This window comes from Symphalangus syndactylus, chromosome 13, assembly GCF_028878055.3.
Source record: "Symphalangus syndactylus isolate Jambi chromosome 13, NHGRI_mSymSyn1-v2.1_pri, whole genome shotgun sequence".
Classification (NCBI taxonomy): Eukaryota; Metazoa; Chordata; class Mammalia; order Primates; family Hylobatidae; genus Symphalangus; species Symphalangus syndactylus.
In genome coordinates, this window is record NC_072435.2 from 68,546,873 (window position 1) to 68,835,230 (window position 288,358).

The 288,358-nt window shown below is 35.0% G+C and overlaps 2 long non-coding RNA genes across 2 annotated transcripts; both read left to right on the plus strand.

Annotated features, from left to right (window-relative positions):
- Positions 1-57,960: 57,960 nt before the first annotated feature.
- On the plus strand, positions 57,961-195,318 carry LOC129460125 (uncharacterized). Its single transcript, XR_008650174.1, has 3 exons — positions 57,961-58,124; positions 61,881-61,920; positions 195,240-195,318. It is a non-coding gene; the product is annotated as an uncharacterized lncRNA (long non-coding RNA).
- On the plus strand, positions 158,409-187,933 carry LOC134732151 (uncharacterized). Its single transcript, XR_010115034.1, has 3 exons — positions 158,409-158,532; positions 182,326-182,401; positions 187,805-187,933. It is a non-coding gene; the product is annotated as an uncharacterized lncRNA (long non-coding RNA).
- Positions 195,319-288,358: the final 93,040 nt, after the last annotated feature.

A 288,358-nucleotide genomic window follows, 5' to 3' on the forward strand; every position in this document is an offset into this window, starting at 1 on the left:
TAACCTCTTTTCCCTTTGGGACCTCTCATCCATTTAAGGCTCTGCTTTCTTCCAGTTTCTCAGTTTGTGATCTTTATTCCTTTCTCTCTGTTTTTTATCCAGTTGAGAGTCCATGTAGCTTTTATAATTTCTATCATATCTTGCTATATTTTAAACTTCCTTGCCCTTTTGTCTTTACACGTATTTATTTTATTTAACAAAATTCCAATCCTGGTTGAACTCAACTATCCACTTTCACTATGTATGCATGGAAATACTCTTTGAAAAGATTAATAGGGGAAATTAATAATACCATAACTCATTATAAATTAATAATTAACTGTTATATTTGGAATCTCTATATTGCTCAAAAGTCTTCTTATGTTTGTATGGTCAATTCAGTCCTCAAAATGTGTGAAAATTATTTCAAACCTTCTCAATTATTCTCTGACATACCCCATTCCCATTCTGAATTCTAGTTTTCAGCAAATGAATATACTTTCCAGTTTACAGAAAAAAATGAGGGGGAGGGTATTAAATGGAAACTCCAATTTTCTTTCCATAAACTTTTATGACAGTCTTATATTTGTACCACTCTATCCTCCTTCTTTGGTGTTATAATAAGAAAAGTGTTCTCTTTTCTCTCTTGTAGCCATTTCCTCTACCCGTACTTCCTTTGTCTCACCTGTTCAGAGTCCAGATTCTGTTAATTATGCCTGCTCTCTCCTGTATATTCAAACTTTCCCTGGATCTTCTCATTAAATATATTTAAATTATAGATAATAGCAAACTAACACAATAAACATAAGAAAATATTAATCCCAAAACACTGGAAAGAATCCTCTCTGAACCCTCAATACATGTCAGTCACCACCCTATTTCCTTCCCACATTTAACAGTGGAACGTACCAGAAGAATTACTTCTACTAATTGTCTCTACTTGTTATCTTTTTACTCTCTCCTCAATCTGTTCTGAGTTGACATCCACCCATGTCACTCTGCTAAAACCCTTCACCCTACATCATCAATGACTCAATCCCCTCAAGCCAATGGTTATTTTTTAGGTCCCATCCTTATTTCCCATTAGTATTTGACATATATTGATAATGCTCACACTGGAATATTCTCTTTGTCTCTCCTTTCTTTTGTGAACCATTACATACAGTATCCTAATGTTTTTTCACTCTAACTGGATGTTACTCTTTCATGCAGTCTCATTATTTTCTGTCTACCAGTTGAACATTGGAGAGCCTCAATACATAAGCCCTTGTTTCAATTATACATAAAACAAACCACCCTGCCAGGCGTGGTGGCTCAAGCCTATAATCCCAGCACTTTGGGAGGCTGAGGCAGGTGGCAGTCGGAGACCAGCCTGACCAACATGGAGAAACCCCGAATCTACTAAAAACACAAAATTAGCCAGGTGTGGTAGCGCATGCCTGTAATCCCAGCTACTCGGGAGGCTGAGGCAGGAGAATCGCTTGAGCCCATGAGGTGGAGGTTGTGGTGAGCCGAGATCGCACTACTGCATTCCAGCCTGGGCAACAAGAGTAAAACTCTGTCAGAAACAAACAAAACACAACAACAACAAAAAATAAACCGCCCAAAACTGAAATCCTTAAAACAACATTGTGTGGACCTGTCAAAGCAATGACCTAACGTGGACTTACATTTCCCAGTTTCTTTCCTTTTTTACTAGTTCTCTAAGAAATATGAGTGGAAGTCATAATTATCCTTTCTAAGCCAGGGTTTTAAGGACTCATTGCAGTTTCTCAATTCTCTCTTTTCCCTCCTGCATGGATACAGCCAGCTCTAAGGTCACAGAGATGAGAGAATCACAAAACAGAAAAAACTTGAGTCTTGAATCATCCCATGCAAAAAGCCATCTAATCAACCACAAATAACTATATTGGACTGTCAAGTAAATGAGAAATAAACATTATGTTAAGCCATTGACATTTTGGGATTTATTTATTTGAATAGATAGTATTATTCTGGATTGTATAGCCTACATAGCCTAAGATGGTTTAGTTTATCTTACCTCTGCAGCTTCACTTTGTGCTATTTACTTGCCTCACTATGTTCTCTTCACTGGACTTAATTTAGTTCTTTGAATGCTTTATTCTATCACAGTGCCTTGGTATGTAATATTCCTCTGACTAAAATGCTTTCTTGTAGCTTTGCACATGTTACTGTATCAGTCCTTTTGAAATGAGAGGTACCAGCAGCAGATACTGTCAGTGTTCTGCCCAGGTCTACCCGAATCTCTTTTTATCAATCTATGTACTTCCTTAACTGCCTTCTCTATGCCTTTACACTTAAGAGCCCACAGCTGAAAATTTCTTTGCAGAATTGTGCTCTGTCTAGTGCTGTCTGTTGCTTTGCCCCAGATCACACATTTGTTTAGCTCTTGCCTCCTTTCCCCTTCTGCTATTCCCACTCCTGAGAGAATCCACTTCATTAATAAATCACTTGTACAAAAAATCATCTCTGTATCTGTACTCTGATGAATCTGATCTAAAGTAGTGTCTCTCAGATCTCCATTCAAAGGCCACTTACTCAGAACAGCCTTTCCTGATGCCCCAAAAAAGATCATATTCCCTACAATAAGTTGCTTTTGTGACAACCATAATAGGAATTATGTTTTTATTGATGCATAATAGTTATACATATTTTCAGGGTACATGTGACATTTTGACACATTCATGCACTGTGTAATAATCAAATCTGGGGTAATTGGGATATCCATTATTTCAAATATGTATCTTTTTGTGCAGTGAATACTTTGGTTATTCTCTTCTAGCTATTTTGAAATATGCAGTCGATTATTGTTAATTATTGTCACCCTACCAAACTATCAAACACTAGATCTTACTTCTTCTATCAAACTGTAATTTCACACCCATTAACCAGCATATTTTCATTCTCCCCTCCCTTCTATGCTTCTCAGCTTCTAATAACCACTAATCTACTCTATCTTTATGAGATCCACTTTTCAACTGCCATATATAAATGAGAATATGTAATATTTTTCTTCCTATGCCAGACTTATTTTGTATAAAATAATGACATCTAGTTCCATCCATGTTGCTGCAAAAGATAAGACTCCATTATTTTTTGAGATAAATAATATTCCATTGTGTATAAATCTCACATTTTTTATCCATTCATCCATTTATGAAAAATTACGTTGATTTCATATTTTTCTGTCATAAATAGTGCTGCAGTAATCATGGGAGAGCACACATATCTCTGATATACAGATTTCCTTTCTTTTGAATATATACTCAGTAATAGGATTGCTGGACCATATGGCAGTTCTATTTTTAATTTTTTGAAGAATCTCCATACTATTTTCCATAGTGGCTATATTAATTTACATCCCCACCAACAGCGTATAATGATTTTCCTTTCTCCACATCCCCACCAGCCTCCATTATTTTTTGTCTTTTTGTTACAAGCCATTTTAACTTGGATGAAATGATACTTCGTTGTGATTTTGAATTGTATTTCTCTAATGATTAGTGATATTAAGCATTTTTCATGTACCTGTTGACCATTTGTATGTCTTCTTTTGATAAATGTCTATTGAAATATTTTGTTCATTCCCTAAATTAAATTATTTGTTTGGTTCCTTCTTTGCTATTGAGTTGTTTGAATTTCTTGTATATTCTGGTTATTAATCCATTTTCAGATAGATACTTTACAGTATTCTCTCCCATTCTGTAGATTGTCTCTTCACTACATTGATCATTTCCTTCGCTTTCAAGAAGCTGCTTTGCTTCATGTAGTTCCATTTGTCTGTTATAAATGGTGCTAGGAAAACTGGATATATGCAGAATAATGAAACTAGAACCTTGTCTCTCACCCTTACAAAAATCAAACAAAAATGGATTAGATACTTAAAACTAAGACCAGAAAGTGAAGGGCAACAGGCTAGTCAGAGACAACACCGGTGGCAGCCAAGAGATCTTTATTGGAGGCTCAGCATGTGAGAAGATGAAGAGAAGGGGAGAGAGAGAGAGCTGCTGGGGCTGAGTATTTATGTCCTTTAGGGTGATGTGGTGATTGGTGATTGGTCGGAGGGCAGGACCTTGGGGCTAGCAGCAGGTGTTTCCTTTTGATTGGGTGCTTATATGGTGGGCTGTACTTGGCGGGTTTAGGGGGCTCCAAGTGGAGGGGGAAGAACCTGGAACCGATGCCTAAGATGGCGTCTTTGATTTATCCAACATTCCTCCCTTTTATTGGTTTAAAATGGAAAGTGGGCATCTTCGTCTATCTGGCTGCTTCCTGCTGAAAATGGGGGTGGTGAGGGGGAAAGTGGAAGGGAGTTTGGCTTGGGAGTGTTGGGGTATAGTAGGAGTATGATTCTGAGCAGTAGGGATAAAATTTCTTGGGGTGTGAAATCTTGAAATGTTCCTTGTAGGTAGAGGTGGTTGAGTGCAGTTAGCCACCATAGAGGTAAGCTTGGATCATCGAAGAGCCAGCTGTCGGTATGGAGATTGGTTAGGAACTGATAGAACTGGTTAGTGTCCATCTTTAACAGACTGGGGGTGGGCTATGGAGCTGTAGGAAAATAAAATGACAGTTTAATTTAGAGTGTGGGCTGTAGGAGGCTTTAAGCAGACATACCCTTGTAGAGGCAACTTGTGAAGGCGAGCTGTTGATGGACGGGGTGTCAGCACTCTGTGAGGTTTTCTCTAGAGCCAGTTGTGTCTTCACATGTTGCTAGAAGTTGGTAGTTTCTAAGGAGAAGCTGGTTAAACGTTTGGTTAGATATCGAACTTAGTAAGGCAAGGGAGTAGAGCACAGAGCGCTAGGGCCTCCAGTAGTGGGCCTAGGAAGGAAAGAAGCCAAGCCATGAGAGGGGGTTTAAGAGTGTCCAAGAGGGAGGAACATGCATGGTGGTGGGACTTTAGGCTTCTGGAATGGGCAGAAGGGATGGCACTTTGGAACATAAGGGAAGGCTTTTTTGGCAGCAACTGTGCTGGCTCTTTTGTTCGTGGTCGGGAATACTTCGACCCACCCAGAAAAGGTATCTACGAGGACTAAGAGATAGCTAAGTTTTTTTTTTACGGGGCGGGCATATGAGTGAAATCTAGTTGCCAATCACGTCCTGGAATATGTCCTCTGGATTGGTGAGTTGGGAAAGGTCCTGGCCTTAGTGGGGTTCGTGGGTTTGTACGTTGACAAATGGAGCAGGTAGATGTGAGCTGCTGGAGGAACTGTAGATCTGAAGAATCGAGGGTGAAGAAGGAGCTTAGAAATGTTTTTAATGATTGGGGGCTTGTATGGAAGTTAGAGTGGAGTTATGAAAAGAGGGTGTGCTTTGGGAGGTTAGGTGGCTGTGAGTGTTGTGGAGGGTCTTGTGTGTACTGTGAAGGGTTTGGAAATCTGTTGTTATCATGATTGTGTGGGGCAGAGACAACAGCGCTGCCTGTTTTGCCTCTTGGTCAGCTTTATTATTGCCCTGCATTATTGGGGACGAGTTGGCTTGGTCGGACTTCCTATTTTGGTAGGAAGTAGAGAGGCTTGGAGAAGGCATGTGATGAAGGTAGCATTGGTGATAGATGTTACTTGCGTTGTGAGTAGTCCTCTCTCTTTCCAAATAGCAGAGTGGGAGAGTAAGATGTGGAAAACATATTTGGAGTCTGTGTATAGTGTGAGTGAGGAGTCTGCTGCCAGTTGGAATGCTCGAGTGGCTGCAATGAGTTCAGCTTGTTGGTTGGTAGTTTGGGAGGTCAGGGGCTTCGCTTCGATGGTCTGAGTTAGGGAGACTATAGCGTACCCTGCTAGGCGCTGTCCGTTTAATGAGAAGGAGCTACCATCAGTAAAACACGTGTGATCTGGGCTATCTAAAGGTCCTTCAGAGATGTGGCTTGGCGATACACTTATGTAAAGGGGGGGTTTGTGAAAGAGGCAAGAGGGTGGCGGGATTGAGGAGTGCACATGTCTGGAAGGATACAGTAGGATCGTGTAAGAAGTCAAGGAGGGAGAGTTTGGAGACTTTTGTATGTGAGGAGGTCTTTAAGTTGATGAGGGGATGTGATAACGGCAGATGCCCCAAATGTGAGCTTCTTTGACTCCAGAAGGAGTAAATAAGCTGCTGCCAAGGCTCGAAGGCAAGAGGCCCATCCCCTTACAGTGGGGTCGAGCTGTTTGGACAAGTATGCGACTGCAGCAAAAGTGGGACCTTGCATTTGACCCAAGACTCCTAGGGCTAAGCCATTGTGTTCATGTACATATATAATAAGAGTTTTTGTAAGTCTGGGAGATGTAGAGCTGGAGCTTTTATGAGGGCCTGCTGAAATGCCATTTTACTGTGGCGTCTAAAGGCTCAGAGCTCCTGGGGAGAGGTCATAAAGAGGCTTTGCTAATAGGGAATAATTGGGGATCCAGGTACTAAAATATCCGGCAGGTCCTAAGAATGAGAGTACTTCTTGTTTTGTTTTAGGGACGGGAAGACCCCTAATGAAGCACTTTCGGTCTAGGGTGATGGCCTTTGAGTTGTGGGAGAGAAGGACTCTTAGATAGGTGACTTGTGTTAATGAGAGTTGGATCTTTTGAGGGGATACTCGGTAGCCTTTGTCTGCGAGGAAATTGAGAAGGGAAGTAGTGTCAGCCTGGGAGACTGCTAGAGAAGGACTGCACAAAAGGAGGACGGATTGGGGAAGTCTCAGTGTTTTTAGGTCTGAAGCTAGGGTTTGGCCAAAAATGTGAGGGCTATCTCTGAACCCTTGGGGAAGAACGGTCCATGTCAGTTGTTGTGACTGTTTGGTGTCTGGGTCAGTCCAGGTGAAAGCAGAGATCTTGTGATTGGGGGAAGAGAGGAATGGTGAAGAAAGCATCCTTGAGATCGACCACTGAGAAGTCTGTGGTGCTTGGAGGAATTGAGGACAAGAGAGTATAGGAGTTGGGGACTAGGGGGTGAATGGGTTTAATGGCTTCATTAATGAGCCTGAGGTCCTGAACAAGGCGGAATGTGCCATTGGATTTTTTTTACTGCAAGAATGGGGGTGTTGAATGGCGAGTGGGTTGGTCTAAGGAACCCCTTCCTGAGGAGATCGGAGATAACTGGTTGTAATCCCCTCAGACTAGAGGTGGGGAGAGGATATTGGGGTTGGCTGGGAAAGTGATGTGGATTTTTGAGGGAGATTTGTATGGGGGTGCACAGTGCTAACAATGGGGTGGTGGTATCCCAAACTACAGGGTGGACACCTGTTGGGAGCGAAGGCAGAGGAGGAGCAGGAGCCTGGTATATGGAATGCAATGAGTGAGGTGGATTTTGGGGGGGTGGCTGGATTAAAGGTGATAGAGGTTTTGAATTTTGAGAGGATGTCCCTTCCTAATAGGGGGAGAGGGCATTGTGGCATGACTAGGAAGCGATGAGAGAACATGTGACCGGAGAAGGTGCAGGAGAGGAGAGGGGTGGCTCTTGCACATATGGTTTGGCCTCCAACCCCGACTATAGGAGATTCAAAAGGGGAAGTGGCACCCCAGAATTCCCTTAAAACTCCGGTGTCAAGGAGAAATGTGATAGAGCGTCCGTCTACTGTTAACGAGACCCTGGGTTCCTGAGCGGTGATGATTTGTGTCAGGAGAGGAGTCCCAAAGCCCCATCAATCTTCGATGGCCAGACCAAGGAGGTCGGGTGTAGAGCTGGAGGCTGGCCCGGCTCCCCTTTGGGGGCCGGGGCAGTCTACGGCCCAGTGGCCAGACAGGTGGCATTTGGGGCATGGCTTGTTGGGGGTCCTGGGATTTGGGCACTGCCGGGCCCAAGGTCCCTCCTTTCCACATTTAAAGCAGGGCCCAGGGGGCTCATGTGTGGGCCGATGACCAGATGATGCCTTGTGGCTGTGTGATTTTATTATGGGCTGAGAAGCAGCCTCTGTCTAGCTTTTAAAATTTGTTTCGTATATCAGGGAAGCTTTGGGCGAAGAAGTGGGATATGAGGAGTTGTCTACCGTTGGGGGTTTCAGGATCTATAGTGGCATATTGTTGAAGTGCCTTTGTAAGGTGGTCAAGGAAGGCTGAGGGGTTTTCATGTTTTTCTTGTAGCTTTTCAAAATTGACAGCCTTTTGTGCTGCCCTACGTAACCCGGCTACTAGGCAGGTGGCAAAATGGTCTCGGGAGACAATTCCATTTTGGGTGTTATAGTCCCAATTACGCTCTTGCTCGGGCACCTCCTGCACGTCCAATGGTAGGACTGGGGTTGTTTGATGGACCTCGTCTGCATATGCACGAACCTGTTCCCAGACCCACCAGCGTTCTTCAGGGAGAAGGGAATTAGAGAGATATATGTATGTATTGGAATTCTTTGATATAGGAGGCAGAGTTGGAAGTGTAGGAGCTTAAGTGCTTTTTGATTTGGGATAGATCAGCCATGCAAAAGGGAACGTGTACTCGGACGATGCCTTCAACTCCTGCTACTTCTCGAAGTGAGGCGAGGATGGGGTGGTGGGATCTCGAATGAGTGGTGGGAGGGCTGAGCGGCAGAGGGGAGGGAGCTGGAGAGGTTGAGGTGGAAGGGGAAGAAAGAGAGAGGTCGGGAGAAGTGGTAACGGGCGGGGCCGCCGCTGGCTGGGCGGTGGCTGGAGTGTGGGGCTGAGGGTGGTGATATGGCGGAGGTTCGTCAGCAGGGTCAAAGTCTGGAACGGAAGGAGGAGCTGCAGCAAGATGTTGGGGCTTGCAGTGGAGGCAGAGGTTAGGCTTGTCCTGTAAGAGGAAGAAGCTATGAACATATGGGATCTCTACCCATTTTCCTGTTCACTCGCAAGAGTTGTAGAGATAGAGCCATAAGGAGGCCATTTGTTTTGGTTGTCTAGGGGATAGGTGGGCCAACAAAATTTAATTAGGCATTTTGGTTTGATGTCTGAGGTGAGGCCAAGGGCTGACAAATTATTTAAGAGACATTGTAGGGGGGAGTCGGCCGGCAGGGATGCAGAGCCTCCCATAATGAGAGGAAGGAATAGATGGCACCGAGCTAGGCAGGGCATCCCCTGCTAGTCGCTTGCCGTGGAGTGAGTCAGAGCCTCCGGATCGATCGTCACTGAAACGGAAGGACTGAGGAGCCTCTGAGAGGCAGGAGGCTGTGGGTCACCTGGTATCCAGATTTTAACGAAGGAAGGAGAGGGGCCCAGGCTGGAGATGTGAGGAGGAGAGGGAGAAAACTCCGTTCCCTGCAGGCCGAGGCAGAAGAGAGTGATAGGGGCCTACCACTGCCCTAAGGGCGTCGGGCAAAATGTGTCCGTCACGGGAGCGGCTAGGGTCTGGCGATTTGCCCGAGAGGTAGGCCCAGGAGGGGAAAACTTACCAAGATGAGGCCGGTGGTGGGCGAAGAGTTCGGTGAACAGGAAAATGGGTGAAGGCTGGCCGGAGGTCTAGACTGAGCCTGGGAAGGGGATTGGGGTCCCACCTAAAGGTGGGGAATCCCGATCCGAGTCATGGCACCAAAATGAAGGGTGACAGGCTAGTCAGAGACGACACTGGTGGCAGCCAAGAGATCTTTATTGGAGGCTCAGCATGCGAGAAGATGAAGAGAAGGGGAGAGAGAGAGAGCTGCTGGGGCCGAGTATTTATGTCCTTTAGGGTGATGTGGTGATTGGTGACTGGTCAGAGGGCGGGACCTCGGGGCTAGCAGGAGGTGTTTCCTTTTGATTGAGTGCTTATTTGGCAGGCTGTGCTTGGTGGGTTTAGGGGGCGCCAAGTGGAGGGGGAAGAACCCGGAACTGATGCCTAAGATGGCGTCTTTGATTTATCCAACAGAAAGTATGAAACTACTAGAAGGAATCTTTGGAGAAATGCTTCAGGGCATTAGTCTGTGCAAAGATTTTCTTGAGTATGACATCAAAAACACAGGTAACGAAAGCAAATGTAGGGAGTATTTTGTGTTTGCTTAGTGCCTGGCATGGAGTTGAGTCTCTGTAAGTACTAATGATACATGCAGCAAAGAAAGAAGAAAAAAATGGACTAAAAGAGAAAGAATAGAACTCCCATTAGTGATGACATAAAATAAAATCTAACTTTATTAGAAAGATAAATTTATTATAGTATTTTGAACGTATTTTCTAATTTCTCTATTTCAATTGGAGAATCAAACTGCATTACAGTCAACTCAATACATTGCAGAAAATAGAGAAATTATTTTTGGGGGGTGTTTATCATGTCAACTGTTTTATTAATTACTAACACCCAGTTGTTTTTCCCCCAGTAGATCAAATAAGGATATTCATAAACTGTAAACAAGAGGCACCTGAATTAGTTCTCTATATGAATATTTTCTATCAGTAGTTATTGGCTGAGCTCTGTTTTGCACCAGGTAACCTCTTTGCCATTGTAAATACAGGAGTGACATCAACATGCATAGTTATTAGTTTTATGAGACCTTAAACATAGCAGTAATTTGAAAAGAATCATATGAATTCTTGATTATAATTGTTCTAAGTTCCTAAATATGTTGTAATTGTATACATATTAGGAGTCCTTAAAAGTACATGTCTTTCCATTGTTTTCCTGGCCCTGGTTAGAATGATATGAGGGCTTTCTAATTTTCCATTTTGCTGTTTTTGTGCCCCTGACCCTTTTCAGGGCAGCCTCCAAGAATTACTTTTGAAAACTAGAAATGTCTCGGTCAGTTTAGACTCTCCCAATCCCCTGATGAGAAAGGATTAGAAAGAGATTTATGTTTGTTCACTTTAGGGAACAGTTAAGGCTTCTAATGGAAAGCAAAGTAGAAATGTTTTGGAGGCATGCACTCACCTGAAGACCTGGGAGAGCCACCTGAGAATGCAAAGGAAGTGGGAGGCTAGGTGAGGTTGATTGTACTTTGCAGAGCTGGGACAGGAGGACTGGGCTGCCCAAGACCTTGCATAATTTGAAAAGAGTAGGGCAGCCTGACTGAGCAACAGAAATGCTATACTGGAGAGCAGAGTTTGCCTAAGGGGGTGTTAAGCAGCTGAGCAAGGAAATCTGCTGTGACTGGAGACTGCAATGTGGGCAATCCACCTGTGCATAATCAACTTTTGGTTGATGGCTGTATATGCCTGTGGGTGTTTTTGAAATACTCATTCTTACCAGGATAGGGTCTGATAATAATTAGTTGTTTTATAATCTGATGCATCTCTCAAAAGTGATTTTTACTAAGCAGAATTGCCTTCTGTTTTCAGCTAGCAACTCAGGCTTACATGTTACTTATTTGTAATTATTCTAGATCTTTTCTTTTTTTACCTAGGCAACTCATAATTATATTGCAGTCATTTATATTAATAATGATCATCATGTAAAGCTACAAACACTCTTGCAAGGTATTACAATGTCAATAGCTTCCAATTCTTAGGTAAAATGATTTGGTTTATAGGGATTACTATTTCTGGGGGGCTTGCATCTATTTCATGGGTATAGAAGTGAAACTTGCCAAAGTTATTCAAGTAGAGATTTCAGAAGCTTCACCTTGCATTCTACATGATTTAATAAAATTATTCAAACAGGAAGATATATCTCATAAAAGAGATCTTGTTTATTTTAGAACTGTGTATAAAGCATGCCATAGTCCTATACAGGTGAGAACAAGGAAAATCATCCCATTTTAATTTTTCAAAAAAAATCCACACTGAGACTGTTTCTATACAGGAAATAAAATGAAATCTCCTGAACTACTCTGAAATATGCAAATAATTTGAATGGATATAGAACATTTTGAGCTGGTCTAAACACACAGTCACTTATTTCTGTAGCTGTAAAAGTTTCCATTAAATATAAAACTACCAGCAGTAAAATAACATTTTGGAAAATGTGTAGGGACAATAGGTATTTGTTTAAATGGTTCAGTGCGGAAACGTATTTCCCATATAGTATAGATTATAGTGCTGTATGGTTTGATCCTAAGAAGATAAAGGTCAAGTAAAATAGAATAAGGTCATATTTTTGCCTACAATCTATTGAACATAATTTTTGCCCTCTGAAGGTGGAGTAATGTGTAGAAGCAACTGAAAGGAACAGATGATGAATCAGTTTGAATGTCTGGAAAATCATCTGAGCAAATTCCAACAAAAGCTGGAAGATCCAGAGAGCAGAGGGAGATAGCATCCTGAAACAGGGTAAAGGGAAAGGAATCTGGATGCTGAAATGTGACTACGCATCTCTGATGGTATGTGTCTTCTCGTGTGACTTCTCTCACTATCTTTCTGATAGCAAATATTTCACCATTATATTTAGTGAATGGCAAAACTTCAACCAGAAACCCAAACTTATATTGTGTGTGTGTATATATATATACACAATATATATACACACACTATATATATACACACAATATATATATTTTATATATACACTATATATATTTATATATAATATATTATATATTTATATATAATATATAATATATATTTATATTTATATATTTATATATAATACATATTTATATATACTGTATATATAATAAAAATATATGTGTGTGTATATATATAGTGTGTGTGTATATATATATATAGTGTGTGTGTGTGTATATATATATATATATAGTGTGTATATACATATATATATATATTTTTTTTTTTTTTGAGACAGAGTCTCGCCCTGTCACCCAGGCTGGAATGTAGTGGTATGATATCGGCTTACTGTAACCTCCATCTCCCGAGTTCAAATGATTCTCCTGCCTCAGCCTCCCGAGTAGCTGGGACTACAGACACATGCCATTACACCTAGCTAATTTTTGTATTTTTAGTAGAGACAGGGTTTCACCATGTTGGCCAGGATGGTCTCGATCTCTTGACCTCGCGATCCACCTGCCTCGGCCTCCCAAAAGTGCTGGGATTACAGGCGTGAGCCACCGTGCCTGGCCCCAATTGTATCATTTTAATTAACTTTTTAAACAAATACATGTATGAGTTATAGATAAATATGATTTCATTATACAGAAGATATGGCTGATGCCCTTTTTAGAATTAGAAAGATTTAAGTACCAAGAAGAGAGGAAGACAGCAGAACAAATGGGATCTCTGCCAGGCACCTGGAGAAAGATAAATTAAGAGGCACACTATAATAGATTTTGGAATTGAAGAAGTTTTTAGATTGATAATTTTTAAAAGAACAGATCTAAGGGATCATGTAATACTTTTACAGACACTCTGTCTTCTCATTAGTTATTTGCATTGAACTTTCTTAATGTACAAAGTGCTTTCTTATGAATTACCTAATTTTAGCTTAAAAACAATATCCTCAAGAATAGCTTATTTGCCTTGATTTTATGCGTCAAAACATGAGACTTAAATGTTAAAGGACTTTTCAAAGATCACACAGTAAGCATTTGATCCAGGCAAGATAATTATATATGTGTACGTGTGTGTTGGTGTGTTTGTGAGTTATTTTTTACCAAGAAAAATATTTACGTGTTTATATATTTTACCTTATTATGAGACATAAAGAAGAATTTCATTGATTTTCTTTTTCCCTTCCACTTTGTAAAAGAAAGGAAGGAAGTTTCAAATTAATAAAATTGACACACCATAAAAATTTCATATTTAAAGACTATATACAAGTTACATACCCTGGGGAAGTTTTCATTTCATTATACTATTATTATATCTTGTTCCTAAATAAAAATATACCTTAGCCTTTAATATTTTAATATCCTTTCTTTAATGCCTTGAATGTGTACATATCCATTAGCATTTACATATATGTTCATATGCCTGTGTACTTTGGGATAAATGTTAACAATAACATCACCTTCAATACTAATAACAAATGCTACTATTTATTGCACTCGTACAATGTGCCAAACTTTGTGTAATTAAAGAATCTCATTTAATCTTATAAAAACTATAGGGACAGTTATTTTCCTTACATGACAGATGGCAAATCTAAGGCTCAGAAAGTTTGAACAGCTTGGTGTTATTAGGATTTATCAATCAAGTGTGCAGTATAAAACAATGAGATTCTGAAACACAGAATGTAAAATTAATTATTGATCTACATAACACTGAAAACATTTATTAGACCATGTGTGGTGTATCGTAGATACTGTTGTTTGAAAAGTGATCATTCATCATATATAAAAACACTCTTTAAAACTTTCTTCACCTAACAAATGCCAGGTTGACAGATGACAGTGCTGTTAATGGGGAGAATGTGATACACTGTGTTTTGTGTTTTAAGGGCACTAGCAAGTCCTCCAAAGGTCAGGTATTGAACATGACTACGATAATTCTAAACCAGCTTTTGGAGCCATCAAATCACATAAAACTCAGCCATATGAAAACATGCCTTCAGCCACAGGGAGACATTTTATTGCCTTCTTTCTAAATCCCTACACATATCACACTGTCAAAGCATAGAACAATTGAGGATTAATACCAAACAGCTACACCGACATCTGTATCACTGGAAATAGAGATGCTGACTTTTTTTCCCTAGGGTATCAAATTCTTCCTATTTTCTACCTTTTTGGGCCCTTTTGGGCCCCTTTCCCATTCTCATTCAATACTTTACCTTCTGATGTTACACTGTGATCTTCTGGAGCAACTATTAATGCTGCCCGGAATTGGGAAGCAGTTCTTTTATCTTTATCTTTATTTCTGCGTCTTCTGAGACATATTTAATATCTCCATGGGCTTTAAAACTCAGAAATCAGAATCTACTTCCTAAAGTAAATTCTTCATATTGCCAGATTGAGTTTTCTAAGGACTATTCAGAAGTACTTTTTGTCATATAACAGTGCAATGTTATCAATTTCTAATGGCAGTTTTAGCCTTTATGTTTGTCTAATGTTTCTACTCTTCAATATCTATTTTTCTTCACAGTTTTTTCCATCAGCTGAATTTATGTTTTTCTCAAATATTACATTTTAAACTTTCTATTTCTTGATAATTTTAACATATTACATATTTAATTTTACCTTTTTCTTATAATTTTAATAGAAACACTTAGGCTTTTTTCAAAATAATTTTTAGACACTGTCTTCATATCAAATATTTTATAAAGTGATTTGTGAAAAGCTTTTATTTGTAAAGGAGAATTTTCTAGTTCCAGTACTAATCCTGAAGATCTGGAACAGCAATCCCTTTATCCCTAAGTATTACTCTTGGAGATGAACAAGTCCTATAGAAATTGCTGTCTGACTGAAAGATGAGGCATGAGAAAGGAGGAAAATAGTTTACAGACTAAAAGAAGGCAAAGAAACAGAACATGAAGGTGAAAAATGCAAAGAATTACTGATGTATAGGGGAAAGAAAGAGAATAGAGGAAAACTGTTCATATGGAATGAAAAGGGTGTTGTGGATTTTTATCCCAAATTATGTCAAACATTGTACTATCGCTGTGCTATTCTTTACATTCTATCATCACTCTCTTTTCTGAACTTTGGGGTAAGGACATGGTATAGATTTTCACTTTCCTTTACCATTTTTTTTTCTGCTCTAACTCTACCCTCATCTCCTTTTGCATTTGACTGCACTTGACACAAAACACCACAAGCTTCTTGAAACCTTGATTTGTCACTGGGGTCCAGCAGCTGCTCTTTGGATCCACCAACATGTCAAGATGTCAGCTGCCGAGACTGGTATAAGCATATTGCTTGTGGCAGTTTTGATCATTGTAGAAAAGCGTGAACGTTTTCCATCAGTATATATTGCCAGTTGTATTGACTTTGGAGCAATAATTATATAACACTGCCTTATTATCTTATTGCAGAGAACAGAATTTGACTAAAATGTATAGTGATCATACTTTTGTATTTTGCAAATATAATAGAAAAAAATGAATAAATTATACATATGTTGTTGTATGGTGATTCGGAAAAACTGCAGGTGCTTGTCAGTTTTAATTACTTAGTAAGTTTACTTATTACTGTTGACTAAAAAGAAAAGCACATGTATGAAAAAAATTATGGGAATTAAATTGGGATATATCTCTCCAAATCTGGAAATTATACTCTTAACAAATTTTCATGACTGTACTGAAGATATATCTGAAATTTGTTCGAAAGTCAAATATCTAAAATTTGCATGTAATAATGTGGATTAATAACCAAAGACCTAAAAAATCTTATACAACCTCAAATTTTGGCTCATTACATGCTGTCTCCCTTGGGCCCTGCAACCTTCATAAGCAACCAGGAGCTTCAAAGCAGGAAAAAAGTCAAGGCATCATTTTATTGCCAAAGTATCCTGGACTATATAAGTAGGCATTTTCTTTTCACACTGGCTCTATTCTTGTTCTCTTCACAGGATTTAAGGTAGAAAGTCTTGTTTTTCCGTGTCTTTAAATATCTATGCCTAAAGCGCTAATACCTGCCACCACAACATCAATGGGTAGGGTCTTAAGGAGTCTTTACTCATATAACCACTCTCATCATGCTGCTTTCATTGTAGGATGCTGACCCTTAGATTGTTTTCTTTAGCTACATAGAGAAGTAAAGCTCCAGCTAGTCCTGGCTGTTGGAAGTTATCCTTCATTTCCTGTTCTTCTCCTCTAAGCTTCAACTCCTCTGGTTTATATAACATCAGAAACAAAATAATTCCTTCATAATTTGTCAAGTGTCAGCATTACTAGAAGTGAATAAAATTTATCTTAGACCACTTTCAGCAGTAACTCCTTTTTCTTACTCTTTCTCAGGGAGTAAGAACTGAAAAATTCATACTGATAATTAGTCCATAATCAAAGATTTCATTGTTGAGAAGCAAAACAGTACAGGAGAGAATCGATCATCACCTCAAGCCTAAGGTCAAGACTTCTGCCCTTTGCTCTGGGTGATTCAGATTTGTATCACCAGACGAACAACTCTAGGATTCGCAACCTCACATATCACATGAATTTGTAGTATTTACCAGTATTCCACAATATAGATTCAGAAATGAGAATCAGTTAGCTAAGTAATTATTTAGAAATATTTTAACTACCAATTGTAATCTCATTGTTAATCAAGTTTGAGCTATTTATATATAAATTTAAGAAACCACTGCTATATAGTCCCGACATTTGTATCTTTAGAAAAGTTTTGTGGAAAAGACAGGAATATTACTTGAGCAAAAAATGAGACTCTTTTTCCCCCACCTCAGCGAAAGCAGTTGTTTCCATGGACTTCATAAGAGAAAGTATTGATTTATAGTATCTTTGGTCAGTTTGTGTGCAAAGGGGAAGTCAATCAAATATTTAGTCAACTCTCCTCTGGGAATTATGATAGAAGTGTACTACCCAGAGAGACAGAGAGAAAAGATTATATCCTGAAGATTTGCAAACACTACCAACTATCTTTTGTTTTAAATCAAGGGTTCAGAAAAATCCTTTAATTTTTCACAATAATTGTCTTTGGAGGGCTCCAAAGGAGCTATAAGAACTGTTAGTAATAAAACTTACTCTTTTAAATAATAATCCAGGCATGTTTATAAATAAATAAAATGAGATTAATATTTTAGTCTAACTTAAGTTTCCTTAATTTTACTGAAAATTATTTATTTTATTGAATTTTTATATAAATATGAAATTATATAATTGCATACATGGTGACTCAAGAGTGAGAATAATATTAATCTATCAGAACTACAGTGTAGACATGTATTATGTGCCTTATGAAAGGTACATTGAGAGCACTGAGTATTTATTTTAAGAATGACAGTGTACACCTTTACTAAAATGGAATGCCATGTTTTGAAATATAGCCTTTTATTTCACTCTGGTAGACATGTCCTACACTCATTTTATACGATGTTTTTGTACTCTTTTTGTGCCATTGCTATCACTTTGTAGATGGAAACAGTAGTATGAATGGAGAGAGAATTCAAAATTTCGGCCCCTGAGCCTAAACTATATCTTAAAAGAGTCTTATTAAATATTGTATGCATGTTGAAAGTGCATAGCATTGAAAATGAGACAATCCTAAAAACATCATACAAATTCACATACATAATGAAACGAGTAGGTATTTCCTTTCTTAAGAAAAAAAAGTATATTCCAGGTTTCCAGTTACAAAACATTTTTGTCTCCCCTAAAAAGAAGTTCCTCTTATCTCATATATCTGGGTTCACTTGCTTAGTTAATGGTTGGCATGCACAGTTTCTAAATTGCTAATGATGAAATATTTTTTCATGAAATGAAGTTTGTTTTTGGAAGTGCTTACCTACCAGCTAATTTTGTAGAAAAAAAATTTTGTAGAAAAAAGTAATAAAATTTTAGCAGTTTATCTATTTTAAATATTTACGTATTATAGTAACATAGTGGGGATCATATGATAAAATAGCACTGTGTGCTGGAGACCTGTTTTGGAGAGCTGGACCATTTGGTGGTTAGTGTGCTGCAGTGGCATGTGTTCAGGTAACCCTTTTCATCTGCATCTCATGTAGCTGTAAGTGAACAGCCTTCATTGACTTACCCATGCTCTCTTCACCCCCTTCGTTACAACTACATGACAAGAATATTCGGTAACAAAGAACAAAAAGTCGTCTTGCCTTATCACCTGATAGAACTGTGTAAGCTCCAGTGTTTTGCAAATTTTCACGTGTATTTGAATTACTTGAGGATATTGTTACGAGGCAGATTTTGATTCAAAAGTTCTGGGTGGGGTATTGCCTTCATTTCTAGTAAGTTCTTGAGAAGCAAGGAGCTAGACAGTAAGAGTGCCTTATTTTAACTGCAGCTGGAACCGTCAACCCACCTAAATAGTTGTGAGGGTGTGGATAGATGCGGCCTGTTGAGTGAAAAGTTAAAAAGACGTTTTTGAATAGTAGAATACATATGGAGATAGAAAATTAAGAAATTAAGAGATAAGGGAGGAGCCGGGAAGAATGAAGTTCATAGTGACAGAGCAGGAATTAGAATCGGAGAAGAGGAAGAAACTGGTCTTTAGAAATGTGTGGAAAATCCATAGTACATCTGTTAATATACCTATGTGGAAAACCCATAGTCCATCTGCTAAAGCTGTAGCCAGTCATCTGGACTGCAGGGGAAGACTGAATGATCAAAATAGAGCAGCAATAATAATCTTAATAAACTGTGAAGCATAGTATTGGCAAAGAGCTTCCTTTTGAATTGGTTCAACTGCCTAGCAGTCATTGGCTCTGCTAGTTTAGTGTTGAGGATATGCATTTTAAACCCAGCAGATCCAAATATAAGAAGTTTTTTGACATTTTATAAAAGTTTGTTGCATAGGTGTGGCTTAATACCCAAGCCGGTTGTCTTTGTCAGTAAATACATTTTTTCACAGATATTGAAGTACCAAGAGTTAGGACATTTCACCAAAACTGCATGAAAAAATTGTTTACTGTGTTTACAGTCAACTAAACCTGAAATTATTGGATATAAACTACACAGACCTAGGAAGAATTTCAAATGATTCAACTGTCAATAAAGGTCTTTTTGTAATTATGAGAATAGAATACAATTATAAGCATTCAATTTTCCAGACAAGAAAACTACTTTTTTTAAATTAATAAAGCACCTATATTTTTCTTTTAAATGCTCAGCTTTCCTATTGACATTTTAAAAGTGAGTTTGGTGCTTATGATTGATAATAATAACTTTTACATTAGCCATCTTTCATCACTTTATTGATTTGTCTATTTTCTTACGGTTTTATCCTTTGATCTCATTTAGCATTTGGGTGCGTTTTATTGATTTTATCCTGTGGTCAATTTGAATTCAAAGTTTGCATTCAGTTCAGTAGAAACACTTGTAATATTGAATATTAAGGAGGACTTTCAGGGGCCAATGTATGAGTTATCTGTTCAAACTGCCTACAACAAATTCATAGAGGATTAAGTGGAAATTATTCACATATACTATTTAAAAGTTATCTAAATACTTAATGATTTTGAGAAAATATTGCTAAAATGAAATCTTTTTACAATATATTTCTAGGCCTAGCTCTATGTGGAGAAGGAGATCTTTGTGCTCATTATGCACAGTGAGGGAGAAGAAATATAGGAGGAAGTATCAGTCCCTCTCCACGTGCAGTCCATAATTTCATTTCTATTATACTTTCAGCTGTATTTAAAATTCAACCACAGGTTGAAGAATGTTGCCATTTCCTCCATTTTTCATCTTGTCAAATACATTGTATCAAATTTATTTAATTTTTAAAGATATTCACCCAGTTTAATAACTAATATGTATAACCAGCATATACATCATGGCAATAGAATAGAATTTAATTTTACCAAGACAACATCTTGTATATCAAGGAGATTTTCTGCTGAAAAATCCTGCTGACCAAAATGTATTTTAATACAGGATTTCACCTCACATTTTGGTATTATTGTGTTAAAAGATGAAATGGTGTCTTAGAAGAAATGCATCCGGAATTGATCTGAACTTTCTCTCTCTCTCTCTCTCTCTCTCTCAAGTTAGAGGTAATTCAATGACAAGCCTTTTAGAAAAATGATGAATGTAACGTAATGTTTCTGAACATGAATCTTCGTTGTGGTGGGGGGAAACCTAATTAACCAACCTAAACTACTTCTATTCAAACACTCCAGAAAGATAACACCAATCACAAACGTTAAATATCTGTTTTGCTTTACTTACTCATGCATTTATTCAACACTTGTTATGGAAGTTTATCTAAAATTAGGTCGAAAGTAATTTAGGCAGCCATACCCTAAGTGAAAGATTCTGTAGAAAGCTTTAAATCATAGTGACAGCCATTAGGACTTGCTTAAAGAAAATGCTTTTCTGAATAACTCCAGGGTAAACAATAGAAAAAAGAACTGTATCTGTAAGGTCTCCTTAAGAAATTACTCAGCATTTAGATATGTGCTCGTTTTAAAGAATGGAATTCAATGTATTGCTTTCTACATTTTGTGCATTTTTAAAAAAGAGATTACCATTATTGAGCATTTATTCTGTGTCAGGTACACATCTTAGCATTTGAATGTTATATTCAAATCTCAAAATTTTCGAGTTAAACTACATTGCAACTCACATTTTACTTTTGAGAAAATAGTAGCACAGAGAGATAAAATAATTTGCCTAACATCATATAAGTTGTTAGTGGCAGAGATGAGCTTTAAACGCCAGCAGTCTAATTCCAGAACGCAAATTTCTACCTTCTGTTCTATTTTCTTTCCACGCATGTCACTGATTTCTGTGTAAAATTATGAATGTTGTTTTTTCTGGGTGTCACAGGTAAGCAAAAATCATTCCAAATTGTTGATGGAGACTTCTAGAGTTAGATCTTCTATAAATTTATAAATTTAGAGATATATTTAAACAAGTAATTTAATTACATATTGCTTGAATATTACAAATGTCTATAAAATAATGGCTTTTTGCAATACATACATTTAATAGTCAAGTTCTGCTATTTTAGGTTTAAGGATGGTGATAAACTGGTTTACTTTAGAGACATAGAGGATAAATGTATAATGTTATAGAAACAATCTCAATGTTTTATCCTGAAAAACATCCAGAACCCCATTTAATTTTGGAATATATATTTTTAAAGTTGTGTCAAATTGAAAGACCAAAGTAGTTTAGAACATTAATAGTTCATTTTTTAAAATGTTTATTATAACACTTTCTTCAAATTAGATGCTCTAACCTTTAAGACAAACATTGATGGGAAAAAAAGGTATTTATTGTCTTAAGATTTCCTTAAAGAGTTAAATGTATATGTAACTTTCAGGATGAGGAGTTGTATGTGAAAGAGTTGAGACTGACAAACACCTGAGACTTGATCTGGGACATCTTAAAGAAAAATGCTGTGTTCTAGAAAAAAAAAAGTTAAGTATTTTCAGGCTTAGCATTGTCCAAAACAAAAGCAAGTTAACGTCAAAAACTCTTTGCAATTTGCACATTCATTTATTTTTGTTTATAATCATGGAACATGATTTCCCTTACAAAGAAAATAGGACAATGACTCATTTAACTCACTGAGTAGTTCACCTGAGAAACTTAGGGAGAATGGTTTTATATCTAACCTTGGGTAAAATGATATAGTTTAAATGTTTATTTGTAATAGGGCAATACAAAATTACTGTAACTGGCTGGGAAAATTCCAGATTCCTTAGATGGCTTCCCTCATGCAACCTCTACCCTGATGTCACAAAAATAACTAGTTAGTTCTCAATATAAACAGGTTCCACATCCATGAATTAAACCAACTAGATATAGAAAATATTCCTAATAAGTAAATAAATAATAACAATACAACAGTAAAAAAAAAAAAATATGACAGCTATTCACACAGCACTTACATTGCATTAGTTATTATCAGTAATCTAGAAGTTATTTGAAGTACCCGGGGGATATGCCATAAGGGGCGTGGGTCTCTGCAGATTTTAATATTCGTGGGGATCCTAGAACTAATTCCCAATGAATATGGAGAGATGACTGTATTCCTTTTGCCTTGAAATGCACATGTTGATATCTTGTTGTTTTTGATTGCGGTAGGCCTCAGTCACGTTTTTAAAGTTCAATTGAAAGTCTTCATTGTATGTAAAATCTATGTTGATGAATTATTTTAGCAGAAATTATTGTTCTATTTCAGAATACCCAAACTCTGCTCAAATCTTTTACTCCAACACTAATTTCATGTTGTCTTTCACAGTTCTTAGTTGTTTATGTGTGTACGACATTGTTTTTAAATGTTTACAGTGTGAACCATATGTGACTGCTAAATTTCCTGCTTATGAAAATTATATCCTTTCTAGAATTTTTTATTAAAAAGTTTGAAATGTTACCTATGTCTACACATCCCAGTTATTTTTATTTTTTTAGTTGTACTAACATTGTATACACATATACATAAATATAAAATGGAGATTATATAGAATATAATATTTTTATCACTTACCATAGTTGTATATTTCTTTATCTTTAAATATTTGTATTAAATATAATCTTTAACAGTATCACTGTCCATCTGAATTATGTATTTTATATAATCAATCTCCAACAAATTAAATTATTGCTTTATAATTTTTAAATAAAATCAATTGCTTTTAGTTATGAATAAATCATTTTGCACACTTTTGCAGTTTCCCAGGATTGGTCCTACATATGAAAGTTAAAATTTTGAAATTTATTGCCTTTTTGTCCTAAACCTTCATTCTGCTTTGTTTTCAACTGTCATAGACTTTCCAATTGTCACTAATAATGGCAAACCACTATAAGGTTATTTTAAGCAATTTACAGTTTTTATTTTGTGAATTTCCTGTTCCTGTTATTTTTTATTGCTGAGTTTTAAAAAATTGCATTGAAAATTCTCTACACAGTAATGTTAATTATTTTATTTCTCATAAAAATTATATTTACTTAAATTTTTAACTCTCTTTAAGAAAACTCCTTCATTTACTTTTTTTTTTTATTTTTTACCTTTTATTTTATGTTTGGGGGTATATATGAAGGTTTGTTATATAGGTAAACTTATGTCATGATGGTTTGTTGTATAGATTATTTCACCACCCACGTATTAAGCCTAATACCCACTAGCTATTTTTTTTCTGATACCACCATCTACCCATCAAATAGACCCCAGTATCTGCTGTTCCCTTTTCTGTGTCCATGAGTTCTCATCATTCAGTTCCCACATAAGTAAGAATATGTGGTATTTGGTTCTTCCTGTGTTAGTTTGCTAAGGATAATAGCCTCCAGCTCTATCCATGTTACTGTAAAAGACATAATCTCATTCTTTTTATGGCTGCATAGTATTCCACGGTGCATATGTGCTGCATTTTCTTTATCCACTCTGTCATTCATGGGCATTTAGGTTGATTCCATGTCTCTGCTATTATGAATAGTCCTCAAAAGGTCATTTACTTTTCTTAGCAAAGTAAATTTTTCAAATTTATTAATTGAACAAACAAAAATTTCATCAGTTTGATCACCTAACATCTTTTATGTGAAACCAAGTATGTTAGCTTTTGGAAGACTGAGTTCTAGTCTGGTTCAATTTTTTATTCATCGTGAGTAATTTATTTGGCAATAGAAAGACTCTTTACATGAATAAGTAAAAAGAATGACTGGTGGAATGATACTTTCTTCATCTGATATGTGTTTTAAATATACCTCTCTACAGAAAGTAATTAAGCTGGAAATTATTGCTGAAAATCCTCAATCAAAATCTTGACTGAAAATGAAGGCATCTTCATTATTTATTGCATTATTTTCTAAATAAATTTTTTATAATAGATGATAATATTGTTTGCTTTTACATTTTAGAAAAGAAAGGTAAGATTTAAAAAAATTAATTGAAAGCATTATCCTATAAGGAAATATTAATCACATGAGATATTGATATAAAATGTAAATATATTATGAGTTATATATAAGAAATTCGTAAAGCATTTCATATGTATCCGATGAAACTGAATTGCACATACAAGTATGATTTTCTGTGAATCTAATGTGCTGTAAGGCTTGCATGAAAACAATAAGTATATGAGAACTCATACATGGAGGGAAATGACTTGATAGATAGTATGCCCAGTGCCATTTAATAATGCGAAAACGAAGAGAAAAAGTAGATGGAGTGTTAACAAAATTTTTAGCTATTGATAAAATAAAGCTATTTTAAAGTCCATGAAAAACATGTAATCAAAATGTTCATAAGGAAGTTAGAAAATGTGCAAAATAGGATAAAATAGGATTCATCATATAAAAATGCAAATTATCATAACTGCAGAAAAATAGTTTGAAAATAGCATGTTTGGATACTAAAATAACTTAGAAATCCATAGCACTGAATAATGTTAAAAAAATTCTGAGTGCAAAGTTAGACCTCAGCATATCTTACAGTGTAATGATAAAATCACAGAGCTATCCATTATGCTTTGGATAAAGTTCAAAACCCTCTAAGATAGTTGACAAAGCATCAGCAATCTACCACCTGCAAAATTCTACAAATTCTCCTCTCTATTTGCTTTTCTCGATATATTAAGAATGATTCTTTGGCTTCTGGCCTGTGCAATAGTTTAATTTTTTAATCAGGGTGAATTATAGCATTCTTTCCTAAATAATTATCACAGGGATAAGAGCATACAATTTTGTGGATTAAATATGAGTTACATTTTGTACATGTTTGGTGTGAGTTGGCACCCTGAAAAATCACATTGTGATACCCAAGAGGAAGTTCAATAACTCTGGTAGTGATTTATATTTAAATTTTAGTGGAAGGAAGGTTGCTGTTCTGTTAGTTTCTGTCTGGCCATACTGGGTAACTACAGGTGACCTTTGTTCTAAACATATTGGCTTGTGTCTTACTAATTGTTAATTATTTTGAATATCTTCCTCAAATAGAAGATTGTGATTGGATTTTCCTAGGGAGAAATTAAGATGCAGACAGAAATAGGTGAGGAGTCCAAAACAAATCCCAATCCATATTCTGCTTTACATTACTAAACAGGAATGAATGCATAGACTTGTATGGAAATGGAAGCCTGCCATCTATACAATCTGAAGTTTATGTTCATCTGAAAGGCAACATCTACTAGCTCTTTGAAATTAATGTGCCTAATATCTTAACTGTAATCTTTGCCAATATAAAATACATAGTTGTTTAATTTTTTCAAAAGTTATTTTCCTAAGATGCTGTTAAGAAATTTTTAATAATTCCTCATGCATCAATTTATCGACAGGCAAAATAATTATTTTTCCATTTCTAAACTTTGGGAAAATATTGATCAAGGCAATTCATATTGTTTTTGTTTATTTACTCAGTTGGGATTCATATATAACTTCAATAGTTTGTGGCAAGGCATTTTGTATCATATGCTTTGGCAGAAAAATGATTTTATTTATTCTTTAGATATTACCATTTTGAAATGTTTCCCAAAGTGATTTTCTTCTTTCCATTTCCTACTGTGTGCTTAAAAAGGGATTATAATTTCTAAATGCTTTTGTTGGACTCCCCTGTCTCAGATACATTCATCTTTTACTGGAAATCAGCTTTCACAAAAGAAATAATATTTAGCATGAGGTCATTATTATTCTGTGTTTTCATGTCCAGTAGACGATTTATTTCAGAACGTCATTTTCTCATCATATGGTTTTATTCAGCTTACTGATAATGTTTACTTGGTTCAGAATAAATTCCCAAAATAGAATGATTGGACTGGAAGAGACCTCAGGACACTGTTTGATTTTTCCCTCCATCACTAAGTACTTAAATTGTAAGTTCTGTAATGAAGACTTCATTTTTTAAAAATAAAACTTTTTACCCACTCACTCTTCATTTTACTTCTTCCCAAATGCATTTCCTCTAGGATTTGTTTATTTGTTTAAAATAGACAAGTAGATTTTAAATGTTTAATCTTTAAGAACATGTAGTAAAATATTTCATCATTTCTGCCAGCCATTGATCCCTAAGCAATTAATTATATAAAATTACACAGAGCCACCCCCATGTACCTCAGAAATGTTTCACCTTTGGAGTTTCTCTACAGATGAATGTGCTTTCCCCTGGAGTTTTTCTTTGGGTCCACAGATGTGGTTCTCAGCTCCACTGCAGTTTGAGAAGCTCAGACTGCCTTGACGGACAGGTGCATGCAAAGTAGTGAAGGCAAACCAGCAATCAACATAATGGTATTAGTTATCTATTAGTCCCCGGTCCCAGAAGAAGGCAGTTACTGACTGATGTTTTCATGATCCCTAGCAAAGAGAGACAGAGAAAAAGAGCGGCAGGGGTGGAAGAGAGAGAGAGATTATATAGTTCTCTCTATTTATTAGAAAGTAGATGCTATCAATTTGACTGGAGTTTATCTAGTCCCAGGAATGATTCCACAGGAAACATCACTGAAGAACCTGAAGGAGTCATGAAAAGTAGGTCTTATGAGCCAGTCATTTTATTAAATAAAAGCACAAAAAAATTGAGCATCTGAAATATGTAAAGCTCATTAATAGGCATAATACGTTTTATTTTCATTTAATCTTCACAACAACTTTTGGGTGTAGGGATTATTATTCCTTTTACCAAGACTTTCATCTATGTTGTCGGGGCCAAGGGAAAACTTTCCCTTCACCCTCTTAAAGTTTACTTTAAGGCAGATTAATAGAAGGAAGTGCAGACAAATTTATTAACGTGAATAGGGGAGAATCACAGAATGATTACCTCACCACACAGTGGGGTTCAGATGTTTTTAGACCCTTCTTTTTATGGGACAGGAAGATGGAGAAGTGTGGATAATATTAGGGGCATATTAACTGACTTTTAGGGGCATTTCATAGGTTTGAAAAACATACAATGGCCTAGAAAAATGTCTACTGGGCCCACAGAGCAAAGAGTGGTTTGTGACAAAAGTCTGTCCAGGTGTGTTGTCAGATGTAAGCCTCCTTCCTAAGGTGTGAGTTCAGTTAATGAAAACTCAGGGAAGAGGTAATTGTTTTAACTAGAGGTAATTATTTTGTTTTTGGAGGGTCTGAACTTTACATACATAAGGGCACTTCAGAGAACAAATTCATTTTGTGCATTGGGAGAGAAGATTGAGAGACAAGAGTAGGCGACAAGTCAGAGAGATCTTGAGGCTTCTTTTTCAGTTCAGCATTTCAAACACCATACCTTGGGGTACTGTTTTCTGAGCCCCAAAAATGTTCTGAGGCAGTGTCAAGAGTTTCCTGTCTTTAAATGGCATGACTAATTTTAAAAAATACTTGACAGCATTGAGAAGTGAAAGTCTTATCTAGTGCTTCCTTCCAAGAGAAACCCTAAAGATAGCTAAATAGAACTCAAATATTTTGGGATTAAAATTGTATGTCATTTATCTCATGCTTATTTTTATAATGATCCAAGATCTTGACTCTGTAATTGCCCCTCTGAATTTAGTGAATTTAGCAATCTTATGGTTTATTTCACTTTTTCAAAAGAAACAGGTTATTAAAAATATAATCACAATTTATATTCCTTACCACATTTTGAACCAGGACTAATGCTAACATTAAAATATTTAAGTCTAATAGTGCAGAAATATGGATCATGTATTTTTAAGTCTAAAAACTAAAAACAAAAGCAAATGAAGGTTAGAATTAGCACAATTGAGATGTTATTTATCTAACAAAATTATTTTTTATTCAACTGTACTCTGCAAAGAATACATATATTAATTTCCTCTCTCAAAACATAATTATTTTTCTAAACCTATATTTCTTAACAGTGAAAAAGTCAGAATGTTTTTGGAATAAGCATTAAGTATATGAAGTTAGGGGTTAAAATTGTGTTTGTAATTACCTGTTATTAATATGAAAAACAGATTCATGACTCTGAAACTATTGAAAATATCTTTTCATATATTACTTTCATCCTGAACGTGGTAATAATTATGCTATAATTGCTAGTTAGCTAAACATTTATGTACATGTGATTATATTCTAATTTTAGCTAAAGATGTTTACACCAAATATGGAAGGATATTACTATGCAATTAGATATTTTCTCTACCTCTCTATATTATATATTTACATAGTAAATTGGCTGCATAAAAATTACCTTATAAACATGTATATTTATAAAAATATTTTAGAGTAAACTATGTAGTTAATATAAAGGATGTTATTATATTTTAAGGTAATTGGAAAATTTTCACCTAAAATAAAATATACTTTTCCTAAGAAATTATGTTTTAGGGGAAGTTTGTATTCTCGATAATCTCTCATTTGCTTACAGACCATCTATTTGCAAACTGAGTAGACCCTTGTCGTCTATAAGTAAATATTCTAACAATTTTGAGACTCTCCGAATACATAAAAGACACTATAATATATAATTCACCAATGAAAGACAGTGAAGCCTATCTGAAAAATGTAAGCAAGCCCTATAGACCCTTAGTAATTTTATAAATACAGGACTAACGTCATTTATAAATTATACAAATATATTCGGAATGAGCTCTCACTAAAACCATTTTCTCTATCACTTTTTAAAATGTTAACACTGTATATGAATTATTCATGAAATAGAAGCCATTGCCAAATTAGATATTCCTGTTTCTGTTTTCTGTTAAATTTATATTTTCTAGCTAAGAATCATCACTTTCTGGGTCTTAATTCAACAAAATTATAGGCCAAGCTCTATTTTAGGCTCTACAGCTAGTTATACTTATCTGCCTGCATAGAGCTTACATTGGTTTTGTTCTTTTCTATTACTGTTGCTACTAATTTGTTTTGTATTGTGTTTCTAATGAAATCTTAACCAGATGCCATAAAGTATCTTGTATGACCTGTCTGCCTCTTTCTCTAATCTCGTGTCTTACTTCTCCCTCTGTGCGGTTCTGCTCTAGCCATTCTAGCCTCCATTCTCTTTATGCAACACTGATAGGCTTAACTTTTTCTCGCTTCTGCTTCCTCTGGTTAGAGTTTTCTTTCTCAACTCTCTTTATGCCTAGGTTAGGTACACATCCCCTTTGAGATCCTCTGTGGCTATGATGTTCCCTTCCCCCCATTATATCACTCTGCCGTTAACTTTTAACACAATTTATATACCTGTTTCTGCCTCTTCCATACAGGAATGTAAGCTGGAGAATATATAAAGCATAGTAAACACAAAATAAATATTTGATTAATGAATAAGTAAATAGAAATTAGCTAGAAAGAAAATCATTTCTGTAATCTTTCCTTGACAAATGCTGCTTTCTATACCTTGGAGATTCACAATATAAATTAGTATATTAAAGGCTCTGCATATTTTGTAGTAAATAAACTTTCCTTTACCCAGAGTTTTCCAAGCTTTTTTGAACACGAAACCTTTTTTGTTTATTTTGTTTTAAAATAATGCCTATTAACATCTTCCTTAGCTGTTGTTCTTTGGAACACTTGCTGTAAAAGGTGAGCCTTCTCTTATTCTATTGAGATTTTCATAATCCAGAATATAATTAAAACAAGCAATGTAATAAATATATGAAAAGTTTAAAGTATTGAGAGGGCCAGTGTGTGTTTTCTGAGTGAACAAAGTTCAGTTCTAGAAGAAAAAGGCATTTTGCCATTAGCTTTCTTGCCCATGGTTGACAGTTGATGGAACAGTACATGGAGCAATATGTTTTCCTTTTGCTTTCTAAATTTGTATTAAGCCCATAGCAATTCTGCAGCAAATTTAATGATGTTGTGGGAAAAATGTCTAATATAAAATATTTTATTATAAAAGTATCAGAACATTAAGGCTATACTATATCTGCCTCTATATTTGACAGCAGAGAAAAAAGTACTATAGTTGTAAGGAAGGGAGGTAGAATGATTTTAGAAATGAAAATGAAAACCTGAACCGTATAGGCATGATTCCCTAGTGCTCAGCTCTGTGGGATGTTTTTATTGTATGTTGTGTTTGACAAAACATAGTTTTTCATGTTCAGATTTTGGGGAAGTTTAGCCTGTTCTGGCATAATGGATTAAGTTGTAAGGTCTCTTGCCATTTCAGAAATGGTATGTTGAAATTTATTTGCTACAATTCCTCATGAAACAACTTCAAATTTCTAATAAAAAGAGGAGATGCAACTTTAAAAGACTTGGAAGTCTTCTAAGGTGGCATTTTTTTTCTACTCTTCTTATTTGCAAGGATAAAAAATATTGAAAAGTGAATTGTAAGTGAAATAAAGAAACTCTGCTTTAGATTTTGGACCTTATTTCATTTTTTACAAACTATTAAACATCAAAACTTTAAAAGAACACTAAAGACTATCTCCACTAAATCCAGATGATTAGACTGAAATTCCATCTACCTAAATTATTATCAGTTTTTTAAAGTATACTAACAAATAGATTGTGTTCCTTGAGAACGTGTCACAAATTGATTCCTTTTTAAAATGGGTTTTAGATGAACCTAAAATAGACAAATCAACTGGTAGACTTTTTTATTTAACTGGATTACATAGTCTGAACCATTAATCTGATGGCCCTTTTAAGAAACATACAGAAATGTTAACGGATTGTCTAAAATTCCATCCAAACTCATTTCCCACCATCATAAATGAACTAAAGTTTATTCACAACTATGGATTCTATCCACAACTACAATTGATTTTAAGACCCATTCATATTTATTTCTTGACCTCTTTTTACTAAGCACTTTATGTGTGTGAGCTCATTTCATTCTCACAACAACCCTGAGGTAGACATTAAACACTATTATAATTTACAGAGTAGGAAAGGGGCCAGAATTCAAAAACTGCCTCTTTGCAAGCATAATTACTTCCTGACAATTGGTGTTGAAGACTAGAGATGTAAACTTTGAATTAACATAGAAAGAATGAGTAGTTGAAAGCAAATGAACATGTGTAAATGTTAAGGACAGGATTGTAGATAAAGACAGTAGGAAGCAACTGTAAACTAAGTTTTTTTTTTTCTTTCTTAAGAATAGGATTCAATATGAAAGGTCAGGAAGAAGGAGCCTCCCTTTTGGAGGTCTAAGAAAAAAAGATTGGTTTCTGAGAAAAATGGTAAAATTTTCAAGGAAGGAAGTCAATAGTGTTAAAGAAGGCATTGATGTCAGAATTTCATGTAGTTGGTCTGCATTTTTGAGTGGAGGTATCTCAGCCATTGACTAAGACAGCCACATCATATCCAGATGACATACTGAAAACCACCAAACAGAACATAACCATAACTAGTTATGTTCAATTTGAATCATTCACTGAGCATTTACTGAGCCCCTACTATATTCCAAGAATTTGGTTAGCCTTTTTTCTGTGTAAAAACATTTGCCCTATTCCTAACAGATGGTGTATAGAATAAGAGATACATGGGTAGTTATGACACATCTTGTAAATATTATAAAAGAGGATCAGAAAGAGGTTGTGGGTCAGTGTTATTTTGGTGGAAGTTAGTTGGGCAGAATCAAGGATTTTTTTTTCAGAAAGTGTGATTTAAACTATGATATACTTGAAGGCTAATTAGGAGAGATAAACTGAATTAAGAGATGAAGTATATGCAAAGCATGGGACATGAAATAACTCAATGTCTGTGGAAGGCCACATATCATTGGGGTGGGATGACCTTATTAAAAGATGTTTTTCACTTTTCCTTGATTCCTTAATTATCTTGTCCATGTTTAACCTCCATTAGTGTCATTTAGGCATACAGTCAGGCACTGCATGATGGCATTTCAGTTAATGATGGACCACATATATGACAGTGGTCCCCTAAGATTATAATACTGTACCTTGTCTATGTTTAGAAATGTTTAGATACACAAATACTTACCATTGTGTTACAGTTGCCTACAGTATTCAGTACAGTAACATGCTAGATAGGTTTTTACCCTAGGAGTAACATTCTATACCATGTGGACTAGGTATGTAGTAGGCTGTACCATCTAGGTTTGCATAAGTACACTGTATGATGCTCATGCAATGACAAAATCCTCTGAAGATGCATTTCTCAGAAGATATCCCTATAGTTAAGCAATGCATGACTGTAATCATATTTATCCTCTGATTTACTTGTATTATGACAATTAACTACAATTCCAAAATTGACTGTAATTCTATAAAATTCCACAGATCACAAACATAATTACCCATAGTAGCCAAGAAAGCAAAGTTCCAGAGTGAAGCTGGCAGGATGAAAGTATCTGCATGCTTGTGGAGCTCAGGTAAAATGGAGGAGACTCTGTCTGTGCCTTGGGGATGCAGGGCGTGTGTTGTTGCCATGGAAGAAAAGAAAATTGTTTTCAAGTAAAAGCACTTTTATTCAGAAATAGGTTTTAAATACTCTAACTGATCAGTGTACTCTAGAACTAATTTAGGTCAATAACATTAGCTGCCTCTTACATCTTCATGTTTTCACATTCAAATATGTTATTGATAGAATATTTATAATATGGAATATTTATCTCTATTTCATATATGATTCTTTTAATATAATTCTTTTGATATGGTAGTTCTTTTGATATGATAGTTCTTTTGATAATTTTATTCTTCTCTAAAAGTGCTGCATATTTTCTGTTATGTATTAATTTGTTTTGGAAAGAGAATTAAATGCAAAACATATAGTTCTGATAGCAGAACTATTGAGTAGACTGTAGGAAGCAAAAGCAGTTTAAGTATTCACTGAGGACAACACAGTGATAGAGAACACTCAGCCTAATTCTATAAACACGACATCTATTAGGAGAGGCATAAAATTTACATTTTGCCTTAGATCATGATTTTCAACTGTTGGAGAAAGATATAACAGAGGAATTGATGTGCAAAGAAACATTTCTACTCCTGACAGTAGAAATATGTAAGTGTATTTTTAAAATTACCAACTTAAATATTAGGAATGCCATATGAGACATGCATCTCAACTCCACCCCCCAATAAATCTGGTGACATGGTGTTTTATAATCAGGTACAGAAACAGTTAATAGCAACAGTTTAAAAATACTTAGTTAATGCAGATAAATTACCCAATATCCTCATAATTTGCAGAGTTGGCAGTACTCTAGGTCAGTGGATTATCAGAAAAGCACCTAAAACTTAAAAAGCTTTACTAGAAAATAATCATAATTCAGTGATTACCAATGTACATCTTGTTTAGAGAATTAAACATTTGTGAGTGTGTGTGTATGTGTAGAGGAAAATGCACATGCACATGGGTATGTATAAAAAGAAAATATTCAAATTGCCAGTATAGAAACATTTATTTAGGAATAATTAGAATCACCTAATCATAGAACTACTAGAGACTTTTAGGGATCATTCAGTCCCAGTGAACAGCCTTAACCTAACCTTCCAATTCTGTATGTTTTCTTTGTCTTCATTCTTTTGATGTCTCCACAGTACTTGGTTATGGCATCAACTGAAAAATAGTTTAAGTATAATTTTGTTACATATTTGATATAATTTTCCAAGTAATAATATCATTAAGAAGTTTAACTCTCTTTTGACATATCATATAACACTTTTGACTCTCCTACAGAATAATAGGGGAAAAAGTTTATCTCTGTAATAAATCTGATAAAACCCAAGATGATAATCATCTTTTTCTTGGTTTGCTTCCAAGTTTTCTTCTCTTTGCTTTCACTGGTGTATAGTCTAGTTCCCTTAAGTTAATTTCTAACACAATGGAATATTACAATTAATTCATGAATTAATCTAGTAAAAGTATCATGTTTTCTTAACATATATATTTTTAAAAGGCCATTTTGTGTTTGTAGATGCAAATCTTATTTTATAGAACATTATCAATTCTGAAAACAATTTTATCAAAAAATTACAAACATGAAAACCAGCCAGTAAGCAAAATGCAGTTCCTCGTGTTTTACAATCATTGTAAGTTGTTAAGACATCTTTGATTCCACATTCACCTGCTTCATCCCTTATTCTCTCCCTGTCACTCTGTAGGTTTCTTTGCTGCTTCTCTCACTTTGAATTGCTATATTCCTCGATACTTGGTCCTTATCCATTTGCCTTTTCTTTTGGCATTTTCTCCAGCAATATTATCTCTTATTTCCATGTCAGCAATTATTTCAACAGATATCCCTTGCTTTACTCTCTCCCTGAGCTCTAATCCAGAGTTGGCTGCACTCCAGATCAGTGGATCATCAGAAAAGCACCTAAAACTTAAAAAGCTTTACTAGAAAATAATCATCATTCAATGATTATCAGTGTACCTCTTGTTTAGAGAATTAACCATCTGTGAGTGTGTGTGTACTTGTCTCCTCCTGGACATATTTACCTGAATGTTTGTCACCTCAGTATGGGCACCAAATTCATTAACCTCTGTGCCCAACTTACTCCGCTTACAAATTCCATTTCTTTCTATGGCATCATAATATTCCCAGTCACTGTGCACATCGTTTTCAATTGTGCTCTGAATAAACCAAAGTTTCTCAGTGGAGCCTCTGAAATCCAGTGGGAGACTCTTTGTATGGAGCTCTGGGCTTCATGCTCTCCTCCCCCTTTTAAACAGAGCAGTTATACTTTTATTTATTTGATACATGGGGTTTCTGGATAAAATTATATGTGTAAATAGAATAAGCTGGTAAACAAGCAAGCAAACCTAAAAACCACTGAGGTATTTTAAAAATATTTGAGCCATTTTTAATTATATATTAACATAACACCACTCACATTAACAATCATCATCTCAATGCTTTTAAACCTATATTTATTTCTGCTGGAAAATTTTGAACTCTCTTTTGATGCCAGATGATAATGTTGCCATGTGTGAATGAATGCCTGAATATACTAGGTCTCTGAGATGTTTGTAGTCTCTCTCAAGCCTTATCCAAACAATATATCCCTAAGAAAACATTATCCTGGTGTATCTCTCTTGTTCAGCAAGTACCTGTGATGGTTCATTTATGTGTCAACTTGTCTGGGCCAAGGGGTGACCAAATATTATTCTGGGTATGTCTGTGAGGGTGTTTCTGGATGAGATTAACAATTGAATCAGTGGGCTGAGGAAAGCAGATTATCTTTCCTAACAGGGTGGACCTCAACCAATCAATTGAAGACCCGATTAGACCGAAAAGCCTGTGTACCATTATGGAAAGCAGTTTGGTGATTTCTCAAAGAATTTGAAACAGAACTACTATTTGACCAAGGAACTCCATTATTGAGTGTATACTCAAAGGAATATAAATCATTCTACCATAAACACACATGCATGTGTATGTTCATTATTGTACTATTCACAATAGCAAAGACATGGAATCAACCTAAATTCCCATCATTAGGAGACTAGATAAATGCAATGTAATGCAAGGATGGGCGTGGTGCCTCATGCACGTAATCCCAGCACTTTGGGAGCCTGAAGCAGGTGGATCACTTGAGCTCATAAGTTTGAGACCAGCCTGGGCAACATGGCAAAACCTCGTATCCACAAAAAATCCAAAATTAGTTGGACATGATGTTGCACGCCTGTAGTCACAGCTACTTGGGAGGCTAAGGTGGGAGGATGGCTTGAACCCGGGAGGCAGAGGTTGCAGTGAGCTGAGATTGTACCACTGCACCCTAGCCTGGGTGACAGAGCCAGACCCTGTCTGAAAAAAAAAGAAGAAAGGAAGGGAGGGAGGGAGGGAGGAAGGAAGGAAGGAAGGAAGGAAGGAAGGAAGAAAGGAAGAAAAGGAAAGAAAGAAAAGAATAATACACACATACCATGGAATACTACACAACCATAAACAAGTGAGGTTATATCCTTTACAGCAGCCTGGATGGAGATGGAGGCCATTATTCTAAATGAACTAATGCAAGGACAGAAAACCAAATACTGAATGTTCTCATTTATAAGTGGGAGCTAAACTCTGAGTATACATAAATGCAAAAAAAGAGAAAAACAAACACTGGGGCCTACTTGAAGATGGAGGGTGGGAGGAGGGTGAGGATCAAAAAACTGCTACTGTGCTTATTATGGGGGTAACAAAATCATCTGTACATCAAACCCCTGTGACACACAATTTACTGATATGACAAACCTGCATATGGTCCCCTGAACCTAAAATGAAAGTAAAAAATAAAAGGCTGGGTCAGAGGGAACTTTGCCTACTTGATTGTTGAGCTGGGACATTGGCCTCTTCTTGTCCTTGGACTGGAAGTTTAACCATCAGTTCTCATGCATCTCAGGACTCTGGACTCTGAACCTATACCATTAGATCTCATGGGTCTCCAGCTTGCTAACTGCAGACCTTGGTGCTGTTCAGTTTTCAGAATTATGTGAGCCAATTCCTTATAATAAGTGTCTAAGTTTGTTTACACACACACACGGGAATATGATGCTGCAGTGGATAGAAATAAGAGTAGGTTAGGAATACTGAATAAATTTGCATCACCAGCCTTACCACAAATAAAAGAATATATCCTATTGTTCTTGATAAACCTGACTAATATAGTTCCCCCTCCATAAAGCACCACCGTCACTCAACTTTGCATGCAATAATCGTATTCATTCTTCTAGTGATAGCACAAGAAAAGAAGAAAAACTTCCCTGATGCCTCTAAGAGAAAATTATCTTTTCCCTTAGAAATCATGCAGTATTTTTTTGCATTTCTCTCTTTCACATATTACATTTTATGCTGCATTATAAATATTGATAAATATGATTTTTGATTTCTACTACTATAGGATCCCTATTTTTGACTTATATACAATTTGTACCTATCAGAATGCCTCATATAAAAGAACTTTTAAAAATGTGTTTAATAAATCAATGTATCTTTTTAAATGACTTTATTTTAAACAAAAGCAAATAACATAAGCATAATGAGGTAATTTTTCTAATTTTGTTAAAGTTATTTGGTGTCAGAGAAGAAAGAAGAAATCACATTTATTAAGTTTTCATTCTTGTTATAAGAAATACTCTTTCATATTTCAGGTGGTGTACATGTGAACTCTTCATGTAATATATTTGTGGCAAATCTAGTGTGAAGTGGCTCAGGCAAGATTCCAAAAAGGTGGAATTCCAGGAGGCCATTGAATTTTCACTATCAACTTCATAATGAGTTATTTTTTGACTAAGTTTTCATCAGAAACCAGCTATAGATTTAGTCACCAAAAGGTCTTTCCCACAGAGTTTCTAATAAGACCATCAAAATCCATCTGTTGGAGAAAAGTGTTTTATCTCACAATATGTCTTGAGTTGAGTTGGTTTTATCAAAAATTACACTTCATTCTTTTCTCATCCTGCAGAAACAAGATATCATCACCAGGCTTACCACAAAAAAGAATCTATATTTCTTCAGGTGTCTTCACATCTGAAGTCTCTGTCTTAGCTACTCTTTTTAAAGTGGTCTATATATACTTAGAAGGAACTCAATTTTCTTTTCTGTTTTCTAATTTCTTTTCTTTTTTTTTTTTTTTTTTTGAGACGGAGTCTCGTTCTGTCACCCAGGCTGCAGTGCAGTGGCGCGTGATCTCGGCTCACTGCAAGCTCCGACTCCCACGTTCATGCCATTCTCCTGCCTCAGCCTCCCAAGTAGCTGGGACTACAGGTGCCCGTCACCATGCCTGGCTAATTTTTTTTTGTTGTTTTTTTTTGTTTGTTTTTGTATTTTTTAGTAGAGACAGGGTTTCACTGTGTAAGCCAGGATGGTCTTGATCTCCTGACCTCGTGATCCGCCTGCCTTGGCCTCCCAAAGTGCTGGGATTACAGGCGTGAGCCACCACGCCCAGCCTCTGTTTTCTAATTTCAGTACAAATCATACTTCACCTGAATGATGTACTATTTTCACAATTAAGATATAAAGTTGATAGATGGACTGGTGGTTTCTAGTGCAGGTTAATGATCAGTATAAGCAAAGTGTTTTTTACAGATATGCATCCCAGAATTCTAAAGCCAAGTGTGCTGTATCAGCATTTCCAGAGAGTGTGATAAATATAAATATATATATTATATATTATATATTATATATTATATATTAATATAATAAATATATACATAAATTACATATTACATATAGCTTGAAGATGCATCCTCCCCTTGGTTTATAAACCTAAACTAGATTTGGCAAATAGATAAGAATTTATTCTGTGCTTCTCCAAAGAACAAAACTAGAGAGGTTGTTATACATTAATAGAGGAAGCTTAAACTTGAAAGGAAGAATGGAAACTTGCTCATAGTAAGCTAATAAAGGGGGCTCTATTTGACTTCTCTGAACTGGCAAAATACACTGTTAGATTGCCGTGGTTGTTTAATCAGTGTTTGAAGAACAACCCTCTAGGTCTTCTATATCAAAAAATACTGTTAATTTAATTATACTATTCTATTGTTTTAATAAAGGTATTAGAATTAATAATTTTAGATATCACTGGCAGATACTAATGACATCAATTAATACATTTTTAATTAAACCAATACTTCATAAATAAGAATTTATTCTATTAAATTTTTTTTTTTTTTTTTTTTTTTTTGAGACGGAGTCTCGCTCTGTCACCCAGGCTGGAGTGCAGTGGCGCAATCTCGGCTCACTGCAAGCTCCGCCTCCCGGGTTCACGCCATTCTCCTGCCTCAGCCTCTCCGAGTAGCTGGGACTACAGGCGCCCGTCACCACGCCCGGCTAATTTTTTTGTATTTTTAGTAGAGACGGGGTTTCACCGTGGTCTCGATCTCCTGACCTCGTCATCCACCCGCCTCGGCCTCCCAAAGTGCTGGGATTACAAGCGTGAGCCACCGCGCCCGGCCCTATTAAAATTTATTTTTTTCTGAAATATATTTTCTAAATACTTTCCTAAGGATTTGTTTCCTAAAATATAAAACTGTACAAAATTTTAGAATGAAAACTGGATATATTATGAACATTACTTGGATGAAAACTATTTTGCTTGTTTGTTATATAAAAATATTTATTTATCATTTCCAGATATAGATATGAAGCTGGGCACTGGGAATACAAAGAAAAGTAATTTAATTTTAAAATATTTTTTGTGGCCTTAGAAGCTTTCAAATTAGCAAGTTTGTATTCATCTTTTAAATTTTGGGGTGGGGGGAGGGGGGAGGGATAGCATTAGGAGATATACCTAATGCTAAATGACGAGTTAATGGGTGCAGCACACCAACATGGCACAAGTATACATATGTAACAAACCTGCACATTGTGCACATGTACCCTAAAACTTAAAGCATCATAATAATAAAATAAAAATAAAATTAAAAGATAAAACTAAATAAAAGTAAATAGCTGTTAAAAATAAATAAATAAATAAATAAATAAATAAAATTATATCTCCAGAAACTCATTTTCTATTCATGTTACTAATTTTTTTTCAGTTTGTCTTATGGTAGCCATATCAAATTCCTTCACTTTTTCTTGGGAAGGAGATGAATGTTTTAAAGGATTATGGATTACAAAATACTTAGCATATAAATTTCTGTATTTAATTGTTAATTCATTATTTGTGCTATTCAAGCAGACGGTGTGGTAATTTTTCTATAAAAAATATGTTGATCAATTTTGTGAAAAAGGCTGGCATACAATTCATTCAAATTTTGTGACACTACAAACTGACTTAGGATAAAAAAAATTAGTTAAGGAATAAATGTGATAAGCATGAACAACTCTGACTGTCAAAGACTCTTATATCATATTAAGAATAGTAAAAATAGGAATAGAATCAACATTGCTGACAGTAGCATGAGAGTAGGTTTTAGGAAAACTGAATAAGAACACATACCAGTTTTTATTCTTCTTTGGAGTTAGAAGAACAAGGATTATATGTTTCTTTCTGATTGGAGGCGATGATCTAATATTAACTAACAAAAACTCCTTCACTTCATTTGTGTTTCTTTTGTATTCCTCATTCGGAACAAATTGAAATAAGCTGGGACCATTAAAGAGGTGTATTTTACAACGTTCATATTGGGTAATGGTCAGAATCCAAAATAACCTGAACAGAATAGAATAGTAGATTCAAATAACAGAATTTAATGTGGAGTCCGAAATTAGTTTTAAAAATCATGTGTGAGAGTTCGCTGGTATTCGATGGTTTGAACAAAATGTCTCTACTGGTCATTTGTGGCAGGCTTTCAATCACATTGGACAGAAATCTGTTTTGATTCATCCATGCCTCTCTGACATTCCTGCTATTAAATGTGTGGACTGTCTTTTCTGTGGAATAGTATAAATGAGGGTTTTGAGTTATCATGAAATCATGAGTGGTCTCTGGGATTTATATACCCCTTTTGTTTCAAGGACTCTGAAAAAATAGCGCACATAGAATATAGTAGTAGAGCAAATGGAAATCATGTGGATATTTTCTTGTCATCTGATTTGATGTGACTGAACAGTGTGATAAGGCTTCTAAAGAAGGTCATGAGGTTTCAGGTTCCATAAAGAGTCTGAAACAAGGGAGATGAAAGGTCAATCGTACTTTCGAGTGTATTTTTCCCTGTTGACACTGAATCTGGAGTATTTGTTTACAAGCATCTTCTACTGATAGAATGTTAGAGTGGCTCAAAGCTGCGATATACCATGATTGGTTAGGGAAAAGGATAATTTATATCCCTCCTTCCCAGTAATAAATAGATTTAGCAGAAAGAAAGCAGAAGTAGCTACAATAAATTCATCTCCAGAGGAGTAAATGTAAAAAAAGAACTACTACATAATGTGTAGCATACAATTTGATTGTGAGAAAGTGAGCTTGTAGCCAGATAGAATTCAAAGAGGGGACTATATGAACACTAGTTGAAGGTATAAATGAGAAAATTAATGTTACTTGGAGAGCTGAACTATGTAATTGCTTGCCTGTCATTCAAAGCTGAGATTCTTTCACTTTATTTTGCCTAAAGCAGTGGTTCTCCATCAGGGGTAATCTGGCTACTCTCCTGAGGACATTTGGCAATGTCAACATACATTTTTGTTTGTCATGAATGGGGAGGCTCTACTGGCGCTTTGAGGATAGAGACCAGGGACGCTGTTAAACAACCTATAATGCAGCGGTACCCAACCTTTTGGCACCAGAGGCCGATTTCGTGAAAAACAACTTTTCCATGGACTAGGGGTGGGAGGATGGTCTCAGGATCATTCAAATGCATTACATTTATTGTGCACTTCCTTTCTATTACTATTACATTATATAATTATAAGGAAATAATTATACAACTCACCATAATGTAGAATCAGTGGGAACCCTGAGCTTGTTTTCCTGCAACTAGGCCGTCTTTCTGGGGGTGATGGTAGACAGTGACTTATCATCAGGCATTAGGTTCTCATAAGAAGCGCCCAACCTAGATTCCTTGCATGCACAGTTCACAATAGGGTTCCCACTCCTATGAGAATCTAATGCCACCGCTTATGTGACAGGAAGCAGAGCTCCAGCAGTAATGCGAGTCATGGTGAGCAAACTCGCAGAAATACAGATAAAGCTTCATTGGCTCACCATGCCACTTGCTTCCTTCTGTGTGGTCTGCCTCCTAACCTTGACCAGGGGTTGGGGACCCCCTGCTGTAATGCACAGGATAGCTCTCCAAGACAAAAAAAATATTCAGCCCAAAATGTCAATAGTGCCAAGGTAGAAAAATTCTGGGCTAAATTAACAGAAAACTGTTTGCCTGCAGTAAAGTATAACCTTTTTCATGTTTATGAATTGATTAAGCCTGAGAAATGTCTGTAGTGGTTAAAAAAAAAAGGATACACCCTCAAATTGTTTTTGTAACAGCATGTTTTATGTTTTTTAAGTTTTCTAAGAAAAACTCATTTGTATTCAATTTTTAGGGTTCACTTTGTACGTTTTCCTCCTTTGTACCTTGTCATGTGTTCCTTTTATTTCCTGGCTTTCCTGTTTAGTAATTTTGTTTAAGTTCCATTTCTACCACTGAATTAGGAATTTTCCTATTCTGCCTCTCATAGTGATAGTGATATCTTGCTTTCCCCAAAATTGCTGTCCAAATTCAACTTAGTAATTACATTTGATCCTTCAGAACTTACCTTGTAGTTTCTGTTCTAAAATGTTGGGTAATTTTCTTACATGATTGAAGTATGTAATCTTTAGCTATGGCAACATTTCAAGTCACAGATTTAGAAAAAAGAAAAGCCAATGCTTATTTATTACATATATAGTTACCATTTTTCTAATTATGAAGATTCTGGAGTTCCTGAAAAAAGAGGGGTTGCTGATACAGAGATTCATCATTTCAGTATATTTCCTCTTATCTTTCTTATGACAGCATTCTGCTGTTAGTTAAGTAGTAATAGCAAACATTAATTTAACAAATAGAGATAAAGATTTTATGTAATGGACATTCTAGACACTAAAAAGATTAACTTATTTAATCTGTATAACAACACACGAATCATCATTATTATCTCATTTACAGATAAAGTCACAGAAGAGTTAAATAACATGTTCAAAGCCATTCAGCTAAGTCACAGTACTAAATTCAAACCTAGCTAGTCTGACTCCACAATCCACACTTTTAAACACTATCTTTCTAAATTTTATATTCCATATAAAATACTTACATATATGTATATAGCTATGTACATTATTGTACACAAAACACAAGTTGTACAAATTATTAGCGTATTTTACATATACAACAATCCTATGTTTATTTTTTATTTATTATTCCACATTTTGGAATAGAAACAATAGGCTCAGAGCAGTTAAATAACTTGCCCCAAGTCCCATTAATTTGGGAAGAAATCCCAGCTAATCAGTGGAAGAAACGTGATTTGAACTCTGGAAATTTGACTCTATTCCACAATGAAATATACTATTGTTTCCTACAAAAACGTGTTAAATGAATGGGTAAATTTTTAGCATGATTTTTTTTCTTAGTACTCTTTTTTTAACATATTTTAAGTTCAGGGTACATGTGCAGGTTTGTTACACAGATAAACTTGTATCATGGGAGTTTGTTGTACAGATTATTTCATCACCCAGGTTTTAAGCCTACTACCCATTAGTTATTTTGCCTGGTCCTCTCTCCCTCCTCCCAACCTTCAGCCTCTGATAAGCCTCAGTGTGTATGGTTCTCTTCAATGTGTCCATGTGTTCTCATCATTTAGCTCCCATTTATAAGGGAGAACATAACATGAATTTTAACTGGGAAGAGTCTTATCATTCACGAATTGTTTTCTAGCTTGCTACCTCACTTTAAATACTGGAGTGTGAAAGAGGTATGCAGGTAGATTTTTTAGCTTTATTGCATACACAGCTACCATGTTAGCTGAAGGGGTGTTTCTTTTCTGGACATTATTCCATACCCCTTTTAATACAGGTAAAATTCCAGCAATGCAAACATCCAGATAAAAATATATATAACTACTCTGCTGTATTGGCCATGATTTCTGTCTTTTTGGGCCCTCAGTGTTACCCCGCCAACTGTTGCTTATACAAATAATGAGTATTATTTTTAATAATTCAAGAAATAAAATAATATTTCTCACTTTTAGTACAATATTTACTGAAATGCTTTTCATAAATATTTAGTATTGGAAAAATAAAACTCAAGATCAAAAAGAAACAAAACTATTAAATTACTTTTGGTACTTTGGTAGATTATATTGTCACTATTAGAATAGTTATGAAGGATATCTAAATAGTTATGAAGGCTATCTAATGACATGGGAAATGTATATGTTATGTTACTATGTCAAAGGTACAATTAATATCTGCACGTTTAAAATAATAATAGCAGAAAAGATGAGCAGAAAACAAAATATACTTTCAAAATTTCTTCAAAAATTAAATATTTCTTATTTTAATTTTTAATGCTTAATTTTCAGAGCTGAAACAGTTATCTCCTTAGTTGAGTAAGTCTTATGGTTTATTTTCATTTTTAAATATTGTTAGAAGACATTTATTTATTGAGGTATGGAATAAATTTTGTTTTCCAAATATACTCACTTTCATATGAAAAGAACAATAGGAAAGATATTAATTCATTGAAAAATTATTGAGAATTTTATATGTGTGCAAACGCTATTCTGGGGATATTTGTGATAAAAATAAAGTCAAGATATGATCTCTGCTCTCCGGGAATTCATAGGCAGGTGTGAATAGCTTCAGCACTATGTCGATTATAAGAGTTTTATGGAAGTGACTAGAATTTTAACTTGTTCTAGTTTCTTTTTTAAATTATACTTTTCATTTAATTAATTTAATTTAATTACTTTTTTAAAATTATACTTTAAGTTCTGGGATACAAGTGCAGGTATACATAGGTATACACGTGTCATGGTGGTTTGATGTACCCATCAACCCTTCATCTACATTAGGTATTTCTCCTAATGCTATCCCTCCCCTAGCACCCACCCTCCAACAGGCCCCAGTGTGTGATGTTCCCCTCCCTGTGTCCATGAGTGCTCATTGTTCAACTCCCACTTATGAGTGAGACCATGCGGTGTTTGGTTTTCTGTTCCTATGTTACTTTGCTGAGAATGATGGTTTCCAGCTTCATCTATGTCCCTGCAAAGGACACGAACTCATCCTTTTTCATGGCTGCATAGTATTCCATGGTATATAAGTGCCACATTTTCTTTATCGAGTCTATCATTGATGGGCATTATGGTTGGTTCCAAGTCTTTGCTATTGTGAATAGTGTTGCAATAAACATATGTCTGCATGTGTCTTTATAGTAGAATGATTTATAATCCTTTGGGTATATACCCAGTAATGAAATTGCTGAGTCAAATGATATTTCTGGTTCTAGATCCTTAAGGAATCACCCCACTGTCTTCCACAATGGTTGAATTAATTTACACTCCCATCAACAATGTAAAAGCATTCCTATTTCTCCACAACCTCTCCAGCACCTGTTGTTTCCTGACTTTTAATGATTGCTCTTCTAACTGGCATAAGATGGTATCTCGTTGTGATTTGGATTTGCATTTCTCTAATGACCAGTGATGATGAGCTTTAACACCACACATCTGCGACAATCTGATCTTTGACAAACCTGACAAAAACAAGCAATGGAGAAATCATTCCCTATTTAATAAATGGTGTTGGGAAAACTGGCTAGCCACATGCAGAAAACGAAAACTGGACCCCTTCCTTACACGTTATACAAAAATTAACTCAAGGTGGATTAAAGATTTAAACGTAAGACCTAAAACCATACAAACCCTAGAAGTAAACCTAGGCAATACCATTCAGGACATAGGCATGGGCAAAAACTTCATGACTAAAACACCAAAAGCAATGGCAACAAAAGCCAAAATTGACAAATGGGATCTAATTAAACTAAAGAGCTTTTGCACAGCAAAAGAAACTATCGTCAGAGTGAACAGGCAACCCATAGAATGGGAGAAAAATTTTGCAATCTATCCATCTGACAAAGGGCTTATATCCAGAATCTAGAAGGAACTTAAACAAGTTTACAATAAAAAAAAAAAAACAAAACATCAAAAAGTGGGCGAAGGATATGAACAGACTCTTCTCAAAAGAAGACATTTATGAGGCCAACAAACATATGAAAATAAGCTCATCATCACTTGTTTTAGTTTCAACACTTTTTTTTCTTATCTCAAACGTCAAACTGCAATTTTTTAGTGTCAGCTCCACATAATACTTCTAACAGCTTGGAATCTTTAAATTTGTGCTCTACAGATGCTATTTTGAAACATGACTGCATTTTGTTCTATCTACTTTCCATGTCCACACAAGCCTAGGTGACAGGATATGAGCATAGTATTTATATCCATGGACTACTCTCCTTCAATACTCATTATTTTCTTAATCTTAAGTTTCTGTTTGCTCTTGAGGGACCCAAAAATTATGAGATGCATAAGAAATAACAATTTTTTGTCAAACATCCCATGCAGTGTTAATTAGTATTTTCTAATTATCTTCTTTGCTGTAAATCAGTAATCATAAGTACAGAGTTTTTCTTGTTATAGCTGCAAATATGGTTACAATATCAAAATGGTATCTTTATTTGAAAGTGCCAGTTGTTTTACTGAAGCAAACAGTGACAGCAAAGGTCTACTGAATAAATGAACTATAGAAAATCATGCATTTTGGATTTGGATTTGAGTTGTACTTTTGAACTGATTCCCTAAAAATTTCTTCTGCTAAAGATCCTACTTTAAGCATTTCTGTTTAAATAGGTATTTAAGAGCATGGTTATTGGGAGAAGAAGGGTTCTTAATTCTTCTTCCTGTAAGTCATGTCTAAAAAAATTATCCTTGAAGATGAAATCAGAGAGTGGAATGAACTGCTTAGGCTACTGATACCTAAGATTTAGCCATCAGCTAAATCTCAAAGTAGCATGCCCTAAATCTTCTAAGGCTCAGATGACATTTTCATGCCATGTCTATTTCACCCAGACCAAATTTGAAAGTATTTTAAGAGCAAATGCAATCTAGTCATCTTCCTTTTTCTTTCGAAAAATACCACAGAATTGGAATAGCAATTCACATACTCTCTCTCAAAGTATTTAAAACTTAAAGATAGTTCACCATCTAAATCACTGGGCAGTTTTTACCAGTTTTTATTGCAGTCATATTCCTTTAAACTTCTTTGCCGGATGTTCATTCTCTTCATAGTCTTAGTGCCTTGTCATTTCGACTACTCCTGGCTAATACTTTCCAGCTTAAAAAATATGGTTTGAAAGAAATTGGCTCTGGTTCTGAAAATAACAGCACAAATGTCAAGTCTCCAGGTTACCTAAAAGTGCCATAACACAGAGAATATTTGCGTGTTTTGTTTTACATGGTATGCAACAGTATCTACCATTGTTTGAACACAGCTCAGAATGCTGGTAAAAGGATTACTGATTCTGAAGTGTTTGTGATATTGAATTGCAAATCTTGACCTAATATATGGTCAAATTATCATTTTAGGAAATAGAAGTTCAGTTTAAATTATGAAAATACTCTATATACTCACTTGGTGTCCTTATTTTGAGCAAAATTGTTCCCTTTGATGTCATTTAACTATGTTTTTATTTCTCTTTTCCTCATGCTTCTATTTTCCCCCAGAAATGCGTATACTCTCTGTATTCACATGCAGTGCTGTACCAAACTAAATACTATGCTAGAACAATAGTTTCTAAAATTATAGAGATGGGAACAGGAAATAGAGAATTGTATGGAACATCAAAATTATGATGATTAAAATTATGATCTTTATGAATAACCACGTAATTCAAATGTGTAAGGTTTGCTGTATTCTGATTTCTGATATTCCCTATGGTAAAGGCCATGAACGAACTTCAGAAGAGGGAAATCTATCTATCTATCTATCTATCTATCTATCTATCTATCTATCTATCTATCTATCTATCATCTATCTGTTATCTATTACCTATCTATCATCTATCTTTATCTATCGATCTGTTACCTATCTATCATCTATCTATCTATTACCTATCTATCGATCATCTATCTATCATCTATCATCTATCTATCTTTTTTGGAAAGAATAAAGCTCTACAGTTTCCTGTTTCCAAAGATCGAGACTCCTCTACCATTTACAAAACCACTACGGGTTTTTCCATTTCCAACATCAGTAGAAGTAAGACAGCCAAACCCAAAGAAACTGATTACACATGTATTGTTTTTCTCTGATTTGATTTACCTTGTGGTTTTCATACCTGTAATTTCAAGAACTACAATATTTAAAAATCGAAGGCACACACAAAAAATGTAACATTGAACATCAGTAAATGGCAGTTTTGTGTTCATACCTTTTTGCCATATCACTGGGTACTTGCTATATTGCAGACAATTGCAGAATTTTTAATATAGTAATACATGAATCATACCTCTTGGACTTAGAAATGAAAGCAACATGTAAGGGAAAGATTTCTAAACTTTCCATAAAAATTAATATAAATGAGAAAATCTAATGTCTTATGTCACTGATAATTATTAGGCTATAGAATTATGGTTTTAAGAAATAGAAGAGGTTTATATATAACACATTTCAAAAATGAATTTACTACTCTTAAAAACTCTTACATTTTTCTTCCTTTTAGTTTATAATAAAATTTTGTCATATTATTTAGATAACTAAAAGAATGAGGAGATCCAGTAAATATATCAAAACTCTTGCATATAGTCACTTCCCTCCCTTCTACAGTTTTTCTTTTATTGGTTTTCCCCCTGCTAGATCTGAAAATCAGAGGATGGAGCTAGCAGGGAGTTCACTGTGTTCTTAGCATGGGCGCACACTGAAACCTGAGGTAATATTGAGAAGTGAATCACTGTGAACTGATTTCAGTCTGAATAGCATATGTTTCTTTGCTTATATGATTTTATAAGCCTTACCTTAAGAGGCAAAGAAATTGGGATTGTGTGGGTTGGGCCTCCAGAAGAGAAACTAAATGGAGCCTATTCAAAATCCTCAGGTCTGATTTGTACTTGAAGCATCTGATGGTAAAAAAAAAAAAAAAAAAAAAAAAAAGACATTGTGGAGGGAAGTAGGACTGGAAATTAATGGTTATAACCCCAGGAACTATTTATATTGATATTTTAGTGTTTAAATTTTATAGCAATACATAAAGTAGGAACATAAAAAAAGACTGTGCTTTTTTATTGACTTGAGTACCAATCAGGGAAAATAAAATGCCTGTGAGTTTAAAATGAAAGTGGATTTGGTTTTGCTGATCACTGCTGGTACTAAGCAGCCGGCTAGATGTCTCAAATCCCACTTTCAAAAAAGCCTATTTTCTATTGGTGATGATAAATTTTCCCCTTGCTTATACTTATCAGTGGGTGTTCAGTTGTCACAGTAGATTGGAAGTGATTCAGTTCATTTCTTGGGTATTTTCAAAAGCAGGGAAGGATTTCACACTCTGTGGAGTGCTGCTTCACCAGTAGCAAAGAATATTGCAGCTTATGGGAGTGAGAATTAAAGCCAATAATAACCTAGAAGTCTCACAGGCTCTGCAATGTTGGGAGTTAGACTTTTTTTTTTCACAATTGTATACCTGTCTGGTTGGGACATTCTTGCTTGCTCCTGAGTCAGGCTGAAACTGCAATTCAGTGGGAAATACTGAAATCATATTCCTAAGTTTTCATGTGAAGAGTTAAAATATGCAAATAAATATTCTAACAATAAAGGTAGTGTATAAAGGTAATATATTATGAAAAAATATCATAAAAGGCTATTTCAAGATACGTTGTACCGTATTGTATAAGTGTGAGAAAAAAGAAAAATATTCTAAGTCAAAAGAAGAAAGAAGATAAACTCACAAAGGAAAATGCCTACTATATTCCAAATATTGTAGAAGTAATATAGCCCATACCAAGTAGATAATATAGTATCTGACTGTTATAGGCATTTCCTCTTTATTTCTCTTATAAATTAGTGAAAGAGCCATGATTTGTGATATTAAGAAACAAACCAGTTGAGGCATTCCAAATAAGATTCAGAGGAAACAGTTACATTGTCCAAAGAATAAGTGGGCAAGTAAGTGAGAGGCAGCTATACTAACTGCAATTATAGAGGGTTTACTAGAAAAACATTATGGAGAAACTAAGCATACAACAAGTTAAATCAGAACAGCAGTAAAGGCTGTAAACAAGTAGCAAAAATCTTTGAATAGATTTTTTTTTCTTTCCTGGCCTGCCTATTTAAAAGTACAACCTCTTCCACAGCTATCCTATTTCATGTTATTTTTTTTTTTCTCTATCACTTATTATCAAAAGGTCACTTCTTTTTTTTTTTTCTTTTTAACTGCTGTACCTTCATCCTAGCACATAGTCAGAACTCAATTAATATTTACAAGAAAAGTGAATCATCTGACATGTCTATTCCCTTCTCATTAAGCCAGGATTCTATGATTAGGTTGGCAAATTCTGTTTCTCTATTCTTACTTTTCTATTCTATTATTATTTTAATGGCAAAATCGCAATAACTTTTCCACCAACCTAATAATATAAAGTCATTTACTTTTGAAAGAGAAATTCATTTGGAACCATCATAACCACCATCATGACTTAGTAAAATTATTGTTTTTGTACAATTCTAACATAATTACATTCTGAACTATGCAAGAGCTCAAAAAATATATTTCCTTAAAATATTATTTAGAGATTACTAGTCTAATGAGAGAAGTCTAATTTAGAGATTACTAGTCTAATGTAATAAGAATTTGTCAAATTCTTATTACAGAAAGATTAGGAAATGTTTGTAAGAATACATATTTTATAATAAGTTAGGAATAATTGATGTAATTGGTAGTTATAGTTGAAGGCAAATAGAAAAGCAATTTAAAAATAGAATATAACTGAAGTAGAACAGTATGAGTATAATAATAATCTTAGGCTATATTTTTTGAATATGTCAACACATGCTAAGAAGAAAGGAAATGTTATTAAGAATGTATATTAGGAAAAACAATGTAAACAGTTTCTTCTGATAAATACAGAAGATCAAACTTATTCTTTGCTTTTACTTTTCATAATTAGAGAAGTTTTGTTGAAGTACATATTTTATAAGCTTCAGGGAAACATTTTATATACATATCAAATCCATTTAAAAGATACATGTAAACTGTACATTAACTAGACAATGAGGCAAAAATAAGCAAATAGCATCACAGTATAAAGATACAAGGTTTAAATACAAACATCTAATTTGAAAAGAATAAGCATAAATGCTTTAAATTTCTTTAGTTTATAGCAGAGGAAACTTCCAGTTATATGATACTTTTGAAAGAAAAACTGAAGTCCGTACCATATATACTAAGGTTGCAAATGAGAATCTACAATATAATTGATTGAAGAAGTGAAAAATACAACAGAAGAGAAATAATTCAATAACACCAAAACTATCATCCTATGTATTAGCTTTCTAGGGCTGCCGTAACAAAGTACCACACACTAGGTAATTTAGAACAATAGAAATTCATTATGTTGGAGGCCAGAAGTCCAAAATCAAAATATCAGCAGGATTATATTCCACTGGAAGGCATTAGGAAAGAGTGTCTTCTAGGCGTTGCTCCTAGCTTCTGGTAGCTTCAGACACTGTTTGGCTTGTGGATAGCTCTAGTCTCCTGTGTCCCTTTCCATGACATTCTCCCTGTGCACGGGTATCTGTGTCCAAATATTCCATTATAAAGACACTAGTCACGTTGGATTTGGGGCCACCCTATTCCAGTATGATCCTATTAACTAATTACATAGCAATGACCCTATACCCAGATACAGTAACATTCTGAGGTACTAGGGGTTGGACTTCATCATGTGCATTTTGGGGGAGCACAATTCAACCCATAACATCCTAAAAGTAGAATTAATGTGAGATATAATCTTAAATGATGAAAGTACATTTATATTAACTCTAACCTACAATAATGTGATATTTTGGTGTCAAATAATGTAGTTGCAACATAAATCTAAAAAAAAAGATTTTGCCTTAAAAAGAAAAATCTAAAGAAATATATGTTCATTGAGAGATTTTTAGCAAACACCCCACAGTCTATGACACATAAGGTGATCCAAATAAAGATCCAAATAGAGAAAACACACTTAATACAAAATAGTGGACATATAGTAAAACCACTTCATTACAAATGAAATAATTTTACTTTCTTTTCAGAATTTACTGAACATTTTAAAAACATGGAGTTATATTAGGTCATAAAAAAGTAATGAGTATAAAATGCTAGCATGTTGTAGACTCAGTTCAAGTAGCAGACACTGTGGTATTGACACTATGTTACATAGAATAAGAAATTAGTAACAAATTTTCAAATGTAAAATCTGACTCCAGAACATTTACAAAAGTAGGTCAAAGGGTAAAATCAAATATGTTTAAAAGGTTAAGCCAAAGATGAATTCAGAAATGAATTCATGTCTTAAAATTAAAGACTTTATTAATCATAAAGAAAAAATGACACAATCTAGCCAATAAATTTAAGAAAAAATAAGGGTAACTTCAAAAAATTAATAATAAACAAAAATATGGAAAATAAATAGAAAAAAGATTCAAAGTAAAATTAACTAATAATCTCTAGAAGTATCCTTTGAAGGAAAAGAAACACGGATAAAGTAAATTTTAAAAAATTAAAAGAAGTAAATTTTAAAAAGATTGTAATTATTTAAATTGTGTTTTTATTTTTCTACTTGAGCTGATTCTGAGTAAATTCAAACTCAAAGATTTTTTAAACTTTCATTATAATCCTTGTGTGTGATTGAACTTTTAAATGCAGTGAATGCTTTTCTGGAAAATAGAAATAACTAGAATAGACTCTAAAAATAAGAGGCTAATAATCTTGGAAGGAATTACTTCTACAGAAGACCATGAAGAAAGAGGATTCTTCAGGTGAGTTCTTTCACTCTTGAGAGCATAATTATTATGCTGTAATGTGTTATGGAAAATGAATAAAATATGAAAAAAGATACAGAAATGTTTCTTTAGTTTTGTTAATCTTTATACAGAGTTTACATACAACCAAAAAAAATCAGCATTACTATATATATACATTATAATATATACTTATATATTTTATATGTATGTGTGTGTGTGTGTGTGTGTATATATATGAATCTTGCCACAAGAAGAACTGAATTATACCTGCACTGTATCCATTACCGTCACTTCTGGTTACAGTATCTTGCTTTGTTTAATTTAAAAATGTTTATTGTTATGTTATCTTTGAAGCTATCCAGTCATCATCCCCTACTGTTTTGTCATAAGAATGGACAATGACCAAATATGTTCTATCAGACTACTGCATTTTTCTTGGATATGTCGATTCAATAAAGGTGAAATATTTCACCCAACTAGTGTTAAACATAATATTTTCTCATATTTAATACAATAAAAAAGAGATACACTCTTTCTTTGTGAATTGCAAGATTTAAAAAGCTTTGTAGACTTCGAATTGTTACTAGCCATCTTTCTCCTCTTATGAAAGAACACTGCAAAATAATTAAGTCAATACACATAGAGCATTATAATCCAGTAATGGAAATTGCAATAATGCCTGCATGAATCTAAGCTCCTGAATTCAGTTATGAGGTACAAGTGTGTCTACCCTTAGAATTCACTATGTGGCATTCACTCCCCACCTGCTTTTTCTTGATAGCATCTTGCAATTGAGTCTCTGTTACTTGAAACCAAAAACAAAAAATATATATGACAATTACAATCCACTAAAATTAAGTAGGATTTACCTTGGGAATTCAGTGATAGTTTATTAATTAAAAATCTCTTAATATGTGTCAATAAGAAAATTAGAAAATATCACCTAAGGAGATCCTGAAGCTCATTTTTTAATGTGCAGTGGAATCCTTTAATAATATTAACTAATTTAAGAAAACAGGAATGTAAGAGTATTTTCATAAAATTATATAAAATATGGAACTCAAGCCAAAAGCCAACATGAAACACGGTAATTCACTAAAGATATACTCATGAAAACCAGGAAGAAAGTGAAGATGTCTGTAATTGCTGTTGTTATTTTATATGACTCTAAATGTTCTGGCTAACACACGAATAAATGAAACAGATATAAGAAATAAAACTTTTAAAAAGCAAAGTGTTAAATTATAATTGTCTAACATCACAGTTATATATCTAGAATTTCTAAAGAGTCAATTGAGAATTATTAGATTTACAAAGACAGCTTTAAAAAAAACTGGATCTATGGTAAAGGTAATATTTCTTTTTGAATTGAGGGTGCATATCTATGGGAGGTGGTAGTCAGTCTGTGTGGATAAGCATTTTCGTTCATATATAGATAATATAGTGTGAGAAACCATCATCTATTTTGAGAAAAGCTTACTCCAGCATTCAAATACTCCTGAACATTCCCCAGCATGAGTGCCTTTATATATCCTGTAAAACTATCTTTCTTATGAGTCTCCACTTAACAATTCTGACCTTTTCATGAATAGTTCCCCAAGCTGCCACAATTCTTCCTGCTCCATTATGCTTCAAATTATTCTCTTAATTTCCCAAATTAGAGCTAAAACTAGGCTGATTGTTTAACAAACTTTATCAAATGCTGAGGATAACATAAAGGAATTACAATGAATAAAATGAAACCCTAAAACCAGATAATCAGGTCTTACTCCTCCTAGAGTCCATTGGTTAATTTCCTTCCTGGGAGTATCCCTTCTCCTTGGATCTAGCCTGAACAGTAGTCTCCTTTTTAAAAATCTCCCTCTCTAGACTCTGGATTCTAAGAACTCAGCTTCCAGCAGAATAGCCCCCTCCACTGAAAGAAAAAAATATATAGTTCATAATCTCACAGAGATGTCTCTGTGCCTGGAATGAATATCTAGTTCATGATTAAATAGAATGCTTAATTTCTCAGTCAGAAGCATCCCACCATCCCAGATACAGGGCTTCCTTTAGATTTGCATAAATTAAAAGGATTGCTCATATTGGTTCCTCTGAAGAAGGAAGAATATTACTGAAAACCAAAAGCTTCCTCTACCTTCAAGTCCACAGGAGGAAGAAAATTCAGGCAACCTGAAAATCGCATTTTGCCTCAGACACTATCCATTATAAATGTATTCAGACCTATTTAGATTAGTCTCACAACAATCCCTTTCCAGGAAAACAAAATAGAATTTAAAAATAAAATAAATGATATTATATTCAGCAATAACTGGGAATGTATAATGTATTTTTTAAAATCCAAATTGCATCAGGTACCGCCCAAAAGACAGCCAGCAAATAGCCATCTGAGGAAATCAGTGTGCTATGGAAATAAAAATCACAATCCTTTAGACTGCAGAATATAAAAATAACTTGAATAATTTAAGATAGCACTAATATTTCTATATTTTTTGCCAAATTTAAGGTAATTTTAATAACAATCTCAATCATATTGACATCTGAAAAAAAATTAGCTAGAAAAATAAAACTGTGAAAATTCATCTGGAAGAATTCCAGGTAATTTTAAACTCCATGGGAGAGCTAATTCTGTAATATATGAACTATGTTTTAACACTATACTGGTTAAAACTAGTTCTGCTGTTGGCTTAAGAATAGATAAGCAGTTAGCAAGACCACAACTGAAATGCAAACTCTGGTCTGTTTTTCATGTTTACATATATAATAAAATAAGTGGTATATCAAAACTTTTTCAATAAATAATTTTGAAATGAAGTTAAAGTATATTAAAAAATAAGATTGTTTTCATGTTATACCATGCAACAGAATAAATTCCAAGTGGTTTATTATGAAACAAAAAAATATTAATCATAAAATGTGGAAAATTTTATTAGCTATAGAAAGAAGACAAGTTGACTATATAAGCAAATTTAAATTAAAAACAGATGAAGACAATACAATAGAATGTGCAAAACAGTAGAAACACTAAACAACAGATTAGTGAATATTTTGCAGTATGTATGATATCTAAGTAATGATATTAAAATATAAAGAATTCATAAAATAATATTTTTACAAAATAAAACTCCAGTAGAAATAATGAGCAGTAAACAAGCAAAGGCAAATTACGTACACACAAGCAGAAATTAAAAATATCTTGTAATTACGCATGGAAGAACAATTAACCTTACTTCAAATCAGACATTTAAATACATAAAAAGGAAATATTTCTCAGGTATCAGTGTGCTTTATAGATAGATAGATAGATAGATAGATAGATAGATAGATAGATAGATAGATTCTGGCAAGGGCAATGTAATTTATAAGCTGTACAACAACGATAAGATGTGAATAGGTGAGACTTTCTGTAAGACAATCTAGCAATGCTTATTACTAGTTTCAGGTATGTTCATACTCTTTAACTCAAGAGTTCCATTTTAGGTTTTAAAAAAGACTCCTGGTAATCTATCTTAATGAAATAATTATAAATATGGATAAAAATTACCCATAAAGTACTGAAAGTATGGATATTTATAATAGCAAAAGAGTTAAATATAAAATAATGGTACAGAAATAGTGAAATCATGAAATAATATTAGCAGCATCTTATCATGGAAATTTAAGTATCATTAAAATGGTTTCCTGAAAAAAGTACTCAAGATATTATACTTGAATTTAAAATTGAGTTTACTACAAAATTGTGGCCTTTGTATTGTTTCAATTATAAGAAAAATTTGCATTTAAAATGAACTGCAATTAATATACTCAGTTAACAATCGATGCCCTTCTTTCCTTTGCTACTTTTGTTCCTTTCTCCTCTTCATTTTTCTTGACTATAGTTCACCAACTCCATCTAATCCATTAACAAATCTTACTTCTATCTTCAGAAGATATCCAGAATCAACCACTTCCCACCACATCAGTGGCTACTATATCATACATCTGAGCTGAAATTAACTCTTACCTGTATTATGACAATAGTTCCTTAATGTTTTCATTCTTTCACCCTTGTCCTCACAGCACTGATGACTGACCATAAGTAAGCTTCTGTTTCCCCTTAACCAAACAATCAAATGGCTTCCCGTGCCACTTACAATAGAAGTGAAATTCCATACAGTGATCTAAAGGGTCCAGTGAAATTTGCATTATCCTCACTTCTCTAATGACATATTCTACTGATTTCTTATTTCAACCTTCTTTTGATTTCTTATCTATAATGAGTCTGTTCTTCATGGAACATCCTTCCTTAACATCTCTACAGGCTCTTTTCAGCACTTTCGTCAGGTGTTAACGGTTCCTTGCCTGACAAGTAACATTCCGTATTCCCCTTATCTTGTTTCTCACCATTTATTTATACATTCCTCACCCTTTTGCACATTCAATTGTTTTGTTTTCTTATTTTTTTTTTCATGCTAGAATATAAGCTCTCTGAGGGCTATAAATCCTAGAGCTAGTGGAGAATTTTGCTTAATTTTTTGCTCAATAATTATTTGTTGAATGCATGAATCAATATATCTCACATGACATATTAGTATACAATACAAACCAAAAAACATCAGTGCAAAAATTCTGCAGAGTGAAGCAAAGCTTAACAAGCGATAATAATTGTGATATAGCTCGTATCATTCTAGGGTAAATAATAAAATGCTTATGAAGCAATAAACACATAAAGGCATTCAAAACATTTACACCTAAGAACATATTTTGTATGGGTTCCAAAAGTCTATATGATAACTGCCCTTTCAGATTCTCAGACTTGTACCAGTTGCTCTTTATTTTTCTTATCGACTTATGATGAAGATATTGAACTCCATAACTATAAGGATTATTTCTAGTCTATCAAAAATAAACACCCCTTCTCAAAATATAACTTTAGTGATAGCATCAAAAACGCTTTAAAAATGCAATATAACTACTTTATTTAAAAATGCCATTATACTTTAAATATTTCCAGTTCTTAATACCAGATATATTTCCAGATGTTGTTCCATGTTCAATATAATTTTGTTTTTTCCTCAAATCTTTAAATTGTGTTGTAGAATGCATCTTTATTATAAGTATATGTTTGAGAATCAAATTATTTTAGACCTAATATAATCTGCCAATCTTAAATCAATAGTTTATAATGGCAAAATCAAAATTTTAGAAACACAGTTACATATTGACAAATAATTGATACATTGTGCAGCATTGAGTCCTATTTTCTTTTTTTTTTTTTTTTTTTGAGATGGAGTCACAGTCTCGCTCTGTCACCCAGGCTGGAGTGCAGTGGCGCCATCTCGGCTCACTGCAAGCTCCGCCTCCTGGGTTCACTCCCTTCTGCCTCAGCCTCCCAAGTAGCTGGGACTATAGGCGCCTGCCACCACGCTCGGCTAATTTTTTGTATTTTTTTCTTAGTAGAGACTGGGTTTCACCGTGTTTGCCAGGATGGTCTCGATCTCCTGACCTTGTGATCCACCTGCCTCGGCCTCCCAAAGTGCTGGGATTACAGCTGTGAGCCCCTGCGCCTGGCGAATCCTTCTATTTTCAACATGTGTGAACATAAGTCATATTAGAAGAAAAACCTCTTGGTGAGTATACTTTTGATTTTACTAAATCCTATTTCTTGAATCATCTGATTTGGGTACAATCTTTATTTTCCTAAAAAGTCTAGCATTTTTTTTAGGTACATGCATAAAAGAGTAAAAGGCTCCTTTCTTTTACCTAAAACCATTCCTTACACATTCCACATAGTTACTGGTCAGTCCTTTAGGACCGGTGCTATTCACTAATCTTAATAAATCTACACAATTATTATATTAACTTCTTTGAAATAGATTTAGGTTACCTCAGGCAAAAAAGATTCAAAGTAAAGAAACACTGGATTATAAAAGAGGTATGAAAACTACCTTGCAATACTTAATGAAAAACAGCATCCAGTATCAATTAGAATCTAATAGGAATTCCAGTAGTTAGATAGCAGCTCCGGTAACTAAGTAGATTTGCCAGTTGTCCTTGAAGAATCCATTTCAACAGGTGTGACTGAGATGCAAAAAACATTCCAAATGTTAGGGTATATTAAGGTCTTATACTGTGTCCAGATTCTGAAGGGCTGTGTATCATTTACTTACTGATGCATAAAGAAATCACCCTAAAACTTAGTGGTTTAAACCACAAGATTCTATTACTGTATATGAGTCTGTCTCATCTAGGTGGTCCTACTGTTCTAGGTGGTTTTGCTCATCTGGGCTGAGCTTGCCTGACCTTGGCTGGGCTCACATATGCAAGTGTGGTCAGCTGATAAGTTGGTAGGGACTCCCTGGTCTAGGATAGCCTCACTCATATGTTTAATGTGAGGTCAGCTGTCAACTGGGTCAATGGAAATGACTCATCATCTAATAAGTTTATTCATATGATGATGTCAGGATACAGAAAGATCAAAAGCATGCAAAGTCTCTCTTGAGGGCTGGATTTGGAATTGACAAACTGTCACTTTTAGAGCGTTCTACCTAACAAAGCAAATCCCTAGGTGGAGAAACAGTATTTACATCTTGAGAAAAAGAGCTAAAAAATCACATTACAAAAGGTGTGAAGATAAGGAGGATGAAGCCTTGTAGCCCTTTAGTAATCTAGCACAGAGAAGAAATGACAGATTATGATTTGGGGAACGAATGAGTAATGAAAAGTTGTTTCATCTTTCTGTATGCAGAAGGAAGGATACACAATTAAACTATGAGATTAACCTGTGGGCAATAAAAAATGGATTGGAAGTGGGAATAGTAAACTGAAGGTGAGAAGAACAGTAATGATTGCATCTTTCTATATATTTGAATGGTAATAAGGACTTGAATTCAGTTCAAATGTAAAGGAATGGAAAAGCTCATTTGTAAATGTAGGATTGACCAAAGCATGAGACTTCCAAATAAGAAGAGAAGAATAAAACCATTGTTCTTCTAAGTTCTCACACTTTAGAACTGGATATAGACTACTGCCAAAATCCAAATATGAAATTGAAAAAGAAAAGATATAATTTTGAATAAAATTTCATATGACTGAATATGATCATTTGGCATTTTATTTATTTATTTATTTAGCTCATGGAAAAGGTGTAATTCCTGCTGGAAATTACCATAATTATTTAGTAACATAACACTGTAATTCTTTTACAAGATGTACAATCCTTTCAAAAACTTTGTGTTGCTCCCATCTCCTTCTCTTAGGTGCTTTTTCTTTGCGTGAGAAAATCCATTCCTTCTATTCATGAGCTTTTCAATCAAATCAATATTCTTCATTATATGCTCCTGAGAACTCTCAAAATTGAATTATCATCTGGAGTGAATTTGTATAACTTTGAACTCATGGACTGAGAAAGGGCAAAAATATTTTCCAAATCTATACGTATTTTCCCTTGTTAGAATTTCTGCTTCCTTCAATTTATCAGTAACTGCTTCCAGAGCCAATACAACTTCTTATTTGTAAGTCTGTGTTCCCTCAGCAAACACTGTATCTTGTCTATTTCATTATTTATGTCATAGAATTAAGAGGGCAAATAAGTATCCTTTCCTCAAATTACCTTATGTTCTTACATCATTTGCATGTTCTTTTCTTAAAGGGTTCTAAGTTCAATCTTCAAGTATCTGCTCATATCTGAAAATAATATTGTTCATTTATTGAACTCTTTCTATTATAAGCATGTTTTGGGTTGAATTGTGGATCCACAAAATTCATATGTTGAACTCCTAAACCTCTGGACTGAAGAATGCCACCTTTTTTGGAAATAGGGTTGTTGCAGATGTAATCAGTTAAGATGAGTTCACTAGGATGAGATGTAATATAACATGACTGGTGTCCTTACAAGGAGGGAAAATTTGGATAGAGGCATGGACATGGTGAGAATATCACATAAAGATGAAGGCAGACATCTACAAGGCAAAGATCACCAAAGATCTGTAGTAAATCAATGGAAACTGGGGAAGAGGAATGCAGTCGATACTCAGAAGGAAGTATCTCCAAGACTGCAACATAAAAAATATGCTTGAGTTTCCACCTGGTAAGATTACAATATCATCTCTTACCTCAGTATCCAGCCTGGTGACCTACTGTGTAGATTTTGAACTTGCCAGCTCCACTGCCAATTCGTTAAAATAAATATTCAATTTCTTAAAATAAATATCTTCTCTAGACAGTGTGAAAGAAAAATAAATCTTGGGGCCCCAGAATCACTAAGCTGAAGGGAAAAGTCAAGCTGGGAGCTGCTTAGGGCAAATCTGCCTCCCATTCTATACAAAGTCATCCCTCTGATAGCTGTGATAAATGCATATCTGATTGCCTCATGTGGAGAGGCTAATCAGAAACTCAAAAGAATGCAACCATTTGTTTCTTATCTACCTATGACCTGGAATCCCTCTCTCTATTTCAAGTTGTTCTGCCTTCACCTTGAGTTGTCCCACCTTTCCAGACTGAACCAATATACATCTTATACATAGGGATTGATGTCTCATGTCTCCCTAAAATGTATAAAACCAAGCTTTGTCCCTACAACCTTGGGCACATAGGCAGAACCTCCTGAGGCTGTGTCACAGCATATGCCCTCAACCTTGGCAAAATAAACTTTTTTTTTTTTTTTTTTTTGAGACAGAGTTTCACTCTTGTTGCCCAGGCTGGATTGCAGTGGCATGATCTCGGCTCACTGCAATCTCCGCCTCCCAGGTTCAAGCGCTTCTCCTGCCTCAGCCTCCTGAGCAGCTGGGACTACAGGTGACTGCCACCATGCCCAGCTAATTTTTTGTATGTTTAGTGGAGACGGGATTTCACCATGTTGGGCAGGCTGGTCTCAAACTCCTGACCTCAGTTGATCTGCCTGCCTCGGCCTCCCAAAGTGCTGGAATTACAGGCATACTGCACCGGGCCGGCAAAATAAACTTTTGAAATTAACTGAGACCTGTCTCAGATTTTGAGGGTTCACATTTTGGTTACAATGAAGGGATTCTGAGTGGAGATGCCCCTGACCTTTGACAAATCTCCTATTGGTGCTTGGTACCAGCATGAGCTAATGTAATGGCTCAAACCAATAGGACAATTTGCTGAGGTCTGGGAGCACTCCCTCCAGAGAATCCCTGATCTCCTGAAATTTGGTCAAGATCTAAAGTTTATTTTGCTGTACAACTCACCCCCCTCACCCCACCTTTTTTTTCTTTCTTTTTTTTGGAGTTTGCTTGCTTTCAACAAGAAAGGCAAGATTTCCTGTTTCCATAATGATGGAAGGCAGGTAACTCCTTTATGGAGTTTGAGCTTGCTCACAGCAGGAAAGATGAGTTCAAGTTTTTTGTTTTTTTTCCTTCTTCTAGGATGGTAGAAAGCAATCTTCAGCCTGAGACCCATTCCTAGGTAAGTAGCTGAATTGGTTTTTTTTTCTTGGTTAAAGTATAACAATCAACTGGTCTTAATTTCTCCTTACTATTAGAGCACTCAATGATCATATGGCTGGGTTTTTGTTATTGTTTTTGTTGTTTGTTCCAGTCTTCCCCATCAGATTTGACCAACTCTACCTGACTTGGTCAAATCTGAGAATTCCAAATTATGGGTAACAAAACCTTTCTAATTTGGCTAAAATTCCTTGCAGCTGCAAAAGAGCAAGAAAACACAACAACAAAAAACAAAACCATGTCCTTGATTTCTCTGTTTGCTTCCTGTCTTAAAAAAAAAAAAATGTTCTTTCATTTACTTTTTTTCCACCCCATATCTCCTTCTGCTTTTGCCATCTGCTGTAGCAAAAAATCTAGAGAAGGCTTCTAATGACTTGAACCCCTTTAAAGAATTCAGAACAAAGGTACCATTCACCCCATTTGGGGTGTTCTGTTTCCTTTGTGGAGTTTCAAGAGTCATGGACAGATTCTTCTTAAGTCTAAACCTCTGTTTTCCTACGTTGAATAATCTGGGCTCTTTTACTTTGGGGGTACCAGAGATTACTTAATACTGTGAGGGGATTTGACCTTGGCACTTGTAATGGCAGATGAGAGCTACACCGTAGGGGTGGTTGTGCATACTTTACAGAAAGTGGTCTTGGCTGTTTTTTTTTTGTTTTTTTTTTCTCTCCTAGGAAGTTGTTTAAGGATCCTAATTCTAGTTCTGAGATGCATTCTAAAGAGTCATCTCTATCCCTTTTTTCTCCCAAAATTAATCTCCATTTGACTTGTCTGTGCACATTTCTATGAGGAACTGAACTGTTGTTTGCATAGGTCAATGAGACACTGAGTTTTCTCAGCTCAAAAGAAATAGGCATATCTTTCTCCCAGCTGAAAGGTGCCCCTGGGTGACCAAGGGCCTCGTGGGACTGTCTGGGGGGTTGACCCCTGTGACATGCAGCTGCCCTACAGGGAAATCCCCAAAAAAAATTTATTAAAAAAGGGCTCATCCAGGAAACACATATAAAGGCTGATTACCTGGCATTTTGAGTCCTCTCAGAGATTATAGACCTCTGGAGAGAGAAATCGAGACACACAAGAGGGTGGAAACAACTCAGTGGTGACGCAATGTAGAGTCCTGCTCACAAAGAGCACACATCCATCCATCACACAAAAACCCTAGGCCACAACTCAGTTCCTCCTTTTTTTAAAAAAGTGAGTAACAAATAATCTAAGAATGAGGAGAAAACAAGGATAATGACAACCTTTTGAGCACTCTGTAGGTTTTATGGCACTTGTACTTGCCAGAGTTTATGTAAAATACAAGTAATATAGTGTTTGTGCACATTTATTTTAAGGAAAAAGAGCCCTAAGCTCAGCCGGCAAACTATAGAGTTTCCTGAGTTCTCCTTTTCTCTATTTTCTCTTCTGCCTGCTTTAAATCTGCTGTTAATTTTCTATTAATATAAAAACCACTATTGGGATTCAACAGGTTATTTTTGCAAGCTGCTGAATTTTATATTTATCTCATGGCTAAAGTTCTGAAGTAAAAGCTATAGGATCTTCGTGTGTGTGACTTTTATAATTCTATAATTTTATGTTGAATTGACAAATCCATTTTAATTTTTCTTTAGCACACTGGACTTCTTCTCTCCATACTCTATGATGTAAATTTTGCTATTTGATTTTTACCTGAGTTGTTTCCTTTAATATGCAAATTTAAGGCTATTTAGCTAACAACTGCTTAGGGTAATAAAACAAGTTGTCAAGAATTTGAAAGTTTAAGGTAGGAAAAAGCAGGAGTTTTATAAATCTATAAGATGTACTTCTATCCACATGCCTAATACGTCTATGTATTTATGTGTTGTGTACACAATGTTTCACTACTGATATATATAAAAAAGCTTTCATTAATTGGCTTAAGAATATAAAAGCACTTGAATTAAATACATTATCAGGAAAAAACTGGTCAAATGTTTTTTCATGCTTTCATTTTAATTCAATTGTGTAAACTTAAGTAAATGCTTAACTTTTACTTAAGTTAATGTAACTTAAGTAAAATCTTTAATAAATAAGCCAGCTTTAACATTATTGGTAAAGTAATATTAGAAATGTCTTAAGAATTGAAAACATACATTTTTGTTTGCATTTATTAATCAAGCAATTTTATACTTATCCTGCCAAATACTATAAAGTATCAAAATTTGGCATAGGGGTTACAAAACACAGAATAATCTTTGCTTGTGTAATCTTTAATAAATAAACATTAATATTAGTTTAATGAAAATAGCTACCTCTTGAATTTAGTTAAGATTACCATAACTTCTAATCTTGTGGGTGGTCTAGTCCGTAAGCAGCAAGTTTTGTTTTGGAAAGGGATTGTTACTGTCTCTGTCCCAAAGCTAAACAATAAACTAAGTTCCTCCCAAAGTTAATTTTTCCTGTGCCCAGGAATGAACAAGGACAGCTTGGAGGTTAGAAGCAAGATGGAATCAGTTATGTCATATCTTCTTTACTATCTGTTACAATTTTGCAATGGCTGTTCCATAACTTTAAACAATGACTATTGCAGTTTTCATAAATAATCTAGGTAAATGACTAAAAAATAAATTAGGCAAATGTAATGGGATAAATACATGTAGAAAAACTTGTCAGAATCTAAAATCTAAAGTTATATTAAACTAAATAATAGATATCTCATTATTTGGGCATTTTCCAATAAAAATGTGTTTGTAGGAAAACATACTTTCTTAAAAAAAGTGTGTCCTTTTAAAAGAGGTGAATAATTATTGTCTAATTCAAAGCTTATTTAAAGGTTATGTATAAAACAAGGTAAAAGGAATGAGGATATAAGAGGGATGTAAAGAAAGTTATAAAGTTTTTTTGTAAGAAAACTTAAAGGGAAATAATTTTATATGTGATAGAATCTGGTATGGTAGATTTAGTCCTAGAATAAAATGACTGATTATTTAAGAAAGAGGGATGGTCAGAAAAAAATTAGAAAATCCAAGCATGTCATGACAGTCTGTGCAAGTCATAATAAGAGGATTAAAAAAGAAAAAGCACAGAAACTTTTATATGATCAAACTATTAATTAAAGGAAAATTATAATGGTCTTCCTAGAGATTGGGCTTGACGTAGAAAAAAAACATATAGAATAAATAATTGGTTAAAACAATCAAGTTTTCTTAAGGGAATGATTTACTCCTAATAAATTATGAGAGGTTTAAGTTTTTAAACCCAAAGTTTAACTTTTATTGCATCTCACCATTTTCTGTTTTCTCACCCATTTTAAAGGGCACAAAATAGTAATACTGTCCTTCAACTCATTTTCAACTTATTAAGATTTTTTCCTTGAGTCCTGTTTAATGTGTCCTAGTGCTAACAATGTTTTCTTAAAGTTCTAAAGGAAATGTTTACTTCCAACATAATATTTTGTGCAGAGCAGAAGATCATTTCTTGTGCCTTTTGGTACCTGGCCTAGTAGATTTTACATTTTATAGAAATATTTTCTCTGTCATTATTATTAAATTTTGGTTTGCTTAGGAAAAAAACTGTGATTAATATTTTTTAATTAAGGTTATTACATCCATGTGTCTTTCAGTATTTGCTTTCAAAGTACTTGTGACATTGAGATACAGGGCTTTGACTCCTAGGTCTAAAAATGACACCAAGTCCTGCTAAATCTTAAACATTGACAGCAATTAAAACCTCATCTTCAGGCTGGGTAGAAATCCCAAACCAAATAAACTGCATTCCTGAGACATAGGGCCAGAATTTAAAAGTATTCAACTCCTCAAGTCCCAGGAAATATTGCAGAAGAGATGGATGTGTGAGATTGTGAGGGCAGACTTTGAGAGAGAAAATAAATTCAGTTTCTCTATAAATTAATTATTAATGTCAAAGGCACACTGATGCAAGACCAGCATATGGGCCCTTATGTTAAGAAAACCTTAACAAGTTTTCCTTGAGGCATTAACTGACTCCTTAATAAAGGTTATAAAATTATTAAAGGTTTATGGAAGTTATATCTTATGGTCAAGATTAAAATTTTGTAGATTGTTTATAAAATTTTGAAAAACAAATTTATTTGGCTTTATGTTTTTATTAGGGTTTATTGTCTAGAAAATTAAGTCTCTTCTCTCAAAGAATAAAGATTATCAGCTTTTTAAAAAAATCCTTGTGTTATCACTTTGGTCAAATGAATGACTTATTTTACAATGACTTGTAATATCAACTGTTTTAAATGTTTGATAATTTTCCAAAATCAAATTATAAATTATGTCTTCTCCTGACCTAATTAATTCTTTAAGATATTGGTTTCCCTAAAGCCCCAAAATGACATAATTTGGTTTATTTAATATGAAAATCATATAGAAAACATTGTTAATATGAAATAGTGTTTGATTTTCTTTGGGCTGTATTTGTGTAAATATGTTATTGGTATCTGTTCCAAAATTATGAAAAACTCCTATAATTCTGATATCACTTAGTGTTCATTATCAGTAGTTATAATTATGTTAAATTATTGTGTGTCACAGAGGAAACAAATTTGTCACTTGTGTCCTTGACTATGGCTGCCCTAAAATATTTTGTCATCCATGGATAATTGTTGTCTTGTTTTGCTCCTCTTTAGAAGGAAGTTTTATGACTTTTTAATGATCGCCATTCTAACTGGTGTGAGAGGGTATCTCATTGTGGTTTTAATTTGCATTTCTCTGATGGCCAGTGATGATGAGCATTTTTTCATGTGTCTTTTGGCTGCATAAGTGTCTTCTTTTGAGAATTGTCTGTTCATATCCTTCGCCCACTTGTTGATGGGGTTGTTTGTTTTTTTCTGGTAAATTTGTTCGAGTTCATTGTAGATTCTGGATATCAGCCCTTTGTCAGATGAGCAGATTGCAACAATTTTCTCCCATTATGTAGGTTGCCTGTTCACTCCGATGGTAGTTTCTTTTGCTGTGCAGAAGCTCTTTAGTTTAATTAGATCCCATTTGTCAATTTTGGCTTTTGTTGCCATTGCTTTTGGTGTTTTAGTCATGACGTCCTTGCCCATGCCTATGTCCTGAATGGTATTGCCTAGGTTTTCTTCTAGGGTTTTTATGGTTTTAGGTCTAACATTTAAGTCTTTGATCCACCGTGAATTAATTTTTGTATAAGGTGTAAGGAAGCGATCCAGTTTCAGCTTTCTACATATGGCTAGCCAGTTTTCCCAGCACCATTTATTAAATAGGGAATCCTTTTTCCATTGCTTGTTTTTTTCAGGTTTGTCAAAGATCAGATAGTGTAGATATGCGGCATTATTTCTGAGGGCTCTGTTCTGTTTCATTGGTCTATATCTCTGTTTTGGTACCAGTACCATGCTATTTTGGTTACTGTAGCCTTGTAGTATAGTTTGAAGTTAGGTAGCGTGATGCTTCCAGCTTTATTCTTTTGGCTTAGGATTGACTTGGCAATGTGGGCTCTTTTTTGGTTCCATATGAACTTTGAAGTAGTTTTTTCCAATTCTGTGAAGAAAGTCATTGGTAGCTTGATGGGGATGGCATTGAATCTATAAATTACCTTGGGCAGTATGGCTGTTTTCACAATATTGATTCGTCCAACCCATGAGCATGGAATGTTCTTTCATTTGTTTGTATCCTCTTTTATGGTGCTGGAGAGGATGTGGAGAAATAGGAACACTTTTACACTGTTGGTGGGACTGTAAACTAGTTCAACCATTGTGGAAGTCAGTGTGGGGATTCCTCAGGGATCTAGAACTAGAAATACCATTTGACCCAGCCATCCCATTACTGGGTATATACCCAAAGGACTATAAATCATGCTGCTATAAAGACACATGCACACATATGTTTATTGCGGCACTATTCACAATAGCAAAGACTTGGAACCAACCCAAATGTCCAACAATGATAGACTGGATTAAGAAAATGTGGCATATATACACCATGGAATACTATGCAGCCATAAAAAATGATGAGTTCATGTCCTTTGTAGGGACATGGATGAAGCTGGAAACCATCATTCTCAGCAAACTGTTGCAAGGACAAAAAACCAATCACCGCATGTTCTCACTCATAGGTGGGAATTGAACAGTGAGAACACATGGACACAGGAAGGGGAACATCACACACTGGGGCCTGTTATGGGGTAGGGGGAGGGGGGAGGGATAGTATTAAGAGATATACCTAATGTTAAATGAAGAGTTAATGAGTGCAGCACACCAACATGTCACATGTATACATATGTAACAAACCTACACATGCACATGTACCCTAAAACTTAAAGTATAATAAAAATTAATTAATTAATTAAAAAAGAGAAGGGGGTTTTATAATCAGCTACAGAACTCTAAAAGGTGCTCTTGAATACAAGTTTCTGATAACTTTGGAGATTGCGACATCAGAATAGAAGAAAAACTTTTAAGACTCACAGATAACTGAAATGTACATAGCAAGCAGAATTGGAATTAACTATATGGACTGAACTAATGTTGCTGATCCTTTTTTTTTTCTCAGAGTCAAGGAAACTTTTCTTTTCAGCTATTGACAGCTTTTTGCAATTTAATATCATCCTATGAACAGAATTTAGAACATATTTCTTTCTCTCTACCTGATTTCTCCAGAAGTTGGAAACTATTTTTAAGTATTCTTAACTTAGAGCAAAATATAGTTATTTGCATAAGTGCAATAAGAATCTGTTTTCATTTATAACAGAAAACAATTGGAGAAACTGGTTATTTTACCAAAGCCTTGACTGGAATAGTATGCTTTCCTTTAAGGAATCAAACTTGACTTATGGAGCCAATAAAGGCCCCTCAGGAAAACTGGCCTCATACCTTGTCTACACAGTGCCTTACAGGGTTGCTGACCTGTGGTAAGTAAAGAATGTCACTTTCTGGGCCAGGCGCAGTGGCTCATGCCTGTAATCTCAGCAATTTGGGAGGCCGAGTGGGTGGATCACCTGAGGTGAGGAGTTCAAGACCAGCCTGGCCAACATGGTGAAACCCCATCTCTACTAAAAATACAAAAATTAGCCAGGTGTGGTAATGTGCACCTGTAATTGAAGCTACCCAGGAGGCAGAGACAGGAGAATCTCTGAAACCCAGGAGATGGAGGCAGCAGTGAGCCGAGATTTTGCCACTGTACTCCAGGCAGCCTGGGCAACAGAGCAAGACTCTGTCAAAAAAAAAAAGAAAAAAGAATGTCACTTTCTGACAGGCCTAGGAGCCCAAAGGTTATCTTTGAATCTTATGAGAAGGGGAATTCACCCAACTGATAGATATTTGATGGTACAAATCCACAGCTGGGCTTGGCTCCAGAAAGTCTTATCTGAGATTCCTTCTATGGAATAAAGTTCCATGAGAGATCAGACAAAACCCGAGACTGGAGACTCATTCTCTCCTAAAAATTCTTTTTCCAAAAGATTTTTAAAAAGTAGAGGGGTGAAATGTGAAAGGAAAATAAATCCTGGGTCCCCAAAATCACTAAGCCAAAGGGAAAAGTCAAGCTAGAAAGTGCTTTGGGCAAACTTGCCTTCTATTCTATTCAAAGTCACCCCTCTCATCACTGAGATAAATGCATATCTGATTGCCTCATTTGGAAAGGCTAATCAGAAACTCAAAAGAATAAAACCAGTTGTCTCTTATCTACCTATGACCTGGAAGCCCCCTCCCCACTTCAAGTTGTCCTGCCTTTGCCTCAAGTCTTCCCAATTTTACAGACCAAACCAATGTACATCTTGCACATATTGATTGATGTCTCATGTCTTCCTAAAATGTACAAAACTAAGCTGTGCCCCTACCACCTTGGGGACATGTCATCAGGATCTCCTAATGCTGTGTCATGAGTGCATGTCCTCAACCTTGGCAAAATAAACTTTCTAAATTAACTGAGACCTGTCTCAGATGTTCAGGGTTTACAACAGACAATATACAGATAGATGGACAGATGATAGATTTATATAATTAGATACATCTATATCTACAAGATATATGTACTGTCGGTTCTTTTTCTCTGGAGAACTCTGATTAACACAAAGAAATCTTGCAACTGGCTAATGAGAAAGCTATAATCATTCCCATTTTACACATGATATTACTGATTTTTAATAACTTTAGTAACCTGCCCAAGGTCCCACAGCTCATAGGTGACAAAGAAGATTCAAATCCAGGTCTCTGACTCCATAGCGCATTGTTTTAGGTACAGTGAAAGTCAACAATATATCAATTCAAATTGTTCTCCATTTTTATTTATGTGATTTTGGGAGAAGATTCCCCCATTTTTCTTTTGTTATATTGACAAAAATGCATTTTTTGGAACCCACATTTACAATTTCAGTAATGTAGATGATGGGAGGATGTAGTATCTACAAGATATTTTAGTCAAACCACTAAGATCATTAAACTTAGTCCTACTGTGAACTCCTGCCTGACCCCTACACATACAAGGAAATGCTCCTATAGAATATAAGAATTAATCACACCTTTCTCCACAAGTGCTTTAGACTAACCACATCAATTTCAATCTCAAAGTGAGTCTGCATCATTATCCTTAGTGTTTTCTCTGTTCAACTTGGAAATCTTTATTTTATATATCTAAAAATATAAACTTACGCTCTAAGCAGGCTTCAGTGTAAAATTAAGAATTACTTCCCTCTGACAGAGTTGCTGACAATCTGAGAACAAACTACACACAAACATACACGCAATGTTGTATGTTCAGTCCAAGATTCTCATTCTACAAAATAGACTTTTCAAGCACAGGTGGAGCTGCTGAGAAGCAGACATTTTAGATAACACAGACATTAAGGAACCAAATGATTAACTCAGTATTATGTCTACACAAGAAGATAAAATTGAATTAAAGGCAATAAAGTGACTTTTAAGTGGATTGCATGTAGAAAAAGCTATACCTTATCTTCCACACCTTTCAAATTTCTCTTGACCAATGCCGTCACTTATCTAGCCATGTATCTTTATTTCTATTTGCCATTGTGAATATGAGTCCTATGCCTAAGCTGACTCTGTGAAATGTTTTGAGTAAAAGAAGGAAAGTTTAAACATACTATACTAATCTAGTGCCTGCAGAACTTTCAGATATGAAAAACATAGCTTCAAACCTGGCTTACTCGACTTCTACTTATATCATCCTTAGAAAATAACCCTTTTTGAATCTCACCTATTAAAAAACAGGGCAAATAATATAGAAAACAATGGATTTTATGAGAATTCAGTTCACAAACCTAAAGTTACAAAATGCACCTTCAATCAAAAGGTGGACTGAACCAAGGTGGTAAATCTTATGTTTGCTTACAAACACAAAGAAAAATAAAACAGCAGCTAGAAATAAAAAGCTTAAATAAGTATCTGAGATTTTTGGCTCATAAGAAGATGAAAAACCAGCCCAGTATGCTGGGTCTCCCTCCCAGCTTAAGACTGAAGGTGCCAGCGAGGAAATGAAAATATGTGGAATTGAGTAATTACAGTTAAGTGTGAGAAACTCCTGAGGATAAAAGGGCAAATGTGACCTGGTGTGGAAAGCAACACACTAGCTCAGGGTAGACAGAGTGAACTTTCATAATTTGGAATATGGGCAGGAAGTCTGGAGAGAACTTTTTATTTCTGCTCATTGTTTTCCTTTTATTTCTTGCTCCCACACAACTAGGGTAAACAAACAACAGCTGCAGTTGAGAACTGTAGTCAGTAGGGGTAACATCAAAGTCATGCCAAGACTGGCTGGAGAAAGAGAGTATAAAAACAAGCACAGGCTGATTACCAGGACCAGAGCATCTCTTACTCTTTCTTCCACTGACACTCTAAAAATCAGATAAAATCAGTTAAGGGAGATAAATCATTCAAGAAAAAGAGTGCTTAGAAAGGTGAGATGTTGTTTCACATTCAACCACATACATGTTAGAGGAAGGAAGATGAAAGGATGCCGTCTATATTAGGAAAATAATACTTTCCCCTGAAACCACTGGATGATTTCTGCTTAGGACTCAGGGTCTATGACTGTTTCACCCAAGTACCTTTAACTCCAAGGATGTCTAGGAAAATAAGTGTATTTGTTTCTTATTGTGAGAAACTATATATCACTACAATTATATTCTTGCATGGCTGTACGTTGTTGAACTTAAGAATAAAAATGGACTGTTTACCCTGTTTCTCTGTGTCTTTATTCTAAAGACTCTTGTGTACACATTAAATAAAATTTTGTATGGCTTATCTTCAATTAATCTGCCTTTCTTGAGTTGATTTTTTAGTGGACATTAAAAGGGCTAAGGAGAAATTTTCCCTTGGTCCTGATAACTGCTAGTAAGAAAAGGGAAGAAAAGAAATATCAGGTAACTAGTTAGAAACTGCCGAATATGGACAAGAATTCCAGTATAAACAAAAGCGAATTCAAAGTAAATAACATCATGAAGAATAATGAGTTTTTATAACTGATAGAAAATAATAATTCGGAATTTATTCATGTAGACTAAGAAAGAAACTGCTGCTTCAAGACTCTTGTCTAGGTTGGCCCATTGATCTAGTATGCTCTTTCCTCAAATATCTACATGGCCTCCTACCATCTCGTTTCTTTCAGATTTTTAGTCAAAGCAGAACTCTTTAGAGAGATCTTATTCCCGCTCCCTGTAACTTTCTTTTTACTACCTGCTATAATTTTTATAGCACTTATTGGTATCTCATATTCTGTATGTTATGCTCAGTTATTTATTTTCTATCTTGCTCTCTACCACCCACAATGATATAATCTCCCCAATGGTAGACACTGTGCAGGTTTTGTTCATTGCTGTGTGTCTAGCACCTGAAGCAGTGATTGACGCAAAGTAAGGGCTCAATAAAGAGGAATAAATTGACTGAATAATTACAAATATGTATACAGGAAAAATAATTTAGCAGAACAAACAGTAATTAGCAGAACTATGGATAAAGCCAAACCCCAATGCTCAAAGTTTTAAAAGACTCATCCCAGACATTTTATTGATCAAACAAATACTACATAAACAAATATGTAGAAGATTCAAATAACACAATAGGCACACACACCATACATCTTCAAATCATACTTTATTGAGGATACAAAATTGATTAAATCCTGGTTTACAATGATTTTTTTGCATTTTTACATATTTAATTCCAAATTTTTTTCTTTTAAAAATGCCAAAGTTACAGAGAAGTTGAAATAATAATTCAGTTTACAGCTATCTATCTCATACTCACTAATTTGTTTTATATTTTACTTTACGTTCTGGGATACATGTACAGAACGTGCAGTTTCTTTACATAGGTATATATGGTAATAATCTTATACGGACTAGATTTTCCATACAAAAGTCAATGGAGGGAGGGAGGGATGAGTAGATGAAACACAGTCAATTTTTAGGGCAGTGAAACTATTCTCTATGATATTATAATGAGAGGTATATGTCATTATACATTTGTCAAAATAGATGTAAACTATGTACAATGCAGAGTGAACTCTAATGTAAACTATGGACTTAGTTAATCATAATGTATAAACATTAGCTCAATTATGGTAAACATACCCCACTAATGGAGAATATTAATAATCGGAAAAACTGAAAATGTATGTCTGTTGGGATGTGGTGAGGGCTATAAGGAAATTTTACTTTCCTTTTAATCTTCATGTAAATTTAAAACTAATCTAAAAATAGTCTCAATTAGAAAAAAAGGCTGAATGAAATTGGAAACAAGTTACAGCTTCTATGTTTGCAATATTAGTAACATATTCTTAAATATCTCTTGGATTAAAGATGCATTCATATGGAAACTTTAAAATAATAAAAATACTACATATCAAGGTTTGTGGACATTACCAAAACATTTTCTTTTAGAATGGTGTATAATTTTAATTATGCTGATCACATAACAAGAAATAAAGAAAAAAATAAGCCAACACAAGAAAGTAGAAAGACAAAGAAAGCAAGTACAAAGTAACAAGTAGAAAGATTTTTAAAAATTAGATGTTAAGGAAATAGAGAACAACAACAAAAACAAAGCAGTACACAGTATTAACAATGAAACAATGAAATAATACCAATAAAATAAATACAATTTTGGAAAACAGGATCAAGGAGAAAGGACAAAAAATTTAGAAATTCAAAATGCATACAAGAAAATAACTGTAGGCACAACTGAAACAATTATATTAGTAATAATGATGGGATAAAAATATAAAGCTGCATATATAAATTGATCTGTGTAAACATGAATATAGTATTTGCCAAGTGACATAGACAAATAAATAATATACTTTAGAATATTGGTATCAGAATTATAAAATCTTTAAACATCAAAATAACTAAAAGTAATAATCACATTCCTCACCCTTACTTTACAGATGATTTTTGCCGTAATTTCCAGGCTTTGATAATTCCATATAATAAATCTTATGCGAGAAAATATACAGACACGTAAAACATCATAGCATAGGGGACTGGTGAGTGGAGGAGTGAGAAGCTAATATATTAATTTAAAGCCAGGTCAAAGTTTAATTAAAATAGCAAAGACAAAATTAAGCTAAAAAACTAACCTATTTCCAGTTGTAAATGGTGAAAGCGTCAAACAAAATTGCATCTAAATAAATCCAATAGAGTTTTACAAATAATATATAATAAAATAAGGTGTATTACAGAAATTCAAGAGAACAGGAATTTGAGTTTGTAGGTCCAACACATTTGTAGGTTATCATGTTGTGGAGGAAATGGAGGTAAGGGGGATAAAACAAAGGAAGACCCTGAATAACCAGTCATAGCAGTACTCTGTAAAATGAGGTCTATGTTGAACTCATTTCTCTGCACCTTGGCTCCAGTTAGAATTGAAAATATTTAAAGAAAAAAAAACTAATTAGTAGCTAAAGTATCAAAAGGAGGAGGAAAAGTAGACAGAGATTACAAAGTAGGAGGAGGGATCTCTGATCTCTGTAGACAAAGAAATGTTAAACTTGAAGAGAAGTAAAAGCTTTAATGTGTATCTGAATCACACACACACACACACACACACACACACACACACACACACACACATCTTAAGTCAGTTGCTTTCTAGGTGTAGTCCCAGACTGCAAGCATCAACATTATCTGGGAATTTGTGAACTCAGAATTCATGAGCCCCACCCAGATCTTCTGGATCAGAATTCTGGTGGTAGAGCCCAGCAATGTGGTTTTAATAAAATGCATGCTAATGTTTCAAAACTCCTTCTTTAGAAGGTGAAGTTGGAACAACACAGTACAGAGAGTTGAGCCCATAGTTCTTGTTAGTGTTAGGGACCATACAATTTATTGTTCAATCTGTGACACCCTTGAGTTTAAAACAGGAAGTTAATAAAACCACCAGTGCCAGAGCACAGTGGTGTTCTACCTAGAACAATGGAAAGAGTCCCAGTGAAAATTTAGCAGTGAAAACATGAGTATTGCATAAGCAAAAAGTTGAATTTGTAGGACTCATGTGATGCTATAACCCATAGCCTTGATACTAACTGAAAGCTGATCTTGAATCAGTGAACTTCATAAAGCCATGGTAGAGACAGTCACCAAACAGTGTCACAGGGAGAGTGTACTTTGAAGTGTTCAGCATGGAGGTCTTCTAAGGTTGGATTCACAGGAAATACAAATCACAAGATGACATTATTGGCATGAGAGTGACAGGCTTGTGCTAACAATACCATTAGCAAGAGGACCTTAAATACATGTTTGAAATAGTCAAACATAAACATAAAGAAGTAAATTCATAACCCAAGTAAAGGGGAGTTTGAAAATGGCTACTTTGTAAAAAACAACAATTTAGATTTTGGAAATTGAATTTACAGGATTTAAAATCAAATTATGGCCAGGTGCAGTGGCTCACGCCTGCAATCCCAGCACTTTGGGAGGCCACGGTGGGCGGATCATGAGGTCAAGAGATTGAGACCACCCTGGCCAACACGGTAAAACCCCATCTCTACTAAAAATACAAAAATTACCTGGGCGTGGTGGTGCATGCCCGTAGTTCCAGCTACTTGGGAGGCTAAGGCAGAAGAATCACTTGAACCCGGGAGGCAGAGGTTGCAGTGAGCTGAGATCATGCCACTGCACTATAGCCTGGCGACAGAGTGAGACTCTGTCTAAAAAATTAAAAACAAAACAAAATAAAATAAAATTATGTACAACAAAAATGATTGGATCTTCATGATAATTTTCAGATTTCTTCCCAGTAATAACTGGTACAAAAGCTCCTTGATTCCATATATATAGGGGTGTGTGTGTGTGTGTGTGTGTGTGTGTACATGAGAAAAAATATATACCTTTACTAATGCAGTTTAGTCAAATAACAGCTATCACTTTTTTAAAAATCACTGATTGTCATCCCCTTCCTAAAAACCAGGAAAAATATAATTTCAGATTCCATTAACCATGCAAGACATAAATGAAGACTATAAAATTTATATGATTACTAAAGAAAATCATGCATCTTAATTTCTAGCTTTTTATATTTTTATTTTGCTTTTCATCGAGATGCTTTTTGAGGAAGCTTGCTAAACTATGATGAACTATTTGGAGGAAATAGTTATGCTGGTTTCATTCATGAAGTACAAGCTTTCCTACCTTAGGCCTGTAGATAGGTATCAAGGCTCAGTGTGGCCACACTCTTCTCTCCTATGGATTTTCATAGCCTGAAATCAAATCTGATAATCACCTTGAGGTGATTTATAGCAAGCTACTTAGCTTAGCAAATATACATCTTATTTCTTTCGCTTTTATTTTGGAATCCTTTGCCTGTCTAGAGACAGGTATTAAATAATAATAGGCACTGTGTATTTACAAGTAAAGGGTTTTTTTAATAAAGATATTAGAGATGGTAATGATAATTCAATTTTTATTTACAAACAACATTTTAAATTGTAAAGAGATAAAGAGTTACAGGTTACACTTCATAATTATTTGACTTACTTTAATTAACTAGCAAGAGGTACCTGAAGAGTTCTTGAGTTAGAAAGATTTGGGGGTTGGTAATTTGTATGTATATTTTATTATTATGGCATAAAACTTCATCCATCTCTCTTTCCAAGAAAATTCAAGCAGCACAGTTTGGAGAGGGTCTGAAGATGTTGCTGACCAGGGGACAAATGGGTTCCTTTGGGCAATGGCTATTGTAGCCACATTGTGGTAATATGGTGGACACCATGATGTACCAAATCTTTCTTCAAGGAAGGACTTGTCCCAGCTTGTGGAACTGCTGTCAACAGATAGTGTTCGTTGGTCAGACTGTTCAGGGATTTCCTGAGTTGTAGAAAGCTCCCTTGTCCAAGGTCATGCTCATTTCCAGGGCAGTTCTCATCCAATGCTGATCCATGAGGGAGTACAAAGGTCAGGCCATCTCAGCACAACTCTGGAAAACTGAAGGATTATTTTAGCTCTGGGGCTCTCTGTGGACTTGCATTGCAGCTCTATTTCTCTTTTCAGCCATTTCTGCTTCCTTTCCCATCTTTCGTCAGGCATGGGTGACAAGGAAGCCCTAATAAAACTGTACTTTGAATTTCACTTCAGAACTGGCTTGCCAGGGAAACCAATCTGTGACAATGCTCCTACAACACAAATTCATTTTGATAGATCTAATCCACTGGTCTTTTGAAATGTACTGTTACTTCTCAATTGGAGGACATTTCCCTGTCCTGGTTACTGTTTCATCTCTCCGTGTCTTATGTCTCTCCAGTCATTCTTTCCTGACCTTTATTCGATTTATAGAGCATCTGTACTCTTTTATCCATCCTTTGATTTGGATACCAAATATCCTGTTCTTTTTTTTTAAGTATTTTCTTGTTTCGTGTTTTATTTTGAATTTTTGTGGGTACATAATAGGTGTATATAGTTATGGGTACATGAGATATTTTGATACAGGTATGCAATGCCTAATAATCACATCACAATAAATTGGGTATTCATTACCTTATGCTTTGTATTACAAATAATCCAGTTATACTTCTTTATTTTAAAATGTACAAATGAATTATTTTTTTTACTATAGTCATTCTGTTGTGCTAGCAAATACTAGGTCTTAATCATTCTTCTGACCATTTTTTGTACTCATTAACCATCCCTACTGCCCCCCTCACCCACCCACTACCCTTCCAATCCTCTGGAAATTATCCTTCCACTCTCCATTTCCATGAGTTTAATTGTTTTAATTTTTAGCTCCCACAAATAAGTGCGAACATGTGAAGTTTATCTTCCTGTGCCTGGCTTATTTCACTAAACATAATGGCTTCCAACTCCATTCATGTTGTTGCAAATGGCAGGATCTCATTCTTTGTTGTGGGTAAATAGTACTCCATTGTGTATAAGTACCACATTTTCACTATTCGTTCAACAGTTGATGGACACTAAGGTTGCTTTCAAATCTTGGCTATTGTGAATAGTGCTGAAATAAACATGGGAGTGCAGATATCTATTTGATATACTGATTTTCCTTCTTTTGGGTCTATTATAGTGGTGGTATTTCTGGACTGTATGGTAGCTCTATATTTAATTTTTCGAGGAATCTTCAAACTGTTCTCCATAGTGGTTGTATTAATTTACATTCCCACCAACATCGTGTAAGGGTTCCCTTTTCTCCACATCCTTGCCAGCATTTGTTATTGCCTGTCTTTTGGATAAAAGCTACTTCATTAGGGTAAGATAATATTTCATTGTAGCTGTTATTTGCATTTCTATGGTGATCAGTGATGTTGAGTACATTCTCATATATCTGTTTGCCATTTGTTTGTCTTCTTTTGAGTAATGTATATTTAGATATCTTTTGCCCAGTTTTTAATCATATTATTAGATTTTTTTTCCCCTATAGTGTTGTTTGAGCTTCATGTATATTCGGGCTATTAAACCTCATATCAGATGGTGATATGGGTTGGCTCTGTGTCCCCACCCAAATCTCATGTCATATTGTAATCCTCAGGTGTTGAAGGACAGGCATGGTGGGAGGTGATTGAATTATGGGGGCTGACTTCTCCCATACTGTTCTTGTGATAGAGTTCTCATGAGATCTGGCAGTTTGAAAGCGTGTAGCACTTCTCCCTTCACTTTCTTTCCTCAGCGGTAGTGAAAGTGGGCATCCTTGTGTTTCTGATCTTAGAGGAAAGCCTTTCCGTATTTTCCCATTCAATACGATATTAGCTGTGGGTGTGTTGTATATTGCTTTTATTTTGAGGTATGTTCCTTTTACTTTCTCTCTCCTGCCACCATGTGAAGAAAATGCTCACTTCCCCTTTGCCTTCCACCATGATTGTAAGTTTCCTGAGGCCTCCCACTCATGCTGCCTGCTAACCCTCTGGAGATGTGAGCCAATTAAACCTCTTTTCTTCATAAATTATCCAGTCTCAGTAGTTCTTTATAGCAGTGTGAGAACCGAATAATACAGATGCATAATTTGCAAATATCTTCTCCCACTCTGTGCGTTGTCTTGCCACTTTGTTGATTGTTTGCTTTGCAAAAGCTCTTTAACTTGATATGATCCCATTTTTGCTTTGGTTGCCTGCATTTGTGGGGTATGACTCAAGAAATCTTTGTTCAGTCAAATGTGTTAGAGATTTTTCCAGAGTTTTTTTTTAGTAGTTTTATAGTTTGAGGTCTTAGATTTAAGTCATTAATTGATTTTGATTTAACTTTTGTATATGGTGATACATAGGGGTCTAGTTTCATTCTTCTGCATGTGGATTTCCAGTTTTCCCAGCATCATTTATTGAAGAGACTGTCCCTTTCCCAATATATGTTACTGATACTTTTGTCACAAATGATTTCATTGTAGATGTATGGCTTTATCTCTGGAATCTCTATTCGGTTCCACTGATTTATGTGTCTGTTTTTATGACAATCTCAAGCAGTTGTGCTTATTATAGTGCTGTAGTATAATTTGAAGTCAGGTCAAATTTCTCCAATTTTCTTCTTTTTCTTAAGAAAGTTTGACTATTCTGGGTCTTTTGCAGTTTCACATAAATTTTAGGGTTTTTTTTTCTATTTATTTGAAAAAAAGTCCTTGGTATTTTGACAGGGATTGCATTGAATCTGTAGATTGCTTTGGGTAGTATGGACATTTTAACAATATTCTTTCTTCCAGTCCATGAACATGAAATATTTTCCCACTTTTTGTGTATGTCCTCTTCAGTTTCTTGCATCAGTGTTTTATAGTATTCTGTAGAGAACTTTTCCTTCTTTAGTTAATTCCTAGGCATTTAATATTATTTGTGGCTGTTGTAAATAGCGTCACTTTCTTGATTTATTTTCAGATCCTTTACCATTGGTATATAGGAATGTTACTGATTTTTGTATGTTGATTTTGTATTCTTCAACTTTACTGAATTTGTTCAATAGTTCTAATAGTTTTTCAGTGAAAACTTTAGGTTTTTGCAGATATAAGATCAAATTATCTGCAAACAAGGATAATTTGACTTATTTCTTTCTAATTTCAATGCCCTTTATTCTTCCTCTTGTCTGTTTACTTTGGTTAGAACTTCTAGTACTATGCTAAATAGCAGTGGTGAAAGTGGGCATCCTTGTTGTGTTCCTGATCTTAGAGGAAAGGCTTTCAGTATTTCCCCATTCAATAGGATATTAGCTGTGGGTCTGCTGCATATTGCTTTTATTGTTTTGAGGTATGTTCCTTCTACACCAAGTTTTTAAAGGGTAGGGATTTTATCATGAAGATATGTTGAATCTTATCAAATGCTTTTCTGGCATCAGTTGGAATGATTATGTGGTTTTTGTCCTACATTCTGTTGATATGAGGTATCACATTAATTGATTTTTATAAGTTGAACCTTTCTTGAATCCCTGAAATGAATCCCATTTGGTCATGATGAATGATCTTTTTAATGTACTGTTGAATTTGATTTGCTAGTATTTTATTTAGGATGTTTGCACCAACATTTATCAGTAATATTGATATATAGTTTTCTTTTTCTTATGTTTCTTTTTCTAGTTTAGGTATCAAGGTAATACTGGCCTGGCAGCATAAGTTTGGAAGTATTCCTTCCTTCTCTATTTTTTTGGAATAGTTTGACAAGAATTGGTATTAATTTTTCTTTAGCTATTTGATAAAATTCAGAAGTGAAGCCATTGGTACCCAAGCTTTTCTTTGCTGGGTGTGATGGTTAATACTAAGGTTAATACCTATTAAACTACCATTGACATTCTTCATGGAACTAGACAAAATTATTTTAAAATTCATATGGAACCAAAAATTGAGCCCAGATAGCCAAGGCCATCCTAAGCAAAAAGAACAATGTTGAAGACATCATGTTACCTGACTTCAAATTGTACTACAGACCTACAGTAACTAAACAGCATGACACTGGTACAAAAACATATATATACACCAGTGGAACAGAATAGAGAACCTACAACCATCTGATCTTTGACAAACCTGACACAAGCAAGCAATGGGGAAAGGATTCCTTATTCAATAAATAGTGCAGGGATAGCTGGCTAGCCATATGCAGAAGATTGAAACTGGCCTCTTCCTCACACCATACACAAAAACTAACTCAAGATGAGTTAAAGACTTATATGTAAAACCTTAACCAATAAAAATCCTGCAGGTCATGTTTTCCTGGATGGTCTCGATGCTTGTGGATTTTCAACTGTGTCTGGGCATTAAAGAGAGGTATATACTGTAGCCTCCCAGTGTTGGTGGGTCCCAGGAGCACCCGTCCTTCTTGGAAATGCTTTCCAGGTATTTGGAAGGACTTGAGTGTTGTGATCTAAACCGTATCTTATTTATTTATTTATTTTTGAGATGGAGTCTCGCTGTCGCCCAGGCTGGAGTGCAGTGGCGCGATCTCGGCTCACTGCAGGCTCCGCCCCCCGGGGTTCACGCCATTCTCCTGCCTCAGCCTCCTGAGTAGCTGGGACTACAGGCGCCCGCCACCTCGCCCGGCTAATTTTTTGTATTTTTAGTGGAGACGGGGTTTCACTGTGTTAGCCAGGGTGGTCTAGATCTCCTGACCTCGTGATCCGCCCGCCTCGGCCTCCCAAAGTGCTGGGATTACAGGCGTGAGCCACCGCGCCCGGCCTAAACCGTATCTTATTAGGGGATGCCGCAAGCCTAGTAATGCTGTGATTCTTGCAGACTTACAGAGGTATCATCTTAATAGCCTTGGAGAAGATCCAGAATTCTCTGGATTACCAATCAGAGACTCTTGTTCTCTTCCCTTACTTTTTTTTCCAAATAGAGTCTCTTTCTGTTTTCTGAACTGCAAGTACCCCTGTGGCTACCACCACTGCTACTGTTCTGGGTCAGAACTGAAGCCAGTACAGCACTGGGACTTATGTACTAATGCCTGCTGTAACCACTACCTGGCTACCACCTGTATTCACTAAAGGTCCTGGGGCTCTCAAATCAGTAGGTGGCAAAGTCAGTTGTTTGTGTCCTTCCTTTCATGGTGGCAAGGTTCCCCAGGACCTGGATGGGTCCAGAAGTGCCATCTGAGAGCTAGGGACTGGAATAAAAAGACCTTAGAAGTCTACCTGATGTTCTATTTTACTGTAGCTTAGCTGGCTCTCAAACTACATGATGTAGTCCTTCCCACTTTCCCCTCACCTTTCCCCAGGCAGAGGAGCCTCATCTCATGGCCACCAACACCATAGACCCACAGGAAGTACTCCCAGGCTACTTCTGATGTTCACTTAAGGCCCGAGGGCTCCTTACTCAGCTTGTAGTGCTCTTTGGCCCAAGGCAGGTCCAGAAATGTGGTTCAAGAGCCAAGACCTGTAATGGGGGGCCCTGAGATCTCACTTGGGTCCCCTATTCCCCTATGTTTGAGCTGGTACCTAAGATGCAAGACAAAGTTCGTTTTACTTTGTCCTCTGCTTTTTTCAAGCAAAATTAGTCTCTTTCCGTAGCCACCACAGCTGGGAATGTGCTGAGCTTCACATGAAGCCAGCAAGTTTCAGGGGCTCACCCAAGGCCTGCAGCATTCTATATAAGTATTGCTGATGGTTATTCAGGGATCAAGGTCTCAGTAAGCAGAAGATAGGTCCTAATAGGACTCAATTCTTCGCTTCCAGACAGCAGGTTCCTTTCTGGCCTTGGGTATGTTAAGAATAGTCACCCTGGAGCTAGGGCCTGGAAAAGGGGCCTCATGACCCTCACTGTTGCCCTATTCTACTGTGGCTGAGCTGGTATCCAAGATGCAAAACAAAGTCTTCTTTACTCTTTCTGCTCCCCCCACTCCTCTCCTGAAGTGAAAGAAGGGGTCTTTTTTGGAGCCATGAGCTGTGCTCCCTGTGGCTGAGGGAGTGGTCACGGTGCAAGCCTCTCTTAGCTGCCCTGTCTGATATCTCTGCAGGTTTCATGCCCTCCAAGTCCACTGTCTACAAGCCCAGTTCAGCACTGGGATTCACCTAGTTGCAGTTGTTATGGTCTAGACTGCCTTTCAAGTTTATTTATTGCCCCAGAACACTTTAGCGTGTGGTGTTTGCCTGCTAGGCTGGGCAATTCCCCTCTGGCTAGGGCTCCTTTAAACGCTCCCTCTGAGGGTGTCAGCTGAGTTCAGCCAGGTTTTGCTGTCTTTTTTTTTTTTTTTTTTGTGAGACAGAGTCTTGCTCTGTCGCCCAGGCTGGAGTGTAGTGGTGTGATCTCGGCTCACTGCAACCTCTGCCTCCTGGGTTCAAGCAATTCTCCTGCCTCAGCCTCCCGAGTAGCTGGGACTACAGGTGAGTGGCACCACATCTGGCTAATTTTTGCATTTTTAGTAGAGATGGGGTTTCATCATGTTGGCCAGACTGGTCTTGAACTCCTGACCTCGTGATCCACCTGCCTTGCCTTTCCAAAGTGCTGGGATTACAGGTGTGCGCCACTGCACCCGGCCAGCTAGGTTTTACTTTCTGCTGTGACAGGGCAGCACTGATTTCAGTGCAGTGTCTCACAGCTGCTGTGCTCTCTCTCCCCCAAGCTCACAGATACCTCTTCACACCATGTGGCTACTGGTGGGGCATGGGGTAGAGGTGGCGTCAATGATTTAAGGCTGTCTTTCCTACCCTCTTCAGTGCCTCTTTCAGTGATATAAAGTTAAAATCAGGTACTCTGAATGCTCATTTGATTTTTGTTTTTTGTGAAGTAATTTTTTGTGTAGGTAGTTGTGAAGTTTGGTGTTCCAGTTGGGGAGATCATCAGTGGAGTCTTCTATCTGGCCATCTTGCTCTGCCCCTCACCACATCTTATGCTTTATGTGTACTCTACTATCTAGAATAAAGGTTTAAGTTAAATTGTTTCATTCTTAATATATATGATTCTTAAAATATTTACGGAACTTTTAAATATGTTATCACACCTGAAGATAAAGTGAAAATTACACTATCTCTGCTTAATAACTTCTAGTAAAATATATTCTTTTGGCATCGCAGAAAAGCATTTGATAACAAATATGCAGCAACTATTAAATGATTTTTCCTGTAAATTTATTTTCTGCCTCATATGCCTGATCATATTTCCTTCAGCAATTTTAATTAGTCTTTCCCAGGGCATGTGGCTATGAAAAGCTTTGTACAAAATAAAAGAAGTGACACCTATAGAATAGGTTAGTAGAAATGACTTAGGCTGCATTGCTGATTCTTCAAGTCTCTATGGATGACTTCGAGGGAAAATAGCTAACTAGCCATACCAGTAGCCAGCTAATGGAGTGACAGTTGTGTGCCTGAGGGCTAAATCAATGAATAAGAATATAATCACATGATTTAAAATTCTAGATAGGACATTTTCTCATACTTAAATAATCTTGGTGTCTTTGGCTCAAAGCTATTTAGATGTATGATGAAGACTATCTCTAAAGGATTAAAAAAATGAATAGGAATTGTTAACCATTGCTTAGACTATCATGGTTGTCTCTAATCCTATATATTTATATTCCCTTCTCCCATGCAATTTAAAGATTTAATCCTTAATCTACAAATTTCTAGCAAGAGAGCAAGGCAATTGAATTTCTGTTTCATCCTGATTAATTTGTTCACTTATTGAATGAAGTACAAAGGTAATATGAAATATTAGGAAAACTATAACAATCTTAACACTTTTATTTCTAACTCTAGCTTTTAAGTTTCATATTTTGAAAAAAACTCTTAAAAATAATGGCTTTGTTAAAGTAGCAGCCATCTTTAGGTTTAATATAGTCATCATACTCAGCAGATTTTCTTGGGAGATCTCCTTCTCTCTTTCTGTCTCTCTCTCTCCCTCTCTCTCTCTCCCTCTCTCTCTCTCTCTGTCTCTCTCTCTCTATATATATATGTTCAGCCATATAAGTCTCTCTCTATAGAGAGAGAGAGAGAGAGAGAGAGCACCTCATATGACTGAACATATTTCCTCCAGCTATTTTAATTAGTCTTTCCCAGGGCATGTGGCTATGAAAAGCTTTGTACAAAATAAAAGAAGTGACACCTATAGAATAGGTTAGTAGAAATGTCTTAGGCTGCATTGCTGATTCTTCAAGTCTCTATGGATCACTTCAAGGAAGAATAGCTAATTGTATATATATATATATATAGAGAGAGAGAGAGAGAGAGAACAGATATGTATATATAGTATATATATAAAATTATATATTTTGTATAATGTTTGTTTTTTCTTTCAATAATTTATTGTTTTTTTTCAACTTTTATTTTAAATTCAGGGGTACATGGTTACATAGGTAAACATGTGCCATGGTGATTTGCTGCACAGATTATCCTATCATGTAGGTTTTAAGTCCAGCATCCATTACCTATTTTTCCTCATGTTTTCCCTCCCCTGACCTTCCCGACCCCACCCCCTCACAACAGGCCCCAGTGGGTGTGGTTCCCCCTCATGCATCTATAGGTTCTCATCATTCAGATACCACATGTAAGTGAGAATATGTGGAATTTATTTTTCTGTTTTTGTGTAACTTTGTTGAGAATAATGGCTTCCAACTTCATCTATGTCCACGCAAAGGACATAGACTCATTCCTTTCTATGGCTGCATAGTATTCCATGGTGTTTACATACTACATTTCTTTATGTACCACATTTTCTTTATGTAACTCTCTACTTACCTGCTATTAGTATATAGGTGTGCTAGTGACTTTTTTCACATCGATTTTGTATCCTGAGATTGCTGAAGTTGCTAATCAGCTTAAGAAGCTTTTTGGCTGAGATGATGAGGTTTTCACATAATCTGCAAAGACAATTTGACTTCCTCTGTTCCTATTTGAATGCCCTTTATTTCTTTATCTTGTCTAATTGCCCTGCCCAGAACTTCCAATACTATGTTGAATAGGAGTGGTGAGAGAGGACATCCTTGTCTTGTGCTGGGTTTTAAGGGAAATGCTTCCAGCTTTTGCCTATTCAGTATGATGCAGGCTGTGGGTTTGTCATATATGGCTCTTATTATTTTGAGGTATTTTCCTTCAATATCTAGTCTATTGAGAGTTTTTAACAGGAAGGGATATTGAATTGTATCAAATAAATCACATTTATTGATTTGCATGTGTTGAACCAACCTTGCATCTCAGGGATGAAGCCAACTTGATCATGGTGGATAAGATTTTGATGTGCTGCTTGGTATGGTTTGCCAGTATTTCCCTGAGGAGTTTTGCATCAATGTTCATCAAGGATATTGGCCTCAAGTTATTTTGTTTATATATATATATATAAAAATATATATATATATAAATATATATATAAAAATATATATATAAATATATATATAAAAATATATATAAAAATATATATATAAAAATATATATATATAAATATATATATAAAAATATATATATATATCTTCCAGGTTTTGGTATCTTTATTATGCTGGCCTCATGGTTACAAAGCAGTCCCTCTGTTTCAATTTTTTTGGAATAGTTTTAGTAGAAATGGTACCAGCTCTTCTTCATAACCCTGTTAGAATTCAGCTGTAAGTCTGTCTGAACCTGGGCTTTTTTTCAGTGGGTAGGGTCTTTATTACTGCCTAAATTTCAGATCTCACTATTAGTGTATTCAGGGATTCAATTTATTCCTGGTTCAGTCTTGGGAGGTTGTATGTGTCCAGGAATTTATCCATTTTTTCTAGATTTTCTAGTTTATATGCATAGAATTGTTTAGTAATCTCTGATGTTTGTATTTCTGTGGGGTCAGTGATGATAGCCCCCTTATCATTTCTGATTGTGTCTATTTGATACTTCTCTTTTTTTCTTTTTTATTAGTCTAGCTAGTGGTATATCTATGTTATATATCTATTGTTATATATTTTATATGTACTCTGATATTTTAAGGGTTTTTTTAATGTCTCCATCTCCTTCAGTTCAGCTCTGATCTTGGTTATTTCTTGTCTTCTGGTAGCTTTGGGTTTGTTTACTCCTTGTTCTCTAGTTATTTTAGTTGCAATGTAGGTTTTTGAGTCTTCCTAGCTTTTTGATATGGGCATTTAGTGCTATAAATTTTCCTCTTTATACTGTTTTAGCTGCATCCTGGAGTTTCTGGTATGTTGTCTCTTTGTTCCCATAACTTTTGAATAACTTCTCAATTTCTGTCTTAATTTCATTACTTACCCAAGAGTCATTCCAGAGCAGACTGTTCAATTTTCATGTAGTATTGAGAAAATTTCTAATCTCGAGCTCTAATTTGATTGTGCTGTAGTCCTAGAGGTTGTTTATTATAATTTCAGTTCTTTTCCATTTGCCAATGAGTGTTTTGCTGCTGATTATAAGATCAATTTTAGAGTGGGTGCCATGTGGTGATGAGAAGAATGTATATTCTGTTGTTTTTGGGTGGAGAGTTCTGTAGATATGAACCAGGTTCACTTGATCCAGAGTTGAGTTCATGTCCTGAATATATTTGTTAATGTTCTGTCTCATTGTTAAAGTCTCCCACTATTACTGTGTGAAACTTTAAGTTTCTTTGAAGATCTCTAAGAACTTGCTTTATAAATTTGGGTGCTCCTGTATTGGGTGGATATATATTTAGGATAGGTAGCTCTTCTTCTTGAATTGAATCCTTTACCATTATGTAATGCCCTTCTTTGCCATTTTTGATCTTTGTTGGTTTAAAGTCTGTTTTGTCAGTAACTAGTATTGCAACCCTTGCTTTTTTCTGTTTTCCATTTGTTTGGTAAAATTTCCTCCATCCCTTCATTTTGAGCCTATATGTTTTTTTTCACATGAGCTGGGTCTCTTGTAGACAGCATACCAATGGGCCTTGGCTCTATATCCAGCTTGTCATTATGTGTCTTTTAATTAAGTATTTAGCCCATTTACATTTAAGGTTAGTATTGTTATGTGTGAATTTGATCCTGTCAGTATGATGCTAGCTGGTTATTTTGCAGACTTGTTTATGTGGTTACTTTATTGTGTCACTGGTCTGTGTGTTTTTGTAGTGGCTGGTAATGGTTTTTCCTTTCCATATTTAGTGCTTCGTTAAGGAGATTATGCAAGGCAGGTCTGGTGGTGACAAATTCCCTCAGCATTTGCTTGTTTATAAAGGATCTTATTTCTTCTTCACTTATGAAGTTTAATTTGGCTGGATATGAAAGATTGGGTTGGAAATTCTTTTCCTTAAGAAAGTTGAATATTGACCCCCCAATCTGTTCTGGCTTGCAGGGTTTCCACTGAGACGTCCACTGGTAGTCTTATGGGCTTCCCTATGTAGGTGACCTGGCCTTTTTGTCTGGCTGCCCTTAACATTTTTTCTTTCATTTTTGCTTTGGAAAATCTGTCAATTATGTGTCTTGGAGTTGATTTTCTTTTCTGGAGTGTCTTATTGGGGTTGTCTGCAGTTTCTAAATTTGAATGCTTGCCTGTCTTACTAGGTTGTGGGTGTTCTCCTGGATAATATCCTGAAGTACGTTTTCTAATTTTGTTCTGTTCTCCCTTTCAAGTACCCCAATCAGTTACAGGTTAGGTCTTTTTACATAATCACATATTTCTGAGAGGTTTTGTTCATTTCTTTTCATTCTTTTTTCTCTATTTTTGTCTGCCTGTCTTATTTCAGAAAGATAGTCTCCAAGCTCTGAGTTTCTTTTCTCTGCTTGATCTCTTTTGCTATTAATACTTGTGGTTACATTGTGAGTTTCTTGTGTTCTGTTTTTCAGCTCTATTAGGTCAGTTATGTTCCTCTCTAAACTAGATATTCTGGCTATCAGCTCCTGCATTGTTTTATCATGATTCTTAGCTTCTTTGCACTGGGTTATAACGTGGTTTTTTAGCTCAGTGAAGTTCATTGTAACCTACCTAATATTATGTTACACACCTGACTCCTATTTCTATAAATTCAGCCATCTCAGTCTCAGCCCAGTTCTGTAGTTTTGCTGGAGAGGTATTGTCATTTGGAGAAGAAGAGGTGCTCCGGCTTTTGAGTTTTCAGCATTTTTACATTGATTTTTTCTCATCTTTGTGGGCTTATCTATCTTTGATCTTTGAGGTTGATTATCTTTGAATGGGTTTTTTGTGGGGTCTCTTTTGTTGAATTTGTTGTTGTTTTCTGTTTGTTTTCTTTTAACAGTCAGACCACTCTTCCACAAGGCTGCTGCAGTTTTCTGGGGATTCACTCCATACCCTCAAGATGAGATTATGGGAGTATGCCCAAGAGGGAATTAGTCAAAAAATGTGTCAAAATTTTGTATGTCACAAAGTGAATTTCTTCTCAGAAACTTGTTTTTTGGATCTAAGTAAACAGGCTTTTCCAAATTATTAATGACCAAACAAAATTTTGAGTCAGTCAAAATAAATATTTATTTAAGAGTTCAGGTTTGAAATTGCATCCAAAAGTTTTTGCTCATTTTTACTTAAGGTTTCCTAATAAGTTTAGATTTTAATTATTGAAGAAAATCACTTCATACCATTGCTGAAGTCCTATGAATTGCAATCTTCTAAATCCATTTTGTGATTGATAGGATAAAGTTTTATAGATTTTGCATGATGCTATTTACATGTAAAATCTAAAAATGTTAAATTTGGAGAAACAAAGAATAGAATGGTGGTTGCTATGGACCAGGGGAATGTAGAAATGGGGATCTTGTCAAAGTATATAAACTTTTAGCTATAAGATGAATAAATTCCTGAAATCTTAAAATATAGCCTGGTAACTGTGTTTAATAATAATATATTGATGACTAAAATTTGCAAAGATTAGACCTTAAGTGTTCTCAGCACAAACACACAAAAAGGTAACTATGTGAGGTGATGGATATGTTAATTAGTATGATTGTGGAAATTATTCCATAAGTGTATAAGGATTTTCACATATATTTTATATCAAAACACCATATTATATACCTTAAATATATACAATCTATTAATTTGTCAGCTGTACCTCAACAAAGCTGGAAAAATATTTAATAGCTTTTGAATTATAAACCAAATTTTCTTCAACTTTGAGATATTTATTTTTTCACCCCTTTGGCAAAGAAATCCAACACGATGAGTTTGTCTGATGATTGTGTGGGGAGAATTGCCACTGAATCTCAAGCTGTTCAAATTCCTTCTCAATAGCATTCAGGATAATCATTGCAAGCATGGCATTGAGATGGATCTTAGTCCTGTAAACAATGTTCAAAACTGATGCCTTGCTCTGGAAAGCAGTTCCTGCCACATAAATCATAGATGCCATAAAAATCACTTGACAGGAGAGGTAAAATTGATAGGCGATTACTACTGAAAGAATGATTGACAGCAAGACAATGCAAAACATCTCTGACTGAGGGAAATGTGGCCCATAGAAGACTGTGTTTTCAATCCATGAAAAATGGTTTCCACAGCAATAAATAGAAAACTGCTGCTAGCTTAGAGATTTCTTCTAAAATGACTGATTATGGGAAAAAAGGAAGTAAAACTCCGTATATTGAAGGGTAAAGGTGACCTGAATTTTGCTTCCTGTAGTGATTCTCAGACCTGCACATATATCACAGTGATTAGTGGTGCTTCTGAAGAATGGAGATTCCTCATCCCTACTACAGACATAGAGAATCTTAAACTATAGGGTGGGGCCTTGGCCTCAGCATTTGAAAAAAATACCACACATGATTAGTATATATAGTCAGGTTTGGGAATTACAGTTAAGAAATATTTTCATAGCAATTCCTTTAAAAATTTAGCTTTCACCTATGAGGAAGTCTATTTTTATCATCTTCATTTTCTCTATAGTATTGATTTTATATTAATATACATTCAAACTGTAATAACTTGTTTTGTATTTTCATAATATACACATTTTAATCTCTAGGACAGGTCAAGAAATATGATTTCCTTTTCCTAGTAACTTTCGGTATTACCTATTATCTACCGATTGAGACGCAGCCTCTTTTTGTCAAATTTGGGATGCGGCGTCTTTTGGTCAAATCTCTCTCCAGTCTGTCTTTGAACATTTATTTGTGTACCATATCTTCAGCAATACATTATCAAGCCAAGCACTCCAGACAACTATACGTTTTCCTTTTATGGTAGAATGGCAAGAATAGCAGTTTCATTATATTTGTCAATAATAACATCCCAGGAGTAAGAGCTGACCAAAGAGATAATTGAAGTTATCCAGGGATTTAAACAGCAAGATGGAAACAAACAAATTAAAGAAGTTAAAGTATCCAGTAAGCTGGACAGTGAGGATTTGGAACAGTGAATTAAAGTGATTAGAATTAATAGAAAGGACTATAAAACTAGGAGGGTGTGATAGGCTGCCATGACTGGAACAAACAGAGGGAACAGAGGACAGATGAAAAAGTGATGCAAACTCAATGGATATAGATAAGTAAAAATGCCAGAGAGAGATATTAATAATTTTTGGAAGCCTAAATTGGTAGTTTCTTCCTGTGGTGAAAACAAAGATAGTTTTCTTTGAGAAAGTACAGCATCTCTAAGATAACACTGTTGAAATTTTCATGTTACGATTGAGATTCCTCAGGATATTAACACGAGTTTGGATAAACTGAAAAATAATGGAAAAGGTATTAATATATTCTTGAGATAAGTAGGGACTGTGTGGAAATTTGGAGATTGACTTTGATAAAAATGAGAGAGGGGGTATAGAAGCTTATGATATGGACTTCAAATAAGGAGAAATTGTTGAATGTGGTAGAATGACTTTCTGTAATAAAGAGGACAGTGAAAATTATTCCAGCTTTTGCCTTGGTGCCAATATGATGTTTGTGGAAGAGGTAATACTTTATATCTAATAAGTTTTAACATTTCAATAAATATAGATTAACCATTGCATGTTTAAAACTAAGCTGTATTTTAGAAGTAAAGGAAGGATATACATGTGAATAAAATGAATTTCTTACCTTTAAAATGTGCTTACAATCGCATCTGGGAGACAGTTCTGCACCCATCATGATGAATGAACAAGAGACTGAACCAAAGGTACTTATAATATTTATTGTATCCCAAATATAGAACAATTTTGCACAGAATTCAAAATTAAAATTGCTATCATGCTATAGAAAACACATTTTAAATCCAATTTAGCGGCATAGGAAATGATCTAATTCCCAAGGCTGGTAGCTGAAAAGAAAAGCTATGAATTTATAACTCACATCTGTTATTATATAAACACATATATTAAATAATGTTCAAGGTTACGTTAATATTTTTCTTGATAGAAAGTGAAAGCATCTCATGGGAAGACATCAAGGAAACACAGAGCAAGAGGGCTAATGGATTCTCAGCTTGACTGATTTATTCTATTTAAAAGAAGCTGATGAAGAAATTTAAAATTTTTCCTAGTTTGGGGTTATAAAGAGAAAGAGAAACCATGAGTACATTTATTAAATTTGTTTTACATCACTTATAACTTACGTTAATACACATACAACTATTTGCAAAAAATACTTCATAGCTGCTATTGGGCTAGCAAGTGTCAACAGTGTGCAGTTACTAGGACCTTTGAAAATGACTCACATCTAGCTTGGATCACCTCACTCATTAATTACTTTATTCAATAATTTAATAATTATATTATTAGAAAACTTAATTTAATGGTTGAAACCAATTTTATAAAGACACAGTAATGTAGAATAGTAATTGCATCAAGCTAATCTTGAGAAAGTAGTACTCGAGTTCAGATTCTGAAGAATGAGATGGAGCTAACTAGAAAGGAACAAGAAGAAAACAAGTGATATAAAAATATGTAAGTTTCTGAGCTTGGAGAAATCATTGGTGAGTTGACAGAACTAGAATAAAGCCATCCTGAGTTGGCACTGGAAGACATAGGGAGCTTGGTGTCAAGTGAGGCTTGACATGAAGTAGAGGGACAAATTATACAGGATTTTTGAATATATTCAAGTTATTTTACTTTATATTTAGAAAAATAAGAAACCATAAATAACACTTACCAATACTCTCAATTATTCTGTATAACAGTCAAGCACAAAAATCTTAGCAGTAGGTTGAGAGAGGCAGTTCATCTTTGTTCCTTACATCTCTTATTCTCCTTTTGGCCGTGGGCTAGCCTGGACAAGTTCTCTCCAAAGGGGTGGAAAAGCACTTACTTACAAGGCAGGCGAAAAATCCTGAGGCATCTGAAGGTCTGGGCTTGGAAATGGATCACTTTGTTTTCCAGCTTCAAATAACGGCCAGGCAAATCTCATGGCTGGGGAAATATACTCTACTACTAAAGTCAAGGGGTGTGGAAATGTACTTCACTACTCTACTGGGGAAGGAGAAATAATGAAGACTTCTGAGTTTTAATCTAACCTACCACAATAAAGAAATTGTTAAGTATGTGTGTGTATGTTTGTTTGTGTGTGTGTATGAGAGAGACACAGAGAGAGAGAGAGATGGAGGGAGAGATGAACTAGAGAAAGAGAGAAAAAATAAAATAACTACATTACCTTGTTAAATTATTGGTTCAATATGGAGAATGGATTGGATATATCTATCTGTTGATCAATTGGTCTGTCTGTTTTTCTATCAAGACCTCTGTAGTGTCCCAAAGAAATGATAGTTTTTTGGATTTGGATGAGTGAAGGTCGTGAAAAAAAAGTAGATGAATTTAGGACATAAAATCAAAAAAACTTGGTGATGCCTTGATTTTAAGTGTAGACTGAGAGGAAATTAATAAAGATATATATAAAGTTTCTTTCTTGATAAATTGAAAACTTGATGCCATTCCTTAGGAACAAAGCAGCAGAAAGCGAACCAGTTTAAATAATTGAATTATGACAAAACATTCTGCTTTGGAAATATTCAATTCCAGGTAAATTTGAGATATCCCAAAAGAAATATTAATCAGAGAATTAGATTTTAAGGTTTCAATCTTAGAGGAAGCTATTGATAATAAAAGTTCTCCTCTATTATTTCTTCTTATGTACCAAAAAAGAATATTAGGAAATACTGAAGAGCTAAGTTTTTATTAAAAGCCCAGGTAGAGGAAGAACAGTCATTAAAAGAGTCAGTAGAAGTTGGTAGAATGGTAGAGGGAAAGCCAGAAAATTCTTGTGTCATGCAGCCGAGTGAAGAGTGTGCTTTAAAAAAGAAATAAATAAGCAAGAGTCAAATGCTGCTTTGAAGTCAAATAAAATGAAAAACAAAAGCTTCATTCAATTTGCTGCTTTGCTTACATAAAATAATATTTTTAAATATGTGATTAGGCTTAAAATTGAGATACAGGGTGATAGCTGTTAGAGAAGTAGTATTCCAGCAAGGGTATGTTGGTTTGCTTTTGCTTTTATATTTCATTTCATTTTATTGGGTAAATCACCAATGCTCCTTCCCACACCAGAAAAAAAAATGTTACTATAGAACTATAAATATATCTCTGGGATTTTGTCCTTCTTTCCCCTATTATTTCTTCTTATATAAAAATAAACACCCTTCAAACTCTTGCTAGAGCTAAAAATAACACGTGCATGTAAAAAGGGCACAATATTGTCTTAAGGGAATATGCTACTTCTCCAAGAGCAATTAAAGCAAATAGTATCATGCCAACAGGAGCTGTTGAAAGTTATATTGTTGATCTGTGGTTGGAGAACAGCATATTGGATGTCAGCCATATGAATGCCAAAAATAATCCCCTAATATAATACAATAGTTATATGTAAAGCATTAGGCTGAAGTGTAATATTTTTTAAATATTAATTTTTAAATTCTTAGGGTACTGAGGTTGAGTGGTGCTAAATTTAATTAAGAAATCAACTTCCTCTTTTAAATGATTTTACTTTGTATTATGTCAGGAATAGATTGCTCAAAACTAATGTTCGAAGTAAAAAAAAAAATGCTTCAATTCAAATGAATGTAAAATCTTTGTTTTGATTACAGTGAAGCTACCCTGATTCATTTAATACTAATGGCATCAGTGATGACTCTAAGTTTCAGAAACATTCCATACAGTACTTCTTAGGTTTTTGTGTAACTTAGATTCATATCGAATACTAGAACAGGAAAATGGGTGCCAGCCTTTTTCCCATGAGAAACCATCATCGAAGTCAATGCTACTCAGAACATAGTAAATACCCTGACAAACATGCTGACATACACAAGTCCTTACCATTCTACTAGAAATCGATATATTCGAATAGTCAAAAAATTTATGTGATGAAACCTATAAAGTGATTCAGAGATGGTAGTTTATAAAACACACTTCATTTTTACATCCATTATAATAGCATTGTGCATTATACATTATAAATTCTATTTCTTAAAATAATATCCAATATGTAAAAAGCTACATTTGAATACTAAAAGAACATTTATCACACTGTGGTCCTAGAGTATATAATAGTGGCTACAATATAATCGGTGAAAAATAAGTGGTTGCTGAAGAAATTGATTTTTATAAAAATATTTTCCAGCACACAGAAGGTAAAACAAAAGACTTCAGTGTTTTCGTTACATATTGATTCTGACCTGCCTGATGGCAGGTAAATAATACCTAAAGCAGAAACATCAATTGGTAATCGGCTGAGACTGAATAACTCATTTCCCACTTATCACAAGAGACTGTAGACAATGTCTTGAGGTTAATTCTTAATTTTGAACCTTAATCTCTTAAAATGCCTCAACTATATGAATTTGCTTTGGGTGATACTTAGAAGTTTGAGCAGTTTACCCTCTCATCTGTTGTGCTTTCTTTAATTTTTTTTTTATTGTTTCGTCTTCACTTGTAGGGTAAAAGAGAACTTGATTGCATAATTATAACATAACAGATGGTCACTATTATTAAATTTAATACTAAATACCCTATCTAGGGTAATTATGTGGTTCCCTAGTTTAGTAATCAGTTCAGGAGCCTGAATAAGAGCATTTATAACGTAGTTATATTTTTGTCATCTTTGGCTATTTTCTTCTATTCTTTTCAGCCTATGTTTTGCATTTGCATCATGGTAATAAATAATAGCATCTAATTCTTTATCTTAGAATCTAAGAAGTGTTAAAAAATCTGTCATGTAAAACACTAATTCTGATTACACTAGGAGCACCTAAAGTTATTGATATGTTAATCGAATGTGGTTTGGGAAAAAGTGTCATCCACCTTACGGCATTTATTTGCATATTAATAAAAAAACTTTGTTTAGTAGAGACATTTTCTGATTAAATCACTAATGTAAGAGCTCACTTAGAGATTATATGATTTCAAACTATGAACTGAAAAAGTCTTAATTTCTAAAGAAAAGTCTTCTCAGACAAGCAATTTATATAAAAGAGAAAAGAAACACATTGAAGCTATTGATACTATGTCTATACATACCAAGAGGCAAAGAAAGCAATGTGCTAAAGCATGTTACCAAAAATTTCTGGACTTTTCTTAAGAAAATTTTTTCTCTAATGATTTTTTAGAGCATTGTGGTGGTCAGATAAGTTTCCCAATTTCTTGCAAGGAAGAGCTCTTGGGAGAAAGCTGAGAGGTTAGCATAGGTTGTGAGATACTGGAACACATACCCGCTATGACCAGCAATGGCTATTAGGCTTTGAATTAGTAACATAAAATAATAAGAACTATTTAAACTGCTTCACATGCAGGGAAACCCTACCAATCCATATGTCTGAAGCCTACCAACAAACTTCTAGATTCTTCTCCAGAGAGTTTCATTTGTAAGGTCCTTGGTCAACCTTGCTTAATTTGGATTTTTAAATAAATGGGTATAAATCATGTAGCCTGTACTGAAACATTCTGGAAAAGTTTTCAGAAAGCTTCGTTTTCTAAAAAGATTTTATTATTTAAGAAGTCCCATTATTTAATCTAGCTGCTTCCGACCCTGCTTTGCAATTATGTAGTTTCTTTGGTTGAATTCATATTCAACTTATTTTATGAAGATCATAATTTTGTATAACTACATTGTGGTTTTGTAATATGTCTTACATAAGAGTCCTTGTGACTTGATGTTCATTGACTTTTTATATTCATTATTTGACTTTTCCTTTCGGAAAAGGTACAACATTTGAACTCAAATTATGATAGTTTCTCATTGTAAATATATGGTCATCAGTGTAAACTATTAATTAGCACCTCATGGGATTTTCTTAAGTGTCATCATATTTTTGGCTTATATTTTTCTTTTCAAGTTACCTTTCTTTCAAAGCAGGTATAAGATATAAAAAAGGTAAGTGTTGGCTTCCTCCAATTAATAATTATCATCTTTTAAAAAAAGATGATACTAGTGACAATAAGTAGTAATGGTGGGTGATGTGTTTGCATTTAACCTTTTTTCTCCTCCTATTCTCACTTGTCACTTGTAAGAGTCTTCCAACTAAGTCAAATGGAAAAAAAAAAAGTCTGAGGCTCAACTTGGCATCATTAAAGCACTGACCCATGTAGGGATAGGTATAGACAATGCATGAAACTTAAGAGTCATATTTTGTTATACTTAGAGAATTATTTCCAACTTTCTACTGGAAATCTCTACTTGAATGCTTCAGAGATATTGACACATAATAAACACTAGGTTTACTTTCTTCTTTGCTGCTCAGATCTCCCTATCTTTTCATTTTTTCCTGCCTTGCCATTAAATACCTCTCTTGCCACCATTAAATATCTAGTTAAATCATAAGCCTAGAAATTAGCCTCAGTTTCTCCCTGTTGTTTAGCCTTTAATTTCATTGGAGATAAGACTCTATCCATTTTGCCTCTTAACACTTCTTGAATTCCTCCCTTCCTTTCCATTCTCACTGCAACTACTTTGCTTCAGACCACTATGGCTTCTCTGTTAGACTTCTCTAAAAGTGCCTTGACAGGATCCTATGCCTCTGGTCCTGTTTTTATCCAATCTATTTTTCACACCATTGTAAGAATTACCTTTATAAATCACAAATGTGACTATGTCATTTCTCTGCCAAGAATTATTCTGTGACTTTAACTTTCAACTTCTAATAAGTCTTTAAAAGGCTTATGACACACTGTAAGACTCTTTCATATCCTAGCAACTCTTACCTCATAAGCCCTATTTCTTGCCAATCCTTCTCCAGTTCCTTACTCAGGTCATGCTTACTTTCTTGTAATCCTCCATCACGACGTTTCTATTTTTTTTCCTGAACCTGTGTGCGTATACTTCTGTAAGCCTAAACATATCTTCTCTTTTTGTTTGCTTAGCTAAATTTTATGTCTTTTTCAAGATTTATGAAGACTTTAAAAAATAATTTCAACTTTTATTTTAGATTCAGAGGGTACATGTGTAGGTTTGTTACATGAATATATTATGCAACACTGAGGCTTGAGATACTAATGATCCTGTTACCCAGGTAATAGGAATACTATCCAACAGTTTTTCAACCCTTATCCCCAACCCCACTCTAGCCGTCCCTAGTGTCTATTATTGCCATCTTTATGTTCATGAGTACCCAAGGTTTAGCACCCACTTATAAATGAGAACATGCTGTTTCGACACTCTCTTGCTACCCTTTTGGGTTTCTATTTTATAAGTTGTTGTAAAATCTCGAATTTGCTTTGATTTGACACTTATTAAGATGAATCACAATTGTATTTGTCTGTTCTCAAGCTGCTAATAAAGAAATGCCCCAAAATGGGTAAATTATAAAGGAAATAGGTTTAATTGACTCACAGTTCCACATGGCTGGGGAGGCCTCACAATCATGGTGGAAGGGAAAAAAGAATCAAAGTCATGTCTTACATTGCAGCAGACAAGAGAGAGCTTATGTAGCGGAACTCCTATTTATAAAATCATCAGATCTTGTGAGACTTACTCACTACCACGAAAAGAGTATGGGGGAAACTGAGTCAATTATCTCCACCTGGCCCCACCCTTGACATGTAGGGATTATTACAATTCAAGGTGAGATTTGGGTGGGGACTCAGCCAAACCATATCAACAACTGTCTTCTGCTAAACCTAAATATCCTTAACCCAGAGATTGTGTCTTTTATTTTACTCCTCACAATTTCTAGCATAGTGCTTGACAAATAGTGCACAGTTCAAATTTATTTGTTGAATAAATGATTGAATGAATGAAACCAGATTAATTTACTTGATTTTTCTCTTCTGATTTTTCTTGATTTTGCTGTTAGAAAGTTCTTATAAAAATGCAAACAAACTCATATGCAGCACAATCAGTATGTGTCCCAAGTAGACAAAGGACTCCTACTTGACACTGTTCCATACATGTAGATAAATCACTTATACATTATAATACCTACCACCATCCATGATGTTCTCCCTACTTAAGACCTCAGGAGTATTGTTGACCATTCTGCTTAATTGGTTACACCTAATATTGAATAAGTCTTTTTGAATCTATCCTCCAAATTGCTCTTGGAGGCTTTTCCAACCTCTTCTCTTAATTCTCGTAACCACTGTATTATTCCTGCTCCCATCATTTCTCATCTAAATTGGTTTCCCTAAATAGCTTCATATTTTCTTATCTCATTTAACCCTGTACAGTCTAGTCTCTGTAATATTACCATAGTCATTATTCTAAAATAGAAATTTATTTATATTTTGTGCTTAAAATCATTCAACAGTTCTCTAATTTCACACAGAAAACTCAAGATTTACTTATAAGGTGTGGCAGATAAAATGTTTTATTTATATCAAATCTATTATATTTTTGTCTTTGGGCACTCCAATTAAGTCTGTTTCTCAGATTCCATTACTGATAGACAACATTTCAACATTTCAACTGCATTGAATCTTGGATCATAACATGAGTAAACAATGTAAACTTTATTTTTTCAATCTGATGAAATTCAAAGTTTCTCTGTTAAAGCATTTACATTTACTTACACTGATTAATACATATGATAACCACAGCACTGCGGTTAAGAACATGAGGTTTTAAATTACAAATGAGTCATGGCTCTAATATCACTACATATGGAAATGTAGGTAAATCACTTTCTCACTCTAAGTTTGGATTTTCTTTTCTAGAAAATGGTAACTATCTCATTGTGATGTTGATAATTGAACACATAATTATAACTCAACAAATATGGGCTATTAGTATCTATGAAACCAAGATAATAGCATTTACTTTGTATAGGATTGTTTTGAAGGTGAAAGGAGGTAATCTGTGAATAAGCATTTAATATAGTACTTGCACATTCTATTTGCTTAATTAAAACTAATATATGTGGATGTTATTATCATCATCATCATCAATATGAATTTTATCTTAAAAATTCATGACAAGGTAATGCTTCATAATGACCCTAAGCTTATTGAAACTTCAAGCAAACCAAAACTTAAATTACGGTAATTTCTCAGCTATCCAACCAACAAGGTGCTGCTTACACAAATATTATCTAGTTTTACTTTGGATGAACAAGAAATGCAGCAGTAGCACTGACCATTTAAATCTTCAAATATTGTCCCCCTCCCCACATACTTTATTTCTGTGAACAATTAATGCAGCACAAATTGCTTTTTGGCTGTGGAACAAGAGGAAGGAGGAGGAGTTAGTTCAAATAATGAGCAAATTAACAATAATTACTTAAATGAATGAAACTTGCCCTGAATACCATATGTTTCTATTATACTTTGACAATGGTTTTAAAATATTGGTTATGTTTAGTTTATTTGGCAAACTGTATTTTAACATCATCTCAAAAGCTATGATCTAAGGAAGGCATAACTAAATTATATTTGGTAAAAAAGAAAAAAATGATAATACATTGTTTAAGTATATATAAGAACATATTTTAAATCCACTTCACACTCTGTTATTTCTAATTTTATGAGTCAAAAAACTTAAACACTCTCACAAGTACATGATTTGCACTTACAGGTACATTATAGCATACTCAAAACTACAATTGAATTATGAATAATAGCTGTGATTTTAGAAGCTGAGAATGAAATTGAAATAGTATAATATTTACCTCTCTTTAGAGTATATTTAGTCTAGTTAAAACATGCTGGCATAGATTTCAGCAGGTAATAACCGACTGTATTTTAAGGCTGGAGGCAAAGCCCAAGGTACTAACTCAAGCAGGTCATTAACGCACTGGTAAAAATGCTCACAGGATATATTCTGGCTTTCTATTTCTATTTGTGCATTTTATATGGTGTATTCATTATTGAAGATGCCAAAACTACTTGGGCTAAATAATATATTTTGGCATAACTTGATAATTTATTAATATTACCTTGTAAATTGACCATTTTAAATCTGTTATTCTTTAATAGTTAGTTTTCCTTTTTACTATCTACCTTATTTCTTACTATAATAATGAATATCTATAGTGTTTCCACATCTTAGTTTTTAGAATTTATGTCTATTAAGCAAAAATATAATATTAGACTTCCCAAAAGTTTAGAGAGTTATATCTGTATTTGGCAAATACTTCCTAAATATTTATTGTTGACTAAATTACTGATCAATTACTTATTGGTTTGACTGGGATGCCAATATATTAGTGACTTAAAGGGATTAGAGAGCTGTATTTTTTAATCCTGAAAATTTTGTTGGTAAAATTCAATTTATTAAATACTAATTGAAAAGAAATATTTTCCCTGGCTACTCTGCTCTCCTTTCTGCACACTTGAACAGGACCATTTCTCACATCCTCCCATATTTGCTGGAGTTTATTAGATGTTTAACTCATCACTTCTCCTGGCATATCTATATCTATATCTATATCTATATCTATATCTATATCTATATCTATATAGCTTGTCTGAAATCAAGCCTTTTCTCATGTAAAGTATCTATCTTCCACTTATTTCTATATATGTGTACTTTTCAAGGATATAGATCCCTCCTTACCTAGAAAGTTCTAATTTAAAACTTATAAAATATCGTACTTGCCAAACCAAGAAGGGATTCTCTGCTGGCTGCCAGTTTGCAAATCCTGGTTATGGGGCGAAGCCCAAACTTCTAAGCATGACCTATACTGTCCTTCAACATCTGGCTCCTGCCCTCTGACTTGGCTCATCTTCCCACCACTTTGATGTGCAAATAAGACTCCAGTTGCCTCAAAATATTTGTAACCACCTCCTTCCATCTTTTATGTAAGACTTTGTGCTCTTACACAGATTCATCTCTCTGCCTGAATTTCCTCCCCCAGCTATTCCTTTCATATATCTCTGAGACTGGTTGGAAAACTTCTCATTCTCCAAGTAACTAAGTGTTACCTCCTTTGAAAAACATTTACTCAAGCCAAGTCAGTGAACTGTAACACCATGGTTTCATAAATATTGCAGAATTTCTCTTATCAAAGTAGAATTATCTACTTATCTCTGATGACTTCAATAAGACTTGCAATTCTTGAAGACATGAATGTCTATCTATAAGCTTAGATGTCTTGTTCTCATTACCTCTTACCTAGACATTGACATGAGTCTCCTAAATTAATTAATTCTTTCTGCTGTGGAGTTTTATTTGTCTCACTTAATGAGACTAGTGAGGTGAACCACAATGCCATCAGATACCCTGATTTTTATATTTTCAGTTTACTTTTTTTTAGCTCAGACATATCACCTTGAAACTACAAAATGGCTGTCCTACTTCCAGCACCACAGTTATATTCTGGGCAAGAAGCACAAGAGCAGCAGGAGGTAAAAGTGTATGTCCTGGCCAGATTAGTTCTCTTTAGAGACTTTTTTCTCAAAAAATCAAATATTTTCTCTCTATTATAAACGATTGGACAAAACGATGTTACATAAACGTTTCTAGCTTCCAGGGAGAGCTACAAAATGATAAATTCTTAGTCGGTCCATTTTCACCCTGAATAAAACTGGGTTTTCTTAGTAAGGAAGGAAAGAATGACTATTGGGTTACTTGCAGATATCCTGGTCCTCATTATTTAAACTTCTCTTTGTTCTTCTCAGGGTGTTTCCACACAATAAGTTGCATAAATTTTTATAGATCAACTGGATGATTTTAAGAGAAACACCATGAAAGAACAATAATTAATCACCAGGAAAAATAAAAAGAAAAAGTAAGAACAGTTTCATTTCTAGAGTTAATTTCCAGTATATAGAAGCATAGGCTTACCTTTGGAGGCAACAGCACACACCACAGGAATGCCAAGTACCTATAGGATGCTGATACCATACATGACATGACTGAGAAATTTCTTCTTTTCTGGAGTCCTAGCTAGGTTCAGCTCAGTTTTCTTGGTAGTGTTTTTCAAGATAGCCCCATCCCAACTGGTTTGGTCTGTTTCCCTTTTTCTTGTAGGTGTTTTCCTTTCTTGATGGTATCTATTTTGCTACTTACAAATAGGCGGTAATGGATTAATACCAGACATCACTCAAATAACATATTAACACTTTAACAGTAGATTTTTATATAAGGAAATTATTACGTCTCAGTTTCTGGATATGTCCTGGCAGGAATAGTGGTGGGTGGGTATGATTTTTAATAACCTCCAACTCATAAGCATAGACAGTGTTCACACTAGGTCAGTTTGTTTTGCCCCCTGAGATATTTAGGATAGTTGACTTTATCTGGATCTCTCCCTTCCCCTAGGTGGCACTATGTTTAAATGCATGCTCCACCCGAGCTAGATTTGTTCTATGAAACCATTTATAAATCACAGTTGAATAATTGCTCTTTCTTTCCCTTCCCTTAAGCTCTTACAATGCTTAGAGTTCCTAGAAAACCCACACAAAATTATCATCCATTCTACAGAGCACCAATCTTATGGAATAGAAGTTTCCTTAATGAGTTTGTCCTTCTCTGGGAACCTATCTGTGACTTCTAGAGAACTCACACCACAAAGAAAACTGTCTGCTCTGAATATGCTGGACCTACTCAACGCTGAAGTGTGTTCTCTGCTTCATCAGCAGCCTGATGATTGCAGCATTCTCGTAACCAGTCTTCTGATACCCAGGCTCTCAACTCTCATCACCTTACCATCAGGAAACATTCTGAAACAAGCATCGGAAACACATGATTCTCAATGCTTTATGCTGGTTAATGATTCCTTATTGTTTAAAATATTTAAGCATGGTATCAAATGTTGCTCAAAAGCTAACCACTGTTTTGGTACCAGTACCATGCTGTTTTGGTTACTGTAGCATTGCAGTATAGTTTGAAGTCAGGTAGCATGATGCCTCCAGCTTTGTTCTTTTGGCTTAGGATTGACTTGGCAATGTGGGCTCTTTTTTGATTCCATGTGAACTTTAAAGTAGTTTTTTCCAATTCTGTGAAGAAAGTCATTGGTAGCTTCATGGGGATGGCATTGAATCTATAAATTACCTTGGGCAGTGACCAATGGAACAGAACAGAGCCCTCAGAAATAATACCACACATCTACAACCATCCGATCTTTGACAAACCTGACAAAAAAAAGAAATGGGGAAAAGATTCCCTATTTAATAAATGGTGCTGGGAAAACTGGCTAGCCATATATAGAAAGCTGAAACTGGATCCCTTCCCTACACCTTATACAAAAATTAATATAAGATGGGTTAAAGACTTAAATATTAGACCTAAAACCATAAAAACCCTAGAAGAAAACCTAGGCAATACCATTCAGGACATAGGCATGGGCAAGGACTTCATGACTAAAATTCCAAAAGCAATGGGAACGAAAGCCAAAATTGACAAATGGGATCTAATTAAACTAAAGAGCTTCTACACAGCAAAAGAAACTACCATCAGAGTGAACAGGCAACCTACAGAATGGGAGAAAATTTTTACAATCTACTCACCTGACAAAGGGCTAATATCCAGAATCTACTAAGAACTCAAACAAATTTACAAGAAAAAAACAAACAACCCCATCAAAAAGTGGGCAAAGGATATGAACAGACACTTCTCAAAAGAAAACATTTATACAGCCAAGAGACACATGAGAAAATGCTCATCATCACTGACCATCAAAGAAATGCAAATCAAAACCACAGTGAGATAGCATCTCACTCCAGTTAGAATGGCGATCATTAACAAGTCAGGAAATAACAGGTGCTGGAGAGGATGTGGAGAAATAGAAACACTTTTACACTGTTGGTGGGACTGCAAACTAGTTCAACCATTGTGGAAGACAGTGTGGCAATTCCTCAAGGATCTAGAACTAGAAATACCATTTGACCCAGCCATCCCATTTCTGGGTATACATCCAAAGGATTATAAATCATGCTGCTATAAAGACATATTCACACGTATGTTTATTGCGGCACTATTCACAATAGCAAATACTTGGAACCAACCCAAATATCCATCAATGATAGACTAGATTAAGAAAATGTAGCACATATACACCATGGAATACTATGCAGCCATAAAAAGGATGAGTTCATGTCCTTTGTAGGGACATGGATGAAGCAGGAAACCATCATTCTCAGCAAACTATCACAAGGACAAAAAATCAAACACTGCATTTTCTCACCAGAGGTGGGAATTGAACAATGAGAACGCTTGGACACAGGAAGGGGAACATCACACACCGGGGCCTGTTGTGGGGTGCAGGGAAGGGGAAGGGATAGCATTAGGAGATATACCTAATGTAAATGACGAGTTAATGGGTGCAGCACACCAACATGGCACATGTATACATATGTAACAAACCTGCACATTGTGCATATGTACCCTAGAACTTAAAGTATAATAATAATAATAATAATAATAATAATAATAAAAGCTAACCACTAAATTCTGTAGAGACAGGGCACGGTGCCTCGTGCCTCCCCCGCCACTTTGGGAGGCTGAGGCAGGTGGATCACCTGAGGTCAGGAGTTTGAGACCAGCCTGGCCAACATGGCAAAACCTTGTCTGTACTAACAGTACAAAAAGTAGCCCAGTGTGGTGGCACAGGCCTATAATCCCCAGCTACTCAGAAGGCTAAGGCAGGAGAATCACTTGAACAGGGAGGTGGAGGTTGCAGTGAGCTGAGATTCTGCCATTGCACTCCAGCCTGGGCGACAAGAGCAAAACTCCGTTTCAAAAATAAATAAAATAAAATAAAATAAATAAAATAAATAAAATAAATTCTCACCAATAACCCAATACCTGAATTAGATCTCACTGAGCTAAATTCCTCATTTTAGGAGCAGTACTTACCATTGAGATCCCCAAGTTACACAAGCAGTGATTCCTATTGTTGATATGTAAGCATAGGTATTTTGACTCCAAGTGGTGTCAAAATTTTTTCTACTTTTTAGAAAAAGTAGAGGCTCACAGTGTCAGAACAAACTCGGCTACTGAATGTGAATTCCTCCAATTTGCCATCCTTTCCTGCTGAACAAAGGAGGTAATTCTGTTCTAAGACTCTTCTTACTAATAGATGTGGTCCACAGTCTATGGTCCTGACCTGAGACCTGCCATGAACTTCTTGGCTTCCAGACCTTGTATGCAGTTCATAAGTAACAAAGGCCAGAGATTTGTAGTATTATTGTGGGAGAAGGCATCCTGATTCTCAATAATAATACATTGGTTCTCAGTAATAATAAATCAATGGACATTTGGGACCCAAAGAATCCAGGGTTAGTGATGAGGTACTAGAACATTCAGCTATTTTCAGGACATAGTGAGTTCACTTGAGAGTTCTCTATAGAGAAGTTTCATAATCTTATAACTATCTGTCTTCAAATGGAGATCAGATAAAAAGGGTAGGCAGAGTAACTTGCGAGGAACGAATATCCTTCTTTCCCCTCTATTTCTTTAGCTCATATAGAACTTTGAGTTGTCAATCTTGCATATATACATCATGCAAAATCAACTTTGTTTCAGAGCTCTGTGGCAGATTCTCATTGTCTTTTTATCAAGAAAAATAAAACATTTTGCTATTATATTTACAATAGCTATGTTTGAAGCTTTTATACTTTTACTATTCTATTTTTTTTTCATTTTTGCACTTCAGAGTGCAAAGGCATGTTTTACAGCATTGTAAAAAAATAATACATATCATCTAATTCCTCTAACTTCCCATATCTTGACTAAAACTCTGTGTAAGTGTAAGGTACCATTTTACATTGTCACTGTATGTACTTCCGGCTCTGAACCATCTTTCCTGTTCCTGAGAGATACTCAGAAAAATAACAGGGCATCTTCCAGATGATTATGTGTCTGTGGGAAGCAGGTTAGGGAACACTAGACATTGTAACCTCTAACAATCCATTATCCATAAGCATGAGGTATTTGAAGAGCTGTCTTTCATGATTAAGAGATGTTTTCATTTTAATGGTCTCATATGTCCTCATAAATGCATAGGCAGCACTTATATTCCATCATGACAGAGATTTCTGGGCTATAAAAATACATATGGTTTTATTTTGTCTAATAGTTTTCATCATTGTCAATATTAATTCTATTTCATAGCATAAAGCTCCGCAATGTTAGATATTTGCAGCAGGAGGTCGATTAAATATATACACACCACTTTGACATTCTTATGTTTTCTTCTAAAACAAGACAAAAAGTAAATGCAAAAAGATATAAAAAAAGTGCAGGTAAAAATGAAAGAACAAGCAGCGTGAGATGATTCCAAAGTTAAGTTTTAAAAAAGATTTTTTTAAAAAATAGCTCTTATTTTAATTCGTGATTTAAATATAACATGTTTAGTATTTTACTTCTTAGAGATGTAATGAGAGTTAAATTAGACTATCTGAAAAGTACATCAAGGTTTGTATTTAACCCCTGTTAAAAATACTATTTCTTACTGATAATTTTTCAATATTGATTTGTAACCTAGCCTAATAAAAAGACTGATTTTATTTTTATGACTGCAAAAATACTATTCGAAAAGACAGTGGCATACATTTTGTGGAGTCTACATTCTGTCATACAGTGGTAGGCAATATTATAGTGGGTAAAGAGAATTCCATTTTAGAGAGGCTTGGTTATGTTTATGAAAACTATGCTCATTCAATGTACTGCTTTCATACATATAATTCCCATGTAAAATTCATTAGGACACATTATGCTGTGAGAAACTTGGAAAGCATATTTTTCTGTTTTTGGTCCTGGAGCACATTTGTCATAAGTGCAAGCATCAGACATTTTCTGTTCTGTTTCACTTTTATTTATAATTCTTACACAACCTTTTTGGAAGTGGCATTGAGTTTCACAATTTAGAGATTGCTTAATGGAAGTTCACTGGCTACATTCCAAAATCTAATTACTTGGCTTAATTGAAAAACTTTTAGATTTGTGCTGGCTGGCATTTTCTTACTCCATAGATAATAGGTTAGTTTTTCTCCTCAAAGTAAACCTCCTTCCCAAACCAAGCACACACCTACAACATGTAGTTGAGCTGTGACTGCCTCCTGCTTATAATTACCAACAAAATAGAGGAAAGTCACAGGTTCTCCCTTCCTGAAGTGTTGTTAATAGAACATCTCAATCTTAGAAGGAAAAAAATGTTTGCTAGAATTTGGAACTAACAAATTGTCAAGATGCCATAATAATATGAAAGTAAGTTTCCATTTCACTTCAAAATATTTCAGCACTTTGTAAGTTTCGCTCAGAGTGATGGGTTAAAAATATTTTCTGTAAACAAATATGGGACATAGTCATTTGACATTTAATAGAGCATATGCAATTATTTACATTTCCTGAAAGAGAAAATAGGAAAAACAACTTTCGGGGCATATACAGTATTCCATTGTCTTAATCCATTGTGTACTTCTATAAAAGAATACCACAGACTGAGTAATTTACAATGAAAATAAATTTATTTGGCTCATAATTCTGGAGGCTGAGAAGTCCAAGACTGAGGGTCTACATCTGATAAGGGCCGTCTTGCTCTGTCATCCCATGGCAGAAGATGGAAAAGCAGAAGAGAACACATAAGAGAACACATGAGAGGGAGGAAGGGAAGGCCAAACTTGAAATGATAACAAATGCACTGTCATGATAAGAAATCTTGCCCTGCAATAACGACATTACTCTATTCATAATAACAGAGCTCTGGTAACCTAATCACCTCTTAAAGGTCTCACCTCTCAACACTATTACACTGGGGATTAAGTTTCCAATGCATAGATTCTGGGGGATGCATTCAAACCACAGCATCAATGTTCTGTTGAAACTTTACATTTTAGAATAAAAGGAAAATCTAAATTTTTATTTCTTACCTGATAATATGATAATGGAGAAAATTATAAAAATCTTAATTAATTAAACAACTGCTTAAATTCAACTCATGAGTCCATTAGAATAAAATAAAATTTGTTGAGGACATGTTAGTGCATGGCTACCACCGGCAATCAATTTCACATACTATTTCTTTCTAACTTTATTGAGGTATATTTGACAAAACATGTATGTATTTAAGCTGTACAACCTGATGTCATGATATATGTATGCACTATAAACTGTTCACAATCAAACTAAGTAATGTATCAATCACCTCAAATACCTTTTTATTGGACTGATAACACTTAAGATCAACTCTCTAAGCACACTTCAAGTATACAATACATTGTTGTTAACTAGAGTCACAGTGCTATATGTTAGATCTACAGAAATTATTATTCTGTGTAACTAAAACTTTGTACCATTTGATTAACATTTCCCCACTTCTCTCAGCCTCTGGGCTTTGGAAACCACTGTTCTACTCTGCAATTATGAGTTTGACTTTTCAAAACTTCACATGTAAGAGAAATCATGCAGTATTAGTTTTTGTGTGTCTGGCTTATTCTACTTAATATAATGTCTTCTAGGTTCATCCACGTTGTTGAAAATGGCAGTATTTTCTTCTTCTGAATGCCGAATATTTCATTCCGTATGTGTGTGTGTGTTTGTGTGTGTGTGTGTAACATGTTTTTAATCCCTTCTTCCTACCAGGAACACTTAGATTGGTTCCACATTTTGGTTATTTGTGAATGATGCTATAGAGAATATGAGGATACAGATATCTCTTTAGGATACTGATTTTATTTCTTTTGCATATACATCTATAAGTGGAATGGCTGGATTATGTGGTAGTTCTATTTTAAAAAATTTTTTTGAGGCATTCCCATACTGTTTTTCACAATGGAAACACCAATTTATAGTCCCACCAACATTGTAAAAGGATTACCTTGTTTCAACATCCTAACCAATCCTTCTCTTTTATCTTTGATAATAGCTTTTCTAGCAGGTATGAAGTAATATCTCATTGTGGTTTTCATTAACATTTCCCTGATGATTAGTGATTTGAGCACTTTTTGATTTATCTGTTGTCCATTTGTATGTATTCTTTTGAGAAACATCTATACAAATCCCTAGCCCATATATTAATCAGGTTATTTACTATTTTGCTATTGAGTTGTATACATTTTTGATATGTTTTGCATATTAACCCCTTATCAGACATATGGTTTGCAAGTATTTTCTCCCATTCCATAAGCTGAATTTTCACTCTGTTGATGATTTTATTTGCTGTGCAGAAGCTTTATTATTTGATACAGTCTGACTTGTCTATATATGCTATGGGTATTTGCTTTTTCTTTAGAGGTTATATCTAAAAAATTATTGCCCAGCCAAAATCAAGAAACATATAGAAACTATATGTGCTTCTAGTCGTTCTGTGGTTTCAGGTCTTAAGTTTAATCTTTAATCCATGATGAATTGCTTTTAGACTGTTTTATAAGATTATGTTCCAATTTTAAACTTTTGCATGTGGATATTCAGTTTTCTCAGCACTATTTATTGACAAGACTGTCCTTTCTCCATTGTTTCTTCTTGGCATCTCTGTTGAAGATCAGTCGACAAGAAACACAGTTGTATTTCTGGGCTGTTTGGTTTCATTCATCAATCTCTCTTTTTGTTCCATTACCATACTTTTTTAATGGCTCCAGCTTTGTGATGCCTCCATTTTTGGTCTTGTTGCTCAAAATTGCTTAGCTATTTGTGGTCTTCTGTGATTCCATATGAATTTTAAGATTTTTTTTCTATTTTTGTAAATAATTTTACTGAGATTTTTGATAGGGAGATTGCATTGATTCTTTAGATCACTTTGGGTAGTATAGACATTTTAATAATATTAAATCTTTCAACCCAAAAGTATAGGATGGCTTTCCATTTGTCTGTATATTCTTTAATTTTCAATGATGTTTTATAATTTTTAAAAGTTTTTTACTTTTTGATTGGGTTTAGTTTTTAGTATTTTAATTTTGTTGTTATTGTGAATGAAAATATTTCTTAGTTTTCTTTTCCAGTGGTTCATCGTTTGTTTATGTAAATGGATCTGATTTTTTATGACGATATTTTATCCTACAAATTTACTGAATGTGTTTATTAGTTCAAAAAGGTTTTATTTTTTTGGTTGAGTCTTTATGGTTTTCTACATATATGATCATGTCTTCTGCAAACAGGTATAATTTAACTTCTTCCTTTCTTATTTGGATACCTTTTGTTTAATTGTCTAATTGTTTAACTAGAATTTCTAATAGTATGTTGAATAGAAGTGTTGAAAATCTACTGTATGTTTGGAGAAAAGTTTTGAGGTTTTCCCCATTTATTATAAAGTAAGCTGTAGAGTTTTCATCTGTGGCCTTATTATGTTAGTGTAATTCTTATATACCCATTTTGTTGAGAGTTTTAATTATGAACGTATGTTGAACTTTCTCAAATGCATTTACTCCATTTGTTGAGATGATTTTTTTTTCTATTTTTTAAAAATGTGGCATATCGCATTGATTAGTTTGTGAATGTTGAAAAATCCTTGCTTCCCAGGAATAAATACCACTTGGTTATGATGTGTAATCATTTTAATGTGCTGTTAAATTTGGTTTTCTAATATTATATTGAGAAATTTTGAATCTATGTTCATCAGAGATACTGGCCTGTAGTTTTCTTTTTATGTGGCATCTTTGTCTGACTTTGGTATCAGGTTAAAGGTAGATTCACAAAATGAGTTCGAAAGTGTCCCCTCCGCTGATTTTTGGAAAAGTTTAACTCTTTTTTGAATGTTTGTTAGAAATCACCCTTGAAGACTTATGGTGGTGGGTCTTTCTTTGTTGGGAAGCTTTTAATTACTAATTCAAACTCCTTATGTGTTATTGGTCAGTCCAGGTTTTCATTATTTCTTGGTTTAGCATTGGTAGGTTGTATATTTGTAGGAAATTATCAATTTCTTCTAGATTATCCAATTTCTTGGTGTATAATTATGATAAGAGTTTCTTACAATTTTTTAAAAAATCTGAGGCATTTATTATAATAGCTTCTCTCTCACATCTGATTTAATTTGATTCAATGTTTCCTTCTCCTTAGTCTAGCTAAAGATTTTGTCAGTTTTGTCTACTAAAAAAAATCTTAGTTTTGTTGATTTTTAAAATTATTTTTCTAAACTCTTTATTTTGGCTCTAATCTTTATTTTTCTTCCCTTCTGCTATATTTGGGCTTAGTTTATTCTCCTATTTTGTTCATTGTTTATTTGAATCTTTTTAATGTAACCATTTATTGTTATAAATTTTCCTGTTAATACTGCTTTTGTTGTATCCTATAAGCTTTGCTATGTAATGTTTTTTTGTTTCATTCATCTTAAGATATCTTTTAAATTCCCTGTTATTTTCTCTTTAACCCAAGGGTTGCTTAAGAGTGTCTTGTTTAGTTTCCATGTATTAGTAAATGTTCATTTTTCCTTACTATTATTGATTTCTAGTTTTATTTCATTATGATGGAAAAGATACCCAGAATGAATTTGGTCTGCTTTAATTTACTGAGACTTCACTTTGTAATTTAACGTGTGGTCTACCCTGGAAAATGCTCCATGTGTGCTTGAGAATATGTATTCTTCTGTTTGGGGGTAGAAAGTTCTTTATATATTTGTTAGGTCCATTTGGTCTACAGTATTGCTCAGTTTGGCTGTACGCTTATTGTATCTGGGGTATTTCAGTCTTCTACTGTGACTGTATTATTCTTTATTTCTCCTTTGAGATTTACCAATGTTTGCTTTATATTTTATATTTTGCTTGTTTTTTGCTTTATGCTTTATATTTTGCATCTATGCTGGTATATATTCAGGTGTTTTGATGTTGGGTACATGTATATTTGTAATTGTCATATTTTCTTGTTGAGCTAATGCTTTGATCATTATATAATAAACTTCTGGTGTTTTGTGAAAGATTTGAATTAAATCTATTTTGTCTGCCCTCTTTTGGTTACTATTTGCCTTGAATATCTTTTTCCATTCATTCACTCCATCCTGTGTGTTCTCTTGTAGGTAGCATATAGGTGGATCTTGGTTTTATCCATTCAGCCACTTTATGTATTTTGATTGGAGAATTTAGTCTGTTATATTTGAAGTAATTATTGATAGGTAATGACGTAATCCTGCCACTTTGTTAATGGTTTTCGGACTGCTTTGTAGTTATTTTCATTCTTTCTTTCACTCTTTCTTTCTTTATGATTTGATTGTTTTCACAGTGGTATGCTTGGATTCTTTTGTTTTTAACTCTTCCATATCTACTGGAGATTTTTCTCTTGTGATTATTTTAAGATCACATAAAACATCTTATTGTTATAACAGTCAATTATAAAGTGATAATAACTTAGCTTCAATCACATACAAAAACTCCACATTTTTACTCCTGCTTCCAACATTTTATGTTGTCACAATTTTCATAGTTTTATGTGTGCATATGTTAACAAATCATTGTAGCTATAACTATTTTTATCTTTCACCCTTTCGTAATAGCATCAAGCAAGATACACATCATTATTGGAATATTATTCTGAATTTGACTATATGCTTTCCTTTATCAGCAAGTTTCATACTTTCATATGTTTTCATGTTATTAAATAACTTCCTTTCATTTCAGCTTGAACAAATCCCTTTGGCATTTTTTTGTAATGCTTGCCTAGTAGTAATGAACTCCCTGAACTCCCTCAGCTTTTGTTTGCCTACAAATGTCTCTGTCTTTTTAGTATCTGAATGACAACTTTGTCAGGTATTATATTTTTAGGCTAAAAACAGCAATCAAATGATATAAAGATGTATGATAATTTTAGATACTGACAAATGTAAAGAAAAATAATATAATGTAATACAATAACTTTTGAGTAGAGTAGGCAAGATTACCTGAGGTAGATTTTTGGAACTTGAAAAAATGTTAAAAATCATAAAAATATGCTTATGATATTAAAATATTTGTTTTGAAAATATTATTAGAGTTATTAATAATTTTAACAAAAATATTTTACTTAAATGCATTCCAATATATGTATTGCTCTATAGGGTAATGAAATTATAAAACAAATGAATTCAAACTTCTTAATGTAGCATAGTCAAATAAACATTATTTTAATCTGTGCCAAAGATGGAAGCTTTATTTCCTTATATTGACATTTTGATTGACGGTTGATGATTGAAATTGCAATTCTGGTAATTTATAGGTAGTTGCAGAATGCTTGAATGGACAATGAGAAAATTAAGTATTGCACAAACTACTAACCACATTTTTAAAGGTATCATATGAGCTTAAAATGTCTTTTCTAGTGTTAGGCATTGTTTTCTATTCATATTATAGAGGAATGATTCTGAAAACTGTGACTATTATTGTAAAAAATATATATATAACTAATTATAATCAAAATTATAATTGTGCAAATAAATCCTAGATTTAATTCCATAATAAGCATAGAGAGGTGAGAGAGTAATAAGTACAGTTATTACTATAGAATATCAAATGCATCTTGATTTCACATTAGAAATTTTATTTATTATTATTCATTAGTAACATAACCAATTTATGTTACAAAGTATTCCAAGAATTAGTAATAGATTAAAACTGGTACCTATTGTACTAATCAGAAATTAACACTGGTTAATTTATGCCAAAAATGATATATATTAGAAGTTTATTCAGTAGGTCACAGAATCAATTGAACCTGGATTTGAAAAGGAACCAGAACAGCCAAACAAAGACAAGAGAGCACTGCAGGTGCACCATGTTCAGAATAGCAATGCTTGTTGCTGTTGGTGCTGGTGTTGCTGCTCCTGGTCTTACTTGCTCTAGCCTTTTATTTTCTTCCACGGGAGTTTTCATTATGTAAAAAAATAGCTGATAAATTTGGCTGTTTCTAAGATTTTTCTTAAGTTTTTCATTGACCAAGCACCCACCGAATCCATCCTGAGTGTATCACATGGGATTTTGTCACGTTACTGAAGAATGATAATTATTTCAGTGTTACAAACCTTCCTCTGCTAGGTTTTTTGATTTGTTTGTATTTTTATCATTCCTCCAGATGAGTGATGATATCTGGAGTTACCAGCTAGAGATAAAGAGGAATGGAGAGTGGAAAGCATTAGGAAATTATCTTCTCTTTTCAGGGTAACTCCATCAGCCAATGTTGTTACAAAATCTTCATGATAGCACAGTAATTCTTCAGGTAAAATATTCTTATCGGTTGATTTGGGTTTTAGGATATTCTTATTCTCTTTAATCTCCCTTTCCAATTATCATGGTTCAACTCCTTCTCCACAAATACTCTAAATTTTTCATAAGAGATCTATGAAGCTAGGAAATTACTTTTTTTTTTAAATTTAATAGCCTCCTGGTGCAAATTTTAGCTTCTTCTACTGAGACTCCTTGGTTTGATTTTAAAAGGAACCCAGATGGTTTCCAGTTTCATCCATGTCCCTGCAAAGGACATGAACTCATCATTTTTATGGCTGCATAGCATTCCATGGTGTATATGTGCCACATTTTCTTTATCCAGTCTATCATTGATGGGCATTTGGGTTGGTTCTAAGTCTTTACTATTGTGAATAGTGCTACAATAAACATAGATGTACATGTGTCTTTATAGTAGAATGATTTATAATCCTTTGAGTATATACCCAGTAATGGGATTGCTGGGTCAAATGGTATTTCTAGATCTAGATCCTTGAGGAATCGCCACACTGTCTTTCACAATGGTTGAACTAATTTACATTCCCACCAACAGTGTAAAAGCATTCCTATTTCTCCACATCCTCTCCAGCGCCTGTTGTTTCCTGACTTTTTAATGGTCATCATTCTAACAGGAGTGAGATGGTATCTCATTGTGGTTTGGATTTGCATTTCTCTAATGACCAGTGATGATGAGCTTTTTTTCATATGTTTGTTGGCCATATAAATGTCCTCTTTTAAGAAGTGTCTGTTCAGATCCTTTGCTCACTTTTTGATGGGGATGTTTGTTTTTTTCTTGTAAATTTGTTTAAGTTTTTTGTAGATTCTGGATATTAGCCCTTTGTCAGATGTTTAGATCGCAAAAATTTTCTCCCATTCTGTAGGTTGCCTGTTCATTCTGATGATAGTTTATTTTGCTGTGCAGAAGCTCTTTAGCTTAACTAGATCCCATTTGTCAATTTTGGCTTTTGTTGCCATAGCTTTTTGTGTTTTAGTCATGAAGTCCTTGCCCATGCCTATGTCCTGAATGGTAACAGAGGAACAGAAAACCAAACACTGAATGTTCCCACTCATAAGTGGGAGTTGAACAATGAGAACACATGGATACAGGGAGGGGAACATCACACACGGGGGGCTGTCAGGGGGTGAGGGGTTAGGGGAGGGATAGCTTTAGGAGAAATACCTAATGAAGATGATGGGTTGATGGGTGCAGCAAACCAACATGGCACCATGTTTCTATGTAACAAACCTGCAGGTATCCCAGAACTTAAAGTATAATAAAAATAAATAAATAAATAATAAAAGGAACCCAGAAAGGGCTTGAGTTGCAATCTTTGCCTTTAGCTGAGAATTTTGAAATCTGATCTTGTTGTTCTCTTTCTTATTATGTTTAGTGTGGTAGAAATAAACATTTTATTTTCACTTGCCTATCATACTAATTTATGGCAGTTGCCACTAAGACATCAAAGATATTTTTATCAATAGGCACTTTATTTCAGATGACTGTAGAAATGGATTGGATACCCCATTACCCCCAGTTTACCATGGAATGACAAATTTCTATTTCTCAATGTTAATTTGTGTTTTATTTTATTTATTTAATTTTTTTGAGATGGAGTTTTGCTCTTGTTGCCCAGGCTGGAGTGCAGTGGTGCAATCTCGGCTCACCACAACCTCCACCTCCTGGGTTCAAGCGATTCTCTTGTCTCAGCCTCCTGAATAGCTGGGGTTACAGGCATGCACTGCCACACCTGGCTAACTTTGTACTTTTAGTAGAGACGGGGTTTTCCCATGTTTGTCGGGCTAGTCTCAAACCTCTAACCTCAGGTGATCCACCTGCCTTGGCCTCCCAAAATGCTGAGATTACAGGTGTGAGCCACCGTGCCTGGCCAGGTTTTAAATTTTTTTAATTATTTTTAATTTTTGTGAATACATGTTAAGCATATATATTTAGAGCATATCAGATGTTTTGATACAGGCACGAAATGTGAAGTAAGCCCATCATGGAGAATGGTATATCCATTCCCTTAAGCATTTATCCTTTGAGTGGGGAACTGTAGGAGGAGGTAGGGATGGCTAATGGGTACAAAAAAATAGAAAGAATGAATGAGACTTGCTATTTGATAGCACAACAGGGTGACTATAGTGAATAATAACTTAATTGTATATTTTAAAATAAAAATAGTGTGACTGGATTGTTGTAACTCTCAATGTTAATTTAGATGTTCGTAATCTTCAGTCTCAAATATGCCAGTGAACAAAGCCTAGAATTCCCTATGCCCCTGAAGGTTTATTCTTGGAAACCATTCAAATTTCTATACTGACTAGTATAAAATGACTAACTAGTATAATATAAGAAGGTTTTCAGTTATAAATAACAGAAACAAATTAAGCAGAAAAGGACTTCACTGAAAAGGTCTCAACTGAGCCATGAGTAAAATCAGTAGGAAAACTAGAGAACCAAGCTTGGGCAATATCATAGACAGGCAAGGTTCAGCCAATATGGTACTACAGAGACAAAGTGCATCTCATGGAGTTGTTAGCCAGCTGGATCTTTGCCATTTCAGTAAGTACTGCTGCCACTGCAAACTCAACCTTTCTTATATTCACTGTCTTTGTCTCATAATACCATTACATTGTTAATACCTTACAGAAATACCTCATGTAATAAAATATACAACTTAATCATGGCTTACTATGCACTTTGTGCCAGATACTTGGTAGCTTTTTTGTTGCTACCTAACCTAAACACTATTAGCAAAATGGAATTATCCTCATTTTGAACATGAAGAAGCTTGACTCAGAATTTAAGTAATTTGCAGAAAAATCACATAACTGATATCTGTGTAGTTGTTTTTGCACTCCACTTTTGTCAGACTTCTAAATTCAGGATAGGTCATCCCTCCTTCTCCACCACAGGCTGTATTTTCTCATTTATTTTTATTTTGTTTGGGGAGCAAATTGGCATTACTGGTCTTTTTGTACTACAACCAAAGATGAATGCTGTGTTTGCTTTGGTTTTTTGCCAGCCTTGCTTGGATATACTGTTCAATCTATTATGGATGATATTATTTGCCTCCCGCATGCCGGTGTTCAGGAACAAACTTGTTCAAAAACGGGTATCAAAAGGAGTATGTGTTCGCGACGTTATACAATGCCCTAGTGACTTCTTTTAATTGCCCTCTAGATTTCTAGGAAAGGTGTTTGGGTTTTACTCTTCAATTTGCTTTTTAATCAGGAAATACTGGGAAAAATCAATATAATTTTGGTCTGACAAAAATATGTTAAATAAGTAGGGTAAAAGAGAAGTTTCAGGCTTGAATACTTGCAAAATTAAACCCTAGAACAACTTTTAAACAAATTAAAACAAGCCCAGAACTTTAAATGACCATGTAGTGTACTGAAAATACAGGTGATGGTCAAATGTGCAATGGCCCACAGGCAAGGCAATGAACTCAGCTCAAAGTTATATACTTCATGTGCCCAGAGGTTTACAATTCTATTTTTTTTTGAAGTGTAATTTAAGTGAAACAGAGAAACACAGGGGGAAAAAAAAAGAAATAGTGAAGAAGGGAAGAAAAGTTCAACAAATTTTGCTTTTGTTTTAAAGGAATAATGAATTTACCTTTTATTACCTGTCATTTGAATCATTAACACTTTAGTATACTTAACTATATGTGCTTTAGGAATTGATTTTTTAATAGGCTTTAGACTGTTTAAAAATATTATTAAATAAATAGAATAGAAACTAAAATAATGAATAGTTTGCATTACTACAGACTAAGTTTGAGTTTTACTTCTACTGCTAACTAGCTGATCAGTCCGCAAAACTGAATTTCTGCATTATGCCATGGGTTCTTAGAAAGAGGAAGTGAGATAATGAATGTAAGGTGGTTACACTGATATATGACACATTGCTTGGGCTTCTCAATAACTGTTAGCTGTCATCATCATCATGACTGTATTATAACATAATGTATTAAAATGAATAAAATTAATCATTTTAGATCTCAAATGCCAACATCATCATTTAATGACAAATTACTATAACTGTAGCTAGAACAAGAATGGGTTCTATCTGCATTGTCATTCACAGAACTTGAAACATGAGACAAAAATAAAAATGTTAGTCATTACAAAGGGAACAAAAAGTATCATTATTAATGGAGAATGGAATTATATACCTAGAAATAACTAATCAAAAGGAAAGAGATAGTTTAATAAAGTAGCCATATCTAAACTAAATATATAAAAGTCCACATTTCTATGGAATTAGTTTTTAAAATTCAGCCATCAAATTTAAAAAATAATTTCATGTTTAAATTGATTAGACTTATAATATATTAATAGAATAATTTTGAGAAAACATATTAACAGCATCTAGGGAAAGGGCAACTATCAGAGAAGTAGGTGGCCTCGGAAGAATTTTGCTCTATGTGTATTGCTTATTTTTTCATTATAATGAGAATTTAATTATGAATTTATAATTGATTTTAGAGCTCTGAAAGGAGAATACAGAGAAATCCTAATTAGTGAGTAAGAAAGAGAAATAATCATTATTCATTTATAATAAGTTAGCATGACTTTAGACCAGGGTCTATGCCTTTTCAATCTAGAATAAATAAAGACAATAGCAGCAGTAACCAATCAACACAAAACACAGAATACCAAAAATAATCTCCAAAGTGGAAAAGCTTAGTAAACAAAGCAATTTGGGAAGAATGCATACTTAACATTTTTCTTTTGAAAACTGAAGCTATTTTAAATATCATCTATTTAATGTTTTCAAAGAAATTAGAGAGTAATAAGATAAGAATTTTTAAAAAGATGAGATAAAGCCAAAAGCAACTTCCTGAGTTAAGGTAAACTAAAACAACAACAATAACAACAACAACAAACTCTGACCATATTATCAAATGGCATGGCTCTATAAAGAGTCTTTATGTAAAGGGAAAAAGAAGATTTTCATAGAATAGACATATATTTATAACAAACATTTTAAGAAATAAAATAGAGAAGATTATACAATGATATTTTGGTCCAATTTGAAGAAGAATAAATGGGGCATGCGTATGTTCCCACATGGAAAATAAATACAAAATAATCAGAGACTTCAAGAGTGCTCATGAATCCTTCCCTGGTTGTATCTGCCTCCTTGCCGGAGGTTATCATTATTCTAAATATTGTGAAAGTTTCTCCACCCCTTTAAACTATTTTACCATATATATGTATATACACACACACACACACACACATACATATATATTGAGAACCATCTATGATTTCATTTTCTTTTTTATATTGCTATAAATGAAATTATACTCTATATATTTCAATGACATTTCTTTACTCAATCTTGTGATCTTGAAATTTGCTTATGTTGATATGTGTGGCAGTAATTTCTTCAGTTTTCACTCTTTTACATGTTTCATTGTATAAACACATCATAGTTTATTCATCCATACTTCTGTTGTTGGAAATTTTAAATGTTTCTAGGTTTCTTTTTGTTGTTCCTGCTATTATTTATGCAACACACACATGCACACATACACTCACTTGAAATTACTGGGTGAAAGGAAAAATTTACACTTCGCTAGATAATAACATTTTGCCTGGGATAATTTTGTCTATTTAGATTCCTAGCAGCAGTGTATGATGGTTCCTGTTATCTTCTATCCTATCTTTAAAGAGTATTGCCAGACTTCTCACATTTTGTGAAGTTTCGGACACAAAATGATTTCCTAGTTTGTTTATATTTTGCCTTTCTCTGACTTCTAATGAGGGTGAGCCACTTTTCACATATTTATTGGTGATTTCTAGGCTGTAAAATAATTACATCTTTGGGCTATTTTTGCATTGGATTGATCATTTCTTTTTTTTTTTTTTTTTTTTTTTTTGAGACGGAGTCTCGCTCTTTCGCCCAGGCTGGAGTGCAGTGGCGCAATCTCGGCTCACTGCAAGCTCCGCCTCCCGGGTTCATGCCATTCTCCTGCCTCAGCCTCTCCGAGTAGCTGGGGCTACAGGCGCCCGCCACCACGCCTGGCTAATTTTTTTTTTTTTTGTATTTTTTAGTAGAGACGGGGTTTCACTGTGGTCTCGATCTCCTGACCTCGTGATCCGCCCGCCTCGGCCTCCCAAAGTGCTGGGATTACAAGCGTGAGCCACCGCGCCCGGCCGATCATTTCTTGATAATATGATGGGAACTACTTTGTTAACAGCTTTACTGAGATAATTTACATATGATAAAAGACGTGCATTTCACACATACAAGAGATAGGATGAACTAATTATGATATATATAAAATTTATAATTGTGCAACTGTCATCACAGTTTATTTAGAAGCAGTTTTAAATATATACAAATGTTGTGAGTTTTAATGTTTTTTGTTATTAACTTTTACCTTAGTTGTACTGAGGTCAGAGTATGTGTTATGTACAGCAATGTTTATTTGAAACTTGTTGGAAATTTTTTTTCATTAATAATTCAGACATACTAAAAGAGACTTTAATTTTTAGGTATGGTATTCTATTTATGTCTATTAAGTTTAGGCTTATTAATTATGTTGTTCGCATCTTCTATATTTTTAAAAAAATTATTGATACAACATTCTTAAAAAAGAGATGGTAGACATTTTCTAAAATAATAAACTTGTCATTCTGCTTATAGTTTTATTAATTCTTACTTTACATCTATTGAAGTTACATTTTTAGGTACACACAGGCTTAGAATTGTTATATTTTCCTGGTTATCTAACCATTTTGCCAATATTTAGTAGCTTTTCAAGGATAAGAAAACACATTTTCCCTTAAGTTTTCTTTTGTTAGATTTTACTTTGGGTTAACAATACAAGATATATAGTTTTGCAAATATTTTCTTTCAATTTTTCTGTGTCTTTATCGTTCAAGCACATGTCTTGCAAATAGCTAAATTGTGTCTTTTATCCTGTTTGACAAATGTATTTTAACTAGAAATTTAGTTCATTTACATAATTGTGCCTATTGTATTATTTAGAATCATTTCTTCCAGCTTGGTATAAGCTTGCCTTTTGGTTTTTTTACATCTGTTTTTCCCTATCTCGTTCTATTTAAATTTTAATTACACTCTATTCACTTAGTGGTTACCTAGAGATTTTTAAATGTTTATATAACTTCAAAAACCATACATTTCATCAATATGTCCTCATTGTATATACGGTGACCATACTAATGTTCAAACTTGTATTACCCCGTAGTTGAATCTGTCCTATCGATGTTCACTATTTAGTTTCTCATTCTTTTCAGTCATGAACCGCACACCATTATCATCATTATTTTAAAAAGACAATATTGGTTTAAATGTGCTAAAGTTTACTATTTTCTTTGTTCATCATTTCATTCTGTTTCTTACCACAGGTAAAAAGATTAGATATATGTTAGAACTTATTACTTACTCTCCATGATTTTTAAATTATTTTAAATATTTTTTATTAGTTGTGGAGTCTCTCTATTTGGCATTCTAGGTAATTTCATATCAGATTCATTTTCTGGTTTATTGAAAATGAATTATGCCTAGCATATCTGACACATAGCCCCTTCATTAAGATACTAATTATAGTTATTAAATTTAACCATCTCAATTATAAAGTATAAAACACAAAAAGCAAAATACATAAAATGAAAAGTAAACAACTTAATAATATTGCATAAAGCATAGACATCTGTAATTAAACCCATGTGTATTAGGCTCTTCTAAGAGGCAGAAATAGGAGATAGATAGATAGATAAGAGGTGATTTATTACAGAAATTGGGTCATACAATTATAGAGGCTGAGAGGTCCCATGACAGGCCATCTGTAAGCTAGAGGCCCTGGGATATGCGGTATCATGGCTTAGTCCAAGGCCAAAAGCCTCAGGACTGGGGAAGCTGTTGGTGTAATTCTCAGTCTGAGGCCAAAGACCTGAGAATCCCAGGTAGTGGGTGATGTTGATGTAAGTCCTGGAGTCCAAAGGCTGGCAAACCTGGAGTTCTGATGTGCAAAGGAAGAAGAAAGTCCCAGCTCCAGGAGGCCAGGACATAGGGGTCGGGGGGTGTCTATGTGTGGGGGGAGTGGTGAGGGGGAAGATTGCCTTTTCCTTGCCTTTTTTGTTCTATTAGAACCCAATTAGAATAAAAAGATTAGATAATGCCTGCCCACATTGAGGATGAATCTTCCTCAATCAGTCCTCTGACTCACATGCCAATCTCCTCTGGAAACACCCTTATAGATGCACCAGAAACAATGCTTTACCAGTTCTCTAGGTAATTTTTAATCCAATCAAGTTGACATCTAAAATTTACCATCATACCATGTTAGAAAAACAAGATGCCAGCACCTCAGAATTCCTATCTGTCAATCACAAACCCCCTCATTCACAAACTTAATTTACTAATTTAATGATTTTTACTTCTTTGCTTTTATTGACATTTGAATATGTAAATAATCATCTTTAAAGATACATAATTTTTTCTGATGTTAATCATATATTTGGAATGTATTCTTTTGTATTTGGCTAATTTCATTCAACATTATGTTTTAAAAATTTACTTATACTTTTTAAAAATAGGTAGCTGTAGTTTTTTTCTCTGATACGAGAAGATTCATTGTTTGAATATATCACAATTTATTTGTCTATTCTATTGTGAAACAAACAATATTTTTGCAGATTGAGGCTATCATAAATAATTTTGTTATAAAGATTTATGTGCATTTATCCCGGTGTTCCTGATTACATAGAGTTTGGGGTATATATAACTAGCATTAGAATTCCTTGGTCAAATATTTGTTTAACTTATAACTGTTTTATTGTTAGGGACTGTAAAGGGTTTGACATTTTACCTTACCTCTGAATAAACAAGTTACCCTGCCATAATTTCATGGATTTTGGCAGAAAACATCAGACTTTGGGGTCAGAGATAATGATTTTAACAGCAGTAGCCACCGTACCATCATTGTTTAGCACCAGTTTTCTAAGCCTAAATTCCTAAAAGATGACACGAGGAAAGCCAGGTGACACACATTTAGTGAGTTATATTACAAGGGACAAAAACTGAACTTAGAGAACCTAAGTATTTTATAACGGGTAGTAAAAATGCTCGAATTATGTTTCAGCAGAAAACACTAGCCTGTCATGAATTCTAACATTATACATTAATTGTGTCTTTTTGTACTTTATACAAGGGGTGTGTGTGTGTATATATATATGTGTGTGTGTGTGTGTGTGTGTGTATACATGCAGTCTACTACTTTGAACTTCTTTTACTCAATGTGATTTTTATAAGATTTACTTATAATATTGCCTATAGTCATAAGTGCATTGTTTTAAATTTTAATCTACTTTTTATTTTCATCAAACTTATACAGGTACCATGATTTAAAGAGTAAACTGGACTCACACATGCTGCTAGGAAAACAGCAGGGCAATGACAATTTTCAGCCTACTTTCAGAAGTGTTTACTTCCATATCTCTAAATAATATTCTTATATCATTTTTCCTAGTTTTTCAGTTTGAGATATTGTCTATTGACTTCTTGCTGTGGAAGATCAGAATTTAACCGTCTTTCATACACTCCCAGACTCCTATTTTATTTACACCTCCCACCATCCCAAAAGTCATATTTAATTTTGACTATATAGAAATTCAGTATTTATAGTTACATGGCTATTTATAGCTAAACCAATAATTGTCTTATATTTCCTTTGTTTTATTTTCTGTGTTCTATTTACAAAATTAACCCTAAATTTATTGTTTCACTACACTAGAAAACTTTAGATCGTCCATCAATATAATCATCTGAGAACCCTCTCCCAGATTATTCTGATTGAGTTTAGTCTTATCCAGCTATTCTTTAGGCCTGGTGCATGGACATATTCCTTCACAATTTTCCTAAATATTCTCTGCTTTTTTTCTTAGATTAGATTCTCTGTTACTTGAATCACATATTAACTTATTTGTTATTTTAATCTCTTGTTATTACAATACACCTTCTCTAAGGAAGGTAAAATTATACATCTTGCATGTCTGTAAATATGTCAATTCTACCTGAAATGCTTAGGTGAAAACTCGATGAAATTTCAGGTTGGAAATAATTTTCCTTCAGAATTTAAAAAGTGAAGCTCTACTGTCTTCCAATTTTCAATATTGCTATAAAGACAACTAGTGCCATTTTGATTTTTTACTCTGAATAAAACCTTCCTCTCATTTTCTTTCTCTCTCTGCATAATTGCAGAAACATTTCCCTGTTTGGTATTTTGAAATATGAAAATGTGTCTTGTTATAGGTCTATTTTCATACAAGGTGAGATGGTCTCACTAATTCATTTCAGTCTGAAAACTTCATTTAGTTCAAGGATTTTTTTGAATTAGCTTTGAATTAGCTCTTCCATCTTCTCTCTTTGGCTTTCTAGTATTGTCATTTTCTGGGATTTAACCTCCTGAAATAGATTGTACCTAGGTTGTTGTTTACTTTTAAGTCTTTGATTTCTTAATTTCTATTGCTTTCTCTTTGGCTACACCTTCAAGAAAATCTCCTTTATTTTCCACTCTTAATTAGTTATGTTATATTTTAAGTTTTTTAAACCATTTAATTATATTTTTGTTTCAAGATTACAATATTATTTCTTATTTTTCTGAGGAAAATAATTACCTTTCTCTCATATTCTCTCTCTCCTTTAAATTATTTTTTGATTTTGCATAGTTGATATATTGTAAATTATTGTTTTATTTTGTTTTTATTACTATTTATTACATTATGACTTTTTCTTAAATGTGTATTTATCCTTGGCAGTATGAGAGCACCTGGCTTTATTAAAATCAAGGTGCTCTGTAAAAGACATTTCTTTGGGAGTTAGCTAATGGAATTATACTCAGCTTTGCATTTCTTAAAAAGATCAGATTTCCAATTGTAAATGTGATTTGTCTGTTCACACACTACTATGAAGAAATACCTATGGCTGGATAATTTATAAAGAAAAGATATTTAATTGACTCACAGTTCTGCATTCCTGGGGAGGCCTCAGGAAACTTACAATCATGGCAGAAGGCAAAGGAGAAGCAGGCACCTTCTTCACAGGGAGGCAGGAGGAGTGAGTGCAAGCAGGGGAAATGCCAGATGCTTATAGAAACATCAGATCCTGTGAGACTCACTCACTATCGTGAGAACAGCATGGGAGAAACTGCCCCCATGATCAAATTACCTCCACCTTGTCTTCCCCTTGACACATGGGGATTATGAAGATTATGGGGATTATAATTCAAGATGAGATTTTGGGTGGGGACACAGCCAAACCATATCAGACAGATAGCTATTCTTAATCAAATCACATAGATGGGTCTTATCAAAAGCTGTAGGATTAAAGTTAAAAAAAGTGCTTACAGGAAAATTTGTAGTCTTAAAGCTCATGTATAAAAATAAGTAACATTGGAAATCAAAAGGCTCAACTTTTAGCTCAAAATCTAGAAAAAGAATAGCAAATTAATTCCCCAAAAGGACAAGAAAGTTAATTTGTAAAAAAGGAGAAGTGAATGATAGAGAACAGCAAACAAAAATTTTTAAAAGATAGGACCAAATATTGATTCTCTGAATAAATTAGGTGCCTCAAAATTATTTAAGATCTCAAAAATTCCAAATAAAAATAATGATATGACTCTTCAAGTATTGTTGACATTAAAATAATATGTTTGTACAAACCATGTTATAATAATACATTTGACAACTGAAATTCAATTAAAAAAATCTTTTGTAAATCAATTTACCAAAAATGACAAAAAAGTAAATAAAAATTCTGAATAATTTGGCATGTATTAAATAAGTTAGATATCATAAATAAAAGATGCAGATATCACAAATAAAACGTTCACATATGGCGTTCAGCAATTTATAAAAAAGGAAAAATATCCAATTATGTTTTAGTCTTAGACTATAAAAATGATTAACATTTTAATAGATATCTGCTTTTTATCACACTACAAAAAAGAAAATTTGGCTGTCCCAATAAATTCAAATAAAGTACTTGACAAAGTTCTTTCCCAATTTATTATAGAAGCTCTTGGAAAGTTAAATATATAAAGAAACATCCTTAGTATAACTTAAAAAAATTATGCAGAAAATCCTATAATTTTTAATAGTGAAATTTTAGAAGCTACCCATCTAAAAAGTTAAAACATGCTTGAATGCTCTCATTGCTTGCATTCAAAATTGTGTTGGATGTCCTATGCAGTTCATTATGACAAATAAAATATCATTTAAATCCATCAAAATTAAGAAGAGAAGAGTGAAGCATATAAAGACCACTCCACAGATCTTTGGACTTTATCTCTTGAGTACTTATAAGTACAGGGTGATAAAGAAACTGCTTGACAGTGGAGAAAACCATCCAAAAAGACTAAACAGAACAGTCTCCAGGGTTATCACAGGGCCAGGTCCCAACCTACCAGACTTGTAATTCAAATAAAGGCCTTATCTTAATAATAAGAAACGATTAGCCCTAGACAGAGCAATACTTTAGACTTACTTAACAAATCATAAGAACATGACCCTAAAGGATAAACTGTTTCCAAATAACTTAACTGGACCATGGGACAGAGGTTTAAAATATAGAGAAGCAAAAATAGCTAGCACCTAACGAGGTAAAGTTATAATGTCTAGCATCCAATAAGATTAACAAGCATACAGAAAAGCAGAAAAACACAAAATATAAGGTGAAAAATAATAAAACAGAATTAACGTAAAAGTTAAAATTAAGAGTAAAGAACAACAAAATAGTTATCATAACCATTCCCTACGTTCATTAATATTAGGGAAAGAGAAGACATGTAAAATATATATAAATCAATTTTATGAGCATGAAAACCACAATGTCTGAGATAAAAGATCCACTAGATAGAATTCAGGGTACAATAAACATTGTGGAGGAAAAGATAAGTAAACTTTAAGATATAGCAATAAAATTAATCCAAACAGAAACACAGAAAAAATATGTTTAAACAAATAAAAATAACATCTTTGAGCTATGGAACAAATCCAGGTTGCTTAATACACTCATAATTTGAGTTCTTTAAGGAGAAGAGTAAGAAGAGGATACAGAAAATTATTTGAAGAAATAGTAACCTAAAATTTTCCAATCTTGATAAAAAGTTACAAACCCACAGATTCAAGAAACAAGAAAACTCAAGAACAAGAAACTAAAATATAACTATACCAAGGCACATTATAATAAAATAGCTTAAATATATGTACTGGAATATACATAACACCACTTTTCAAAATAGCCTGAAACTGAAATATAAACAAATCTCCATCAGCAGTCAAGCGGATAGAAGATGTCACCACCGTGGCTGACTAGAGTCATGCAGAGCTTATCTCCTCCACAAAGAAGAACCAAAGCAGTGAGTCGATAACTACACATCAAATACCGTGTCTAAGGGAGACTAAGGGATTTTATTTTTTTTAATTTAGGTAACTTTGGGTCTTATTCTTTACTTTTTAGAGACAGGGTCTGGCTGTGTCACGCAGGCTAGAGTGCAGTGGCATGGAGTATTTATTCTTGCTTGGAGAATAATGCTTACTCTAACATATAAGAAATTTCCAAGTTGATAAAAATGTGAAATTATAGTAATCCTTCTTTTGGTTTGTTTCTCTAAAAATAGTTATTATTGAAACATCTTTGCTTTGGTAGTTGAATAATTCACGAAAAAACATGATTAACTTATGATAAACTTTACAAACACCAACACCACATTTTTTTTTTCCTAGTATGTTACTATAGCCTCTTCACTGTTCTAAGCTCTCTCAGTTCAGATTTAGTTAGGGCCTTATGTTAAATTTTTCTTTACATTTTGATCTGAATTTACTAGACTTTCTAGTTAATTTTGAAAGTAGAGTAAAATTTTCTGTAGCTGCTACCATGTTTGGAGTCAAATACCCACATACGGATGTGTGCCTCAGTAAAACATCTTTCAGCACGAGCATGTTGCATCTTACCGTGTATATTAACTTAGGCATAAATATATGCAGCCTGCAACAAGTGTGAATACCATGCAGAGAGGGTCTCATGATCTTTGGCTAATGTAATTAAAGAGCCCAGCATTTTCTAAAGCCATGTCTATTTAATTACTTCACATTGTTAATGATTCCATATGAAGGTGATTTTTCCCCTCATGATCTCATAGACGAAAAAAATAGATTCTTACATATTTGGGAGGGGGGTATACAGAGGAAATGGTGGTTTTATGGAATTAGATGCCGCTAAAATTTTCCCCGTTTTGTGACAACGTAGTCGCTGAAAACAAAGACATTCACACTGTTACTTCTGTGTTCCAGGGAAAGCTTTGATCAAAGTTTTACCATGTGTCATTATCAGGTAATACATTCTTCACAGTTGGTAATTAGCAGGTGATAATGAGAAGCAAGTCCAATATTTCACATATGCCCTTAAAAGCTACATTTCCAGCAGGAGGAAAGAGCTAAGAAATTGATTTACAAAATAGTTTTCCACATATTGCTTCACTAAATAGAAAGGCAAATCCCTTTTAAAATCAGAAGCTGGACAAATGTGAGGAAATCAGAATCTGCAAGCAACCAGATAATGTTATTGATAATTAACTGTGGATTATCTGTTACATGCAGTGTAGTTTGATGGAACTGATTTTTAAAGTTAACAGAGACTATTTTCATAGATAACTGACTGCAAACAAATATCTTGGCTCATTTACAATTATTTTCCTGTGATTGTAATTTTTTCTTTTTTTAAATGTAATTGAATATTGATAAATTATAATTGTATATATTTACACATAGATGATATATGTATATAATGTGGAATGATTGGATCAAGCTAATTAACATATCCATCACTTTGAATACTTCAACAAAAGTTAAATTTACTGGAAATTGGGTACCAGCCAAATCTACTGGAAAATACCCAATGGACAACATGGCATGATTTTGTGTTAACGATGTATCTGCCTTAGAATCTCTATCACTAGATTACTAAGGTGATAGACATGTCCAATTTAAATCATTCTTGAGGATTAAAACAGGGAACAAGCAAAAGATTAAGGTTAAATTCTAAAGCTCTGGAATCGGAAGTTTAAGGTTTTCATCTTCAGTACTATATGCTCAGTCTGAGCAAGTTTTGACAAGTTTCTTAAACATTCTGACTCTGTGCTGCTTCCTCTGTAAGACTGATGGGGTGAATAAAAGTGAAGATTTCATGGGGAGATGTGAGAAATATGTGTGAGCATGCAAGTGAGCTTCTTAGTTTACTGCTTGGCAATGAAAGCCAAGGCATAATTTTTAGCTATTATTATTTTTATTACTATTACTCCTTCTATTATCATTTATGTTCAGCAGAGCCCTGGTAACATTTACCTAGATATCGTCCTGGACAAGGTGGGATACTAAGCTATAATCATCCACTGATGAACATGAAATTGTACACAGGATTAGACAGTTTTCACCTAACATGAGAAAACATTTTGAATAGTGGAATGCAGGGCAGGCTGGTTTTGAAAAAGCATAGAGATTGAGAAAAACTTCAGTGCATGAGTCAATTCTTGCCCAAGGAAGGCAAGCTTAGGTGTGTCCTAGGAAGTAAGTACTTCATTAGTACATGACTGTAGTGGACTGGTCAGTGACAAAATGCATCAGAGGAAAAGTGCAATTTTTCAATGCAGAGTGAAGAATTTAGAGAATAAACCTTAAATTATGCAGGAGGTAAACTTTAGTCATTAATATATATTCACTGAATGATAGACATGTATTGGGGACTGTATTAGGAGAGGTGACAATGAGCTTTAATATGTCGGTTAAAGACAACAGTTCTAATACAACTTCTAGAGAAATATAAAAATGTACTAGCACATATGTAATTGGTTCATATATGTGTTTTAAAATGCTGAATTATAATACGATAGTCAAAGGTTACATTTGTGCTTAATTTTTGCAGAATTACAGATTATTTCACCACACAGCAGTTGCCATTATTTTTCCATTTTAAAAGCTTATTAATAAAATATTTTCCTTCCATAAAAGTCTTATTACCTGTACTATAATAGATGACAATAAACAGAAAGGAATTTTTAGATAAGATAAAGCAAAGTGACCTTCTATAAGGTTCTATAGTAAATCTGTAAAAGTTACAGCTCTACATTTCACTCAATTGACCCACTATAATTGTAATAATAAATAATTACCTTTTTTAGACACTCTAACATTGTTCACTATGACTGTGCAATTGTTATAGTAACTGGCTACTGAGAAAATGCCAAAGGCATTCAAAGAGTTCATGCAAGGGTTTTCCTTTATTAGTCTTTGCTGTTGAGTAAAATTATGTTTAATGAGAGGTAAACAGCGCAGGGGAGACAGTGCTGTGTTTTGGATAACTATGGAAACTGTTGCTAAGAAGCACACAACATCTGCAAATTCATTTCCTGAACCCACTTTCCAGCCCCCAACCCTTGCCCCATTTCTGGGAATTATATTGCCATTTACTGTGCAACTGTTGGTCACTGAATATTTTAGAGTACATGGGCTAATGATAAACAGTATCACATCATCTTTGAGTCTGAAAGCACACCGTCATAGAAGCATCAGGACTGCTAATGAAAGAAGAGATAGATGTTAATTTTTAGTCAGAATTATAGTGAGAATATTGATTCCTTATACTAACTATTTCTATTGCTTGTTATATTCCCAGCATCTGTGACAAGCCGTGAACTAAAACTTGTTTGAAAAAGAATACAACATTACTTTTCTCCTGTTCCCATGTGTCCTTTTTTGATTTTGTAACCTGGAGGATACAAGCTAAATTTATTTTAAAAATAGTGAAAATCACCCCCCAACAAATCATTACATATTATATAATGCTTGATGATACTCTTTGCCATGGGTTGTTTTGTGTGTGTTCATTTCCTATTGCCTCTGCAATAGGAAACACATACTCTGACAATTTTACAGGCCAATAAACAAATCTGCATTATTAATTACCACTGTCAGAACGTGTCTTGGTATTTGATTACTGGCAATGGTTCTTGCTGAACAGATTCATAGTAATAAGATCCTTGACTCCCTGGAAATGTAGACCAACAAATTAACCAACCTGTGATTTATCCAATCAAGAGAATTCTCAGGAAGATTTGAGTGTTTCCTGCCCTTTCAATCATAAAAATGAAACTAGTTAGCCTGATATCAAGATAGATATTTTTTTCCTCTCTAAATTCTTAGAAGAAGAATCAAGTTTTGCTCATGGCTTACGTTGAGATATTTGAGATATTTGAGATATTTGCACATGAAATTGCAAAAAAATTTTGGTTTTATGAAATTCAAATGACATGTATATACTAATTAACAGCATCACCCTTACTTAACAGTGGAAATGTTAGCTTAAAATTACATCAGTTTTCCGTTGCTGCTGTAAAAAATTGCAACAGACTTCGTGGCTGAAAACAACATAAATTCATTGTCTTACACTTCTGGGGGTGTGAAATCTGGATTGGTCCCATTGGGAAAAAGGAAAGATGTTGGTATAGTTTGGATCCACGTCCCCACCAAATCTCACGTCAAATTGTAATTGCCAATGTTGTAGATGGGGCCTTGTAGAAGGTGATTGGATCATGAGGGCAGATTCCTCATGAATGGTTTAGCACCATCCTTCTTGGTACTGTCCTTGCAATATTGCAATAGTGAGTGAGTTCTCATGAGATCTGGTTGTTTAAAAGTATGCAGCACCTCCCTACACTTCTTGCTACTGTTCCCACCATCTGGAATATTTAGCTCCTTCTTTGCCTTCCACCATGATTGTAAGTTTCCTGACACCTTCACAAAAGCAAAGCAGATGCCAGCTTCATGCTTTCTATAGCACCTGTAGAACTGTGAGCCAATTAAACCTCTTTTCTTTATAAATTACCCAGTCTCAGGTATTTCCCTGCAGCAATGTGAGAACAGACTAGTACAGATGTTGTCAAGGCTGCATTTCTTCTAGAGGCTGTAGGAAAGAATCTGTTTCCTTGCCTTTTTCCCCTTCTAGGGGCCACCCACATTTCTTGGCTCATAATTATTTTCTATCTTTAAAGCCAGTGATGGCCAGTTGAGTTTTTTTCACTCTGTGTCTTACAGTAACACTGACTCTTCTGTCTCCCTCTTTTACTTATAAGGATCATTGTGGTTACATTGGGCTCACCCAGATAGATAATTCGAAATAATATGCTCATCTCAAGTTCAGCTAATTAAAAACTGTATTTCTGCCTGCAACCTTAATTCTCCTTTGCTCTGTACCGTAATATAGTCACAGGATTCAGGGATTTGGACATGGACATATTTGGAGGAACATTGTTCTACATACATCAGAACATAAGCTGATTTTTCAGAATTCATATTGAGAAGGATGTAACTATATTCATTACTGTAGCCAACTATTTTGTTATTGCAATGTTGGACTCTGCTAATCTATTATTTTTTATGTTATTATGAATTGTGTCAGTTCAAAAATGTTTACTACTTAAGCAATCTCTACCCAACTCCTAGAATTAGATTTCTGAAAACCTTAGAAATGAGAGAAACCATATGGGAAAATAAGTTTAGTGGAGCAAATTAATAAATTGTATATGTATATATAAAATATTCATAAATATATATACACTCATTCACTGAAACAAAATACACAAGAAAAAAACAAAAAACAATCACAAAACAAGTGTAATATATTTTACAAATCCTAATATGCAAATTTGTCACATTTTAACATTTAACATTTCGACTGGGGATTGATCTTTTAATTGCTATTTTTCTGTGGCAGTCATGAAGCACCGTTCTGTCTGCATAGTCCATCAAAACTTGCAGAGTAAGTGTAGCTAGTTTGGAAGAAAATTTCAGATACAATGATGAACACTCTTTTAAGAAATGCTGTAATTCTAAAACTCCTGCTGGCAGAGAATAATATGTGAAAACACACACACACCCACACACATAAACACATGCACACTCTAAGTTGAAGAGTTTCAGAAGAGTTGGACACAGAATGTTGAAGTATTTTAATGACATTTTAACAAGTATATTTCACTTATATTTTCCTTCTTATGTAAGTGAAAGCATAACATTATTATGTCTAAAAATCTATTTTAATATTAAATGAAACTACAAGTGGAAGGATAGTGTAATATTTTCATTAGCAGCATCTTTTATTTCTTGGTATTACATAAATGGTAGTGTTTCCTATCATTGATGGAATTCTAGCTTCAGTGAAATAGTATATGAATTGTGTCTTTCTATTGCTCTTGCCTTTGGGAAACCTAGTATCCCAATATCATTTTGAAAGGTCACTCATTGTATTCCATCTTTACTACAAGAGTAAATGGTGGCTAATCCAAGTAAGTGAATCAGAATGTTACCAGATCTTTACATTGGGAGATATTAGTCATGGTACAGCCATCTGCAACATAAAGATGAGTGGTGATTTAAGCCAGCTCTTTACTTAAAACTCTTGCCAACATTAGTTTCTAAAAGGGCTGGAGTTTAAATAACGGTCAGAGTGTTTCCTAAGCTATGATATATTAGTCTTAGAAGCGTTTGTTCTGCTAGAATCAGGAGAAATTTGAATAATGTTTACTGAATCCAATTAAGACTATTTTTCTGGAACACATGAAGGCAGAAAAATAAGACCAAGTGTTAAATAAATGTACGCAAGAACAACTATAAGAAATGAAGAGAAATAAAAGTCCATGTGAGGTTCACTGAGGTCCTGGATCTAGCCATGCCTGAATATAACCTTGGATTTACTATTTCCTCAAAATTTTTGAATTGAGTTTTACCTTCCAAAAGAAAGAACCATGACAAGTATGATAATACATAATTAATTATTTCTTAATGTTAATTTAAAAAAAACTTCCGAGATGATGCAACATCTCTAATGATGGCAATGATGAAAAGAATTATAGCAGAGCAAAGCAGGAAGATACACTGTTATTAGGAAAGGACAGCTCCAAGCCCACTTCATCTCAAACTTACACATACTTTCACAATTCTCTAATTTTTGAAAAAATAAATATTATTGTGTATATGTTTCTGGTTTACAATATGTTGTTATGGGATACATATAGACAGTAAAATGGTTTCTACAGTGAAGCAGATTAACACATTACACATAGTTAATTTATTGTGATAAGAGCAACTAAAATCTTCTTATTTATTAAAAATCTCTAATGCAGTGCAATTTTATTAACTTTAGTTCTTATGTTATACACTAGAGCTCTAGGCTTGTTTATCCTGTATTTTTGCTATTTTATATTCTTTGACCTACATCTAACCATTTTTTTCTCCCTCCTCTACCCAACCCATGATAATCATTCATTCTCAATATTTGTGTATTTGAGCTCATTGTTTTTGGTTATATTCCACCTATAAGTGAGATCATGCAATATTTTTCTCTCTTTGTCTGGCTTATTTCACTTAGCATAATGTCCTCCAGTTTCATCTACATTGTGGCAAGTGGAAGGATCTCTATCTTTATTAAAATTGAATAATATTCTGTTACATATTTATTCCACATTTTATTTATCAATCCATCTGTCAATAGACCTGTGGATTGTTTTTATATCTTATCTATTGTAAATAATGCTTCAATATACATGAGAGTGCAGGTATCTTTATAAGGTGTTGATTTCATCTACTTTGGGTGTGTGTTCAGAAGAGGAATTGCTGGGTCATATGGTAGTTCTATTTTGGATTTCTTTAGGAACCTCCATATTGTTTGTCATAGTAGATGTACCGATCTCCATTCCCACCAACAGTGTACTGGAGTTCACTTTTCTTCACACCCTCAGTAACGTTTATTATTTCTTTTTTTTTATAATAGCCATCCTTGCAGGCATGAGGTGACTCCTCACAGTGGTTATTATTTGCGTTTTCCTTATAATTAGTGATGTTGAATGTCTTTTAATGTATCTGTTGACTATTTTTGGGTCTTTATAAGAGAATTATGTACACAGTTTACTTGCTCATTTTAAAACTGAATTATTTGTATTTCTGCTATTGAGTTGTAAGAGTTCTTTATAAATTTTGTATATTAACCTCTTATCAGATATGTGATTTACACTTACTTTTTCCTCAGTGTAGGTTGACTTTGTTGTTTGCTTGCTGTGCAGAAGCATTTTAGTTTGATGTAGTCCAATTTATTTATTTTGATTTGTGTAGCCTGAGCTTGTGGTGTGATATCCAAAAAATTATTGCCAGGCCCAATGTAAAGGAGCTTCCCTCTACATTCTCTTCTAGGATTATTATGGTTTTGAGTCTTACATTTAGGTCTTTTATCCATTTTGGGTTGACTTTTGTGTAGATTGTTATATAAGGATCCAATTTTATTATTTTGCATGTGGAAATCTAGATCTCTCAGCATCCTTTATTGAAGAGACTATCTGTTCACTGCTGTATCCCTTGGTGTTCTTGTCAAAAAATTAGTTGACCATATATGTTTGCATTTATTTCTGTGTTCTCTATTGTGTTCCATTCTCCTATGTTTATTCTAGTACCAGGCTGCTCTGATTACTATAACTTTGTAACATAATTTTCAATCAGAAAGAGTGATGCCTCCAAGTTTCTTTTTTTCTCAGCATTGTTTTAACTATTTGGAGTTTTTTAGGTTTCATACAAATTTTAGGACTTTTATTTCTATTTCCATAACAAATGCCATTGGAGTTTTGGTAGGGATTTATGTATTATGGCAGTATTTATAATATGAATTCTTCCCATCTATGAGCATGGGACAGCTTTTCATTTTTTTATTATTCACTATTTTTTTACTAATGTTTTATAGTTTTCAACTATACAATCTTTCACCTCCTTGGTTAAATTTATTTCTAGGTATAATTTTTTGATGATATTATAAATGAGATTATTTTCTTAATTTCTTTTTCTGCTAAGTTGCTATCCTTGTATTAAAAATGCTACTGATTTTCGTATGTTCATTTTTGTATCATGCAATTTTACTGAATTCATTACGATTCTCCAAAATTCTCCAAACTTTAGCTAAGCATTCAATTGTGTATCTGTATCTTTGGCTTGCTTATAACTTTTTTTTTTTTTTTTTGAGATGGAGTCTCATTCTGTCACCCAGGCTGAAGTGCAGTGTCGTGATCTCGGCTCACTGCAACCTCTGCCTCCTGGGTTCAAACAATTCTCCAGCCTCAGCCTCCCAAGTAGCTGGAGCTACAGGCACACGCAAGTATGCCCGCTATTTTTTTTTTTTTTATTTTTAGTAGAGACAGGGTTTCACCATGTTGGCCAGGATGGTCTCAATCTCCTGACCACCTGATCCACTCACCTCGGCCTCCCAAAGTACTGGTATTATAGGCATGAGCCAACGTGCCTGGCTGGCATGCTTATAACTTTTAACATTTCAGTTTCTGTTACATGGATTTCCCTTCATATTATTACTCCCAGCCCCACAAAGTTTGAGGCTGGCCTGACTGAGAACACAGAACCTGCCTAATCCTGGACGTTAGGGAAGTCTACTTGATGGTGTGACATTTAACTAAAAACTAAAAGGTGGGATGATGTAAATTAGTAGAGAAAGACAGAGTTAGATGTTGTGGGTAGAGGAAACAGCATATGAGAAGGTTTTATATTAGAAGCGCAGCACATTGTACAGGACAGAAATTAAGTACATAGATTTCATAGGAACTTGTGGGTCATATTAAGGATTTTTATTAATTGAGAGGAGCAATGAGGAGTCTTTGAAGAATACTAAGAAAGAAAGCAGTATATTTAAACTTGTGTTTTAAGATCTTTAAAAAAAAGAGTGAGGAAAAACTTAGGAGAAGGCATGCTAGGCATATAGGAAAAAGATAACTTAAACACAGGTGTGGAAATGTTCAAGATACTTTCATGGCAGTTTCAGTCCTCTTGGGTCTCTCACGTTTCCAGAGGAGTGGCCAAGCCTTCTGTAAAGTTTCCTTTCCATTAATGTTTAAAGTTTGTTATGATTCTCAAACAGCTGTATGGATGAAGAAGATTTCAAAGTCATAAATTAGTGCCAAGTGATTGAGGTGATTGAATTTCTTCTTAGTTCTCTTGATGGTTATAAAAATTTGAGACTATACAAATGTGTGTTTTACTCAATGATGGCTTGGGGTATGTTGATGTGAGAAATTTCTAACAGTTTTTCAATAGTAGTACTGCTTTTGTAATACATGCTACTAATAGGACTAACAATACTGGAAAAGTGCTTTACAAGTTTTGCAGCTGTGAAGAGAGAAATTTATATTCTAGTTAAACTAAAATAATTTAGCTGTCTAGCTGATGGATGATGGGCAAAAAAATATATGTGTACCAGTCTAAGGGTAATAACAAAAATACTCAACAGAATTTGATTACAATGAAAGTATTTATCAATTGATCAACTTGTGGTTTGTAATGTTCCCTAATTCTAAGCCATGTGACCTTACATTCACATTTCCCAGGTACATCTACCAACTATCCTTTGATATCCAAGATATCTGCTAGGATCATGCCACTCCTTGTTATTGAAATTTAAGGTTAGGTTTGAAGATTTGATGTATTTTGAATTTATATTGATGTAATGCAAAGTTAGGAATAATGATTTATAATTTGCCCCATGATCAGCAAGTTCTCCCATGTCATTTGTTACCTCTTCATCCTACATTGAAATTAACTGCATCATAAATTAAAATCACACTTTTTAGTTTATATCTGGAACCTATTCTGCTTGATGGATTTATTATCTAATTATTTCTAGACAAAAAGATTTTGATTAACATAGATTCAAAATATGAATAAATTATCTGGTAAGATTTATCTCCCTGATTCTGTACACTTCTCATTTTATGATATTCCTACTGATTTCATATGTTTAATGTTCAAATATTACCTAATATATTTTTGTCAGATTAAAAATCCTTTTAGTAATTGGGATGAGATTCTATTCAATTTATAGATAAATTCAAGTAGAACTGACCTTTTATAATATTCAATTATCTTTTTCAAAAACATAGTATTTGAATTTTCTTGTATTGTTCCCATTTGCTAGCATTGTTTTATTAAGGATTTTCTTTCTATAAAGGTTTTACCCGAGTTAGATCCAAACTTGGAAATATATAATTAGGTATGAAAGTGGATATATAATTAGAGTCAACAAAATTTCTGCTCCAAAGGCAGAAAAACATCATATGCATCACAAAAATCAGAAATATAATGTAACATACTTTAACTAATTTAAAAATTAATTAACATATTTAGATAATAAGCTTATCCTAAAATTTTGGCTATCAGTTGATTACCTATCTGTATGATGACAATTTTTCTTTAGAGTAATATTTTCTTTAGAGTGAAGAATATATTAATCAATCTTTCCTAGCATGGTTAATCTAAAGTAGTCTTTTTATAATGGTTGATAGTTTCAGCCCGAAATAAATATGGACCAAATGCTTTTCTTACAATTTTACAAGTTTAATGATTGGGAGAAATTTCCATAGACTAGCTATTGGCCCCACACATGTCAAATCTTGTTTCTCCTCAACTAAACCACACTTCCAGGACTAAGTGCCATAAGTAACATTTATAACATGATACAACTTCGCATCTGTACCTTTATGTCTTAATAATAGATGAAATACCACATTAGTGTAGGGATTTTTCTGGAAGCCATTCTTACACTAGAATGACTAGCAATAACTTAACTACACAGGAAAATAGCTGCAGTTCATATAAGTAGATATAATAAATCCAAACATTATGTGCCTCCAAGTTTACTCTCCAGATTCTAAAATGCTCATGCCCATTCTAATGTATCAGATAGAAGAGACAGGGTGGTGAAAACGAAGTACAATTTACCATTGAGGTACTGTACACAACCAATTGTGTTAAAATCTTATTTTTTTAAATTTTTACAAAAGTAAATATCCATGTGAATATACTACTGAAGTCTTTCCTAAAACTCTGAAGTGAGTTCATACCAGTGAGGACACTGAAGTTTAAGCTCCATTACCTTCACAGTAAACTTGCCTCTAGGTATTATGTTTTGGACTGAATGTTTGTGTCTTCCTAAGATTCACATGTTGAAATACTAACCCCTAATTTTATGGTATTTGGAGGTGGGAACTTTGAGAGGTAATTAGGTTTAGATGAGGTGACAAGGAGGGGACCCTCATGATGGGATTCATAGTCTTATAAAAAGAGAAGGGAACATGGGCAACTCTCTCTTGCTCTCCCTTTCTCTCTCTTTGCATGCATGCATCAAAGAAAGCCATGTGAGGACATAACCAGAGAGAGGGTCCTCACCAAGAACATAACTGATGTGGTTTGGCTGTGTCCCTACCCAAATCTCATCTTGAATTGTAACTCCCACAATTCCCATGTGTCGTGGAAGGAATCTGGTGGGAGGTGATTGAATTGTGGGGGTGGGTCTTGTGATAGTGAATGAGTTTCATGAGATCTGATAATTTTAAAAATGGGAGTTTCCCTGCACAAGCTCTCTTTGCCTGCTGCCATCCATGTAAGACGTGACTTGCCCCTCCTTGCCTTTCACCATGATTGTGAGGCTTCCCCAGCCACATGGTACTGTAAGTCCATGAAACCTCTTTCTTTTGCAAATTGCCCAGTCTCGGGTATGTATTTATCAGCAGTATGAAAAATGGATTAATACAGTAAATTGGTACCAGTAGAGTGGGGTGCTGCTGTAGATACCTGAAAATGTGGAAGCAACTTTGGAACTGGGTAAAAGGAAAGGGTTTGAACAGTTTGGAAGGCTCAGAAGAAGAGAGGAAAATGTGGGAAAGTTTGAAACTTCCTAGAGACTTGTTGAATGGCTTTGCTCAAAATGCTGATAGTGATATGGACAATAACTTCCAGGCTGTGGTGGTCTCAGACGGAGATGAGGAACTTGTTGGGAACTGGAGCAAAGGTGACTCTTGTTATGTTTCAGTGAAGAGACTGGTGGCATTTTGCCCCTGCTCTAGAGATTTGTGGAACTTTGAACGTGAGAGAGATGATTTAGGGTATCTGGTGGAATAAATTTCTAAGCAGCAAAGCATTCAAGAGGTGACTTGGGTGCTGTTAAAGGAATTCAGCTTTAAAAGGGAAGCAGAGCATTAAAATCTCAGAAAATTTGCAGCCTGACAATGCAATAATAAATTCCATTTTCTGAGAAAAATTCAAGCTGGCTCCAGAAATTTGCATCAGTAATGAGGAGACAAATGTTAATGCCCAAGACTATGGAGAAAATGTCTCCAGGGCACATCAGAGACCTTACCAGCAGCCCTTCTCATCACACGTCTAGAGCCTTAGGAGGAAAAAGTGGTTTCATGAGCCAGGCCCAGGGTCCTAGCACTGTGTGCAGCCCAGGGACTTGGTGCCTTGCATCCCAGCCACTCTAGCCATGGCTGAAAGGCACCAATGTAGAGCTCAGGCCATGGCTTCAAAGGGTGCAAGCCCCAAGCCTTGGAAGATTTCACTTGGTGTTGAGCCTGTGAGTGCATAGAAGTGAAGAATTGGGGTTTGGGAACCTCTGCCTAGATTTCAGAGGATATACAGAAATGCCTGGATGTCTAGGAAGAAGTTTGCTGCAGGGGCAGGCCCCTCATGGAGAACATCTGCTAGGGCGTGCAGAAGGGAAATGTGGGGTTGGAGCCTCCACACGCAGTCCCTACTGAGGCACTGCCTAGTGGAGCTATGAGAAGAGGATCATCGTCCTCCAGACCCAAGAATGGTAGATCCACTGACAGCTTGCAGTGTGCACCCAGAGAAGCCCAGACACTCAACGCCAGCCCGTGACAGCAGCCAGGAGAAAGGCTGTACCCCGCAAAGCCATAGAGGCAGATATACCCCAGATCATGGGCACTCACCTCTTGCATCAGTGTGACCCTGATGTGAGACTTGGAGTGAAAGGAGATCATTTTGGAGCTTTAAGATTTGACTGCCCTGCTGGACTTCAGACTTACATGGGGCCTGTAGCCCCTTTGTTTTGGCCAATTTCCCCCATTTGGAACAGCTGTATTTACTCAATGCCTGCACCACTATTGTATCTAGGAAGTAGCTAACTTGCTTTTGATTTTACAGGCTCATAGGTAGAAGTGACTTGCTCGGTCTCAGATGAGACATTGGACTGTGGATTTTTGAGTTAATGTTGAAATGAGTTAAGACTTTGGGGGACGGTTGGGAAGGCATGATTGGTTTTGAAATGTGAGGACATGAGATTTGGGAGGGGCCGGGGCAGAATGATATGGTTTGGCTGTGTCCCCACACAAATCTCATCTTGAATTGTAACTCCCACAATTCTCATGTATCATGGGAGGAACCTGGTGGGAGGTGATTGAATCATGGGGTGGGTCTTCCTGCACTGTTCTCATGATAGTGAATGAGTCTCACAAGATGTGATAATTTTAAAAATGGGAGTTTCCCTGCACAAGCTCTTTTGCCTGCTGCCATCCATATAAGATATGACTTGCCCCTCCTTGCCTTTCACCATGATTGTGAGGCTTCCCCAGCCACATGGAACTGTAAGTCCATTAAACCTCTTTCTTTTGTAAATTGCCCTGTCTTGGGTATGTCTTAATCAGCAGCATGAAAACAGACTAACACAATGACCATGTTGGAATCTTGATCTCAGATTTTCAGCCTCCAGAGCTGTGAGAAATAAATTGTTGTTTAAGCCACCCTCTCTGTGATATTCTGTTATAGCAGCCTAAACTGTTAGAAACATCTTGCATAATTATTTTAAGCATCTCATCTTTTAGTTTAAATCCTGTATATGAATGTACATATAGCCATTTAAATTAATATTGTAAGATACCATCCTACCCCTATATTGTCTATAATAATAAAAGATATGATAAAATCCCATTCTTTGGATAGCTCTCACTTGGTAGTGGTATGTCTATTACTGTTATAGACAATACAGGACTGGTATGTTCAGTGGTATGTTCTATCCCTTCATAGTAGTTGTTTCTACCCTTCTTCGCTTCTATGTGGCCATTAAGTTTTCACCAGATATTTCATAGTACACTGGTTGGAAGGGAAGGGCAGTTTCACCTGAACTTTTGTGGTCTCTTCATTTTAGTGTTTCTTTTATGTTCCACAAAGTCTCTATTATTGGGGTAATTAGCACTGTATAATTATGATTATTCTGCTTTTTCTTTCTGTTTTTCTTCCAATATGCACAGAGATAAATCGTAAAAAACTAAAGTTATCTCTCCCTTCTCTGACAAGTTGGGTAGAATACAGGAGTTTCACTTTAGTAAATTTTCCCAGTACACCCCCAACACTCCAGGACGCCTCTAAAACTGCTAAGTCTGCTTCTTTCCAAATTGAGAGTTATACTGAGAACTGTTAGTGCCCTGCCTGGACCTCTTTTAATTATTTTTGTAGTTCTCTGAATCTACCCTCAGCTTTTCTGTGCTTTGCTTCTAATGGCTTTGCAAGAGTATGTTTGTTTGTTTTTCTGCAAAACTCACAGAATCATGAGTTATCTTTTGGGATAGACCAAAAGCTTCAAACCCTAGAATAAAGTACTCCCCTTTTTTACTGCTAAACCCAAAACCAGGGAATGTATTTTTCAGACTTGCTTATTTTTAGGCTTTTTGAAAATTGATAGTGAAATATTTGCCTCATCCCACATATTGTTGTTTTTATGTTTTTCTCTGTCTGTGACCAACATAAATGTCAGAAATATATAAAATGTATGTAATGGCCAGGGGGAGAAACAGTTTTGCAGACTTAATTTTATTCTATTAATTATAGTCAGGAAAGTTTTTCACTTTTCGGTTTTCTGGTGTCCTTACTTAGGGAATATTAATAGATCAGAAGAGTAACTTTGCGGATTCCAGAGGATGGAAGTAGTAAAACGTTTATTTCCTTGAGGCAGCTTCATAGCCAGTGACTGACTTATGCAGGAGTATGAATGACCAACTTTATTGACTCACAGGTGGGCAAACTGAGGTATAATTTCCTCAAATTAATTTCTCAAACTGAGGTATAAACTCCAGGATTCCCCTTGTAGGTTAGCCTGGTAATTGACAGTGGAATAATCTACAATCACACCCTTGCTTGGTTTTTCCTTCACTGTCCTCCTCCAGTCTATTACTGGCTTATCCTGAGAGCACCTTTTTAATAAAACACTTGCACATCAATCCCCATCTCACAGTTTGCTTTTAGATAACTTAAACTAAGATGGTGTATTATTGAAAACTTTACCAGCATTCTAACCTGGATCAACCACAAAATTTACTCTTGTTTTCCACGGCTGCAGTTTTCCAAAGGTTTTGTCCTGGGGTTGTGTCTATTTCCTAGTCTGTTGTAATGGGCAACACACACGCACATACACACACACACACACACTCTTACACTCATATGCACACAAAACAACTACTCTGAAGACAGGATAAAAAAGCTGGATATTCAGGCATAGATCATGTCGGATTAGTCCTATTCTCAACTGAATTTTGAGTTCAGTGTCTGGAATATTATGAATGTTTGGAAATTTTAGATAATCAATTAATATAATATATATTTTTATTTTATTATACTTTAGGTTTTAGGGTACATGTGCACAATGTGCAGGTTTGTTACATATGTATCCATGTGCCGTGTTGGTTTGCTGCACCCATTAACTCGTCATTTAGCATTAGGTATATCTCCTAATGCTGTCCCTCCCCCTTCTCCCCAACCCACAACAGTCCCAAGAGTGTGATGTCCCCTTCCTGTGTCCATGAGTTCTCATTGTTCAATTCCCAACTATGAGTGAGAACATGCAGTGTTTGGTTTTTTGTCCTTGTGATAGCTTACTGAGAATGATGTTTTCCAGTTTCATCCATGTCCCTACAAAGGACACGAACTCATCATTTTTTATGGCTGCATAGTATTCCATGGTGTATATGTGCCACATTTTCTTAATCCAGTCTATCGTTGTTGGACATTTGGGTTGGTTCCAAGTCTTTGCTATTGTGAATAGTGCCGCGATAAACATGTGTGTGCATGTGTCTTTATAGCAGCATGATTTATAGTCCTTTGGGTATATACCCAGTAATGGGATGGCTGGGTCAAATGGTATTTCTAGTTCTAGATCCCTGAGGAATCGCCACATTGACTTCCACAATGGTTGAACTAGTTTACAGTCCCACCAACAGTGTAAAATTGTTCCTATTTCTCCACATCCTCTCCATCACCTGTTGTTTCCTGACTTTTTAATGATGGCCATTCTAACTGGTGTGAGATGGTATCTCATTGTGGTTTTGATTTGCATTTCTTTGATGGCCAGTGCTGATGAGCATTTTCTCATGTGTCTCTTGGCTGCATAAATGTTTTCTTTTGAGAAGTGTCTGTTCATATCCTTTGCCCACTTTTTGATGGGGTTGTTTGTTTTTTTCTTGTAAATTTGTTTGAGTTCATTGTAGATTCTGGATATTAGCCCTTTTTCAGATGAGTAGGTTGAAAATATTTTCTCCCATTTTGTAGGTTGCCTGTTCACTCTGATGGTAGTTTCTTTTGCTGTGCAGAAGCTCTTTAGTTTAATTAGATCCCATTTGTCAATTTTGGCTTTTGTTGCCATTGCTTTTGGTGTTTTAGACATGAAGTCCTTGCCCACACCTATGTCCTGAACGGTATTGCCTAGGCTTTCTTCTAGGGTTTTTATGGTTTTAGGTCTAACATATAAGTCTTTAATCTATCTTGAATTAATTTTTGTATAAGGTGTAAGGAAGGGATCCAGTTTCAGCTTTCTACATATGGCTAGCCAGTTTTCCCAGCACCATTTATCAAATAGGGAATCCTTTCCCCATTGCTTGTTTTTGTCAGGTTTGTCAAAGATCAGATAGTTGTAGATATGTGGCATTATTTCTGAGGGCTCTGTTCTGTTCCATTGATCTATGTCTCTGTTGTGGTACCAGTACCATACTGTTTTGGTTACTGTAGGCTTGTAGTGTAGTTTGAAGTCAGGTAGCGTGATGCCTTCAGCTTTGTTCTTTTGGCTTAGGATTGACTTGGCGATGCGGGCTCTTTTTTGGTTCCATATGAACTTTAACGTAGTTTTTTTCCAATTCTGTGAAGAAAGTCACTGGTAGCTTGATGGGGATGGCATTGAATCTATAAATTACCTTGGGCAGTATGGCCATTTTCACGATATTGATTCTTCCAACCCATGAGCATGGAATGTTCTTCCATTTGGTTGTATCCTCTTTTATTTCATTGAGCAGTGGTTTGTAGTTCTCCTTGAAGAGGTCCTTCACATCCCTTGTAAGTTGGATTCCTAGGTATTTTATTCTCTTTGAAGCAATTGTGAATGGGAGTTCACTCATGATTTGGCTCTCTGTTTTTCTGTGATTGATGTCCAAGAATGCTTGTGATTTTTGTACATTGATTTTGTATCCTGAGACTTTGCTGAAGTTGCTAATCAGCTTAAGGAGATTTTGGGCTGAGACAATGGGGTTTTCTAGATATACAGTCATGTCATCTGCAAACAGGGACAATTTGACTTCCTCTTTTCCTAATTGAATACACTTTATTTCCTACTCCTGCCTGATTGCCCTGGCCAGAACTTCCAGCACTATGTTGAATAGGAGCGGTGAGAGAGGGCATCCCTCTCTTGTACCAGTTTTCAAAGGGAATGCTTCCAGTTTTTGCCCATTCAGTATGATATTGGCTGTGGGTTTGTCATAGATAGCTCTTATGATTTTGAGATACGTCCCATCAATACCTAATTTATTGAGAGTTCTTAGCATGAAGGGTTGTTGGATTTTGTCAAAGGCCTTTTCTGCATCTGTTGAAATAATCATGTGGTTTTTGTCTTTGGTTCTGTTTATATGCTGGATTACATTTATTGATTTGTGTATGTTGAACCAGCCTTGCATCCCAGGGATGAAGCCCACTTGATCATGGTGTATAGGCTTTTTGATGTGCTGCTGGATTTGGTTTGCCAGTATTTTATTGAGGATTTTTGCATCAATGTTCATCAAGGATATTGGTCTGAAATTCTCTTTTTTGGTTATGTCTCTGCCAGGCTTTGGTATCAGGATGATGATGGCCTCATAAAATATGTTAGGGAGGATTCCGTCTTTTTCTATCGATTGGAATAGTTTCAGAAGGAATGGTACCAGTTTCTCCTTGTACCTCTGGTAGAATTCGGCTGTGAATCCATCAGGTCTTGGACTCTTTTTGGTTGGTAAGCTATTGATTATTGCCACAATTTCAGAGCCTGTTATTGGTCTATTCAGAGATTCAAATTCTTCCTGGTTTAGTCTTGGGAGGGTGTATTTGTCGAGGAGTTTATCCATTTCTTCTAGATTTTCTAGTTTATTTGCATAGAGGTGTTTGTAGTATTCTCTGATGGTAGATTGTATTTCTGTGGGATTGGTGGTGATATCCCCATTTTCATTTTTTATTGCATCTATTTTATTCTTCTCTCCTTTCTTCTTTATTAGTCTTGCTAGCGGTCTATCAATTTTGTTGATCTTTTCAAAGAACAAGCTCCTGGATTCATTAATTTTTTGAAGGGTTTTATTGTGTCTCTATTTCCTTCAGTTCTGCTCTGATTTTAGTTATTTCTAGCCTTCTGCTAGCTTTTGAATGAGTTTGCTCTTGCTTTTCTAGTTCTTTTAATTGTGATGTTAGGGTGTCAGTTTTGGATCTTTCCTGCTTTCTCTTGTGGGTATTTAGTGCTATAAATTTCTCTCTACATACTGCTTTGAATGTGTCCCAGAGATTCTGGTATATTGTGTCTTTGTTCTCGTTGGTTTCAAAGAACATCTTTATTTCTGCCTTCATTTCATTATGTACCCAATAGTCATTCAGGAGCAGGTTGTTCAGTTTCCATGTAGTTGAGCGGTTTTGAGTGAGTTTCTTAATCCTGATTTCTAGTTTGATTGCACTGTGGTCTGAGAGACAGTTTGTTATAATTTCTGTTCTTTTACATTTGTTGAGGAGAGCTTTACTTCCAACTATGTGGTCAGTTTTGGAATAGGTGTGGTGTGGTGCTGAAAAAAATGTATATTCTGTTGATTTGGGGTGGAGAGTTCTGTAGATGTCTATTAGGTCCACTTTGTGCAGAGCTGAGTTCAATTCCTAGATATCCTTGTTAACTTTCTGTCTCATTGATCTGTCTAATGTTGACAGTGGGATGTTAAAATCTCCTATTATTATTGTGTGGGAGTTTAAGTCCCTTTGTAGGTTACTCAGGACTTGCTTTATGAATCTGGGTGCTCTTGTGCTGGGTGTATATATATTTAGGATAGTTAGCTCTTCTTGTTGAATTGATCCCTTTACCATTATGTAATGGCCTTCTTTGTTTTGATCTTTGTTGGTTTAAAGTCTATTTTATCAGATACTAGGATTGTAACCCCTGCCTTTTTTTGTTTTCCATTTGCTTGACAGATCTTCCTCCATCCCTTTATTTTGAGTCTATGTGTGTCTCTGCACATGAGATGGGTTTCCTGAATACAGTACACTGATGGGTCTTGACTCCTTATCCAGTTTGCCAGTCTGTGTCTTTTAATTGGAGCATTTAGCCCATTTACATTTAAAGTTAATATTGTTATGTGTGAATTTGATCCTGTCATCATGATGTTAGTTGGTTATTTTGCTCATTAGTTGATGCAGTTTCTTCCTAGCCTTGATGGTCTTTACAATTTGGCATGTATTTGCAGTGGCTGGTACCGGTTGTTCCTTTTCATGTTTAGTGCTCCCTTCAGGAGTTCTTTTAGGGCAGGCCTGGTGGTGACAAAATCACTCAGCATTTGCTTGTCTGTAAAGTATTTTATTTCTCCTTCACTTATGAAGCTTAGTTTGGCCGGATATGAAATTCTGGGTTGAAAATTCTTTTCTTTAAGAATGTTGAATATCAGCCCCCACTCTCTTGTGGCTTGTAGAGTTTCTGCTGAGAGATCAGCTGTTAGTCTGATGGGCTTCCCTTTGTGGGTAACTCGACCTTTCTCTCTGGCTGCCCTTAACATTTTTTCCTTCATTTCAACTTTGGTGAATCTGACAATTATGTGTCTTGGAGTTGCTCTTCTCGAGGAGTATCTTTGTGGCGTTCTCTGTATTTCCTGAATCTGAATGTTGCCCTGCCTTGCTAGATTGGGGAAGTTCTCCTGGATAATATCTTGCAGAGTGTTTTCCAACTTGGTTCCATTCTCTCCGTCATTTTCAGGTACACCAATCAGACGTAGGTTTGGTCTTTTCACATAGTCCAAAATTTCTTGGAGGCTTTGTTCATTTCTTTTTATTCTTTTTTCTCTAAACTTCCCTTCTTGCTTCATTTCATTCATTTCATCTTCCATCACTGAAACTCTTTCTTCCAGTTGATCGCATCAGCTCCCGAGGCTTCTGCAATCTTCCTGTAGTTCTTGAAACTTGGCTTTCAGCTCCATCAGCTCCTTTAAGCCCTTCTCTCCATTGGTTATTCTAGTTATCCATTCGTCTAATTTTTTTTCAAAGTTTTTAACTTCTTTTCTATTGTTTTGAATTTCCTCCCATAGCTCAGAGTAGTTTGATCATCTGAAACCTTCTTCTCTCAACTTGTCAAAGTCATTCTCCAACCAGCTTTGTTCCATTGCTGGTGAGGAACTGCATTCCTTTGGAGGAGGAGAGATGCTCTGCTTTTTAGAGTTTCCAATTTTTCTGCTCTGTTTTTTCCCCATCTTTGTGGTTTTATCTACTTTTGGTCTTTGATGATGGTGATGTACATATGGGTTTTTGGTGTGGATGTCCTTTCTGTTTGTTAGTTTTCCTTCTACCAGACAGGACCCTCAGCTGCAGGTCTGTTGGAGTTTGCTAGAGGTCTGCTCCAGACCCTGTTTGGCTGAGTGTCAGCAGCAGTGGCTGCAGAACAGTGGATTTTCGTGAGATCACAAATTCAGCTGTCTGATAGTTCCTCTGGAAGTTTTGTCTCAGAGGAGTACCTGGCTGAGTGAGGTGTCAGTCTGTCCCTACTGGGGGGTGCCTCCCAGTTAGGCTGCTCGGGGGTCAGGGACCCACTTTAGGAGGCAGTCTGCCCATTCTCAGATCTCCAGCGGCGTGCTGGGAGAACCACTACTCTCTTCAAAGCTGTCAGACAGGGACATTTAAGTCTGCAGAGGTTCCTGCTGAATTTTTGTTTGTGTCCTGCCCCCAGAGGTGGAGCCTACAGAGGCAGGCAGGCCTCCTTGAGCTGTGGTGGGCTCCACCCAGTTCGAGCTTCCTGGCTGCTTTGTTTACCTAAGCAAGCCTCGATGATGGTGGGAGTCCTTCCCCCAGCCTCGCTGCCACCTTGCAGTTTGATCTCAGACTGCTGTGCTAGCAATCAGTGAGATTCCGTGGGCAGAGGACCCTCCGAGCCAGGTGTGGGACACAATCTCCTGGTGTGCCGTTTTCCAAGCCCGTTGGAAAAGCACAGTATTAGGGTGGGAGTGACTCGATTTTCCAGGTGCCATCTGTTACCCCTTTCTTTGACTAGGAAAGGGAACTCCCTGACCCATTGCGCTTCCCGAGTGAGGCAATGCCTCGCCTTGCTTCGGCTCACACACAGTGCACTGCACTGACTATCCTGCACCCACTGTTTGGCACTCCCTAGTGAGATGAACCCGGTACCTCAAACAGAAATGCAGAAATCACCGTCTTCTGTGCCGCTCACGCTGGGAGCTATAGACTGGAGCTGTTCCTATTTGGCCATCTTGGCTCCACTTTAATATAATATTTTTATATTATTAATTGTGAGAATCCAAATATAGTTACTAAGGGAGAACAGTCTCTATTTATTTTTTATTATATCTATGTATCTGTAGCTATCTATCTAGCTAGCTAGCTGTCTATCTTTCTTTCTATCTGCTTGTTATCTATCTATTGCAGAAAGGCAGATAGCTTATATAATGTAGCCATCTCAAGTCACAGAATCAGAGGACTAATTGTCCTATGGACATTTTATTTTTCTCATTCTTTAAAGCTACTAATTGAGAAGTCAATAATATCACCAATAGCAGACTTGGTTCATTAGTTTATGTAGCTGAGATTGATAGCTTGGTCAACTATGCTATTATCAGCCTGAAAAGCCGAAAAGCTATCAGCTATATACCATGTGCAGAACTTTACTCTGTGACATATATATTTTTAACCTTTTTTAAAAAACAACTCTCATATTTCAGTATTTTCTAAAGTGAGTGATAAATGACAAGTGGAAAAGAAGTTCAAAGAAAGTGTGTTTAAGAAAAACATTTGAAATGCACTTTTGTAGTCACAACTAGAAAAAGCATAGTTTTTTTATCTACTATTCACATAAAAAATATGCTAGGTGATGCAAAGTCAGAGAAGGTATAATACAAATGCTGATAATTTATTCTCAGGAGGAACTTGAACTCTAGTTGAGTGGTTCCTGTTCTTTTTTCCCCACCTCTCTGATACCTATCTTCAGATGAGCCACATTTAATAAGCAGACTTACAGTTTGATTCTCTAAGTCATTTTTCCACAAATTACTTAATCCATATAGTTTTAAAAAACATGAAAATATTGCTTCCAAATTGTTGATATGCTTTGCCTTTCAATCTGCTTTATAATGTTATAGAAAATAATTGCTCCATTATAGTTTTTCCAAACTTATTTGTCATTTTCATCAAAATCTTTCCATCAAACTAAAAAATGTAAATATTGTTCTATCTGCAGAAAAAAATCCAATGCTTGTTTTATCATAAAGAGGGCAATTGATAGTTCTCACCAATTTTATATTGAGCATATTGATAATCAATATAGTAGGGTTGACTATTTTCTTGCTTTTGATAAAATAATTTTTATTGTAACAAATTTTATAAAGTTAATATTATAAAACTAAATTTAAAATTCTAAATGTGAAGAAAAATCTACTGAGGAATAATAGCATTGCTAACACATTAACAGTAGTATTCTAGAAAAATAATTGGGCCAATTGTTGTTCAACATCATTAATCATTAGAGAAATACAAAAAAATCCATAATTAAATACCACTATACACCTAATAAAATACCTAAAATTTAAAATACTATTATTACCAAATATTGGCAAGAATATGGACAACAGGAGCTTCGTACATTGCTTAGCCCACTGTAAAATGGTAAAACCACTATGGAAAACTGACTGGCAGTATCATACAGTGTCAAACATTACCTATTTTTATAACTTAGCAATTCCATTCCTAAGTATTTTCACAAGATAGATAAAATATTTGTTCATAAAAAGTTTTTTTCCAATAATGTACTTAGAAGCCTTACTCAAAACAGCTCTGAATTGAAAACAACTTAAATCAACAGGAAAATTAGAAACATTGGTAAATAGACAAAACTACTAATATTAACACAATATCCAACAATAAACATGATGAGAGAAAGAAGACAGATAAAAAGCATACACTCTGGATGATTCCATTTGTATGAAATTCTAGAATAACCACAATAATCAGAAAAATGTTGCCTCAAGGATGGTATTGACTTGAAGCAGTCGTTGAAAAACCTTCAGGGAGGATGGAAATATCTTGAGCCATATAGTTTACATCTGTCAAAAGTTATAAAACCGTACACTTAAAATCTTAGCCTTTAAATGCATGCAAAATACACCTGAATTTAGAAAAACAATGGAGATTTTTTAAAAGAAGACAGAAAACTGAAAGAACTATGTCCAGGAGCTATGCTAAGTACTTTACTCGTGTTATCTCTTTCATCTTTATAGCAGTGCAGTGAAATATATTTCTCCCTTCCCTTCCCTTCCCTCCCCTCACCCCCCTCCCCTCCCCTCCCTTCCCTTCCCTTCCTTCCCCTCCCTTCCTTCCCCTCCCTTCCTTCCCATCCCTTCCTTCCCCTCCCTTCCTTCCCCTCCCCTCCCCTTCCTTCCCCTCCCCTCCCCTTCCTTTCATTTTCTTCTTTTTTTTTTTATTTTTATTTTTTTTGAGATGGAGTCTTGCTCTGTCACCCAGGCTGGAGTGCAGTAGCGTGATCTCGGCTCACTGCAACCTCCATCTCCTGGATTCTAGCGATTCTCCTGTTGCAGCCTTCTTCTGAGTAGCTGGGACTATAGGCGGGAGCCACCATACCTGGCTAATTTTTTTGTATTTGTAGTAGAGACAGGGTGTCACCGTGTTAGCCAGGATGGTCTTGATCTCCTGACCTTGTGATCTGCCCACCTTGGCCACCCAAAGTGCTGGGATTACAGGGGTAAGCCACACGCCCAGCCTCTATTTTTCTAATATATAAAGATATCATAAATCAGAGGCATTGATTTATTTGACCAACTTCTATAGAAAAATCATGAGAGTAATTATTCAATCTGAATTATGATTTTTAAAGCTGTTGCCTTTTCCATTTTAATAGTGGATTAGCTAATTAAGTATTGTATTAATGTAAAATTGTGAACAGATTAAAAAGAATATGGAAGACATTGTGAAAGACTTAGAAAATTCAAAATAAACACAAAAATAAGATAAGCCAAAAACTAGTACTGAAGAAATGAAAAATAATTGACAGAAAACTATTATTAAAGGAAGGAAATTTACTGTTCATTCTAAGAGATTTAAAATATAAAGAATTAAAATTTATAACATTAAATGAAATGAATTATACTAGAGAACACCAGAGAAAAGATACGAAAAGGAAAAAAAAAAAAAACAAAACAGAGCAACCTGATCAAGTAGATTGTGCACAACAGTCTCGGGACAAGCTGCAACCGGCTCTCACTATGATTTTTGGTAAGCTGTTTAACCTCTGCCTTATTTTTCCCACATGTAAACAGTAGAAATTCTAATAATGACTTTCTTTACAATATTATGGGGAAGTTTAATTAGGTAATGTTCTCTAGGAGCTTTGAAGATTAAAAGCCTTAAATAAGTGCTAAGTATAAAATACAAAACCAAAGAGATGCAATCAGAAGTTATACAAGTCAGAGAGATGAAAGGAGAAAGATAAAATTATAATAGAGTTGAAAAGCAGAGAAAGATATGAAGGAGCACAGGTGACGAGCTGGGAAAAAATTAACTTCAGCTACTCACATGGAACCAAATATATTTTAAAAGATGCTGACATGTATTAACTCATTAAAAATATAAGATTCTGAAAATGTACATCAACATTATTTGTACTGCAAAAAAAAAAAAAGAACAGTGACTATTTTCTTTGCAAGGTCACAGAATGTGTTGTATTCATCATATCTGTCACTTCCAAAGTTGTCTCCTTTCATTTTTGTCAAATCTACTTTTAGGTGTCCCCTGCCAGTCCCCAGTGTGAGACCTTTGTTTCCAGATTCCACTTATCCCTATCACCTACTCTAAATGTGTGAGATTCACAAAGTCAACCCAAAATAAGATGGATGGTACTCGGTGACCACCAAGGGCTTCAATGAACTGTGAAACAGAGAAACGAACCAGGCTCTAGGAAGAAAAGATTGGATGGACTAAGAAAATAAAGCCAGTCAGGGTAGTGAGCTTTAGTCTATAATTTCTTCGAATCAAATGAGAATTTAAAAGAGTTAAAAAAAATAAAGACTGAATCAGAGAGATAATAGTACTTTAAAATGCTTTGTTTTAACATGAATAATTTAATTTAAATATAAGTTTGGAATATAATTAGCATATTTAACAAGAGTACCACATGAACCACAGGTACCATGTGAGTTCTAAGAAGCAGCAGAATATTTAACAGTGGATACCACAAGGACACTGACAGGTCAGGACAGGCGATGGTACATGCCCAGGGTATGTTAGAGCTGAGTAGAACCAATGGTAAGCAAAACTGTAAGGTTGCCTTAGTTTAATAATTCCTAGAATCTCCTTCCTTCCTCCAAATACCTGGTCTCTGAATTACTATTCTACCATCTTCATGCTTCCCGCTGGTCTTAGATGCAATCATTTTATCATCTTCCTGACCCTAATGCAATGATCCACATTATCTTTTGGCATCTCAATGTTCTCAAAATTTGAATTTCTCCTTGTCTTAAATTACATTTATGGAAAAATGTGATCTGATAAATTAACACACTAAGGCATCATGAAATTCAGTAACACACTGGTGAGCTACTCCTCTCATGACCTGTCACAACCCATTCAACCTGATAACTCAAATGCAGCTGACGTACAATGAGATAAGCCAATGGAATTCTTTAAAGGAAAAATAGGAGGCTTTGTAGTCTTTTGACAGGTACTTTGAAGTAGCAGATTAAGTTAGAATCGGTCAAATCCAATGATTTATTTTTCAATATGTCTATTTCTCCTTGAGATGTTCTAACTTGTAAAATAACACCTATAAAGATAAGCTTATTTGAGTCCAATGCCTAGGCCAGTTTTTTTTTTTTTTTTTTTTTTCTGAAACGGAGTCTCTCGCTCTGTCCGCCAGCCTGGAGTGCGGTGGCACGATCTCGGCTCACTGCAAGCTCCACCTCCCGGGTTCACGCCATTCTCCTGCCTCAGCCTCCCAAGTAGCTGGGACTACAGGCGCCTGCCACCATGCCTGGCTAATTTTTTGTATTTTTAGTAGAGACGGGGTTTCGCCGTGTTAGCCAGGATGGTCTCGATCTCCTGACCTTGTGATCCACCCGTCTCGGCCTCCCAAAATGCTGAGATTACAGGCGTGAGCCACCGCGCCTGGCCACTTTTTAAATTATTATTTCTGGAATCCTCTACTTCTCTTGAAATTCACTCTACTGTTAGAGTTACATACTTTCTTATCTTGCCTTCTGAATTATGAATGATAATATCATATCTGAGTCATCACTGTATGTCATGGTAATGAATCCAGTATGGCAGATTAGGTAATTGACCTATATTAGAAATATGGCAGTAAGCCCCTAATAAGTTTTTTTTAATGTTTGAATGATGCAATGAATGAAAGATGGTAGGTGAGGGAAATAGATACTATTTGAGAAACTATCTTTTGGTGTTGCTAAAAACAAATTAGAATGTCATTTAAATTGAACTCAAACACTTTTTAAGACTCCATAATGGAGTCTTTAGGCATGTTGATATGCTAAAACTCAAACTTCTCAGCTAGGAACTAAGTTTTACCAGGTCTTGGTTCAAGGATATGCTTCATCTTTAGTGGTCAGTGTGTAGACTTAGGTGCACAGGGCAGGCATGTTAGTCAAAATAGATGTTTCTGCCGTTTCTTCACTATGCCATTAGATTTCTCACACTTCACTCTATTTTGAATGCAGTTACCACACTTCCCTCTCACATACCTGTCTAAATTTATGTTTAGTAGTGCTCCTGTGAAACATTTTTATTTCCCTTTTAATGCATTTTTAACATCTATTTCATGTTATTTGTGGTTTATATCTCTTGAGGACAAGAATCATGGCATATCCATCTTTGTACACCCCACATCTTTCAGCAGAGTGTCAGTGACATGGCCTCCCTTGAGGACATCACTGTGGGATCATCTTCAGTAATGTCAGTCATCAGACTTGGAGGAACTAAAGAAACTGAGCCAAGTCCTGGTTTGAATGAATGATTTTATATAGACTCACCGAGACCAACAGTCTCCCGAAATTACTTCAAAGGCAAGAAGTGATATAAAGCTAATAATCCTATAGTAAATTTAGAGAAATATAAATTATTTGTTCATGAATGAGAAAATTATAGGTGTTTTCAAAAGCTGATTAAAATATCTGAAAGAATTATTTAAAAGAGAATTTTTGGAACAAGGTACAACTGTGCCAAGGGGTTCTGAGTATGATTACAATAAACAGAAACAAACAATTAATATATATACCTAAGCAGCTAATTTCCTCCTAGAAGGAAAATGGCACTTAATTAATTTGGCTGAACAAGACTTCTAACTGTGAATTCTCAGCTATGCTGCTAATGGGGTCACCTGAAAGATCAGCTAGAAAAGCAGAAATTATTAAAGGGAAGAATTGGAAAGAAAAAACTTATGTATATCAAGGACTTTCTAATTAGTAACAATTACTTGATAAAGTTATTGTCCTGTTTTAAATGCATTATTAGAATTATCTATCTAGAGGAGAACCGGTAGAAAGGGAATTGGATTAAATATAAGAAGTTCATTCAGGTTCAACTGGTCTGAAAGGAACCTGCTAACTTTTGGTTGTCTCTGGCGCCATCCCACATTCCCCTGCTAGCAGGTAGAAAGTGGCTCACCCTTGAATCTTATTCTTTCTTATGTAAAACGAGGAGAGTTGGATTGATAAAAACATATAAAAGGAAAGAAAAACTGCTACCCATGTCCAGGAGCTATTGAAATAATTTTGCTGAATGTAACATTTTAGAAAACTTCAGAAGAATATTTTCAGCAACGATAGAAAATGCCTTACTTTGATGTTAGTTCAGAGATACCCAACTTTACTGGTCAATGTCATAGAGTGTCTGAATCAAATTCAAAATATTAAAGTGAACAAAATACAAATGAAGTGATTTCCACTGACAATTTGGCATTGAGATCTACATTTTAAGGCTTTTCTACTACAAAAATTAGGAATTAGTCAACTATGTCTATAAATTAAACATGTGTTTGGATAGATTTTGGAAGTATGTAAATATAGAGTGACAAGTTAACTTTTCAACACCATCAGATATTTTCTTTTTGACATTGTTTTATAGCTATGTCAGATAAACATATTTGTTCAGCATGTAATAAGAAATTTATGGCATTTATGGAGAATCAGATGTGTGGTAGTATGAGAATCAAAGGGCTATTTGGATAATTAAGTTTGCTTAAAGGGAAGCTCTAGGGCTGTGGAAATATCCATTATCAAACAAAAAAAAATTCATTCCAAATTCTGCAACTCCCATTTGAGGCAATAAATAATAATTGCACTCATCTATTATATTGCTAAGTGTTGCTGCTTTATGTTCCCCTTTCACTGAGCCAACTCGAAGACTTAAGATGCTTATCGAAATAACCAAGAGAAAAGAAAAGCTCTGGAGAGTATAACAAGATTCAAAACTGAAGAAAAAACTTTGAGGAGAGATTTTTTGTTTGTTTGTTTTAGGAGAATAGAAGAGGTAAGTCACCACTTCAATTACAGTTTATTCAGCACTTGGAAATTCTAACAATTTAAACAAGATGTGACATAATGCTTACCTAAGGCTATTTTCTTCCTACCATGCTTAGCTGTAAATAATCAACTTACCACAGGGAAAATCTGATCTGAATTTAGAGAGAGTTCTTACATCCCTTACACACAGTTATGATAGAGGTACGGAATAACAACCATAATTTGGCAAGTACCTGTATTTGCTATGTGCAGCTACGGTGCGATTCTTGAAATCATCTGTAACCCACATAATCATGGGATCCAATTGACTACAAAAATAGATACACTTTGTGAAATATTATTCATGAGCTATTAACCACAAATGCACATATGTTGTAATTAATATTTATCAGCTATGGAAAAATCAGCAGGCAGTATTTCGGTTCAAATTTAAATAAATTCTTTTTAAATGCAACTAAGTCATGCTTGGAAGAGCAAAATGTTCTGTATGGAGTGCTAACTCTGTGTCAGACACTGTTCTATGATGATAATCTATTGTGAACATTTTTTCATAGGAGTAAGTACAATTTTAAACAAAATCATTGTTATTTTTTTCCTGCTATTAAATTGTATAGACGTAATTTATGCCATTTAACAATTTTTCTCTCTAGGTAGGTGGTTTCTAATTTTATCATATTATAACAATGTTCTTTTGAGTATTCTCAGGAGGAAAAAAAAAATTCTTTTATACCTGGATGGAGAGGTATGGGGCAATTCCTAGGAGTGAATTTGTTATAACAAAGATTGTGTGCATTAAAAAAAATTATAGGTATTAGAAAATTTTCCTTAAAAAAACCTTTATCCCGTTTCTAGCCACATGACTGATGATATTACATCCTACTCATATCTAAGGAAGTGTCTCTCTGAAAAGGATTTAAGCATAAATTTCCCAATTTACACTCACCAGACCTAGAAGAATTGTTTACTCAAAACCAATTTGCTGAGTAAGGATTTTAAATAAATTCCTTATACTTGAATTACAATGTGGCAATTTTATACTCTGTTCTTCTTTTCCTTCCTACCACCTCATATATCAACCTTATTTTCTACATATGTGCCAGTCTTCTCTATTAGAAAATAAAATCCTGCTTTTTATCCTGAGTGCTTTATTCACCTTTATTTTCCCTTCAGCTGCTAGCACAATGTTTTAAAAATCCTAACTACTCAGCAGATGTTTGCTGAATAAAAATTAGCCATGGAAAATACATACATACACTGTATGTATATATTTATATATATACATATCCAACATATCAATGTGGATATATGTGTGTTAATTTACATGTCAACATATAAACTGATATAAGTTTATAAATTCATATGCATATTCATATATAATTTAATACTAGAGCGATATTTCCTTTCTCAGTCGCATGCCAAATATTTTAAGCAGATACTGAGTTTCAAATCTAAGAATGCTAAACAGAAATGACATCTTTGTTTTAGGGGATCTTTTTCTGAATTTGCAAAGACAATGCCACCTTAGATGTTTCTATCTCTAGAGGAGGAAAATTTAGATAGATAAAAAGAAAAAGAAAACCTTAGAATGTTTCATTAAATTAAATAAGTTTGATGGCAATAAATTCACTGAAAGTGTAATGCAGACCATTTTATGCTAAACACCCAATACAGATTTTGCCTTCATGTAAATTTTGCTGGCTCTGCATACCTGGATAGAAACTGATAGTAACTTCCTAGCATCATCTTCTGCGCTTGCTTGGAGAACAGCTGTGATTTTTCTACTATTACAGCTGATGGTTGACAGCTAATCCTAATGGGAAAGCAATGCCACATTTGCTAATCCTAACAGAGAAGCAAAACCACTTTCACTTTCAATCTGAAAATCCAGAATCAGATGAGGTTTTTTTAAACGAGACGCCACTCTCAATTTTATCCCAGCAAATATAAGATTGTGTATATTTATCTGTGAACATAAATATTTCAAGTCACTTGCCGTGTTTAAGAAGGTATTTGAAGTTATTTTCCCCCATATTATTTAAATGACAGCCATTTTCACAAGTTTATTTAAAAGTCCCACAAAATGTATCACAAACTATTAGAAAAGTGACAACTATTTCTAAACTACCAATTTATTTTTTCTTAAAATTTTAGATTACATTATGCTGCTTAAAATTCAAATTAATAAATATAAATTCATATATTGTTTTCAAAATTGGGTTTACAAGACGACAGTTAGGAACTAGATAGCTAATTTATATAATTATTGATAAAAAGTCATTGGCAACTTAGATTTAACAATATTTTATATGTTAGGAAACATTTTATCATATATATCATGGAGAAATCCACAAATAAGTTCATTTTATTAGAATATACATTTTGGAATTGCAGATGATGTCCCCTGCATTATGAAAGGATTGAGTCAGATGTGTAGTAGAGCTGACTCACACTGGCCTAGCACTAGAGCTGATTATTAAACTTTCAAGTATTTTACCAGACAGTTGGTAGCTTAAAATGGGCCACATCGGGAGTATTTACACCATGGAACGTGGCAAACAATACAATTCCACTCCACTCAACCTGTACCATTGTAAACATTTATCAGGACACCACTGGGTTGGACTTTGTTCTATAATCCTTGCTATTCACAAAATTCTAGAATTTATTTTCTTCTGATTTCTTCAAATATACAATAGTTACTATCCCAGAACTAGTGGAATTGAGATTTAAATACAAGCTTACCTATTAAAAAGTAGTCATTTCTATTATACTTTTCTTTTCTTTTTTCAGTTCTTTATGATTTTATACTTTTTTTTTCAACTTTCATATTAGATTCAGGAGACACATGTGCAGGATTTTTACTTGGGCATATTGTGCTACTAATGCTGAGGGTGTGAATGATCCTGTCAGCCCTGGTATCCAATAGGGCAGTTTTTCAAACCTTGCCCACTCCCTACCACCACCATCTAGTAGTCCCCGGTTTCTAGTGTTGCTGTCGTTATGTCAATGAGTACCTACTGTTTAGATCTCACTTATAAGTGAAAACACATGGCATTTGGTTTTCTGTTTCTGTGTTAGTTTGTTTAGGGTATTGGCCTCCAGTTTCATCTGTGTTGCTGCAAAGGAAATAACTTCATTTTGATGGCTGTGTAGTATTCCATAGTGTATACAGACCACATTTTCTTACTCTGATTCACCATTGATGGGCACCTAGGTTGATTCTATTCCTTTGCTATTGTGAATGGTGCTGTGATGAAAATGTGACCGCATGTGTCTTTTTGGTTAAAAGGATTGTTTTCTTTTGGGTATATACCCAATAATGAGATTGCTGGGTTTAATAGTAATTCTGTTTTAAGTTCTGAGAAATCTCCAAACTGCTTTCCACAGTGGCTGAAGCAATTTACATTCTTACTAACAGTGTATAAGCATTTCCTTTTCTCCACAGCCTTGTCACGTCTGTTGTCGCTGTTGTTTATGAATTTTTTTTTTTTTTTTTGAGACAGAGTCTCACTCTGTTGCCCAGGCTGGAGTACAGTGGCACAATCTCAGCTCACTGCAAGCTCCTCCTCCTGGGTTCATGCCATTCCAAAGTGCTTGGGTTACCGCACCCAGCAGTTTTTGACTTTTTAATAATAGTCATTCTGACTGGTGTGAGATAGTATCTCATTTTGGTTTTAATTTGCATTTCTCTGATGATTACCAATGTGGCACATTTTTTCATATATGTGTTGGTCACTTGTATGTCTTCTTTTGAGATGTGTGTGTTCATGTCTTTTGCCCACATTTAATGGTGTTGTTTTTTGCTTGTTGAATTGTTCAAATTTCTTATAGATTCTATACATTAGACCTTTGTTGTATGCATGGTTTCTAAATATTTTCTCTCATGCTTTAGGTTGTCTGTTTACTTTGTAGAGTTTGTTTTTGTTCAGAAGCTCTTTAGTTTAATTAGGTCTCACTTGTCAATTTTTGTTTTTGTTGCAATTGCTTCTGAGGACTCAGTCATGTATTCTTTCCCAAGGTCAATATCTAGAATGGTGTTTCCTAGGTTTTCTTTTATGATTCTGATAGTTTGAGGTTTTATATTAAAATATTTAATTCATATTGAGTTAATTTTTATATATGGTGTAAGGTAGAGGTCTAATTTTATTTGTCTGCCTATGGTTAGCCAATCATCCCAGTGCAATTTACTGAATAGTGAGTCCTTTCCCCATTGCTTTGTCAACTTTGTCAAAGACCAGATAGCTGTAGGTATGTGGGTTTGTTTCTGTGTTCTCTATGCTGTTCCATTAGTTTATGTGTCTGTTTTTGTATAAGTACTATGCTGTTTTGGTTACTGTAACCTTATAGGATAGTTTGAAATTGGGTAATTTTCAATTTCTAGCTTTTGTTATTTTTGTTTAGGATTGCTTTGGCTATTTGGAATCATTTTTGGTTCCATAATTTTTTTTTTCTTTTTTTTTGAGATGGAGTCTTGCTCTATCACCTAGGCTGGAGTACAGTGGTGCAATCACTGCTCACTGCAAGCTCTGCCTCCCAGGTTCACACCATTCTCCTGCCTCAGCCTCCTGAGTAGCTGGGACTACAGGCGCCCACCACCACGCCCAGCTAATTTTTTGTATTTTTTAGTAGAGACGGGATTTCCTCGTGTTAGCCAGGATGGTCTCAATCTCCTGACCTCGTGATCCACCCACCTCGGCCTCCCAGAGTGCTGGGATTACGGGCATGAGCCACCGCGTCCAGTCTGGTTCCATATGAATTTTAAAATAGCTTTTTCTAGTTATGTGAAAAGTAATATTGGTAGCTTTATAAGAATAGTGTTGAATCTGTAGATTGTTTTCAGCAGTATGGCAATTTCAATGATGTTGATTCTTCCAATGCGTGATCATGGAATGTTTTTTCCATTTGTTTGTGTCATCTCTGATTTCTTGCAGCAGTGTTCTGCAGTTCTCCTTGTAGAGATCTTCCACCTCCTTGGTTAGATGTATTCCTATGGTTGTGTATGTGTGTGTGTGTCTATTGTAAATTGAATTGCATTCTTGATTTAGCTCTCAGCTTTAACATTATTGGTGTATAGACATGTTACTGATTCCTGTACATTGATTTTCTATCCTGAAACTTTTCTGAAGTATTTTATTATTTCCAATGCTCTTCTAGTGGAGTCTTTAGGGTTTTCTATGTATCATTCATGAAAAGAGATAGATTAACTTCTTCTTTTACTATTTGGATGTCTGTTACTTCTTTCTTTGCCTGACTGCTCTGGCTAGCACTTCCAGTACTACGCTGACTAGGAGTGGTGAGAATGGCACCCTTGTTTTCTTCTAGTTCTCAAGGTTCCAAGTTTTGCCTGTTCAGTCTAATATTGGCTGTGGGTTTGTTATAGATGGCTCTTGGTATTTTAAGTATGTTCTCTTGATGCCTGGTTTCTTGAGGGTTTTTATATAGAAAGGATGTTGGATTTTATCAAATCATTTTCTACATCTAATGTGATAATCTTATGTTTTCTGTTAATCCTATTTATGTCGTGAATCACACTTGATGATTTGCCTATATTAAAACAGCCTTCCAGTCCAGGAATGAAGCCTACTTTACTGTGATGAATTAACTCTTTGGTATGCTCTTGAATTCCGTTTACTAGTGTTTTGTTGATGATTTTTGCATCTACGTTCATCAATCAGGGACATTGGCCTATGGTTTTCCTTTTTCAATATGTCTTTGCCAGGTTTGGTATCAGGATGATGCTGGCTTTGTAGAATGAGTCAGAGAGAAGTCCTTCATCTTCATTTTGTTGGAAAAATCAGTAGAAATTTTTACTGAATTCTACTGAATTTTTTACTGAATTGTAACAATTCAGTAGAATAGGTACCAGCTCTTCTTTGTATGTCTGGAAGAATTTGGCTGTGCATCCATCTAGTCTGAGGCTTTTTTGATTATTGGTAAGCTTTTTATTACTTACTCAGTTTCAGAACTCAATATTGGTCTATTCAGTGTTTCAGTTTCTTTTTGATATAATCTTGGGAGGTGTGTTTCCAGAAATTTATACATTTCCTCTAGATTTTCTAGTTTGTATGCATGTAGGTGTACATAAAAGTTTCTGAGGGTCTTTTGTATTTCTCTGGGATCAGTTGTAATGTCACCTTTGTCATTTAAGCACCTTTGTCATTGTGCTTATTTGAAACTTATTTCATTTTCTTTGTTAATCTAGCTAGAAGTCTATCAATCTTGTTTATCCTTTCAAGTTTTCAACTTTTGGTTTCATTGATTTTTTGTATGTATTTGTGTGTCTCAATTTCAGTCAGTGCTACCTTGATTTTAGTTATTTCTTTTCTTCTACCAGCTTTGAGTTTAGATTGTTTTTGTTTTTCTAGTTTCTTTAGGTGTGATGTTAGATCACTAATATGAGATCTTTCTAACTTTTTAAGGTAGGTATTTAGAGCTATAAACTTTCCTGTTAACACTGCTTTTCCAGCATCCCAGACATTTTAGTATATTGAGTCTCTGTTTTCATCTATTTTAAATAATTTTCTGATTTCTGCCTTAATTTTGTTGTTTACCCAAAAGTCATTCAGAAGCAAGTTTTTAAATTTCCATATGATTATGTGGTTTTGAGAGACTTTCTTGGTATTAATTTCTATTCATATTCCATTGTGGTCAGAGAATATGGTTGGTATGATTCCAATTATTTAAAATTTATTGCTTTAGGGTGAGCATGTGGTCAGTCTTGGAGTATGTTCCATATGCAGATGAGATGAATGCATATTCTGTGGTTGATGGGTAGAGTATTCATAGTTGTCTATAAGTTCTAATTGATCAAGTGTCAAGTTTAAGTCCAGAATTTCTTAGTTTCCTGCCTCAATGACCTGTCTAATGATATAAGTGTTGAAGTCCTTTACTATTATTGTGTGGCTAAGTCTTTTTGTAGGTCTAGAAGTTCTTATTTTATGAATCCAGGTGCTCCAATGTTGGCTGCATATATATTTAGGATTGTTAAGTCTTCTTGTTGCATTAAACCCTTTATCAGTATGTAGTGCTGTCTTTGTCCTTTTTTACTGTTGTTTAAAGTCTGTTTTATCTGATATGAGAATATTATTTTCTGTTTTCATGATAGATCTTTCTCCAACCCTTTGCTTTGAGCCTATGGGCATTTTTAAATGTGAGATAGGCATCTTGAAGATCGCAGATGGATGGGCCTTGTTTTTTTTTTTTGATTCAACTTGCCACTCCATGCCTTTGAAGTGGGGGTATTTAGAACATTTACATTCAAGGTTTATATTGATATGTAACATCTCATCATGAAGTTGTTAGCTATACTGATATGTAACATCTTATCACGAAGTTGTTAGCTGTTTGCTTTGTAATTTCCATTGTGTGGTTGCTTTACACCATCTGTAGGATATGTATTTAAGTGTATTTTTCTGGTAGCAGGTATTATTCTTTCATTCTTATGTTTAGAACTCTCTTATGAATTCTTGTAAGACTTGTCTAGTGGTAACAAATTCCCGTGGCCTTACTTGTGTAGAAAAGCTTTTATTTCTCCTTTGCCTTTAGAGTTTAATTTGGCAAGATATAAAATTCTTGGTTGAAATTTCTTTTCTTTAAGAATGCTGAAAATAGGCCCCCAGTCTCTCCTGGCTTGTAAGATTTCTGTTGAGAAGTCCACTGTTAGCCTGATGGAGTTCCTTTTGTATGTAATCTGACCTTTTTCAATAGCCGCCTTTAAGATTTTTTCTTAAAAGAAAAAATCTCGGACCTTGGATCTTGGTGATGTTCATGTTGTATAGTATCTCTCACATGTTCTCTGGATATTTTTGTATCTGGATCTCTACATGTCTGGCAAGATTAGAAAATTTTTCTTTATTTCCTCAAATATATTTTCCAGGTTATTTAATTTTTGTCCTTCTCTCTCAGGAATGCCAATAATTTGTAGGTTTGGCCACTTTATACCATCTCACATTTCTCAAAACTTTTGTGCATTCTTAAAAGAAGTTCTTTTTGCTTCATTTTTTTTTTTTTTTTCTGACTGGGTTAGTTTGAAAGTCTGTTCTTCGCACTCTCATGTTATTTCTTCTGCTTGGTCTAGTCTACTGATAAAGCTTTCAACTGTATTTTAAAATTTCTCAAGTGAGTTTTTCCACTGTGATTGATTTCTTTTCAAAATATTTATCTCATCTTTCATTTATTGGATTGCTTTAGAAGTTTCTTTGTGATTTGCAAGTTTGTCTTGCATATGGTTGAGCTTCCTTGCAACCCACACTTTGAATTATTTATCTGTTATTTCTGAGTTTCTATTCTCGTTAGCAACCATTGCTGGAGAGCTAGTGTGATCCTTTGGTAGAGTCACCACATTTGTATTTTTCATTGTGCCAAGATTCTCACCCTGGTTTCTTCTCATCTGGGGATGCTGGCACTTCTAATTTTTATAATTATTTTCATATGGGCAGAATTTTTCTTTCTTTGTCTTTCTTTCCCTACAGTATTGTTTATCTTTCATTTTCCCTTCCTCCCCCACTTCCCAACTAGGGGAGTACAACTGTAGAGAATGCTGGGCAGGGTCTTTTGGCTTTCCTTCTCTAGCCTTATGAACTTACTTCTGCAGGTTTACATTGGGCTGTGCACTTTGACCTATGAGCCATTAGTTAGTGCTTATAGGGAGGAACTGGCTGTAGCCAACATGGCTGTATATATATTCGAACCTAGTTTACTGGCAGAAACTCTTTTTTCCTCAGGCACTGGGATGATGCATGAAATACACAGGGTTCTGGGCTTCCTCCTCAGCTCTAGGGGGCTGGGGACTATGATGGGTAAGGCTGGACTGGGCAGGTTTGCCTACAAGTCCCCTGATGGAAGGCACAAGCACCAATGCCAAAGGAAAATCCACAGGTGACCATCAAGCACCCAGAAGTGTGCCTAGGCATGGATCTGAGTAACCTCGTTGGCCCCAAGTTCTCTGTATGAGGATGAGGGTGGCTTAAATTCTAATCCAACAGAGTGTGAGCTCCAGATTCCTGGAGGTGGGCCTGGACATAGAGTGGAGAGGGCTCTCCTGCACCAAGGTATTTGCACAGGAGAGGTGAGGCAACTCAGGCTGCTGAACTAGTCAAGCAGGTGCTATGAATGCCTGAAAATATACCTGGGCGTGTAACAGAGAGGGCTCCCTTGCACCGGGATCTCTGTATAGGAGGGATGGGGTGACTCAGGCTGCCGAATCAGGTTAAGCAGGTGATCTGACTGCCTGGAGATTTGCCTGGGCATAGAGTAGAGAGAATCTTGTTGCACCACAATCTACGTCCAGGATGAGTGGGGTGGCTCAGGCTGCTGACACAAATGAGCAGATGCTCTGAATATCTGGAGATGTGCCTGGGCATGAAACAGAGAGCACCCCATTCCACCACAATCATGTCCAGGAATCATGTCCAGGAAGTGTGAGGTGGTCCAGGCAAGTGGGTGCTCCAAATGCCTGGATTTATGCTTGGGGGTAGAATAGACTGGGACCTGCCGCAACATGATCTCAGGAGAGCAGGCTTGGGCTCAACAATGGCAAATGCAGATCAGTTCCAGGTCACTAAGGTGGCCCTGGTTGCAAGTCCTGCTGACCTGAAAATACTGCAACTGTAGCAGCCCTCCTCCCATCCCAGGCCTGCAACTGAGGAGAGCATAATCCCATACCTACTTCTGAGGGACTTTCCACAGTTCTGGCTATGGAGGCCCCTAGTCCACTCCAGAGCAGTTACTTCAATCTCTGGCCTGAGACTAAAATATCTGCATGGCCACACAAGGCTACACTATCTGCATGGCCACACTGCTGGGTTGCCTTTTTTAGGTGCATACATTATGTGCTCTCAGTACCTGGTCTAGAAAAATGTTTGCAGCTTTTCCTTTTGTCCTTCTCTCACAGTATCTCCAAACCTCTCTTCAAGTTAGCTTCATGGCTTGAGAGAAACAACGTGCTCTCCTTCTGCCTGAGTTGCTTGGATCCCCAGTGGAAAAATGAGTGACAGAGGGAGTGACTGCTCACATACTAGGGCATCACTTACTTTTATCACCCAGACACCATCACAGGAGCTGTTTGCTGGGGATCTCCTTCCTGTGATCTTGGGTATCCTTCACAGTTCCAGTGGATTCCCATTTTCCTTCTTGAATTGAAGTTCACAGAGTTGATCTTTCCATACCATCTTGCCATTTCCAAGTGGCTGAGGCATACTAAAACCTCTCATCTGCCATCTTGGAAAAAAAATCTGTACTGCTATTTCTTATACTAATGAGGAATAAGTAAGTTTTAAAAGTTTTGGGCTACTGGCTGAAGATTCAGTGGCACAAAGGGGTTTCTGCTGTCATGGGTATCTTAGTCTAAGTGTGTTCATATTTTTCTCCTTTTTATTATGAAGAAGCAAAAAATATATAAATAAATATTCAGTGATGCTCAAAATAGCTTTTATTGAATATTTGATTGAGAACATGCAATTTTACTTAAATAATGTTATGTAGTATAGATATGATATTCCTGGTCTTCAGTTTCAAAACTTATTTTTAAAATAAGAAAATTTAAAATAGATTATATCTAAAGTTTCTTCTATCAGCAAAAATCTATAGTTCTTTGGGTCAAATTGATATTTATAAAACACCCTGAATACACCCTGAATATACCTTTAGCATTCTTATACATTTTGGATGCTTTATTAATGATGCCTATGTTTTAATTCTGCGTATATTGACCTATTGTCAGTGGGGAAGACATGTGTTTAGATGCATTATACAAAATTAGAAGTCTAGGGCTTTTGTAGAAGCGTATCTGCAACATTACTGCTTAAAATAAGACAAAACTGTTAGCTGTTTAAACTGGACTAGCCTATTCTTAGAACAGAGAGACCTTTTCAATGGCTTGTAAGCCAATTCATCATCCCAGTTCCTGGACTGTAAAACTTCTTGGGGGTTTTTCAAACCAGGGAATGTTGGAGCTCAGAAACTAATACACCATAATGAAGGCATTAGAAGCAGCCTAAAAGCAAAAGTTTCTCCTTTACCTTCTCCTGCCTTCCTGTCTCTCACATCCCATTCTCCCCAAGGCTAGCCATAGATACTGGAATCTCTCTTTCCCAAGATGTGTAGCAGAAACCTGAATGCTTTTTCCTCAAAGCCATCCATAAAACCTGAAAATATCACTTTAACTTTTCTTCACCTTTCGGTGTAAAAACTGGACATAAAGAAATTCTGACTTACCTTGTTTGACTGTAGGTCATAAGATCAACATTCTAGAGAGGATCCTGTCCCACACTTGGAGAAAGGAATTCTGGAATGCTGCACAGAAAAGCTGAAAGAAATCTAAACAGAGGTCTTGCTGGTTTTCCTTGCTCAGTCTATTAACAGTAGCTCATACTCTTTTTGTCCAGTCATATTTCTACACTGCTGTCCATACTTCATTGAACCTAAGCATAAAAATAGATAATTTTCCTTGTATCTTTGGGTCTTTATTCTGGACATTCCCACGTTACATAAAAAACGATCAAATACATTTGTTAAGTTTTTCTTGTTAACCTGTTTTTTATTATAGGAGTGTAGCCATGATCCTTATCATGGAGATGAAAGTGATCACACTCAGCTCCTATACCTGTGAACTTGAGTATCAGTTGTATTGATAAGAATGAATTATATTTAAAGACATACATATTCGAGTTTAAGAAAACTATGTATATATTATTTTAGATGTTGATACCCACAGAAAAAGGCTTCAATAAGTTAAAAAATTTCGTAAAGGCCCTGAAGTTAATTAACACTTCAAAGTTGAAAAGCTGTCTACTCCTAGTGGTATAGATAGTTGCTGTAGCATGCCATTACATTTTTAATTTTTTTTTTTTTTTTTTGAGACAGAGTCTTGCTCTGTCACCCAGGCTGGAGTGCAATGGCGCAATCTTGGCTCACTGCAAGCTCTGCCTGCCAGGTTCATGCCATTCTCCTGCCTCATCCTTCCGAGTAGCTGGGACTACAGGTGCCTGTCACCATGCCCGGCTAATTTTTTGTATTTTTAGTAGAGACAGGGTTTCACCATGTTAGCCAGGATGGTCTCGATCTCCTGACCTCGTGATCCACCTGCCTCGACCTCCCAAAGTGCTTTCATTTTACAGCATGTACAAACTTTAGAATAATCACATTTGGATACAAACCAAAAATTATTTGGTTAAATACTTGATTTGTAAAATTGATAGGTAAATCTAATTGCTTTCTAAAGTGTACTTTAATGCTTTTAAAAATATAAACCTTTAATTGGAGAGTGAAAAAATATTGTCCAGGGCTGTTTTTTCATGCAGTCAGAGTACATACACTTTTGAAAAGCATGTTAAGTCTACTTCAAGGTTTCAACAGAGTTCTTTTCAATTATTTTAAATTTAATCACCACATTAAATAATATTAATCTTACACAAAATACAGAAATTATGACAGATTTAAATAAAAAAATAGCTCCTAGATATAAAATCTAATTCTGCCTCCCTGAGTTCCTCCCTCAAAAATGACTTAAATAGGTGACCCACTTTGAGTGGAATATAATATTGTCCACAGCTGCCAATCCCCAGAATATGTACATTAAAAATCAAATCACTGCTGAATTTGAGATTCTGACCAGCCTAATTTTTTCTTTTCTTCAAGAAAAAAATTAATGTTTTTTTCAATTTTTACATATTTCTTTTTCTTCTTCTTCTTTTTTTTTTTTTGACAGGGTCTCCCCCTGTCACCCAGGCTGGAGTGCAGTGGTGTGAACATAGCTCACTGCAGCTTCAGTCTCCTGGGCTCAAGCTATCCTCCTGCCTCAGCCTCCTAAGTAGCTTGGATCTTTGGCGCACACCACCACACCCAGCTGCTTTTTTTTGTACCGGCAAGATCTTGCCATATTGCCCAGGCTGGCCTCGAACTCCTGTCCTCAAGTAGTTTTCCCATCTTGGCCTCCCCAAGTGCTGGGATTCTAAGTGTCAGCAACTGTGCCTAGCCATCTATTAATTTTTAAACTTAAATTATTTAGATCCTTTCTTTACCTCCTGTCCTGCTTTTATTGTTTGTTAATTGATGTGACATTACTGTTCCTCCTGCTGTTTTCCAAGAAGAAAGGGAAGCTATTAACATATCCTAGTTTCCATAGAAACAAGTTTTGTCCACTGTTGATGGTTGAGCATATATTTGCCTATAAGGTAACTTTTATCTATGTCCTTATAAAGTTAGCTTAGAATACTTGCTTCTCTTTAGAAGAAACTTTTTTGAGTACTTTTAGTTTTCAGATCTTGTAATAATATGAAATTGCTAAAAAGTTAATAAAGCCTTCAAGATTCAGATGCTACCATTCCCATAGATCAAATTTATCAGTATAGTTACTATATGAGATTAATATGCACTCATATTTAAATTAGGTGGCCATTTGGATATAAATTCCGCTAATTTGTTATGAGAATAATATGCACTCTTATTTATTTTTTTATTTTTTATTTTTTATTATTTTTTTTTTCCTTTTTTTTTTTTATTATACTTTAGGGTTTTAGGGTACATGTGCACAATGTGCAGGTTTGTTACATATGTATCCATGTGCCATGTTGATTTCCTGCACCCATTAACTCGTCATTTAGCATTAGGTGTATCTCTTAATGCTGTCCCTCCCCCCTCCCCCCTCCCCAAACCCCACAACAGTCCCCGGAGCGTGATGTTCCCCTTCCTGTGTCCGTGAGTTCTCATTGTTCAATTCCCACCTATGAGTGAGAACATGCGGTGTTTGGCTTTTTGTCCTTGCGATAGTTTACTGAGAATGATGGTTTCCAGTTTCATCCATGTCCCTACAAAGGACACGAACTCATCATTTTTTATGGCTGCATAGTATTCCATGGTGTATATGTGCCACATTTTCTTAATCCAGTCTATCGTTGTTGGACATTTGGGTTGGTTCCAACTCTTTGCTATTGTGAATAGTGCCGCAATAAACATACGTGAATGCACTCTTATTTAAATAAGGTGGTCATTTGGATAGAAATTCCAGCTAAAATGTGTTAAGTGCTTTACTTAGTTTGGTAGAGATGACAACTATCTTAACAGTCTAATAATTTTTACAAAATGATCTGTGGGATAAGCATAGCAATTAAACTAGAATAGAGGATACAGAACTGATCTAAGATATATAGTTATTCCATTAAATATATAATACAGCTACCATATGTTATTTTCACCGAGGAAATTACCTGAATGACATTTTAATATGTAATTGTAATATAATATAGTCTTATTTATAAAAAGTTATATTTTGATTTAAAGTAATATTTGATTTAATAAGTGAGTTAACTGTGCAGGTTAATATACGTATTGCACAAGGGCATGCTAATGCAATTAAAAATTAGCTAAGGCAAAAATTATCATTAAATATTTATAGAAAGCTAAAACCAAGGATTATTTTTGTATTTGCTATGTCTAATATCAGTTTTTCAAAGACATGTTTCATATCCATGTTCTTTTACAACTTAATTCTTTCCTGATAAAAAGTATTATTTGAATGCAAAGATAATTCTGCATTTAACAAAAAGGCTCATAAATTAACATTTACCAAGACCATTGAGGTTAACTTTCATATCATTATTTAAAGCTTAATGAAAGCTTTTTTATTTTTTTTTCTTTTGAGACAGGGACTCACTCAAAAAATAAGAAATTAAGCTTTTCTGAAAGGTTCATTTGTAAAATATGTCACATCTCTTGCCATTAATTTATTAACAAGATTATTCTTTTTAATAAGGAAGGGCTATACAAATTTTCTCTCTCTCCCCCCGCCTCTGTGCATACTTCCTCATCAAATGTTTCAAAACTGTTCATTGTTTTTTCCAAAGAATTTATATTTTAAATAAATATAATATTTTTAATTATAAAAACTATGGCAAGTTAGAACTGAAAGTGATTTTGTTGAGTTTACTTCTGAGAAAATAGACGTAGGATCTAAAATGACTGACTAGTTGCAGCCAGGTGGAAGAGCTCCCACTGAGGGGTCTAAGATTACTGGCATGGTTTTAACAGATCTTTTGAGGGAAGGCACTGAGAATAGACAGAGGGAAGACACAGAAGCTGAGCTGGAGGGGAAAAAAGCTGGGAACCCAGTACAGGGCTACCACACGCCACAACTCATTTTCAGACCTCAGCAGCTCCAGAGAAACAGGTGAGTTGAACTGGAGAAATCCACTGTCACCATGGGCCTCTGGAAGCCCACAGGAGAAGACTCCTTGATCACCATGGACCCTCGAGTTGGCAGGGAGAGCTGCTTAGAGAAGTGATAAGGGCAGCAATCCAGCTGATGTGGAGCCCAGAGAGTTGATGTGGGAGCATCTGTAGCAGAACACAGCCAGGAACAGCTATCTCCCTAGGCTTGACTTGCTCCCATAGGAGGTCTTAGCCCTAAGGGAACAGTTAGACCTGATCTCTGCAGGGTGGTCTTGCCCATCAGATAGGGCTGACCTGAACATCCCTTGGTCTATTAGCAAACTTGTGGGACCCCAGCGTAGCTGTGCCTGCTTGCAGGGAAGTCTTGGGTGCCCTGGGGCCTACACCATAGCTTCTGCACTGGAAGACCATGCCTGACCAGTAGAGAAGCCAGTGAGGTAGCCCCTATGGCCACAGAAAAGCCTGCTCCTTCCCCCCCCATACTGCAGCTTCCCCTGGGCCTGTGGCAACTCCCTATATCGCTTTGCTGGCACACGTCTGCCTGGGCATGTTTTTGTTTCCTTGCCCCACCAGCATGCAGGAGTATAGTCTGCCCCCTGCCCCCACCAACCACCATTGGAGATGAAGACTTGGTGGGCACAGAGCTGGCAAACCCTGTTCCTGCCAGTGCCCTGCCCTTGTGCCAACACTGCACAGGGAACAGTGGATCTTCCCAGACCCTGAATGATCATGTGTGCTTACGGTGTACAGAGAAGCCACCCAGAACTGTGTCCACCAGTACCACATCCCCAAGCCTACACCACCTCCAGTGCAACTGACCATGTACAAAGTATCTGGCAGTAGCCGCCGTTGCTCCCACAACTGTTACCTCTGCCATTGTGGTAAACACCCACAGAAAAGCAGGCAACCCACCGCTTATTAGCCCTTTGCCACAGCTGCCACATCTCAAACCCCTCTCCACTGCAGTGGACTCCAAACCTCTAGGAGCCAGAGAACAAAGTTGGGGCCCAATACAAGTCCCCCAGAGTTAAAGCACACAGTCCAGGTGTTGGCAGCTGAGTTTTAGACCCCTAAAATCTCTCAGAAATGAAGCTAGTCAGCTGAATCTGTCTAATGCCACAATCAAACCCTCAGGGTCCTCAAAACTGAAAAAAGAAAAAAAAATCTAAGGGTTAGCAACCTCAAAGATTGAAGCTATTAATAGATGAACCAACGAAGATGAGAAAAAAATCAGCACAAGAACCCTGAAAACTCAGAAAGCCAGAGTGCCTTCTTTCTTCCAAATGACCACATCACCTGTTCAACAAGGGTTCTGAACTTGCCTGAGAAGGCCAAAATGACAGAAATAGAATTGAGAATTTGAATAGGAAGGAAGATCATTCAGCTACAGGAGTGCATTGAAACCCAGTGCAGGGAAGCCAAAAGCCATGAAAAACATTGCAAGAGCTGACAGACAAAATAGCCAATATAAAGAAGAGCACAACTGACCTGAGAGAGTAGAAAAACACACCACAAGAATTTCATAATGCAATTACAAGTATTAATAGCAGAATAGATACATGAAGAAAGGAATCTCAGAGTGTGAAGACTGCCCTTCTGAATAAGACAGTAAGACAAGAACAGAGACAAAATAATGAAAAGGAATGAATGAAAACTCCAAAAAATTTGGGATTATGTAAAAAGATAGAATCTATGACTCATTGGTGTCCCTGAAAGAGATGAGGAGATTGGAACCAATTTGGAAAACACATTCCAAAATATTATCCATGAGAACTTCTCCAATTTAGCTAGAGAGGCCAACGTTCAAATTCAGGAAATGCAGAGAGTCCCAGTAAGATACTTTACAAGAAAATCATCCTTAAGACACATAATCATCAGATTCTCCAAGGTTGAAATGAAAGAAAAAATGTTAAAGGTAGCTAGCAAGAAAGGTAAGGTCACCTACAAAGGGAAGCCCTTCAGACTAACAGCAGACCTCTCAGCAGAAACCCTGCAAACCAGAAGATATTGAAGCCCAATATTGAACTTTTTTTTTTTTTCCTTGAAACAGGATCTCACTTTGTCACCCAGGCTGTAGTGTAGTGACACGATCTTAGCTCACTGTGGTATTTACCACTTGGGTTCAAACAATCCTCTTGGCTCAGCCCCTCAAGTAGCTGGGACTATAGTTGTGTGTGACCATGCCTGGCTATTTTTTTTTTCTTTTGTATTTTTTGTAGAGATGGAGTTTTGCCATGTTTCCCAGGCTGGGCTTAAACTCCTGAGCTCAAGTGATCCACCCCATCTCAGCCTCCCAAAGCGCTAGGAATACAGGCATGAGCCACTGTACCCTGCCCAATATTGTATATTCTTAAAGAAAATAAATTTCAACCGAGAATCTCATATTTGGGCAAACTAAGCTTCACCAGTGAAAGGAAAATGAGATTCTTTTCAGATAAGCAAATCCTGAGGAAACTTGTTGCCACTAGACCTGCCTTACAAGAGGTCCTGAAAAAAAGCACTAAATATGGGAAGAAAAGACCATTACCAGCCACTACAAAAACACACTGAAATGTACAGACCAGTGACACTATGAAGCAAACACATAAACAAGTCTGCAAAATAATCAGCTAACATAATGATGTCAGGAAGAAATCCACATATAGCAATACTAACCTTAAATAATTTAAATGGGCTAAATGCCTCAATTAGAAGACAAAGAGTGGCAAGCTAGATAAACAACCAAGACCCTTTGGTATGCCGTCTTCAAGAGACCCATCTCACATGCAAAGACACATATAGGCTCAAAATAGAGGGACAGGGAAAAATATCCCAAGCAAATGGAAAATAGAAAAAAGCAGATGTTGCAATCCTAGTTACTGACAAAACAGACTTCAAACCAACAAAGATCAAAAAGACAAAGAAGGGCATTACATAATAGTAAAGGGTTCAATTCAACAAGAATATCTAACTTTATTAAATCTGTATGCATCCAACACAGGAGAACCCAGATTCACAAAGCTCTTAGGGACCTTCAAAAAGATTTAGACTCCCCCACAATAATAGTCAAAGACTTTAACACCCCACTGACAATATTAGAGAGATCATCTAGACAGCAAATTAACAAAGATATTCAGGAACTGAACTCAGCACTGGATCAAATAGACCTGACAGATACCTATACAAGTTGCCATCCCAAAACAACAGAATATACATTAATCTCATTGCCACATGGCAGATACTATAAAATCAATCATAAAATCAAAAGTAAAACACTCCTCAGCAAATGCAAAATAACTGAAATCATAATAAACATTCTTTGATCACAGTGCAATCAAATTAGTTATCAAGATTAAGAAATTCACTCGAAACCATATAATCATATGGAAATTAAATAACCTGTTCCTGAATGACTTTTGGGTTAAAAAGGAAATTAAGGCAGATATCAAGAAGTTCTTTGAAACTAGTGAGAACAAAGATACAACATACCAGAATCTCTGGGACACAGCTAAGGCAATATTAAAAGGGAAATTTATAGCACTAAATGCCCACATCAAAAACCTAGAAAGATCTCAAGTTAATAACCTAATATCACAACTAAAAGAACTAGAGAAGCAAGAGAAAATAAAATCTCAAAACTAGTAGAAGATGAGAAATAAGAGCTGAACTGAAGGATATAGAGACATAAAAAACCATTCAAATGATCAACAAATCCAGGAGTGGATTTTTTGAAAAAGTCCATAAAATAAATAGAAAATTAGCTAGACTAACAAAGAAGAAAAGGGAGAAGATTCAAATAAAGTCAATCAGAAATGATAGGGGGATATTACCACTGACCCCACAGAAAGGCAAACAACCATCAGAGAATATTATGAATACCTCTATGCACATAAACTGAAAAATTGAGAAGAAATGGATAAATTCCTGGATATATACACCCTGCCAAGACTGAAACAGGAAGCAATTAAATCCCTGAACAGACCAATAATGAGCTCACAAATAAAGTCAGGAATAAATAGCCTACCAACCAGAAAAAGCTCAAAATCAGATGGATCCACAGCTAAATTCTACCACCTGTACAAAGAAGAGCTGACACCATTCCTGCTGGAACTACTCCAGAATATTGAGGGGAGGAAGAAACTTGCTAACTCATTCTATGAGGCCATCATCCTGATATCAAAACTTGGCAGAGATGTAACAGAAAAAGAAAACTGCAGACAAATATTTTTTATAAACATCAATGCAAAAATTCTCAACAAAATACTGGCAAACCAAATCAAGCAGCACATCAAAAAGCTTATTTACCATGAACAAGTAGGCTTTATCCCTGAGACGCAAGTTTGGTTCAACATACATAAATTAATAAATGTGATTCATCACATAAACAGAACTAAAAACAAAAACCACATGATTATATCAATAGTGCAGAAAAGACTTCTAATAACATTTAACATCCCTTCAGGTTAAAAAATTTTTAATTAACTTGGTATTGAAGGAACATACCTCAAAATAATAAGAGCCATCTATGATGAATCCACAGCCAGCATCATACTGAATGGGCCAGAGCTGGAAGCATTCCTCTTTAAAAACCAGCACAAGATAAGAATGCCCTCTCTCATCACTCCCATTCAACATATGACTGGAAATCCTGGACAAGGCAATGAGGCAAGAAAAAGCAAGGGCATCTAAATAGGAAGAGAGGAAGTCAAAATATCCTGCTTACAGATGACATAATCCTATATCTAGAAAGACCCATTGTCTCAGCCCAAAAGCTTTTGAAGCTAATAAACAACTTCAGCAAAGTCTCAGAATACAAAATCAATGCCCAAAAGTCACTAATGTTCCTATACACCAACAACAGTCAAGTGGAGAGTCAGATCAGAAAGGCACTCTCATTCACAATTGCCACAAATAGAATAAAATACCTAGGATACAGCTAACAAGGGAAGTGAAAGATCTCCACAAGGAGAACTAAAAAACAATGCTCAAAGAAATCAGAAATGTCACAAACAAATGGAAAAACATTCCATGCTAATGGATAGGAAGAATCAATACTGTAAAATAACCACACTGCTTAAAGCAATTTATAGATTCAATGCTATTCCTATTAAACTACCATTGATATTCTTCACAGAACTAGAAAAAAACTATTCAAAAATTCATATGAAACCAAAATAGACCCAGAATGGCCAAGGCAATCCTAAACAAAAAGAGCAAAGCGGGAGGCATCACTTTACTTCAAACTATACTATAGGACTGCAGTAGCCCAAACATACTTGGTACAAAAAAAAAATACACATAGACCAATGGAACAGAATAGAGAACCCAGAAATAAGGCCTCACACCTGCAACTATCTGATCTTTGAAAAACCTGACAAAAACAAGCAAAGGGGAAAGAATTCCCTATTTAATAAATAGTGCTGAGATAACTGGCTAGCCATATGCAGAAGATTGAAACTGGAACCCCTCCCTCATACCATATACAAAAATTAACTTAAGATGGATTAAATTCTTAAATGTGAAACCCAAATTATGAAAACCCTAGAAGACAGCCTAAGCAATATCATTCAGTACAAAGGAATGGGCAAAAATTTAATGACGAAGATGTCAAAAGCAATTGCAACAAAAGCAAAAATTAACAAATGGGATATAGCTGAACTAAAGAGATTCTGCACAGCAAAGGGAACTATCAACTGAGTAAACAGACCACCTACAGAATGGGAGGAAAGTTTTGCAAACTATGCATCTGGCAAAGGTCAAAGAACATGAACAGACACTTCTCAAAAGAAGGCATGCACGTAGCCAACAATCATATGAAAAAAGAAATCTATCAAAACCACAGTGAAACACCATCTCATACCAGTCAAAATATCTATTATTAAAAAGAACAAAGTAACAGATGCTGGTGAGGTTGTGGAGCAAAAGGAATGTTTATACAACATTGGTGGTAGTGTAAATTAGTTCAACGATTGTGAAAGACAGTATGGCAATTCCTCAAAGACCTATAAAGAGATACACCATTCAACCAAACAATCTCAGTACTGGGATATATCCAAAGGAATATGAATCATTCTATTATAAAGACACATGCAGATGTGTGTTCATTGTAGCACAATTCATTATAACAAAGATGTGGAATCAACCTAAATGCCCATCAATGTTAGACTGGATAAAAATGTGGTATATATACACCATGGAATATTATGCAGTCATAAAAATGAAGGAATCATGTCGTTTGCAGGAACATGGATGGAGCTGGAGGCCATTTATTATTCTTAGCAAACTAACACAGGGACAGAAAACAAAATACCACATGTTCTCACTTATAAGTGGGAGCTAAATGATGAAAACATATGGACATATAGAAGGGAACAACACACACTGCATATAGGGGCCTATTGGAAGGCGAAGGATGGGAGGAGAGAGAGGATCAGGAAAAATAACTAATGAGTACTAGACTTAATACCTGTGTGACAAAATAATCTCTACAACAAACCCCCATGACACAAGTTTATATATTGTTATACATGAGTTATATACGTTATATATACACAATATATATTATATATACCTATATAATAAACCTGCACATGTACCCTGACTTAAAAGTTAGAAAAAAGAAAATATAGTCATACAGTTATTTGACAGCCTGTAGATTAATAATCATATACCTGTGTGAATAATAGATATTTTAAAATAACTGTTACTTCTATTTTCAGTCTCATCAAATATGCTCAGTGTCTGCTTGTCATTGACAGTGTTTATTGCCATATAAATAAAAATAACAGACGTGGGCTTATATTTAATATTCTTATTTTTTAAAAAAAGGTGTTTCAAAGCTTTAGTGTGCATAACAATCAACTGGGGTGTTTGTTTCAAAAAAAAAAGTTTTCACGTCCACCAGCAGTGATCTGACTTGTTAGGTGTTAGGAGGAGAGACCCAAGATTTGATTTACCCAGCCTTTCAAGTGGCTCTGATGAAGATGGTTTCTAGAGCACATGTGACAAAACAAGGTTCAAACAATAAAACATGGTTTTTAGAACTAAAAAGCAACGAGAACACCTATTTTTGTTTTCTGATATTGTATTCTGGTTACAGGATTTTAGTCAAAAATCAGCTAGGATATCCCCTGTTGTCCTTGTGGCAGGTCAGGTCTCACTAACAACTGTTTCAATACTGAGTGGTTAAGTTAAATATTAAAAGCCAATATCTTTATACAAAGGCTGGCCTGTAATAAAAGCCCATCAAGAGTTTTGCCTAGGCCTTTCCTGGGCCTTAAAGTATGACAAAATAAGGAAGGAATTCTTAACAGGACCCATTTAGAATTAAACAGGTTTTATTATGGGTCTGAAGAAACTCCCCAGGCCTCCACAAATAAGTTTATTGGGGGTCTAAAGAAACTCCCCAATCCATGATTTAGCAGGAGACAAGATAAGGGTAATCATCCCAGCACCTGGACCCATTTAGATTAAATAAATTTACTGAGGCTCCAGAGGAAGGTCTTCAGGACTCCCATCTTAGTTATAGACTAAAAGAAGTTAATCACTTATGTCTTTAGATAAATGCACACTTACACATAGACATATAGCTTAGAATGTATATAAGCTCCGGAAATCTTTGTAATTTTGAGTTGGCCTGCCAATAATTTCCAGGCCTTCTCTCTGTAACCAGTAACAGAAATAACAACTCTCTTCTTCCCCAGTTTATCTGCATCTCGTTATTGGGATGCGAAAAATAGTAGCCCAACCCTCAGTTTGGTCCAGGAACATTCTTGCAGATCTTCAGTGCTCATTCTTGCCTCCCCATTTTACCTACTTTTTTTTTGTTTGTTTTCAGTGAGGGAATTAATTACATTGGGCAGCCATTATCGCACCTTTAAGTTTCTCCTCCTTGTCTCCCACAGTTCAGGAGTGGTTGCCAAATGAAACAATAGGTTCAAATGGAAGGATAGTACCCTAAATCTGTTTTTTTTTTTTTTTTTTTTTTTTTAAATCTAGGCTGACCATGTCTGACCAGGAAAGGCTTTGAGTGACAATCTTATCTTCTGCTGTTTAAAATACAGAAATATTGGCTTTTCCATGTCTCTGAGTCTCTGATTCTCAGTAATTTAAATTACAGGCCACAGGTAGAGAGAACCTTGCTTCCACCTTGCCTGCAAACTGGCAGATTCTTGCTTGGGCTTATCTCTTTTTTTAATAGGATTTTGCTATAATTAGCAAGGAAGGAGCTCCGTTTTTCTAGCCTCCTCTCATACAGCTACAAGTTCAAAAACATTTGGTATTACTCCCAATTATCACTACTTATAGTTCAAGTGTTTTTCCACATGACAAGTGTCACTGGCATATCGGCATATGGTATACCCTTTCTCTGCCTGCTGTCAGAACACAAAGACAATGTCAGATATTTTAAACTTTTATTGCTGCAAAACCCCACTACTAGGTACTAATTTCTGAATTAGTGTTTTAGTGTCCAAGCTATACTGCTGAAATTTTACACGAACCAGTATAAAAGTGAATTGTTCAAGGTTGGTGAAAATGATCTGACCCATAAAAACATTTAGGAATCCAGGTTCTTTTCACTTTGCTCTATTATCTCCAGGTGTTCTGTTCTTGATCATATCATTAATGCTAACTTGCATCCATATCCACCTTCCAGACCAGAAGAAGGTGAAGAAGAAAATTCATGATCCAGAGCTTGCTCATATAATTCTTTCGTATACCATTGGCCCAAAGTGAGTACATGGACACACCTACACTAAAAAAAGACTAAGAAATATATCTTGCTAGGTTATCATCTTGTAACTAAAACTTAGAGGTTCTATTATTAGGGGGGAAAAAAAGAATATAAATGCAAGAGAACAGTTAGTACTTAAAGCCAAAAATGGTAGTTGTGAAGAATAATGAGAATGTTAAAAATTGCTATTTGCTATGCAAGTGCTCTGTTTTTTCTTAAAGTATGATATTTACTATAGTCGAAATACTCTTTTCTTGATCCATTTTCACTGTGCAATGTTCCTGCTAAGGAAACTACAGTGGTTTTGTTTTAGTATTTCCTAATCCGACAAATATAAGGCCTTCTGAGTGGCATTCTAGTTCCCCAATAACTACTTCTCCACTTGTCTATCCTCATCTATGAAACAATTTTACTAAGCTCTAAGGAACACTCATGCATTCCCCGCTTTGTGTTTTTAACAAAGACTTTCCCCTAATATCTCCATTCATCTTTATCATTGTCAAAACCTGATTTAAAATTTGTCTTCACAAAGTACTAAATTAACCCTACATAATTTGCCAATTCTCACACAATCACTTTTTACTATGCTAATATGCATGTACATTGAATAATTTAAAAACATTTCAAATTTGCATGCTATCTGCCAACTTGACTATAAGCTCTTCAAGGACAGGAATAAAGTGCTTCTTTAGAACACACCATTAATATACAAAACAATGCAAATATCCCTTGTTAAAAAACTGTCCCTCCCATGAGAGTTACATATCACAGTGTTTGGATATGAGAGTAAGTAGTCTTCCTAGATCTGCCATTTAACTTATAGTGTGAGATCTTGAACAAATAACCTGATATTTTGTGCTGCAATTGTTGTTATTCTAATGATAAAGTGTAAAGCTCTGCCAGCAGAGAAGTTCCTTAAGGCTAAGTTTGGTGGCAGTGGCTTACAGGTTATTCAGTTTTAACATTTAGAATGCTTAACCCTATCCTGTTTCTGTGTAAAGGTTTATATTATTTATAAGTATTTAACATGCATTTTGTCATTATATTAGAAAGCATTAGCATGAATATCAATAACTCCTAGTGATAGTGCTCAACTGCTTTCTCCATGGGTCTCTAGAGCCATATAAAAAAGATAATTCACTTAATAGGCCTATTAAATACATTTTAAAAAATTATCTTACTAATGAGAATTATTTGATTAAAGAAATATATCATGAGCCATGACCTAAGGCCCAACAATCTCAGAATCTGTAAAACCAAAAGTGAATCATTGCCATACACAGTTCTTACTGACTCAGCAGTTTTATGCAGCATAGTTCATATAAAATAATATGCTAAGTTTATTTGACCTCTAATGTCCCCTTCAGCTATAACATTCAGTGATTCATACTACAGAAAGTAAATGTTTCTTAATATTTCTAAATGTCAGTACTATTTATGCACATTATAATTTTTCTAGATTAACTCAAATATATCACATGAAAAAACCATGAATCATTTGAATTCAATGTATCTTGTGTTTCAAATAAATCTTTTAAAATATACCTTAGTCATAAAATTTTAGATCTTAGTGAGCCTTCTAGAAATACCAAAAATAACTAGCCATCCTGGAAATAAATTTGGGTGTTTCTTTTGGCTTCAGATAACAGATATTTCATTTTCTATTTTTGTGTCCTGAATGTAAAATGGTTTTTTGTAAACAATGACATTTGCATTATGAGATAATACTAGGAAATATTAATATTTGGGCTTTTGCCTTGTACTCATTTATAAGAAATATTTTTTAGTCAAAGACAAATTTACATGCCTTCCCTTATGTTCTTGGAGGTTCCACGTTCTTCTCCTTAACTTGTTAGTAAATTATCCCAACTTATAAAATTGGGCTTTAAAAAAAATCCAAGAAATTGCTATCTAATAAAAAATTTAAAAGTTAGAAAAATAAGACATTGTATTTTAATAGACTCATGGCAAGAAACTTGAATCTGATTGTTAATTAATTTATCCACCCAGCACTAACCTATTTCATGAGATGTTGCCTATCATTTGTTACAAGCCTGGTCCTTTATCTGCTCTTTAATTCTGCAAGAAATTACATGTTTCTTACCAAGTTAATTGGAATTGGGTTCTGTACACCTGCAATGAAATAACCCAAACAAATCCAAGAATTTGTTTGTTTGTTATTACTTTTAAATAGAGGGATAAGAAGTAGAAGGAGAAGCCCTAAAGTAAATAGTTGGCAAACACAAGGAAAATAAAGATTTATTAAAGCTTCTACCAAGATGTGATTTATTTTAGTTCTAGATTGAATTCAAGAAATAAACTCTCACTCGGGGATAGGATGGGGAAACATTGTCTTAGAGAATAAATTATTTTAAGACTCTATATTTTTAATTTTAATACAGGTGACTAGCACTGCATAGAGTCAGGAATATATGACCATATCACAATATAAATAGACTCTAAGTGAATACTCATAAGAAGTTATCAGACTCAGTTCTTTAAAATAACTATGACTAATATGCTTAAAAATCTAGAAAAATTATGGAGAAAGATGAAAAATTGAGAATGTCACTAGAAAATATAAATCTAAAAATTAACCAAATGAAAATTTCACACCTGAACAATATAATAAATATAATTACTAAAATTACTAAAAGCAAACTATATACAAGAGAAACTGAATCGGTATAGTAGAAGACATATTAATATAAGTTATAAATCTGAAAATCTAGAAAGAATACAAATGTATAAAATTGATTATGAAGAATTTTGAAAAAAGTGAAAATACATATCTTTTTTTCCTCATAGTAAAAGGTATTCCTAGAAGAAAGGGAGAGAGCAAATGGGGCAGAATATTAAATGTCTAAAAATTGTCCAAAACTGTTGAAAGACATGAACTCAGAGATTCATGAAGAACTGTAGATCATGTGCTGCATGAAAAAAAAGAAAAGAAAAATCACACTGAGGCACACCATAATAATATTGCCAAAAGAAAACAAAAAAGAGTAAACTTTGTAGGCAACCAGGAGAAAAAAGAGACTTCCTTTCATGGGAGAAAAAAATAACAATGACAAATAATTTGTCAAAATAAATGATGAAAGAAGATGGGGAATTACATTGCTGAATTTTGAAATAAAATATCAGTTACCCTTAAATCCTACTTTCAGTGAAAATAATCTTTAAAACTGAAGATAAGTATTCTTTGTATGGTTAGGATGTAGACATAAAGATGGCAAGTTACCATCAATTACACCCTAACACAGAGTAAAAGCTGTAAAAGATGTAACATCATAGTTTTCTTGAATATATCAGAAAGCCAAAGAGAAGAAATCCAAATTAACTAAAATGCAGAATATGCAACCCTCTTCGAAAAATCATAATTGCTTCTGTCCTTGGTGAAGCAGCAGAAGAAAGAAAAATCGCCATAGAATTGGGTAGCAAGAAATCAGTTAAAGTTTTTAACTTCTTTTAGTTGAGTGGGGCCTGGTTCAAGCATTAAAATCCCAAGGACCTCTAGCCACAGAGCAAGATTGCATTAACTGCTTTTTAATATATTCAGGACTCCACCAAGTACTTGGAAATAACATGCTGAGTGAGGGGGCATGGGGAGAGGGGACAAGTTAAGAGAAATGAGAGAAAGTCACTCTAAGGAATTCTGGGAACTCATCAAATGCAAGACAGTCAGTGGCATGGTAGTAATGCTGAGACATGACATTGAAAGCCAGTTTTTTCCTCTCTAGAATTTTCTTTATTGTGTTATTTTATTTTAAAGTATGTGTGTGAATTACATTGATAAAAATAACCAATCATTTAGAAAAAGTTGTCTAGCACTGTCATGAACTTGAATATGTGCTATGTCTTTCTGCAATGCAGAAAAGATAGGCCATTCTAACTTCCATCTGAACTTGGTATACAAACAAAAGTATTATGTCAGTATGTTGAATTTTAGATATAATTAGATTTCATTAGGTCAGATTTTTTTTCTAATTGAGTTTCCTTTTTACATTTTGAAAATTATATACCAATTTATAAGGAATGTTAAGAAACAGCTTTGTTGGGGGCTGGCTAAAACGCCTATTTCTTTTCATTCCATTCACAATATACAAAAGCTCTAAATTTTAATTTGATTATTCAATCATTATCAATTTTGTCATTCCCAAGTCTGTTTAACATGAAATGTTGAACATTGTTAAAAGAAAAACTTTGGACAAATTTAATTTAACATAGTTTAATCGAGTAAAAAGAAAAAATGAAATTTGGACAGCCCCTAGAACCAGAATAGATTCAGAGTGATTCCAGGGTTACCACATGGTCAAATAACATTTATGGACAAAAAAATGAAAGTGATGTACAGAAAACGGAAATGAGGTACAGAAACATCTGGATTGGTTAGTGCTGGGCTTTTGCCTTCTTTGAACATGGTTTGAACAGTCAGCTGCCTGTGATTGGCCAAAATTCAGCTGCTGTGATTGGCTGAGACTTGGCTACTTGTTACAGGAGTACATTACAGTCTGTTTACAGATTCAGTTAGGTCACTGTTCACTATGTATGGAGAAACCTTTAGGTCAAACTTAAAGTATGTAAGGAGGCAGTTTTAGGTTAAACATAATTTAACAACACATACAGCTCTGGCATATGAATATCATTCAATCTCCACAGCATCTGTTATGAGATACATATTACCTCTGTTTTCTAGTTGAGTAAACCTAATCTCATGGTTAAATAACTAGCTCAAAATCACATAGAAATCCTAGTTTCTCTGACAGCAAAGCCTATAGCCTTTCGGTTACATTGTGCCTCTGCTTCTCCTGCTCTGAAGTAACTTATTTCAACCAAGTCTGTTTGGTTTATTTTTAGTAATATTAAATGAGCTTGCTTACCAAAGTAATGTAATACTTGTATCAAAAATCAAGAAGAATTTATAGCAAAAACGGACCATGCATGCCAGCCAGAGAGGCACTTACTACATATGTCTATAGATGCTTTGCTTAAAGTGAAAATACACCTTATTCTTATATCAGTGTGCATAATAATGATAGGTCTAAAAATGAGAGTTGTCAAAGCTCTCCTGGATTGACAGAGAATTAATTCATTTTACATACTGAAATAATAGATGCTCATTTCTCTTAATGATGACATTTGAGAATTCATTAAACAAGTCCATATTGATTGACAAACAGTGTTGACTACTGAACACAGTACTTTATGCTACCCTTTCGTTTGTTCCCCATTCTCATATCCTTGCCACTGTGAAAGTCTATTTCAACATGTCTGTATTTTGAAGAGGAAAAATATTTTTATGACATATATTATTATTTTTCTATTTTAAAAACAACTTAGGACAGAAACACTATCAATATTGTCAGTATTTTATTTTATTTTTTTCCCCTTTTGATCATAGGTTCAGAATTTAGACCATATGAGAGTCAAGTGATGAATTGGCTGTGGCATTGCTGATCCACAAATGTCAGTAAGGACGTGTTGGGGGATACATTTAGCCATGATAACTGATAATACTTCAAGAGTAGGGAAAAATAGATCAATTTAACTATAAGTCTAATAGGCAAAACCTCAGTTCTTTCAACATTGGGATAAGACTCATTAATTTTAATAAAATCTCTTTTGTTCATCTCATGAAATGTTTCTAGTTTCTGTCATATTTTTAATCCAGTCGGATTCGTAATCTCAGGTTTCTTACCTCTGATAATTCGTAAAGGTGCATTTCTTCTACTAGTATCTTTGTTTCATCATTAATGAATAACATCAAATCTGAGAAACATGCACTTACTATGTGTTCAAACATTTATTTGAAAACCTCATCTTTTAAAGCCAAAGGTGGAATATTTTTCCACATCCTAGTCCTCAGGAGGCTCTGTCCTGTCTCTAGTATGCTGACAAGGTAACATTCTGCCAAGCAAACTTAATTTCCTTTCTTCCAAAGTAACTATAAGTGTTTGTATTATTCTTTTCACATTTTCATATCGAGTCACTCCAGAGAAAAGGGATAACGGGTTAAGGCTATTGCTCAATATTATGCCTTATTGTAAAATTTTGTTGCTATAATTTTTATACCCTTGAAATTCTTGTAATATGACTGCATTTAGAGTAGCACAATGGTCATAATTCATACTGCCTGCATTCAAATCTTAGCTTTGCCATTTAGAGCTATGTGTCTTTGGGCAAGTTAATGAATCCTTCTGTGTCTCACTTTCCTCATGCATAATGCAGATATTGATTGTATTTATCTCTGTGGTGGGAATGAAATGTGTTAGTAGATGTTTAGAGGTACAGGGCTTAGAAAATTCTCTGGCACATATTTAGAGTTCAAAAAATGGAAGTTATTTTTATTATTGTTGCTGTTGCTGCTGCTGCTCTCGTAACTATTTGGGCACTCAGTATTCATGTGCCCTATATTAATAAGAGGAAGTTGTTAAAACTGCAGAAAACCATTTGAGTCATCTAGAAAAATAACCATCTTATTGTAGAGATGAAGCACATCTTTGCAGATAAGTTCTTTTTTCACTGCAGTATACATTTGACAGTTGTAATATAATTCTTTTCTTCTCTCTACATTTTTCTTTATGCAACATAAATACGCACAAAGAAGTATTAAAGCCTCTTAAGTGTATATAATTTTAATATGTGCATCTCAGCAATTCCAGGTATACTTGGGGAAAATTATAAAGTTATATTTTGGCAAATGTTATGATTCTCAGCTCAATGAGGGCTTGAGGGTCTTGCAGAAGGAAGATTTTCATCTAGTGACAGAGTATCATTTTTTTTCTTAACAAGATTGGAAAATATATATATTATGTGTGTATATATATATATATATACACACACACACACACACACATATTTCATATCAATGTCTGTAATTCTCATTGTTTTCTAGTTTCAAATTTTTATGACTAAAAGTCACACCAAAAAGCCTTGGATAGAATTTAAGTGACTTTCTTCAGAGTGTTCAGTTGCAATGCCAGAAAAGGAGATGTAGTGTTTAATATAGTTAATTGGGGGGAGAGTGAGACCAATTGGTAGACATTTCAATATTGTTTCTCTGAGAGTAGAATAGGTTATAAAGGGACATAATCTAAGTATCTGCATTTTTCAAATATTTGCTAGAGGTGTGCAGAGTAAGTAAAGGATAGAATCCTACAACTTCTAAGTTTTCTCTCCCTTTTTATATTGAAATGTCCTTATTTCACCCAAATATTTAGAAAGTTAGTTGAATATATTTTGTTTTCCTTTCCATCAAAACATTTTGTGATAAAATTTACAATAACAAGATAATCTTGGTGTTACTTAATCATTGTTGAAAAGCACTGGGCTATGAAGATTTAGCTAAAAGAAAGAAAATTCAAATTCTTATTAATAGACCACTAGCAAGACTAATAAAGAAGAAAAGAGAGAAGAATCAAATAGATGCAATAAAAAATGAAAAAAGGGACATCACCACCGATCCCACAGAAATACAATCTACCATCAGAGAATACTACAAACACCTCTATGCAAATAAACTAGAAAATCTAGAAGAAATGGATAAATTCCTCGACAAATACACTCTCCCAAGACTAAACCAGGAAGAAGTTGAATCTCTGAATAGACCAATAACAGGCTCTGAAATTGTGGCAATAATCAATAGCTTACCAACCAAAAAGAGTCCAGGACCTGATGGATTCACAGCCGAATTCTACCAGAGGTACAAGGAGGAACCGGTACCATTCCTTCTGAAACTATTCCAATCGATAGAAAAAGAGGTAATCCTCCCTAACACATTTTATGAAGCCAGCATCATCCTGATACCAAAGCCTGGCAGAGACATAACCAAAAAAGAGAATTTCAGACCAATATCCTTGATGAACATTGATGCAAAAATCCTCAATAAAATACTGGCAAACCGAATCCAGCAGCACATCAAAAAGCTTATACACCATAATCTAGTGGGCTTCATCCCTGGGATGCAAGGCTGGTTCAACATATGCAAATCAATAAATGTAATCCAGCATATAAACAGAACCAAAGACAAAAACCACATGATTATCTCAATAGATGCAGAAAAGGCATTTGACAAAATTCAACAGCCCTTCATGCTAAAAACTCTCAATAAATTAGGTATTGATGGGACGTATCTCAAAATCATAAGAGCTATCTATGACAAACCCACAGCCAATATCATACTGAATGGGCAAAAACTGGAAGCATTCCCTTTGAAAACTGGCACAAGACAGGGATGCCCTCTCTCACCGCTCCTATTCAACATAGTGCTGGAAATTCTGGCCAGAGCAATCAGGCAGGAGAAGGAAATACAGGATATTCAATTAGGAAAAGAGGAAGTCAAATTGTCCCTGTTTGCAGATGACCTGATTGTATATCTAGAAAACACCATCGTCTCAGCCCAAAATCTCCTTAAGCTGATTAGCAACTCCAGTAAAGTCTCGGGATACAAAATCAATGTACAAAAATCACAAGCATTCTTGGACACCAATCACAGACAAACAGAGAGCCAAATCATGAGTGAACTCCCATTCACAATTCCTTCAAAGAGAATAAAATACCTAGGATTCCAACTTACAAGGGACATGAAGGACCTCTTCAAGGAGAACTACAAACCACTGCTCAATGAAATAAAAGAGGATACAAACAAATGGAAGAACATTCCATGCTCATGGGTTGGAAGAATCAATATCCTGAAAATGGCCATACTGCCCAAGGTAATTTATAGATTCAATGTCATCCCCATCAAGCTACCAATGACTTTCTTCACAGAATTGGAAAAAACTACTTTAAAGTTCATATGGAACCAAAAAGGAGCCCGCATTGCCAAGTCAATCCTAAGCCAAAAGAACAAAGCTGGAGGCATCACGCTACCTGACTTCAAACTATACTACAAGGCTACAGTAACCAAAACAGCATGGTACTGGTACCACAACAGAGACATAGATCAATGGAACAGAACAGAGTCCTCAGAAATGATGCCGCATATCTACAACTATCTGATCTTTGACAAACCTGACAAAAACAAGAAATGGGGAAAGGATTCCCTATTTAATAAATGGTGCTGGGAAAACTGGCTAGCCATATGTAGAAAGCTGAAACTGGATCCCTTCCCTACATCTTATACAAAAATTAATTCAAGATGGATTAAAGACTTAAATGTTAGACCTAAAACCATTAAAATCCTACAAGAATATCTAGGCAATACCATTCAGGACATAGGCGTGGGCAAGGACTTCATGTCTAAAACACCAAAAGCAATGGCAACAAAAGGCAAAATTGACAAATGGGATCTCATTAAACTAAAGAGCTTCTGCACAGCAAAAGAAACTACCATCAGAGTGAACAGGCAACCTACAGAATGGGAGAAAATTTTTGCAACCTACTCATCTGACAAAGGGCTAATATCCAGAATCTACAATGAACTCAAACAAATTTACAAGAAAAAAACAAACAACCCCATCAAAAAGTGGGCAAAGGACATGAACAGACACTTCTCAAAAGAAGACATTTATGCAGCCAAAAAACACATGCAAAAATGCTCATCATCACTGGCCATCAGAGAAATGGAAATCAAAACCACAGTGAGATACCATCTGACACCAGTTAGAATGGCCATCATTAAAAAGTCAGGAAACAACAGGTGCTAGAGAGGATGTGGAGAAATAGAAACACTTTTACACTGTTGGTAGGACTGTAAACTAGTTCAACCATTGTGGAAGTCAGTGTGGCGATTCCTCAGGGATCTAGAACTAGAAATACCATTTGACCCAGCCATCCCATTACTGGGTATATACCCAAAGGACTATAAATCATGCTGCTGTAAAGACACATGCACACGTATGTTTATTGCGGCACTATTCACAATAGCAAAGACTTGGAACCAACCCAAATGTCCAACAACGATAGACTGGATTAAGAAAATGTGGCACATATACACCGTGGAATACTATGCAGCCATAAAAAATGATGAGTTCATGTCCTTTGTAGGGACATGGATGAAACTGGAAAACATCATTCTCAGTAAACTATCACAAGGACAAAAAACCAAACACCGCATGTTCTCACTCATAGGTGGGAATTGAACAATGAGAACTCATGGACACAGGAAGGGGAACATCACACTCCGGGGACTGTTGTGGGGTGGGGGGACGGGGGAGGGGAGAGGGACAGCATTAGGAGATATACCTAATGCTAAATGATGAGTTAATGGGTGCAGCAAAACAACATGGCACATTGATAGATAGGTAATAAACCTGCACATTGTGCACATGTACCCTAAAACCTAAAGTATAATAATAATAAATAATAAATAAAAAATAAAAAAAGAGAATCCCCAAGTCAAGAACACCTCCCCCTTTTTTTTTTTTTTTTGTAAGGAACAACTTTGAGAATCTAGCTGGCTGTTAAGTTATTCCTAAACATGACCCAGATATACTCTTTCTGTCTTGCTGTTTCGAACTTTCAAAAAGATACTATCTTCTGGGCTCAGAGTTTCATTATCACACAGCAGTAAGAGAAAATATCAGCAGACTCAGGATACAAGACAAAGAAGAGGAGCGTTTGCTAGCTTTAGATCATATAAATATTTAGTATATATTTTTAAAAACATGTAACTGCTATAATTCCTATTATAATAGAGGTTCCACCACTTTTGAAATTGTTAGATTAGATGGTGTTTTTGTTTGCATTCTCCAGAAGCAGACCTTGAAATGAAGATTGGAGGGAGAATAGCTTATTTGGGAGGTCCAGGAAGTACTTGTAGGAAAGTGGTGAGGCAAAGAAGGGAAGGAAACAGAAGTTAGCAGCTGTTATGCGTGACTGGAGTTCAAATCTGCAGAAAGCTCTGGGAAATTATATAACATACAACTCTCAGAGTTATTTCACAAAAGAGACAAATAAACTGCAGTCTTTAACCTCTGACTCCTGTTAGTCATTGATTGAGGGCTGCTTCTGGAGGAGTGAGGGAGTATTGTTAATTTTCTGGTATTTTTGGCTTGATAGGCCCTTGCCACAATGGTTTTCCTCCCCTCCTAAGTCTTCTAGTTAAAGGATTCAGATACCATTAGTTGCAAGTCGGACAACAGTCATTCAAATGGTAAGGTTAAAGAGAGGTAAGTAGGGTACTAACTGCATTTGTTACAAATGATCCACGCTATGTTTTTCAAATTAAAGCTACCTAGTGTTCTTCTTAGGTGCTTGCAATCACACTTTTTCATTAAGTATCTCATTGCATAGGGATTGCTTATTTATGTGTATATTTTATTTTTGTTTACTTATGAAACCCAGTGTATTTCCCAGTAGTTGCAGTAGTTGCTTAATAAACATTTCTTAAATAAATGAAAAAAGAATGTCCTCAGAATCAAGTATGTCATTTTACAATCTTCCATTATTAATTTTTTTCTAACAACGGTAGTCTAGATCATTTGAATACGTCTTATTTACTGGTAACCTTTTTTTTTTTGAAACGGAGTCTCACTCTGTTGCCCAGGCTGGAGTGCAGTGGCGCGTTCTCGGCTCGCTGCAAGCTCCTCCTCCTTGGTTCATGCCATTCTCCTGCCTCAGCCTCCCGAGTAGCTGGGACTACAGGCGCCCACCACTGCGCCCGGCTTTTTTTTTTTTTTTTTTTTTTTTGTATTTTTAGTAGAGACGGGGTTTCACCTTGTTAGCCAGGATGATCTCGGTCTCCTGACCTCGTGATCTGCCCGCCTCGGCCTCCCAAAGTGCAGGGATTACAGGCGTGAGCCACTGCGCCCGGCCATTTACTGGTAAGCTTTTTATAGTACTTTTAAACACACTTTATAACCTTCTATACCCAGGAGTACTTTTTCAGTCACTCTACTGTCCCATCTCATTTCCGTTTAATTATTAGTTAGATGTTCTCACTCATAAGTGGGAGTTGAACAATGAAAACACATGGACACAGGGAGGGGAACATCACACACCAGGGCCTGTTGAAGGGTGGGGGTCTTCGAAGGGGAGGGAGAGCATTAGGACAAATACCTAATGCATGCAGGGCTTAAAACCTAGATGACTGGTTAATAGGTGCAGCAAACCACCATGGCACATGTACACCTATGTAAAAAACCTGCACATTCTGCACATGTATCCCAGAATTTAAAGTAAAATTAAAAAAAGAAGTTAGAGTGAAGGAAATAAAATGCCATCCCATGCCTTGACATACCCAGATATAGAGGATGAGTATATGAAAGACCAAAAGTGAGATGATCCAATCACACAAATAAATATGAATTCCCAGGTAAGTGCACTTTACAGAGATGCGATGCAATTCAAGAGGTTGTCTCCACAGAGAAAAGAGAACAATAGGTTTTCAGTAGGATTTTCAGTGAACAATAGTTCCTGCCAGTTTGAGAGTGATCTAGGATATAATTACAGAAGTGCTGGCCAGATACACAAGTTTACAAGGAAGATTAAGAGACTCTTTCATCAACTTAATGCTTCTTGTCAGTGCTTACATTTTCACACATATAATAAAATATTTTAAACATACTTGAATTTTGAATGATATTTTCAGTAGTTTGATTTCTTTGGTTCTTCTTAAAGTTTATGCTCTCTGTTTTTGCTATGGCTTTCATTTTCAAATATAACATTATTATACCAATCTAACATCTGCCATCAAAATACACAGTGCTGAAGATTTTAACTTACTTCTGAGTCAGAGTGCCTTTTAAAACATTCAAGAGTGCTCATTTTGCTTATAGCAAATACATTTAAACTCATAGAGAAGTTGGTGTGTGTGTGTGCATGTGTGTGTGCGCTTGTGTGCATGAACAAAAATCTACTTACCTACCTATCTACCTATCTATGTATTTATACAGAGATGAAGAAGATGAAAAAGTATTTGAGAAGAGTTGCTTTAGTCCTGGCTAAGAAGTGATGATCTCTTTATAGCTTTATCTTTTCCAATGTTCTGTAAGGTAAGCCATGTCTCTCACCCATAATACTTAAAATTTGCAAAGTTTGCAAATAGATGAGAGGAATATACTATTTGTTAAATACATGTGCAAAGATTTTTATGACTTTAGGATGGTAGATCTTTGAGGTTGAGGTGCTGCGTAAAGAAGGAAAACTAAAAATTATTATTTCAAATAATTTCCAGAGCCTGTAAATCATTTCGAATTTTAGATTTAGCAAGCAAGAGTAAACTGGGATTAATAATGGCTAACACTTTCTGTCATCATTATTTAATAGGTGCTGTCCTAAGCATTCTGCATACATTTTCTCATGAAATCATAACAGTAACCCTAGTAATAGAAACTATTATACTTCACATCTTGAGCATAGGGTTAAAAACTTAAGTAACCGGGGTGGGCGGATCATGAGGTCCGCAGATCGAGACCATCCTGGCTAACATGGTGAAACCCGACTCTACTAAAAATACAAAAAATTAGCCGGGTATGGTGGCGGGCACCTGTAGTTCCAGCTACTCGAGAGGCTAAGGCAGGAGAGTGGCGTGAACCTGGGAGGTAGAGCTTGCAGTGAGCTGCGATCATGCCACTGCACTCCAGCCTGGGCGACAGAGCGAGACTCCACCTCAAAAAAAAAAAAAAAAAAAAAAAAAACAAAAAAACTTAAGTAACTTGCCTACGGTCACATAACTCGTTAAGTGTTGATTCAGGATTCAAACTCAGGGGGTCAGACTTTAGTGATCATATCCTTAGTAAAATTCTGTATATAATTTAAAGAAGAGAGAAAGTTAGGAGTTACCTTGAGATAAATTATAGAGATCTCAGGCTTCACGTGCCTTAAAAATGTAATTAAGGACTACAGTAGATCTGACTGCAATATCTAACTTAGGGGATATGGAGCAGTCATCACTAGGAGACATGGGATTTTTTTGTATGAAGGTTATTGAATGTTTATATAATTATAGTAGTCACTTTAGTAACTTCTCACTACTTGGCCAGATAAAAGAGGACAGAAAAGACTGAGATAGGTTGTGCTTAACTTCCTAAGTAAAGAAATGTTTTATCAGCATGTAAATATAGCAGTATGATTTTGGAGTTCAGCTTACCTGGTAACAGTTTGGTCTTTATTGGTGAAAAAGTGACAGAGGAATGGCACACAAAATGTGGAATGCAGCCATATAAACAGCACATCTTGCAAAGCTCTCCAAGAGACTGACATTAGACAGTTGCCATTTAACTCTATGTCCTTGAGAACAAGAATATTTTTTGACTTCAGAGGAGTAATGACAATTTGTATCCGAGCATTGAGGGAGACTGGAGTTTCTGATAAGGTGAGTGACACCTATAAAGTAAAAACTGAGGACTTCAAATGCAGATGATGTGAGAGTCTCACTTACATTTCAGATAAATGTCTGACTTTTAAGGGATCACCACAATGAGTTTTGACCCTCAAGTCACACTTATCAGGCAAAACTTATTTTCGATCGCAGACTTTGTAAATCAGAAGATGGATCTCATGTGTCAGAGAGGGACAACATTCTTAGATAAAAAGTTACGTGGGACAGAGGTTCTCAGTGGGGTTCTATTTTGCCCTTGACAATGTCTGGAGACATTTTTGGTGTCAGAGCTAAGGCAGTTTTCCTGGCAATTAATGGAAAGAGACCAGAGATGCTGCAAACATCCTACAATGCACAGGACAGCTCCTAAAAATAAAGAATTATCTGGCCTTAAGTACCAACAATTTCAAAGGGTAAAACCTTCTGGCTTAAAAGTAGAGTCTTATTTGGAACATTTTCATCCATGAAGCCTTGAATCCTGGAAGTAATAATCTATTCAGAATGGTGGCAACTATTGGAATTGTGAAGGTTTGTGTTTCTGAATTTTTATGACTGCACAAAGCTATTTATCTCTAAGAAGTTTCAACAGGGAGTTTTGGATCATGGGAATTCTGGCTACATTAATTACACACTGGTTTTTTTTATAAGAGCTGAGTACCAAGAACATTCACAATTCTGAATCTTAATATCAATCACTGGTGAAAATAAAAAAGTAAGTATACAGACATATCATGTTAATTATTCAAAATTTTATAATGAAACAATGTCTATGTGTTTCTCTCAAAAATATTTTTTTCAATACTAATGAAGTATAAGGTAAATGGAAGAGAGAATGACACAGGGAATTTTAAGTATTATTTATCGTCTTGTTTTATGACAAAATATAAATATAAACATTTCAATGAATTGCATATTTGCAAAATAGTCATGCTCTCAGCTCAAAAAGCCACAATAGAATATAACAATAATGTTCTCCCGAAAGTTCTAGAAAAAAATCACGATTTCTTCAAAATAAAAAATTTTAACCTAAATGCACCTCCCTTTAAAAATAGTTTCCATTTTTTAATAGAATGAATCCTGTATTTTTTTTAAATTAAGTGATAATCACAACAAAACTCCAATTCTGATTCATGTAGTTGATTTTTTTTTCTTTTTTTTTTATTTTACTTTAAGTTTTAGGGTACATGTGCACAACGTGCAGGTTAGTTACATATTTATACATGTGCCATGTTGGTGTGCTGCACCCATTAACTCGTCATCTAGCATTAGGTATATCTCCTAATACTATCCTCCCCTCCTCCCCCCACCCCACAACAGTCCCTGGTGTGTGATGTTCCCCTTCCTGTGTCCATGTGTTCTCATTGTTCAATTCCCACCTATGAGTGAGAACATGCGGTGTTTGGTTTTTTGTCCTTGCGATAGTTTGCTGAGAATGATGGTTTCCAGCTTCATCCATGTCCCTACAAAGGACATGAACTCATCATTTTTTATGGCTGCATAGTATTCCATGGTGTATATGTGCCACATTTTCTTAATCCAGTCTATCGTTGTTGGACATTTTTTTTTAGTTAAATGTCAAACTTTCTTTTTTCTGAGGTTTAATAAATGTATGACAATTAGTACTGTTTTTAGTGAAACATATTTGAATACTAGATTAGGTATTCTGTATCTGGGGTTTGAGAATGAGATCATAGGATCTCTGATTTCTCTAAAATTAAACTAAATATTATGTGTTTGAATAGATTTCACCATCGCCCCCACAAATCGAGCTCCATATGGAAACACTGCATAGTTTTCAGAGAGTCATAGCAGGGTTCATGGACTGCTGAACTACTACCCAAGACAAAGGTTGAAGGGCTTAATTCAGTCAGAAAAGCCTGGTTGTCTTACTTTTCCACCTGGAAATATAAAATTAAAAATTTCATATTTCCTACTGAAGCAGAGGACAAAGGAGGTGAAAATGTCTTGTCAAGTTAAGCTCATAAGGAATATTCATCTTTTAAAAAACTCAAATTTTCACAATGTTCTGGATTCATTTTAAACCCGAGACAACAAAAACTATAATCTTAAAACATTTCTAGTTACTGCCTCCAAAGAATTGAGAACACACATACATGCACCTACAAAGACTAAATTTTAAAAATTCTACTTGCAAATGAATGAAATTGGACCTTTATCTTATACCATACACAAACATCAATTCACAATGGATTAATGACTTAATGATAAAACCTGAAATCATAAACCCCTAAAGGAAAATATGTTAAAATCTTCATAAAATTGGTCGTAAACTTCATAAAACTGCCAATTCATAAAATTGGCAGTAATTTCATGGATATGACACAAAAAGCACAGGCAACAAATGCAAAAAAGGACAAATGAGACTACATCAAACTAAAAAGCTTCTACACATCAAAGGAAACAATCAATAGAATGAAAGGCAACCTATGAAATGGGAGATAATATTTGTAAACCATGTATCTGATAAGCAGCTAATTTCCAAAATATGTAAGGGACTTGCACAACTCAATAGCAAAAATAAAACAAAAACAAAAACTGATTTTTAAAAGGGTAAAGGACTTGGATAGACATTTCTCCAAAGAAGGCATACGAATGGCCTACAGGTATAAGAAAAGTTGTTCAACATCACTAATCTTCAGGCAAATGTAAATTATAACCACGATGAGATATCACGTAACACCTGTTAGAATAACTATTATCAAAAAAAATCAAAGCAAAACACAAATATAACAAGTGTTGATAAAATCGTGGAGGAATTGGAACACTTGTACACTGTTCGTGGAAATGTTAAATGGTTTAGCTGTTATGGAAACCAGTATAGAAGCTCCTGGAAAACTTAAAAATAGAACTACCATATGATCTATCATTTCCAATTCTAGGTATATACATATATATATATATATGTGTGTGTGTGTATATATATGAATTGAAGTTAGGATTTTAAAGAGTTTGTGCACTCTCCTGTTCATTGCAGCATTATTCACAGTAACCAAGAGGCACGGAAACAACCTACACATTCTTTGAAAGAATGTGTTACTTTATGATTAGTTGAATTGTCTCTCTTTATTTCATATGAGTTTAGCCACTTGAATTCAGGCATGTTTCATTACTTTTTTTCCTCTCTATGAATGTATGTTTCAATATGAAAGTGATAAAAAAAAAAAACTGCTCAGTTTATAGACTAGCACTTTAAATTTGAGCAAAATGGTTCTTTGAGAAACAGAACAAAAAATATAATTTGTTAGATATTAAAAAGAGTTTACTCTGTTCAAGGGGCAAATTTATAATACAACTTGGAAAAATAAGTCAAATCTTCAAATATGTGGCATATAAATTCACAGAAAGAAGAGACAGTTTCAAACTAGGGGCTCCTTTTATCAGGTTAATTAGAGGGTTCAGCTCAAACATAAAGATACATGTGGGAAAAGGGGACATTGTGACAAGTACCAGATTTATAATCACATATAAACGCCTTTGCTACTTAAAAAACTTACTTCCTTGGATCCAGACTGACTATATTTGGAAAAGTGATTAATTCTATTATATTTCTATCTTTTTAGTTGCCTCGGCTCCTCTCTTTGCACCGTGGTAACTGTGGGCTGCAAATACAAGAGTCAAAGTATGCAAATATAGCAGGCCAATGAGTAAATTCAGGACATGCTTACTTCAACAATTTTGCTTTCGCATGACATGCATTTTGCAATACATGTAGTTTGCAAGGTTGAAATTTTGCAAAACTAAAAGCCAAATCTCAACGTAAATTCCTTTTCCCTTGTGTAAATATTTATTACTGTCCTAAAACAAAGATTCACCATTAAAAATGTCACTGAGCCAACTGCAGATTTACAGAAGATCCTAAACTTGACTAATGAGAACTAAATTAAAATCAATTTATATAATTTTTGATGACTATTCTAGAGCCTTCCCAGGTGCTGTAGCTTATTAACAGGTGTTACATTACCCTAGCCAGCTGTCAATAACTGCTATCACCACTGTACCTATAAAATGTACACAGAAATACAGCAAATATATTTCCCTAATATCATTCACCTTTGAGGTTAGATAATGTCAAGTTTGCTTATCTATCCTCTCATTCTGATTCATTATTCAAAGGGAAGATAGTCAAGATTCACATTTTTTTAAAAGTTAATTTTTCTAATCGTCGTTGTTGATAAAAACTGACAAAATGTACTTTAAAATAGTTAGAAATATGTTCATTGCTATGCAAACACAAACTCTTAATGAATTTTTCTGCAAGTTAAATTATGGGAGAAAGTACCATGAAATTACATTTATTTTCAGTGTGACTTTCCCTTTCTAGTTATACACTTTTTTTTATCCCTGTGTTCTTTACAGGAACATAAGTCAACTCTACTCACTTTTCTCTTTTGTGAATTCTCTATACAGAATATCTTTTGGATAGATATACTAAGAAATAATTAAATTTAGAATTCTGATAAATTATTTGCCCCTCTAGCAAGTTAAAGTGTAAAGAACCATTTAAGATCTTAAACTTTTAGAGTTTACTTATTTGAAATTGACTCACATATTGTCAAAGCTGCTGATTTTCCTCAAGCTATTTTCATTTCCCGTCAATCTCCCATGAGGTGTTTCTCAAATTCCCTTTCAGCTGGCACATGTATATTTTCCAAATTCCTTGCTTGACAGTTAAAGCAAATGTTATGTTTTTTTCTACTCTACTGATCAAATTTCTCCCAAACATATTTTTAAATTTATGTCTCCCACCTGAATAGACTTGAAAGCGATATTCCTGGAAGTGGTGACTTCATATCAAAGTCAATTTCTTTATACGAATCCTGGCTCATGAGAATCAAGGCCTGTGTGACTGGGCGCTCACTCAGCACAGAGGTTCAGCAATGATACCTGAACAGAATACATTCTAGGTAAGAGTGTTCTTAACAAATAATCTAGTCTACCTCCAAGGTCAAGTCTTTTCCAGAGTCAGACCTTTCCTCTGAGGGGCTTTATTATATCAGACAGTTTCCTATGGGAATAAAACTAGTCTTTTAAAATTGTTGAGCTTTATCTCATTCTCCTCCATCTGACAATCAGATATTAGAGATTTATGTAATCATGTGTCTAAAAGGGATTTAACGCTACTTTTTTCCTTTTTTTTTTTTTTTTTTCCCCACAGGTGCTTGAAAAATAAGTAGTTTTTCAAATGACAACTCATGTCTTTCTAGGTGAAAAAAAAGAAAATAATAATGTATTCATATCTTTCCCCATACAACGGAGCTTCAGGTTTTGAGATACAGTGTTTGAAATGAGAGAAAGTTAGTTTTTTAATCCCCTTCTTCCATTTTAGTCAGATAAAAAATGCCAACTTACATTAAATGATGGATTTGATTTGTTCTCTAGGCTTAACTGCATGGATTTAACTTTAAAATTTTCTCAACAGAATAACAAGGAAGAATTTAATAATCTCTTATTTTATTTTATTTCATTTTTTTGAAAAGGCATCTCCTCTGATGCCCAGGCTGGAGTGCAGTGGCCCGATCTCCGCTCACTGAAACTTCCGCCTCCCAGGTTCAAGCGATTCCCCTGTCTCGGCCTCCTGAGTAGCTGAGATTACAGGCGCATGCCACCATGCCTATCTAATTTTAATAATTTCTTATATGCCGACAATTTTAAAAAATGTTTTACTTCTATTTTTTAAAAAAATGTTAGGTAAATATTATTAAGCCCATATTTCTTGATATTGAGAACTGGATTTTTAAATAACTTGTTGAGGTCTCAAAATGTAAACACAAAAAACTAAAATCAGTATTGCAATTAGTCTTTTAAATAAAGGCTAATTGCAAATATCTAATTGCTAAGTTCATAGTTGTGTAACAATATCTGTAGCCTGGACTAGTATAGAGAGAGTACAGGATAAAACTAATTTACACTCTTACTCTCAGACACCAGCTTGAAGAAACTGATGGGTTATGATGTTCTGAGTCATAAAGAAATGAGATATAAATAATAATGTTAAATATGTTAGTTCTATTAGTTTTCCAAATGATAACTCATGTCTTTCTAGGTATAAAAAAAGAAAATAATAATGTATTCATATCTTTCCCCATACAATGGAGCTTCAGGTTTTGAGATACAGTGTTTGAAATGAGAGAAAGAGTATCCAAATAGTACCTATTTGGATCTAAGGATCGTGTTGGTACCATAGAGACACTAAATCACAACATTATAAATACCTAGATAAAATTTTGTATATCCTATTCAAATAAGACCGTTCATGTCATGACATAGTATGTCCAATATCTTTGTTCTTAATTTTTTTTTATATACGTTAAGTTCTGGGATACATGTGCAGAACAAGCACATTTGTTACATAGGTATACATGTGCCATGGTGGTTTGCTGCACCCATCAACCCGTCATCTACATTAGGTATTTCTCCTAATGCTATCCCTCCGCTAGCCCTTCACCCCGCAACAGGCCCCGGTGTGTGATGTTCCCCTCCCTGTGTCCATGTGTTCTCATTGTTCAACTCCCACTTATGAGTGAAAACATGCAGTGTATGAACAAAGGTTCTGGGCTTTTTTTGGATGGTAGGCTATTAATTACTGCCTCAATTTCAGAACTTGTTATTGGTCTTTTCAGGGATTTGACGTGGGAGGTTTAGACTTGGGAGGGTGTAAGTGTTCAGAAATTTATTCTTTTCTTCTAGATTTTCTAGTTTATTTGCATAGAGGTGGTTTTAGTATTCTCTGATGGTAGTTTGTATTTCTGTGGGATCAGTGGTGATCTCCCCTTTTATCATTTTTTATTGTGTCTATTTGATTCTTCTCTCTTTTCTTCTTTATTAGTCTGGCTAGTGATCTATGTATTTTGTTAATCCTTTCAAAAAACCAGCTCCTGGATTCCTCGATTTTTTGAAGGGGCTTTCATGTCTTTATCTCTTTCAGTTCTGCTCTGATCTTAGTTATTTCTTGTCTTCTGCTAGCTTTTGAATGTTTGCTCTTGCCTCTTTATTTCTTTTCATTGTGATTTTAGGTGTCAATTTTAGATCTTTCCTGCTTTCTCTTGTGGCCATTTAGTGGTATAAATTTCCCTCTAAACACTGCTTTAGCTATGTCCGACAGATTCTGGTACATTGTGTCTTTATTCTCACTGTTTTCAAGGAACTTATTTATTTCTGTCTTAATTTTGTTATTTACCCAGCAGTCATTCAGGAGCAGGTTGTTCAATTTCCATGTAGTTGTGCGGTTTTGAGTCAGTTTCTTAATCCTAAATTCTAATTTGATTGCACTGTGGTGTGAGAGACGGTTGGTTATGATTTCCGTTCTTTCATATTTGCTGAGGAGTGTTTTACTTTCAATTATATGGTCAATTTCGAACAAGTGTGATGTGGTGCTGAGAAGAATGTATATTCTGTTGATTTGGCTGGAGAGTTCTGTAGATGTCTATTAGGCCTGCTTGGTCCAGAGTTGAGTTCAAGTCCTGAATATTCTTGTTAATCTTCTGTCTGAAGGGGGCCAGCCCCTCCATACCTGTGGGTATTTCTCATCAGGTGGGATGAGAGACTGAGAGAAGAAATAAGACACAGAGACAAAGTATAGAGAAAGAACAGTGGGCCCAGGGAACCGGTGCTCAGCATATGGAGGACCTGTGATGGCAAAGGTCTCTGAGTTCCCTTAGTATTTATTGATCACTGTCTCTACTATCTCAGTGAGGGGGATGTGGCAGGACTATAGGGTAATGGTGGGGAGAGGGTCAGCAGGAAAACATGTAAGCAAAGGTCTCTGTGTCATAAATAAGTTTAAGGAAAGGTGCTGTGCCTTGATGTGCACATAGGCCAGATTTATGTTTGACTTTACACAAGCATCTCAGTGCAGTAAAGAGCAGTATTGCCACCAGCATGTCTCACCTCTAGCCATAGGGCGGTTTTCTCCTATCTCAGTAAATAGAATATACGATCGGGTTTTACACTGAGACGTTCCATTCCCAGGGATGAGCAGGAGACAGATGCCTTCCTCTTATCTCAACTGCAAAGAGGCCTTCCTCTTTCACTAATCCTCCTCAGCACAGACCCTTTATAGGTGTCGGGCTAGGAGACGGTCAGGTCTTTTCCTTCCCATGAGGCCATATCTCAGGCTGTCTCAGTGGGGAGAAACCTTGGACAATATCCAGGCTTACTTGGGCAGAGGTCCTTGAGGCCTTCCGCAGTGCATTGTGTCCCTGGGTACTCGAGACTGGAGATTGGTGATGATTTTTACCAAGCATACTGCCTGCAAACACATTTTTAACAAAGCACATCCTGCACAGCCCTAAATCCATTAAACCTTGAGTCAACACAGCATATGTTTCTGCGAGCACAGGGTTGGGGCTAGGGTTACAGACTAACAGCATCTCAAGGCAGAAGAATTTTTCTTAGTACAGAACAAAATGGAGTTTCTTATGTCTTCTTCTTTCTACATAGACACAGTGACAGTCTGATCTCTTTCTTTCCCCCACACTGTCTCATTGATCTAACATTGACAGTAGGGTGTTCAAGTCTCCCACTATTATTGTGTGAGAGTCTAAGTCTTTTTTAGGTCTCTAAGAACTTGCTTTATGAATCTGGGTGCTCCTGTATTGGGTTCATACATATTTAGGATAGTTAGCTCTTCTTGTTGCATTGATCCCTTCACCATTTATATAATGACCCTCTTTGTTTCTTTTGATTTTTTGGTTTAAAGTCTGTTTTATCAGAGACTAGGATTACAACCCCTGCTTTTTTTTGCTTTCTATTTGCTTGGTAGATCTTCCTCCATCCCTTTATTTTGAGCCTATGTGTGTCTCTGGACGTGAGATGGGTCTCCTGAATACAGCACACCAATGAGTTTTGACTCTTTTCCAATTTGCCAGTCTGTGTCTTTTAATTGGGGCATTTAGCTCATTTACATTTAAGGTTAATATTGTTGTGTGTGAATTTGATCCTGTCATTATGATGCTAGCTGGTTATTTTGCCCATTAGCTGATACAATTTCTTCATAGTCTCTATGGTCTTTACAGTTTGGTATGTTTTTCAGTTGCTGGTACAGTTTGTTTCTTTCCATGTTTAGTTCTTCCTTCAGGAGCTCTTGTAAGGCAGGCCTGGTGGTGACAAAATCTCTCAGCATTTGCTTGTCTGTAAAGGATTTTATTTCTCCTTCACTTACGAAGCTTAGTTTGGCTGGATATGAAATTCTGGGTTGAAAATTCTTCTCTTTAAGAATGCTGGATATTGGTCCCCATCTCTTCTGACTTGTAGGATTCCTGCAGAGAGATCTGCTGTTAGTCTGATGGGCTTCCATTTGTGGGTAATCCAACTTTTATCTCTGGCTGCTCTTAACATTTTTTCCTCATTTCAACCTTGGTGAATCTGATGATTATGTCTCTTGAGGTTGCCCTTCTCAAGGAGTATCTTTGCAGTGTTCTCTGTTTTTCCTGAATTTGAATGTTGGCCTGTCTTTCTAAGTTGGGGAAGTTCTCCTGGATAATATCCTGAAGGATATTTTCCAATTTGGCTGAAGGGTGTTTTCCAACTTGGTTCCATTCTCCCCATCACTTTCAGGTAGACCAATCAAATGTAGGATTGGTCTTTTCACATAGTCCCATATTTCTTGGAGTCTTTGTTCATTCCTTTTCATTCTTTTTTCTCTAATCTTGTCTTAACACTTTATTTCATTAAGGTGCTCTGCAATCTCTGATATCCTTTCTTCCGCTTCATTAATTCAGCTACTGATACTTGTTTATGCTTCACGAAGTTCTCGTGCTGTTTTTCAGCTCCATCTAGTCATTTATGTTTTTCTCTAAGATGGTTAGTCTAGTTAGCAATTTGTCTAACCTTTTTAAGGTTCTTAGCTTCCTTGCATTGGGTTAGAACATGTTCCTTTAGCTTGGAGGAGTTTGTTATTACCCACCTTCTGAAGCCTACTTCTATCAATTTGTCAAACTCATTCTCCATCCAGTTTTGTTCCCTTGCTGGTGAGGAGTTGTGATCCTTTGGAGAGAAAGAGATGTCCTGGTTTTTGAAAGTTAAAAAGTCTGTCCAATATCTTTAGCTCATTAAGTGCAAGGTACTTTTGAAACTATTCAACACTGTATTTTTTTTTTTTTGTAAAAGAAATTAGGTCATAAATCTTACAGTATACTCCAGTTAATGCAGCACTTGACTTAACTTGATGCTTTTTAAGAATTGACAGAAAAATGACTTTTTCGAGGCGGGAGTCTTTGTTCAGAAGATGACAATTGTTTTGTTTTCAACACATAATTTCCACTTTCAGTTTTCCTCTGATTTGAGGTCAGATGAACGTAATTTCTTGTTCTGGAGAAATACGTCAACATTATTTTGTAATACATGTAACTATTTTACGTCAAGTAACATACCTTTGCATTACTTAGTCTGCTAAAATACTACACATGCTCATGTATGCTCACAAAACTCAGCTATTTGGATATTCAATGATGCCTAAATGTTATTAGGTATTATTTTGTTTATAATTTCCAGCTGATGCAGCAGTACCTGGCTAAGGAATGATATCCTCTGTATCTTTACATTTTTTTCCACATTTTATTGGGTTTTAGTAAGAATTTCTTAAAAAAACAAACTATCAGACATTCTGATAATTACATATGAGGTGGTTGAGTGATCCCTTCGGCAGAAAACAAATACAAAACTAAAAAACAAATACAAAACTAAAAAATTCAAAATATCATAATTTGGAATACCAGAAAACAATCAAATGTAAACAACAAATTGAGAAACAATTAATTTTTCAAAACTCCAATATTATTAGGTTAGAATGGTGGCAAATCTACAGCCTTCTTGTTTGAGGCTATTGCCATCCTACTCACCAGCTTAATTAGAGAAAACTATAGCTTTCACTGTTTGTGGTTGACAACTAAACCTAGTGACTTTGAAATAAGAGATGAAAGACACAATGGAAAGCTTCGGGGTAGTAGGATGTGGCAAAAACCCATGGTTTTTCCAGTTAAATGTAAGACTAGCTTTGTAACTACTGGAAAAAAACTTACAGTTTTTCAGTCCTGAGGTTACAGGCCAAGTGTGGGTTGAGAGAAAGAACAGCTAGGATTTGACAGGAAGATCTATAAGTGAGATAAAAAATAGAAATACTGATATAAAAGCTGTAAATATTTATAGCTGATTTCTCAATTGTGCACATATGGAGAAATCTAGGAGGTCTCTGCAACAAATAGAAGCCAAGGAAAATTCAAGAACCGGCTTTGACTTTGGAGAAGATTCTTAAGCCACACACCTTGGTTTGCTAAAGTTAGAAGCATTATAGACTTGAGGTATGTAAACACAACATCCACCTGCATCATTGGCTGACCACCAAACTATGAAGCCATAACTATGAATTCTCCTGCACTCCCCAAAAAAAGTAAAAATGCAAAAAACTGATCAGATATAATCACAACTGCACACCCTAACACAATCTCGTGTTAGTATACCTGTTCATCAAATCTTTGCCCTCAAGTCACCATAATGTCTGAGACAGATAAAACTGAATAACTATGAGAAGAAAATGAGACCAAAAGTTAAAATTTAGATATTAATTGCTATGAATTAAATTAATTGATTTTAATTAATGGTTCTACAAAACCCTTCAGGCAGGAAGGAGAGCGTACCTGAGTTGGTTGTTGAAATATTTATAGGATTTAAAAATGCAGAGTTGATGTGGAATAAACATTTTTGGAGGAGGAATCAACATAGGTAAATGCACGTCGGCTCTAAACATCACATCATGGTGCTTTGAAAACATCAAAAATAATAGGGATGCTTCTCTACTAAAGTAAAATCCTAAGATTTTCTTTTAGAAACAATCTTATAAAGAAGTATATATTAGCAATCTTTTTCATTAAAATAAATGGGCAATATATTATTATGTTAAAGTTACAATGTCAGAATTGAATTACTCTGATTTTTTTTTAACATTCTTTGGGTTTTAAACAGTTTTTTTTTTTTTCTGTTTCTGAGACAAAGTCTCATTCTGTCACCCAGGCTGGAGTGCCTTCACACAATCTCATGACCTAGGCTCACTGCAACCTTCACCTCCTGGGTTCAAGCTATTCTCCTGCCTCAGCCTCCCAAAGTGCTGGGATTACAGGCATGATCCACTGCACTCGGCCTTAAATATGTTTTCAAATCTCCCAAACTAGCACCTGGAAATACATTTTTGACAATATGTAATTTTTCTTTAAGAACTCATGATATAGGTGACCTTTGCAATATAAAATTATGATCATGTAAGAGAAAGCCAAAGAAATATAGTGAAATCAGACAAAATTATTAGTCTGTGTAACCCTTTTTAAGGAAATCAAGTGCATACCAATACAGATGTTAAGAAACAAACTAGAAAACATCTATTCATGTATAATATTCTTTTAAAAATTATAATAGGATTTACCTGAGGTATTACATTCAACATTAGTTTACCAATATGCAATTAAAATAAATTTACCTAATTTACAAAGTAATGTTTATTTGTACTTACATAATCTCAGGAACGATTAAAGCTGGCTAGAGCAATCCAGATGGTAGAATAACTTTTTAAGAAATTGCCTAATAGAGTTCCTACTTGAGCCAAGTGTCTACATTTCTAGCTTATTTATGTGCCACTCCATCATGCAGCTTCTGAGTGTTTCACTTTGAAAATCACTCTGAGGTTAAGTTCTGATCAGACATTTTTAAGGTGACCTGCAAGTAGCAATTCAGGTCCAATATTTTGGAAGTGTTGGTTTTTAAAAAATAATTCATCTTTTTATAAACATAATAAGTTTTTTATCAAAATCAACATTGTCAGATAAGATAAATGAACAAGATGTGTTAAGGAGATGAATTTTGAAACAAAGAATTTACTACATTGGTTGCACAGATTCACAATTTAAAAGTAAGTATATATTTATTTTATTTTCAGCTTCTTAACACAGTGTAAACTTATACATGCTTCTGCTTCAGAAGACCCTAAAGTTTATAGAAAGCTAAAAGAAAACTTAAGGTGCTCATTTGTAAGTTATACCAAATCTTTTAGAATATATACTATTGTGCTAAACGGGACTGGATTGGATTGGCTAAAATAAACTGAATAAATTGGAAGTTAAGAGAGTCTCATAAAATTTCGGAGACTTTTGCTGCATAGCGTTTGGTACCAACCCAGAAATAAAGAGGGAGGTGTAAATGAAAAATTATTTCAAACCATATTGTCATGGTGACAAATAAGAATATGATAATAATACTTTAACTTTTATGAATCACGTAAAGTTCTGACTAATTTTAGCTGTACATTCTCTCAAGTTTTGATTTTCACCCTTTTGCCAATAATCAATATCAATTTACACTAAATAAACTACACCATTTACATACTATTGGCACTATATTTTCCTAGTTATCATTGTTAAATGCTTAGAAAAACGTACCAAAATCTTAAGTGGTAATATAAAAATATTTGACATTCATTTTTTAAATGAAAAGGCAATATTAGGTTTTAAAATGGGATAATCATTTTGCAGAGTTAAAATCAGGCAAATATCGAGACAGTATATAAAGTAACATGTCTCAAGGGATATTTATATAAAATATACATATAAAATATCCTGAAATATAGGAAATAGAAAATAAATTATTTTAAATAATCTATATATACATATTAAATGTTACTACACAGTAGGAGTTTTTCATTAAACTATGTCTCCTTTTAGCACCATCTTAATGTCAAACAATTTTTTTCTACATGTATTAAGTTGCAGATATAATAATTAGAAATATTTATAGTATTTCTAATAAACAGATACTTATTATGCAGGCTTATTCAAAAATAATTGTGATATGAAACTTAACTTACTATATATATTCTTTATGGAGACCCATATTTTAAATATGAAATAATGGATAAATTATTCAAGCATTTATCTCATAGTTCTATATTTACTTTATTATGATACACCCTGACATAGGCTATCAGTGAAGTGTTCAAATGTAAAATGCATAACTCTCTTCACTTTGTAATGAAAAAAAGTAGAGTGCTTTTAAGGAACTATCATCCTTATGAGAAGAAACACAACAGAGCCTGCTTCCTCTCTCTGCTCTCCACCATTTGAGCACACAGCTAGAAGAATACCATGAGAAGATGGCCACCTGCAAACCAGGAAGAAGGCCTTCACCATTAACTTCACCATGCTGGCACTATAATCTAGGACTTTTAGCCTCTAGAACTGTGAGAAATGGATATTTATTGTTTAAGCAATCAAATAGCATTGTTAAATGAAAGCCTTTGCTATGGATCAAATGATACTCAACACTCAACATCTCCCCATCCGTCCCAAAAAAGTCAAAGTGGCCAGGCACGGTGGCTCACGCCTGTAATCCCAGCACTTTAGGAGGCCGAGGCGGGCAGATCACAAGGTCAGGAGATCGAGACCATCCTGGCTAACACGGTGAAACCCCATCTCTTCTAAAAATACAACAACAACAACAACAACAAATAAATTAGCCGGACGTGGTGGCAGGTGCCTGTAGTCCCAGGTACTCGGGAGGCTGAGGCAGGAGAATGGCGTGAACCTGGGAGGCGGAGCTTGCAGCGAGCCGAGATGGCGCCCCTGCACTCCAGCCTGGGCACAGAGTGAGACTCTGCCTCAAAAAAAAAAAAAAAAAAAAAGTCAAAGCTCAGAGGGGAAAACTTTGCTGAATTTTCGTCAATCTGTGTCAGATATCAGCCCATAATTTTTACCTCAGTTTTAAAAAGTTTTCACCGTATGGGTAAATCCTTGCAACCTGATAAAGATACACTTAACTCTGCCCAAAGAGAACAAAATTAAATATATTGCCAACATTTCATTATCTATGTCAATAAAAGAGAACAAAGAATGAGATAATACGGATCCATAGTTAATTCAAAATACATCATATTTTTTCAGTGCAATAGATTGCTTCTTTTTCCATCTTATTAAGCATGATTTACTAAGGTGATTTCTGAAATTGATTTACAGTATTTTAGCACACACTTTCTGAGGTGTATCAGAATGGCCTAGGTGACAAATAGAAAATTTCTTAGACCAAGCAATTATTCCCATTAATTTTTAAATAAGACATTTTTTATTTGTGAATTAACAATGACAGATACAGGTTCTGTGGCATCTGACATTTATACAATTTTAGAGGTCCTCCTTAAGTAAAAAAAAATTACAAATATAAAATTATACCACAAAAGTGAATCTTAATTGAAAGTGGTCATAATTTATGTAATCAAATACTAAAATATTACAAATTTTACAAAACTGTATGAACATATTTCTAGAGCCCTTGGAAGATATGAATTCAAATGAGGAGTTCTCAAACTCAAGCTTCCTTAGCTTCACTATAAATCTTTCATGACTCTGTAGGCAATTTGAAATTCACTTCTAGGCCTGAAGGTAACATGGAGATGAAAGTTTTGATGTTATCCAGCCAGAGGTCAGCAAGGAAGTCATAAGATTGGAACGGATGACAGGAAGAAGGAGAAGTTGTTCACAACTGAATGGAGTCTCTAACAGGGAACAGAAGAATTAGCCAGGAAATAGTTATTCAGCTAGTGAGTGAGTTGACAAATATAGGAATGAGAGTATAGGTAATATAGCCACAGAAAGGAATTTCTTGTGGTAATTTTTAAATAACATGAATGAAAGAGAAAAGATGTTAGACCAACCCAGTCTCAAAGTTCTAAGAAAAGGTCCTTCTATTTATTGGATTGATGCTGCAAATGTTTCTTGATGTCAGGGACCAATAGTTTGAAAGCCAACCTATGCAGATCAAGGGAGAATACCTCTTTAGCTTTAATGTATACTACTCTCAAATCTTAGCAACAGGGGTTAACGTGCAATGCCTTAATTTCCAGAGGATTTTTACCATGATAATGTTGAGTTACTTAGACCAATGGTTGTAAAAACGTAGCCGTCAATAACCTTTTAATCTCTTGCTCTCAAAGTTATTAGCTAATTTCTGGGATTTAGCTGTGACTCCTCTCCCTATGTCTGTCTCAAGCACATTTCATCTTCACCATTACAAAGCAAACATATTGTCCCTTAGGAAGATATTCCCTGTGCCACGTAAAATCACCAACTGTGAATATTTCTCAGGCATAATTGTTCATTTAGCCACTTTACCAACATACAAATCCAACTGGAACATTCAAAAAGAGAAAGGTAGTATAGAGCTTGTTTCAGAGATTCTTTCCTATTACTCTTGGCTGTCTCTGTTAAGTCAGCCCAGGGAAATTCTACTCCTAGATTACTCATGCACTCTTTCAAAAAATTACTTCATGTAAGCTTTGGAAAATTGGATGAAATATTCCTACAAGCTACCATTGACTTTCCTCACAGAACTAAAAAATGTTACTTTAAATTTCATATGGAACCAAAAAAGAGCCCATATAACTAAGACAATCCTAACCAAAAAGAACAAAGCTGGAGGCATCATGCTACCTGACTTCAAACTATACTAAAAGGCTATGGTAACCAAAAAAGCATGGTACTGGTATCAAAACAGATATATAGACCAATGGAACAGAACAGATAACTCAGAAATAACACCATGCATCTACAACCATCTGATCTTTGACGAACCTGACAAAAACAAGCAATGGGAAAGGATTCCCTATTCAATAAATCATGCTGGGAAAACTGGCTAGCCATATGTGGAAAACAGAAACTGGAACTTTTCCTTACACCTTATACAAAAATTAATTCAAGATGGGTTAAAGACTTAAACATAAGACTTAAAACCATAAAAACTCTAGAAGAAAACCTAGGCAATAACATTCAGGACACAGACATGGGCAAAGATTTCATGAATAAAACACCAAAAGCAATGGGAACAAACCTGAAATTGACAAATGGATTCTAATTAAACTAAAGCGCTTCTGCTCAGCAAAATAAACTATCATCAGAGTGAACAGGTAGTGTACAGAATGAGAGAAAATTTTTGTACTCTATCCATCTGACAGAGGTCTAATATCCAGAATCTACAAGGAACTTAAACAAATTTACAAGAAAAAAGCAACCCCATCAAGAAGTCGGCAAAGGATATGAACAGACACTTCTCAAAAGAAGACATTTATGTGGCCAACAAACATGAAAAAAACCTCGACATCACTGATCATTAGAGAAATGCAAATCAAAACCACAATGAGATACCTACTCATGCCAGTTAGAATGGTGATTATTAAAAAGTCTGGAAACAACAGATGCTGGTGAGGATGTGGAGAAATAGGAATGCTTTTACACTGTTGGTGACAGTGTAAATTAGTTCAACCATTTTGGAAGACAGTGTGGTGATTCCTCAAAGATCTAGAACCAGAAATACCATTTGACCCAGTAATCCTATTACTGGGTATATACCCAAAGGATTATAAATCATTCTACTATAAAGACACATGCACACATATGTTCATTGCAGCACTATTTACAACAGCAAAGACTTGGAACCAACCCAAATACCCATCAGTGATAGACTGGATAAAGAAAATGTGCACATATATGCCATGGAATGCTATACAGCTATTAAAAAGAATGAGTTCATGTCCTTTGTAGGCACATGGATAAAGCTGGAAACCATCATTCTCAGCAAACTAACACAGGAACAGAAAACCAAATACCACATGTTCTCACTCATCAGTGGGAGTTGAACAATGAGAACACATGGACACAGGAAGGGGAACATCCACACTGGGGACTATCTGGGGATGGTGGGGCAAAGGGAGGGACACCATTAGGACAAATACCTAATACATTTGGGGCTTAAAACTAGATGACAAGTTGATAGGTACAGCAAACCGCCATGGCACATGTATACCTGTGTAACAAACCTGCACGTTCAGCACGTGTATCCCAGAATTTAAAGTAAAATTTTAAAAAAAAAAGAATAAAAATACTGGGCTGGGCATGATGGCTTATGCTTATAATCCCAACAATGTGTGAGGCTGAGGCAGGAGGATCACTTGAGCTCAGGAGTTCAAGACCAGCCTTGGTAACATAGGGAGAACCTATCTCTACAACATTAAAAAAAAAAAAAAAAATCATCCCAGTATGGTAGCATGCACCTATAGTTCCAGCCACTTGGGAGGCTGAAGCAGGAGATCCTTTGAGCTCAGGAGGTTGAGGATGCAGTGAGTCATGATTGTGCCACTGCCCTCCAGCCTGGGTGACAGAGTGAGATGTGTCTCAAAAAAAAAAGAATAAAATTTTAATATCAAAATAGATTTAATTCATCACTTATGTGCTAACTACTTAACATGCAGTATTTCATTGAATAAAATTTTGTAAGATAACTGCTATTATTTACCCCATTTTAACAAATAAAAAAATTATATCGTTATGAGATTGAGTAACTTAGTCATACAAATACAAAATTTTTAACACATATCATGCTTATTATATGCTGGAGGTTGATCTAAGTTACTTATATACTAATATGTTTAATTATTATACTAATCCTATGAAGTAAGTAATAATACTATTTCTGTTTCCTAGATTAAGAAACTGAAACACAGAGTCATTAAATAATTGGGCCAAGGTCATATAACAACTATGGGACAGACTCAATATTTATGCTAAGCTGGTTAGGCCATGGAGTTTATCCTGTTACTAGCTATATTTAAAATTTGTTTACTGAGAAAATATTAATTAATATTAATTGATTTCAAAATATTCTAGAATTAGCCATTCTAAGAAAACCAGCAGGTAAAAGAAAAATAATAATAGAATTGAAGATTTTCCTCAATAGGGAAAAAATTGCAACTCTGTTTTTTAAATCATATTGAAGGTGATCAACTTGTCTGATTATAGATGCAAGTCAAAGTTAGAGGAAGATGTAACTGAGCTAATGAGAAAATATTTTATTTGTTTGAAATGCCAGATATAGCAAAAAATATCTGAGATATTTGTTTAACACTTTTTAAAGTAATTCACAGAGTTACAGACTAAAATACATGTGATCATCTCAGTCAGTGAAGGAAAATATTTGACAAATTCAATACCCATAAATGACAAAAATCTCTCAGCTACCTACAAATATAAGGCGCTTCGTCAGTGTAATAAAGGGCTTATACAGAAAAGCATACAGTTCACATCATACTTAGCAATGAAAGAGTAAATACTTTCCCCCAAAGATCAAAAATTAATCTAGGATGTTAATTCTCCCTATTTCTAGTCAACGTATTTACTGGAGTTTCTAAAGAATGCAATAGGGAAGCAAATGAAATGTATATCATTCAGATCCGAATAGATGAAAATAAAATTCTTTCATTCTTACAACATGATTATCTCTATAGAAAATCGTGATGAACACATAAGCATTTCAGTAGAACTAATAAATCGTTTTGGAAAATTTTCAGGATAAAAGATGAATAAGTGAATCTATGTATGACTAATAAAAAAAAAGAATTTATAATGATAAAATATACCAAAATACAATATTTAGTAACATCAAAAATATGTAATATTTAGGAAATTTTGACAAATGTGCATGGCAAATATAGTGAAAACAACAAAACATTACTGAGATAAATAATTAAGACCTCAGTAAATGCAGAGTTATACCATTTTCACAGGTATAAAAAAGTCTATATTAGGATGTCTTTTTTTCCCAAATTAAACTTAACACAATCCTAATCAACATCCCAAAAGGCTTTTATAAATATAATTTTGCAGACTAATTCTAAAATTTATATGGAAATGCAAAGAAACAAAAATGATCAAAACAAATTTGGAAGAATAAGAAAAATTTTGGAGGACTTACACTATCTCATGTTTATATTTATTACAAGGCTACTATAAGAAAGACACTGTGAGGCTGGCAAAAAGATAGTCATATAGATCATATAGAAGAGACCAGAAATAGACATATACTCTCTAGTCAGTTACATTATCAAAATATTGCCAAAGCAAGTTACTGAGGAAATCATTATCTTTTCTAAAAGAACAGTACTAAGATAATTGAAAAGACCAGATAAAAAGCTACATCATCAGATTTTTAAAAGATATAAAAAAAACTTGAAGCATATACTTAAATGTAAGGACTAAAATTACAAAACTTCTAAAAATGTAGGCAACTTTTTTAAGTTGCCTTAAAAAACTTAGTAAACTTAGGTTTGGCAAGATTTTTTTTTTTTTTTTTTTTTGAGACAGAGTCTCCCTCTGTCGCCCAAGCTAGAGTGTAGTGACGTGATCATGAGCACACCACCACGCCCAGCTAATTTTTGTATTTTTTTGTAGAGATGGTTTTTTGCCATGTTGCTCTGGCTGATCTGAAACTTTGGACTCAAGGGATCCACCCATCTTGGCCTTCCAAAGTGCTGGGATTACAGGTGTGAGGCAAAAATATTGTAAATAGGACAAAAGACCAAATGAAGAAAAAAATAAAAATGACTGGTATAGCAAGTGTTGTTGAGGAGATGAAGCAAAACCTGAACTCTGATAGAATGCTGACACAACTGACACAACTGCTTTGTTCAACAGTTTGGCAGTTTCTTATAAAGTTAAATGTACACCTATTTTATGACAGCAATTTCATTTCTACACATTTATCCATAAGAATTGAAAGCGTGTGCTCGCAAGAGACTGGTAAGCAAATGCTTATAGCATATCATTTATATTAACTGCAAACTTGAAACAACCCTACTGGCCATTAACAGGCGAATGAATAAACTGACTGTAGTGTATTCATATAATGGAATTCTACACAACAATAAAAAGAAATTAACTAATAATACTTACAAAAATGTGAATAAACTTCAAAATAATTTTAAGTGAAATATATCAGACAGGAAAGAGGACATTTGATATGGATTCAACTTATGTGAAAGCTAGCAAATGCAAAAGAAGTCTACAGTGACAGAAAACAGATCAATGGTTGCCTAGGGACAGAGGAACTGATGAGGGAGGAATGGGTAACAAAGAGGCATGAGGAAACATCCAAAAAATTGCATGTTTTAAATGTGCAATTTAATGTACAGCAATTATACCTTAATAAACCTGTGAAGAAACAGAAAAAGAAGAAGGATGAGAAGGAGGAGAAACTGCAACAGCCCAATAATCACTTGCTTTATCCAGTTTAAAAAAAAATAAAAATAAACCTCCGCATGCGATCTTTTTGACACAGATAGCCTAAGACTAATTTATAAATCACACAAGCTAAAGTTAGCAAAATGCCCCTAGAATATCTGTCAGGCTAGAATAGCATTGATTTATGGGCTGGACATGATTGATTGCAAGTGAGTGGTTAAATGTTAAGGACAATGTGGGTGTGGGTTGGAACCAGCTTTGGGTTAAGAAACCAAAATATTTATGCTATATGGTTTTATAAAGCATGTCTATTTGGATCATATTGGACCCTCCTAATAATCCTATGAATTAAATCACATTATAATTGCTATTATTAACATTTTGGTAACAAGAAGGAATGTAAACTACAATAAATGACTTGGCAAGTAATACTTGGCTTTGGTTTTTATCTTCTTATGCTGAATCCCAGGCGCATTTCACCACAAAATCCTGTGGATTTGAATTAGAAATGAATGGAAATCCACAGTACTCAATGTGAATTGCAACTATAAAACATTAAGTAAGGAATGATTAGTTTGAGGAAAGGATATTATATATTGCTTCGAAGAGAAAGTGATTCATAAACCAAATCCTGAGGGAACAAACTAGGATAGATTTGTTAATAGGAGTTACACAGTATCTAGATCATTAAATAGGGAATCATTAAATGTGTACTGAATAATGCAAGTTATTTAAGTAATTGAGAATAGTATGAACAAAGTCATGGAATAGGGGAGGAAGGAGATGAAAAATTTCTGTGGCAGTGTTAGTAAGAAGCCTGGCCAAGTTAAAGAAAAACATTGCTAAGTGGGGCCAACAGAGAGATCTGAGGAAAGGAGATAGAAGGGGAGGTTTACACAAGAAGGTTCAGAAACACATGTATTATCCTTAAAACAGGGTTAGTATAGCCTAGGGGTGAATAGACTGGACACCAGAATTAGACTCTCTGCCTTAGTAGACAGGTCATATTTGTTATAACGATGGAACAGTGGATAAGTTTGTTACCTCTCCATGCCTCAGCATCTTCACAGTAAAATGGGAATAGTAACAGTACTTTCTTCTTTTTAAGAATTAAAAGTGTCATTACATACGTGCTTATTACTGTAGCATAGTTAGCATCATATAATGTCTTACATTAACCAGTAAGAAAAAAAACCAAAATTCTGTAATACCTGGTGCACTGATATTACACAATAAATTGTCACTAAAGTGTTTGACATATTGATATTCGATCCCTCTTTTAATGAAGGCACTTATAGTAAACACCAGCCTCTCTAAAGTTATTTTATTTATGGATTCCTTTCGACTCTAAAGGGATTATTGGCATTGCTTATTTTTCTGGTGCCTATTATTATGTGGAAGCACATATTATTGCTGCCAGACTGGTTTCAAACCAAAATATACTTTTTCACTCAAGACTCTGTAATTTAATATTGTATAAGGTGTAAAAGCTGGTGATATATAACAAGGACTTTTGAGGTATTTTATAATTTAATTGGCCTTTTCTTCTCTTTTTTAGAATTCATTGCAGATTAAAGTAGGCATTATGATTTCAATGGAACAAAAGAGTTATCTTCAAAACATGTCACAACTGCCTGGGAAAGCTGGTAATAAGAAGCTGCTAATGAGAACCTGCTAATAAGCAGCTCAGAAATACCTCAAAATAACTCAACCATGAGCTTCTCCATCCCCCAGTCCAACCTGCACGCATCAAAAGAAAAAATATGAAAGAAAATTGCATATTGATCATTACCTGAATTTTTGTTGTGGGGATGTTTTGTTGGGCACAGTTTGAGAAGCTTAATATGTATGAAAAAAGGAAAATACTTAAATGGAACAAAATGTGAGTCCTATTATTAATAGAATGTTCCTATCTTTACCTCACTGGCTGTGAAAGTGGGACAATGCTTTTCTTTTCTTTTCCTTTCTTTCTTTCTCTTGTTCTTTCTTTTTCTTTTTTGGCATGCTTTTTTTTCTTTCTTTTTTTCTTTTCTTTTCTTTCGTGAACATAAACATGAATTTGATTAGACCTTGGTAGACTTACTTGTAGAATCCAGGGCATGGGAACACATTCCAACTAAAATTACATCCTTAATAAAGTTGGTGATAAATAGTCCTAGATAAGGTCTAAAGAGAAAGAAAACCCATTAAACTATATTGAGTGTTTAGTAGATATTAGTTACGTCGTGGCCCTCCAATAATGATTGTTCTTACCATTTTCCTTTAAAAAAAATTGCATTTGTACCATCCTCTGTTGTGTATTTTAGGTGGGGTTCCACAATCCTTTTGAAAAGAAAGGTTTTATGTGAACAATGTATCTTGGAATCAGTCCATCATAAACTTCTGACTTCTATAACTAGATCAAGATGCTCATATGACCAATAAGAGTCTATTATAAACAACGACTTTTGCTTGTAATTTAGAAAAATGGATTTTCCTCTTACTACCAGAAAAGATGTGAGAGGTTATGAGGTCTGGAGCTTCTCCAGCCACTGTGCAATAATAAGAAGAGAGCCTGTTTGAGAATGGATCCATTTGAAATGACACCAAGAAGAAATTTTACTCAACCAAGTTTACCGTCTTTCACTTTTCATACATTTTTGAGACCTTTCAGGAGGAGGAATATTTGTAGTTGACAAAATATATTGCATGAGAAATTGTAACTCTCTTCAATCATTCACTTTCTCAAGATAAAAAGAAACAAGTGACTTTGCCTGTCATCCCAGAACTTTGGTGGCAGAGGCGGGTGAATCACTTGAGGTTAGGAGTTCAAGAGCAACCTGGCTAACATGGTGAAAGCCCTTCTATACTAAAAATACCAAAAATTACCCGGGCATAGTGGTGTGCACCTGTAATCCCTCCTACTTGAGAGACTGAGGCACAGGAATCGCTGGAACCTGGGAGGTGGAGGCTGCAGTGAGCCAAGCTCATGCCACTGCACTCCAGCCTGGGAGACAGAGTGAGACTACATCAAAAAAAGAAGAAGAAGTAATTTATCTGTACCTTTTTGATGCTAAATTGTAAGACTCATTTTTTGTTGTTGTTATTGAACATGTTTTATAAATTTTTTAATAGACATCACTGATGTTTTACAAGCCCCTTGTGTTTAGCAAACCTATTTCTGGTGTTTTGTTTTTGGTGGTGTTTTTCTTCATGATAATTAATTTTTCTATGATTATTTCTGAATATGTTCTGAACATAGGACTGAAGTATATAGGATATTGCAGATATCCTATAAGTCTGAGAACTAGCTGTCATCATTTCGTGGTCTTTTAAATTTTAGATCTCAAGTAGCTAAACTTTAAAGTCTGAATAACATTAAAATATAAATTGAGTTTTAAAGCTAGTTTTTAGAGAAATTGATGGTGAATTCAACTACACATATGTCACATAGTAATTGAATGCATTACCATTAAACTTTTTTTTGAACAATTTCTTGAAATTCAATCTTTAATATATGTTCCCTGTGGTTTATCAAACTCTAAATGTTTGTTTGGTAAAAACTCAAGTTAGAGATATGGTAAGTAAATGACATAGCAATGCCTTTACATTGTACTTTTAAAATAAATTAGTGATTTCCAATTCCAGAAATAGCAGGGTGGCTTGTTTTGAAATAACCAGATCAAAGATAACACTTACAAACTCTCGGGGACAGGGGTGTGGGAAACAGTTGTAAGAAAGCATTAGGTTGCTATTTAAGTCAGGAATAAACTTTAGAGAATTCAATTCTCCACAGTGTAATTCAACAGGATGAGACCCAAGCATCCATGTCTTTCCCCTGCTGATATTTCCAAATCTCCACGAGCATGGCAGGTAGAACTGAAGCAAAATGCTGTTGTGCTATCAGCTTAAGATTTCACAAAACAGAATTTGAGGTAACCCAAGTGGCTGGAAATTAAAGAGGTAAGTTCTAGAAAGAAGGAAGTCAAAACTGAGCCTACCCAAAATATATCTATAAACTTCTCTTAATGACATGACTTACTCCTAAGCTTCCTAGCCATGCTAGAGAGTACAAAGAGCCAAGTAAAAAAATCAAGCAAATAAAACAAAACAAATAAACTAAAAGAAAATAAAAACCAAAGGACTGAAAGACCAAGAAGAGAGTCCAGGCTCTGCCAAAGCCTGGTAGGGTAGGAAGCAAAGTTTGGAGTTTGAGTCTTGCCAAATTAAAGGTGCTTAAAAAAAACCTTGAGTTTTCCAAAGTGTGCCTTATGAAGTATAAAACTAAGCCTTTTCAAGTTCAAAGTGAGTTACCAGCAACTTAACAGATGCATCAAAATCTATAAACTAAAGTGTAATAAAAAAATTGAAAAACCTCTAGTAGGAAACTGTAAGAGTGGCCGGGCTGGTGGTATGCACCTGTGGTCCCAACTACTTGGGAGGCTGAGGCATGAGAATCACTAGAACCTGGGAGGCAGAGGTTGTAGTAAGCTGAGATCAGGCCACCACTGCACTTGCACTCCAGCCTGGGCAACAAAGGGAGACTATCCCCCCCGCCACCCCCCCCACAAAAAAAACCTGCACGAGATTGCTACAGGAAATTAAAGATGACCTAAATAAATGAAGGCATGTATTATGTTCATTAATTAAATAGCCAAATATTGCTAAGATTTCAACTGATCTAAAAAGATAAGAAGTGATTCAAGTCAAAATTCCAACAAAATGGTTTCTTGCAATAATTGATGAGTTGTGAATAATATGTGTATAGACATTTAAAATAACTTTCACAGCCTAAAAGAATGTTGGGTTAACAAAAGAAAAACAGTTGAAAGGCTCCACCTACTTGTTTCAAGTCTTAATATTCCTTACTATGACGTTACAGTGATTAAGATAGTGTTTTCTTGAGTATGTCCAGAAAAAGAAATCAATAGAAGAGAAGGAGGTACACATATAAGGTCAGTTGCTTTCTGACAAAACACAAAGGCAATTCAATACAGAAAGAATATTTTTCAAAAAATGGTCTTAGAACTGCTGGATATCCACATAGAAAAGAAAACTAACATCAACACCTACCTGAAGTTATATGCAAAAATTTATGTAAGATGAAATATATATTTAAAGTGAAGTCTTCTAGGAGAAATCATAGAAGGACATCCTAATAACCTTGAAATAGAAGAGGTTTTTTTTAGAAAGAACAAAACGCACCAACCAATAAAGAAAATAGATTAGAATTTATCAGAATTCAGGCCAGGCGCAGGGCTCACGCCTATAATCCTAGCACTTTGGGAGTCCAAGATGGGTGGATCACAATGGCAGATGTTCGAGACCAGCCTGCCTAACATGGTAAAACCCCATTTCTACTAAAAATACAAAAATTAGCTGGGCATGTTGGTGGGTGCCTGTAATCCCAGCTACTCCGGAAGCTGAGTCAGGACAATTGCTTAAACCCGGAAGGCGGAGGTTGCGGTGAGCTGAGATCTCACCACAGCCCTCCAGCCTGGGCAACAGAGCAAGACTCAGTCTCAGAAAAAAAAAAAAAAAAAATTATCAAAATTAGAATTTATGCTTATCAAATCTTACTTTCAAATAAAGACAAAGTTAAGTCAGATACAATATTTATAATATATGCATTTGACAAAGCATTTGTATCAGCAATAAAAAGAACTCATACAAAACAATAGCAAAAAACAACTCAGAAATTGAGCAAGAGACATGAATAGACACTTTACAAGTAAAGATGTACAGATAGCTGGCTAACAATCACATAAGGATGATCAACACCATTAATCATCAAATTAAACTCATAATGTGATATCATTTCAAATTTTCTAAAATTACTAAAACTTAAAAGACATGTATACTATATATTTGGTAAGAAATATAGCTATGGCCGGGCATGGTGGCTCACACCTGTAATCCCAGCACTTTGGGAGGCCAAGGCGGGCTGATCACCTGAGGTTGGGAGTTCGAGGCCAGCCTGATCAACATGGATAAACCCCATCTCTACTAAAAATACAAAATTAGCTGGGCCTGGTGGCACATGCCTGTAATCCCAGCTACTGAGGAGGCTGAGGCAGGAGAATCACATGAACCTTGGAGGCAGAAGTTGCAGTGAGCCAAGACTGTGCCATTGCACTCCAGCCTGGCAACAAGAGCAAAAAATCCATTTCAAAAAATAAAAATAAAAAAAGGCCCGGTGCGGTGGCTCACGCCTATAATCCCGGTACTTTGGAAGGCCGAGGCAGGCAGATCACAAGGTCGGGAGATCAAGACCATCCTGGCTCACACAGTGAAACCCCATCTCTGCTAAAAATTCAAAAGATTGGCCGGTCATGGTGGCGGGAACCTGTGGTCCCAGCTGCTCAGGAAGTGGGGCTGAGGCAGGAGAATGGCGTGAACCCAAGAGGTGGAGCTTGCAGTGAGCAGAGATCCCGCCACTGCACTCCAGCCTGGGCAACGAGCGAGACTCCGCCTCAAAAAAAAAAAAAGAGAAAGAAATATAGCTATTAGAACTCTCCTGTACTGCTGGTGGGAACATGAAATTGTACACACTCTGCAAAACTATTTGGCAACTTCTTTAAAATTAAATGTATTTGAAGACCCATTATACGCCAATTCTGCTTTTAGATATTTACCTAAGAAAAATATTTACTTAAGAAAAATTAAAATATATATCTATATATCCACAAAAGACTGTGCAAGAATGTTTGTAGCAGCTTAATTCAAGATAACACCAAATTGTAAATAACTCACGTATTGTCATAAGAAGGCTGGATAAATAAATTGCAGTATATTCCTATTATAGAACACACCTTAGCAATGAAAAATAATAAGATACTGATATACATGGAAATATGGAAAAGATTTCAAAAACATAGAAGCACAAAAGAATATCTTTTATGATTACATTCATGTAAAATTCAAGCTATTTTGCTTTTAATATAATGTATTTAGTTGTAAGTTTAGATAATTATTTTTAATAAAACTTGGGTTTAACAAATAGTTCATAAAATTCCTGAAAATTTGTCAATCTTCTCTTGCAAATTTTTATAAGGCATCTTCAGCAAACCCTTGGAAGAGGGTACTTTCTGAGGTGTTGGCAATGTTCTATGTCAACAGGAATGATAGTTTCATGGATGCATGTATTTATCAAAACTTAGCAATTCTCCACTTAAGATATGTTCATTTATCATTATATAATTTTTACCTGAAAACTACATATTATTAATAGTATGCTTTAAGATAGGTACTTTAGGATCATAAATGCTCACTTTTTCTGGGTTCTTTGCGTGATTTTATCCGCTTATTTCTAAAATGGTAAATTTTTCCATATTAAAGTAATAGTTCTTTAAAAATATTTTGTTTCTATGGAATATATATTAAAAATTGCCATTTTAACCATTTCTTTTGTAAAACTTTGTGGCATTAATCACATTCATGATGTTAGGCAATGACGATTTTGAAAACTTTGTTATCATCCCTCCTTCCCCCAGCCCCAAGTAATTCTAATGTACTTTCTATCTCTATGAATTTGCCTATTTTAAACACTTCCTAAATGCAAACCAAATGCAAACAAGTCATTCATTTATGCAACATAGGGGAGAAAAAGTTAAATCTTTTCATTACCCATCACAAGGTTCATGGCTGACACCCCTATAACAACATAGATTTACAACAGAAAAGCAGAACAAATTTATTCAACCAAAGTCTTTTGTGACATTGGAGCCTTCAGAATGAAGACCTACAGACACAGAGAAAACCATATTTTTAAGCTAAGTCTGATGAAAGAAGTGAGTAATGGTGGAGAAACATAAATGGACAAAAAGGGATATGATCTAATGGTAATAAACTGGGGAACTCAGCAAGGCCTGTTTGTTCTGATTCTTCCCTATGTCTATGACGTTCCTTCCTCCTAGATATGGGGGCAGGACACCAGTCATATGAGAATCTTCAAAAAGAGAGAGAACAAGGCAGAAAGTGACCTTTCTTTAGGGCATAGGAATTCTAGCTTCTATGGCTTGCTTTGTGGGGAGAGAGGGAGACAGAAGAAAGGATGGCAAAAAAAAGGTCAGAGTGACCTTTAAGGAGGCATATTTTGGGTTAGTGTTTTCTGAACTCAGACATGAACAAATATTCTTTTTTTTATTATTATACTTTAAGTTCTAGGTACATGTGCACAACATGCAGGTTTATTACATATGTATACATGTGCCATGTTGATGTGCTGCACCCATTAACTGGTCATTAACATTAGGTATATCTCCTAATGCTATTCCTGCCCCCTCCCCCCACCCCACGACAAGCCCCAGTGTGTGATGTTCCCCATCCTGTGTCCAAGTGTTCTCATTGTTCAATTCCCACCTATGAGTGAGAACATGTGGTGTCTGGTTTTCTGTCCTTGCGATAGTTTGCTGAGAATGATGGTTTCCAGCTTCATCCATGTCCCTACAAAGGACATGAACTCATCCATTTTTATGGTTGCATAGTATTCTGTGGTGTATATGTGCCACATTTTCTTAATCCAGTCTATCACTGATGGGCATTTGGGTTGGATCGTGAAAATGGCCATACTGCCCAAGGTAATTTAAAGAGATTCAATGCCATCCCAATCAAGCTACCAATGACTTTCTTCACAGAATTGGAAAAAACTACTTCAAAGTTCATATGGAACCAAAAAAGAGCCCGCATTGCCAAGACAATCTAAGCCAAAGGAACAAAGCTGGAGGCCTCACTCTACCTGACATCAAACTATACTATGAGGCTACAGTAACTGAAAAAGCATGGTACTGGTACCAAAACAGAGATATAGACCAATGGAACAGAACAGAGCCGTCAGAAATAATACCACACATCTGCAACCATCTGATCTTTGACAAACCTGACAAAAACAAGAAATGGTGAAAGGATTCCCTATTTAATACATGGTTCTGGGAAAACTGGCTAGCCATATGTAGAAAGCTGAAACTGGATCCCTTCCTTACAATTTATACAAAAATTAATTCAAGATGGATTAAATGTTAGACCTAAAACCATAAAAACCCTATAAGAAAACCTAGGCAATACCATTCAGGACATAGGCATGGGCAAGGACGTCATGACTAAAACACCAAAAGCAATGGCATCAAAAGCCAAAATTGACAGATGGGATCTAATTAAACTAAAGAGCTTCTGCACAGCAAAGAAAACAAATATTCTTTTTACATCCTACTATGTGCTGGCATTTAAAAATATTCATGAGATTATAGAAATTAGGAAAATATTTAATCATTTCTGCCCTCATGGAGTTTACATTGTTATTATTGTTGCTTAGGTGATAATGTTTTTCTTTCTTAACCCTCCCCAGCCTTTGGCCAGGATTTTTAGTAACACATGATTTCTAATGAGAACATCCTAGAACTTGAAAAGATGAAATAAATGATTCTGTTTCGTGTTCCAAATGGCAGCTATTCTCCAGGGGATAAATATTTGAAAGATATAAATGTAACAGCTTAAGTTTGTCCATCATTTTTGTCTCTTGGTCATTCATTTTTCAACTTCAGTTCAGGAGTTGAACAAAAAAGAAGAAACAGAGAAACTGATTTAGTAACATCAGATTATTTCTTCAAGGGCTATAATATTATGATTAGTCTACCACTGGGAAACATTAAACGTTCAGTTGAGAATGGTCCCTAAATGTGTTGGTTGCTAACAAAGATAATAAAATCTTTCATATTTATGGTACTTTAACCATTTAAGCTTATGATTATCCTGTAAGGGAGACCACAACAGAAAATAATTTCACGTCTTATAATTGGGAAAACAATGATTATGTGGTTTTCCCAGCATCATATGTAAAATTCTGTACTCAAACCAAGGTCAATTTAAATATTGTTATAATGGATTCTGTTGTATGGTATATGCAATGTAATTATCTTTGGCAATAGTAAATTTTAAGAGAGTTTGGATCTAATAATCTCTATCAAAATTTTTGTGTAATGAAAGAAATCACAAATGACTTGAATGGAGTTTTATATTTTTAAAGTTTATAATGCATTTATTTCACTTACTTTAATTTTGTTGTGTCATTGGTTTATAAATTCAGATACACATGAATAGCATTCTACATGTTTAACAATGGTATCTAACGATGTGCTTACTATATCCCAAAATATATAGTAAGCAAAGTGAATCATTGTGTTACAAGGGTTAATAAACATTGTCCAAAAATTTATGGTCTATTTGGTCTGAATTGTGATGATAATGGGTTTTAATGCCATTTATGTGCTATATTTTTTAAAATTCGAATGTTAGTGATAATATCAGTAAAAAGTAAACATTGATCTTATACTGATGAATGAATCAATCCCAAAATGTGTTACAAAATTACACATAAAGTATATTCAGTGTTTGTTATAATTCACATGCAGATAAATTAGCCTGTTCACAGATGCGTGTAAAAGATCATAGGTGAACTACTTACTGAAGAAGAAAATTTATGATAATTTAGAGGGTTCATTATTTGATCTACTCTCTTTGGCTTGAGTAATACTTTCAGCATTTATATACTATATGTTTTGAAAAACTACATTAACATTTTAAAATTTGAATGCTTTTATGTGATTCTCCATATTTTATCAGGATCCAACTTGTAATTGACAGATCACTTAACAAAATGAATATCTTACATATGACTAATTAATGTGAAAAAAATTAAATTTAGTGAATAATTTCCCCCAATGGGCACTCTTCGAGTAAGCTAATTCTCTAAATTTTTTGCGTAAATTAATTTATAAATTATGCATATTTCAAAATTATTTGCATACTCATGAACAGTGTATTTTGTCAAAATTCATATTCCACATTTTTATACTTGCCATTATTAACTCTATATGAATATTGACTATGCTGTGTTTCATTCTCACCTCTTTTTATGTTAGTGGTTCCAGACTCTAAAATGACAATTCCAAGTCTCTAATAACAGTAGTAATAACTGTTTCTTTTCATGTGCCAACTTGTTCTCACAGTATGACAGCTTCTGCTCTTCTCATTAGTATCTCTTTCATATTTTCATGCTATAAGAGTTGGCACAACAAACAAGAAGCTACTTTTTCATCAATTCCTTTGTTGAATTCTTGCCAAAATATGGTAGCCCATTCTCTTCCTTTGCACCATTTCATGAGCTCAAATAGCCATAATGTATTCTGTTTAATACTTTCTGGCAGAGGTTATTGGAAATAGCCCTGCAATCATATTTCAGCAAAACACTATTCACCATTGTAAGAGATGCCCTGATGTTCCCATATGCCCATAAGGCTTTTTTTAGTTTCTTTTACTTTTTCAGCCAACCTACTCATAATAAACTTAATACATTGTTAACATCAGGTCCACAGCTATTTCCTATGACATCCATCTGGACTTCTCTTCCATAATAGGCAAGATTTTATTAATGGTAACAATCTGTTTTACCAGACCTGAAATATTCTGGACAATACTCTCAAAGTTAACAATTTTTCACATGAGCTTGCAACAGGTACTTCCAAAGCACTGAGTATATAGTCGGATTTGAATTTTAAGATCATAATTATGCTGAAAAAGAGGCCTGCTAGATTTAATATAGAGAGGTCTGATACATTCATTCATTTGATAATCCTGAGTTTCCAGAGATTTTTTAGTAAGTAGGTGCTATACTTGCTATTGTTTAGGTTTGGTTCCCTGGAACCAGAGGTGATACCTGAGAAAGTTATTTATTTAAGAGGGCTTTCCGGAGAAAGAAGTGGAAGGAGAAGCATAAACCATGGAAAAAATCCAAACGAGAATTTGGTTTTACCCAGAGACTTGCTTTAGCAAGATCTCACAGGGACATCTGTAGCACCAATTGAACCTAAGTGTTGTTTTAATTTTAAGGTAAGGGAGCCAGCTTCTCCTTGAAAGAAGTCCTCATGTGAGAAAGTCTTTAGTTGTTGATGGCTAAGAGTGGCTGGCCAGATAACCTCTTACTTGAGCAATTGATGAGCTCTTGTTTGGCCAGGGAAAACACTCCAGAAAAAAATAGTACCTGTCAATAATTAGAAGCCAACTGTCACACCAGCTGGGGTCAAGTCCACAAGCCTAGTAATTATAGGTATTTTATGTAACTGTAGATGACCAATTACATCAATAATAAGATATTCCACACTTACAAAAGAATCACATCATGATTTTTTTTTGAAATTATGGTAAAATAGACAAAAACTTTATCATTTTAACCACTTCTAAATGTACAGTTCAGCGGTATTAAGTAAATTTATATTGTTCAACCATCACCACTATTCATCTGCAGAACTCTTCATCTTGCAAAACTGAAACTCTGTCCCTATTAAACAATGAATTCTCATTCTCTGCCTTCTCCTTTACCCCATATCCTGCCCAGTCTCTAACAACCATCATTCCACTTTTTGTTTCTGATTTTTGACTACACTAAGTACCTCATACGAGTGAAATCATACAGTATTATACAGTATTTTGCTTTTGGTGACTGGTTTATTGCACTTAGCAAAATATTTACATCTGTAAACAGTATATTGTATACATATAGACAGACACAGCCATGGATTTGAAATATCTTCTTCAATTTTGGGAAGCTTTTAAAAGTAACTCTGAAATTCAGTGTCAGCAAAAAAAGAAATTTGGCATTTCTTCGTCTACTTTTACCAGAGTTTTGTATGTTTCATCCTCAGAAGCATGTCTGACTTTTTAGCCAACATCTGTTACAGAAAATTTTTGTTTTTCTTCACTTGAAGTGGTTTCCATAGCTCTCTCAGTACTACAGTACTTCTTTTCAATAAACAAAAAAGTTATGATCTATTAAAAGAATACAAGAGAATGTGATGAACTTTGTTTGCTTCATTCTATGACAAGTAAAATAATGGTAGTGAATTAGCATTCCACATGCTGAAACTATATTTAATTTGCATGTTATTAAATAATCAAATATTTTCTGATATACATCTTGATTAACAATCATTTGACCCATTTTATGGCCTCTTATTCATTTCTGTTTTCCAGTAAAGGGTTTAGAAAAAACATAATCATCATAACCATAGAAAAAAGAAAACTAACGATGAAAACTTCGTAAACTTAGCTTTATTTAATAATCAAATTTGAATTACTAACAAAATATAATTTGACCATTTATATAATTTCTTATTAAATTGTTTGTACACAACTTTCCTTGGATAAGCTTTAATCAGCATACTTTTCATTCACAGTAATTTGTTTACTCAAATTAACAGGAGAGGATATGCACTGTGTATCATATTGATGTTAGATAGGTGTGCATCTAACAGCTATAAATATTGTATTACACCTAAAAATGAGTGATGAATAGCTCTGTCTTTTCAGTATGGTTAGAATTACTTGGCATTTTAACACTTTGAAAGCCTCATTTCACCACCATCTGTGCATAGGTGGTTTATACACTTTTTACTTCTTACTAAAAAGTTTGGGATTTCTTTCTCATTACCTGTCATAACCAAACACTGGCCAATGGAGTGTGATGTGCGTTGATTCTAGCAAAAAGATTCCCCCCAACCTAGCTTCACTTCAGATATCTATTACCTTACTGAACCCTGAACTTACTATTATAATTATTTTTTGCCAAGGCAAGCCTGTGTCCCACAGGCTTCATAGAGGTGAGACTAGGCATGGCCAGAAAGAATAGCAAATCAGAGTGAGACCAGCTGAATGATCTCAGTTTTCTCAGGTGACTTGTGTGAGCAGCCATATACTGTACCTGACAATATTCTAAAAATGAGTTTTTATATAGCAACAGAGAAATTTTAAAATCTGAGTAACAAGATATACCACCCTCTGTTTTCTGCCTGCATCCTATTACCTCTATTAAAATTAATTTAATCATATAAATGAGGTTTTTAAAAAATAAATAGATATAGCATTGACATTTTACTTTACAGTTCATAAATCTTTTTATTTGGTTTACACTCTTTGTTTTGCTAAGTGCTCAAAGTATCCTCTTGGGTTATGTAGGACAGATAGTGTTACTCTGATGATATGTATACAGTAAAAATCAAGGCACAGCGAGAATGCTTTATAATATTTTAAAAGATTGTAGTCCCCAGATGAACTGTATATGCGGTATATCCCATCACTTTCCACTCTGTGCTCATGGCAGATGTTACTATCAGTCATGGTATACTTTGTGAATTATAATATCTAAGATAACAAAGATATAGAAGTTTATGAATCAACCATAAGTATTTACACCTTGCAGGTAAAGGGTAATCTAGCCCAGAGAACTATAATGCCTAGCAATTTTCTTCTAAGTGAAAACTGGAAAGCTGAGGAAAATCTTTGATATTAGTCTATTGTTATATTCCTTCCTTCCTCCTAAGATACCATAGCCCGGAAGTTAATTTTTTAGGCTATTGTCTGGTGAAGGTAACAAATCTTGAAATATATCAGGTTCAGAGCTATCAATCTCTCTCCTCTACAGCCAAACATATTCTCTCTTTCTTCCTCTCTTTCTGTCTGCCTCATTCTTACCCTCTTGGACATTTCAGAGAGTTAGCTTTGATTATTATTATTATTATTTTTAATCTAACAGGCTGTTTTATCTCAAGTCCTTCACTTATTTTTTAATTGTAAATGGAACAACTTTAAGCATTTAATGTTCTATGGGAGATTGAGATCAAATTGAAATAATCAAAAGGGACACATACTTCCAGACTGTTTCAAATGTCTGTTATCTTCTCAGAATTATAAAGCTCATAATGTGGCCCTGATTCTCCTTCACACATTTATATTGTGATTTATAAATATATATGCACTTTATCTATCATATTTACATTTGCTTATCCAGTAAAAGCAGAATATTATAAGCATTGGCTAACATTAGACAGAATAATGCAGTGACTCATGAGATAATATTATTGGTGCTTTAAGGAAAAAACAGTGTAATAATTAGCTTGACTTAATGGTCTGTTCTCTGCTTGGACAGTTTTAATACTTGCTGTTCACTGCTTTTAAATGGAATTTTTATTAGACTTTTGATATTATTGACTATTTGAAATCTGGAGATAAATATCTTTTGTAAAAAATAACATTTTATTTGTATGTATATCAGTTTTTGATACTGTAGACATAAAACATGTCTAAGACTTATTATATATTGCTTTAAGCAAGTATATGGAATTTTTCAAACAGTCATAATGTAGTTTTAAACTTGATCAGCAATTAAAAGTTTTCCCAAATCATGCTCTCACCCATCCTCATGACTGATGCTTTTTTAATATTGAAAGATGCCACCATCTTTTCAATTTTATAATTTAGTTTAGGAGTACTTACATATTGTTTTTATCTTCCTTCTTTCAGATACTCTGACATTCTATGTCAAATTATAGAAATCATAATCATCTTCTGGAACTCTTATTCTTTTCATTTTATTTTTTATTGTTTTCGTTAGTTTTCTCTAAAAAGTCATTTATAATCAGTGTTTCCAATTCTTACATTTTTATTCATACGTCAACCTACTACTATTAGATTAGTTTTGTCTAATTTCATTGAATTTGTTCTTATTTAGTTTACAAATGGCCTCCTACATATAAAACCAAATAAGCTTCAATATGTTTTAGCTTTCTTTCTAGTTTTATTCACATAATATGGGTTACTGGTATCCTTTCTTTATTGAAATTCTACTCATTTAGTATTAAGGATACAATGTGCTAATATCTAAGAGTTTATATCAATCTTATTATCTGTCATTTCCTGTAATGTCATAATAACTGAATCCCCATATATATCAAATGAATCACTTTGTAATACCTAGCCAATTCTGTCTCCTGATGTATCTGTTTCTATGGATGGTACCACTATCAATCCGGTTGTCCACATCAAGAGCGCAGAGGCCAATCATAGCTTCTATTTTCTTTGCCCACAACTATATCCTGTCAGTCAATAAGAACTACAGATTCTGTTCTGTAAAGAGCTGTTTTGTATTGTTTTTAATCCATTTTTATTTGTTCCTTCAGTAACTATTAATTAGTATGTTCTAGAAGCTATTGATGCTTAATGAGAAAAAATAGAGAAATTTTGGTATTTGTGAAACTTATAAGAAGGTGGACAAATACTAAATAGACAAATCAAAAAAGTATCTTATTATCTATTGCTGCAGAACAAATCTTCATCAAAGTTAAGACTTCATAACTATTTTCTGATATTCACAACTGTGAGGTTAGGAGTTTAGGCAAGGTGGTTTGTCTTTGCTATATGGTATCTGGGGCATGAGCTGAGCTAGATTAAATATATGGGAAGGTTTTAGATAGTTCAACTGGGCTCATATGTCAAGGTTTCAGATCTTCATTTGGAATTTGCTGGTGGTGACATGTCTAAAATGGTTTCTTCACTGGCGCCTGGGCTGATTAGCATCACTTTCCCTCCATGTGATCTCTCCACATGGCCATTGTCAACTTCTTCAGATCAAAGTGGCCTTATGGCAGTCAAACTTCTTCCAGTCTGGTTGGTTGAACCCAGGATAGCATCCTAAGGGAAGCAAAATGGAAACCACATTCATCCTCTGAAAGACTAGGGCCAGAACTGGAATGGCATTACTTTCACTGTATACAATTGGTCAAAGCAGTCACAGGCCAACCCAGTGGCATCTGGGGAAATTTCTGGAGTATATTGGGAGACACGTGTTCTTGCCAGAGTCATGCAGAGCTTCATGGGCTTCCCTTAAGTCTTGCGGTGGTTGTCTTGAAGCTCAGAGAGGAGTGGTTTGACTAGCAATTCTGACTTTGTTGAGGCTGGAACACTTTTTGTCTCTCTTTCTTTCTCTCTTTCTCCCTCCATTTCTCCCTTCTTTCTTCTTTCCTTCCTTTGTTTCTTTTTTCTCCTTTCTTATTATTTTAATTACCTCTATAGCTTCATAATGGATCTCCCTGCCTCCAGAGATGGTTTCTTTTCCTCTATACCCCGTATTGTAGACAGATAAATTTTTCAAGTTCAAAATGTCTTATCATTCCTTGCTTAGTCAATGAATCTTCCAAACTTTTAGGATAAAGGTCAAATTTCTGAGCTCTCATATTAGCCCAGAAAACATTTGATATTTTAATGCTGATATACATTTGTGTATTCTTAAGACCTAATCACATATAACCTATGTTTTAATGTTGGCTTATGCCCAGGTACCTCTTAAATTCTTTACTTCGTGATTGTAATTCCATGGCCTCTTCCCTCTTCCAGGGACATTATACTTCTATAAAGCATGTTTTTGTTGAAAATTATGTAATGGCATCTCTTCCTCTTTGGTAGAAAAAAAAAACAGCATGAGAATGCATGTCTTGCCAGAAAGTGTTGATTTCAATGCTGATATATAACAATTGCCAGACACGCTTGTGTGGCCATCAACCTGAACCATCATACATGGAGGCACAGCTCTAGTCTCCTGATATCAGCTGGCTGGGATTTTGCACTTTCAAAGCCTTTGTTTATTTATATATAAAATGAGGTTAATCATTTTTCTTATAACATTTTGTGAGTATTAAATGAGATAACATTTGCAAAGCATTTAGTAGGGCACTTGGCACAGTGTAAGTGGTATGTAACTGTTTGCTATTACCTTGATTACTTAGACTTCAAGAAAATTCAATAGTTTCTTTTCTTAAAAAAGGGAGTCTCTCTACTCTAGGTAACATGTAAACAATTAATCATATAGTATGACCAGGGCTTCAAGTAAGAGTACATATGTGCAAGTATAGTAGTAGCTATAAGGAAATATAATTTCTACTCAAGAGATAAGGTAGGGAATCTTTACAACAAGATAACTCATACAAAGTATAAAGAGTGAGTAGTAAACTTTATGTTTGGAATCCCACCTCTTGGACATCAGACGTCAGAGTGTGCACACTTGTGTGTGTGCAAGTATGTGTGTATAATTAAAACTAAAGAGTAATCCAATGGTTATTCAAAACACCAGTAAAGGATTTTCAGGGAGAAGCATTTTTTTACTGATAATATTTAGAGCTGCTAGGGAATGGTGATAATAAATAGACTAAATTTGTCAGCATATTGAATTTGATTTCTCTATAGGCAATGGGGCTCCACTCACTGTCTGTACCTGAAGCAGTCACTCCCACTATATTACTCATGATACTGCACTGGAGCTGGGTATACCCAGCATAACAGATACGTTTTCTTAATTCTCAAGATGTTGCTGAGCCAAATCATATTTCCAAAGGGATACATCAACGGAGAGAAGCAACTGTCTTTTTTTTCTAATTGAACAGTGTCATCTTATGAGTTACAGAGGACTCTAGGAATTCTAGGGAGAAAAAACAAAAACAAAAAACAGAAGTAAGGAGGCACCAGAGCATAAAAGAGTATGACACAACCAGAGAACTGATTTTAGAGCAAAGCAATAAGTGACCAGAGAATGAAGTGAAAATAGAGAAGGAGGCCACATCAGAATATTCAAGGCTTGGAGTACCAATCTATACTAATATAAGCAATTAGAAACTCATTCTAAATTCTTCAGGAGAATATTGAATACTTTTATACAGAAGTGATTGTTTGAGATTTTCATGTAGAAAGGTTTCTCTGGCCATGATATCGGAAATAGAAGGGTAGAGAGTAAGAGTGGAGGCCAGGGATCATTGGGATCCTTTTGAAATATCAAGGAAAAAGTGATGAAACCTTGAACTAGGGCACTGTTTCTGATAAGAATACACATTCTCTGGCTATACGAACAACACAGCAGCAGCTATGAGAAGTGGCCAAACTCTGAATTGCTCTGTTGGGTTCTTTTTTTTTTTATTGTTCATTAATTGTGCCCTGTTTGGTTTTTTTATTATTATTATTATTACACTTTAAGTTTTAGGGTACATGTGCACAATGTGCAGGTTTGTTACATATGTGTCCATGTGCCATGTTGGTGTGCTGCACCCATTAACTCGTCATTTAGCATTAGGTATATCTCCTAATGCTGTCCCTCCCCTCTCCCCCCACCCCACAACAGTCCCCGGAGTGTGATGTTCCCCTTCCTGTGTCCACGAGTTCTAATTGTTCAATTCCCATCTATGAGTGAGAACATGCGGTGTTTGGTTTTTTGTCCTTGTGATAGTTTATTGAGAATGATGGTTTCCAGTTTCATCCATGTCCCTACAAAGGACGTGAACTCATCATTTTTTATGGCTGCATAGTATTCCATGGTGTATATGTGTCACAATGACTTTCTTCACAGAATTGGAAAAAACTACTTTAAAGTTCATATGGAACCAAAAAAGAGCCCGCATCGCCAAGTCAATCCTAAGCCAAAAGAACAAAGCTGGAGGCATCACGCTACCTGACTTCAAACTATACTACAAGGCTACAGTAACCAAAACAGCATGGTACTGGTACCACAACAGAGACATAGATCAATGGAACAGAACAGAGCCCTCAGAAATAATGCCACATATCTACAACCATCTGATCTTTGACAAACCTGACAAAAACAAGCAATGGGGAAAGGATTCCCTATTTAATAAATGGTGCTGGGAAAACTGGCTAGCCATATGTAGAAAGCTGAAACTGGATCCCTTCCTTACACCTTATACAAAAATTAATTCAAGATGGATTAAAGACTTAAATATTAGACCTAAAACCATTAAAATCCTACAAGAAAACCTAGGCAGTACCATTCAGGACATAGGCATGGGCAAGGACTTCATGTCTAAAACACCAAAAGCAATGGCAACAAAAGCCAAAATTGCCAAATGGGATCTAATTAAACTAAAGAGGTTCTGCACAGCAAAAGAAACTACCATCAGAGTGAACAGGCAACCTACAAAATGGGAGAAAATGTTTGCAACCTACTCATCTGACAAAGGGCTAATATCCAGAATCTACAATGAACTCAGACAAATTTATAAGAAAAAAACAAACAACCCCATCAAAAAGTGGGCGAAGGACATGAACAGACATTTCTCAAAAGAAGACATTTATGCAGCCAAAAAACACATGCAAAAATGCTCATCATCACTGGCCATCAGAGAAATGCAAATCAAAACCACAATGAGATACCATCTCACACCAGTTAGAATGGCCATCATTAAAAAATCAGGAAACAACAGGTGCTGGAGAGGATGTGGAGAAATAGGAACACTTTTACACTGTTGGTGGGACTGTAAACTAGTTCAACCATTGTGGAGGTCAGTGTGGCGATTCCTCAGGGATCTAGAACTAGAAATACCATTTGACCCAGCCATCCCATTACTGGGTATATACCCAAAGGACTATAAATCATGCTGCTATAAAGACACATGCACACGTATGTTTATTGAGGCACCATTCACAATAGCAAAGACTTGGAACCAACCCAAATGTCCAACAATGATAGACTGGATTAAGAAAATCTGATGGGTTCTTTGAATCCCAGGATTTTCCAGCAGATGTCTCAAGCGGTGGCTTTTATATCTCCTATTTCTCACACGAAAACTTGACCATGAGCTCGAGTAAGTATGTAATGTGACTTCATTGCCATTTCTAAGCCAGGCAAAATAAAATAATAATAAAAGCTCTAGGATCTGTGAAGCACATGCCATCAGATTACGTCACATACAATCCCTTTGTGTTGCAATTATTTATCACCCTGCCCTTCATTTTCTTTTTTTTTTTTTTTTTTTGAGATGAGTCTGGCTCTGTCGCCCATGCTCCAGTGCAGTGGTGCGATCTCGGCTCACTGCAAGCTCCGCCTCCCGGGTTCAAGCCATTCTCCTGCCTCAGCCTCCTGAGTAGCTGGGACTACAGGCGCCTGCCACCACGCACGGCTAGTTTTTTTTTTTTTTTTTTGTATTTTTAGTAGAGACAGAGTTTCACCGTGTTAGCCAGGATGGTCTCGATCTCCTGACCTCGTGATTCGCCCACCTCGGCCTCCCAAAGTGCTGGGACTACAGGCATGAGCCACCGCGCCCGGCCATTTTCTTAAGATTTCAACATTTGCAACATAGTCTCATAGCCACTACTCCTGTCATAAGCCTTGATGATTTCTTTTATTCTGGATGATGCATCCTGATCCTGTTGATGTTTTTCCTTCAAATAACTTTATCTTTCACTCCATTCTCTCATTTGGTCAACACACTAATCCTGTCAAATTGTCATTATCAACAATAGTTTCCATTTATATGAGCCTCAATTTCAAGAATCCCCCGAGTCCAATCTCTGGACCCTGCTTTATAATTCCAGCATTGGATTTCTTGTACCCCTAGGTCAACGGTTCCTCAACCCTGCTAGTACCTCCTGTCCAGTGACTCCTTACCTTTTCACATCCATTATCCCCTCCATGGCCTCATTATCCTTTTTTACCCAACTTGCTTTCATGCCACATGATGAAAATTACTCAATCCCACACATCTCGATTTCCCTATTCTTTCTGTATCATTTTTTTTCCTGAAATTTCCTCAGGTATGGTTAAATATATGATTTTTTTTCCTACTCTATGTCTTCTCCCAAGTAGCTGAACATGATTGGAGAAAAAAAAACATAACCATGCAAACTGACCTCGTGTTAAATGTGCTATCACAAACCTCAGTGAGTCCTCCTGACTGCTTGGAAATAGTACAGTATTTCTCAAAGAAATTCGCTCTCTTATTTTCTGAGATGACTATTTCTCACCTATTCTTCCTTCTATTCTTATTTTGCTTGCTTCTAATTTCCCTAAGAAATGTAAGAAATCTGATGAGAATTTATACTCAAAAACGATTCTGCCTATTTCTGTATCCATATATTCTGCCTTTTATTTTATGGTAGTGAATGAATTGATCCTACTCATATATAAGGCCAAAATCATCACGTGTACCAGAACCTGTAACCTACTGAATTTGAGGAAAAAGTAAACATGTAATATGTTACTCTTGAGATTGAGGGTAGTTTGTTTCTGGAACAAAACTGATTTATTCAGACTGCTTCACAGATATAAAAATAATTACTCTTTTATGTTGCTACTGCTGCATAAGAAATGAACACAAATCTAGAAGCTTAAGCCAATATCCATGTATTATCTTACAGTTTCTGTGGGTCAGGCATCCAGGCACAGCTTAGCTGGGTCTTCTGCTCAGCATCCCCCAAGGCTGCAAATGACTTTTGTTGAGACTGTACTCCCACTTGGAGGCTTGTCTGGGGAAAAATCCACTTGCAAACTTCTTAAGGTTTTGGCAAATTTGTTTCCACGCAGCTATGTTACCAGAACGCTGACTTTTGCTGCCTGTCAGCTGAAGGCAGGCCCGGGGTCCTAGAGGCTGTTCACAATTCATCATCAGATGAACTTCTCTAGCATGGCCTCTTTGTTAATTAAACCTGTAAGAGTCTCTGAATTCTTTTAAAGCTTTAACCTGAGTAAGTCCCCTGTTTAAGGGGTTTCACCTGATTGAGTCAGACCATGCAAGACTGTCTTTTTGCTAATTAACTCTGAATAAGCCTGGACTGTATGGTAAGAATATCTGCAAAATTCCTTCATGTTTGTTATATTCTTTTGACCAGTGGTAGGTAATGGGTTCCCCCGCCCCACGCCACCCGCCACCTACACACACACACACACACACACACACACACACACACACACACACAGAGGGAGAGAGAGAGAAAGAGAGAGAGAGAGAGAGAGAAAGAAAGAAACTGCAGGGGCAGCATTATACAGTGAATAAACTTTAGGTTACAGGGATTGTGGGGGAGCATCTTAGATTTCTGCTTACAACAATTTCTTAAAGTAATTTAGGTAGAGATACACAATGCTGTTGAAGTTTACCAAAAAATATTATTTGCATTATTTTGGTAATTGGGATTGAATTAGAGTGGTAAAAGACATAGAGAAGAAATGACAAGTTAAACATTGTTTTATTAGTAAACTGAATAGGAATAATTAAGTATCATACAGGATAAATAGTTTCAAAGATAACTGTTGGGTTTCTGGCTTGAAACGTGGATGGATGGTAGATCCATTTACTGAGTTGGAAATAATAGAGAAAGACAAGATTTGGGTGAGCTTATCGGGTTAGTTTTAAATGCATAAAGTCTTAGTTGCTTTTAAGAACTTTCAAGTAGACAGTCTAGAAAATATGAATTTATAGGCACTTGAAACTTAGTGGAGAGGTCTAGACTAGAGATATAAATCTGAGGGCTCTCATTGTTAAGTTATAAGCATGCAAGAGATTTAAGCATAGTGAGAGGAGAGATGGTCTATGACAGCACTTTGAGATATTTTAATATTTAAGGGTGGAGCAAAAGAGAATAAACCTTCAATTGACTGAAAATGAGAAGTCAGAGATGTAAGAGAGAAATTAGAAGAGCTGCTTAGATAGGAAAATGAAGAATGATAAAAGTTAATTAGCTTTACTGATCCAAAAGTCTCCAGTAATTTTCAAGTTCTAGTTTGGTAAAACAATGAGGCTGAAAGATAGATTGGCATGTGTGGTAAGGAAGCAAGTCAGAGAGAAGCTGGCTATGACATTAAACAGACATAGCAGAACTTGAGAGGCTTGATATTCAAGTCAGAGTTTTTTCTTGTTTGTTTTCTTAAAAAGAAAGATTTGGAAATTGATAGTGTCTCAGTAGCTTGATGTTCACAGAGTTTTGCAATTATATTGAATTACAGCAAGCCAATAAAGTTCAGGGTCATCAAAGTTCAAGCAAGTAGCATAGTCCAGGAAGAGAGCCAATATAACCAATCTTGTATAAGCACAAATAAGGGGTGTGAAGGTAAAGTAAATAGACCAGCTATTAACAGCACGAAGGGCATCTATTATGTGATCTGCTGTTACAAAAGTTGCCTGCCTAGGATTTTTATTATTTAGGGAATTTTCCACTTCTCTGTCCTTATAAGGAGATATTCTTTTAAAGAGATGTAAGTAACATACAATCAAAGTTTTCAATGTGGCCGGGCGCGGTGGCTCACGCCTGTAATCCCAGCACTTTGGGAGGCCGAGGCGGGTGGATCACGAGGTCAGGAGATCGAGACCATCCTGGCTAACACGGTGAAACCCCGTCTCTACTAAAAGTACAAAAAATTAGCCGGGCGAGGTGGCGGGTGCCTATAGTCCCAGCTACTGTGGGGGCTGAGGCAGGAGAATGGCGTGAACCCCAGGGGGTGGAGCCTGTGGTGAGCCGAGATCGCGCCACTGCACTCCAGCCTGTGCGACAGCGAGACTCCGTCTCAAAAAAAAAAAAAAAAAAAAAAAAAAGTTTTCAATGTACCAGGCAATATATATGAAAGACTTTTTCTTATTATAATTCTTATTAGCCTTAATTGGACCACAGATGCCAAGAATTGAATTAATTACGGGCTAATGGCAAGCTATAAACATGGGCCATATATGCCTTCTTCCATTTTATTTAACATATTTTATAGCTCTCGTGATTCTGTAGTTTTTCTACTCTATTTATGACTTAGTGGGTAAATTTAACTCTGAAGTGAAGGGTTAGCTAACCCATTGCTTCCAAATTTCTAAACCACATTTTCTAAAATAGCATTTGCAAATGACAAATCTGATATTTATATCTACGTTTGTTTGATTTCTACATCTATCTCTTAGTTCTGAATTCATGAAGAGTTGTATACAAGGACTTCTCAAACCTCACACATAACAAATTGCTTTTGATTGCACCTTGGAATATTCATCCTTGTTTTTTTTTAATTAGGGTAAATATATAATTCACCATTCAAACCTGGATGTTTGAAAATGAGAAGGAGCACTATTAATAATTAACCATCTTTGCCAGTAACTTTGGAATATTGCACCAGTTAGTTTTGCTGCACAAAACCTGTTCCAAAATATAGTACCTTGAAACAATAATAGCGTCTTATCTCATCTTGTGTAGGTTGGCTGGATGGTTTTAAATTTACCAGTTTTTCTGGGCTGGCAAAACCAGCCTGGAGCATGTAAGGTGGCCTCACTTATATGTCCAGCAGATGTAGGTAAGCCTGCTTTGGGTAGCCATTTCACATGGCAGTTCCACATTTCCAAAAAGGAGCAAGAGAGGTTAAACCCCAAGGAACAAGCACTTTTCAACTCTGCTTCCTTCTCAGATTTTCAGGTCTCATTGACCAAAACAAGTCACGTAGCCAAACACAGAGTACTTGTAGGAGGGGTTTCTTGAAAGGAGTGGGTAGAGGAAGACATAAATAAATCAAGGCCAGTACAGCAACAATCTGCCCCAAAAAGATACAGTCCCACTCTAAACATTATTTTATTCAACGGAATAGAAGCATGCATGATTTCATTTGATTAGAAATAAAACTAAAAGTTTTAGGTTGGTAGTAGTTATAAATCAGAGTCAAATTTATGTTTAAGACATTTCACAGTTATTTGCTATTGTTGTTGATTTCAAAATCAGGATAATTTTCATTCAGAACCTCCATCTGAACAGACTAAAAGAAATTTGAAAACTCATAATACTTGGGCTTCCTCTTCCTGCAAGTATGTGCCAAGTTTTTGAGATTTTAACTCAGTGCAAAGATGTAAAGGGGAGAAGGGTGTCCTCTCAGCTCAGTGTGGTTACAACTGAGATATGTTTTTATTAGGTCTTCTGGTTCTGCTGTTCTCATTCAAGTTTGAGGAGTTTTATGACTTTGGTAATCCTGATTTACAGTCCTGCCTCTTCTCTGTTAGATGTACTATTTTGTCATTTTCTTTCTGAGGTTTTGCTTTCTCCTTTGGAGAATTGATTCAAATCAAACAACCAAATGCTGTTTCTCCTGCAATCATTCAATTTTCTGCTTCTAACTTAGGAGAATTTAAAATACATTTACAGTCTGCAGAAACTCTCTCTTCAAACTCTATTCCCTTCAATAGTGTTAAGATTTTTTGGTGAGTATAAGAGTATATACCCAAAGGATTATAAATCATTCTACTATAAAGACACATGCACATGTATGTTTATTGCAGCACTATTCACAATAGCAAAGACTTGGAACCAACTCAAATGCCTGTCAATGATAGACTGGATAAAGAAAATGTGGCACATATATACCATGGAATACTATGCAGCCATAAAAAATGATGAGTTCATGTCCTTTGCAGGGACATGGATGAAGCTGGAAACCATTATTCTCAGCAAACTAACACAGGAACAGAAAACAAACACTGCATTTTCTCTCTCATAAGTGGGAGCTGAACAATGAGAACACATGGACACAGGGAGGGGAACATCACACACTCGGGCCTGTTGGGGGTAGGGGGCTAGGGGAGGGATAGCTTAGGAGAAATACCTAATGTAGATGATGGGTTGGTGAATGCAGCAAACCACCATGGCATTTGTATACCTATGTAAAAAACCTGCACTTTCTGCACATGTATACCAAGACTTAAAGTATAATAAAAAAAGAATTTGAGAAAATCTTAACCATTCATCAGTGGTTAAGATTTGATGAAAATATTCATCAAATATTTTCTCAGCTAAAAAAGAGACCTCAGTATGATTTTAAGAATCCTCAAAAGATAAAAACAAAACAAGTCACTTAGCCAAACACAGAGTACTTGTAGGAGGGGTTTCTTGAAAGGAGTGGGTAGAGTTCCCAGTATCTAGTACATAAATATCTAGAATTCAATGCAGTGTTACACTTGGATTCATTTGAATACAGTAAATAAATGAATTTCTGGAACGTTAAAAAAAAAAAAAAAGAATGAAATCCTGAGAACTACTCACTAAATTCTGCTGCTTACTTTCTCTACGGAACAATACTTCCTACTTGCTTGAGAGGGAACAGGTAGGGAAGAAGGAGAGAAACACAAATGTGCAACTAAAAACAAAAATTATTTAGTTACATGCTCACTTCAGAATAGCTTTATAAATAATACAAAGTAAGCTTTATAACAATGTTTTTAATAATAACAGCATAATTAAAATATGTAGACTCCTATGTTTTTAAACTTTGAATGATGAAACATTTTTATGTACGGATTCTTGGACATTTGTTTTCCCCTCAAAATTTCATAAATATATTAACACAGTACTCACTGTTTTGGTGGTAAATACTGCATTGATAAATAAGTAAAGATAGGAGAACCAAATAAAAAGCATAGTACTTTAAGTATGTTTTTGAATAGTCTTAAGTTTATAGATTCTTGAATATCATATTTTGTGTACAAAATATAATTTTTATTTCTGAATGGAACTGCTAAGGGAAAATGGTATGGACTGGAAAAGAAGTAAATAAGCAAAGATAAGAAAAAAAGTGCTCATTAAGCGTATTGACAGGAAAGAAATATTTTAATAAAAATTAATTAAAAACTCAAGGAAAAGTAAGATGTCAGTGTAATAAAAAGTGATGTTAAAATATAAAAGGGAGATTGACTGGTGTCAGTTTATTAGCAGTAATCCTCAGGGAGACAGATTGCTTCTCTAGGCACTGAGAAACACAGCAGTCTGTCAAGTAGTCACTGCACAAAGCATCCACTTCCCCATGGCAAACAGGAAGGGCAAAACCATCATCACTTTTGGCATTCAGTTAAGTGAAATTATTGTGCTTACTTTTTTGATTGGCTTTATTTTAACTTGCACATGCATATAGTGGTTCCTAAAATTATAGAATTGTGCTATTTTTAAAGTTTGATACGGCACAACTTAGCTCTACATTTTGAATTGTTCTGATTTAAGCAAATATAGGTATACTGGTTAACTTTTGAAGTGATGAAAATTTTTTACAATTGAATTCTATTTTATTCTGAATTTGAATAAATGTATTTTTAGGATTACAGAAATATGTGTCTATCCCCTAAGTATAGGTATCTATTACTACAGTAATAGACACCCGGGTAAATTGCTGAATTGGTAGATAAGGTGATTTCACTGTCATGGACAATTTTGTAATTTGTCTTCCATTCTAAGAATTTGGGCTCTATTCATCAACATTTATGAGGACTTCATATTTTTCTGGTAAATAAATATTCTTTGTTCTTTGTTTCTTATTTACTCTTTAAATAATTTACATACCTTTGCATAGCATAACTAGCTTGGTTCTTTTGATTAAATTTTAGTAGTTAAAAATTCCCATTTTTATCCTTGAGTTATGTAAGTTTAATATGAATTACTACTTTTATTTCTTAGATGAACTTAGCACAGTTTACGGCCATTTACTACTAACATATATGCTATTATTGTTGTGAATTTTAATTATCTCTAAATTTTAAACCCATTTATGTATTTTTTATATATAATTTTATATACACACATACTCCATAGAGATAGTCATGTACTGAACTAATCCTTGAGAATGTCTATTATTAAAGTAGAGTAGATTTTGATGAACAGTTAGCACTCTTCATCACACATAGAAGCCCTATGGCTTTAAAAATGTTTTTCCTTCTGACTGAGAACTCTGAGCATGAAGAAAATTTACTGCTAAGGCAGGTTAAAAATAAAGGCAGAGAAAACTCGGACTCATTCCATTCAGGAAACAAATACAAAGAATTTCAATATCGGGCAGCTACTTTAATTAACAAATAGACAATCAATCAACATTTTGCATAATTTTTGTAAATCAAATTTCTATATAGGTATATGTTGTTTTATCATTCAGTGTATAAAATGAACTTAGAATATATTCGTAGATACAAATACTAAGCCATACTAAGGCACTTAAAGAGGGGAATGTAATATCCCAGTACAATGGAAATGGAGAAAGATGCTATTTGACAAAAAGGTATTAAGAGTTGAAAGAGCCAAGAATATCAGTTACTAAAACTATTTTCTTAGTCATGTTGGACAATGGTCACTACCAGATGCTCAAGGAGGAAGAACTGAAAGGGAAAATCAGAATTTCTGTGAATAATTCTCTTAAAATATTTTTATTTCCAATTTGATACATTATTTTGTTGTTGTCATTATGTCTGCGGATTTAATGCTCTCATTTGAGTATCTCTGTAGGATGAATTCTTTGCCACTTATAATGAAAATTATATAATTTTAAGTGGGCACAAATAAGCAAACTTCTTTACAAAATTCTTTTTATAGGCTCATATTATCTAAGCTATATATTGGATCATTTGTTTGAATCTAACCATTTGATGATTAATAATAAAACGTTTCATTCAATTTAATGAGTTTATTTAAAGCATCATCATATCATATACTGTACGGAGTATTATAAAATTGTTTGAATACTTGATGTATGTGTATATACATTGCATGCTAACTTTACAATATGTAAATTAAAACATATGTCTTTCTGTGAAGTACTATTTTTTGAATAGGTAATAATACTATAGAAGCAATAAAACATGTCATTGCTGTGTAAATTTCAGGGAGGTCTTGTGTTACTAAATTACAGGACACTTATCAAGAGAGGTAGAATCTCAGAGTCATCAGTGTCCAATCAGTTGTTCTGCAGCGATAGTGTTAAGGGTCTGAGAATTTGAAATGCCATTTTATCTTCATTTACATGAATTTTTTATTCTCATGTTTTAAAAATAGCTCTCTAACCAACTTTACCATGCAGCATATATATGTTCACTGGGATTTTTATTATTATGAGAAATAAATTACAGTCATGAAATAGTGTTATATCATTACCGGTGGATTGATTATACTTTGTATGTCCTGAGAACTTAATTGAGTTTGTTGATTTATTTCTAATAGTATGCTAGGAATCTTCTTTTTTATAAGTTTCTTTTTTTCTCTAAGTAATGAGAAATGGAGATCTCAGTAATGTAACATGCCCTAAACTTGTGCAGTTTAGATTTGCCTTAAATGAATGGTGAGAGTTTAAAATCTTGATTATACACATTAAAAAAAATTAGTAGACTTAAGATCACATCAGGGAACAATAGACCTCGTTCTTTTCTACTGACAATTAATATACCTAAACTATTATCTTATGTTTTATAGTAGCGATATTCTATTTTTAGCAACTCCCAAACTATCAATATACTTGATGCATGTATACTGTACCCTGAGGATCTTCTCTGTAAACATCTCCCCAGACAACCAACATTTTTCTTTCAACTCCTCAAATAGCTCCCTCCTCATTTGATAAATATTCTAAGTTCTGCAAATAACATAGTTCTCTTTCTCTTCCAAAACTTCAATGAATTCTAGCCTGTCATTTTAAAGAAAATGATTACCAAAAAAAAAAAAAAAAAAAAAGGAAAAACAGAGGCCACATTTTGCCTTTCTTTCTTTTTGCACAACTGGCAGTCTATATATCACTTATTTTTAATACAACTAATAGGCAAATGGAAATTAGAAAATAATAAAAATTTAAGGGCCAGCGTGTCATTTTTGTCACAATAAAAATGGTAATTGTAATTTTCATCGCCAATATCCACAGTCATATTTGCTGAAGTGGTCAAGAGACTAAAAAGATCTTTAAACACAGTACAATTTGAGAGCATCTCCTTAAGCTAATTAATAGGCAAAGAGAAAAAGACAGTAGAAGAGAAGAAATTTTGGACTTCGTTTGACTTTCAGTTTCGTATATGACAGACTTTGTACTTGGGAGATAGGAAACATAGTATGGTTTATGTTTAACCATTTGATATGTACGTCTAGTGGCTTTCCAGTGCCTTTTTCTTAGGAGAACAGTCCTGCATGAGGCCTACAAAGACCTGCATGGTTTGGCCTCTACCTACTTGTCTAACTTCTTCTAAAACCATGCCACCTCTACTTTTTCTGCTCCAGCACCAGTGAGCTTTCTCCATTTCTTCATGTCCCCTATGATTTCTACAACAACACAAATTTTACAGATGCTTTCCTTTTTACCCTAAATTTTCATCTTTCTCCTCCTTAACTCCAGCTTTTAGCTTACATGTTGCTTACCCAGGGAAGCTTTGAATGACCCCAGGCTAGTTCTGTCTTTCACATGGCCACCATCTGATCGAAGTGAAACATCCACCTTTGGCATTTTGTTAGTGGGAATGTAATTATGGCTCAAGTTTTAGCCCTCAACTCTATGGCTTAAGATGATAGCTCACAATTTAATACTTCAATTTTAATTGTGGGTGCTTCTGACCTCAGATAGAACTGAATCATAGTCATACACACACACACACACACACACACACACACACACAGAGGGAGAGAGAGAGAGAGAGAGAGAGAAAGAGAGTGAGAGAGAGAGAAAGACTCTGAGACTCTTGCTTGGATCTGGGATCAGGTAGAGATTAATTCTGCCAGCACTGGGATAAGCGAACATTGGCCTGTTTCTCAAGTTCTCTGAGTTTCAAATTTTCCATCTGTAAAGTAGAGATAATTACAGAAATGCGTCATATTTATTTCTGTTGTTTTTTTTTATTTTCAGGTGAATTTAACTTATCCAAATAAAGAGATTCATACAGTGGCTACGGTACCATAGCAAAAAAATAAATGTTAGGTTTCATTATTATTTTCAAAATAATTTCTTTCTCCCAATAGTATTTATGAAACAGAGAAAGTTTAACTGTTATAACTTTCCCCAAAAAGTTCAAAATATTGACTCCATAGTCTCATCCCACTTTTCTGTCATAATTAAAGCACTGGGCAATTGACTGGAATTCATATTCTATTTTTTTAAAGAAAAAACATGCAAATTATTTTGACCAGTCAAAATCTATATTTAAATGATAAATTTTAAAAGAAAATAAGAAAAAGCTTAAATTATATAATCCAGAGAACAATCAATATTACTAAATATGATAAGCCGCAATTTACTAAATCATTTAAAGATTTCTTGTCCTATAAAATTTGGTAGATAAATATTTGTCTAAAGAAGTTTAGATGACCGATTTTATCCCAATGTACTTATTGATCAATAGCAGTATGAACGACTCTGGTATATCTAGTAGAACTAAGTACTTTATCTGAGAAATCAATGCAAGAAAATACCTGAAACTTTAATTCACATAAAAAAGAAGATAATCAATTTTAATAAAAAAGAATAAATGCTATTGCTATTGAAACAAAACTTTTTCATTAGAGGTGTGAAATTTCTCTCTTGGACACAATTCATTTGAGATTTATTTTGCTACTTTTAAAAAACCTAGGCTGTCTTGAGACTTCCTAAAATGATTAGCTCTGCTTCCTATTTCCACCTGACAGGCAGAGACTTGCTCTTTATTCTCTCTGAGATTGCCCCATTAAGAGACTAGAGGCAAAGATCCCCATCTTTGCAATCTCTTAAAAGTATGATAAACTACAATTATAGGATCTTCTATTTTCCCTGATCTATAGTTTGCCATCAAGACACTCGTGATGTAACAAATTAATACATATAATTCACACACACACACACGCACACGTGTGTGTGCGTGTGTGTGTGTATTCTTTTAATTGGAAGTCCAAAACGTCGAATATATACATTGAATTTAGAAAACTGACACTATGTAAATTAGCTTCTTTAGTTTCTCTAGTATCTACATGGGACTTATTTTTGTTCCTTCAATTGATTATACATTTTTTTCAAATCCTGATTAAAATATAATATATAACTATTTAAAATGGAATCAGAACATAGCCTACAAATTAGTTTCTTCCAACTTCTAAAAATATTTTTATGACCATGGTAGAGGTCTTTTTGCACAATGATGATGCTTTATCATGAAGGCATCATCATCATTTCATTTCGAAGGCAACATTTCAAAACAACATTCCCTATTCAGGCTTCTCCTTTAACCATATTTCTACCTCCACGTAGTGTAGTGAAGAAAACAACAGAGCAGGAAAGAATAGATGCTGTGGAAGGTCATCACAACCTATGATTAAAGTTTTCAAAGCTGCCACTCATTCAGAAGAAGGGAACAGAGAATAGGCAAATCTTTGGCAGGAACGAATACTAGGATGTACAGATGTTAACTACGACTTTATTTAAGAAAGTTAGACAAAGCCATTAGGAAAAGCTGCTGTCTCACAAGAGCAGGATAAGCTAAATGAATCCATGCCATATGTATAGAATTAGGCTGGCTCTTCCAGAGTATGAAAAGGGAAAATAAAATACCATTTTCTCATGACTGCTATCACCAGATACTGATTCCAGATCTGAGAAATGGATGAGAATGTGAGCAGACATTGAGATAACTGATGCAAGGACTACTTGTGAACAGCAGAATGAGTTAAGTTTTCCATCCCACACAATTCCTGGAAAGTATGGGAAGGTTATTATCTTTGTAATATCTGTTATACATGCAACGGGGTCTGTTTGTATGTGTCTTGGGAGGGAATTATGTATAACGTGTACTGGCAACAATCTTTCGCAGAAGTTATTTTTAAGTGTAGAGAAAATGTAAGGATGTTGTCTCTGCGTGTGTGCGTGCATGCGTGCGTGTGTGTGTGTGTTGGAAAACTGAACATACTAAAACATAGTGGACATATTGGAACATATCTAAATCTTATAGAGAGATATTTTGAAAATATGTAACTTGTTATAGATTTGAAATATAAATGTGGAAATATATATGTGTATATATATATATATATATATTTATATATTCCAAATAAAAAAGGGAGCAAAATTAAAAAAGATGACCAGCTTGAGGTAGAAGAGAAAAAAGAATAATCAAACAATTGAGAACATCAACAACACAGAAAACAAATACTAAGATGAGCAAATGGAAAAGCTAACCATAGGAAAAAGAGATACTGCGGAAACCATAAAAACAAAAAAGGTAATTTTTACAATTCAGTTATTATATTCAGGTCTTCAAGTCTCAAACATATTTAAGAATATAATAGTAAATAATTTTTTAAAAGCAGGAAAAAGGGGAACCAGACAGCAATAAAGAATTTATGAAGATTTCTACATTGCCACAATTTAAAATTTAACATGAAAGCTCTAAGAAAGACAATTCTTTAAAAATGTTGAACCAGAAAAGACAAGAAACATGAAATACTAAGGAGATGTTAAGTAATCTAGATTAGCAATCCAGGGGTGCTAACATTTATCAAATGAGTCTTAGAGAAATAAAATAGAGAATGTTTGTGTATGTGTTTGTCAGGAGAGGGGACCAATCAAAGGACTTTAAGAACGGTATTTCTTAGAGGTGAGAAACCTATTATTTGTCAGTGGGAAAGACTTTATCAAGGGTTGAAGAGAATCACTGACAAAGACTTCATGCTTTGATTTTTCCTTGTTTAATGTCCAAATATCAAAGATAAAGAAAACACCTGAAATTTTTCAGAAGTATGCTTTATTACCAATTGATGAGAAGCATGCCCATTCCAGGTTCCTCTGTAAAAACAGAATATTTAAGCTCCATAGTGTAATGTTTTTAGTGCTTTTGATTTGAAAATGGTTTTGAAATTAGAATTCTGTGCCCAATTAATGTACACACAAGTACATGAGGGATATTTTCATTCATGTTCTGAGTATCAGAGTCACAGCAGGAAAAAGCTGGAACACTCAAATTTGGATAATTAGAGGAGGGTTCATTTGCAAAGGAGGGTGGGTGATTAATTGTATTTGTCAACTTGAGTGGACTAAAGGATGCCTAGATAGCTGGGCAAACATTTCTGGATGTGTCTGTGAGAGTGTTTCAGGAACAGAACAGTGTTTGAATCAGTAGTAGACTGAGCAAAGAATACCTACCCTCACCCATGTGGGCAGGTTTCATCCAATCCCCAGAGGGTCCAAAGAGAACAAAAAGGTGGAGGAAGGGTAAATTCTCTGTCTCTCTGCTGTCTTGAGCTGGGGAGCTGAGACACCTATCTTCTCCTGCCATCCTGGTTTGAGGGCCTTCAGCCTCTGGACCCCACCAGCACCACCCTGCTTCCCTCCCAGGTTTTCACGCCTTCAACCTCAGACTGAGGGATATCACTAGCTTTCCAGGTTTTCCAACTTGCAAATGGCAGATGGTGGAACTTCTTGGCCTCCAAAGTCACGTAAGCCAGTTTTCATAACAAATTGTACCCCCATATATATATACACACACATATATTTATATATATATCATGTTGGTTCTGTTTCTCTGGAGAACTCTGACTAGCAACAGAACAGGATAGTTAGTGGAACACTGAAAGAGAGATATGTAGATAAATCACTCAATCTGACCTTTGGTCAAAGTAAATATCCAGTCCATGGTGAGAAGCCCTTGCAGGGAGGAAACCAGGGATGAAATACCCTAACCTTTTCTCTCTTCTTCTAATCTTCTGTCAGAACTTCTTATGGACTGAACCCAGAAGAAAGCTAGATGATGTGCAGACTTTGGATGCAATTCACACAGGCTAGTTCCTTGCGGATAGAAAGCAGGTTTAAAAAGAGCAGGGAGGGACTCTGGAGAGACAGACTAAATATATTTGGCATATTGTGTCTCAGAAAGTTTACCTCATATAACTGTGATATTTGTACTTGGAGAAACATGAAAAAATAAAGATAAAATAAGACACTGAATTCAAGAGACAGTGGAATTAAACTCATTATGGAAGATACAGAGTAGATTTAATCTGTCAATTTATTATTTAATAAGTAATTTAAGAAAATTCATAATTTTAGTAACATTGTAAGGAAAGCAAGAATAAAGAGAAAGATATAAGTTTAGGTAAAATTATATTTTGTACAAAAATAATGTTTAAATATGAAGCAAACTAAATATAATATATAAAGTATTAAGAAATTGAGCATAAGCAATAGAATCCTTTCAATCTTGACACGTTAACATTCTGTCTCAAGTGAAATAAATTTAGTAACACATAACCATAAATGTAGTATTTCTCTATAGATCAATTTTGCTACTTGATTCTGCAGTTAATAATAATTGCATGAGCATAGTATTACAAATACCATCTTGTTTAGAATTAACCTATGAATACAAAAAAAGTAGTACTATTACAGAACAGAAATTAAATGCTCTACTATTGCACTATATAGTGTATTGTATATATTATATATATATATTGCAAATGAACCCTCCTCTAATTATCCAAATTTGAATGTTTTAGCTTTTTCCTGCTAAGAGCCTGATACACAGAACATGAATGAAAATATTCCTCACGTACTTGAATGTACCTTAACTGGATACAGAATATATACATACATATACACATATATATACACACATATGTACATATATCTATATACACATATAGATATATGTAAAACAAAGCAATAATATCACTGGCACAATTTGGAAGGCAAAGTAGATAGTAACAGAATGGTAAATGTAAGACTAAAGATTGCCTAATTTTGTATAATATGAAGTCAAGATGAATTGTTTAATTTTATATTTAAAGAATGGAGGGTTAAGCTTACTGATAAAAGAATCACTCCCTAACTTAAGAAAAATCTGGGCAAAATAAAACTCAGTGATTTAGTTGGATCCCACAGAAAACTGAGGTCACAGGGCAAATCACCGTCCTGAAATCTGAACAAATAAATGTATACAGAAAGACAAAGTTGATATCTGCTTAGACAGAAAAGAAGTCACATAAGCCATAAACTGGTAAGAACACTTAAATGGTAATTTTGATGAATTGCTGGAGGCCAACAGTGAACTAGCCTGACAGTGAGAAAGTTCTAGTGGTTCACAATCTTATGTGGGCCCCACACTTTCACTTTGGTAGACTTAAATTCCAGCAATCCCACGAGATTCATAGAGCCTAGCTAAGGTGGCTATGGCAGGAGAAAAGGGGAGAATGATCATTATAAAATGCTGCTGCAATCTTCTCCATGACCAAATCTTATTCTCCAGGTAAAAACACTTTGCCAGTGTCTTGTCCCAGCTGTGAAAGGGGAATTCCTTCCAATCAAGTCTGCTCAAGTTTTTTCTCTCACCAAAGCATGAAAAATGTAGTCCACAGGAGTCAGGTCAGGGAAGTCAATTGAGAACACTGAAGACACAAATGGGAGTAGAGGGCAGAAGTCCACTAGAGAAACACTTATGAATACCACATTCCTGGGACTAGGCCCACTAAAACACTGAAATTTAATCAGGGGATTATAGAACGCACACCTTGCTCCACATTTTAAAGCCCAAGAAGGCTTCAGTGTACTAACAGTTGATTATTGCCAGAAGAACTGTAAGATACAGCCTCTCCCTGAGAAAAAAATATTTAAAAAATACAAAAGTCATTGGGAAATATAAAAACAAAACAAACAAAAAAACTAGAATTGAATCATGTGGCTATAGTAAAAATTAAATACAACTGAATTTCTATCTAGTTTCATGTAATATCTCACACTAATTCCTATTGTCTGATACAAAATGTATAAATTTTAACAAAAACAATTATAAGGCATGCTAAAAGCCAATAAAAAACAGTCTGAAGCTATGAAATTGAGACAGAATATAAATGCTTGCATTATTGGACAGGGAATTTAAAATGACCCTGATTAATATGGTAAGAATTTCAATGGAAAGGGTAGTCAACCTTCCAGAATATTTGGGTAATGTATATGGACAGATGAAAATTCTGTGAAATAAGCTGAACCCAGTCAAGGTAAGAATCAGTGGCTTGAAAAGATAGGTCAATAGAAATCTCTCCAAATGAAATTCTAAGAGAAAACAATAATAATTTTTTAAAACAGCATCCAATAACTATGGGACAATATCAAAAAGTAAAATATATGCATGTTGCAGTGCCAGAAGGAGAAGAGATAGCAAAACAGAGGATTTATTTAAAATAATAATGGCCAAGAACTTTGCCAAATTAATGGCAGACACAAAACCACAGATAAGAAAGCTCTGTGAACAACAAACAGGTAGATAGAAAAAAAGAGAGCAAACACCAACAAAAACTACACTTGGAAATGCAATATTCAAACATTGAAAAAGTAAACACAGAAAAAGAAAATCTTGAAAGAAGACAGACCAATGAAGTGGGAATAGGGACACTTACTAATTTAAGAACAAAGATACGAATTATTATATGATGGACTTCTTTTCAGAAAACATGCAAACAGGAAGACACTGAAGCAAAACAATCAATGTGGTCAGGGAAAAAACATATGAAACTAGAATTTCACACCCAACAAAATTATCTTTCAAAAGTGAAGAATAAACTAAAGATTTTTCTCAAACAAAAAATAAATAAATAAAAAATCCTAAGGAAATGTATTGCCAGTAGATCTGCTCTGCAAGAAATGTTGAAAGACTTCTTCAGTGATAGGATAATGTATGTAGGTCCAAAACTCGTACCTATATAAAGGAAAAAAACTAAAGAAGGAATAAATGGAGATGATTAATTATTTTGTATAAGAAATATCTTTATCAAATTAGTTTTGAAAATTAGTTAACATGTAAGGCTTTTTGGTAATGATACAGCCACTGGTGAAAAACAAAGGTCATTCAGTTAAAAACACTAAAGAGATGAAGAAAGTAATATTATTATAAAAGGCTAACAGTATTCAAAAGAAATCTGTGGTAACTGTTTTAGTTTCTAATAAAGCTAAGCTCAGAACAAGGAAGATTACGAGAGATGCATTACACAAAAATAAAGAAATCAATTCTTCAGGAAGACAAAACAATCTTCAATGTATATGTGCCTACCAGAAGATCATAGTTTTGCCTCAAATACATGGGGCAAAAACTGAACTGAAAGGAGAAATAAATAAAAACTACTATTATAGTTAGACTTTAAGGCTTTTCTGTTAGTAACTGGTAGATAGAGCAGCAGAACAACTGTAAGAATACATATTGCTTGAACACCCGTATTAATCAATCTGATCTTTCTGACATTCATAGAACAGTTCATGCCACACTGGAGAATACACATTTTTCTCAAACTTGCAGGAGCCAATTACTAAGATAAACCAAATTTTGGGTCATAAAACGTACCTTAACATATTTTAAAGTATTTAAGTTATAGCATGTATGTCCTCAGATCAAAATAGAATTAAGCTAGAAATCAGTAAAGGAATTGAGCTGGGAAATATCCCAAAATATTTGAAATTAAACTGCACAGTTTTAAGTAACAGATGTTCAAAGAAAAAGTGTCAAGAGAAATTCAAAAATATTTTGAACAAATTTAATATGAAAATATAATATATCAGAATGTGTGGATACAACAGAAACAGAGCTTAGAGGGAAACTTCTAGCATTAAGTACCTAAATTAGCAAATAAAATCTCAGTTCAATAACTAAATAAGTAAATGAATAAATAAATCAATGGGAAATTAGACAAAAATTATATGAAGAAAAGTTCCAAAAAATTTGTATGGTACTCCCTCCTGAAGGAATTGAGGGATAAAAAATCAGTCCTTAAATGAAGATTTTACATTATAACTTCTTTCTAAAGAGTAGAAAATGATATGAGGAGAAAAAAGGTAACTTGTAGTTGAGGCACTTGCAAACACTATCTCAGCCAGCTGATCAAGGTTAATATAATTAGTGATAAACCATGTTGTTTGTGTGTACCCTTGCTATGGTGCGATTATGATAAGGATACTTTAGCTCTGTGTATTTTTTTCCCTAGTAATCCATAACCTTATTCTAATTTTAAGAAACATAGTCTCCAAACCCAATAGACTGACTTTCTTTACAATACCAGACCAGTACTCCTCAAAATTCTTAAAGTCCTAAATAAAAGAAAAATAAAGTATGAGAAATTCTCACTGCCAAGAGGAAGAGGAACCAAAGAAAACAAGACAAGGATTGTTCTAGATTGAATCCTGGAAAGAAAAGGACATTAAGCAAAAACAAAGAGAATGTAAATAAAAAATGGGCTTCAGTAAATAATCATATATCAATATTAGTTGAATATTAGTTCATAACACATCTATCATACTAATGTAAGGTGTTAATATTAGTGACACTTGGTGTGGGATATATGAAAACTATCTATTCTGTGTTCTCTATTTTCCTATAATTTTAAATCTAATCTAAAATAAATAGTTTATCAAACAATAAAGCTAACTATTAAAATTCTAAATGAATTTTCAAAATTATAAAGAATAATTACAAATGAAAAGAAAAGTTGAGAGCAGGAATGCAGATCTGATTAACAACTTTAGCAAATCCTCGGATACAAAATCAATGTACAAAAATAAGTAGTATTTCTATACATCAATAACATTCAAGCTGTGAACCAAATTAGAAAATTTGTTCCTGTTGACAATAGTCACAAAAATAAAATACAATACCTAGGAATACATCTAACCAAAGAAGTGAAAAATCTATGCAAGGAGAACTACAAAACACTGTTGAAAGAAAACATAGATGACACAAATGGAAAAGCATTCCATGATCATAGACTTAAAGAATCAATATTGTTAATATATCCATACTGCTCAAAGCTATCTACAGATTCAGCACTATTCCTATCAAATCACCAACATTATTTTTTACAGAATTAGAAACAACTATTCTAAAATTCATATAGAACCAAAAAGAGCCCAAATAGCCCAGGCAATCTTAGGCAAAAAGAATAAAGCCAAAGGCATCATTTTACCCAAGTTCAAACTACACTACAAGGCTACAGTAACCAAAATAGCATAGTACTGGTACAAAAATAAACACATAGAGAAATGGAACAGAATAGAGAACCCAGAAATAAAGCCATACACCTAAAATTACTGATCTTTGACAAAGTTGACAAAAAGAAACAATGGCAAAATGATACTCTATTTATTAAGTAAATGATGCTGAGAAAACTGGCTAGTTATATGCAGAATAATTAAACTGGTTCCCTACCTCTCATCTTAAACAAAAATTAACATAAGATAGTTCCAAGACTTAAATATAAGACCTCAAAGTATAAAAATCCTAGAAGAAAACTGAGGAAATACCCTTCTAGACACTGGCCTAGGCGAAGAATTTATGTCTTCTAAAGCAATTGCAACAAAAACAAAAATTGACAAGTAGGACCTAATTAAAGAACTTCTGCACAGTGAAATAAACTATCAGTAGAATAAACAGACAACCTACAGAATGGGGGAAAATATTTGCAAACTATGCATCTTAAAAAGGTCTGATACCTAGAATCTATAAGGAACTTAATTCAACAAGCAAAAAGCAAGAAACCCAATTTAAAAATTGGCAAAGGACATGAACAGACATGTCTCAAGACATATATGCAGCAAACAAACATATGAAAAAAATGGGTCATGTTACTAATCAGAGAAATGCAAGTCAAAACCACAATGAGATATCATCTCACACTAATCAGAATGGCTGTTACTAAACAGTCAAAACATTACATATGTTGGCTAGGTTGTGGAGAAAAGGGAATCCTTACACACTGTTGGTGGGAATGCATATTAGTTCAACCTCTATGGAAAACAGTTTGGAGATTTCTGGAAAACCAAAAATGGAAGTATCAATTGACCAGGAATCCCATTACTGAGTATATACTAAAAGGAAAATAAACCATTCTACCAAGAGACACCAAAACTCACAAGTTTATTGAAGTACTATTCACAATAGCAAAAACAGGGAATCAACCTAGGTGCCATCAGTAGTGGACTGGATAAAGTAAGTGTGGTACATATACACCACGGAATAATATGCAGACATAAAAATGAATAAAATAATGTCCTTTGCAGCAACATGGATGCAGCTGGAGGCCTTTATCCTGAGTGAATAAATGCAGAAACAGAAAATCAAATCCAACATGTTCTCACTTGTAAGTGGAAACTAAACATTGGATAAAAATGAATACAAAGATAGGAACAATAAACATTGATTATTTAAAAAGGGGCAAGGAGAAAGACAGGCAAGGGTTGTAAAACTACCTATCAGCTACTATGATCACTACTTGGTTGATAAGATGATTAGAAGCCCAAACCACAGCATCACAAAATATTCACAGGTAACAAAGCTGCATATGTACTCCTTAAATCTAAAAGAAAAAAGAAAAAAAAGATTGTCCAAAAAATAAAAAGAGGAGGGAGAAGAAGAAAGGCCATGTGTATCAATCATTTTTTAAATTTTATCAGAAAGGCACAATAAATATTGGTTTAAATTAATATATTAATAAATATGTCAACACATTATTTAAATTTACAGTGAAAGTCACTAAAAGAGCTAAAAACAAAAATGGGGTAAGACATAAATCCTGAGATTTTTGGCTGTGGGAGTGGTAGAAATGCTTCTACCTTTTATTCTGTATGCAGATGTAGCTATGCAGCTATTTTTTTGTTTGTTTGTTTGTTTTTGTGAGACAGAGTCGCCCAGGCTGGAGTACACTGGCGTGATCTCGGCTTACAGTAACCTCCGCCTCCCAGGTTTAAGCAATTCTCATGCCTCAGCCTCCCAACTAGCTGGGACTACAGTTGTGTGCCATCATGCCCAGCTAATTTTGTATTTTTTTGAATAGACATGGGGTTTCACCATGTTGGCCAGGCTGATCTTGAAGCCCTGACCTCAAGTAATCCACCCACCTTGGCCTCCCAAAGTGTTGGGATTACAGGAGCTGTATTGTTTGACTGTTGTTCCAAGTATATACAATGTCTTTAATATAGCAACCAACTATTATTGAAAGATATATAATATAAAATTAATCATTGAAGCATAACTTTGGGGCTAAGTATTTTCAAAGCTTAAGCTATTTGTGGGAGAGAAAGGCCAGTGTGAGGTGTCAGGAAATAGTAAAATTATATATCAAATTCCTAATCTTAATTTGAAAGAACTCATATGGCATTGTCCTACTAGAAGAATAAAATAATTCTAAAATCATAAAGGCAACTGTGATGGGCTGAATAATGGTCCCTTCAAGATGTCTGTGTTCTAATCTCCAGAACCTATGAATGGATATGTTAGCTGACACAGTAAAATAGACTTTTCAAATGTAATTAAGTTAATAATCTTTTCTGTTTATTATACTTTAAGTTCTAGGGTACATGTGCACAATGTGCAGGTTTGATACATAGGTATACATGTGCCATGTTGGTTTGCTGCATCCATCAATTAATCATTTACATTAGGTATTTCTCCTAATGCTATCCCTCCCCCAGCTCTTCAACCCCCAACAGACCCCAGTTTGTGATGTTCCCGACCCTGTGTCCAAGTGATCTCATTGTTCAATTTCCACATATGAGTAAGAACATATGGTATTTGGTTTTCTGTCCTTGTGATAGTTTGCTGAGAATGATGGTTTCCAGCTTCATCCATGTCCCTGCAAAGGACATGAACTCATCGTTTTTTATGTCTGCATAGTATTCCATAGTGTATATGTTCCACATTTTCTTAATCCAATCTATCATTGGTGGACATTTGAGTTGGTTCCAAGTCTTTGCTATTGTGAATAGTGTTGCAGTAAACATATGTGTGCAGTGTCTTTATAGTAGAATGATTTATAATCCTTTGGATATATACCCAGTAATGGGATTGCTGGGTCAAATGGTATTTCTAGTTCTAGAACCTTAAGGAATCACCACACTGTATTCCACGAGGTTTGAAGTAATTTACACTCCCACCAACAGTGTAAAAGTGTTCCTATTTCTCCACATCCTCTCCAGCATCTGTTGTTTCCTGACTTTTTAATGATTGCCGTTCTAACTGGTGTGAGATGGTATCTCATTGTGGTTTTGATTTGCATTTCTCTGATGACCAGTGATGATGAGCATTTTTTCATGTGTCTGTTGGCTGTATAGATGTCTTCTTTTGAGAAGTGTCTGTTCATATCCTTTGCCCACTTTTTGATGGGGTTGTTTGCTTTTTTTTGGAAATTTGTTTGCGTTCTTTGCAGATTCTGGATATTAGCCCTTTGTCAGATGGGTAGATTACAAAAATTGTCTCCCATTCTGTAGGTTGCCTGTTCACTCTGATGGTAGTTTCTTTTGCCATGCAGAAGCTCTTTAGTTTAATTAGATCCCATTTGTCTATTTTGGCTTTTGTTGCCATTGCTTTTGGTGTTTTAGTCATGAAGTCCTTGCCCATGCCTATGTCCTGAATGGTATTGCCTAGGTTTTCTTCTAGGGTTTTTATGGTTTTAGGTCTAACATTTAAGTCTTTAATTTATCTTGAATTAAATTTTGTATAAGGTGTAAGGAAGGGATCCAGTTTCAGCTTTCTACACATGGCTACCCAGTTTTCCCAGCACCATTTATTAAATAGGGAATCCTTTCCCCATTGCTTGTTTTTGTCAAAGATCAGATGGTTGTAGATGTGTGGTGTTATTTCTGAGGCCTGTGTTCTGTTCCATTGGTCTATATATCTGTTTTGGTACCACTACCATGCTGTTTGGTTACTGTAGCCTTTAAGTATAGTTTGAAGTCAGGTAGCATGATGCCTCCAGCTTTGTTCTTTTTGCTTAGGATTGTCTTGGCAATGCAGGCTCTTTTTTGGTTCCATGTGAATTTTAGTTTTTCCAATTCTGTGAAGAAAGTCATTGGTAGCTTGATGGGGGTGGCATTGAATCTATAAATTACTTTGGGTAGTATGGCCATTTTCACAATATTGATCTTCCTATCCACGAGCATTGAATATTCTTCCATTTGTTTGTGTCCCCTTTTATTTTGTTGAGCAGTGGTTTGTAATTCTTCTTGAAGAGGTCCTTCACATCCCTTGTAAGTTGGATTCCTAAGTATTTTGTTCTCTTTGTAGCAATTGTGAATGGGAGTTCACACATGATTTGGCTGTTTGTCTGTTAATGGTGTATAGGAATGCTTGTGATTTTTGCACATTGATTTTGTATCCTGAGACTTTGCTGAATTTGCTTACTAGCTTAAGGAGATTTTGGGCTGAGATGATGGGGTTTTCTAAATATACAATCATGTCTTCTGCAAACAGGGACCATTTGACTTCCTCATTTCCTAATTGAATACCCTTTATTTCTTTCTCTTTCTTAACTGATTGCCCTGGTCAGAACTTCCAACACTATGTTAAATAGCAGTGGTGAGAGAGGGCATCCTTTTCTTGTGCTAGTTTTCAAAGGGAATGCTTCCAGTTTTTGCCCATTCAGTATGATGTTGGCTGTGGGTTTGTCATAAATAGCTCTTATTATTTTGAAATACATTCCATCAGTACATAGTTTATTGAGAGTTTTTAGCATGAAGGGCTGTTGAATTTTGTTGAAGGCCTTTTCTGCATCTATTAAGACAATCATGTGGTTTTTTCATTGGTTTTGTTTATGTGATGGATTACGTTTATTGATTTGTATATGTTGAACCAGCCTTGTATCCCAGGGATGAAGCCCACTTGATCATGGTGGATAACCTTTTTGATGTGCTACTGGACTCGGTTTGCCAGTATTTTATTGATGATTTTCACATCGATGTTCATCATGGATATTGGTCTAAAATTATCTTCTTCTTGTTGTGTCTCTGCCAGGCTTTGGTATCAGGATGATGTTGACCTCATAAAACGAGTTAGGGAGGATTCCCTCTTTTTCTATTGATTGGAATAGTTTCAGAAGGAATGGTACCAGCTCCTCTTTGTACCTCTGGTAGAATTTGGCTGTAAATCCATCTGGTCCTGGACTTTTTTTTGGTTGGTAGGCTATTAATTATTGCCTCCATTTCAGAGCCTGTTATTGGTCTATTCAGAGATTCAACTCCTTCCTGATTTAGTCTTAGGAGGGTGTATGTGTACAGGAAATTATCCATTTCTTCTAGATTTTCTAGTTTATTTGCATAGAGGTGTTTATAGTATTCACTGATGGTAGTTTGTATGTCTGTGGGATCAGTGGTGATCTCCCCTTTATTATTTTTTATTGTGTCTATTTGATTCTCACATTCAAAGACTCACATAGGCTCAAAATAAAGGGACACAGGAAGATCTACCAAGCAAATGGAAAGCAAAAAAAAAAAAAAAAAAAAAGCAGGGGTTGCAATCCTAGTCTCTGATAATACAGACTTTAAACCAACAAGATTAAAAGAGACAAAGAAGGCCATTACATAACGGTAAGTTAATAATCTTAAATAGAGAGATTACCCTGAATGTTTTGAGTAAGTCCTACTTTATCACAGTTATCTTTATTGGAGAGAGGCAGAGGGAGATTTGACTATAATAGTGTCAAAGCGATGCAGTGTGAGAAAGATTTGCTCAGTCATTGCTTGCTTTGGAGATGGAGGAAGAAATCTTTGGCCAAGGAATACAGGTGATACAGGTGGTTTCTAGAAGTTGGGAAAGGAAAAGTAACAACTGTTCTGTGGAATTTTCCAGAAGATATGCAGCCCTGCCAAAAAATTGATGTTAGAAGTCTGATATCCAGACCTGTAAGAGAATAGATTTGTTTTTACATCAAATAAGTTTGTGGAAATTTGTACTGTAGCAATGAGAAACTAATACAGTAACATAAGTAGAAATAAGAACGGAAATATTATATATGCATATACACGTTCACACAAATTTACACATAAAAAATAAGATCAAATGTAATCTATATAACAAGAAACAGGTGACGTCAGCTAAAAGTGGGATAAATAATTCCAAAATTCTTCACCTACATAAAAGCAATGAGAAAAGTGAGAAAATAATCAGAATAACCTTTTTTAGAACTCTAGAAACCTGTCAAACTCTTTCAGCAATCCAGCAAGTATTTATTTATGAAAAATAGCTTAATATTATTAACAAGAGTGAGGTCTGTAGTATTTTAATTTGAATTTTTTTCCCAGCTCCATAGTAGCCCTGAAAACCAAAAGCTTAGAAGCCACCAGAGAGGACAGAATGTGATTGAACCTCCTTCAATGCCACATTCCCAGAAAATTGTCAGCATTTCACCTGTCTGATGGTTCCCTTGAAAACCACACTTGTGTTTATTTGACTGAAATCTAAGCTTATCCAGTGGAAGGAGCTTTTTAGCTGAAGGAGTTTGTCCAAAACAATTAGAGGCAATTGTTGAACTTTGTGGCTGCCTAAGTCAGTGGAAAACATTTGGGGCAAACATTAATAAAAGTTTTTTGTTTTCATTTTTAAGTTGAGAAATGAAATCCTCATAGGAGATTTTTTGTTTGTTTTTCCTTTTTTTTCCTTTGCTTTTTTCTTAGAGGAGAGGAATTGACTTAATACAGTATATTTTCGGGCCAATATCTCATTCACTCAGACCACACCCATAGATATTTTCAAAAACTCCTGAAAATCCTTATGAATCTGGAATACCTGTGTAAGGCTGTGCACATATACAGCGCTTAGCACATGCTCAGGAAAACCTCAGAAGGAACAAAGCTCTCACCTTTAGCTAAATCTGAGGATCTTTAAGCAAGAAGTGAAGACTAAGGCAGAGTTGCCAACTTCCCAGCTGACTTAGCCTCAACACACACACAGTGTTCTTACACTAGAACTGGGAGGCTTATTGGGTTCAGACATTTAATTATTTGCTGACCAATACACTAACTGAACAGAGACATTGGTTAACAAAAAATTAAAAACAGACAAACACAAAATGCAGAATTAGTTTAAAAAAGCCACCAAACAAACAACAACAAATCCTGGGAAGAGATAACAGTCTAATTTTGAGAATTGCCACATTATATAATTTAAAATACTTCATTTTCAACACAAAGTATGAGAAATGCAAATAAGAAAGTGACATATACACAGAAAATAGAAGTAATCAATATATAACAAAAGACAATAAAAACATATGCAAAGAAGGGAAGAGAGTTGAAAAAGCATAAGACAAAAAATCCTGCAAATCTAAAGCCTCTTGTATTGACTAAAACATGAAAAATAACTATCATTTGAAAGAAATATTCCTCAAATATATTGCAACAAAAGTTTATAAATAAAATAACTCACAAAGGTACATCATAAAATACAACGATGGCTTTTCATGTTTGCTCTGCATTTTGTCTAAGATGTGGTACTTCGGATGCTTTGCATTTGCTAACAATGACAAAATAATGGTGTATGCCTGCCAGGTTAAAGTCACGTACTTCGAATCCAAAGGTCACACCAAATATTTCTATTACTGCTAAACTAGCATTATGTAATGGTTAATCTTATATGTCAACTTTAGTGGACCATGAGGTACCCAGATTAAACACTGTTTCTGGGTCTTTCTGTGAGGATGTTTCCAGATGAGATTAGCATTTGACTCAGCGGATCCAGGAAAGCAGATTGACCTCCCCAATGTAGTTGGGCATCATCTAATCCATTGAAAGCTTGAATAGAACAAATGTCTGAGAAAGAAGGATTTTGCCCCCCTTTTTTTTCTGCCTCACTGGTTGGGCTGGATTATCTCATTTCACCTTCTTCTGCCTGCAGACTGGGACTCGTACCACTGACTCCTCTGTTTTCAGACCCTTTTGACTAGAATTAAAGAAACCACAAGTTCTCATAGGTCTTCAGCTTGCAGACTTCTCATGGTCATGGGACTTCTCAGCCTCCATAATTGTGTGAGCCAATTCTTCATTGTATAGCTCTTTCTTTTCTCTATATATAGTTTATAAAGAGGAAATGATATCCCATTGGTTCTACTTATCTGGAAAATCCTGACTAATATACATAACCATCTTTTGGTCAAATAAAGTCCCTTGGAAGTTTAAATATATTAAACAAAGCCAGAGATCTGGTCTCTTGACATCCTCTTTCTCCCAGCCTTCTTGGAAACCTCTAAGGGTTGCAGAGACACAGTGTGAAGGGCAGTGATCTACTAAATATAAACTGTATTTTTCTAGAAAACCTCTAAACAACTGATCCATTTTTTTATCCTACAATCACCAAAGAAGTTTAAAAATAGAAGAAAATTTGAAAAATTATATACTGTTATTCTCATAATAGAGAACTAAGTTTTTAGATTGTTGGATTCTTCCTGTGTTCCCTTGTAACCTTTAATTTTTGAAAAAACACAGAAAGACATAAACATAATATTATTTTTATTTTGTTTTTTGCTAACAAGACTCTTTAGCCAATGTTACAGCTTGCGATATTTGAGTCTTAATGCATCATTAGTTACTTAAGAAGGCATCAGAAGTAGTAAGAAAGGAGGAAGAAACACTGCAAAAGTGAAACAACATTCTCAGTCACAATTTGGGGCTCATTGAGCTTGGCGACAATCATTGAGCTAGCTGACAATCAGAGATTGTGTGGGCATTCTGCCATCAGCATGAGGAGGTCAATTCCTGAGTGGGTTCAGAGCCAGCCCCACTAGTAGTGTAGACTATGGAAGTTACATAATGTATGAGAGCCAGCATTAAGAATAGAAATTGAGAAAGCCTCCGATTTTATTCATGGCTGGATAAGATAGTAGTATGTTGAGGATGAGAAGGTGGAGGGGTTAGATGATTGAAGATTATAAAATGAGTTGATATAAATTCTCAAGAATTATCTTCCAATTAGCACTGGTTTTTAAATATTATCTACCAAAGGTTGGGAAGAATTTGAGGAAAAAATGGAGCACTTTGAATCATAACTATGAGCTTGTGTATAATATTTATTTAAAAAAGTCTCAAAGCAGTTGGTTGGATTCTATATGTGCTTCCTGCTCATGTAGAATCAGCTTGGGGGCTCATGGGGCATGAACCTTTGGGACAAGTTCTGTAAATGATGAGATAGGTGAGAAAAGGGATGAAGGGTTTATATACATTTGTTATGTTCCAAAACCTCTGAGTTCTAGGACTCTTGTTGCTGAAAGTAAAAAAAGACCGAAAGAATGGAAGGAAGGAAGGAAAGAAGGAAGGGAGGGAGGGAGGGAGGGAGGAAATTAGGAAGAGAGAAAGTAAATGTCTATATCAAGTTTTGTGTGTATTACTTTTATTTTTCTAACAACTTCTAGCCAGAGATAAACTTGTTGCTATTTATACTTACAAGTAGGTTCTCAGGTTAGCAAGGATAATATTAGCAAGGTCAGGCAAAATGCAAAGAGCCATGATGAGAGCCCACAATACGCTTTATATGAACTCTAATTTGTGTCATGATTGATTCTGCAAAATATATTGTAGTTCATGCACAACTTTTCCTTACTGCCTTCACCAGTTAAAAACTTAAGTTGCAACATCCTAACTCCATCGTGAATGATACTATTTGCTCTAGTAGCATAATTCAGGAGCAGGTAGTCCTTCTAAATCCTATCCATTATTTTTCCATTAGTAAAATACCAAAGAGCCTAATTATAAGGTAGTCTTTTTAAAAATATGGTCTTATAGATGCTAAAAGCTTTGTTCAATAATACGTCTCTTAAGATGTTATAAGTAATCTAAATTCATCTGTGTGAAAGTAAAGTTCTTATTTATTCACTTTACAAATCTCAAATACTATTTTATTAGGTTTATCTCTTTTCTTTTTAAGGATTAAGAATGTAATGTCATCAAGGTAATGAAAGTTTTCCATCCACATTTTAAACAAAAACACAAATGCCAAGTTTTATGAAATTGATTCCATTATGTAAGTAGTTTTTTTAAATATAAAATAATCATTACAAAGACTATCACTTTTCATTAAAAACTTAGTGTATAATTCATTTAAAAATATACATTTTTCAAGGCATACAAAGCTAAGGTTGACCCCAGTTAAAAATAAATTCAAATGAGGAGAATTTCCATATTTTGGATGGAATCTCTGTCTAAAATTAGGATAGCATCTTTGACTCAGCTTTAAAAATAATAATTATTAAAATCAAATTGTCACAGCTTTCTGTTTTGTTTGTAATTAGTGATAAATACTCTAATTCTTATAAGTAAGTTATGATGAAAATAATCAATTCTCTCATAGCTCCCACTGTCAGAAACCGGACTGGTTTGGATCAAACAGTACAAGCAATCTTTAAAACTTTTTTAATGTAACAGGGGGAGGAATAATTTTCTTTGTCCTCAATTCAATTTTGTCATCCTTACAAAGTAAGTCACATTGTTATTGGCTGCTTCAGGAAGAAAATAACTAATAATATTCATATTGATTGTAAGTTTATCAGAAAAGTTCCTTCAAAGAAATTCTGCAGTGTTTACATTTTTCTGTAAATTTCAGCCTTCCATGAAGCAGGCAAATCTTTGTCAATCTCAACTGCAGCCTACAGAAATAATTCATATAATTTTGAAAATTTTGCATAGTTTGCTACCCATAGTCTTATCTTTCAAAGTGAGAGCTCAGCAAAAATAGGTCCTATTTTCAGGACCGTCTATTATGATTATGGCAAGGCTTTGATTGAATCATATAGCTAAAAACCCAGGTAAGCCTGTTACTGAATGAACACTTTTCTATTTCTAAAAGTGAATTTTTTTTCTCAAAAAAGCAAAAATTCTTCCCAAAGTTCCAACTTGTTGTTCCATATTACTGATATGTTAATAACTTTTAATACAACCAAATGACATATCCTACTCCCGTCTCTTTATAAAATATGTGAAAGAGTACCCACTTGAGACCTTGCCTCTCTCTCAAAGAGTTGATAACTGTCATGTCAAAAAAAGCAAATTTCTAAGAATTACTGGATAAGTCTTCTGCAACAATGACAGTTCAAGTGGAAATAACATGTTCTGGAGAAGGGTACCCTTTTGTTATAATAATTCGGATGCTTTGCCAAGTTTCATGGATGCTCCAACTGTGGATAGGGGTAGGACTTTATTTCTTATGTTAGATATTTTGCTAAATAAAGACAATTTTCTTAATTTTCAAGGTAGCATTGGCCTTTGCAGTTTTTCAAATGAACACACAAACTATTTTTCATGCCATCACTGTATACACAAAGAAGTACCAGGAATTGCTAGTATTTACTTTAAAGTGTCATTACCTTAATATAGATGAACAAATATTAGAAGATCTTTAGGGAAAGACATTATTTGTCAAAAAATTAAAATAATATTAAAAATACAAATTATTTAAAAGAAGACAAGCAATCCAATAGAAAAAAAAAGTTGAATAGATATGTCATGTAAAATGATATCCTAAGCTCCAATAATCATTAAAAACTTGCTCCACTCAAATAGTCATTGGTGACACCACTACACATATGCCCCCTAAATTACTAAAATTAAAGAGATTGACAATAACAAGTTCTAATAAGAATGCGGATCAACTGGAACTGAAATACACATATATTAATGATGGGAAATTAGAGCTGTAATCTTTTTGAAACACTACGTATTATATATTAAATGTGAACACATACATACCCTCTGATACACGTACACACACACACACACACACAAACATATATAATACAAATCCGACAGAAGTGGGTGCATATGTGCTTCAAAGCACAGGAATGTTCAAAAATGTTTATGACATCATTGTTTTGAATAGCCTCAAATTAGAGACAGCCTATATATCTATCTTAGTCTGCTCAGGCTGCCATAAAAAATACCATAGACTGAATGGTTTAAACAACAAAAATTTACTTTTTTACATTTCTGGAGGCTGGAATATTCAAATGAAGGTTCCAGAAGGATTCAGTCTCTGACTTTCTTGGCTCACAGCCTGCTGCCTTTTTGCTATGTCCTCACATTGGAGAGACACGCACGCGCACACACACACACACACACACACACACAGAGAGAGGATCTCACTTTCTGTTCTTTTAAGGCCACAGTCCTATTAGATTAGAACCCTACCTTTATGTTCATTATTAAATGACCCTTCAGATAAAATCACATTAGGGATTAATGCTTCAACATAGGCATTTTGAGCAGACCAATTCAATCCATACCATTCTTTATGTCTAAATCGTCAGTTTCTTTAGAAAAACTAAATATTTTTCACATACATACACACAGAACACACACACACACACACTTAAATTCTATTAGGTTATGGCACTAATGATTTTATATTATCTGTCTCTTAAATAATAACATTTCTGATTACCCAAAATGTGTTTGAAATGAAATAATAATCTAATTTAGCAAAATAATACATACTTTCTCCATAGAGACAGTTTCAACATGACAATGAGATTGAAAAATAATATAATCATTTTATCAGAATAGCATATTTAAACCTATTCTTGGTTCCAAATTTTAAGCTGATCCTTTCCTTTCTGGTCCTGTGACTTTTATTTTCTGTTAGGTTCCTATTTCTATGATGCTTTCTACCCATAATTGCTTTCACATGTTTGGTTGAACATTGATTGAGTTTTATCTTCCCTTTTAAAATGACCTTATTTCTCTGATAATCTCTGTGCTTAAAAGATTGTTCTGGGCATCTGGCATATTTGTGTTGATGTTTAATTCTATGTTAGTGGAGGCATATTGCTGACCAAGATTCTGTAAACACAAGGTAAGTGTCCATAAAGTGAGGTCATGAACTGACAGAGTTAGGCAAAATAAGTAAGTTGTTAGAGCAAAGATTCAACTCTGTATCTCTTTTCTTAATTTAATATATCCTATGCTCAAGGTGGAACTTTAACAGCATTGTTATGTTTTATTGTTTATTATATATAGAATAGGTACATGATTTATGGCTGCTTGGTTATACGTATAAGTAGACCCTGTTGGGTTTTTTCTCTTTATAATATTTTTCTACCTTGAAATATCCCATACTTTCCTTCAAATATGTCTGAAGATAACATAAAATCAAAGTAGTCTTGACAATTGGAACAAAGAGATAAACGTGTATAGCTCAAAAGCAGTGTCAAATATATCCTTAAACATATTTCACCAGTATCTGTTACTGCCTGTTTTGCGCAGTTCATTGTTCAAGCACTAGAAATATCTCCCTACAGGTGTAGAAGTTGAAGTTTTTTGGGCAATTGAACACTGCATTTTCACAGCAAGTTGACATCAAATTCTTTAACTTAGGTCAGTGTTTTGTAATGTGGTACATGAGGAACATTCACTGTTCAATAGCCCTCAAAATTTTTACTTCCTTTTGGATAGAAAGCCATAATGCAAAAATGTCAGTAAGGCCTGACACCAGTCCCAGAGTCCCCTGTAGAAATAGTGTTTGCAACTGTACAGCAGAAATAGTAAACATCATGTTCCATGCGGGTAAGCAGGTGAAACATAGATGGCAAGGAAAGTGTCTCCTTATTTGAAGATCTAAAACATGGACATTAAAGTTATTATTGTGGATTTGGAGTTTTTGAGAATAATCTTTTCTTTCTGAAGAACAGAGCTATTGTTAGCTTCCTGAAGAGACAAAAAACCTCGAGATGATTCATGGATAAGAGAGGAAATATGAATCAATGCTGAATCATTATCAAGCTTCAAATCATCATCTTCTCCAAATGTACACGTCACCATTTACTGCCTCGTTCCTTCCTAACAAATCGTGACTGCCTTCTTCTACCTTAGATAATGAGTACTCATCTTCACTCTCATCCATGCCAAAAAGGAAAGTGAAACTGTTCTTCTGAGATACACTCCTCTCCCTCATCATTCATATTGTTTGTCTTAATTACTCTAATTCTGATGTGTTTCAAATATCTTCTCCTCTCTACAATCAATCATCAGCACCATCAATGAGGCACTCCTCATCTCTCACCTGGACCACCAGAATATATATGATAGCTGGTCTTTATAACAGCTTTTTAGGTTTGCTTCTCTTCAGAAAATCTGTAATGCTACCATTAAGGTCCTATTTCTTAAATGCATTTTTTAAAGTTAATATTACTGAATTGTTTAAATGCACCAATGACATTTTATTATTTAAGATAAAGCCTGAGCTTACATTCACAGTGTACATGTTTGTTCAAGATTTTATATGATATCAAAGGCCTACTTCTGTTTCCTCACACCTGGCTTTGGATTCTAATTATCATTAGTTTCACGTTATTTCCTGATCATAACATACTTCTAAACTTATGAAGAATCTGTCTGGGGTCTGCAATATTAGATTTGTTTTAGCTTCAAGAAACAGAAACTATTCTGGTTATTTTAAAGAGATATAATGCAGAAATATAGTAAGTGTTTACACAATCACTGGCAGTGTCAAACAAGGCTTCAGGTCATGCTTCACTACTGTCCTTTTCTTTTCCTGGAATGCACTCCTCTATTCACTTGATACACTCATGTTATCTTTCAAAAGTCATCCCAAGTATCAGTCATCTGACACCTGCCCTGACTTCCTCAGAATTGCTTGTACACACCTTCTAAGTACCTACTGCACTTTTTGATAATTTCCACACTAAATTATTGCATATTTATTTCAGACCAAATTATTTTATATTTGTTTCCCACACTCAGAATATAGCTCCCACACTCAGAATATAGCTTAAATTTTATTATCTTTGAGCATGCATACTATTTTTTTCAACTACACACATATATACCTTTGGCATGAGTGAGTGCCTAAATGAAAATAGAATTAATTTAGTCTGTTCAATGTGTATTGAGGCAACCATCAAATAAGTATGTGGCACAATCCAAAGCCAGTAGCCATTGGCTGTTTTTTTAAAGAAGAAATGCATTGTAAAAAATAGAATCCATATTTTATAAGCTTACAACTTGATTCTTTTTTTAAATGTGAGATACACTATTTATTAACATGCACAAAAACAAAGACTATGACAGTTGAGTGGTGAAAAACTATTTAGTCAAAAAATTTGAATGTTACCTATGAATAAGTCTAATCTATAAGACTTCATAATGATCAAACCTTGAAAAATAAAACATACTAAATGGTATGCTTCTTGAGAAATATCACTTGTTCTTTATTTGCTCTGTGTATTAGTCTTCACGCTTCTGATAAAGACATACGTGAGACTGAGTAATTTAAAAAAAAAAAACAAACTAAAAGTTTAATTGACTCCCAGTTCCATGTTGCTGGGGAGGCCTCACAATCAAGGCAGAAGGCAAAAGACGTGTCTTACATAGCACCAGACAAGAGAGAAAGAGAGCCAAGTGAAAGGGGTTTCCTCTATAAAACTATCAGAGCTCATGAGACTTATCTACCACCACGAGAACACTATGGGGAAAACTGCCTCCATGATTCAATTGTCTCCCACCAGGTCCCTCTCACAACATGTGAGAATAGTGGCAGCTAAAATTCAAGCTGGGATTTGGATGGGGACACAGACAAGCCATATCATCTTGCCCCTGGCCCCTCCCAAATCTCATATCTTTACATTTCAAAACCAATCATGCCTTCCCAACAGTCCCCCCAAAGTCTTAACTCATTTCAGCATTAATGCAAAAGTCCACAGTCCAAAGCCTCATCTGAGACAAGGCAAGTCTCTTCCACCTATGAGCCTGTAAAATCAAAAGCAAGTTAGCTACCTCGAAGATACAATGGTAGTACAGGCATTATTAGGTAGATACACTTGCTCCAAATGGGAGAAATTGGCCAAAATGAAGGGACTACAGGCCCCATGGAAGTCCATAATATAGTGAGGCAGTCAAATCTTAAGGCTGCAAAATGATCCCCTTTGACTCTGTGTCTCATATCCAGGGCATGCTGATGCAAGAGGTGGGTTCCCATGGTATTGGGCAGCTTTGCTCCTTTGGCTTGGCAGGTTGCAGCCTCCCTCCTGGCCACTTTCATGGGCTGGCATTGAGTGTCTGTGACTTTTCCAGGTGCACAGTGCAAGCTGTCAGTGAAGCTACCATTCTGGATTCTGGAGGACAGTGGCCCTTTTCTCTCAGCTCCACTAGGCCATGCCCCAGTAGGGACTCTGTGTGGGGGCTCCAACCGCACATTTCCCTTCTGCACTGCCCTAGCAGACATTCTCCATAGGGGCCCTGCCCCTGCAGCAAATTTTGCCTGGACATTCAGGCATTTTCATACATCCTCTGAAATCTAGGCAAAGGTTCCCAAACCTCAATTTTTGACTTCTGTGCACTCACAGGCTCAACACCATGTGGAAGCTGCCAAGGTTTGGCACTTGTTCCCTCTGAGACCATGGCTTGAGCCCTTTGAGCCATGGCTAGAGTGGCTGGACACTGTAGGCTGCTCACAGCAGGCAGCCCTGGGTCTGGCCCACAAAACCATTTTTTCCTCCTAGGCCTCTGGGCCTGTGATGGAAAAGGCTGCCACAAAGGTCTCTGCCATGCTCTGGAGACATTTTCCCTATTGTCTTGGAAATTAACTTTGGGCACCTCATTACTTATGCAAGTATCTGCATATGGCTTGAATTTCTCTTCAGAAAATGGGATTTTCTTTTCTATCACATTGTCAGGCTGCAAATTTTCTGAACTTTATGCTCTGCATCCCTCATACATCTGAATGTTTTTCACAGCACTCAAGTCACCCCTTGAATGCTTTGTTGCTTAGAAATTTCTTCTGCAGATACCCTAAATCATCTCTCTCAAGGTCAAAGTTCCACAAATCTCTAGGGCAGGGGCAAAATGCTACTAGTCTCTTTGCTAAAACATAACAAGAGTCACCTTTGCTCCAGTTCTCAAAAAGTTCCTCATCTCCATCTGAGACCAATTCAGCCTAGTTCATTGTCCATACCATCAGCATTTTGGTTAAAGTCATTCAACAATTCTCTAGGGCGTTCCAAACCGTACATTTTCCTGTCTTCTTCTGAGCCCTCCAAACTGTTCCAACCTCTGTCTGTTACCCAGTTCCACGGTCACTTTCCCAATGTTCGTTATCTTTTAAGCAGCGCCCCAGTCTACTGGTACCAGTTTACTGTATTAGTCCATTTTCCCACTGCTGATAAAGACATACCAGAAACTGAGTAATTTTATATATAAAAAAAATTTGATGGACTCACAGTTCCATGGCTGGAGGGGCCTCACAATCAAGGCAGATGGTGAAAGGCATGTCTTTCATGGTGCCGGACAAGAGAGAATGAGAGCCAAGTAAAAGGGCTTTCCCCTTATTAAACCATCAGATCTCATGAGACTTATTCACTATCATGAGAACTGTATGGGGAAACTGCTCTCATGATTCAGTTATATCCAGCTGGGTCCCTTCCATAACAAGTAGGAATTGTGGCAGCTACAACTCAAGATGAGATTTGGGTGAGGACACAGCCAAACCATATCACCCTGCATATTTAATACTATACCTGACACCCATTAAACCCTAAATACCTAAATTTTGAATAACTTAATAAATTAATAAAAAGTATAAATTATTCAGAACTGTAATGGAACAATGTTCAATGACCAGTTAAAGACATTGATTTTTTTAAACACTATTGTTGGGTTTGTTTCTTTTCAAAATTTATTTTGTCCATTTTAATTTTATTTTTATTTCACTAGGCAGTATTTTTGAGGCCATTCCTTATTACACTAATATTTATGAATCTAGTAGAGCACTATTTATCAATTTGTAAAATAAAATTCAGTCAAATATTTTCGAGGCCATATTGATATTTTCAGAGTATCTTAGCTTGAGCTACTATAACAAATTACCATAAGCTTGGTGGTTTAAACAATAAAACTTATTTCTCACAGTTATGGAGGCTGTAATGTTTAAGGTCAGGGTGCCCACCAATTCACTTCTGGGGAGGGCACTCTTCCTGCATTGTAGATGGCTGTCTTTTTGTAGTCTCACATGGTGGAAAAAGAGAGAGAAATCATCTCTCTGATATCTCTTTGTAAAAGGGCACCAGTTCCATTAATGAGGGCTCGACTTTCATGACCCAATTAACTCCCAAAGTCCTCTCCCTCCAAATATCAACACATTGGGGATTTACACTCTTGCATATGAATTTTGGGGGGACACATTCAATCCATAGCAGAGAGGCAAAGGGAGATTGAACTTGCGTTGAACAAAATATAAAGAAAATGAGAAAATATGGCTTTAAAGAAGGTCTGGAAGCATAAAATAATATGCTTTCTGAATTTAATTTCAGAAAAAAATATTTCTAGTGTATTCGAAGAGAAGCAAGTGAAGTGTACAAACAATAAAAAATTTGGTAAATTAAAATGCAACCAATGAGCTGTTGGTATCTAACATATTTCTGACTCCTTTTTGGTACCCATCCTAGAGCTGATTCTGAGAAAGCAACTTGGTACAGTACACATAAGTTTATATATATTTACATAATGTTTGTAGTAAACTGTGTTACAGCATGGAGGTAGAGGTTGAACACAAAATGAAAGTAATTATTTTATGTTCACCCTTAGGTTTGAATACAAGTTATTTTGTTCACTTTTCTCTATGGCCCACATATTTGAATGTAATGAGCACTATAAAATACATCCATTCTTAAGGACCAGTTCAATAGGGGATAATTTTCTGAGAACTTCAGCCAAAGGGAGTTCTGAAATACAAAGTGATATATTGGTTTATGAAATCTGAGTTTCGTGGGTTTTTAGATACCCAAATTGTTTCTAAGGAACTAAAATTGTCTTTTCAATGAACTACTTTATTGACTTGATCTTCATAACTTATGAGACTTATTTTCCTTGAGAGAAAAAAGAAAGAGCTTGCTCACACATTTTTCTCTTCTCAGATTTAACAGCTCTAATTAGGCTAATAATCTCTCTTTATGGGAATTGCAAAGAAAATGGGGACAATGCAACTCCAAAGAAGTATTATTAAAATGTCAGCCCCAAAAAAAGCCACGTATTTTAAAGCATTGAGTTTGCTCATTTCAGCATTACTTCCTCGTATCTATCTTACTAATAGAACTGTCTTTTTGGTGCATATTTATATCCTTATAATAGAAGAAATATATATATATCTAATGTGTTATTTTGTAGACTTACTATTTTAAATTAAAATTTAACTAACTAATGAATGGCAGATAGGTATATTTGCCAAAAGCAACATTACATAGGTATAGTATCTTGAATTTATTATTAATTTTGTTTTTGTTACCTGAGAGTTTACAACAGAGATCTAAAAATGGAATGTGCCAAGAAAAATAAATAAATAATGTGCACTCTTGAAGAGCTTAACATAGGCATGAGTCAGAAATATAAAAGACCACTATAATGAAATATTGTAGCAGGAAATTATAGTAGTTGTTATGTAACTATGGTCATTATAGCATCAGGTTTGAGAAAAACTTCATCTAGTTGGGGAAAAAAGATAGTGAAGTTTGTTGAAGGAAATAGTACTCTTTCAGAATGAGAAGAAAACAATTTCACATTTTTTGAGTATGTGAATGAAAGAAAGGAAACATAAAAGTAGTGATCACCTTTTATATAGAAGAGAGAGACAGTATTAGGTTTCATAAGTAAGATTGATTTGAATTAATCAGATAACGATGTCTATGTAGATGAAACAGTATATGTTGTGTCAAATTTGGCTTTATAATTTAATTAGTGTTAATTATTAACATATCTTCCTTCACATTAGTGCATATCTATTTTATTAGTATAGTTGGAAAATTTGTAAGAAATATCAATTAGCAAAAAAGAACTTTCTTTTAAAAGAAAACATCTTGCAGAAAAGGGACCACTTTTATACTGAGCAGTAGAAAGAATCATGTTTTTGTAAGAAAGGTTTTGTTATTTTACTGGAAAAAATTATTATATTTTTATAACATGTCTATTAGCTTTTTGGCTTTAGCTAAATGTGATAATAAATGAAAAAATGAATATAAACGAAGGAAAATAGGCAACTTAAGCTTTGTTAAATTCCAAAGTGAATATAAAATTAGTATTCATTCAGACTTTTGAGATATCTTGGTTTTTTGGCCTGCCATTCAAAAAATTCAATGAAGTGCCTGAAACTAATGTCCTACATGACATCTTATTATTGATGTTTTTAAAATATCTTTCTAGATGTAAGAGTTGAACTACAAGCCAGCTAAATTATCTTTCACATCATAAATCTGTAATGATTAGTGTGTTATAGGCAGAAAGAAGTATATATTATATCTAATATTATACGACCCAAAATGGTAAGTCTCAGAGCTAATGCATTAAAAAAAAGTTGATAATCTAAACTGTCAAGAATCCTTAGAAGGTGTACATAAGCAAAATGAACCCATTATGATATAATTATATTTATATTAATGTTATTGTTTGCTTACATTCATAAATTCCTGAAAATTTGTTTTTTAATTAATTAGGATATATTTATACTATAATAATGTGTCAATATAAAATAAAGTATAACATTAGTTACTTAGAAACCCTTCTATTAATAGTGCAGGACTCTATTGTATAAATATACATGATCCGTGAAACTTCCATTAGTTAAACATTTATTCATTAAACGAATTATTTTAAGATGGATGTTTCTTGAAAGGTTGAAGTTTTTCAGCTTCAATGTTTGAAGACACTAATGGAACAAATTCAGAGGTAACTTTGAGTAGAAATTTTACCTTAGTCCTTTGATACAGCAACCACTGTATGTTTTCTCATGGAAAGCACATTTAAGTAAGAATATATTAGAAGAGACTAACCAATCAAGTTGAATGGAATGGGTTACATATTGAATTTCACTTCTGATTGATAATTTACTCACTGTTTGCTAAGTAGGTTATCCCCTTCTTTGTTGTTACATTAATTAATTTCCTTTTATAAAATTTACTAAATAACCTCCTCAAAGTAAACCTGAATTTTTTCAAATAGCTTTTTTCTTTGTAAAAAAATAAATGCACATAATGTCAACACCAAGGTAGCAAATGGCATGCATTGAGAAGTAAATCTTTCTTTCATTTACTTTACCTCATTTATTTGTCTCCCTTACTGGATGAAATCATTATTGTCACTTGTCTATATTTTCAAAGATATACTTTGTATATACATATAATTCTTAGTTTTCATTGTTTTGTCTTGTTTTGAAACAAATATTGGACCACAAATCTCACTAATTTTCATTTTAAGTGATTTTTGGAAATTATTCATAACTATCTAAAAAGTTTTATTATTTTAATTATTTGAATATTGAATATTTAAATATTATGTTGTACAGATATAATAGCTCATCTAATCAGTAATTTGTTCTACTTAAAGTACATATTCTTAATTCTATCATCCATTTTTAGTTTTTTTAATTGAGGCATACTTTAAGTACAACAAACTGTATCTGTGATTTTTTGACAGATGTATATTATCATTTCTATTTTTGTCCTCCGTGTGAGTGTGTGCACACACATGCACATGCATGTGTTGCTTTTAATGATTTGGAAAGTTAAATTTTCAGTATTATGTAATTCTAGTTACAATTGCTCCATTATGAATTGCCTAAAAATTAGTGACATAAAACAACCATTTTATTTTACTTACAGTTTCTGTAGGTCAGGAATTTGAGCAGAATAGACTAGAATGACATCTTTTTGTGCAGCATTATTTCCTGTGGGAACACTCTATGGTAGAGTAGAAACATTTTGAGGTGTCCAGTCTGGAGATTGATGTATGTTACTGGCTGAGACCCCAGTTCTACCTGTGGACTAAGACAACTACTTACTCATCATTTCATCTTCTGGTTAAAGCATTGGGCCTAATACATATTATAAACCTAACAAATATTTCTTGAACTGTTGATATATGACATCTAATTACCTAGTTTATAAATAAAAACATTGATTATATTTATCCTTTGAAAATAATCTATGTTTAATTATATTAAATTGATGATTATGTCATAAAGATTTTTTGATTAATGGATTTAATTTTCACCTGCATTTTCAGTGAGGAATCATTACAAATCATTCAGTTACAAAAATCAGTTCAGGGCTCTAGCTACATAAAAATCAGCTACTTTTGTTTGCTTAGGTATATAGTTTGATTTTCCAGTGTTGTCATAAAGATATCAGTGTTATATGATACAACAAATATTCATCAAAAACAGTATGAATTTAATCCATTTTTCAGCTCTTTCTGAGTAACACAAAAGAAAATTCTAATATAAAAGACCCTGTTCTCAAGAAGCACAAAACAAGCTAAAAAATAAGGATGGTACTCATTTAAAACATTTTGTTTTGTTTTTAATTTTAAAAATGTTAATACAGGCAAAATTACAAATCATCTACCCTCCTAACAGCTACATATAACCACAAAAAATGTTTTATAATATAATCTCCCAGGTATTTTCCCCCTGTAATGATGTAGGAAAAAATAGTAGAGTGTATTATAGCATAGTTTTGGAACCAACAGAAATAGTTGAGAAAATTAATCTATTTAAACCTCAATGTTTACATGTTCAAAATAGGGGGAAAATATTATCTACTATACAAAGAAATTAGCACAATGATTCGTCATAAAAAACACTGTAAAATAGTTGTTGGTATTCTCAGGCTAGACTCTCATCCAGAGTTCAAACACTATAATTAGTTTAATCATTCCTCTGTTAGAAATTTTATATTTTTTCCCATGTTTTGTTTTCCTGGGTATTTTGTGTTGGTTTTGTGGGGAGGGTTTCTTTTTACAAGTAATGCTGACATGAACATCTTCAAATTATTTTTTACAGCTACATTTATAAATAGTCAAACAGATCTTTACAATAAAATCTGGAAGAAAAATGATTGAATAAGATACTTTTTAATTAATTAGATTTCAAGAATATTCTTATATTTGTTATAGATTACCCTCTGTTTTCTTTGTTTATTTTTTTGATTTATTTAGTTCATGGGCCTTTTAAAGATATTTTATTTATTTTTATGTAAGTTTATTTCATTATTATTCTCTTTGATAGGACTATGTGTAAGAGTTTTGATTCTGTCATCACATAATGTCAATTTATATTGTTAACTATTCAAGTTTGTTGAAGATCAGATAGTTGTAGGTGTGTGGTCTTATTTCTGGGTTCTCTATTCTGTTCCATTGGTCTATGTGTTTGTTCTTGTACCAGTGCTATGTTGATTTGGTTACTGTAGATCTGTATTATAATTTGAAGTTCAGTAGTGAAATGCCTCCAGCTTTGTCCTTTTTGCTTAGGATTACCTTGGCTATTTGGGCTCTTTTTTGGTTCAATTTGAATTTTAACATAGTTCTTTCTAGTTCTGTGAAGAATGTCAATGGTAGTTTAATGGGAATAGCATTCAATCTATAAATCGCTTTGAGCAGTATTGCCATTTTAACAATATTGATTCTTCCTTTCTGTAAATATAGAATGTTTTCCCATTTGTGTCATCTCTGATTTATTTGAGCAGTGGTTCTCCTTGTGGAAATCTTTCAACTCCCTGGTTAGCCTGGTTTCCTAGGTATTTTGTTCTTTTTGTGGCAATTGTGGATGGGAGTTCATTCCTGATTTGGCTCTCGGCTTGATTGTTGTTGGTGTATAGAAATGCTAGTGACTTTTGCACATTGATTTTGTATCTTGAGACTTTGTTGAAGTTGTTTATCAGCTTAAGAAGCTTTTGGGCTGAGAGTATGGAGTTTGCTTTTTTTTTTTTTTTTTTTCCCAGAGATGGAGTCTCACTCTGTCACCGAGGTTGGAGTGCAGTGGTGTGATCTCGGCTCACTGCAACTTCCGCCTCCTGGGTTCAAGCAATTCTCCTGCCTCAGCCTCCCGAGTAGCTTGGATCACAGGCACATGCCACCATGCCCAGCTAATTTTTGTATTTTTAGTAGAGATGGGGTTTCACCATGTTGGTCAGGCTGGTCTTGAACTCCTGACCACAGGTGATCCACCTGCCTCAGCCTCCCAAAGTAGTGGGATTACAGGCGTGAGCCACCATGCCCAGCCTAGAGTATGGAGTTTTCTAGATATAGGATCATGTCATCTGCAAACAGGGATAGTTTGACTTTTTCTCTTTCTATTTGAATGCTCATTATTTATTTCTCTTGCCTGATTGCCCTGGCCAGAACTTCTAATAATATGTTGAATATGAGTGGTGAGAAAGGGCATCCTTTTCTTATGCCCATTTTCAAGGGGAATGCTTCCAACTTCTGCCCATTCAGTATGATGTTGGCTGTGGGTTTGTCATATACAGCTTTTATTATTTTGAGGTATGTTAATTCAATACCTAGCTTATTAGGAGTTTTTAATGTGAAGGAATGTTTACTTTGGTTGAAAGACTTTTCTGCATCTATTGAGATAATCATGTGGTTTTTGTCTTTAGTTCTGTTTATGTGATGAATCACATTTATTGATTTGCATATGTTGAACCAGCTTTGCATCCCAGGAATGAAGCCCACTTGATCATTCATGGTGGATAAGCTTTTTGATGTGCTGCTGGATTTGGGTTGCCAGTATTGTGTTGAAGATTTTTGTATTGATGTTCATCAAGGATATTGGCCTGAAGTTTACTCTTTTTTGTTGTATCTCTGCTGGGTTTTGGTATCGGGATGATGTTGACTTCATAGAATGAGTTAGGGAAGGAATTCTTCCTCTTCAATTTTTTGGAATAGTTTCAGTAGGAATGGTACCAGCTCTTCTTTATACATCTGGTAGAATTCAGCTGTGAATCTGACTGGTCTTGGGCTTCATTTTTATGGTAGGTTGATATAGTTTGGCTATGTCCCCACACAAATCTCATCTTGAATCATAATTCCCATGTGTCATTGGAGGGATTCTGTGGGAGGTAAATGAATTTTGGGGGTGGGTTTTTCTCATGCTATTCTTATGATAGTTAATAAATCTCAGGAGATCTGATGGTTTTATAAAGGGAAGTTCCCCTGCACATGCTCTCTTGCCTGCTGCCACGTAAGACAAGCCTTTGTTCCTCTTTCACCTTCCACCTAGATTGTGAGACCTCTCCAGCCATGTGGAACTGTGAGGTCATTAAACCTCTTTTTCTTTATAAATTACCCAGTCTCAGGTATGTCTTTATTAGCAGCATAAGAACAGACTAATACAGTAAACCGGTACCAGTAGAGTGGGGTGCTGCTGTGTAGATACCCAAAAATGTGGAAGCGACTTTGGAACTAGGTAACAGGCAGAAGTTGGAACAGTTTGGAGGGCTAAAAAAAGACAGAAAAGTGTGGAAAAGTTTGGGACTTCCTAGAGACTTGGAGGGCTCAGAACACAGGAAGATGTGTGGGAAAGTTTAGAACTTCCTAGAGACTTGTTGAATGGCTTTGAAAAAATGCTGACAGTAATATGGACAATAAAGTCCAGGGTAAGGTTATCTCAGATGAAGATAAAGAACTTGTTGGGAACTGAAATAAAGGTGACTCTTGCTATGCCTTAGCAAACAGACTGGTGGCATTTTGCTCCTGTCCTAGAGGTCTGTGGAACTTTGAACTTAAGAGTGATGATTTACGGTATTTGGTGTAAGAAATTTCTAAGTGGCAAAGCATTCAAGTGGAAACAGAGCATCAAAATTTGGAAAATTTGCAGCCTAACAATGCAATAGAAAAGAAAACCTCATTTTGGGGAAAAAATTCAAGCCAAGCCAGATGCAAAAATTTGTGTAAGTAATGAAGAGCCAAATGTTAATCACCAGGACAATGGGGAAAATGGGAAAATGTCTCCAGGGCATGTCAGAGACCTTCACAGAAGCCCCTCCCATTACAGGCCCAGAGGTATAGGAGAAAAAATGGTTTCCTGGACCTGGCTCAGGGCTCCCCTGCTCTGTGTAGCCTAGGGACTTGGTGCCCTGCATTCCAGAAGCTTCAGCTGTGGCAAAAAGGGGCCAAGGCACAGCTCAGGCCATGGCTCCAAAGGGTAAAAGCCCCAAGCCTTGGGAACTTCCATGTGGTGTTAAGCCTCTGGGTACACAGAAGTCAAGAATTGAGATTTGGGAACCTCCACCTAGGTTTCAGAGGATGTATGGAAATGCTTGGATGTCCAGGCAGAAGTTTGCTGCAGGGGAGGGATTCTGATGGAGCACCTCTGCTAGGACAGTGCAGAAGGGAAATGTGGGGTTAGAGCCCCCACACGGAGTTCCAACTGTGACACTGCCTAGTGAAGCTTTGAGAAGAGGGCCACTGTCTTCCAGACCCCAGAATCAACAAACAACAGCTTGTACTGCACACCTAGAAAAGCCACAGACACTTAATGCCAGCTGGTGAAAGCAGCTGAGTCACAGGAGCAGAGCTGCTCACAGCCCACGTGGCTGTGGAAGCCTCACAATCATGGCAGAGAGCAAGGAGGAACAAGTCACATCTTATGTTGATGGTGGCAGGCAAGAGAGGAGTGCTTGTTCAGGGAAACTCCCCTTTTTAAAACCATCAGATCTCATGAGACTCATTCACTATTTCGAGAACAGCGCAGGAATGGCCCACCCCTGTAAGTTAATCACCTCCAACTGGGTTCCTCCCACAACAAGTTGGAAATGTGGGAGTTACAATTCAAGATAGATTTGGGTGGGGACACAAACAAACCATATCATTCACATTTGCAAATTTATTTTTTATTTTCTTTTCCTTTTTAAATATATTTTTCTTGTATATTGGTATTATTAATTCCAATATTTGCAAAACATGTAGCTTTAAAGTGGTTTTTCTGTACTTCTAACAGAACTTCTTTCTAAGATGGATGGTAACCCTTGATTTTCAATTAAAATTTATTTGTGAGATCTGTGACTGATTTAGGGGACACGATCAACTTTGGACTACTGTAGGTCCCTCTAAAATCATCACGTAATGAATGTTTCATGAACTATAACTGTTCTTTGTTGTAGATCCAATGCTTACAATGTCTGCCAAAGAATTGTTATTGGTATTTGTTCTTAATGAAACAATTCATCCTGGCTCTCTCACTTGGTCCCAACTGTGACTTTTAAGATCATGTTTTTAGATCATGGGTATTTTTTTAAGTTATTGTTGTTTTTGTTGTTGTTTCCACTGGGCATATGTGGTAGAGAAAGGGCATATATGGTGGTCTTTGCAGATTGTCCATATATTCCTAAGTGCCCAGAAATACATTCAAAATATTTAAATCTATTTCTAGTTATTTTGCAAAGATGAGTGGGAGTCCTCCAGAAAATCTAGTCAGCCATGATCCTGAAAACATGCTCTGCTCTACTTGCTAAATTATATAATTCCACCCTTTGACCAGAACATCATATATGTCCAAAAATTCCAATCCCATGTTAAAACCTAAGTTATTTTATCTCATTAAGATTTCTATTCATTTGATGCCTCCCTACTTCTCCAGACTTTCTTTCAAGGCCTCTTTTTGGTCTTGCTTCATTTTCTACAAGTCAAAACTAAATAAAAAATAATTTTAGTCAATCTCTCAGGACAGTACGTAGAATTTCTTCAAAATTTCCAGCTTTTATCAAATATTCTTAGACTCTTTGTAATTCTTCAACTGTAAATCAATCCAGTTATTTATATTGTTCTTCTCTTCCAATAACTTACTGCTCAGATGAAGAAAATATTACATACCCTTTGACTGTCTTTATTTTTTTAAATGTCATTTAGTATTATTTTGGTTCTCAGATTGCTTATCAATTCTTTAGTCATTTCCAGGTGATTCCATTCCCTTAAATTTTGGTTGGAAGGTAACTCCAAAAGATTCTACTACTTATTCTACTTTTGGCTTTCTAAACAGATGTAACATACTTCAGTTTTAAAAAATTAACTTTTAAAGGTAAATTACGTTACCATTCTTTCAAATTAATTTGTATTTTAATTGCATTTAATTTTTTTCTCGTTACCGGAAAATTATCCAAGGTAATTTTCTCTATTTATTCATTACTTAAGCAAACACATATTGGAATCTTGATATACTTATGAAGTATATTAGATATTTGAATACAAAGATGTGTAAGACAAAGTGGCCACAATTGCTGAAGAGAGTCATGTAAATTAAACTCAGACATTAATGAGACTGTATAAGTGGTAAAGTTAAAAAGTGCCATAAAACTTAGCGAGATAAATTCAAGAATGTGTAACAAGCGGGAAGAAAGAAAACTTTCAAATGCAATATTGGTTTTGAAAACTTGCCTAAAGTTTCATTAGGGTGAAAGGAGTGAGATAGATATTCAAAACATAGAAAAAGAATCTGCAAAGGCATTGATATCTGAGAAATAATGGCATGGTTAAAGAGCTGATTACGGTTAGGTATAATTAGCTAAGGAACTACAAGAGGAAGTAGTAGTAAGAAAAAAACCTACCTCATTTTGCTTTATGTATATTTTAAAAATGTTGATCTCTATTCTATAGCATGATTCAGGGTACTTATCCATCACCTACTGTTTACTATTTATTCTAGTTCCAGATTAATTATTAAGAAGTGTTCAATATATGCTTTATTGATGAAAAATAACTTATAACCTGATTTAGACACAAATGTCTGTACTTTAAAAACTAACAAAATTAAAATTTAAAATTCATGTATGTGTGTCCACACACTATTAAAATATATGTTACTTTTAAAAGTGAGGGACTCTATCATATGGCAATCCTTTCATTCATCACCTCAGAAGGTTCAAGTCAAAGTCTTGAAAAAAATATATGACACCAGACTTGTAAATGCCAATGCAATTATTGATAAAGCAAGAAAACCCAATTCCTACAAAAGCATTGTATGTAAGTATTGTATATAAGTGAAATCTATAAAAGCACTGTATATAAGCATTGTATGTAGGTGAAATCGGGCTGAAAGTAGATAAGAAAGAATATCCAAGACATCATAGGTAGCAGAGGAATACAGCACAGGAGGAAGAGAAAATGTAGAAGTAGTGGAGATTGTCAGTGGGATAGAGCGAGTGGAAGAAGATGCTATACATTGGTCTGACAATATATACACAGTCAATGCCCTACAAAAAAGTTTTTTAAGTAAAATATTTTAAATATTTTATGAACATACAAAGTGGAATGACATCCCATAAGATTACATGTTGAGTGTGATGAACAAGTATGCTGTCAGTGACAACAAAATATGGATGAAAATATTAAATATATTCTGGGGAAATGAATTTTCCCCAATACAAGTGCTTTCTAAATATTTTCAATTCTTTTACCATTTTGAATTGTGGTTAAAGTTGTGCTCAATTTAGGTTTTAAATTGCAATTATTTCAAAGCTCCTCTGTGAGAGACTGCCAGAACTAACTGAACAACAACACAAAAAGATTAATTGTTCAGTAAGTATTATTGCTTCAACTATATCTCACAGATATACAAGCCTATATTGCTTATTTTCTGCCAAAGGAAATTTAATTTTAGCTAAGAAATAAAAGGTGGGAGTCAGAGAGAATTCATATTATTTTTCAAGAAGAATTCACTTTATTTCTCAAACCATCAATAAAATGAGGATTAGACTTTATGCCCTGCTTCTCTTAAATATATTGTGACTGTTGACTTTTGCTATAGTAAAAATATTTTCTTTGACAATGCAATAAAATTAGATGTACTCAAAAGACTTGAGCAAGCAATCAATGCTTTTAAGTAGAGAAAATATAATTTTTAAAATACAAGCACTAAGATTAAAAAAGAGCTCTACTCCAAAAAAGAATATCCGTCAGAAAATTTATTTAGATAACATAATATTAGTAGCACCTGAACAGAAATGTATGTTATGCCTTAGCTGTAATATAACCTGCATGGAAGAAGAGATTAAATGTGAGATTTTTAAATACCTTTTCCTTAAAAAAAGAAATATAATATGCATTCTTAAAATTAGAGCCATGTGGGTAGTCTAACATCTGCTACCTGCTGCTGCTGTCCATAGTTGTTAAAAGTACCCTAAGCCACCTGACATTAAACTTACAGTTCATTTTTTAAAAATGTACTTGTTTGGTGATATAAAGTCCCATTTTATGTGCTTTACTGCCCTGAAGAGATACTTCTGTAGAATAAAATCCAATCTCATTTCAGGTTCATTATGATAACCTTTATGCAAGACACTATTGGAGAAATTATTATGAAGATCAGTGTCCAAAGACCCTGAATAATGGTTAAAAAAATAAAACTGAGTAACTCCATAGTATATTAGTGTTCACTTACATATAATTCTAATGTAGGTTGATTATCCAATGTGTCTACAAGTCAAATAGTAATAGAGTATCTAAAATGCTTATAAATTCAGGTAATTTTATTTGCAAAATCACCAATTATCATTTGACATCTCTTTTTTTTCTGATGTGCAATTATAGTAGTTATAGGCACCCATGTTGGTAGCTCCATAAAGGTGATAACTGAGCAGTTCTATCCAGCTGAATCTGTCCTTTCAGATGGCTCTGCTGAATAGTGGATCTTGATTTCTGCTTTCAGTGTTATCCCATAAGGGCAAAATATTTTTGCCTGCTTCATGTTAAAATATAAATTTTAATTTACTTGTCTTTACAATGGGAAAGTGTCTCTCTCTGGGA